General features: G+C 40.4%; 7 protein-coding genes, 1 non-coding gene and 1 pseudogene across 28 annotated transcripts in view; 5 read left to right on the forward strand and 4 right to left on the reverse strand.

The window, feature by feature from the left end:
- The first annotated feature begins 1,150 nt into the window (after positions 1-1,150).
- Positions 1,151-2,099, forward strand: LOC122915781 (annotated as a pseudogene).
- Positions 2,100-4,743: 2,644 nt separating this feature from the next.
- Positions 4,744-112,102, reverse strand: HEATR5B (HEAT repeat containing 5B). 3 transcript variants are annotated; one of them, XM_044261783.1, is made up of 37 exons: positions 112,026-112,086; positions 111,327-111,406; positions 110,907-111,054; positions 107,668-107,879; positions 104,800-104,908; positions 102,533-102,682; positions 98,946-99,117; positions 97,052-97,209; positions 95,817-96,066; positions 92,154-92,309; positions 91,348-91,598; positions 89,683-89,794; positions 87,752-87,904; positions 86,621-86,720; positions 86,196-86,305; positions 84,722-84,885; positions 83,734-83,909; positions 81,092-81,197; positions 78,328-78,518; positions 68,721-68,880; positions 64,326-64,515; positions 62,104-62,273; positions 53,585-53,729; positions 49,984-50,223; positions 49,219-49,470; positions 43,336-43,517; positions 40,693-40,761; positions 33,451-33,630; positions 27,360-27,597; positions 25,940-26,194; positions 24,354-24,481; positions 21,593-21,737; positions 20,433-20,699; positions 19,067-19,291; positions 11,946-12,094; positions 10,519-10,732; positions 4,744-5,645 (listed from the first exon to the last, which is right to left on the reverse strand). In XM_044261783.1, exons 3-37 carry the CDS (start codon positions 111,030-111,032, stop codon positions 5,341-5,343), a joined length of 6,210 nt encoding a protein of 2,069 aa, XP_044117718.1. In that variant the 5' UTR covers positions 111,033-111,054; positions 111,327-111,406; positions 112,026-112,086; the 3' UTR covers positions 4,744-5,340. The 3 variants fall into 3 exon arrangements, with proteins under 3 accessions (XP_044117718.1, XP_044117716.1, XP_044117717.1); XM_044261781.1 differs by having other exon boundaries at positions 11,946-12,097; XM_044261782.1 differs by lacking the exon at positions 111,327-111,406 and having other exon boundaries at positions 11,946-12,097; positions 112,026-112,102.
- A 94-nt stretch (positions 112,103-112,196) lies between these two features.
- GPATCH11 (G-patch domain containing 11) lies at positions 112,197-125,180 on the forward strand. 2 transcript variants are annotated; one of them, XM_044261785.1, is made up of 10 exons: positions 112,197-112,327; positions 112,603-112,722; positions 116,080-116,151; positions 116,701-116,927; positions 117,724-117,765; positions 118,414-118,534; positions 118,703-118,793; positions 119,659-119,775; positions 121,108-121,189; positions 122,651-125,180. In XM_044261785.1, the coding sequence occupies exons 3-10, from the start codon at positions 116,093-116,095 to the stop codon at positions 122,704-122,706; spliced, it is 795 nt and encodes a 264-aa protein (XP_044117720.1). In that variant the 5' UTR covers positions 112,197-112,327; positions 112,603-112,722; positions 116,080-116,092; the 3' UTR covers positions 122,707-125,180. The 2 variants fall into 2 exon arrangements, with proteins under 2 accessions (XP_044117720.1, XP_044117719.1); XM_044261784.1 differs by lacking the exon at positions 112,603-112,722.
- Positions 125,181-131,818: 6,638 nt separating this feature from the next.
- EIF2AK2 (eukaryotic translation initiation factor 2 alpha kinase 2) lies at positions 131,819-162,227 on the reverse strand. Of its 7 annotated transcripts, none has more exons than XM_044261787.1 (17): positions 162,136-162,204; positions 159,747-159,884; positions 156,942-157,073; positions 156,446-156,566; positions 154,791-154,948; positions 152,907-153,033; positions 152,285-152,367; positions 152,025-152,118; positions 149,784-149,818; positions 148,492-148,554; positions 146,864-146,986; positions 143,289-143,408; positions 141,527-141,707; positions 137,821-137,949; positions 133,840-133,941; positions 132,806-132,859; positions 131,819-132,729 (listed from the first exon to the last, which is right to left on the reverse strand). In XM_044261787.1, the coding sequence occupies exons 3-17, from the start codon at positions 157,058-157,060 to the stop codon at positions 132,619-132,621; spliced, it is 1,620 nt and encodes a 539-aa protein (XP_044117722.1). In that variant the 5' UTR covers positions 157,061-157,073; positions 159,747-159,884; positions 162,136-162,204; the 3' UTR covers positions 131,819-132,618. The 7 variants fall into 7 exon arrangements, with proteins under 7 accessions (XP_044117722.1, XP_044117726.1, XP_044117727.1 ...); XM_044261791.1 differs by lacking the exon at positions 159,747-159,884 and adding an exon at positions 158,414-158,459 and having other exon boundaries at positions 162,136-162,180; XM_044261792.1 differs by lacking the exon at positions 159,747-159,884 and having other exon boundaries at positions 131,819-132,714; positions 162,136-162,227.
- On the forward strand, positions 138,772-138,844 carry TRNAK-CUU. Its single transcript has one exon. It is a non-coding gene; the product is annotated as a tRNA-Lys (tRNA).
- A 3,868-nt stretch (positions 162,228-166,095) lies between the features above and the next one.
- Positions 166,096-170,242, forward strand: LOC122915782 (fibronectin type III domain-containing protein 4-like). 2 transcript variants are annotated; one of them, XM_044262525.1, is made up of 7 exons: positions 166,096-166,111; positions 167,106-167,250; positions 167,331-167,446; positions 167,672-167,876; positions 168,323-168,412; positions 168,713-168,831; positions 169,005-170,242. In XM_044262525.1, the coding sequence occupies exons 2-7, from the start codon at positions 167,130-167,132 to the stop codon at positions 169,038-169,040; spliced, it is 687 nt and encodes a 228-aa protein (XP_044118460.1). In that variant the 5' UTR covers positions 166,096-166,111; positions 167,106-167,129; the 3' UTR covers positions 169,041-170,242. The 2 variants fall into 2 exon arrangements, with proteins under 2 accessions (XP_044118460.1, XP_044118459.1); XM_044262524.1 differs by lacking the exon at positions 166,096-166,111 and adding an exon at positions 166,841-166,916.
- Positions 170,243-171,503: 1,261 nt separating this feature from the next.
- Positions 171,504-188,569, forward strand: LOC122915171 (intraflagellar transport protein 172 homolog). Of its 6 annotated transcripts, XM_044261795.1 has the most exons (13): positions 171,504-172,177; positions 174,013-174,120; positions 175,485-175,569; positions 175,964-176,061; positions 176,189-176,324; positions 176,409-176,525; positions 176,845-176,987; positions 178,081-178,174; positions 178,287-178,351; positions 178,535-178,715; positions 178,962-179,071; positions 179,185-179,314; positions 181,050-184,058. In XM_044261795.1, the coding sequence occupies exons 2-13, from the start codon at positions 174,041-174,043 to the stop codon at positions 181,092-181,094; spliced, it is 1,284 nt and encodes a 427-aa protein (XP_044117730.1). In that variant the 5' UTR covers positions 171,504-172,177; positions 174,013-174,040; the 3' UTR covers positions 181,095-184,058. The 6 variants fall into 6 exon arrangements, with proteins under 6 accessions (XP_044117730.1, XP_044117732.1, XP_044117734.1 ...); XM_044261797.1 differs by lacking the exon at positions 179,185-179,314 and having other exon boundaries at positions 183,998-188,569; XM_044261799.1 differs by lacking the exon at positions 178,081-178,174 and having other exon boundaries at positions 181,050-181,105.
- LOC122915477 lies at positions 187,180-189,895 on the reverse strand. The gene is given in 5 exon segments (XM_044262243.1): positions 187,180-187,509; positions 187,511-188,244; positions 188,247-189,030; positions 189,548-189,643; positions 189,856-189,895. Coding segments are annotated over 4 exon segments (1,923 nt in total). The 5' UTR covers positions 189,623-189,643; positions 189,856-189,895.
- A 15,346-nt stretch (positions 189,896-205,241) lies between these two features.
- BIRC6 (baculoviral IAP repeat containing 6) overlaps positions 205,242-213,373 on the reverse strand; it is a 233,083-nt gene continuing 224,951 nt past the window's right edge. For all 6 annotated transcript variants that reach the window (XM_044261802.1, XM_044261801.1, XM_044261800.1 and 3 more), the window contains 2 exons: positions 210,718-210,852; positions 205,242-206,112 (listed from right to left, as the gene is read on the reverse strand). In XM_044261802.1, coding sequence (XP_044117737.1) covers positions 205,933-206,112; positions 210,718-210,852 — 315 coding nt within the window. In that variant the 3' untranslated portion in view covers positions 205,242-205,932. The remainder of the gene's footprint in view (positions 206,113-210,717; positions 210,853-213,373) is intronic.

Below are 213,373 nucleotides of genomic sequence, written 5' to 3' on the forward strand. Positions count from 1 at the left end.
TATAGATGAGGGAACTGAAGCCCCCAAAAGGTTAGGTTTTCTGAAGTTCTATCCCTAGTTGATAGGAGAATCTATTTGGAAAAGAGAAACCTGACTTCCATTAAGTTTTCTCTAATTGAATTCAGAATTCAAATGGACAGTATTAACAAGAACCTGGAAATTAAATAGAAAATACTTTATTTAATGTTAAAACTGTTCAGATTAAGCTTCAGAAAGAATCCATTAGCTGTCATGATGCTATTTCTTTTAGTTTCCTGATACTGGATATTTAGAACCAATTAAGTATAATTATTTGGGTTGAGAAGAATCTCAAGGATTGGGCAGTGAACCAAATTCATAAATATAATTCTTCAAACAGAGCTTCTTTTATACATATTATCATAGAAAACTAGAAGTTGGGTTGTCAGTGGCTCAGAAGAGTTTAGAGAAAGTACAGAGTAGTTCTGGGGAGAGGGAATGAAGGGAGGGAGGGAGGGAGGAAGGAAGGAAGAAGGGAGGGGTAGGTACTGAGGGAGAGAGGGAGAAAAAAAAAGAGAATCCTTGCTAATGCGTGATGCAGTCTATCTCAAGGTGGGAAATGATGGGAGAAGTCTGGGATGGCAGGAAATAGCCAAGGCAGAAATAAACTTTATACTTCATAAATAGGTGAGTGAAAAGGGGTTTACTGTGCAAAAAACAAGAAATAAGCAATTGAAGAACAGTCTGGCAGTTCCTTAGAAAGCTGAAGAGTTAGTTATCATTGAGGGAGCAATTCCACTCCTAGGTGTATACCTAAGAGAAATGAAAACATATGCCCACCCCAAATCTGCACACAGGTGTTCACAGCAGGATTATTCCTAATAGGCAAAAGGGGGAAACAACCCAAGTGTCCACCCACTGGAGAATGGATAAACAAAAGGCGGTACACATACAGTGGAGTAGTATCCAGCCACAGAAAGGGAGGAAGTACTGATGTGTGCTACCACATGGATGAAGCTTAAAAACATTTTAAGTCCACGGTGGCGCACATCCGGGGATCTCCGCCTTCTTCTCCTGAGCTTGGGCAGCCTCCTCCTCCACACCTTTCACTCACAGAGGGCACTGTGTGGTGAGAGGCCAGGGATGGGGAGTTGGGCGGCTGTGCACATCCCAGCCCCCTAAAAAGGTGAAGATGTCCCACCTAAGGGACTGTTTCAGGAGCATCCTGGCCATCGTGCCCTGTTGGTTGGTCACCACTGTCGCGGTGCCCTTGTTGGCAAACCTTGTCTCCTCAGCCCGCCTCCTTCTTCCTCTGGCCTGAAGAAGCCTTCCTCTATCACTTTCAGATTTGAAGGGCAATCGCTGCCACCTTGTATTTCCCTGTTTGTCTAGGAATTAGATTTCTTTATTTGGTCAGTTTATCTCTTTCTCTCTCTCTCAAATAAATAAATAAAATCTTTAAAAGAGAGAGAGAGAAAGCACGAGAGGGGAGCGGGTTAGAGGGAGAAGCAGACTTCCTGCGGAGCAGGGAGCCACACGCAGGACTCGTTGCTGGGACTCCGGGATCATGACGTGAGCCGAAGGCAATTGCTTAACCAACTGAGCCACCCAGGTGCCCTCTTTCTTCTATCAGTATTTTACAGGACTTGAAACAGGAGCTTTTGATAGGAGGTCAGCCGCCAATTTACTCATGCTCCTCTTTAACTGGAATTGCATCGTGATGACCAGCTAAGCCATGAACATGCAGTTGCTGATGATTCCTCTGATCATGTCAGTACTTTATGTCTGGGCCCAGCTGAACAGAGACATGATTGTATCATTTTGGTTTGAAACACAAGTTAAGGCCTGTTACTTATCATGGTTATCCTTGGACTCAACTATATCATGGGAGGCTCGGTAATGAATGAGCTCATTGGAAATCTTGTGGGACATCTTTAATTCCTCCTCATGTTCAGATACCCAATGACTTAGGATGAAGACATTTTCTATCCACACCTGTTTTTGTACTGCTGGCTGTCTAGCAGGAGAGGAGGATGTCAGGATTCAGTGTGTCCCCTGCTAGCATGAGGTGAGCTGCTGATCTGAATGGTAGAGGTAGAAGACACAACTGGGGACAGGACTTTCAGCTTGGGGACCAATGAAGGAGAGGCCTCTGGCCTGCCCACCAGCCACTCTGCTTAGACGAAGTTTCCTCCCAGTGCTAGGTGTGCCTAACAACCGAGTTCTAGCAAATGCTCTTAGACTTGACCCACACTGAATGTAGTCTTCTGGTACATGATAAAAAATTTTTTAAATCCTGAAGAAAAGAATGTGTTCCTCAAGTTCCATGATTCTCATTCAAGGCCTTACTGCTACAAAGAACAAATGTCAACTGTGCAGATTTCAGAACTGACTTTAATTTTTTTGTGTCTTCACTTCCATTTCTGTCTGAATAGTGGGTTTGGTAGGTCCTGGTCTGCTGGCACCAAGCTGGGCATCTGGGGTTGGGTCACCAAACCCTTGACCAAGGGCCTCTTCCCTCTTTCTTGTACACATACCTTGCTCCTTTTCCCAACTAAACATTTGCAGCTGGAGGAGGTTGCTCATAAAATGGTTCTGCCTTTGACAAGCTCTCTTATTTATTATCTTTGGCAAGGCCCGGGTGCAAAGAACTTGTCCACCCTTTCCCCTTTTGGTGGCAGAAGTATAATGGAGGGGGAAGACTGGACCAGGGGATGGAGAGCCTTTTCAGCTTCTGAAATTGCTGTGACCTGATGGCAGTTGCAACCATTTGCCCCTCTTCAGATGTTTTTAGTAAAGCAAACAAACAAAACAAAAAAAAAACCACCACTGAGTCAGTGAGGGCCATAGACTGGTATCAATGAGGCATGAAGGTTGCTACGAGGCACTCGTTTCCCTAAGTGACATGATGCAGACTACAGTGGAGCTGCATCTTGCACAGGAGCTAGAGGCAGACTGTGGTGGGCAGAATCCCTTTGCATCTCATGTAGGGCATCCTGGCTTCATGTACAGCTAGAGTAGTTGAGATGTATTATGCTAAAAATTTCCAAATCACATTTGCCCCTCTGAGAGGCACCTGGGTGTTGATTGTATTTCATTCTCCTCCTGGATATATGTGGACTGAATAGTGTGGAGAGGAGAACCTTATACTCTAAATTGTCGTTTTTCAGGGCCGCCCCCCCTTTTATTGGCCATGTACTTCTGTGAATCATGAGGAAGGTACAGCTCCTCTTACACAGATCATATTTTAAGAGCTAAGATAAGCACATGTAAACAAATCACACAATTTTGGGTTGTAACGGCTTTAGACTCATTTGTGTTTGAGGGTCTTTATTTTGAGCCATGAATGTACAAGTCATGAATGTCCATCAGACAGGCTTACATACCCACAACTCTTTTTCAGAGGTGAGCTTTTTCCATTAGAACTAGGTTTATCCCCCAAGAAAGGTTTTTGAAGGATAAAAAAAACCCCAAACAAATTTAAAAAAGAAAAACAGATTAAAAAAACAAACAAACAAACAGTAAGTCAAGAAGCCAGTTACAAAAGACTACATATTCTCTGATTTCATTTAGATGAGATGGTCATAACAGAAGAATTGATGGAAACAGAAAGTAGATCCATGGTAGTGAAAGGCTTGGGAGAATTGGAAAGATTGTGGGGTGATTGCTAAAGGGTGTGAGGTTTCTTTCTTTCTTTTTTAAGGTTTATTTATTTTTAGATTTATTTATTTTAGAAAGAGAGAGTGTACAAGCTGGGGGAAGGGCAGAGAAAGAGGGAAAAGGAAAGAATCTCAAGCAAACTCCCCACTGAGTGTGGATTCCCAACTCGTGGCTCGATCTCACGACACTGAGATCATGACCTGAGCTGAAACCAAGACTTGGATGGTCAACTGAGCACCCCGTGAGGTTTCTTTCGGGAGTAATGGAAATGTTCGTAATTGATTGTAGTGATGGTTGCTCTACCCTGTGAATAAACTGAACAACACTGAATTGTACATTTTAAATGGGTGATATATATGTCTGAATTACATCTCAATACAACTGTGACCCAAAAACCACCTCTGAAATAAGGAGAGTAACTTCAGCAAAGCAACTCAGAAATGAAAAAACAACCCTGTAGATACAAAGGAAAGTGAGACAACAGGTGAAAGCACCTCTCCCAGTTTTAAAGACTGACAATCCCCTGGTCCAGTCTCCCCCCACCCCCATTATACTTCTGCCACCAAAAGGGGAAAGGGTGGACAAGTTCTTTGCACCCGGGCCTTGCCAAAAAGACAATAAATAAGAGAGCTTGTCAAAGGCAGAACCATTTTATGGGCAACCTCCTCCAGCTACAAATGTTTGGTTGGGAAAAGGAGCAAGGGGATGGGAGCTGCCAGCTGGTGAGGGCGTGAGAGTGAGTCGGTGGCAGCAGATGACAAACAGGTAAGCATCTGGAATATTCCGAAAGGTGACTTGCTGTTGATACTGCAGTCTAGGTATACTGGTAAAACCTGGCGTTTAAAAGTTGCTCAACACTGTGGCAAACACTCATCTCATCAATTATCTATTGGATAGGGTAAAATTAAATTTCGATTCACAAAAGACTGGCCTTATCATAATTATGACAAATCCATTTTTGTATGCCCTGCAGGACTTAGCTTGTTGCTTCATACACAGTAGGCGCTCAATAAATATTTGATGAATGAAACTAACCATCACAGTCAGAACTCAATGCTCTGTTCTATAATTATAAAACATAACCAAGGCCAAATTTTAGCCATGAAAAAAAAAAAGAGAACATTATTCCACATTTGAAACATTTTAATGGATCTTTCAATGAGAGCTTTAATTCAGCTAACACCTAAAATACAGGCATAATTTAGTTATCTAACATGGAAGTAAAAAGATCTATCAGAAAGATAAGGACATTCTGAGAAATGCTAAGAAAGTGTGACTTTATTCATATTATATACACCATGAAACATTTTCCATTATTTGAGTTACTTCAAAATCTAAATTCTGCTTGTTTCTCAATTAAATTTTTTCATGACAGATGTTGAATATTGACTTATTTTTTTCCTGACAATACCAATAGGCTGCCCAACATGATACAATTGTTTTTAGCACTTAAATTTAAGAGACTATGGCTCAGTATTTAAAAAATAAATTAATAAAAAGGAAATATTACAGGAAAAAAAAGGAGAGCACATCTGCCCCATGATAAAAAGAATTACCCCTTTCAAATCAGAAAATGGCATGAGCATCATTTTACTTAACCTACTTAGAAGCATACAATACTCATATACAAATGAAGTAGAACCTATAGCCCGGAAAGGTATAACGGCGATCACTAATTAGTTGCCAGTTGACAATATAAATAAAAATGAATGGAATATCAAGTTAAAAAAAACTGGTTTTTAGCTTAATTGTTGGTGCAGAATGTACAGCAGGGGTTGGCTGCCTGGTGGCTGCTTTAGCTTTGCTGGCTTGGCTTGCTCGAACAGCAGTTTCCAAACGTACTTTCAACTCAGGAGCCGCTCCCATTACTGTCTTGAAAGCATGTGGATACAGAGGTCCAATATGCATTAAATTCTGGAGTGCAAACTCATGAAGATCTTTGGAAACTGTACTTGCTGAGGCAAAAGAATTTTCATCCAGCAGGTAAGAGATCAAAGTGGGAACTAAAAGGGCAAGTAACTGGACTCCTGCAAGGAACAATGATAAGGTCTGAAGAGCATCACAAATCTTGTCAATTACAATAAACTTTAAGATAGGCGATTACCACAGTAGTCTCGGTCACAATAAAACATTATCAAATAGACAGAATCTGTCTTAGACTTCAACAACAATTAATATTAAATATTCAATATTAATTAATATTAATATTAAATATTTACTTAATGCCAGGCTATGTTTGGCTTGGAGACCAAGTTTATTAAGACTGTATATTTTAGTTTATATTGTTTTGTTAAAAAAAAAAAATACTGGCTAGGGACACCTGGGTGGCTCAGTCGGTTAAGTGTCCAACTCTTTCCCAGCTTGGGTCTTGATCTCAGGGTCATGAGTTTAAGCCCCCACTGGGCTCCATGCTGAGTGAGATGCCTACTTACAAAAAAAAAAAAAAAAGTGAAAAAATACTGGCTAAAAGGGTAAAAAGGAGTAAGTACTTTACAACTACCATCTGGTGGAATGTATTCTGAGAGTAAGATCATGACATTTTTCAGGGTATTTCAGAATAGGGAGGATAGCATAGGAAAGATAAACCTGAACAGCATCAATTTACTATTATTTAACTAAAACTAGGTATTTCCTTCTTTTAAAAATAGAAATACAACTATTTCCCATTTTATCACCACCCCCCAACAGTAAACTCCACAATAAGTGAAGGAAAAATATCTCAAAAAGAAGCAAATATGTAGAATTTAGGGTTAAAAAAACCCAAGAGCCTGTGTCTGGTTGACATATATTCTAAGCCCTTAAAGATTTATTTGGAAGTTTAATCCCATCCCATTTACTAGTCTCTTTGTCTTCCCATATTAACAATTCCATCCTGGAATATAAATTTCATTAAAGCTGGTATTTTTCTTTAAAAAACGTGATCATGTATACATATGTATCTGATAATCAACACTGAGAATAATAATTTTTTCCACTTTTGTTAACTTTTGTAGAATGACAGTAGCCAAGGTTGCAGGGGAGCAGGAAACATCTGATACAGAATGTGGAATACAACATTCAATGACGTCAAGAAATACAATGATAACAATCATGAGACATTTCCGGAACCCTAATCCCATTCTGTCCCTCAACATCTTCTTTCCCTGCTGTGTTTTTTTTCTGCATAGCATCTTCCTAATTCATCATCTATTATATCTATATCCAAAATTAATATAGTTATATCCACTTTCACTTCTATATAAAATTATGTATATAGATATATGTAGACAATGTTTATCTATACAAAATTTCATGTTTATATATAATATAGATACAGATATACCCAAGGTGGGGGGAATGTTCACTGTCTCTGTTTTTGCACTATGATATAAGCTCCATGAGAGCAGGGATCTTTGTGTAGTTATTTCATGACTAGAACATACCCGGTATGCAGCAGGCACTCAATAACTACTTGTTGAATGAATGAACAAATACAAACATCCTTTGCCTTGAAAACCCCTCAGAAGTTTTTATCAGTTGGATATTCTTCCATGACAAAGTTTCAGAAGAAAGGTAGCAAGCTGATTATTTTAAAAGTCCCAAGAATTCTCTAATTAGCTAGACTTAACTCAATTTCCCTCACACAGAATTATAATAGTACTGTATAATAAGAACTTCTATAGAAGATATAATAATGAATTACCAAATAAATATGAAATTATCTTCAGTACACTGTGCATACTAAAGCAGACAAGGTTTTCAACATCAGGTTGAAAAGCAAGGTTTTGATTTTAACAGTTAATTAACTGGAAAAAATATAAATTATTTAAGTACCCATCAAGTATCTAGAAATGTGCTAGGAATTCTAGGAAATACATAATTCATCAACAGCTTTCAACCTAAAGCTGTTAGTGCCTAGTTGAAAAGGGTATCCAGCACATCAAACAATTAGAGAACTAAATGCTAAAAACCTATAGGGAACATTTGAGATATAGTTCCTCAAAAGCCTCATAAAGCGGAAGAATACTTTAGGATTTTATAGTTTTAGTTATTATCTTAAAACCACAAAGCCATAGAATAAGGTTGATTATAACTGCCAAAGAAATTGTATGAAGGGAAAGATGAGAGTGGGCTGAGTAATTGAGCAACATTTCTTGAAAAAATGAGATCTGATGCAGGTTAAATCTGTTTGTGTAATTAGAAATGAGAGGAAGAAACATACCTGAGGAGAGTGAAAATAGACTGAAGACTGTACAGAGGTTAAAATAAGCCATGTGAGAAAATTGGACTGGTCAGGATAGTGGATACACATTGGAAAGCAGAAAAAAAGTTTGGAAAACTGTGCAAGGATGTTCAGTTTCGATGCAGTAATGCAAGAGAAAGCTACTCACAATTCTTTATTTTTTTAAGATTCTTTTATTTGAGAGAGAACTGGCATGCCAGAGAGAGAACATGAGTGGGGAGAGGGGCAGTCAGAAAGAGGGAGAAGCAGACTCCCAACTAAGCTGGGAGCCCAACGTGGGGCTCGATCCCAGGACCCCAGATCATGACCTGAGCTGAAGGCAGACATTTATCCAACTGAGCCACCCAGGTGCCCCACTACTCAAATTCTTAAACAAAGGAGAGGTAAAATTGATGGGGAATATCTGTTAGGAAACTATTAGAGCTATTTAGTTGAGATGATTAGGTACAAGAATAGGAACCAAGATTCTCCTGAATCCCAGAGAAGTTTCCAAAAAAGATAGGACAAGTTTTGAGTAACAGATTGAATAAAGAATATGAACAAGAATTAAGATTCAGGGGCACCTGGGTGGCTTAGTGGGTTAAATCCTCTACCTTCGGCTCAGGTCATGGTCCCAGGATCCTGGGATCAAGCCCCACATCAGGCTCTCTGCTCAGCAGGGAGCCTGCTTCCTGCCTCTCTGCCTACTTGTGATCTCTGTCTGTCAAATAAATTAATAAAATCTTAAAAAAAAGAATTAAGATTCAATATAATTCCAATGTCTTTAGCTTATCACCCTGGTCATGTTGGGTGAAGAAACACTCATTGCCTATTTCTGTAATGGATACTATAAAGTTAAAAACAAAAAATTAGCATTTGTAACTGTTGTGAAGAAAGGTGGGTGATAAAACAAATTTAAAAGCTGAAAATTTATCTTCTGGGAATTACATTACTATATTTTACGTAACTATATATTATAATTTTAAGTGTTAGTGAGATATACCTCAGACATATCTTAATAGCAATAAGTATTATCCTGGTTTCTTCATTTTTTAATAGACTGCTTCACTGAGATAACAGATGTTTTGTATTATAGGAAGACTTTTAAGTATAATAAAATTGGCATTAAAAAATTAAGATAAATATAAGGCCAAATGCATACAAAATCCAAAGGTAAATGAGTCCTATTAAGAGGATATGATGGCATTCGTCAGGAAGGTAACGTCAAACCAATGAATAAATGAATGCGCATATACGAAATAATGTGATGGCCACCATTTACCTTTGGTTTTCACCATCGTGGCCACAAACATAGACCATGATGTCAGTCACAACATTTCTATTCAAATAATCTATTAATATCTAATTTCAATTAAACTTATCAACTCCCAAACAGTCCATCTTCCTGACTTTTCCAATTCTGTCACGGCTTCCATGTTTCTTCCACGTAACATAATCCTGTTCGGCTCTTCTCTTTCTCTTGCTCCCTATAACTAGTCACTCATCAAGTAAGATGAATTTTTTTTTCCATCATCACCTCTGCATTTCTCCTTTTCCACTATCATAGTTCTGGATTATTATTATTTTTAAAAGATTTTATTTACTCATTTGAGAGGGAAAGCCTTCACATATGTGTGTGTTGGGGGGAACAGTAGAGGGGGAGGGAGAGGGACAAGCAGACTCCAAGCACAGAGCACAGAGCCCGACTCAGGGTTCAATCTCAGGACCCGAGACCACCAATGGAGTCAAAACCAAGAGTCAGACACCACCCAGGCACCTCTGGATTGTTGTTTTATAGTGAAGCTCTTACAGTAACTTTTCAAAGTCTCTACTACCTTTCCAATTTCCTGTAAAAATTTTTTCAAGGGAAGAAGAAAAAACTTACAATAGAAAAAAAAATGGATGTAATTGTTATCTGGAGAGTAATCTAGCAATATATATTAAAAGTCTTTAAAATGTACATTCCTTTCAACCCCCAGTAATTTCATATTAAGTAGTTTATCTGATAGCTATAATAAATAATGTATGCAAAGATATGTGTACAAGTATACTCATCTCAGTTATTTATGATTTTGAAAAACTGGAAACACCTAATGTTCAATCATAAGGTATTAGCTTAAAAAGTATAGTCTTTCTGCTGCAACAATTAAGTCATTTATTTTAAAACAAATTTTAGATTATGATGAAATCAAGGGAATAAAGAGGAATAGGTATTAAGCTGCGGAAGTCTCTGATTAAATGGACATATGTGGTAACTTTTCATTAAATAAAAATAATTTTTAAATTTAAAAATTGGAGGTATTTTAATAATGATGTTTGGTATTAATACTAATCTGATTCTATTTGTTATAAAGCTTCTGTATTTCTATTATGAACACCATACTAAATTACTTTTATAAACCTATTAAATATCCACATTATCCTAATTCTTAAAGAGTACATTCCTAGAAAAAAAAAATCAGTGTGTTGAAAGGCCATCAGTAATTTAACTTCTTGCTCATAAAAAATGAATATAAATAACTCAATATATTATGTCAGTAGCATGACCAAAATATTAAGCTTTTTATAGTAACCACTCCTTAGTAAACTTATTGTTGCAATGGCCTGTATCTAATACCAAGTAAGATATATATATATATATGAAATATATATAAAATACAGTTCATTTTGGACTACTTGCTTTTTATAAGAATACTTACTGTTTTGTTCTTCCCCAAGAGCAACTAATGTTTCCAGAACTTTGATTCCTTCTTGAACAGCTAAAAGTTCTGTGCTACTGGCTGGTCTGTTTCTTTCAACAGCTTTCAGCTTTTCAACCACTATTGGAGCCAAGGAATGGATATATGGAGTTGAAAGGGCACGATTGGAATGTTGGAAGACTGAGAGGAGAAGCTGATAACACTTGGCTTGGACCTATATAAGAAAGTAATTTTATTAATTAACATGTGTGATAGTTCTCATTTGCTGTACAATCACATTGCAACTTAATATATGCTGAAAGATGTGATACTGCATGATGAAAATAGAACTGTGGGATGAATTAATACCATTTTCTATTTATAGAAATAAATTTAGAATAACGAAACTTCCAATAAGCTAACTAAAAAAAAAAACTGAAAAGAAATTAAATAAATATTCCTTATATGGTACCTGCCAAATTACCAAGCTTACATAATTCATTTCTTTCTATAGTGTGGTAGAAGCTATAAACCAGGAACTCCAATTTATGTTTTTAATTTTTTCTTTGTTTGAAAATTGTCCCTTCCATTTTAACCTAACATATTTAGTAAGGAAGGCTAATATCTAAATGATGTCAAACAATGCTATAAAAATACCCCAGTTAGAAAACTCAAATTCATTTGAATTCTCTGGAAATGAGCTTATGCCAATTTAACTTTTCCAGGCCTAGAAAGTAAAATCTCATTGGTTCCACTTTAGCATGAAAGGACTTCATAGTAACCCCAAATAAAAATTTAAAAAAAAGGAAGGAAGGAAGGAAAGATAAAAGGAAGGCCCATCACTATATGGGATAAATAGTGGAATAAAGCTGTTTCAGCACTTTGGTAGAAGAGAAGTTGCCAGACCTTACTGGACATAATACTGGGCAATGTTTTCAAAATACAGATTTATGATTTAGGAAGACAGTGGCAGAGTCTAGGAATCATGTTATTAAGCTGTTTGTTTGTTTGTTTTTTTCCTGATGTGCAGCAGGTTTGAGAATCATTAGTTTAGACTTTGACATTGTGAAGCCAAAAAACTTGTTTTTCTAGAAAAACTGGCTTCCAACAGGTTCATCAAAACATGTAATAATATAAATTTATTCTTTAATGCTTTTGGTGTCATTAAGTAAACAGTGAAAGATAATAACCATAGACTCATGCAAAGTCTCTACCATTATAAGGCAGAGTTAATCAAATATTTTAGATGCTGGAGAATTTTTTGCAGGTGTAAATATACACATACACATGTCTCCTAGTGCTTAAACTGAGTGATCTTTTCCAGCTTTTCTACTGAAAACCCATATAACAAATATTTAGGTTTTCAAATAATGCCTCACCCATTTTAATGAATTGATCTGAAATTTTACTGATGATATGGAATGTTTACCTGTTTAAGTGTAACTTACCCATGGGTCACAAGAATTCAGTGCATTTTTAAATCTGTTCATGCAGCCATTCTGTAATGACTGGACTCCTATTATTTCACTACTAGCAGACCACAGGAAGAGTGCAATTGCTGTTAGCATGCTTACTTCATCAGGCATAGGCATGGAATCTTCTGAAATACATGAATAATATTAAAATACATGAAAAAGGAAAGCAATGTGCTGTTTCCAACATATTTTGGAATTCCAATCTTGAACAATAATCCTCTCTCCCCCAGTGACATTTATAGCAGTGTGTGCCTCAATCTAATATAATCCATAAACCACTTTATGAATAGAAATCAATTACTACTAAGGAAAAAGGGATACTTTATCATAAGTCCTGTATTGAAGTCCTTTTTTCCTTGTTTTTCTGGATGGTACAATATTAACTGAAAAAATTTCAGGCATAAGTCCTAACAAGAATTCTATAAGGGAAAGCAAATTTGAATGAAAGATAACATAGTAATATAAAATTACTTAAAAGTTATGTAACTTCTTTGTAGTTAAGATGGATCAAAAATTTCTAAATACTTTCCTTCCAACAAAGTTAACTGATTATAAATTATTCCAAGTAATTTAAAAATCCAGAGCAGACTTAGTGATAACACCTTTCTATTCAATAAATATGAAACCTACACATTTTATACAACCATAATCAAAAAAATTTGCACAATTTCTTCAAGACAGTATTCTTATAATGTTAAAGAACTTCTATTGAAATCATTTATTTGAGAATAAACACAACCTAACAAAAATACAGTATATAATTAGAAATACCAGAAATATCTATATTTATTCTAAAGAAAACTACTATTAAACATATAAAGTAAGAGACCTAAACTATTTTGTCATTCTCATTTCTTCCACAGCTGAACTTATTAACATTCTTTAAGTATGAATTTGGACTAATTTGGAAACTGCAAATACTCAATGATAATCAGTAATTTATCAAAATTATGAACATACATATTTGATATGCTAACATTATCTAGTATTTAGGGTACTGACATAAAATAGAATGAGCTAAGAATAATAGAAAGAAGCCTATTAACATAAAGAAAAAAAAGTTATAAAATTTGAAGGATTTAGCCAATCTATAATAATCTAAGTCATACCTGTTAAAAACCTGAGAACTCCATAGCAGGAATATTATCATAGGTGAAATGAAAACAATTTGTAACTCAGAGTCTTTGACAATGTAAGCAATTTTTTATTCAAAAACTAACACTTTATTGTAAAATTGTGACTTTAAGATTTGCCATTTAAATACTGTTTTCTACTAAAAGAAACCATGGCTGTTTTGGAGAAGTGATGGAACCAGAACACTAACAGGAAAAATAAAAAGTAAGCCTGCTATATTTTTGGTGCAAGAAAGTAAAAATGTCCTCAAGAAATAATGGGAATATGTCAAAATGATAAAAATGGACCTACTGAATTAAAAAAAAGGATCATGTCTATACTGATAGTAATAACAAACATAAGAAAATAAAAAATAAGGGCAAAAAACAATCTCTTCCCATGAAATGCTGGCTAAAAAATGTACAAGGAAGAAAATTAAGGAAGAAGTTAGAAAATTATCATTTTGACATCATCACAGTAATAACTGGTTCAAGTACAACAAATGTTAAAACCACTGGGCACCTGTCTCAGTCAGTAGAGCATGCGACTCAACGTCAGGGTCATGAGTTCAAGTCCTGTGCTGGGGGAGGGTTTACTTAAAATACAAACCAAAAAACCCCAAAAACCACTGGGTGAAAGCTTGATGGGGAAGAGATAATAGACAGAGTTTCAGATTCTCTCCCCACAAATTCCTTATTAGTTGTAAAAGGGGAAAACATCACCTCTGTAGTGGAGAAATATGGCAGATACCATCTTAAGTTATTGAAGTTAATATTCCCGATAATGGGATGAAGCAACATTATATGCCTCCTTACAAGATGCATGGAGAAAGACATACCAATGCTCATATATTATTTCTGCCAAAAAAGCATAACCTGAATCTAACCACAAGAAAAAGAAAGATACAATTCCAAATTGAAAACCAATCTATAAAATAGCTGTCTGCACTTTTAAGACATTTATATCATGAAAGATTAAAAAAAAGCTAAGATACTGTCTCAGACTAAAGAAGACTAAATCATTACAATAACTAAGTATGACAACTAAGTATGCATGATCCTGGACTATATCCTTGATAAAATAAAAAGTTGTATTAAAGTCATTATTACGACAATTGGTAAAATTTGCATCTGAACAGTAACAGCATTGTATTGATGTTAAATTGCCTACATTTGATAATTCTTCTGTGGTTCTGTAAGAGAATGTCCTTGTTCATAGGTCATCTCTGAAGCATTTAGTAGTACAGAGTCATGATGACTTCAGTGTATTCTCAAAGGGCTCAGCAAAATAAACAATGACATTAACAATAACATACAGATTATGGAGTAATAAAATGTGACAAAATGTTAACAGTTGGTGAATCTAGAAGGGTATATTGTAGTTCACATTTTAAAAAGTTTGAAATCTATTTCAAAATTGAAAACTTTTTAAAAATGAAGAAAAATGGCAGCAATCTTAAGAGTACAAACTACTTTCTTTTTTTTTTTTTTAAGATTTTATTTATTTATTTGACAGAGAGAGATCACAGTAGACAGAGAGGCAGGCAGAAAGAGAGAGAGAGGGAAGCAGGCTCCCTGCTGAGCAGGGAGCCCGATGCGGGACTCGATCCCAGGACCCCGAGATCATGACCTGAGCCGAAGGCAGCGGCCCAACCCACTGAGCCACCCAGGTGCCCTACAAACTACTTTCAAGGAGATTTATATACATATGTCTGTGTTCATGTACATACGCATGCACATTTTTTCTAAATGGAAGTCTCGGATTTCATACTAGGAAATGTGATTTCCTAAATAAAAATTCCTTATTATAAAACTTTCCTCGTAAAGCAAGGGATTTTACTTGCCTCGCTTACAAATATTACACAAGTAACACCTGTGGCCTTAACTCCCACTTGATACTGGCTGTCTACTGAGAATTCAGTTCTGGACAGAATATTTTAGGCAAGTTAATTTTATCATACCTTTAAGTTAACTTAATATTAACGAACAAGACTGATAAAATATCAAAACCTTCCCATATAACTGACAATTGGAAAAATGTGTGATTATTGACTTTGGAACTGCCTCATGACAATTAAAATAATATTTATATTCTTAAACAAATTCTTAACTATTTTTTTACTTTGTTATTAGTATCTATTTACCTATTTACACATATACATACATATAAATATGGCATTTAACATTTTTTTTAACATTTCTTTAGTTTGTTAAAAACCTACTTTAAGGGGCGCCTGGGTGGCTCAGTGGGTTAAAAGCCTCTGCCTTCGGCTCAGGTCATGATCCCAGGGTCCTGGGATCGAGCCCCACATCGGGCTCTCTGCTCAGTGGGGAGCCTGCTTCCCCCCTTCTCTCTCTCTGCCTGCCTCTCTGCCTAATTGTGATCTCTGTCAAATAAATAAATAAAATCTTTAAAACAAAACAAAAAAAACCCTACTTTAAAAAGCAAAACACGGGGCGCCTGGGTGGCTCAGTGGGTTAAGCCGCTGCCTTCGGCTCAGGTCATGATCTCGGGGTCCTGGGATCGAGTCCCGCATCGGGCTCTCTGCTCGGCAGGGAGCCTGCTTCCCTCTCTCTCTCTGCCTGCCTCTCCTACTACTTGTGATTTCTCTCTGTCAAATAAATAAATAAATAAATAAAAAGCAAAACACTGGGGCGCCTGGGTGGCTCAGTGGATTACGCCACTGCCTTGGGCTCAGGTCATGATCCCAGGGTCCTGGGATGGAGCCCCGCATCAGGCTCTCTGCTCATCAGGGAGCCTGCTTCCCTCTCTCTCTGCCTGCCTCTCTGCCTACTTGTGATCTCTCTCTGTCAAATAAATAAATAAAATCTTTAAAAAAAAAAAGCAAAACATTAACTCAAGATAAAGCTAAAATAGTTTCAGTAGAATTAATAAAACTAAAGTTTTCTCTTCCAAATAATTAGTATTAAAAAATTCAAATAATAAAAGTAACACATGGTCATTGCTTAACAATATAAAAATAGTCTAGGGAAAAAAATAAAACCTGTAATTCTACCATCCAGTGACAGTTTAATTTCTAAAGAAATTAGAAATAAAATTTATTTATTCATTTATTTGAGAGAGAAAGAAAAAGGAGAGAGCAAGTGCAGGGGGCAAGGACGAGTAGAAGGGGAGGGAGCTGAAGGGAAAGGATCTCAAACAGACTCCATGCTGAGTATGGAGTCTGATGCAGGGCTCCATTTCAGGATCCTGAGATCAGGACATGGGCTAAACCAAGAGTTGGATGCTCAAAAGACTAAGCCATCCAGGTGCTGTGACAGTTTAATTTTTAGGTTCTGGTCGAATTTCTTCTGGTCTGAGGTAGTTTTTTAAATTTTTTTTAAATAGTTATTTACAAATATGATTTTAAATCAGTATAATGGATTTATAACCCAAATTAATATATAGTCATATACTTAATAATTTTTTACCACTGCCAGGTACTTATATTTATCACATATTTTCATTATTATAAAATAGACTGTGAGGGACGCCTGGGTGGCGCAGTTGGTTGGACGACTGCCTTCAGCTCAGGGCGTGATCCTGGAGTCCCGGGATCGAGTCCCACATCAGGCTCCCAGCTCCATGGGGAGTCTGCTTCGCTCTCTGACCTTCTCCTCGCTCGTGCTCTCTCTCACTGTCTCTCTCTCTCAAATAAATAAAATAAAATCTTAAAAAAAAAAATAAATAAAAAAAAATAAAATGGACTGTGATAGATAACCTTGAACATTATGAATCCTTCAAGGCTCCTTGTACATTCTGTAGAACTGATTCCCTGAAAGTTTAAACCATTTTTAAACTCCCTTCAGCAAAGTATGAAAATGTTCTCTTGGTACCAATTCCAGCTGTACAGTCACATTAAAAGAAAAGACATCAATTTTATAAGAAAAAAATTTATATTACTTTGTTTTTGTTTTTATTTCTTTGCTTACATAATAATGTGGCTGACTTTTTTATATGTGTGGTGGTCACCTCTATCTCCTTTTTACTAATGTGTGTTCTTTCCTTTCCTCTTTCTTCTATTGGGTGTTATTTGTGCATTATTGATACTAACACTGACATAAATACTATTGTCAATTTTTCAGCTACTTTTTTTTCAGCTACTTTTTAATGTAAGATGTTTTGACAGGTAGAAGTTAATTTCTATATAGCCTAATACATTGATAGTTTTCCCATGTGATATTTTCCATTCTTACACTTACATACTCCTTTGCCATTCTTACATAAAAATTTTACATATATTTTCTTTAACTATTTTTAAAACTATACATTACCACTTCAATTTCTCTGGTATTTATTTTGGGTCATGATAGAAGGTAAGGACCTAACTGGAATTGGTATCTCAAACAGCTGACAGAAACCATTTGAGGAATAATGAATGTGCTCTTATCATGTATTATATTCTCATGTAGATGAATGTCTGTTTTAAGTAATTTGTGTGTTTCATCGACCTATCTCTTGATTCATGGACCTGCTTCACAGTCTTAAGAGTAGACATGTTTTAATAGGTGATAGGTGACATGGCAAGTCTTTAATTATTATTCTTTGTCTTCAGTCCTCTGACATTTTCTTTAAAATGGAAATACAATGAAAGAAAAAGTCAAACACAGAAGAAAAATGGACAAAAACATGAAAAAGCATTTCCCCCAAAATTAAACACAAGCATGAAAAATGCTTATACTCATTAGGAAAATGAGAAATGCAAATTAAAACAGTAAGATAGTACATCTTACCCATCAGAGAGCAAAATTTAAAAGACCAGAAGAAATTCAACCAGAACCTAAAGTCTGAAATACCAAATATTGGTGAGATATGGAAAAGTAGAGATTATCATACACTGCTGGTGGATGTGTGAATTCATAAGGCTACTTTGGAGAGTAATTTGGCCATGTCTGATAAAATTAAAATTAAAATATGCCATCAATTCAGCTTCTAGGGGTACCCCAGAAAATCTCATGGCATAAATGTATGAAGAATTTATAAGGATTTTCACGGCAACAATTTTTATAATGGGGAAAAAATCAGAAGTAGCAGAAATATCAATTGAGAAGGGAATGAGTAACTGAAAACTTCATGTGATGGAAACAACACAGAGGTTAAAAGGAAACATGTGGGCTTTATATGTACACATTAATAGCTCAAAAAACCTTATTCTTAAGTGAGAATGTGCAGGCACAATGATACTCTGACATTACTTATGTAAATTTAAAAACACAAAAGAGGAATGCCTGGGTAGCTTAGTCAGTTAAGAGTCTGCTTCAGCTCAGGTCATGATCCCAGGGTCCTCAGATCGAGTCCCACATCAGGCTCCCTGTTCAGCAGGGAGCCTGCTTCTCCCTCTGCTTGTGCTCTCTTCTCTGTGTCAAATAAATAAGTAAAATCTTAAAAAAAATAAATAAATATACATTGCTCATGGCTATTTATCTCAGTTGATATAGAATTCATATATACATTTAATTAACATATATGTGTATTTTTAATATTTATTAATATATGCCTGTATTTATTAATACAGAAAGTAATTTATTTATATATATAAGTATTTCTGGAATGAAACATCAAAATCAAGACTGTGGTTTCATTTGAGGATAAGCTGGAGTGGTGAAAGATACTTCAACTTTCCTATTTTATCATTTTTATTAAAAAGAAAACATATGAAACAAATATATTAACACATATCAATTTGATTCTGAGCATATTTTCTGTCCTTTTTTGGACAGAAATTTTGTCTCTTTTTTAGATACATCCAACATGTATGTAAGTGCTGAGGCAAGGACACTTGCAGTGAATACCCAGAAAGGGATACTAAAGTTCCTATCTGCAAGGTGTGACTAAAACACACACACACACACACACACACACACACACACACAACACCTCTCTGTGTTGATTCGGTGTTATAAAGCACTTTTTGGACAAGCTCATTCAATTAGTTATTGACAAACAGATAGATTATGGGTTTGAAGCCCTGATTAGGTTACCTGGTTGAGAATATTCCAGGATGCATGCGAGAGTGCTGCGAATCAGAGCTGTCCACTGTTTCTGAGTGTCTTCAGTCTTGGCCATCGAGAGTGTCACGATGCTTTTAATTCCTTGAAGTGCTGCACTGACTGGCAGAGGAACCTGATTATCTGCAGACTTTATCGCTGTGTCTTTCAATATTCTTGCAATTAAAAATAGAATCGTGGGCAGGATTGTCATACACCCTGAATTGAAAACAAATCAGATACCTCATAACTCCTCAGTTCGCTTATTGCAGTTCTTTCAGTTGTTTTTACAATTGATTCTGGTTTAATACTATTTTTTCCCTTGTTGTTAATGCAAAATTTACTGTATTACTATTACTATAATTCAATGTTTGGAAAAGAAAGTGAGAAAGTAGCAAGTTATTTTAAAGAAGACAGAATATTTCTTTTCTTTTTCCAAGTAGCCTCGTTTTTTATTATTTCTAATATTTCACCTATTTAATATGTTGTGCCTTTCAAATGAAAATGAGAAAAGAAGATAGAAAAACAGAAGGGAAGCACTACCATATATACTTTGATAATTATCTGAGCAATTTGATGAATCTGGTAGCAATTCTAAGACATGTAATCAATCTTTAGTGTACTCAAGTCAGCCTTAACCAAGGTGGGAAAAGTGAAGAAAGGACTATATGGGTAAGCAAAGAAGAAGTGAAAAAATCCTGGAATTTGTAGCTGAAAGAACTTTAAGTCATTGAATCCAACCTCCCACCTCACGGAAAATGCTCAACGCTTTCTCTGCCATTGTGCTTGGCCTGCAAAGCTCCAGCAACAGAGAACCTCATATCTATAGGCTCACGTTGGGTTGAAATTTACCTTTATACTCCTTATACTATTTCTCTCTTCCAGATAAATAGAGGGAAAGTCTACATTTCCATCCAGTACTTTTCAGATATCTGCAGACAACTATCATCTTTGTAGCTATAATCTCTTTAGTTCTTCCTAAGAGTTGATGATCATACTCATCTGACATTTTTATGGTTGGTCAGTTACTCAAGAGTGGCAGACAGATCAGAAACTAACAGGTTTGGTTATGCCACCATATGCCTGTCTGCTAACGTCCAGTGCCTTGCCTCAAGCTGTGGTTTTATCTCCCTTGTGAAGTTTGTCTGAAATGTATCTGAAGAACATCTCAAGTTCTGGGTTTTTTGAATCCTTAATCTTTATAGGCTCCTAAAGGTTAAGACACCATAAAAGACTAACTTCTCCTTCCATACTTGAGACTAAAGAAGAAGGTACGTTATAATAGCACTTAAAATCAAAGGCAAGCTCATCTTTGTCTACTGTAATAGAATGCATTTCCAAACATTGATTAATACCGTACCAGCAGGCGAACAAAGGGACGGTAAGTCAGAGAGTATGGTAACTGTGGCTGCCACCAAACGAGCACTTTCTTCTGACAGTCGAGTTTTGGTGGCTATGTGACTGGGTGAATCCGACATCTTGGTACTGAGATGTGGCATATGACGTACTAAAATGAACATCAACAGCTCCATAGTTGCAAACACAAGAGATTTTCCAGGAACAAGACCACCGCTGTCACCGCCTTCTCCAACTATAAGACATGACTCTTTTTCCACATCATCTTCATCTTGGATGAAAGAAAATTTGGTAAAATTTCCAGAAAAAAAATTATGGCACAGAGTAGGTAAAACTATATAGTAAGTATATTTGAGAAATTTTATTTATTTATTTGACAGACAGAGATCACAAGTAGGCAGAGAGGCAGGCAGAGAGAGAGAGAGGGGGAAGCAGGTTCCTTGCTGAGCAGAGCCCGATGTGGGGTTTGATCCCAGGAACCTGGGACCATGACCTGAGCCGAAGGCAGAGGCTTTAACCCACTGAGCCACCCAGGTGCCCCTGAGAAATTCTTTTAAAGGAATTTACAGCTGAATGTCTAACTGGCAACACATGTCTTTCTCACAATAATTCTCTGTCCCCCTATAATTCTGTTTACTGACCTCTCTCTAAAAGTAAAGGACAATCCATTTCTTACTTCAAAAGTTTTTATTGGGTATTTTTATTAGGATTGTATTTCATATTATGAGGAACATATATGTTAGGTAGAACCATGTGAGGTTGACACTTTTGAAGGTGAAAAATAGTTGACTAGCAGCAATTTCATTTGGTTCCTTCCTTCTTATTTTTTTTTTTAAAGATTTATTTCTTTATTTGAGAGAGAGAGCACAAGCGGGAGGGGCAGAGGGAGAGAGAGAGAATCTCAAGCAGAGATGGGAGCCTGACACAGGGTTTGATCCCATGACCCTGAGATCATGACCCGAGCCGAAACCAAGAGTCAGATGCTTATCTGAGTGCACCACTCAGGTGCCCCTCATTTGGTTTTTCCTAATGAAAGCAAAATCAATTGCCAATCTTCTAAATCTTTGACTACATTTTTAATTAAAAACTTCCCGGGACTGACACTTAAAAAGTTAGAGTACAAACAAGATCTACTTCCAAATTAGCATAATTTCCAGTGCTTACTTAGAGTGTTTCTTTTTTCTTGCAGATAATCCTGAGCAGCTCTTACTATCTGTTGTACGACCCCAGTGACCAGCAGCTGAACAGAGGGTGGGTTCCAGGTCAACAGGAGGCGGTGCAGAACACTTAGCAACTCAACACCAATCAGCTAGTATAAATTAATATAGTTAAATTTAATTAATCTTAATTTCAAAGGACAAAATTATATTACAATCTAAGAAAATATGCATGTAAAAATAAATCAGTGTGGTAACTAAAATTAATATATATGACTCTGTAACAAGTAAGAACAATCTTAACAGTCTTAAGAAATGGTCATATTCTATCCCAACAAATTTTCATTCAACAAATTACTGTGGATACTAGGTACTTCCCATAAGCCCCTCTCCCATTCATCTCAGCAACTATTACAGACTTTCATCACTCACTTTAAGCCTCTTACAATCATACACATCAAACCCATCCAATGAACCTGTCTCAAATTTTAAAGAGGAAGGAAAAAAACTTAACTATAACTAAACCTACCTTTACCTCTCTCCTTAAGATCAAGTGTCTAGACTCTACCCAAGGCTGATTCATCTTTCCTTATTTGCTTCCTGTCCTATCTTATCTGACCTCCCAGGGATTGATTCTTCAAGGACCTTGATTGCATTCCATATGCCTTCAGTTTCTCTGTCTAGGTCTGTTCCTTTCCCAGTATAAGGAAAACACTCAGGTCTTTCCTGTTTATTTCCTCCCCCCCACCCCACCCCCAATTCTCTCAGAACCTTCTCTGTCCCCATGTCCTGTATCTCTGTTGTGCTTCCTCTGGTCCCAGCCCAGAGGCTTCCAGTTCCTTCACCCCTCATTCACCCCTCACTCTTCTACCTAAGATAGAATGCTCCATCTGAGATCGTTAGTAACCTTCCCTGGATCCTCTTCTGTCTTCATATACTGGATTCTGGTTCTTTTGAGACTGTTGTCTATCCTTGAAACTCTCCTCTGCCCTTGTAACTATGTTCTCTTAGTTCTCTTCCTACCTCTCTGCAGTCTCATTTCCCTCATCTCCATCCTTGTTTGCTATTTGTAATATACCCTCACGTTCCAGTCCCAGCCCTCTTTTTTCTTCCTTTATTCAGTTTTCCTAGGCCAGTGTAACTCACTATTTCTCTAGAAATAAAACGCAAAGAGCCTCTTAACTGGCCTTCCTGCCTCCCTTGTCATGTCCTATAGACCAATTTCACAGGGTCAATAAAAGTGATCAAATTCTATATATATACCATATTTTGAAATACAAGTTTATCAGGTCATTCCTCTATTTTAACATTTTTTAATGATTTCCTATCACTTTTAAGATAGATTTTTAGACCCTTTCACAGGCCATACAGGAATCTTCACGATTTGGCTTTTCCCCTGTCACGCAGCCTCATCTCCTAACAACTCTTACATGCTCCATTTGTCTCAGCTGTAGTAAATGACAGTAGTGTCCTTGAACTTGTCACGTTCTCTTACACCTCCTTGTCTTTGGATTTGCTTTTCTCCCAGAGAAAAAAGCCCATCCCTTTTGTGCTGCCTCACTAATTTCTCTTTTCAGATTTAATCCAACCCTCATCTCCTCTGAGAAGCCATTCCTTACTTTCCTTGAAGTCAGGGCTCCTTCCCTCTATTGTCCTCGGACTTTACATACCTTTACTAGCTCAGCATTTGTCATACTGTCCTGATCTCCCTGTACCTGGATCGGGGGTACCTGTACTTTTGATATCTATAGCCTCAAACTGTGCCTGATGGAGAACAGGCACAGAGTGAAAGCTGTTGGGTAAATCAATACAATACTGATGATTTTGAAATTATAGGATCCAACTCAGGAAGAAAAATATAATCCATTCAGGTGTAAAGCAGTGCTTGGATAAACAAAACATTATTGAGTCCAAAAAATAGGTAGGTAGTTGGGTGTGGGATGTATTATGTTAAAAAAAAAAATGAGTGAATGTAAACATAGTATTCTCTCTTCATTCACAGATTAAGTTTTAAATTTCATAAAAACCAGAAGTTTCTTGAAGTAAGCTGTAGTTTAGCTGAGGAACAGCTTCAGATTGTAGGGTACAAGAAGAGTTCATCAGTGAGTGAATCTTGTAATCACAAAACATATGCTTTGTTTTATTTTGGTTTTGGTCAGCATCATGTGCACAACTAATTTGATATAATGAATGCTCTCAACTTTCTTTATCTGTTGGTGTTTTATGGAAAATTACCCCACACTGTAGATGTGTGATGGTGACCAAAAAGATGGTTCTTATGAAAAGAAAAGAATTTCTAATTAAAAAGAATAAGAAATCCACCAATCGCTTGGTTCTATAACATGAATAAAGTCCTCTAAAATTACATATAGAAATTAGAAAAAGCAATTCATTAAACTGTTAATGAGTAATTGAGCCAGTGCAAAAAAAATTCATTAAATGAGAGATAAAACATTATCAAACATTTAAAAGTGGTATAATTTATTTAACAGCCTTATAAATTACTTCAGGCCTTTATCAATAGACTCATTAGCTGGGGCTGAATGCATCCCTTAATTTTTAGTTTTACTTGATTACCGATAAACACATCTAAGAAGATACACTGACTATTCCTATGCTGGTGGTGCCTTGTCATCCAACATTCACGATAAAGTCAAAATCCTAAATACTTATCATATATTTATTTCATACAGGAGAAAATTATCTTAAGACAAACAGGATGAAAACAAAGCGTATAATTTATTATCTGTTATAGAAATATACTGTACCTGATCTTCTGCAATATGGATTCGGGCATAAGGAGAATCGAGCAAGGTGTGTAAGGCCTGTAGACATGCTGTGACATGTTCAATAGGCTCCTCAGGTCTGGGGGAACAAAGGAACTGTATGCTCACACCTGCGACGTACATAATAAAAACACACGTTTGTCACTATAAAACACTTTGTTGCTCTGACATCAGATTTTTTTCTCTATTCTTCCTCTATTCTTTTACAGATTACTTTAACACCTCTTTAATGCTACCTTAAAGTAGAGTCAAATGCTTACCAAACGCAGCTGCCAAACTTTATAACACAGATTGTAGCTTTGCCATTAGGTTAATAATCAAGTTGAAGGTTGGGGGAGAGAGGCAGTTCCAAGGTCATGGAGTTAAGAAGATACTCAATTTTTTATTTTTAGGAATTCAAAAAATAATACATTAAAAATAAACTTATGTAAATTATAAAATTACTTCTCATTAAATGGTTGTCAAACAATTTTCATGTCTACAAGGATTTTTTAGTGGCAAGCTACAGAGACAAAATGGATATCATGGATAACAATTATTCTTAATTTGCACAAGGGTAAGGTCTTTCATATTTTCATGTATGAGATCTACTGACAAGTTCTATAATTTCACCTTACCAACTATGTTCTTCTTCCCTCCCAAAAATATAAAACTGCTTAAGAGCCTCATTAGAATTTATAATATATTAATGTTAAAAGAGCATCTATAAAGCAATTATAAATTGAGATTTATTCAAATTTGCTTTAACTTTGCATTTTATTATTTCCTCATAGACAATTTGTTAAGTGTCAAGTAAAAAGAAAATCTGCCATTGAAAAAAGAAAAATGTAGTTTTTTTCTTGAAAATTATTCACTATTGCTCTGTGAGTGAACACAGCAGCTAAAATTTTTAGAACAGTTTTTAATAATTAACTTTTTCTATTAAAAATTCAGTTAACAATTTAGAACATGTGCTTAAAAAATCCTCTCCTTTTTATTCCTTCTCTGGACTGTGGTATATAAAAACTTTTCTATAGCATTAAAATGAAAGATCTGAAGGAGTTCAGAACATGCCACACCAAAATATGCCTCTTTGACATATTGATTATTTTCAGCTGAAGGTACTTGATGAACAGCAGATGCAGTAAGGGTTCTCTGACCCCTTTCCACCTAAAAACAAGTCAACATTTCTCGTGAGAAATGTGCCCTCTCCGTATCAGGAAGAGAAGACTGGGAGTCAATGTTGAAATAGACTTGTACAAACAAACCTACTAAAATTAGTTTCCCCCATATATTTCCTAATCCCTGTCCCACAATTTATTGTCCCCGGCCCAAACCCCTTTTGTCTGGTCACATCCCCACAATTTATTGTTCTTTGCGTCAAATGGCATATAAGTTTTTGGGCCTAATGGCTACTTTAGATTGAAAAATACTAAATCCGTATGCTTTTCTCCTGTTAATCTGTCTTATGTCAATTTAATTCTTAGGCCAGCCACACAACCTAAAAGGATAGAAGGAAATTTTTTCTTCCCTACAGACATGAATTTCAGAAGTGACACATCTTGAAATATATCAATGTTCACACCTACCTAAAATCAGATGCATTCTGTCTTTGTTAATTTCTGGCAAAGATTTAGCACCAGGCATTGCTCCCGATGTCTGGTTTAAATTGACGGGTGTAGCACGTTTCTGTAAGCCAGGTATTGCTGCTGCTTCTGTAGACTCTGAACATGTAAATCCTGTGCTATTTAACCAAAGTGCCACCGCGTGAAGAATCGGGGCCCATGAATTCCGGTAGTGAAGTCTAGCTGTATCAATGGTCTCGGGAGTATAAAATGCTCCACCTGTAAAACAGGCCAATCGAAGCCATTACTTTTATTGCAAGTGGTCAACCATTCATTAACGAGTAACTTAAAAATCCTCATTACTTACTCTTAGTCCATTTGGGCTGTTATAACAAAATACCACAGACTGGGTGGCTTATCAAACAGCAGACATTTATTTCTCACAGTGCTGGAGCGGGTGGAAGTCTGAGATCAGGCTGCCTCCATGCTCAGGTAAGGGCCATGTCTCTGACTCATAGCTGTATTTTACATGGTGGAAGGGGCTAGGGGCCAGTGTGGGTGGGGTCTTTCCTCTAAGGGTACGAATCCCATTGCAGAGGGCTTCACCTCCTGACCTAAGTGCTTCCCAAAGGCCCTGCTTCTGATGCTAATCACAATAGGGACACAAAATTCAGACCATAGCACGTACTAAAGAGCAATCTGGCCAAAGAGATTCTCTTTATTACAAAGCCATCAAAAGTGAGTCTTTCCTGCAGCTGCAGAACTGGAGGGCCTCTGTGCCTTCCTCACCAGTGCTAGGGTTTCCAGCTTTTTCTCCGCAACTGCAGATGCCGCTGGGGATCCTCCACCTTTCTCTACCCGGTGGTCACAGGCTTCCTCTTCACTGTTGCCAGAGACTCCCTAAACTCTGGTCACCTTCTCATCCTGCCCCAGCCAAGGAACTCTGTCTCTTCTTTCTCCTTCCTCTGCCTTTCTTCCTTAACTCCTGTTTTCACTACCAAACTGAGGACTCCCCCATCCATCCTTGCATACATTGATCAGCCCAGCAATCAACTTCATCAGAGTTATGCATAATGACTTGTTATGCCTGGTTATTTAGAGTACTCTAGCTCATACAGTTATTACTGTGACAGTGAGAACTTTTTGCTTGGGTTAACAAATGAGCTTAATGCTACATTTGAATCAGGGACAACATGCTCGCAGGGACAGAGTGCCACGTTTAAATCTACAGAAATATAAAATGTCATCGCCACATCTTAAACTAGATTACTACATTATTAATAATTAATTAAATTTAAGGGGTTTTACTCTCTTTATAAATTCAAGGTGGGTAAGTTACGCTATAATATTATTAATTATTATTGTTGCCAGCTTCCACCAACTACATTTTGTTTAATTACTACTCTAAAGTCCATAAAGGCAAAACTCTGAATGTAGTACTTACCATCGGGGGGGAGCTGACTAGCAAACTCAGCCGGCAGAGTCAAAAGTGCATAGTCTTTTAACGCTGCCAACCACAGGCGACTGAGTGTTGGCAGTTCGGGCTGCACAAGTGTTATCAAACTATCTGGTGGTAGTTCATCTATGGCACCATAATCATCATCATCATCATCAGTACTTTTCATTGCTCTTTTTGGCTTTGACTCTGCTTCCTTCTTAATATTCATAGCAACCACATACACCTAGTAAGATATTCAGGAGGAGAAAATAATAAGGCATAATGTTAAGAAATGACTTAATCTAAGTTGCTATACAATTGAATTTTTGAAAGTAATTGAGTTTAGACCCTGGAAAGTCTGTAACTTCATGGTTTCCTGACAACCTCCAAAGAATTCCACCTGCTTTGGAGACAATCTTTTTTTATTGATCTGACTGCTGACTATTCCTCTCAGAAAATATTCCTTTAGTAGAGTTCACTGAGATGTTTCTGGCTTCTCTTGTTATACTTTACAAAGCCCCCTTTTATGTGTGTTTTTTTCTTTTTTTGTCCTAGGGTATAACTTCCTGTTTACTGCCTCTACTTTCGCAGACTTATTAGACACAATCAGACAGCACATTCAAAGAAAAAGGCTGGAGGGGGATGGGAGAAGGGCAGAGAAAGGATTTCCATAAATATCCTTCTAGCCTCTTAAGGGATACTTAGCAATCTGGCCTCTATAATAGAGTAGAACCACTCATATAATTTACTAGTCACATATATATTATCTGTATCCTTTCTCTCCACTTAGTAGACCAAAAAGATGTATAAATGCAACTTACTAAAACGTAACTTTAAACATTTTTCTTTGTTGCAGTTATTTTTGATTTTTGTTTTTGTACCTATATTTAGGCTTTGGCAACTAGCATAGACTGAGCACAGAATATGAGGGAGAAGTAGGTGAAGGTTTTACTCTATAGGCAATGGGGAAGGGAAGAGGTCACTGCAGAATTTATAGATCAAATATTATGTATTTTTCCTAAACTTTTAATTTTATTTTAAAATTATACCATAAAAAGTTTTGAAAATGAGTTTTTAAAATTACTCAAAATCCCAATTTCCAGGTTACTATATTTTATCTTTGTAAATTATAATTTTGTTGTACAAAGAATTTTGTATTTAATTTTATCTTTTAAAATATCATAATGTTTTCCCATGGAATGTGCATCTTCATAATCATTACTCTTAATGGCTGTAGGGGATAAGCCATAATACATCTAACAATTTCCCTACATTGAAATTTTATATTTACTTCTGTTTCTTGATTCAGCCTTGGGAATCTGAACAAGATATAATTTTCAAAGACAAAAGGTGTATAATTCTTCACATTATAATGTTCCAAGTAAAGCTTTTTATAAACATTTCCTTCCTGTATTTTATTAGATATTTTTCCCTAGGATAAAGTCCCAGGAAAGGAATTATTGCATCAGTGACTACAGATATTTTTATGGCTCTGAATAGACACTGCCAAAACCTTTCTATAATTTATATTGCTACTAGCAATACAGGAGAATATATTTTTTAGACTTCTTTTTAAACAATGTTTGGCTTATCTTTCTTATTAGACATTACATAAGAAAAATAGAAAAATCAAAAGCGTAAATAACTTGAAGAAAATACCATGAGCATTCTAAACATGTTGTATATACATAGTCTTTTAAATGATACTGTGTTGTGAATAGCTTTTATTTTTTTAATTAAAAATTTGTTTAAAGATATTTTGAGAGAGAGAGACAGAGAGAGAAAGAGGGCATGCAGAAGTGAAGGGCAGAGCGAGAAGGAGAGAGAATCCCAAGCAGACTCCCCGCTGAGTGTGGAGCACTCAGATTAACAAAGTCAATCTCATGACCCTGAGATCACAACCTGAGCTGAAACCAAGAGTTGGACGCCCAGCCAACTGTACCACAGAGGCACCCCTGTGAATAACTTTTTTTTTTTTAAGATTTTTATTTATTTATTTGACAGAAAAAGATAAGTAGGCAGAGAGGCAGGCAGAGAGATACAGGGGGAAGCAGGCTCCCCGTTGAGCAGGGAGCCTGATGCGGGGCCCAATCCCAGGACCCTGAGATCATGACCTGAGCTGAAGGCAGAGGCTTTAACCCACTGGGCCACCCAGGTGCACCCCCCACCCCCCTGAATAACTTTTAACCAAATTCGTTAGTCACTTAATTCCATCATCTCTTAGGATCAAGACATACATTTAAGTTATTTCCATTTTTTCTGAGAAAAATAAACATTGTAATAAACACCACCATAACAGGGTCTTTGTGTATATCCTTAATATTCCTTAGGATAAACTGGTTTTAGTAAGTGTTTTGATATATCTCACTCTTTAGAAAAATTTTACTATCATTCTAAAAATGATGTTAATTTAGCTAGGAAATGTTTCTGTATTTCTTCACCCTCCCCATATGTTTATGTGTAGCTTTGTTTCCTCTCTGTGAATCATCAATTTATATTCTTTGCCCAAAATTTGCATTTTAGAATGATTATGTTGAGAATCTGTACAGGAATATCTGCCAGTGGAGTCAGGGAAGACTAACAGTAGAAGAAAATTAGGATGCAACTGCACAGACCAGGTAACAGATGATGAGGACTCAAACTAAAGGGAGGGGCAGAAGAGAGGAAGTATTTTTTTTATAGCTATGCAAAAGGTGTATGTAATCCATTGCTAAATTTAAAAAATAGTCACTATGTTGAATAAAATTCCATTTTTTAAAAAAGATATAGATAGATACATACAGTTTAAGGCATATAAAGACTTACATGTGCACATATGCATAGTGATATACACCAAAATATTAAGTTATCTCTGGATGATAAGAAGATTACAGAAGGGATAAGATTACAGATTTTTTTTAAATAATACCTCTTCTCTATATTTTGAATATGTGCAGTGAATTGGTATTTTTATTATCAGAACAAAATTATATTATCTTCAAAAATAGTATTAACAAAGTCAAATACATAGGAATTAGATACCTACTAGATATAATACGAAGGGGACTGAAGAAGAAGCAGTTAATATTGATACTAGGCTCTGGCCTGAAGATAGAAGGTAGAACCAGTAGTTGGGATAAAGAAGATAAAAGAAGTAAGAGAAAGCACAGTATTTTTTAAAGACATGTTGGGTGTGTGGTACTTATGGGTCATCCAAGGGGAGATGTCTAGTAAACATCTAAAAATATGGGATTGGAATTTGGTCTGGGTGGAAAAGCAGAATTACAATCTTTAATATACAAGTTAAAGCAATAGTTTATGGGTATGGATAAAGTTGCCCATAAAGTACGAAGAGAGGGGAAAGGGACAAGAAAAATACCAACATTGAAAGAGCGGGCAGGCAAAGAGAGGCCAGCAAGCGATGTTGAGAAGGAACAATGAAAAGGAAAGAGGAGAAGCAAGAGGGGAGTGTCACGAAAGTCAAGGAAAACAAAGAGCTTCTAGAGGAGACAATATCAAATGCTGCAGAGAGGCCAAGGAACACGGACTGATGAGTGCACAGTGACACGGATAATTCTCTCATTTGTAACTTTAGTGAGAATGATTCCAATGGTATGGTGATGACACAGGGAAACCAAAGGGACCTCATGAAAAACTGCTTTTTTTGGGTCCTTTTCCTGTTTCTCTTCTTGCTGAGATCTATACCCCCCACCTTACGCATGCTGTATATCCTCCTTGTACAGGTCAAGCACTTAATGACTTCTTCAGAGTCTTTCAGCACAACAGACAACACCTAAGGAATGACTGGGTGGGGCCGTCACGTAAGTTTTCCAAGACTACTGACTCCAGACACCTTGACACCAAGACCGCTAGTTCCAGCGCATAAGTGACTTACGCAGGACACCTGAGCACTCCTTGTCTGACTAGTTCCTGGAGGCCTGAGAGGGCACATACACCAGACCACCATCCTCAATAAAAATCCCAGGCCCTAAACAAAGATGAGATTCACTCTCCTTTCCTTTTCAAGTCTCCCAGATGTTCTGTCTGTATCTGCTGTCTCTATATCTTCAATAAGCTCTGCTCTCATTCTCTTTTGGCTTGCGTTTGACTTTGATCCTGCTCAAACCCAAGGACTCTGTTGGCTGGTCCTACAGGACCCCCTCTGGGTCCTCAGACCCAACCAGCCTGCATCAGTGAGAATGACCCCACATTGTGGGGGACTGAGAAGCAGGTGACCAAGAGTTGAGGCAGTGAAGATACTGAAACTCCATCAGTGAACTGAGACATGAGAGGAGAGAGGGAAAGCAGTGAGAAGAATACACTTAGGTGGGGAGGAAGACAAGCAAGAAGAGTTAGCACATAGAGGGAGAGGCTGAAGATACAGAAGTGGGCATGACTGATAGCACTGAGCTAGAAAGTCTCCCCTTCACACTCATATTTAACTAACATTAACTAAGAGGTGAAAGCACAGTTCCCAACTCATGTAAATCTAAAGATTTCAAGGTAAAAATCTGAGGAGATGGAAAATGGATATCCTCAGCTTTCTGAGTCAAAGAGTATAAGCAAAGAGAGGTCTTCAGGAGAGAAATCTAGAATATGCTGGGCATCCGAAGAACATGATGAAGGAAAGGCAGATAAACAGGTAAAAGAATTATGAGATGGCTTTCAAGGCTGAGGCATGAGGTGCACATCTTTAAATTATAGTACAAACTACCCTAAAAAAGAAAAAGGTGTCAACAAAAATGTGCATTATTAATTTAGTTATGTGAGACTCTGATCTAATATTTTATCTTATTTATTTCATTTTTTAAAGATTTGTACTTATTTATTTGAGAGAGAGAAACAGTGGGAGACAGCATGAGAGGGAGAAGGTCAGAGGAGAAGCAGACTCCCCGTGGAGCTGGGAGCCCAATGCAGGACTTGATCCTGGGACTCCAGGATCATAACCCAAGCTGAAGGCAGTTCCTTAACCAACTGAGCCAACCAGGCGCCCTGATCTATTTTTTGAAAGCAATAATCTATCTTCCATTCAATGCCAGCCACAATGTCCTTTGATAAACATTGCCTTATAAGAAGATACTATTTCGGGGCGTCTGGGTGGCTCAGTGGGTTAAGCCTCTGCCTCCGGCTCAGGTCATGATCTCAGGGTCCTGGGATCAAGCCCCACATCGGGCTCTCTGCTCAACAGGGAGCCTGCTTCCCCCCTCTCTCTGCCTGCCTCTCTGCCTACTTGTGCTCTCTCTCTGTTAAATAAGTAAATAAATAATCTTTAAAAAAAAATGATATTATTTCCACATTATAATGAAAAAAAAAAAAAAAAAAACCCAAAACCCAAAAACCCGAGGTCTGAGATCAAACCATTTGACCAAAGTCAAGAAGACGGTAAATTATAGAGAGAGAACTTGTTTACAGCCTCTGGATCAGCATTTAATGCTTTTTATACTAAACTACACCAGTCTTCCTGGTAGGTGAGTCAAGCATATTAATGCAAGTCAGCAAAGAACTAGATGACTGATAACCAATGTTATGATCATCAAACCTTGTGCTGCCTAATTTCCACATAACTAGTTAGGGGAGCCCTTTCTCAATATAGAAATTTTGAAAAAAACCGATTAAAAAAGACTTTCGGGACACCTGGTTGTCTCAGTCAGTTAAGCCTCTGCCTTCAGCTCAGATCATGATTCCAGGGTTCTGGAATAGAGTCCTGCATCGGGCTCCTTCCTCAGCGGGAGGCCCACATCACCCTCTGCCTGCTGTTGTCCTCCTCATGTGCTTGCTCTCTTTATCTGATAAACAAATAAATAAAATCTTTTTAAAAAAAAATAAACAAACATAACTTTCAAAGGGTTGAAAAGAGTTCTTTGAGACATAAATAAACATATTTCAGTGAGATGGAGCAAATAACAAATTTCCAAAAAGCATTTTATACCAAAGGTCACTTTAAAAAGCAAAAAATCAAAATTTTTTCACCTACAGGAATAGGGGAACATTTTCTCATGGATGGAGAAATTGTTCAAAAACAATAGGCTGTCTGATGATTCACAGACCTGTACCCTGGGGCAAATAATACACTTTATGTTAATAAACAACAACAACAACAACAATAGGCTGTGGTTACCTCTGCCCACGCTTTGAGAACAGCCAGCTTTTCCATGGTTGTAGCACTCTCTCGGTACAGCTGGCTTGAAGATCCTTTTCCAGCCTGCACTTTGTCCAGAGAAGAGACAAGTAGATTGTGCACTCGACGGAGGTCATTGAGATCACTGACAACTCCACTTCCAATCCATGTACTACACACCTAGCCAAAGAAAGAAATTTTAAATTCTCTATAAAAAACTAATATTTAACTATAAGAGTATGAAGTAAATATGATTTCCCCCCCTTGGGGGAAGAAACAAAATATCAATGAAGAAAACAAACAAAAAAACCCCAAATGCTGTGCTTCAACTTTATTTTATTTATTTATTTATTTTTTAGATTTCATTTATTTATTTGATAGGCAGAGATCACAAGTAAGCAGAGAGGCAGGCAGCGAGAGAAGGGGATGCAGGATCCCTGCTGAGCAGAGAGCCCGATGCGGGGCTCGATCCCAGGACCCTGAGACCATGACCTGAGCCGAAGGCAGAGGCTTTAACCCACTGAGTCACCCAGGCACCCCAACTTTATTTTTTAATAACAAATCAACAACAAGGATGGAATTTATTATATCTTACATGGAAAACTAACAGTATTTACTTAACGTATTTCCATTGACTAATGTGACAAAAATTTTAATAGAAAATAAATTTCTTCCTGAATCACCTCAGTTGTGAATAATTCTTCATCATTTCTGCCTACCACAGGCAAAGGATTATTCTGGGCGCTATGGAAAAGGTTAAAAAATAAATAAATAAAGGGGAAAAATCTAGTCCCTGTCCTCAAGAAAAAAAAAACACAGATTGAATGAACATTTTAGGGCTGTAATACTACAATTCAAAAACAAAGAAGGGAGAGATTACTTCTGGCAGAAGAAATGGGAATGCTTAAATTATCAGGAAGGTCTGTGTGCATAAATACAGAGGAGTTACATGGGAGAAGATATGAGATTAGCAAAGTTAACGGGGATTATGGTACAATTTAAATTCCATGTAAACTGAATTCAGACTTTGTTCTACGGGCAGTTTCCAAGGCTTCTGAACAGGGAGATTACAATTGGAATTGTGCCTGGGGTACCTGGGTGGCTCAGCTGGTTAAGCGTCCAACTCTTGATTTCGGCTTAGGTCATGATCTTGCAGTCACGGGGTCAAGCCCCATGTCAGGCTCTGAGCTCTGCACAGAGTCTTCTTGGGACTTTCTTTCTCCTTCTCCCCCTGCCCCTCCAACACCCATAAATAAATAAATAAATAAATAAAATCTTAAAAAACAAAAAACTGTACTTTAGGAAGATTGTTCCAGTATTTATGCCAGGAAAGAACATGTTTAGATGGTACGCAATGTGTTTAGTTATGTGACTATTACAGTATTATGGGACAGAAATGATAGAGATCAAGCTGGGAATGGGATGAAAAGGGAGAGTCACCAGAGAAAGACTTAGAGGCAGAAATCACAGTATTTGGAAACCAATTAAATATTTTTAGGGGAGAGGCCAGAGACGTGAAAAATTGTGAGGGATCAAAGATGGCTGTTGTAAATAATGCTGCAATAAACCTGGGTTGCATACATCCCTTTGTTTTTTTGTTTTGTTTTGCTTTTTTCATTTTTTTCTTCAGGTCTTTTTTTTTTTTAAACATATAATGTATTATTTGCTTCAGGGGTACAGGTCTGTGAATCATCAGTTTTACACAATTCATAGCACGCATATACCCTCCCCAATGTCCATAACCCAGCCACTCTACCCCTCCCTCCCTACCCCTGGCAGCCCTCAGTTTGCTTCCTGAGATTAAGAATCTCTTATGGTTTATCTCCCTCCCCAGTCCCATCTTGTTTCATTTTTCTCTCCCTTCCCCCAAGAACTCCCATCCTGCCTCTCAAATTCCTCATATCAGAGAGATCATATGATTGCCTTTCTCTGATTGACGTATTTCACTTAGCATAATACCCTCTAGTTCCATCCATGTCGTTGCAAATGGCAAGACTTCGTTTCTTTTGATGGCTGCATAGTATTCCATTGTAAATATATACCAGATCTTCTTCTTCTTTTTTTTAAGATTTTATTTATTTATTTGAGAGAGAGACAGTGAGAGAGAACATGAGAAGGAAGAAAGTCAGAGGGAGAAGCAGACTCTCCAAGGAGCAGGGAGCCTGATGTGGGACTCGATACCAGAACTCCGGGATCATGACCTGAGCCGAAGGCAGTTGCCCAACCAACTGAGCCACCCAGGCACCCTATACCAGATCTTCTTTATCCATTCATCTGTTGGTAGACATCCAGGTTCTTTCCATAGTTTGGCTATTGTGGACATTGCTGCTATAAACATTCGGGTGCATGTGCCTCTTCGGTCACTACAATTTTATCTTTAGGGTAAATATCCAGTAGTGTGATTGCTGGGTCATAGAGCAGCTCTATTTTCACCTTTTTGAGGAACCTCCATACTGTTTTCCAGAGTGGCTGCACCAGCTTGCATTCCACCAACAGTGTAGATAGGTTCCCCTTTCTCTGCATCTTCACCAACACCTGCTGTTTCCTGACTGGTTAATTTCAGCCATTCTGACTGGTGTGAGGTGGTATCTCATTGTGATTTTTGATTTGTATCTCCCTGATGCTGAGTGATGTTGAGCACTTTCTCATGTGTCTGTTGGCCATCTGGATGTCTTCTTTGCAGAAATGTCTGTTCATGTCCTCTGCCCATTTCTTGATTGGATTATTTGTTCCTTGGGTGCTGAGTTTGATAAGTTCTTTTTTTTTTTTTTTTAAATATTTTTGTTTATTTGACAGAGAGAGATCACAAGTAGGCAGAGAGGTAGACAGAGAGAGAGGGAAGCAGGCTTCTGGCTGAGCAGAGAGCCTGATTGTAGGCCTTGAATCCAGGACCCTGAGATCATAACCTGAGCCGAAGGCAGAAGCTTAACCAACTGAGCCACCCAGGTGCCCGTGTTTGATAAGTTCTTTATAGATTTTAGATACTAGTCCTTTATCTGATATGTCATTTGCAGGTATCTTCTCCGCTTCTGTCAGTTGTCTTTTGGTTTTGTTGACTGTTTCCTTTGCTGTGCAAAAGATTTTGATCTTGATGAAATCCAATAGTTCATTTTTGCCCTTGCTTCTCTTGCCTTCGGCAATGTTTCTAAGAAGCTGCTGCAGCTGAGGTCGAAGAGGTTGCTGCCTGTGTTCTCCTCAAGGATTTTGATGGATTCTTGTCTCACATTGAGGTCTTTCATCCATTTGGAGTCTATTTTTGTGTGTGGTGTAAGGAAATGGTCCAGTTTCATTTTTCTGCATGTGGTTGTCCAATTTTCCCAACACCATTTGTTGAAGAGACTGTCATTCTTCCATTGGCCATTATTTCCTGCTCTGTCAAAGATTAGTTAACTATAAAGTTGAGTCTATTTCTGGGCTCTCTATTCTTTTTTTTTTTTTTTTTTTTTTAAGATTTTATTTATTTATTTGAGAGAGAGAGACAGTGAGAGAGAGCATGAGCGAGGAGAAGGTCAGAGAGCGAAGCAGACTCCCCATGGAGCTGGGAGCCTGATGTGGGACTCGATCCCGGGACTCCAGGATCACGCCCTGAGCCGAAGGCAGTCGTCCAACCAACTGCGCCACCCAGGCGTCCCTGGGCTCTCTATTCTGTTTCATTGATCTATATTTCTGTTTTTTTTTTTTTTTAAAGATTTTATTTATTTATTTGACAGAGAGAGATTACAAGTAGACAGAGAGGCAGGCAGAGAGAGAGAGAGAGAGAGGGAAGCAGGCTCCCCGAGCAGAGAGCCCAATGCAGGACTCGATCCCAGGACCCTGAGATCATGACCTGAGCCGAAGGCAGCGGCTCAACCCACTGAGCCACCCAGGCGCCCCTATATTTCTGTTTTTGTGCCAGTACCATACTGTCTTGATGATACAGCTTTGTCATAGAGCTTGAAGTCTGGAATTGTGATGCTGTAAACTTTGCTTTTCTTTTTCAACATTCCTCTGGCTATTCAGGGTCTTTTCTGGTGTCCATATAGATTTTAGGATTATTTGTTCCATTTTTTTGAAAAAAGTTGATTGTATTTTGATAGGAATTGTATTAAACATGTAGATAACTCTATGTAGCATACACATTTTCAGAATATTTGCATCTGTTTGATTTAGTATTTTTGTATACTTTGGGTAAATACCTATTGTGTGATTACTAGATCATAGAATAGTTCTATTTTTACTTTCTTTTTTTTAAAAAAATACCCAAATTATGGAGGCAACCTAAGTGTCCATCGATAGATAAATGGGTAAAGATGTGGTATATATATGTGTGCATATGTATATGTGTGTATACACATTTGCAAAATGGAATATTACTCAGCCATGAAAAGGAACGAAATCTTGCCATTTGCAATGATATGGATAAAGCTAGAGTATAATGCTAAGTGAAATAAGCCATCCAGAGACTAAGACAAATACCATACACTTTCACTCACATGTAGAATTTAAATAGCAAAACTGAACAAACGTTAAGAAAAAAGCACCTGTCGCTCAGTGGGTTAAAGCCTCTGCCTTTGGCTCAGGTCATAATCCCAGGGTTCTGGGATAGAGCCCTGCATCAGGCTCTCTGCTCAGCAGGGAGCCTGCTTCCCCCTCTCTCTCTGCCTGCGTCTCTGTCTACCTGTGATCTCTGTCTGTCAAATAAATGAATAAAATCTTTAGAAAAAAAAAGAAAGAAAGAGACAAATCAAGAAACAGACTATGAACTATAGAGAACTGTTGGTTACCAGAGGGGAGGGGAGCTAGGTGAAGGGGATGAAGAGCACACTTATTGTGATGAACAACGAGTAATGCATAGAACTGCTGAATCACTATACTGTACGCCCAAAACTAATATAACTAAACTGGAATTAAAATTTTCAAAAACAATGACTAGGGAGACCTGGGAACTCTCCACAAACAGGTAATAACTAAAGCAATGTTACCAGGTAAATTTCTTCAAGGATCAGGTAAATTTGTTCAAGGACTGAGTTATAAGAAAAAAAAAAAAAAGAAAAGTATAAGACCAGAACACAAGGAAGATAGTTACAAGGGACAAGCAGAATAAGAACCAACAACAAAAGAAATTGAAAAGAAAATGCCAGAAGAGCAAAAGGAAAACCAGGCAAGGGCAGTAACACTGAAGCCAAAGGAAGAATGTTGAGGAGAAAGGTGTGGTCTGGCGGTGCGAGCTTGCTTCCACTATCACAAGTGCTCACTTTAAAGAACCTGAAACTTGGTGCGCCTGGCTGGCCCAGTCAGTAGAGAATGCAACTCTTAGTCTTGGGGTTGTGAGCTCCAGCCCCATGACGGGTGTGGAGATTACTTGAAAATAAAATCTTTAAAAAGATAAAGAGCATGAAACTAGAAACTGCAGGTTCTGCATTATAAGTTTGGTTTATGAAAAAAGATAAAGCAGCACTGAATCAGCAAAGTCATACTCAAGAGGAAAGACCTGGACTTGTATCAAGAGTGTTACGTGAATGTACGCTTAACCAATTTAACCTGAAATATGATATTTAAAATATATATTATGGTTATGATTCCTATGCTGATTTAAAGAATTTTTCTTTTATTAAACCACTGATTCCTGTCTCCAGTTGTGTTGCACTTCAGAGTCTTCCTATAATATCTAAAAATTACTCTGATTCAGCTTCAGGTTTAACACGACATCTATTCTAGCAAATAGGGTGGGATGCAATGTTTCATGATCTGTCCAAAGCCAACTCATTTTCCTTTAAGAAAAAGGAACTTGCAACCTACTGTTCCATCTGTTTCAAAACTAGTTTTCCTCCCAGAAACAGGACAGGAGGTCAAAAACTTAAGCCTTCCAGCAGAAAAGAAGAAAATCTTATAATTAAAAAAAAAAAAAAAAAAAGCTAGAGCTACATAAAGAATAAGAAGTTGAAGGCAAATTCAGTAACAGGAATTTTTCATACTACTCATCCACAAGATGAAATCTGGATAGCTTTTGCTTTTCTATGAACAGCTTTGTAAGTTTTTTCTGCTTAAATACTATGCTCTGAAACATCATCACAAGACATTTATTTATACAGGACTATGATTTCTGATTGTCTGTGCATCAGTATCTCATACCAAATGGTCTGCTCTAACTCTGAGATTTGTATCATGATCCACAGAACTCTTTCTTAAACAAGACTCCCTTTTTTCTTTCTGGTCTGCTGTTTGTAAGAGGAGTTGATTTCTCTGAAGGCCATCATTAGGACCGTAGACTTCAGACAAATAAATCTTAACAATGGGGGGCACCCAAGTGGCTCAATCAGTTAAGCACCTGACTCTTGATCTCGGCTCAGCTCATGATCTCAGGGTTGTGAGACTGAGCCCCGTGTTAGGTCCTTGCTGAGTGTGGAACCTGCTCAAGATTCTCTCCCTCTCCCAATGCCCCTACCCCATCACCCCCTATTAAAAAGAAAAAGAAAAGAAAAGAAAAATCTTAACAATGGCAGGAAGAGGCAAACCCATTCAGCCAGAGAGAAAACAAAGTAAGAACTTCCCGCTTATCATTGCAAATAGCAGAACATTCTCTGTCTAGAGGCCACACATAGCTTGATTATGGATTCTAAGCAATAATGATGGACCACAGCCCGGTACTCCAGAAAACTGGGAAGTAGAGAGTTGCTTCTCTTCTATCCTTAGGAAAGCAGATAAAGAATCCAGTTTCCTGAAAGATGAGAGCTTACTGCACGAGTCCATTTTCAGAATGAGGCATGAAAAAGAGGAACTTATTAAAAGTGTAGGAACATTTTGTGACTTTTTAAAAATATAATAATGTGAGAATAATCCTCTGGGATTCATTTTGCAATGAAATTTCCATATTGTGAAATTCTCTAGAAACATGGAAATTTTCACAAACTGTGATAAAAAAAAAATCCTTTATTACCCAACCATCATTAATATGCATTCTTTAATTATTTTATAATCGTATTTTTATTTTTAGTCCCTCTTATGGTTTTTATACCATTATTCACTTCTGGCTGATAGAAGACCTATGTATCCCAAAGTCATTTCCTCAGCTATGACAAAAAAAGGGATGCAATTAACAGTTACTACGTCATCATTTGATACAGAATAGAAGAAGGAACTGTCACTGTTGTATTTCCAAGATAAAAATAAATATTTACCTTTTCTCTCTTTCTTGGGAGTGAATTCTAAGGTATCTTTTAATTTAAAGAAGGCAACTATAGAAAACTCTATTTTTCTTCTTACCTGGCAAGCTTTTGCTATTATGTCTGATGGGGTATCTTGTGAAAAGGCTGGTCTTAGAGCAGCTCCCACCTAAGAAAATGAATATGAGCATTTTATTTTTAAAGATAAGTAGTAAATACAAATCCTCTTGTGTCTCTGTAGATGAAAACACACAAAACACATCTTTTTATTTTCCTTTTAATCACATATCCCTTATCTCTCTTTTCAGTTACAATAAACTCAAACATACCATTTTTCTTTTGCTTCCCAGGAGGTTATAATCATTATCAAATCTATATGAATGCTATACCAAAACAGGAAATTAATCTTCTTTTTCTTTTGTTTTTGTTTAATAGTAAACAGGATTTTCTGACAAAGTTACATGTTCCTGGACATAACAGAAAACTGCTATCCTTTTTTTAAAAATTCTGTCTATATTTTCCTGAATATATCTCTAACAGTATTTACCTCATGAGTGAATCTCATATAACTGGATCAATTCCTTTAATAACTATTACTAAAAATTCACATAGTCACTGAAAGATCTCAGAGACCATTTCACCTTAAAAAAAAAAATACACACACACAGAGGACATTAGGTGAAGGAAAAGGAGAAGTGAGTTGGGGGAAATCAGAGGGGGAGACAAGCCATTAGAGACTGTGGACTCTGAGAAAACAAACTGAGGGTTTTGGAGGGAGGAGGGTGGGTCGTTGGGAGGGCCTGGTGGTGGGTATTGTGGAGGGCCCGTATTGCATGGAGCACTGGGTGTGGTGCATAAACAATGAATCTTGGAACACTGAAAAAATAAAATAAAATTTAAAAAATTAAAAAAAAAAAAACACTTTAAAAGAAGGATGCTTGGTGTGCCTAGGTGGCTCAGTTGCTTAAGCGTCTGCCTTCAGCTCAGGTCACGATCTCAGGGTCCTGGGACTGAGAGCATCAGGCTCCCTGCTCAGCAGGGAGACTGCTTCTCCCTCTCCTTCTCCCGGCTACACCCCTGCTTGTGTGCTCTCTCTCTCTGTCAAATAAATAAGTAAAATCTTAAAAAAAATTTTTTAAAAAAGTACACTCAAGGAATATTAGTTTATGTACCACTGTCATAGTACTAAGTGAAGGAATGTGAGCCTTAGTTTTAATAAGCCAACCCAGTCACAGATTCTTAAATATATCAGATTTAACATGAATGAACTGAATAAGGAGTTAGATATAGTCAACTCCTACTCTGAGACTTCTTTCTTTGCACAAGAGAGTCAGTCACTGAGATATATCAATAGCAGTTTAGAAATGAATCAATCAAGTGTTCGTCTCCATAACTAAAACACATGGCGGCTAATTGCAGTATTGGTAGTATAGTCATCAACTAATCACACAGCTGGTGCTGGACCCTGTACTGAAGAAGAAAGAGAATATACTATAAAAGAGATCACTGGGTTGACTGATAAAACTGGAATATGACAGACTATATAGAAGTAATACATCAATGCTGAATTTCCTGAAGTTGGGAACTGCTCTGTGGTTATATGAGACACGTCCTTTTCCTTTGGAAATACAGACTGTAATATTCAAGGGTAAAGCTACAGATTTAAATAATTATTCTTCCAATTTTTCTGAAGTAAAGAACTATTCCTAAATAAAAAGTCAAAACAAAACAACAAACCTTCATTCTTACAGGTTGGGTATTTAGGAGTAAATAATTGTATATGGGTGTTCCATAGGCAGCTGGGCTAGAAGCTGTAACTTCCTCACCTGTACTTATGATGGAAAAACAATGGAGCATACACAATTCACCCTTTTTAATTTTGTGTATGCTTGAGTATAGCTTTTAGATGAGGTGTTGTGTATCTGAAACTAAGGTTCTGGTATAACTACAGTAAAAAAAAAAAAAATATATATATATATATATAAATATGTGTATGATATTTATATTAAAATATATTATATATAACATGTATATATAATATACATTATACATAATTATACATATATGTTATGTATGTATAATATATATTTTATATATATATAGAATATAAAATACACACACATATGTATCTTCTTTCCTTGCTAACTTAAGTTTGTCTTCACATAACCCATCAATATGAGAATTAAATCTATTATGCCTCAGTTCAAGAACACAAATAAAGTTATAAATTTCAGGGGAAACAAATATCTCTGTTCAGAATAAAATAAAATATTTTTTGAAGGTAAGTAATTCTTTCAGTAGTATTTTTAACTGCTGTTATTAGTAGTTATCCTTCAGCATTACAAAGCTGTCCTTTGTATTTTTAAAAATGCTTATCAAGTCTTAACATATAAAAGTAATGTCAGCAAATCCACAACACTCTTTGAATGTCCTTTTATCTTTTAAATGGCATGGCTAAACATCTAAACACAAGACTGAAAAGCTAGGCTGCGATTCTATTTTGGTTTTATCACCAATACACTATCAGAACTCGAAAATAGTGACAAGTTTTATACTACTGTTTCTTCAACTGTGGGATTCAACTATGTAACAGACGATGGGAATAAAGATAGGCAGCTGAAGTTCCAAATACATTTCTCCAGGGAATCTTCACTCCCTTAATGATCATGTAAAGGAACAATTTTAAGTTTTAAATAAACAGAGTATCTCTTAAAACAAAACAAAACAAAACAGAGTATCTCACGTTAGCTTGATATTGCTCCAGAATCACATGGCCTGGAAATTCTGGCTCAGGCACAGATGCAAACTTCTTGATAATGTCCTCAAGTGCTTGGAGCCCAGCCATCCGCAGCTGGTTACTATGATCAGTTGCAGCCATGAATGCCATGCGAATCAGGTCAGAGAGATGAAGTACCAACAGGTCATCTAAAAATAGAAATAGAAGGCAAAAAGGAAAACTCCAAAAATAAGTATTACAACACAAAAATATGAAAAGAAATAAACTTCTTTAAAAAAGCACTTATGTTTGGGATGCTTGGGTGGCTGAGTCAGTTAAGCATCTGCCTTCCGCTCAGGCCATGATCTCAGGGTCCTGGGATCGAGCCCCACACCTGCTTCTCTCTCTCCCTCTGCCTGCTGCTACCCCTCCTTGTATACTCTCCCTCTCTCTCTCTCAAATAAATAAAATATATATATATATATTTTTTTTTTAATTTAAAGATTTTTATTTATTTATTTGACAGAGAGAGATCACAGTAGACAGAGAGGCAGGCAGAGAGAGAGAGAGGGAAGCAGGCTCCCCGCTGAGCAGGGAGCCCGATGTGGGACTCGATCCCAGGACCCTGAGATCATGACCTGAGCCGAAGGCAGCGGCTTAACCCACTGAGCCACCCAGGTGCCCTAAATATATATATATTTTAAAAAGCACTTATTTCCACAATTCCACTATGTTTTAAAATAACAAAGATACACTTCCAGTAAGACTTGTGTATCATAATTTCTCAAGAATATTGGTGAACCTTTACACAATATAGTAATACAGATGATATTACTGGATTTCCCAAAAGGAGTCTGTAATCTTTTAGAATAGGGCTGGCGGATTGTTCCTGTAAACAACTAGATGGTAAATACTTTTGATTTTGCCAGCCACATAATTTCTATCACAGCTACTCAACTCTTCTTTTGTAGAATGAGCATAGTCATAGATCACATGTATTTAAATAAGTATGCCGTGTTCCAATAAAAGTTTATTTTAAAAAACAGTCTATGGTCTGGATTTGGACTGTAGGAAGTAGTTTCCCAACTTCTACTAGAAAAGACTTTTATAAAGATAAGATGTAGAAAAGGGAAGTCGTCCTCTTTTTAGAGTAAAGGCTACTCCAGATCTACCAAAACAAAACTTAAAAGCAAGTCTCAAAAGGATTCAAAAGATACCAAGTAATATAACTACATCCCAGAACGAAGTCCAACACTATTTAAAGGAATAAAACAAAATCCAGCACTACTACTATAAAATTTGCAAATCTGATATGTAATAAAAACTATCAGGAATGCAAAGAAGTAGGAAAATACAACTTGCAACAAGGAAAAAAAAAAACAAACTTAGTGAACAGAAACAGATCCAGAAATGAAAAGGTGATGAAATTAGCAGACAGGGAGTCTAGAAGAATTATCATAAATATGTTGCCTATATTCAAGATAGAAAACAAAAACCTTAGCATGTTTAAGAGAGAAGTAAAAGACAGGGAGAATCATAAATAAAACTTGTATAAATAAAGTCACAAATAAGACTCGTAGAAATAAAAAAATAAAATACCTGAAATGAAAAATATACTGGATAAGATTATTAGTGATTAGATACTGAAGAAGAAAATATTGGTGACCTTAAAGACCTAGCAACTGAAATTATTAAAAAAATGATCAAGCTCAAGTACTCTCAGATTCTTGAGGAGGCTGCAAGACTCCCAAAATCTTTTTGAAGCAGTGGCAATCTGTGGCTTAGCTGGATACCCAAACAGTTCCTATTTAAACAGGTTTTTGTGGCTATTGCTATTGTGAAGGTTATAAGACAAGTATCTTCTAATTTTTTCATGTGCTTACCTAAAATTCCAATTTTAGAATCTTAAAGTTAAAAAAGAATATCTACTCGTTTGGAGAAGAACAAAGAAGAGACTTAAAAATTCGGCTGGAAGATCCCAATACTTCCTCATCTAAGGGAGGCAAAAACACATCATCAATAAAAATTAGGTATAATAGGGGTTCCTGGATGGCTCAGTTGTTAAGCGTCTGCCTTCAGCTCGGGTCATGATCCCAGGGTCCTGGGACTGAGGTCCACAAAAAACACTTTTTAAAAAAAGATTTTATTTATTTATTTGACAGAGAAAGAAACAGGGAGAGAGGGAACACAAGCAGGAGGAGTAGAAGAGGGAGAAGCAGTCTTCCCGCCAAGCAGGGAGCCTGATGTGAGCCTCAATCCCGGGATCCTGGGATCATGACCTGAGCCGAAGGCAGATGCTTAAAGACTGAGCCACCCAGGAGCCCAACAAATAAAATCTTAAAAAAAAAAAAAAAAAAAAAATAGGCATAATGAATTGCCAGAAGTTGGGAGGAAATTTCCAAGGCAGATGGAACTAGACTAATGTGAGCTTATTCCTATTATGCCAACCCAAAAGTAAATAAAAAGACCTACTACTCCTTCTAATTAAAAAGGTCTAGAAAGATACCAATCTACCAACCCAAAACTAGGCAATTATTACTGAAAGTATTTTGCTTCTCTACACAAATCTCTATCTCTGACTTTTCTGAAGTCAAAATATCTTTTTTCCAAGTCCAAGGAGATGAACTCCTAAAGCAGGGAGTAGGAAGGGGCATGAGGCAGAAACTCTAAAATGGGGAGAAAACTGGGGGGCTGTTAGAGGTTTATTACATTCTGGGAGCAGTAGTTCCATACAACTAAAGTTCAGTGGATACAAAGGGAGGTACGGATGATACAGGAAGAGCCTGGATAGCACATTTATTTAGTCTATAACTTTGAAAAATACATGTTGACATGATTGTCCAGAATAGCAGGCAATGGGAACTAGAAAGGATCCTGTTTCAGCCCAGCAGAACAAAGTATGTCAGATACTGGAATCTAGGTTGGAAAGCTGTTATATCAGCTTACTATCCAGCTACCAATGTGAAGTAAACAAAGACCAAGAATATGGACAATCCACACCCCCCCCACACACACACTTTGAGCAAATTTCAAATGTGGAGAATGCTCTCCTCTTTCAAGGATATATGAACAAATAAGCCTATGAAGAAAACACACACAGGCAAAATAAAGATTCTGAAGATTCAGAAAGTGCTAATCTCAAAAATAATTTTCTATAAAAATCAGAATAAAATATAGAAAATAACCTGGCACTTCAATAGCATGCAAAAAATCATGGCTTCTATGGAATAAGAACAGAAAATCATAAGTAGTCAAAAGGGTATGATCTGGGGCGCCTGGGTGGCTCAGTGGGTTAAGCTTCTGCCTTCGGCTCAGGTCATGCTCTCAGGGTCCTGGTATTGAGTCCTGCATGGGCTCTCTGCTCAGCGGGGAGCCTGCTTCCCCCTCTCCCTCTGCCTGCCTCTCTGCCAACTTATGATCTCTCTCTCTGTCAAATAAATAAATAAAATCTTAAAAAAAAAAAAGGATATGATGTAATGAAAGTAGAAAAAGGGCAAAAATTAAAAGAAAACTAAAAACAAAAGAAGATAAGATCCACTATGGGGGCAGAAAACAGTAAACATTATCAATGATATAAAGGAAAAACTTGTGAGGATCTCTTCTCATGTAGGTAAGATACAAATAATGAGAGAAAAAGTATTAAATACAAAGAAAGGAAAGCCAACCTAAAGATCTGCTCTACTCCCTAAATGTCACATGCACACTTATACTTCCATGCCTTTACAAATTCTCTTCACTTTTTGGGTGCCTGGAGCCTCAGTTGGTTAATTTTAATTAGTAAAACTCTTGATTTCAGCTCAGGTCATGATCTCAGGGTCATAAGATCAAGCCCCATGGTGGGCCCCCATCTTTAGCACAGAGTCTGCCTAAGATTCTCCCTCCCTCTCACTCTCTCCCTTCCCTCATTCCTGCTGGTGTGCATGCACACACACACACTCTCTTTCTCTCTAAAATAAACAAACAAATAAATAAAATCTAAAGCAAGCAAATTATCTTACTTTCCTTGCTTGTAAGAAACCACTGTGGTAGGCAGAACACTGGTGCTCAAATGTGTCTCTACCCTAATCCCTACAATCTGTGAATATGTTAATTTACATAGCAAAAGGGGGTTTGTAGTTGTGATTAAGGTTATGGGCTCTGAAATGGAGATTATCCCAAATTTAACAGTGGGTCCAATCTAATCACAGGATCCTGAAAAGCGGAGTACCGCTCCTGGCTGTGCTCATAGCCCTGTGACAGCTACAGAAGGATCACTGAGACAAGTCAGTGTTGGCTTTGAGGGGGCCACCTCCAAGAGACAGAGAGAGGGGGCCACCACCAAGGAATGCAGGCAGCCAAAGAAGACTCCTGGAAAGCCTCTAGAAAGGAATGCAGCCCTGCTGATACCTTGATTTTAGCCCAGTGAGACTCATGTTGGATTTTCTGACCTATAAGAACAATAAGATAAAAAATGTGTATTGTTTTAAGCCACTGAATCTGTCTTCATTTGTTAGAGCAGCAATAGAAAACAAATACAACCAGCTTCTTCTACCTGAAAAATCTTTTGTCTGCCTTTAAAATCCAGTTTCAAAATCACCTTTTCTGTGAGATCTTCCTTGGTTCTTCAGAAAATGCATACTACCTGTTTATGCCTCCAAAACACTCTGTCATAATAGTATTTGGACATATAATTGTTTAAGAGAAAGTCTTTCTGTCTTTTAGACTAGAAATTCTTCAAGGATATGGGCTATGTTTTTTTCTTCTTTGCATCCCCAATGTGTAGCAAAGAATAGGGTTTGGTAAATATTTCATAAATAATGGCATGAATAAGGAAACTGTGTTTGTGATAGATTGTGCTTTGCTGACAACTGTAAATTTGGACTCACATTTTATATGTGGAGTACCACTGTTTTACTTTTTGTTTGTTTGGGTTTTTTTTTTTTAAGATTTTATTTATTTATTTGACAGAGAGAGGTCACAAGTAGGCAGAGAGGCAGGCAGAGAGAAAGGTGAGGGGAAGCAGGCTCCCTGCTGAGCAGAGAACCTGATGCGGGGCTCGATCCCAGGACCTTGAGATCATGACCTGAGCCCAAGGCAGAGGCTTTAACCCACTGAGCCATCCAGGTGCCCCTTTTTGTTTGTTTTTTAATCCAACTTTGAGTTCCAGTAAACTAAAAGGCATCTGTAATCAAGTAAACTAAAAGGAGCTTTAATGTATAGATTTCAATACTATTAGTACGCACAATTTGTTTTTACATATGTTAAAAAAAATGACAGGGTGATGAAGAGACCACAAAGTACGAGACAGAGAGTCTATTACTCTTGCAGCGCTCTCGGCTTCCCTGGGTCTCCTCATCTGTACAATGAGGATATTGGATCTGACGATCTCTTTGTAAACTCCCTGTAACACCTGATCCAGAGAATTATGGGATATAAAAAGCTTACAAAAGATAAAAAACAGTGTCGAGTTTCAGTAAGAGTTTTCAGCTTTTCAAAAATACCTAGCAGCTTTTCTGAAATCTGAGGGTTTGAGTTGAATTAAATGATGGCATGCACGAGTTCTGATATTCTCCATAGCTGGGCTACATAACCTTTACCTATGTACCTTAACACTTTGCCATCTCTTTTATACTTAAATGCTAAACTAGGACAAAGTACAAAGGATGTGTAAATTACAACCATTGTTATCTTTAGGGCACATGATTAAGATACATCTACCTTATGAAGGAGTACACCTTTGGACCATTTTCTTCAACTTATCTTCTAAATATAAGTCAGAAGATAGGTAGTAAGCTTAGGCGACAGAAAAACAGGTAAAAGAAACTTGTAAGAAATGAAAGGCCGAGTCTAAACCATGTTCCATAGCAGCAAACCTATATTACAAACCTAAAAAAATACTCTGGGGAAAAGAAGTACTGATTTTAAATTTACTTGTAGGGTTTCGTAGTTTAGCAGAACGTGCCATGGCAAGGTCAAAGTGGGCCTGGTCCGCATTCTCACACAAATTGATGATTCGGCACAGGCAGTCTGCAGCGAACACCCGAGTGGCCCAGCGAGGGGCCACAAAGGGCTTTGATTTATCTTCTTCCCCTAGTGTGGTGAACATGGTATCATCATCCATCTCATCTTTCTTCTCAGATTCCTCATCTTTTCCACTACTTACGAGAGTGGCAGTGCTCATATCTGTAACACAAACAAGGCACATTATGACAACCTCACGTAGAGCAAAATGATACTTTAGAACTTGCATTAATGTTACAAGATTTCTAATAAAAAGGACTAAATTCTTACTCCTTTGGAAACAGCAGAACTGGCAGGTCTTTTTTACATCAATCAGAAAGCAAAGAAAGGATAACATAAAAGTGTTTTTACATATTTCACTAGTTTTACATACTATGTAGAATACAGAGTAACCTGAGTTTTTATACATGAAAATTTAGTTTGAATTTAGTTATTTCCTCCAAATCAAAGAAAGCTCATTAGTCTGTAATATAATTTAACCTTCAACATTTATACAGGGATTTATAGATTAAAATTTATTAGCATTTTTTAATGTAAGCTCAAATATGTATATATATATGTATATATTTCTGTTTACATATACAGATACATACATGTACAGGTACATATACAGATATATACCAGAGGTAAAAGAGTCATTATTTTAAGAACATATTTTATATATTAAACACATACCACTAGAAGCTGCCAGGACATCTTTACAAAGCATTAGCCAATGCGAAAGTTTTTCTACGGCCAGTGATGAAAGCATATGCCCCAAAGTATCATGAATATCAGAACATAATTTTCTGTCTGTCTCCCGGTCTAGCATTCCAAAAAGAAGTCCCTCGAGACCAGTTTCTGTTATATTAACACCTTGGTGCCGGCAGTGGATATCACTTCGAGAACTGACTCCAGGTGCAAAAGGATTGACATCTGAAAAGCAAATTTTACAAATGAATTTGTATAGGGTTTTGTTGTGTACTATAGGTAATAAAGACCAAGACTTACATGTAAATTCACTATTACAACAAAACAAGCTAGCTACACATAGAATTTATGTTCTTCAGTTTATATATCCTTAGGTTTAGAATTTAATCTGACAATATGGGTAAAACTCGGATCCTTAAGACTGATTATTCTGCAGTATTTTAAACAAATCTCCAGGGAATGCTCATAAATATATATTTCATTCCAAAAAAAAATTAAGTGTGGGAAAGAGACATATTTCTAAGTAGATTTAATTTAATGGACTAAAAAATAATTATTGCTATATTTGTTGGAAGAACAAATTGAAATTTATTTAGTCTTATAGTTTAGGTTTTTAAAAATCTATAAAGCTGGAACACAAGTTATAAATGGACTGTATCCTAAAAGATCATTTAAAAACTGGGAAAATACTTTCTAAGAAATATTCAATCAAAAAGTCATACTGAGTGGGGAGATAGATAAAATAGGTGGAAGGGATTAAGAGGCACAAACCTCAAGCTGTAAGGTACATCACAGGGTTGAAAAGTACAGCATGGGGAATAGTCAGTAGTCCTGTAATAACATATGACGACAGACGGTGACTACATCTGGCACTGCATCAAGTACAGAATGGTGGAATCACTATATTGTAGAGCTGACACTAATAAAACACTGTATGTCAATTACTCTTCAATTAAAAAAGTCATACTGTTGCAAAATAGTAGTTAAAGGTCCTGTTTTATCTGAAAATCTTTTCCTTCTTAGAAACAGTGTAAATTGTACAACTGGCAACCTTAAGGAATACTGAGGCTCCAAAGACGGAAGCCCTTTGAACCTTGAAGAGAGTGAGATGAAGGCGTGTAGACTGAAAGCAGCTCTTTTAGTTGAGTCACTCCAAAGACAAAATAAGGGGAAGTTTGCAGAAAATAGCCACAGTGAGAGGAACTCAGATAGTAGGAAAAGTCAAAAGGTTCAGTTCCAAGGAAAGAGAACATTAGCAAGAAATTAGGCACAGAGGCCTATTTTTTACTTAGGCCCTGATAGTACATTCCATATCAGGGATTACTCTTCTACAACATGAATTTTCATAGCTATACAACAAACCACTGAATTAAGAAAACACTGACGGTGCCTGGGTGGCTCAGTCAGTTAAGCACCCCACTCTTGATGTGATCTCAGGGTCAGGAGATTGAGCACCATGTCGGGCTCTGCGCTGGGCATAGAGCCTGCTTAAGATTTTCTCTCTCCCTCTCCCTCTGCCGCACTCAGCTTCTCTCTCCCTCTCTTAAAAAAGAGAGAGAGAGAGAGAGAGAGAGAACACTGCTTGATCATTGAGGAAAAATTCCTAAAAGGGGAATCACTAGGTCAAAGGGTAAGCTGACAAAAAACACTGAAAAATCCAGAAAATTTGTACGACTTTACATTTCTTTCTACCAGTAGTATAAGACATTCTCTTTTATTCATATCTCTCTCAGGGATAGTTATAACCATTATTTTTAATTTGGTCAGTTTTATAGAAGAAAAATGCTATCTTATGATTGTATTGACTTATACTTATTTAATCACTAGAGGTTGAAAATATTTCATAAGTTGATATTTCTTCTTTGATAAAACGTGTTTTTTATGTTCTCATGATTTTTCCATAGATGGAGAAGAGAGTTAACATAGGATGCTTGAGATGCCTGAAATTCATATTAGCCTTCAGCTAGCCTCCCAGTGAAGTGGGTTTCAGGAGGGTTCCCACCATTTCCTGGTCAAAGTTGCTCACTATGCCTAAAACTGTACAAATGGTATGGTTTATGCTGAATATCCGCTTGCCTTTGAAAGCCTGGACTTTTGGAATATGCTTGACAGACCATGCCTAATCAACCAGCGCCCAAGAGAAATTTTGGGCACCAAGCCCCTGACAAGCTTTTGTGATAGACATTTCATATATGTTGTCAGGACTCAAGCAGCTTCTGTGTGACTTCCCGGCAGGTGAGCTCTTGGAAATCTATACCTGGTTTGCTCCAGACTTCACGCCAAGTGCCTTTTCCCTCTACATATTTTGCTTTGTGTCCAGTTGCTACAGTAAATCATAACCATAAGCATGACTATATGCTAAGTCCTCCAAGTACATCATCAAACCTCGGGTGGTCTTAAAACCCTCAACACATTAAGCTTTAAAAACATTAAAATGTAAATATGCACACTTCAATAAATAAAATAAATTTAAAAATATTTGCAAGTACTTCCCCTCTTAGTTTTATCTTTCAATTTTGATTTTGGTGACTGATGTGTATACGTTTTTAAATTTTCTATGTATTCAGGAGAATTCTATAATTATTTTTGGTGCTATGTTTTCTCTCTTAAAAGCAATACTGTTGGGGCACCTGGGTGGCTCAGTGGGTTGAGCCGCTGCCTTTGGCTCAGGTCATGATCTCAGGGTCTTGGGATCCAGTCCCACATCAGGCTTTCTGCTCAGCGGGGAGCATGCTCCCCCCTCCCCGCCCCTGCCTACTTGTGATCTCTCTCTCTGTCAAATAAATAAATAAAATCTTTAAAAAGAAAAAAAGCAATACTGTTTACTGTGTAAGTAACTTTTTTCATATTATGCAATACAGTATATTTGTTAATAGAGCTCATATATTATCCTAAAATTGAAGTTATTTTATTATCTTGCTTCTTAGTACCCAAGCAACTTCTCTGCATTAGAAAGCTCTTACAAGTAAAAATTTTTTCTCACAATAGGGGAAATACCTGTTAGTTAAGCTCTGAAAAAGCTCTCAAGCAAACTATCCCTAGAGACCAAAAGGCCGGCTATGAAATTCAAGCTATACTTAACCCCACTCCCCCACCAAAGCAGAAAGAATAGAAGCAAGCAAAGATCTACCTTTTGTACCCAAACACCTACTGACATTTCTTTTATTGGTTACCCTAGCTTTCGCTTCTTGAGGAAAAGTTATATCACAAAGGGTCAACTAGTATCAGAGACTGGAAGCTTTCAGGTACCCCCAAAATAGATCACTTCTCTTTCCAGAAATCTACTTGTGATACAAAGCAATATCCTTAGAGTTTGTTATCCATTATATAGCTAAATCATCCAGAAGGAATGGCATGAGTACCTTGACACTAAATGCTATTTACATTTTTTTCCTTTTTAGCTCCAAACCTTAAAAAAGGTAAAAGTGTAAAAGTACCAAGAAAACAATACTGGAATTTTAAAATTTGATAATGGTTTTATTTAACTTGAAAGAATAAGAAGATTGACCATACTTGAGAGCAAAAATGTTATTTAAAGAGTTATACTCATTTGAAATGTTGAATACTGACTGATTCAGTAACTTACGAGTACCAGGGCTCTCCTTGTCACCTGCAGTTTTTGCTAGGCTCATGGCATATTCACACACTTCAGCTGCTTCCCTTTGTGCAAGCTGCCGGAGACAAGCCACAGCTGCTCGGCGAAGTAGCAAATGGGAGCTACACAAGTGAACCTGGAAACCATAGCATATTAGACAGTTTTCCTTAAAAACTGCAATCTCATTTGCCTAATGAATATGTATTAACACCTTACTTGTGAAGAGACTCTTCATTTAACAGCAGCAGTTGTTAAATATATAGCCAAATAATCGACTTTTGAAAAAATAATACCACTAAAGTAGACAAGGAATATTTTAGTGGCCAAAAAAACTGTCCCAAGACCTGGTCACTAAATATATATACTTTATATACTTCATATATATATATATGTCACTATATACTTCCATGAAAATCCAGAAGAATCTCTTGCACATCTTGCACATCTTATTTTACAAATGGTTCTACTAAATATCATCTAAACTTTTTAAGTGCATGGAGATTATACATAGTCAATGAAAAGTTGGGAGGCAGAGCACAGAGTAAGAATTGAAGGCTAAGAAGGGTATTTATTAAAATAAAAAAAAATAGGGATGCCTGGGTGGCTCAGTCGGTTAAGCACCTGCCTTTGGCTCAAGTCATGATCCCAGAGTCCTGGGACTGAGCCCTGCATCAGGATCCCTGCTCAGTGGGGAGCCTGCTTCTCTCTCTGCCTGCCTACTCTTCTTGCCTCTCCCTTTGCTTGTGCTCTCTCTGACAAATAACTAAATAAAATCTTTAAAAAAATCTTAAAAAAAAATAAAAATAATAAAATCAAGCAAACATAAACATCTGTAAAGAATTCCAAAATAGGCCCTATTTTTCATCTCTAAAGTTCCTGAAAGAGTCAGTGTAGTACACCTTAATACATGAAGTAAAGTATAAGACACAGCACAACATAATGAGTAAGAGCCCAGGCTCTGGTTACTAGACTGGATTTGAATCTTGGTTGTCACTGACCCCTGTGTGACCTTAGACAACTTACTTAGTCTCTCTGTGCCTTGTTTGCCCATATGCAAACGTGGAGAATGATTCTTTGCAGGAATATAGTGAAAATAAAATAAAGTTAATGCAAGTATTTTCCCTACAACAGTGATTGAGACATGGCACTTGCTCAATATATATTAGCTATTATCATTATTGCTATAAATCTGACTCATCAAGAAAATATTAAATTATGTTCCATGCACTTGCTTTTTAAGCAAGATAAGTAATATATTTTAGGAAAAAGTCTCATCCAGAGGGGCACCTGGATGGCTCAGTGGATTAAGCCTCTGCCTTCAGCTCAGGTCATGATCTCAGGGTTCTGGGATTGAGACCCACAAAGCATCAGGCTCTCTGCTCAGCGAGGAGCCTGCTTCCCCCTTTCTCTGCCTATCTGTGACTTCTCTCTCTGTCAAATAAATAAATAAAATCTTAAAAAAAAAAGTGTCGGGGCGCCTGGGTGGCTCAGTTGGTTGAGTGACTGCCTTCGGCTCAGGTCATGATCCTAAGATCCTGGGATAGAGTCCCGCATCGGGCTCTCTGCTCCTTGGAGAGTCTGCTTCTCCCTCTGACTTTCTCCCCTCTCATGCTCTCTCTCACTGTCTCTCTCAAATAAATAAAAAATAAAAAATGAAAAAAAAAAAAGTGTCATGGAGTATTATGCCTCCATCAGAAAGGATGAATACCCAACTTTTGTAGCAACATGGACGGGACTGGAAAAGATTATGCTGAGTGAAATAAGTCAAGCAGAGAGAGTCAATTATCATATGGTTTCACTTATTTGTGGAGCATAACAAATAGCATGGAGGACAAGGGGCGTTAGAGAGGAGTAGGAAATTTGGGTAAATTGGAAGGGGAGGTGAACCATGAGAGACTATGGACTCTGAAAAACAGTCTGAGGGGTTTGAAGTGGCGGGGGGATGGGAGGTTGGGGTACCAGGTGGAGGGTATTATAGAGGGCACGGCTTGCATGGAGCACTGGGTGTGGTGAAAAAATAATAATGTTTTTCTGAAAATAAATAAATTGGAAAAAAAAAGTGTCATCCAGAAATAGTAGAGGAGGGAACAAATATATGGAATATATCACTTCTTCACAATGCTGACTAGCATATTTTTATGCTACCAATATAGCATTTGTAATTCAAGATATATTTGCATAAGATTTATACCCTGTGAAATTTATACCAAGTATTAAAATATATAATATATAAGTATATATAAGTATGTATATATGTATGTGTGTATGTGTGTGTGTATATATATATATATATATATATATAAAACTGAGGGAATAAAACCTGACAGTTTTTTTCAATAAAATGTTTTATTCACTTCATCTCCTTAAAATGGAGACATTCTGGAACTTTCAAATATCCTATACTTAGAAATCTTAAGCATGGTCATATGAGAGGGGAAGAACAAGTCACTTAGTTTCTTAGTTTCTTTATTCTTACCACAATTATTTAGGATAGAGCTGATACTGTCTCCATTGTACACATAAAAACTTATGTGTTTTTATGTATCAGCTCTATCCTAAATAATTGTGGTAAGAATCAAATGACCAAATATATATAAAGCAGAACACCATAAAAATTTAATTTAGTTGCAAGTGAATAGAACTGTGGCTAAGAGGGGTGCCTGGCTGGCTCAATCCACACAGCACGGAACTCTTGATTTGGGGGTTGTGAGTTTAAACCCCATGTTGGGCATAGAATCTACTTAAAAAAAAAAAAAGAAAAAAAAAGTTTTAATCTGAAAAAAAAAAAAAGGAATTTTAGCTAAGAAAATAAACTCAACAAATATTGACTGGCAGAGCCAAAGAGGGGAATAAAAACTCTTTAGTTTACCAAGTCTTTTCGAAAACTCCATTTTAATGATTCTGATGCATATTTTTTCCATTCTAACATCTCTAATATTAGAGATGCAAATTATAATTGATGGTGTCTTAGAGTCACTATAAACCAGGGAAAATAAAGACATATTTACTTGAAAACTTTCCCTTGACACTTTTTGGTAAAAGCCACAAAATAAAGAATCAAACAGGGCGCCTGGGTGGCTCAGTGGGTTAAGCCGCTGCCTTCGGCTCAGGTCATGATCTCAGGGTCCTGGGATCGAGTCCCACATCGGGCTCTCTGCTCTGCAGGGAGCCTGCTTCCTCCTCTCCCTCTCTCTGCCTGCCTCTCTGTCTGCTTGTGATCTCTGTCAAATAAATAAATAAAATCTTTAAAAAAAAAAAAAAAGAATCAAACATATTAAATTTGATAAAAATATGTGGCTTCCTCATGACCCTTCTTAGCTCCTTGGGGATAATCACAGTCTATAGTGATATCCATCATTATAGTTTCATTTAGCCTGTTCTTGAACTTTATATAAATGGAACCATGTTGTGCGCTCTCTTCTGCGTCTAGCTTCTTCTCAGCAAGTTGTCTGTGAGATTCACCCATGTGATTACACTTTACTGTTCATTTTCATTGCTGTGTAGTATTCTGCTGAATAATGACATCACCCTACCCACTGCTGACTGGTAGATATTTAGGTCAGCTCTGTGTTTTGGCTATGATGAATAACCCAGCAGTGAACATTCCTGCACATGTATTTTGGCACATGAGTGTGTATTTGTCAGTGTTTACTTAGAAGTGAAGTTTCTGGGTCACAGCATATGCATATATTCAACTATTTAAGATTATGCTGAACTGTTTTCCAAAGAAGCTTCTTTGTTTTTCTTAGAGTCCACAAACCTCAGGAACACTGTGTTGCTTGCTCCTATGGTAGAGCTCCATCTTCCTGTAAAAATGCCTGTGATTTTACACCGTATGTCACCTTGCTATCTCCTGCTGTGCCCACTGTATACACATCCCCGACAACCAGACACACCTGCTCTCACAGTGATGATGTGAACATTCAGCTCAAGTCTTTCTCTCACTGACATTTCCTACAATTATCCTAGATGACATAAGCGCCTATGTGCAGAATACTTCTGTCAGGATAAGAGAACGTGTAACTGTGGTCACATGGTATAAAAAGCAGTTGCTGGGGCACCTGGGGGGCTCGGTCCATTAAGTGTTTGACTCTTGATTTCGGTTCAGGTCATGATCTCAGGGTCAACGGGCATGAGTTGACCTTATAAGTCTCTCTCTAGGGGCGCCTCAGTGGCTCATGGGTTAAAGCCTCTGCCTTGGGCTCAAGTCATGATCCCAGAGTCCTGGGATCAAGCCCAGCGTGGGTTCTCTGCTCGGCAGGGAGCCTGCTTCCTCCTCTCTGCCTGCCTCTCTGCCTACTTGTGATCTCTGTCTGGCAAATAAATAAATAAAAATTTTTAAAAAAAAAAGAGTCTCTATCTCTCCCTCTGCCCCTCCCCCACCCCACTCATACATGTGCACACACAAGCACACACAATTCTTTCTAAAAAAAAGAATAATAATAATTCAGAGTGGTTGTTTTTCTTTCAAAGATACATTTGGAATGTTCTAACATCTAAAATCAAATTTTAATACTTTTATATAATTTAAAGATTACTATGGTGAAACTCACCTCTCAGTACATTCGCTGAAAAAAAAATCATTTCATTTGTGTTAGGTATTACACATGGTATCACGTGATATTGCCATTTCTGATGGCAATGATTGAGCAAAAATGAAAATGAAATTTATAAGAATCTGAACTGATTTCACTAATTTGGATGAACCCATGTGTGGACTATTTTTCACTGTCGAAAGATCTGGTAAGAGAGACTGCATGGGGGCTTTCGGCAATGTGAAAATAAGACAACCCCTTGAGTGGCCCCTTTTCTCATCTCTATCCTGCCATGCCCTCTCCTTCCAACCAGCTACCTGTAATCTATCTACTTAGCCTTTTGGAGAGGGTTCAGGAAAGGGCTCCAACATGCTGTGTAATAAAACTCTTGGTATTCTGCTAAGGAAATGAGTTTTGAGGCATTTTCTCACGTTATTACACAGGAAGCTCATTGTGTAGACTATGGTTTATTGATAACCTCCACTGAGGTAACGAAATTCACATTATTTACTTTACCAGATCCTCTTAAATGTGTTCCATCTCAGAAGGTCAACCTCCACGGTATAATTATATTTAAGGAGAAAAAAAATGGAGGAACCAGATAACCTAAAGAGTGTGTGTGTGTGTTTTCATCACATTTGTCAGTTACCTAAGCTGTATCATGAAACAGCTTGCTCATGTAGAGCCACCTTACTCAAGAGATGTCACCAGTGCCCTCAGAGGTTAGGCATTAGGCCATGCTTTTTGGCAGGATGCCACATTTCTTGCTGCAGAATACAATCAGATGTAAACTATTCATCAACTATTTTTTTATGGATGTTTCTTGTATGCATTTTATGTGCATCTGGTTTCTGCCCTACAGCATACTCAGGTTCTTTTGATGGTCTAGGACTGGTTCAGTTCCCCCTGGTCTATGGTGAAGCAAGAGAAAATCCTGTTGCATAAGTTAAATATACCACATCAGATCTAACATCTAATATGCTGGCCTTTCAGTTCCTTTACCTCATCCTGAATAACCTTCTCCTCCCTTTATGTGGGTGAGATCTTCTCATGGTTACATCTACAGGATTTCTTTCTCTCTTTATATCAGGCTCCTACTGTCTTTTCCCTCCTCTTTTATCCAAATGAGATTTCATGATGCATTACTATTTTAGCAACGTCTTGTTAAAATCCTTATTTCTTTCATCCTGCTATCATTTACTTGAATCTCATTGGACAAAGTCCAACTATGAATGTTTCAAAGTATCTGGCCACTCAATGGTTGGTTATAGATGCTGGAGAAAAATTTTACAAGATGAAAACTTCTACCATCATGAATCACACAATGGATCCAAAAAAGGGTCACTACCCTCTGTTAAACCCTCAGTATACCATAGAATCTTCTATTTCTCCAGTTAATTCAATCTCCCGCATCCACTCTCCTCAAACTCCTGGCCCTCTTCTTTGCTCCCTCACTCATAAAACTTATCTTCCCTTTTACTTGATTAAGAAGCAAAAGTCTTCAGAGGACAGCTTCCCCAACTTCCAGTCACCAAATCCAAAAACCCACCTCTATCTATACTCATCCCCTCCTCTTTTCTTCATGTTGCACTGGGAGAGACATTCTCTTACTTGTGCCCTGGAAACTCCATTCCGTCAGAAACCTTGGATGATTATCCACTCTCTGCCCGACACCTCCCATCCTACTGGTTCCATCTCTTCAGCATTTACACCCTCACTTCTCACTACTGAAGGAGAAAAAGTCTTGCCTGACGCCATCACCCCTTGGACCTATGGCCCTCAGTCCTCTCCTATAAAGTCAACTTCAGAAGAAGTTTCTGTTCATAGCCCCATGTATTTGGGCTTTTATTTGTAACCACTCTGCTAGATGAACTCTTGCTAAAGACATCACGTGACAAAAGTCAAAGGACACATTACAGCTCTCATCTTGATCTCTCAACAATGTGTGACATAGCTGATCACTTCTGTCTACTCCACTTGGCTTCTGTGAACACTACAAACTCTTTATTTCCTTTAATCTCTTGTATTGCTTCATAGTTTTCCTAATTCTTTTTCTTTTCCTAAATTTTATATGCTGGGTTCCTCATTTAGCATTCTCTCCCTCGTGAGATCTTAACTACTCCTGTCTTTATTTTCCATCTAAATTCTTATGCCTCCCAAATTTATGTTTCCAACCAAATTTCTCTTTTCTGAGCTCCAGGCCATGAAACTAACCAATTATCTAAAACTGATTTAATGATACCCACTCTTACCAACCTCTTCCTCTCCTGGTATTACCAGTCTCAGGAAATTACATTACTATGTTCAAGTCAGAATGTGGATTACATCCTTCTCTCTTTTCCTTATGGCCAATTAATCAACAGATTCTACTGATCTTTCCTCTTTTTTTTAAAATTAGGATTTTATTTGCAAGAGAGAGAAAGCGAGAGACAGAGCACAAGTACAGGGGGAAGGGCAGAGGGAGTGGGAGAAGCAGACTCTCTGCTGAGCAAGGAGCCCGACATGGGACTTGATCCCAGGACCCCGGGATCATGACGTGACCCGATGGCAGACACTTAACCAACTGAGCCACCCAGGTGCCCCCACTGATTCTTCTTCTTAAGTATCACTCAATTCTATTTATCTTGCCCTATTCCCGTTGCTGCCAATATAGAGCAAGACATTACCATCTCCCTCCTAGACTTCTCAAAGTCATAAGATCTAAAGTGTTTTTTTTTTTAAAGATTTTATTTATTTATTTGACAGAGAGAGATCACAAGTAGGCAGAGAGGCAGGCAGAGAGAGAGAGGAGGAAGCAGGCTCCCTGCTGAGCAGAGAGCCCAATGCGGGACTCGATCCCAGGACCCTGAGATCATGACCTGAGCCGAAGGCAGTGGCTTAACCCACTGAGCCACCCAGGCGCCCAAGATCTAAAGTTTTAATACATCTAGAAAGTCTGCATGATCTCTCACCTGGCTAAGTATCCAGCCTCATTCTGTGCCCAGGCTCCACTCACCCCTTCTCTCTCAGCCTTAACCATATCGACTAATTGGTTTCTCAATTGTGTCATGGTCCTTCCCATTTTGGGGCCTTTCACATATTTTTCTGTCTGCCTAAAAATAAATTCTATTGCAATATCATGCTTTCTCCTGAACTAACTCTTAATAATCCAGCAGACCACACTTTCAAGATTATTTTTTCAGATAAATCTTTGCAGAATGCCTGGATTCTGACAGGCTCCCCTGTTATGTGTTTTCCTATAAGCCTCTTCTAGCACTTAATCTTATTTGTAAATAATTATTATTGACCTTGTTCCCCTGTAAACTACAAATTTCACTATGGCAGAAGCTTCATCTTGTCTCATCTACAAATCTATTCCCAAAACTTTGCATGGTATGTGATACATAGCCGGCTCTCAATAAATACTAATTAAGTGAACAAATTAATGACTATGGTGATAGCAACAGACCCTCAAAAGTTACAATCAAACTTTAGGACACAAAATTCTGAATGGGAAAAACTAAAAATATGCATTCTTAGCCAAGAAATAAACAGTTCATCAAAATATTTCTTAAAGGTGAAAAAGGAGGAGCACCTGGGTGGCTCAGTGGATTAAGCCACTGCCTTCGGCTCAGGTCATGATCCCAGGGTCCTGGGATCGAGCCCCGCATCGGGCTCTCTGCTCAGCAGGGAGCCTGCTTCCCCCCTCCACCCTCGCCTGACTCTCTGCCTACTTGTGATTTCTCTCTCTCTGTCAAATAAATAAATAAAATCTTAAAAATAAAAAAATATATAACTACCAAAGTTTAAAAAAAAAAAGGTGAAAAAGGAAACCAATAAATAAAATGAAAAGTCATAAAATGACTATTGAAGGTAAAACTCTAGAATGCACAATCCAAAAAACTTACATTTTTTGTTTTGATCTAGTTTAATCTTTTGGGAAACAAATGTGGGGCTCCCTAAATAAATCAATGAATGAAGCAGCTTTATACTTACACACAGGCTGGGAACAAGACTAGAGAGATTGACATGTCGTGGTGCAAACATGTGAAGCTGCTGAAGGCAAGATATGGCAGCTGCCTGAACCAGAGAATCGGAATGGTCCTGGGTTATTGCACAACCCACCAAACAAGAAGAACGAATGGTGGAAATTGTCGCTCCATTCCCTGGTAGCAAAATAAAAGAAAATGCAAAAAGCTCTTATTAGTATTACCGAAAATATTCCTAGAACACAATTTTCTTCTCAATAACTCTTCTTTCTGATCACTATTCTGATTGTTTTGAAGACAAAAAAGTCTAAGAAGTCCATAGAAATGACTTTAAAACATGACTGTCTATGTATGACAATAATATATCCCTCCTAGATTTAGCTAGGTTTATGTAAATTACCTAGGAAACTATATTGTCCTTTAAACCCATCACCGTTTTACTTGAAAGAGCCAGAAGATTCCTCATTCCCTGTTCAATATTATCACTGTATTATTTAATACTTCAAATCCTATTTTCCTAAGAAGATTAATGAAAACTTTTACAGAGATAGTCAGGAAAAAGAATAGTAGTATTATATACTTGTAAAAACATCTTAATTCCCTAATATAAGTGATTTGAAATTTTTGCCAATGTAAAATGTAAAATAAAATAATTTTATATACATATAATGTGAAATAAGGAAATCACTGTCATATAGCGTCACATTCTAGTTTGAAATACATATGGCCTCATCATCCCTGCAACAGAAAGCACCTGGTATACACCTATGTTTAATCAGGCACGTGTTTATCTTTCCATATCCTGTGATAATACTGGAAGAAAAAACTATCAAATTTCTCAAAGAGGACACTGAGTGTAAGAAAAAGACATGTCTAAATCAAGTATTTCTAATTTGTAACATTCTTCATTAAGATCTTTTCGTTTTTGGCTTCTTTCTTTTTTTTAAAATATCTGTCCAGATGGAGACAACACGGCACAGTGGTTGCCGTGCAAAGGAAACTGATTTGGCCTTCACCTCTGGCTCCAACCACTCATTAGCTATACAAAACGGTGCAAAAGCTCTTAACCTCTCCTAGCTTTGGAGTTTCATCTGTAAAATGGAGAGATGCACCTATCTCAGGATGCTGTTAGGATTAAATGAGACAGATAATATGTATAAAAATTTTGACTCACTGAAAGCATTTACTAAATGATAGGGGAGAAAGGGGAAACTGAAAATGAGTGATACATTCAGGATCAATTCACAGTGATTTTCTGCCTTCTGTGTTTCATTCAGCCTTTAGTAAAACTATATCTGTGGAATTGTGTGGTTAGAACATGGGCCTCAGGATCATAAATCTGGCACTTAGTTAAATAACTTCAAACAAGTTACTTATCTTCTCTGAGCTTGGTTCCTCACAGAAATCTTACATAATATTACCTCCTTTATGGGAGTGCGTTTTCAATTTATGTTCCTGATCTTTAGAGCTCAAAGACAGTGAAGCAGAAGTCCATGAAGACAAGTGGATGGTACTCCAGGACAAAGGAACTCCACTTTGACCTTTGTCTTCATGAGACTCCAGGTAAAATTCAATTTAGAAAGGCTTTTCTGGGGGTGCCTGGATGGCTCAGTGGGTTAAGTCTCCAACTCTTGATTTCGGCTCGAGTCATGAACTCAGGATCATGAAATTGAGCCCTGCATGTGGAGCCTACTTAAGATTCTCCCTCTCTTTGCCCCTCTCAGTTTACACATTCTCTCTCTCTCTCAAAAAAAAAAAAAAGAAAGAAAGAAAGAAAGAAAAGGAGAAAAATAAAGCTTTCTCTGCTCAAACCTTCAAGTAACAGTCAGTCATAGGTATGTTGTAGGGATTAAATAAAATAGCATACATAAAAAGCAGAGCTGAGGGACACCTGGGTGACTCAGTCTGTCAGGTGCCTGCCTTTGGCTCAGATCATGGTCCCAGGGTGCTAGGATGAAGCCCCAGAGTTAAAGGCTCCCTGCTCAGCAGGGAGTCTGCCTCTCCCTCTCCCTCTGACTGCCCCTCCCCCTGCTTGTGCGTTCTCTCTCACTCTCTCTCAAATACATAAATATAAAAAAAAAAAAAAAAGCGAAATTGTAGGCCTTTGGTAAATAAGAAACATTCAGTACACAGTAATTATTATTATTACAAGTTTTCATTGATAGTGACAGTCAGGAAATTGAAAGATAGCAATGTCTAATTCTTTTAATTTAAGATGAATTTACTCACCTTGTAGCTCAGGGCCAACAGTAGTTATGATGGCACCCAAGCATCTACCCAAACATTGATGAACTTCTGTATGTGAAGGTGGAACAGTCAACAGCAAGGTAAGAACTAGAGATAATGTTGGTTCCACATATCCGCGATACATTGGGCCACTAGAATCCACTATAAGAGCAAGTGAATGAAGAGACCATGTCTGGAAGGAAATATAGTTTTATTTAGTTATAAGGAATAATATGAGTATACTGAATTGATTTTTAACTTAAATGTTAATAAATACTAACATCTTACTTTTTAATCAATGATCTAAAAGTACTTTAACCAAAGCAACTGGTGTACAAATACTGTGTTTAAGTTTCTCTGCAGCATGGCTTTGTGTGTCAAAATTTTCAATGATGAATTCATTTTCTTCTACTATAAGGTACATCTATTTCATAAACTCAAATAATAACCATTTGATTTAGTGGATGCTTATGGACATCAAATATATTTTTATTGCCTGTATTGTGGAGATTTGCTAAACAACGAGCCTGAAATTAAACAATGACCATGACAATGTTCTGTACTCAGATACAGTTCTATAGCAATGATATTCATAAATCAGCTCTTCAAGTGCACTGAACCATTTCAAGCCCCTATTTATGCCTACTAAACACAAAGTAATCCTACTGGCTAATAGCATTTACAAAACTAATCCCAGAGCAGCACACTGTAATCAGCATAGGCCTGAGAAAATGAAAAGTCCTTTCAACTGCCTATATCCAGCTGTAGAAGAACTTACCTTTAATTTCTGCTGTAGGCAGCTACCCTACGGGGCCAAGGACAGAGAGATCTCAACTTGCCAACAAAGGAAAAAAAAAATATCCATACCTCAGCTTCTACTACCTTTGAACCTACAATAATCCTAGAGAACTCAGCAACCTGACTTGGATAGGTATGTACAGAAACCACATCTACTGACATGAGCTAGCAAAAAATAATTGGACATAGCACCTTATCAGAGGAAGACTAGAGCAAACTTTCCAGAGAAAATGATTAAATGTAAGAAACAGAGGCGCCTGGCTCGCTAAGTCAGTAGGGCATACAACACTTGATTTCAGGGTTGTGAGTTCAAGCCCCACCTTGGGTGTAGAGATTACTTGGAAAAAAAAAAAAGTAAGAAACACAAAGCACTTTAATGAAACTATAATAAGAATTTTTTAGGCCACATAATTAAAGCACAAAGGAGATTCTTGAAGTTTTTTAAAAAACCCAGGATTTATATTAAAGATGCAATGGAAAACTGGGAAAAAATAACTATTGCTAAAAACCAAAATAATTACGGGATGCCTGGGTGGCTCAGTTGGTTAAGCCACTGCCTTCGGCGCAGGTCATGATCCCAGGAACCTGGAATCGAGTCCCACATCAGGCTCCTTGCTCGGCAGGGAGCCTGCTTCTCTCACTGCCTCTGCCTGCCTCTCTGCCTGCTTATGTGTTCTCTCTCTCTGGCAAATAAATAAAATCTTTTAAAAAAATTATTACATTGAGGCTCAAATGGAAGATTATCTTTTTTTTTAAGATTTTACTTATTTATTTGACAGACAGAGATCACAAGTAGGCAGAGAGGCAGGCAGAGAGAAAGGGGGGCGGGAAGCAGGCTCCCTGCTGAGCAGAGAGCCCGATGCGGGGCTCCATCCCAGGACCCTGAGATCATGACCTGAGCCAAAGGCAGAGGCTTAACCCACTGAGCCACTCAGGCGCCCCTGGAAGATTATCTTGTAACACCGAGTGAAAACAGCAAAAAATAAAAAAAATGAGGAAAAAAGACAAGATCTAATATATGACTAATACTAGGTCCAAAAAGAGAAAAAGATAAACTTATATGGAATTTAATGAACTTCACAGGCAGGAAAATTCTTAGACACTGCCAAACAAGAATGTAAAGTAACAGACATATAGACAACTTTCAGATAAATTTCTTAGCAAAAGCAACAAAAAGACGGGGAATACAGATTGCTGTGATGTCTGTAAGTATCTATTAATTCAGAAGTTTATCACATAAGCCACTGTCTTTTGCAAGTGTGAAATGCATGTGCAGTATAAAGGAAAATGAATTCTTCACTGAAGTCTCATTTCTGGATACTCAAAGCCACACTGCAGAGAAACTTTAAACACATTTGTACACCAGTTGCTTTGATTATGACTTCTATATTGCCTTTTATTTCCTAAAGAACATAGTTGAATATTTTTAGAGATAAATGATTAAAATTTGAGATGTTAGTATTTACTGTAATTTAAGTTTAAAAAAAAAGACTACTATTAGCCTCTTATGTGAATACCCAACACAGAAAACCCTGAACATTTATGAATAATGAAAGAAAAGGACTGTGTGCCGGGAAAAGTACATTCAACTAAAATAGCACTCAAATGTGAAGGCAAAATAAAGCCATGTTTTAGATACGCAAGCATTCAAAAAGTATACCATGCAAACTAATGATTGTTGAAGGAATTTTTCCTACCAAATAAAAATGTAAAAAAGAACAGAGATCTCAAGACAGAAGTTGAGGATAAAAGAAGAAAAAAGTTACTGAAAAATAAATCTCTAGTGATTATAGTTAAATAGATGTAGCCAATACTAGGACTGTAAAGTATCAATTTTTTTTTAAAGATTTTATTTATTTGATAGAGATCACAAGTAGGCAGAGAGGCCGGCAGAGAGAGAGAGGAAGGGAAGCAGGCTCCCTGCTGAGCAGAGAGCCCGACATGGGGGCTCGATCCCAGGACCCTGAGACCATGACCTGAGCTGAAGGCAGAGGCTTAACCCACTGAGCCACCCAGGTGCCCCTAAAGTATCAATTTTTGAGTTAAAATTCTTAAAAAAGAAGACACATTAGGGAAAACTTAAGAAAATCTATTATATTCTTCTTGTGCAGATATACTGTAGTGCTGAGGAAATGTAATTGATATAAATTATAGTAAAATGTCCTGTCATATAAAAAGAACTGTGCAGAGTGGTCACTTAAAGGAATATGATTTTAAGAAATTAAAAGCAAGAGAAAGCTGAGAAGAAGGTGAAGACAAAAGAAAGCAAAACTGCCACACTGCTCTTTGACATAAAAGAAGAAAGCAGAGAGGCACCTTGGTGGCTCAGTCAGTTAAGCGTCCAACTCTTGATTTCATGACTCAGGGTTGTGAGATTAAACTCCATGTCAGGTCCTGCACTAAGCGTGGAACCTGCTTGAGATCCTCCCTCTCCCTCTGCCCCTACCCTGCCCCTGCTTGCATGCTCTCTCTAAAAAAAAAGTAAATTAAATTTAAAATACAAAATAAAGCAGCAACTTTGTAGGCATAGTTTTCTTCTAGTCTACTATGAAAACAGAATTTTTAAAAAAGTAGTAGCACCTATTAAGGGATAAGCTTACTTGATTTTTGTTTCTATCCCTTTGGGGAATTTTGAGCTTTACACAGCTGGAAACTTTTGCCAAGAAGTCAAAGGCAAACTAAGCTTGTAGACGAGAAGCCTCTGATGGATTTATTGTCCCTTATCTAATTGTGAAGGAATGAATTCATTAATAAACTAATGGTAGGCCCTAATGCCAAGTGAATTTGTCTCTTTTCCCAATTTGCAGTCCCAGTACAAAGCTGCTTAGTTGAATGCTACTGGATTCATATACTCCTGACCTTCACAGGTGCATCATTGTGAGATGGCAAATCAAGAGTGTACTATATCTTCACATAAGCGAACTTCCTGCCTTTCATTGTGGTTGTATTTCTTTATAACTAAAATGTTTAAAGAGAAACAAAGAATTGCAGGAGGATACTTGAAGAGTCAACCAAAAACACTGGAGCTGGGATGGTGTATGAGTGGGAAGAGACACAGAATGGTTATTAAAAGAAACTAGATCAATTTAGCAAATGTAAGGAAATGCAAAAGAAAAGAGAAAAACAAGTACAAAAGACAATAAGTAATAAAAAGAAACTATGTTTCAAGAAATATATATGAATGGGTTAAATTCCCAGAATAAGACAGATTTAAGATTAGGTTAAAATACAAAATCCTGTTTATACTTTTACAATTAAAAAGACTCATAAGAGGCGCCTGGGTGGCTCAGTGGGTTAAAGCCTCTGCCTTCGGCTCAGGTCATGATCCCAGGGTCCTGGGATCGAGCCCCGCGTCAGGCTCTCTGCTCAGCGGGGAGCCTGCTTCCCTTCCTCTCTCTGCCTGCCTCTCTGCCTACTTGTGTCTACTACTACTGTCTGTCCTATGGATAAATAAAATCTTTAAAAAAAAAAGATTCATAAAATGACAGAGAAAGACTCTAATACATTTTTTAAACAAATCAGCAGAATCATTACTATTTTACAATAGTTCTAAAAATATTATCTAAAAACTTCATAATAAAGAAAAAATCAACATTATACCTGAACTTCAGAGGATGTTCCATCTTGTGCTAGAGCCAATAAAATGCTGACACTGGTTTTCAGATGTTGTCCTGAGCCAATACCACCAACATAGCGATGTAAGCAACCCAGAGCCAATGAATGGCCAGTTCTGGATACAACATCACGGGCTGATTTCAATCTGAAAAAAAAGTTATGCTTCAGGAATTGGTTTTCCTATTTCCCTATGGCAATTAAAAGCTTATAAGTCACACCATAAAAGGGCTTTATTCTGGAAATCAGAAAAGACTACAGGTATGATTACTTCTTTCTCTACTCCCTACCAAGAGATAAAGATTAATGAAAATGATTGGTGAAAGTCATGTATTTCATGGCATAAAGCCTACTTTTATTTTAGAGAAAATTTGAAAGAAGAATTGCAATTTCTTGGTTTAAGATTTTATTTATTTATTTGACAGAGAGAGAGAGAGATCAAAAGCAGGCAGAGAGAGAGGGGAAACAGGCTCCCTGCTGAGCAGAAAGCCCAATGTGAGGCTCGATTCCAGGACTCTGATATCATGATCTGAGCCGAAGGCAGAGGCTTAACCCACTGAGCCACCCAGGCGCCCCACAATTTCTCAGTTTTAAACATCATTCCTTAAAAAGTCACGAATCGGGCGCCTGGGTGGCTCAGTCGGTTAGGTGGCTGTCTTCAGCTCAGGTCATGGTCCCAGGGCCCTGGAATCGAGTCCCACATGGGGCTCCCTGCTCAGCTGGGAGCCTGCTTCTCCTTCTCCCTCTGCCTGCCGCTCTGCCTACTTGTGCTATCTCTGTCAAATAAATAAATAAAATCTTAAAAAAAAAAGTTGAGAATCATTTGAAAAATATTTTTATTATTGGTGTTTTATTTTTTTATTTTACTTTTTTAAAGATTTATTTATTTGACAGAGAGACTGATAGCAAGAGTAGGAAAACAAGCAAGGGGAGTGGGAGAGGGTAAAGCAGGCTTTCCACTGAGCAGGGAGCCTGATGCAGGGCTCGATCCCAGGACTGTGGGCTCCTGACCTGAGCCAAAGGCAGATGCTTAACAAGTGAGCCATCCAGGCACCCCTATTACTGGTGTTTTAGATAAAAGAACTGCTTTTATAACTAGTTCTAAAAATATAAAAAAATGTATCTCTAGTCATAAAACTGAAGAAAATGTTACCTTTCACTTAAGAAATTATCTCTAATTATGATTTGAACCTCTTTAAAATGCATCAAGCATTTTTCCCTGTGAAATCTACCCAATGAATTAAAAAATCTAAAAAGGAGATACTGTATATTACTCTTTAAAATAGGCTTTATTGAGATGTTTGTATACAATAAAATTCACCAATTTTAATTCTTTTCAACTATACATAGAACACTTATAAAGACAGATAACTAATTCCAAAAAATGGAAATTATGGTATGAAGCTAAATTGTTTTAAGGTGAATTTATAGCATTAAAATTCTTAAATCAGTAAAGAAAGGTTTTTAATCAATTACCTAAACTTCCACCTTCAGAACCTAGAAAGAGAAAAGCAAACTGAACCAAAAGTAATCATGGTTACTTATATGAAGCAAGTTAAAAAGGTAAAGCAGAAATCAGTGGAAGAGAAAACAGAAAAATGGAGAAACTCAATGAAACCAAAAGCTGGTTTTTGGAAAAAAAACTGTAACACTGATAAATACTTCAACTGCCTAAGAAAAGGAGAGACAGAAAGACAGAATGTATATTCTGCTGCTGTTGGGTAAAGTATTCTCTAAACGTCAGATAGGCCAAGTTAGATGATTATATTGGCAAAATCCATTTTTAATAATTTGGAAGCATCTGTTCTATCAATTACTGAGAGAGGAATGCTGAATCTCCAGCTATAACTATGGACTTTCACTTCTATTAGATTTTGTTCCATGTATTTTATTTTATCTTATTTTATTTTTTAAAAGATTTTATTTATTTATTTGAAAGAGAGAAAGAGATTAGGAGCTGGCCAGGCGAGGCAGAGCGAAAGGGAGAAGCAGGCTTCCAACTGAGCCAGGCTCGAACCCCGTTCCCCGAGATCACGTCAGCTAAAGGCAAACATTTAACAGACTGAGCCACCCAGGTGGCTCCTTGTTCCATGTATTTTAAAACTATATCATAAGATACATAAACATAGAGAATTGCTATGTATTCTTGAGGAATACATCCTTTTATCATTACGAAATCACTCATTTATTCTGATAACAATCTTTATTACAAAATCTACTTTTTCTGATAACAGAGCCACTTCAGCTTTCTTTGGATTAGTGTTTTCATGGTATATTATTCCTAACCTTTTACTTTTAACCTCTCTCTTTTAGTTAAAGGGGTTTCCTGTAGACAGCATACAGTTAGATCTTCTTTTTTGTTTTTTGGGTTTTTTTGTTTTTTTAGATTTTATTTTTTATTTGAGAGCAAGCAAGGGGTGCTTGAGAAGTGGGGGCAAGAGAAGGGAGAGGGGTAGAAGGAGAGGGAGAAGCAAACTCCCCGGTAAGCAGGGAGCCTAACATGCGACTCAATCCTAAAACCCTGAGATCATGACCTGAGCTAAAATTAAGAGTTAAGACACTTAACCAACTGAGCCACCCAAGAGCTCCTAGATCTTGTTTTTATTTATTTCTTTATTTATTTTAAAGATTTTATTTATTTGGAAGAGAGTGAGCAAGAGAGAGCACAAGCCAGGGAAGGGGCAGAGGGAGAGGGAGAGGCAGAAGCTGACTACTTGCTGAGCAGGAAGTCCCATGTGGGACTTGATCCCAGGACCCTGGGTTCATGACCTGAGCTGAAGGCAGATGCTTAACCAATTAAGATGCCCAAGAGCCTGATCTTGTTTTTATTTAATCTAACAAACCCTAACTTTTACTTTTAAGGTTTAGACCACTTCATTTAATGCAATTATCAGTATGGCTGGGTTTAAGGCTACCATATCATTATTTGTGCTCTATTTGTCACATCAGTTTGTTCCCTTTTTCCTCTTTCTGTCTTCTTCGGATTTAGTATTTTTTATGATTCCATTTTATCTCCACTATTGGTTTATTAGTTATTTTTAGTTTAGTTATTTTAGTTCTATTTCATTTTTTTAAAAAAAGATTTTATTTATTTATTTGCAAGAGAGAGACAGTGAGAGAGAGCATAAACAGGGAGGAGGGGTCGAGGGAGGAGGCGGCTCCCACATAGGGCTCAATCCCAGGATCCCAGGACCATGACCTGAGCTTAAGGCAGACACTTAACAAACTGAGTCATCCAGGCACCCTTATAATATATATTTCTAAGTCATCATGATCTACCTTCAAAGAACATCATATTCTTTCATGTATATTATACACAACCAGAGTATACTACCATTTCCTCTTCCCATTCTCTGTGCTTTTGTCAGGTATTTTACTTCTCTCTATATTAAAATACTACCATATGTTCTATTTGCATTAAAGAGACAATTATCTTTCCAAGACATTTTAAAAGAATGAGAATAAAAAGAGCTTGCAGACTGTGCTGCCCAGGAGCTGCCCATGCCACCCAGTCATGGTCAATCCTACCATGTACAACATTGCCATGGTTGGTGACCCCTTGGGTCACATCTCCTCTGAGCTGTTTTGCAGACAAAGTTTCAAAGAGAACAGAAAACTTTCATGCTCTGAGCACTGGGGAGAAAGGATTCTGTTATACAACTTCCTGCTTTCACAGGTTATTCGGGGATTTCTGTGCCGGGGTGGTAACTTCACATGCCATAATGGCACTGGTGGCAAGTCCATCTTTGGGGAAAAATATGATGTTGAGAATTTTATCCTGAAGCATATGGGTCCCGGCATCTTGCCTGTAACAAATGCCAGACCCAACACAAACAGTTCCCAGCTTTTTCACATGCACTGCCAAGAGTGAGGGGCTGGATGGCAAGGCTGTGGTCTCTAGCAAGTGAAAGAGGGCATGAATACTGTGGAAGCCATAGAGTGTTCTGCGTCCAGGAATGGCAAGACCAGCAAAGAGATCACTATTGCTGATTGTGGACAAATCTATTACATTTGACTTGTCTTTTATCTTAACTGCCAGACCATTACTTCTGTAGCTCAGGAGAGCACCCCTTCACCCTCATCTGTTCAAAATGTCCTAAAATCTTTATGCTCTCGCTGCAGTTCTCTGAGTACCATATTCTCCTTATTCCCCTCCAAGTCTAACTGGATTGCACAGTTAAGTATATGATTCTGAAATAAAAACCAAACAACAACAATAAGAAATAAATTTAAAATGAGAATAAAAATAACAGGTCATTTTAAAATAGACTTATAAACGAATGCGTCTTTATATTCATCCAAATATCTACCACTTTTGGCACTCCTCACTCCTATATACACATCCAAATTTCCATCTGGTATCATCTTTTTGTGTGTGTGTGCGAAAAGCTTCTTTTAATTTCTTATGGTATACCTTGTAAGCAATGAATTACCCAACTTTTCACAACCTGAAAGTCTTTATTAAAGCTTCAGTTTTGAAAAGCATTTTCATTAGGCATAATGTTCTAGGTCATTCTACTGTCTTCTGCTTTCACAGTTTATGATCAGAAGCCTGCTGAAATTGTTATTTTTGTTCCTCTGCATGATGTCTTTTCCCCGCTGGCTGCTTTTATGTTCTCTTTATCATGGCTTTAAGGAATTCGTTTATGATATGTTTTTCTTTTGTCTTTCTTCCATCTGGGGTTTGTTGAAGTCACTGGATTTGTAAATGTATAGTTGTCATCAAAACTGAAAATTTCTGTCTACTATTTCTTCAAATAATTTTTTATCTATCCTTACTTCTAAGATTTCAATTATATGAATGTAAGCTTGACATTGTTCTAGAAGTCACTGAGACTCTTGTTCATTTTTCTCCCTGTTTTTCTGTTCTTCCTTTGGGACAGTTTCTATTTCCAGGTGTTCAACATCACTTTTTTCCCTACCACAATTTCTAATCTTCTGTTAATCCCAACCACTGCATTTTTTTCATTGGAAGTATTTTACAGTTCTTGTAGTTTTCCCTGGGTTGTTTTATGAATTTCATTTTGTTTTTCATCATGCTTGGATTTTTCTTATACTTCCTTAAAAATACAGTGCATAGGACGCCTGGGTGGCTCAGTGGGTTAAAGCCTCTCTGCCTTCGGCTCAGGTCATGGTCTCAGGGTCCTGAGATCCAGCCCCGCATCGGGCTCTCTGCTTGGCAGGGAGCCTGCTTCCCTGACCCTCTCTGTCTGCCTCTCTGACTACTTGTGATTTCTGTCTGTCAAATAAATAAATTAAAAATCTTAAAAAAAAAATACGGTGCATATTTTTCAGTATTCTTCACTGCTAATTCCATCATCTCTTCCATTTCTGGAAGAAATGACTGATTTACTCTCTTAGTAACAGATCTTACTTTCCCGCTTCTTTACACATCTTAGTTTGGATTGGATAGTGGGTCCTATACATTTTACGATATTAGGTGCTACATTAGCGGTGTTTCTTTAAATACTATTGGGCTTTGTTCTAGAATATTCTTATTCATTAGAATTAGTTTGATCCTTTCAAAGCCTGCTTTTAAATTGTTTTAGAGTGGGTCAATATTGTCTTCACTACGAAGGCAGTATCCTTCAGACAACTCCATTTTAGGAGGTTTTTCCAATCTGGACAGTAGGAATCATGTGTGAGCCCTTGGGGATTGTTTTATACTCTGTCCACCTATTCACCTGTTCTTTTCTGTTTGTTTGTTTGTTTTCCCGGCCTTGGGCAGTTTCCTCCTGCACATAGCAGCGCTCAGCTGAAGATTTCAGATGACTTGCTCGTAGCTCTCTTTCTGTGCAGCTCTCTCCTCTTACATATTCTATTCCACACCTTCTAGCTATGTTGATTTCTCAAAACTCCAAGTTCTTTCTCCTTACCTCAGTTAGGTTTAGGGTTCCTATCCCTGCATTTCAACCTGGAAACTCTTTCCAAGCAGAAATCTGGAGCAATTATAGTGTTCCCCTTGTTTGTTTCCCATTTCTCAGGGATCACTGCTCTATGCTGGGTGTTGTCCAATACCTGAAAACCATTCTTTCATTTATTTTATCTGGTTTTCCAACTGTTTAAGACTGCAGCAAAAACCCAGCCCCTGTTCTTCCACCATGACTGGCAGTGCAAGTCCTGTAAATATTTTTAATGTTTACTTGAAAGAATAGATTTCATTATTTCATTCATATGTAAGTAGCAATGTAGAGAGTTTAAAAGAGAATGCCTAAAATAACAAAGATGTCTAGAGAGAAACTTTCTTTGCATTTTCAGAATTGTATTATAACTCTCAGTAAGTCATTGATGACCAAATTTCTGTTAAACCCATAAAAGTAAAATAAAGCCAAGAGATTAAAAATCCATCACCAAGACTGTGGTTGGTCAGTTTGCCTATGGTGAAGAAAGAAAAATCCCAAGGGCTATCATGAAACAGATATGAAGAAATGTAGTAATGAAGGAAGTAAACTATGTCTGTTCTTAGCAGTATTTCTAACATATTACATCCTTGGATAAGTAACCTCTACCTCTCTATGACTCAGTTTCTCCATTGTAGTCATTTTGGGGAACGAAAGAAGTTAAGAATGAATGCAATCTGTGAATTCTAAAGCATTACATAGATTATAAAACTGCTTTCATGTTGGTACTTTTTGAAAAGCAACATTTCAGTGAGATAAAAAGCTGGGTCACTTCTCTCAGTGATAATCATCTATTCAATATAGAGCGAATATTCTAAGCTGTAAGAATATATATTTCCCAGGGGTCTCAAAGTGATTTTCAGTTTGAATGGAAACAAATTCAACCAGTAATGATTTTATTTCCCTCTGAACTTAAGCGGTTGAAGTAGCTCCCTGTTAACTAGAACGGTTTATAGGAATGATTCCTCTTTAACTGCTAAGATGGCATAACACTTCAGTGTGTAAATATAGCTGACAGATCTGTATGTGTAAGTACTTTTGGCTTTTCATAGATACTAAATCAACAAAAGATAGTGTGTAGGTGAAAACATTCTACTATAATGAAACAGGAGGACACTGAAACTTTTTTAAGCTAATCTAAGATACCACAGATCCTTATTTTTACTTTTATTTATTTATTTATTCCAAAGATTCATTTATTCATTTTACAAACAGAAAGTGCACGAGCAGGGGGAGGGACAGAGGGAGAGGGAGAAAGAGAGAGGGGGGGTGAGCCGACTCCCCACTGAGCAGGGAGCCCACGTAGGGGCTTGATCTCAAGACCTTGACATTATGACCCGAGTTGAAACTAAAAGTTAAAGGCTTAACCGAATGAGCCACCCAAGGACCCCTATTTATTTATTTTTTCAAGTACTCTCCACATCCAGTTAGAGCCCAATGTGGGGCTTGAACTCATGATCCTGAGATCAAGACCTGAGCTGAGATCAAGAGCCAATGCTTAACCCACTAAGCCACCCAAGTGCCCCTAAGATACCACAGATTTGGGGCACCTGGGTGGCTCAATGGGTTAAGCCTCTGTCTTCGGCTCAGGTCATGATCTCAGGGTCCTGGGATCAAGCCCTGCATCAGGCTCTCTCCTCGGCAGGGAGCCTGCTTCCCCCCTCTCACTCTGCTTGCCTCTCTGCCTACTTATGATCTCTGCCAAATAAATCAATAAAATCTTAAAAAAAAAAAAGATACCACAGATTTTTAAACATACCATTACTTTATATGGTAGTATAAAATGAAGAAAAAATGTATATTAATTAATTGAATTTAAATAAAAAGCCAAAAAAACAAAAAATGCCGCCAATTAATTATGATGTTTTACAGAGAATTTAAAACAAATTCTAATGTCAGATGAATTGCGAAAAATGGGTAACTTTAAATGCATGTAATACTTAACTTTAAATCATAATCAATGATTTGGAAAAGCTAATGAAACTAGGCACTGAAAATACTTGTAAAGCATTAACCAGACAGGTATGAATGAAAGTCTTTGTGTTTCACCAGAATAAGTAAAAAATAAATACTCCTACAAGTATTGAAAATACTTGTAAAGTTAAAACTCCTTGAACTATAAAGCAAAATTACCACTCTGAAGTTTTCCAAACAAATACATTCTTATTTTACCTATTACTAACAGAGCACAAACCATTAAAAGGTAAGATCAGTTGTATATTTAAAAACATCTTTAATGAAAACCGATTTTAGAATCAATGACATATACTTGGAAAAGCAAAACTGCTCTGTTGTTAGAAAATGGCAGAAGTCATCCTGCAGAAGAGGAAGTATCTGGGAATAGATATCTTCTGCTTGCTCGTATTATCCTTAGTGATTCAAACAATACACTGGGGCATTATCCTATAACCAGACAAACTGCTGTTCATGTTTGACAACAGGGAAAACCATCCTCCCATAACCAAGAAAGAAAATACATTTTCTTCAGGACTACTGCTTCACCACCATAGTCTCCCCCCACCCCTCTCATTAAAGACTATGGCCTCCAGCGCCTGGGTGGTTCAGTTGGTTAAGCGACTGCCTTCACCTCGGGTCATGATCCCTGGAGTCCTAGGATCAAGTCCCGCATCAGGCTCTCTGCTCAGTGGGGAGTCTGCTTCTCGATCTAACCCTCCCCTTCTTGTGCATGCTCTCTCTCTCTCTAATAAATAAATAAAATCTTAAAAAAAAAGATTATGACCTATTTTAGTGTAATTAGTACTCAAAATAAATAACCATTGAGAATAGTTATTACCTAACTCAAGTATCAGTTCTTGACCACACCTGATTTTCAACTTCTCTACTTAAGTACTTGCCTAACAACCAAGAGTCATTAATAACTGCATCATCTTGATCACTTATTTGGAGCTCTGAGACCGCTCTTTTTAATTAAAACAGCAAAGAAATCCTTAAAATCTAACACTAACCTTTCCCGTTTCAGGGATGATTTAAGAGATGATAAACTTGCTGGCAGTTAGGAAAAGAAAGGCTTATTCCAAAAAGTGACTAATTAACAGGAAGTATAATGTGGGGAGCAGAGATAAGAGAAAGGGACTACCAATTATCAAAGGGTTTCACTTACTTGTGAAGCAAAAGGAATAATATGGAGGACACTGGGAGAAGGAAAGGAGAAGTGAACTGGGGGAAATCGAAGGGGAAGAAGAAGCATGAGAGACTGTGGACTCTGAGAAACAAACGGAGAGTTTTGGAGGAGAGGGGGATAAGGGTTAGGTGAGCCTGGTGGCAGGTATTAAGGAGGGCGCATATTGCATGGAGCGCTGAAAAAATAAAATAGAATTTTAAAAAAGGGTGGGGGGGACGGAGAGAGAAAGGGACTACCAGAGCACCTTTTCAGAGAAGAATACATGTAACTAATTGAGAGAAGTCCTATTAACAATCCTCTTGATTCCATTATGTAACATTCAAAGGCTGAAACCTCATCACGCTGAAAGTATCTACAATATAATGACTTTTCCAGATTATAGAGTTTAAATAATTACTGAATAAAAATTAAGATCATTTTAAAAAAACACGAAATTTTGTCATATTTTATACCATGTAGAAAATGTATCATTCAATTCTATATTTACTGATTACTTTAAAAGACATCTTTGCCCCTAAAAGAAACGTATTTGTCAGTACACAGACCCACTTACTTGTCAAAGCTATACTGGGCCATTCTGGCAATGAAGGTTGCTTCCCCAACCACCTGAGCCATTCTTCCAAGAGCTTCCCCTGCCGCACATCGTAAGATGGGGTTTGGGTTGTCCAGAGCACCCATAACCAGAGTCAGAGCAGATTTACGAACTTCCTCAGGTCCTAAAGTACTTTTGTTTTCAGCCAGGCCCTATAGTTATTTAAAAGAAAAAAAAAGGGCAATTCAAAATTCACATTAAATTTTTTAAAAATGTGCTGCAATTTCTGTAAATATATCCACTTCACCCACTTCTTTCCAACCACCTTTTCATTTTTTTAAGTTTTTATTGTAATCACCCAGTGCTCATCATGACAAGTGCACTCCTTAATCCCCATCATCTATGTCACCCGTCCCCCCATGCACCTCCCCTCTGATAACCAGTTTCCTTTCAATAAAGAGTTTGCTTCTTGGTTTATCACTCTTTTTCCCTTTGCTCATTTGTTTTGTTTCTTAAATTCCACGTTATCAGTGAAATTATACGGTATTTGTCTTTCTCTGATTTATTTCACTTAGCATTGTACTTCTAAGTCCATCCATGTCATTGCAAATAGCAAGATTTCATTCCTTTTATGGCTGAGTAATATTGCATATATATACCACCTCTTCTTTATCTATTCATCTACTGATGGGCACTTGGGCTCGTCCATGTCTTTGCTATTATAAATAATGCTCTATAAAATAGGGGTGCATGTGTCAACCATTTTTTTTTTAACTGAGGTATAGTTGACATGCAACATTAGTTTCAGCTGTCCAGCACAGTGACTGGATAATTTCGTGCATTAAGCTAGCTCATCATAAGTGCAGTCACCATGTGTCACTACACAACATTATTACACTATTATTAACTATATTCCCCATGCTACATTTCTGTGCCCTATTTATTTTATAACTGTAAATCTGTATCTCTTAATCCCCTTCACCGTTTTTACCTATTCCCCTCTTCAACCATCTTTCATATGTATATACTACATCTAGGATCAATACCTATTAGATAGATAGTAATCACTTTCCGAAACATGATTCAGAACATGATACATAACATAGTTACAGTCAATCAGCCCTAAAATGAACAATCCCTAGAAGTGTCTCTATCCAAAAACTATGCTCTTAAATTGTTTTTATATAAAAGGACACTCTACTATTTTTTTTAAAGATTTTATTTATTTATTTGACAGACAGTGATCACAAGTAGGCAGAGAGAGAGGGGGAAGCAGGCTCCTCACTGAGCAGAGAGCTCAATGCGGGGCTCGATCCCAGGACCCTGAGATCATGACCTGAGCTGAAGGCAGAGACTTAACCCACTGAGCCACCTGGATGCCCCAAGGACACTCTACTATTAAATCAACTATCATTCAACTGATTGACATTTATCATTCGAACTTTAAGTAAGGAAAAGGTCTGATGAGTAAAAAACTTTGATTTATTTATATAAAAATTTCAGAGAAGATAATTATGTCATCAAGAGTACATTCAGGGCACCTGGAAAGCTCAGTCATTAAGGATCTGCCTTCGGGGCTCAGGTCACGGTCCCAGGGTCCTGGGATCGAGGCCCACACTGGGCTCCAAGCTCAGTGGGAAGCCTGCTTCTCCCTCTCCCATTCCCCCTGCTTGTGTTCCCTCTCTCTCTGTGTCTCTCTCTGTCAAATAAATAAATAATTTTTTTAAAAAAAAGAGTACATTCAATAAGTATAAAATGATAAAATGGGGTAAAAATATCAGTAACTGAATACTGATAAAGTTTGTTCGTCATATTAAATGTCAATTATCTCTGTTCTAGGTACATTTACTGTCACGGAACTTGATAACAAAATCCAACTCATGGTGCCAAGGGAAATGTTAACTATAAGAGAGGCATTAGTAAGCAAATCTATGAAGACAAGTGTTCTGTGGACAAATATTACAGTTGGTATACTAGTCTTCCAAACACTAAGGGAGACCATGACTACTCAATTCTTCTTTAAAAAACTCAGATGTTGGTCTCTTAGCTGATGGTCTTTAAATAGGGCATATACTAACAGTTATACAAATGATATAAACTTGTATTACTATAATCAGTAACTATGTCCCTCTTCCACGATGTTTACAAAACATGATTTAATTCATGCCCATTTAAACACTTGTACTTGCTGCCATTTTATTTTACAAATAAAACTTTATAATAAGCTTAGTGCTGAGCAATTTAAAAAGTTTTCAAATACATCATGAGAGGCTGCAGAGAACAGTACATGAACTCTGAGAGACAGGCAAAATATGTTATTCCACTACATATATGTAGAAACCAAAGTTTAAAAGATTAAAGGAACTGCACAAGACATAAGCCTAATGAGAGCTAAACCAGAACAGAGTCTCCCAATGTCTTTTTCAGCTGTACAGCATAGCCTCTCCTGATTTATGGTCTAACCACAAACTGAACTTAAGTTTTGTCTGGTCAACCTCCAGTAGAATATCAGATTGCATTAGACATCTTTGAAAATTCTGAAAGAACTTACTAGCACTTGTAAAATCTGAAAGGTCACATCGAAACATGAACTTGAACATTATTAAAATAGAAAACACTTATTTAATTACAATGAGCCTAATAAGTAGTTTCTAACAATTTAATATAAAAACATAGTTATCAAGTGATACACATATAATTATCATAATGGTCTAGATACACATGTCTTATTAAAGACATTAATTAAAATCTTATTTCAGAATACTTATGCTTTAAAAGTAAATACCTTTAATGCGCTAAGAACAGCAGTAAAAATATTAAGCTGCACAGCCTGCTGGCGGACACCTTTGGCTTGTTTAACACATTCGGCAAAGTGATCCAACATCTGTAATCTATAATCATAAAGATAACATTAGCAATACTTTTCACTCATATATGGCTCAGAAAACAGAAATAAGAGCAACAGCTAAGTGTATAACAAATAATGTCCCATGCTGTTTCATTTCTATTTCATTCCTGCAGCTGATTTAAACCAGATCTCTTCCTCCGGAATTGATACAGGGACATGTGGTTTTTAACTGGCACAGTAGCCAAACTATGGAAAAAGCTGAGATGCCCCTCAACAGATGAATGGATAAAGAAGATGTGGTCCATATAGACAATGAAATATTACTCAGCCATCAGAAAGGATGAATACCCACCATTTGTAAAGACATGGATGGAACTGGAGGGGATTATGCTGGGTGAAAGAAGTCAAGCAGAGAAAAGAGAAAGACATTTACCATATGGTTTCACTCACATGTGGAACATAAGGAATAGCACAGAGAACCACAGGGGAAGGGAGGGAAAACTGAAGGGGCACAAATCAGAGAGGGAGAGGGAGAGGGAGATGAACCATGAGACTATGGACTCTGGGAAACAAACTGAGGGTTTGGGGATGGAGTGGGCATGGTGGGTATTGAGGAGGGCATGTGGTATGATGAGCACTTGGTGTTATACACAACAAATGAATCACTGAACACTACATCAAAAAGCGGTGGCTAACTGAACATAATAATTTAAAAAACTGTAACAAAGCTAGCAACTAAACATTAAGTGTCAATTAATAAAATAAGGTCATAGTTTCAATGTTCTTTGATGTTAACCCCAGCATCTAACAAAGTGCCTGGCATATAGTAGGTGCTCAAGTCTTCTTGAATAGAATAACAATCATTAATTATGCATCTATGTAGAAGATTTTTAAGTTAGAAATGTTAAAATGTGGCATAATTTTTCTCTTCTTTTAAAATACTCTAATGAATCATTGAACACTACATCAAAAACTAATGATGTACCATACAGTGGCTAACTGAACATATAAAAATAAATAAGTAAATACAAAATAAAATACCTCACATGGAAGAAGACAGTATCTCATGTCCTATTCTCAGAAGCTAACTAGGAGATTTTGAAAAAGATTTAGCTGTGGTAAATTTTTTTAATGTAGAAAATCAGAAGTGAATTTTTTTATTATTTCAAATTATTTAAATGAGACAGCAAAAAAAAAATCACAGCCATTTGAGACTATTCTGATAAAAGAGAATGAGATCATTTCAGATTCTAAAAATAAATGGGTTGGGCAAAGGAATGCTGGGAAGTTGGATTTAGTACTAAAGTAACTATGAACTAAAGCAGAAAATCAGTATCTCCCTGAGGTCATTATAAGGATTTAAGCTCAGTGTAAAACAGTCCATAGGTCTCAAGTCAGAGCATTCTCCAAAATCACTGAGGAAGAAATCATCTAGTCTCCAGTAGCAGCTCCAGTTAGAGTTACTGGAGGCTGAAACTGACCACTTGAATGCTATGTATATCTTCTGTGGACGAGGAAGCAGCACATTATTCACACTGCCTTCAAGCACACACATAAGAGACCCATGTCTCCAACACTACTGTTAAGCATCATTTGCCTATAACTGACCTTAAGTACATAATCTTTTAAAATAATTTATTTTTAAAAAGTTTTTTATTATAAAATATTCATTTCATTTAATTTGAAGACTAGTAACAAAAAGTTACTAATCGGAAATAACTACTCTTGTAGTTATACATGTACATACATGTAAACATGGCACACAAATTTTCACTCTTCCGTTTGAGAAACCACCATACAGAGACAAAATGTCTAATAAAGTTAGGAAGAGAGTCTGTACAAAGAATATAGCAAACCAACATGCTCCTTTTAGAAAAACAACCGTTATTTTAATTTCCCAAGTTCCAGACTCAAATGGAATGACAAACCTTATTACAGAGCAAATACCTCACTCATTAACTTCATCAGTAACAAAAACAAAAGACTTATTAGCAAACTTATTTAATGATTCCTCATTAAAGATATAGTGAAAACCTACTTATAAACTGGCAAATGAACTACTGAAATGAAAATCTTGCTGTTAAAGACACACTCCACAAGACAATGGTACTGGATGCTAGTACACAGAGCCAAATCTTAAAAACAGCTTCAAATTATATGGGATTTTCATGCAATTTTTTTCAATCATGTATGTGTCACTTAGGTCATTAAATTTATAAGCCTATTATTTAAGTAGTAATTCACTTTATTGTAGGTAACTGGATGGGATGGGAAAATCTTTGAGTATGATTTATGTATTTTTTTCCTAACAGATAACTTTATTTATGTTAAATACTTTAAAATTTATTTATTATATTTTAAACTTTTTATTTAAATTCCAGTTAACTAACATCCAGTGTAATATGAGCTTCACGGGCACAATTTAGTGATTCAACACTTCCATACAACACCCGGTGCTCATAAAAACAAGTGCCCTCATCAATCCTCATCACCCTCCTTAACCCATCCACCCTGCTAACCACCACTCCTCTGGTAGAATTTATATTTAACTAAAATTACCTGTTAGACTTTATACTAACCGGTGTTTATAAGACACATGAGGAAACACTACACCAAAAAGGGCCACGGAAGCATCAATGACTGAAACCCCAAGTGGGAGAGGACCAGGCACAGCTTCTCCGGCAGGTATGCGTAAGTAAATGGAGGATGGATCATGCTCCAGAGCCCCACTTCCGGACGCGCTGTTTGGCTGGAGCTACAAAAAAAAAAAAAAATTACGTAAAAATCATTCAAAATCTCCTTGAATGAGTATTAGTCAAGAAAAACAGAATGTGAGGTAGAAAAAAAGGTTAACAATATCAACAAAAAAAAAATAAGAATGACTCAATCTGAAAATTTCCAACAAAAAAAACCCCACAAGAATGATTGAATCACAAAATTTTTAAATAGATAAAAATATGATTTATCCAGAAAAAAAGCCATCAGTAATTGTACAATTTTATACATACATAAAATTGTATAATGTTATACTTTATGTAATTTTAAGAATGCTTATTTATTCTAAAACATTTTTATACTGCCCACCTTAAAAAGTGCAAGCAAAACAATATCAGGAATAACTTAAACCCACACACACAAAAAATTAAAAGAAGCTGTGGTAACTTTTTTTTTTTTAAAGATTTTATTTATTTATTTGACAGAGAGAGATCACAGGTAGGTAGAGAGGCTGGCAGAGAGAGAGAGAGAGAGAGGAAAGCAGGCTCCCTGCTGAGCAGAGAGCCCGATGTGGGACTCGATCCCAGGACTCTGCGATCATGACCTGAGCCGAAGGCAGCGGCTTAACCCACTGAGCCATCCAGGAGCCCCTGTGGTAACTTTTTTAAAAGAACATAAGAAATTTACCTTTTTTCACTACTTATCTACCATCAGGAAGCTATCCTTAAATGTCTAAGAAAGCCAAAATAAAATTAAACTTTAGTCTGCAATATTTTCTTTTTAAATTACAATGTATAGTAACACCACTGCTTTTCATTAAGTTGTATTTCAGTTCCCTGTATGGTTTGCTACCTGGTCTTCAATTGATTTATGATCAGTTTCTTGAAGCCAGGAACCCAGAAGAACGCTGTCATCATAATGGCAGAGGGATCTGAGGAGGGAAGTAGTTGTGTTCGCTGAATTGTCAGTCAAAGTGAATTCTGCTACCAGTTCTCTCAGAAGTGCATTGAAAGATCCTAAAAAATAGAACTTCAGATCAGACATGAAAGAATAATTTTTATAAAAATTACAATCACTGCTCACAAAAAGAAGCAACATGTTCTACAGGGATAAAATAATTAAGTCCCTGTTCTCTTTAAAAAAAAAATCTGTATTAAATATTCTAATGCTGATTTTAACCTACAATAATGGTATTATGCCTTTCTATCGCTTCTCAGCCTTTTGTCTAAGATCAAATGTATTACTGTATTATGCCTTTTAGCCTAAATTATTTAAAGTAACAGAAACACCCAAGCAGAGGAAATATTTCTATTAAATGCAACATTTAAATTTAATAAATTTAAATATATTAAATATATTGTAATGATTTAAATATCTGTTTAAATATATTAAATATGACACAATTATTGTTTATTATTAATTTCCCAATGCCCCTGAGGCTCAAATGGGTTAAAGCCTCTGCCTTCGGCTCAGGTCATGATCAGGGAGCCTCTCTCTCTGCCTGCCTCTCTGCCTACTTGTGATCTCTGTCAAATAAATAAATAAAATATTTTAAAAAAATAATTACGCAATGATGTGCAAACACTGAGCCATAACACATCAGAATTCTTGGGTATGGCTGAACTGAACACAGATCAATGGCTTACTTTAATATTAGCATTTTATATAATATTTGATGTCTATAAAGTATATTATTATTCTCTGTCAAGATTCCTAAATTATTGTCTATATTATAATATATATGAAGCAGTTCAGGATCATAATTAAGAGGACAGAGGGGTGACTAGGTTGCTCAGTCAGTGAAACATCTGCCTTCAGCTCATGATCCTGGGGTCCTGGGATCCAGCCCCACAACGGGCTTCCTACTCAGTGGGGTGTCTGCTTCTCCCTCTGCCTCACCCCTATTTGTGCTCAATCTCTCTCTCAAACAAATAAATAAAAATCTTTTAAAAAATAAATAAAAGCATAGGCTTTAAAGCTGAACCAGCTGGCTCTGAATCCAAGCTCTACCACTTACTAGATCTCAGACTTGGGCAAGTTACATGACCTCTCTGTACCCAAGGCTCTTCATCTATAAAATACAGCTGAATTACGTCATAAAGTTGTGGTTAGAGTCAAAGGAGATAATACATGTAAAGGGATTAGAACAGACCCAGAGCACAGTAAATGCCCCACAAGTGTTAGTTTCTTCATATGAAGAAAAGTAAAATAGTTGTCTTCCTCTGCAAAGTCAGGGGAGAGCCTTGGTCAGAACTCTATAATACTATGTGAAGAACTGGAGAGGTAAATTGAAGAATTTTTACTAGATACCATAAATTTTATTTACCTTCATAAGTTTTTGGAGGTAACAAAGCCAAGATATCGTAAAGTCTTAAACGGACCATTGCAGCACTGGCTTTCAGATGAGCTCCATGGGCTTTAATTACAGACGGAATGCTAAAATATCAAAAGTATAGTTGATAACAGCTTACTAGAGTAAGTGTTACTTAAAGCATTTTCAGCAATGTATCGATGAACCGCCAAAATACACTGGTGAGTATTACATTCTCATTTTAGTTTATTCTGTGGCTTTTACTGGCACACTGTAAAACACAATTTTATTTCAATCCATACCATTACTATAATTTTTAAGGTCATTTTAGAACAGTAAAGTTTTATACATTTCATATATGATATTATAGGGAAGTACAAGACATGACTGTATATAAATATGTAAAATTGGATGTTAACTTATCCTAATTGCTTACTTACTGTGACATCATAGTCATGGCACATTCAATAGGAGTCATCAATTTTCTAATCACATCTTCAGTTAGGAGCTCAGGGCAATGTGCAACAAAACTCCTCATTGCTAGATAAATTTTTTAAAAGAACAGATTTAGGATAGTTTTGTGAAAATAAAAAATAATTACAGAATTACATAAAGATACCTATAGTTCTCCATTATTATACAATATAAGGCTCTGAAATCAGGTCAAACCGAAAGAACTAACTGCAACTACAGAAAAAAATCATTAGAAGAGCCTAGAAGAAAGGTGGAGGGAGGGAAGGTATCTAGTAGGGAGATTTCTGTGAGTGGGAAATCAAAGGTCTTATAACATCACTAAATTCAGATAACTACAAAGAATGCAGCTTCAAGATAAAAACCTAGAGTGCACAAAATAGCTCAGTGAGAGGGAACATCTTTGCTGCCTCTTTAGCGACAGAACTAAGACAAAAACAGCTCTTAGATGTGTGGGAACAAAAAGGACCCCTTGCCCTGCCGCCCTTATGCTTTAGCATATATCTGTCTCCCACAACTTGGAAAAAGAAGCACTTTTCACTCTGAGATAAACCAAAAAAGAATAGCATCACCCAGTGTAATTCTAATTCCCAGAGGAAACCAAACATGAGCCTTTCCTGTAAGTTGCTAGCTTCTAAACAAAAACAACTTTATTCATAATTTTTGTAACAAGGATGTCTGGAAAAAAATGCATCAGCATTTTCAGATTTGATAATGCTAGCTGTGTCCATTAGGAAAAGACTTACTGTCAACTCAGTGACCTTGAAGATCCTGAGTTTCTTCTTCGAATACCCACCAGGCTGTTCACTTGGTGGCCAGTGCCTCTGTGACAGGTGGACAGCTGCAATCACTGGGAATCAAAGGCCTGGGCTCTGGCTCTCACCTTACCCCTGATGCTAACGTCCTCTCAGAGTCTCAGCTTCATTTCCATCGCAAAATTAGCAAACTGGCACATTTATAAGGCTTCTCTCTAAATCTACAAGTCTATGTATTTGTCATTACACACTAAAATAAAAACTTGAAGCAGTGATTTTCCTTCCCCTCACAAATATTTTAGTAATAAAATAATATTCTGAGAGTACAATCCTTTCAGTTCTTACCACATAAAGCTCCGGCACGACCTTCCAATGTTACCTGCCAAGTAAAAGAATCGCCTCGGGCCTTCTCAGCCTCCAACTCCTTTAGAGAACGAGGAAAAACATTTCTCCACAATAACAACATCTTGGGCAGATGATAACGAACAACAGATGGTCCTATTGGAGAAAACAAAAATGCAAAAACATACATATAAACCGTATATATATATATAACATATGTCTCAAACCAAAGTCAGAGATTCCCGCACAGGCTTTAACAACACCTAGTGTTTCACTCTATCTTTATCTGTAAAAGTAAGATTTTCAACATGCATCTTTTATTTTCCAGTCTGAGAAATAATTGAATATACTGCCGCATAAGTTTAAGGCATACAGTATGATGTTTTGGGTTATAAATAATTGTAAAATAAGCACCACAAAGATGCAGCTAACATTCACCATCTCATATAGACACAATAACACAAAAAACAATTTTTTAAAAATTTTCTCCTTGTGATGAGAACTCTCAGGACTAACTCTCTCACCAGCTGTCCTGTCACACAGCAGTGTGATCCGCAGCCACCAGGCTGTACACCACAGCCCTGAACTTACTCAGCTTAGAACGTCAAGGCTATACCTTTTCACCACTAGCCTGCACTTCCGCCTCCCCCCTTCTAAATGTTTCTTAGTCAGTAAGTAAAATAACATATCTATTAAAGCATAATAACACTCACCTACAAAGTATCAATATTTTTAGCAAACATAAATCCATAGCAAGTATTTTAAAAGAAATTATCTATATTCAGAATGGTGAATTATATATTATCAACCTATATTCATAGTGGTGGATTATGCACTGTCAATAATGAAATATTCCGGGGACACATCTTACGATATCTCTCCTATTAACACACATGCATATAAATACAGACACCCAGTGCCACACACATACATCTATATATTCCTCCATTTGGGGGGCAACTGATATGGCTAATTTTATTTTATAGAGGGGCAGTATGTTTAGAACTAAAAATTTATATTGTAAAGGAATTCCTTTAACATACCACATAACATATTTAACATAAATTTCTGGAAAAGTTAGCACTTTTTATTTTCTTTAGAAAACTAGGTCAAAGTATAACTTCCAAAAGGTAGATCCTCAAAGTGGTGAGTGACTCTGTAGCGTGCGCACGCGCACACACACACACACACACACATACTTTTTACAGAAGTTAAATGTATGAACTAAAAGGTAGATACATCTCTTCGCCACGACAACATGTCTCTGTTCTGTGTACAGTGCTAAACTCTGCCTGCATCTCAGATTTGTCATAGCACTTAGGAAAGTGAAATGCAGAAGGGTACCCCAGAAAAGCAGCACCAAAACCCATTTAAATGTGACTTTATCGGGACGCCTGGGTGGCGCAGTTGGTTGGACGACTGCCTTCGGCTCAGGGCGTGATCCTGGAGTCCCGGGATCGAGTCCCACATCAGGCTCCCAGCTCCATGGGGAGTCTGCTTCGCTCTCTGACCTTCTCCTCGCTCATGCTCTCTCTCACTGTCTCTCTCAAATAAATAAATAAATAAATCTTTAAAAAAAAAAAAAAAATGTGACTTTATCCCCCTACCAAAATCATGTCATACATGTCACTCTGGGGATGGCAAGTGCCCCCATACTCTCACCTCATTTGGTGAACACTAAGCCAATTAGTTAGACCAGGGCTATTCTGATAGTGAAGATGAAACTTCATTAATAATTGTGTCATTAAATGTACTTAAGCAGAAATTACCAAAAATAGAAATCTACGCCCAAACGAGAGGAAATACACCTTCACCAATTTTATCGTGTCATTCAAAGTCTAGAATGTGAAGTTGAATACTTTTAAATTAAGTTTTCTTTAGCGTCTACTGACAGTCATACAGTTAGACAAGATCCTACTCAAATATGACTATACCTAAAGTCATAAGTGCTCCAAGTAAAAGCCATCCAGCTTGGGTGCGCTGTAAAGACAGCCTGCTATTTTGGGCAGCAGTTCGTAAGAGATCTTCAGCAATACTAACTACCATCTGCAAGAGAAGTTGACAATTGGATTTTAACTGAAACAAGTTAAAGAAATCAAATAAGAAAATACATAGATAGTATGCTTAATTTAAAAAAGAAGTTGTCCTTTTTTGTTGTTGCTTTAACATGTTTAAGAGGCAACATCAAGACCTGCTTAATCCAGATGGCACGGTTGTCTCTGAGGAGACCCCACACAGCACACTGGTTAAGAGAGAGCTCCAGAGCCAGATTGCCTGGGTTCATATCCCAGCTTTGTCATTTCCCAGCTTTCTGACCTGGGATAACTTAACTTCCCTGCCTCAGGTCCCTCAATGGTAAAACAGGAATAACAGGAATGCCAACCACACTCCAGCAAGGACTGAATAAGTTAACAGAGCAAAGCACTCAGAAGAGTGCTGGCCCATGTAACTACTTCCTAAATGCTATTACTGGTAGTACCGTTATCTTATATTCAAAGATTTGTTGAACTCCCATTATATTTCTGCCATGAAGACAGTCTTCTGGCAATTAGAGTCTTAGAGAACCTGTCACAGGGAAAACGGGAAGTAACAAGCAGCAAATGATTAAATGACACAACAGTAAGACAGATGTAGTCATGGTCTGCAAAAGGGAGGTTATCCTAGATGGGGCAGCTCTAAGGAGACTGCATAAAAGAAATGGCACTTGAATTAGGCTTCTAAACAAATGGATAAGCTTGGTACGGGCAACAAGAAGGGGGATGACATTCTAATGTGTGAATAACGGCATGAAGGCTGAAAAAGGCAAGGGAAGGAAGCAAGATGACTGGTCTAAGTAGAACAGTGGGAAATGAGAACGAATGGGTAGAATGATGGCGAACCACAGAGGTGCCGGTTTTCCAGACAGAGGGGATTATATTTATTCTCTGAGCACTGCGTAGTCCCAAAGTGTCTCCGAGCTAATGTGAGACATGGAAGTGGTGTGGGGAGATGGGAGAAAGACTGCAAGCAGGATAATCAGGAGGAGGCAGTCGAAGAACAAAACGAGATGGAAGCCGAGATTCGAGTAGTAGCTATGGAACTCCTAAGAACAAATGAATCTAGTCCCAATGTCCCAGAAAGAATAAAAAGTTAAAAACCTAGCCCTGATCTACATATGTAAAATAATATTTACATAAACACTTAATACTCTTGAGGAAAAAACTGTAATAGTATTAGTAGGTATAGTAGAAAGAAAAAACACCGACTCATAAAAACCATTCAACTATTATTATCAAAATGCTAAATGCAATAACATATTCTCCGGACATCTTTGAATAAAACAATATGAATTTTTCTCTCTAAAAGCTGAAAGAAAAGCTCTGATTTCATCATGATTAGTGTAAGTGTTTTTTCCCTCTAAAATAAAATGACTCTGTACCCAAATAAAATGTACTATTCCTACGCAGAATTAAATATCATTATTGGCAAAACACTATTTTTTTGTATTACTATAATAAAACTGTTGTTTGATCATCCAGCTCAACATTAAACACAGAAGGCATTCCAGTGAAGACTAAACCCCACATGACAGCACTTAAAATTCCATGTCTCTTTCATACCTTTCCCTTGGCATGAGGAATGCCCAACGGACACTGATGAACTCCGCCTAACAAAGCAGCCATGGCAAAGCTGTATCCACTAACAGCTTCTGGTGACGTTTTCAAGTTGTTGAGCCGTTCTGCACACCTGTCTAGAAACGGTGTCAGCTGGAATGGTAATGCCACCGCCACGCAGCGCAAACACCAGGCGGCGGCAAGCCGGGCAGCCATACTTGGATGAAGCAGCACGGAAGTCACAGTTTCCAAAAGTCCTAAAGAGAAATACAAAAACAAATGGCTCTTTAATAAAGTCAAATGATTTCGTAAACTACGAGAATACGTGTAACACAGTGATTAAAATCATAAGCATTAAGGTTTTACCCAAATACTTTCAGAACTTTGCCAAAAACACATTATCTCAGAAATAGTAGAGAATCTTAAAGGAACATTTTCTACAAAATAGTATAATTATATCCCCAAAAAAATGTTGATGTAAAACTTAAATGTTTATTCAACAAATTTTAGCCAATTATTAGAAACAAACTACATAACTCTTTTGTCTCCCTAAACTTTATTTCACTATTAAGTCAACATTCACAAACCTAGTGAATCTTAAATAAAACCCAGCTTTTAACAAGTGATCTGAAAACTACTAATTATAGTTGTTTTCTAATTATAATGTAGTTACTAATATAATTAGTATTATATAATTAGTACTTACTAATTATAATGGCAAGCAACTAATCAGGAGTTAAATATCAATCACACTTTTAGGACTTCTTTTGAAATGGTAAAGAGAATTCCAGCAAGTAAGTGAATTATCATACCTATAGATGCTTCCTGAATAAGAGGGGATGCGGTAGCATTCAGGCTCTGCACCAGGCTCCCGAGTTCTTGGAGGGCGCACACCATCACATGCTGGCTTGCTGCAATGTCGGCTGCTCCAGATTTGTTTTCACCGCTAGTATCATTCACTACTGCTTCTGGAAACACATAATCATGTGTTTGATGTGGGTGAATTAAATTGTGACATAATTTTTTTATTTATACAGTTGACATTTTATACCAATATTTCCACCAATTGATGCCTGGGTATTAAAAACTCTGACTGTAATTACTTCTTAGCAGAACACCTGTGTAACTAAACACTGAAGTGACTTAAAACACTGTCCATTTGCATCATGAAAGTACTGAAATACACACTGAGGGATTTTGCCTGCTTCCAGGAATACACCTGACTTCAGCAAGCAGCAGCAAACCACAGTGTACAAAAGCACTGGCTCCCCGGAAAGCACTCGGGGTTCCAATCCCAACTCCACCAGTCACATCAGCCACGTGACACTGGGCAAGCCACCCCAAGAGTCTCAATTTCTCCATCCACTCAGGGGGTTAGGGGACTATCTCAAAGAGTACTGTGGTGATTAAAAAGTCAATTCACATGAAGAATAGAGCACAATGTTGCCCACAATACACACGCATCAATGTCAGCAGCCATTATTGTTACATTATTATCATCCCTACCTCAAGTGCTGCAATATATTCATAGCAACACTGTTGAATTACTGACCAGAAAGCAGATCTAAAAGGATACTAGCTTTAGAATTTCTTACTGAGATGTTTCTCAAAGTTCCTGTTAGCTTTGCTGCCCCCTTCCCTGACCTTTCAATAGAACAGAAATGTATTTAACAGGAGACAACTAAAGATTCCTTGTCAAGTTACTAATTGAGAATATATTCTAGCCCATAAATCCCAGATGGATATTTAATTCTGCTTTTAAGATTTTTAAAAAATCAAATGGCTAATCTATGACCTAAGATTAATAACCCTTATAATATGGTAAAACTTCCTTACCTTTTTTGCATTCATTGTGTATTAATAGACTATAAAATGAAATCAAAGAGGGGGACAAACCATAAGATACTCTTTTTTTTTTTTTAAAGGTTTTATTTATTTGACAGAGACAGTGAGAAAGGGAACAAGTAGGGGGGTGGGAAAGGGAGAAACAGGCTTCCTGCCGAGCAGGGAGCCAATGTGAGGCTCAATCCCAGAACTCTGGGATCATCATCTGAGCTGAAGGAAGCCACTTAACCAACTGAGCCACCCAGGTGCTCCGAAACTTTTACTCTAGGGAACAAATGAAGGGTTACTGGGGGGTGGGTTGGGTGGGAGGATTAGGTAACTGGGTGATGGGCATTAAGGAGGGCACTTGATGTAACGAGCACTCGATGTTATATACGACTGATGAATCACTAAACAATACCTCTGAAACTAGTAATATACTATGTGTTAATTGAATTTAAATTTAAAAATATATAATACATACTAACAGAATAGAATAATATATTACAGATTGTAATTTTCATTATGGACCTCTTGATTTTTAGCTATTTCTGGACTTGGAAATGCATGAACTCCATCTTTTGACTGCTAAACCACAGCTCCTTTACCAGGTACTCTCTATATCTGGTTCACTATTTTATTCCCACAGTCTGGCACAGTGTCTCTGGCACTTCAACATTTCTTTAACACATCACTGTACAAATATATTTCAAGTTGTGAACCTAGGAGAGATTACTATTTTAATGTAACTAAAGAACGGTACCTCATTAACTTAAACACCCTTTAATTCACAATTCTGAACTTCCAGTTAGCCCTATGCATTTAAAAATGTTTGGCTTGTGGCACCTGGGTGGCTCAGTTGGTTAGGCAGCCAACTCTTAAATTCGGCTCAGGTCAAGATCTCAGGGTCACCGCAATGGTCTCTGCACTTAAACCAGAGTCTGCTTGTCTTTCTCCCTCTGTTCTTCCTCCCGCATGTGCATTCTCTCTCTCTCTCTCAAATAAACAAATAAAAAATCTTTAAAAAATAAAAAAACAAAAATGGTTTGCTTGACATGGATGGATCTAGAGTGTATTATGCTAAATGAAATAAGTCAGTCAGAGAAAGACAAACACCATATGACCTCACTCACATGTGGAATTTAAGAAAAAAAGCCACAGAAACATATGAGAAGGAGAAAGGGAAAAAGGAGAGAGGGAAATAAATCATTAGAGACTTTTAATGATACAGAACAAACTGAGGGGTGAGGAGGGATGGTGGATGGGAGATGGGCTAGAGGGGTGATGGGTATTAAGGAGGGCACTTGTGACGAGCACTAGGTGTTGTATGTAAGTGACGAACCACTGAATTCTACTCTTGAAACCAATGCTGCACTGTATGTTAACTAAAATTTAAATAAAAATTTTTTTAAATTAAAAAAATAGCATAGTCTATAAGCTATTATAAACAATGAAAATTCCATTTGTGAGTTTACTTTTACTAATTTTATAAAATATTTAATATATATTCTTTAAATATAAATTACAGATTACGCTTTACTCATTAAATTCTTCTTTTTTTTTAGAAGACTTATTTATTTATTTGAGAGAAAGAGAGAGCAAACGGGAGAAAGGCAGAGACCTTCTGCTGAGTGTGAAGCCCAATGTGGGGCTGGATCCCACCATCCTGAGATTATGACCTGGATCATAGTCAAAAGTAGGATCCTTAATCAACTGAGCCACTCAGGCATCCCATTAAATTCTTATTTCTAAAGCCCACTATTCGGCAATATAATTTGCCTGATTAAAATGGTTAAGAAAACTGAACTGTCCTATGGAATGTATATTTTACCTTGTTCAGTTCCCTAATAGGAATGCAAGCTCCATGAAAGCAGGAACGTTTATTTCACTTGTTATTCAAACCCTGAATTACTGCTTTGCAATCTCAGATGCTCAGTAACTACTTGTTAAATTGAAAAATTTATAAAATGGATATTCCTTTTAATTACGAATTAATTGAGGTTTCACAGGATATCCTCTAGTGGGCTAATAACCACCTGCAATTGTTCCTGTCTAAGTATTCTTATTAAGCCTATTAACGAAAGGAAACAAACAAACACGTGTTTATAAAACAAAAGGCCCAAGTAGAGAAATTACAATAGGTTGTTCCTTAAGGATAGGAAAGCAATATGCTGTTGCATACCAGGAGAGCTAGAACATCAGTACAGATACTAGAAATGAAACAGAATTCAAACATGCTACTCAAACTTTAAAAGTTCTATTTCACTGGGGGCACCTGGGTGGCTCAGTGGGTTAAGCCTCTGCCTTCGGCTCAGGTCATTGTCCCAGGGTCTGGGATCGAGCCCCGCGTCGGGCTCTCTGCTCAGTGGGGAGCCTGCTTCCCTTCCTCTCTCTCTGCCTGCCTCTCTGCCTACTTGTGATCTCCGTCTGTCAAATAAATAAATAAAATCTTTAAAAAAAAAAAAAATTCTATTTCACTGTAATTATGTTGTTTTAATAACAAATAAGCATACTCAATAAAAGTGACTAGTAAAATGCAGTCCAGAAAATGCCATGAATTAATAATCAGATCCATTAGTATTTATATTTATTAAGAATAATAATATAAAGCTAAATGACTAAGGAAATCAGCAACACATATCAATTCTTACCTACTGCCTTCATTTGTTTTCCAATAGCTTGGCATATTTCTTTGGCAGCTGCAATCTGGGCTTTTTCACCTAGCAGACTGCCCACAGTAGCTCTTAGGATAAAGGAGACACATCGCCTTGAGTACACAGCTTCTACATGCGTTTGCGTTGCCCGAGGATGGGACACCAGATCAAGTACGTGGGACAAGAATGTAGCAAAGCTACGCTCCAACCACTGACCACCCAATGTAGTCACAAAAACAACGTACGCCTATAAACAGAGATATAATTTTAGGTAAATTATATAAAAGAATTGAGATTACAGATAAAACTACAGAAATAAATGAACATAGCATTCAAAATAAATTACAGTTGAGATTAAAATTGAGAAAATTTAATACTTGAGACCTTTTTAGTACTTCTAGAATAGGAATTACTGGTACAAGTATTTTTGGCTAAAAACCGTTCTTAGCAGTTTCCTGAAGAATGCAAAAAGATAGTGGGGAGGGAGGGAAAGAGCTGAATTTATCCTGATGGAGAGGAATGTAACAGGTTATAGGAATAAGAAAACTCTCACATCTTAAATAAACACTGACCTAGGACTAGAAACCCCTGCTTGTGACTGTAAGATAAAAATTGTTTACTTCTAATCACAATTGTTTTCAGGAACAATGTACAGTTGGAGTGATTTTGCCTAAGATCACAAAGAAACATTTTATCTTTTTATGCATTAATTATTCTTAGATCATTAACCATAACACCTTAGTTGCTTAATTATCATTAATTAATTAATTAATTAAATGTAATTTTAACTCCAAGTCAGGATTAGTTTCATAATTATATTGGTGATTACTCCATTAATGATAAGTCCAACTGAAATATTAACAAATAGGGTTAGCTACAGGGTCATTGGAGAACAGTAAATCTAAATTTCTCAAGCTATTTGAATACTGAATTTAAATACTGAATTTAAAACTGAATTATTTTACATCTGATTTTCTGCCAAGTAAAATTTGGGAAAATGTTGTTGGATACTTACATAAATATAGCAGACACAGGCTTATTTACACATCATTAAGAATCTATCTTTCCATATAAGTGTGTAATTTGGAATTTGAATGTAATTCATTCATTTGGTAAAATAAACACTTTGGAAAAACACCAGAAAATATTAAAAATCTGTGTGTACTAAGAGTCTTCCATGAGATTTCACCAGCAATGTGAACAGAATTCTTTCATAAGTATGCATTACAAACCTGTGTAACTCCAACTCTTACTTCACGATTAACAGACCCTCCGACTTTTAACATCTCTCCACCACTCTTTAAAAAACCTGACCCTCCACGTAGAAATCCTGTGGCCATGAGTTCTAAGACTTCATCAAATGTCGCTCGCTTCACGTTCTGGCGCATTACTTTCAGAAAGAAAAGTAAATTCATAAGCAATATATACTGCTACTAGATAACATTTTCTAATAACTCTAGCTTAAAATTCAAGTAATTATTTCTAAGGATCCTTAAACTACTACAAAGATAGGGTCCTTTCATTTTCTTATAGTCTTTAAATTTATAATGCACTTGTAAAAATAAATTCAATTTTGAAGCAAAAAAATATTAGGAAAAATGGAAGAAGCTAAAAATTAAAATCAATTCATTAAATCTATGCCAAACATAATCTAATAATGTTAACCTTGACATATCTAACACAACAAGGACAAAGTACATCCACAGCAGATACTAAGTGACTCACAGCCTTCATTCTCAACAGAGTAGATGCAAAGAAACTTTGTCAAGTTCACACTCTCTAGACAACAGTTAGCAACAGATTAAAATGTCATTGGACTGAAGCTGAAATGACATTCCCTTGTGCAGAAAATGTTTTATAAAGTCTTTCACATATAGCTGCAAACATAATCCTCACAAGATATCTGTAGGAGAGGTATCAAGCTCATGATTAAGTATGTAGAGATCAGGGCGCCTCGGTGGCTCAGTGGGTTAGGCCGCTGCCTTCGGCTCAGGTCATGATCTCAGGGTCCTGGGATCGAGTCCCGCGTCGGGCTCTCTGCTTGGCAGGGAGCCTGCTTCCCTCTCTCTCTCTCTCTCTCTCTGCCTGCCTCTCTACTTGTGATTTCTCTCTGTCAAATAAATAAATAAAATCTTCAAAAAAAAAAAAAAGTATATAGAGATCAGAATTTGGCTGCCTGGGTTTGAATTTCAGCTCTGATGCTTATAGAACACTTAAGAGAACACAAATTACACAATCTCTTAAGCCTCAATTTCCTTGTTTATAAAGTGGGAATAGTAATAGTATTCATAATTCATAGGGCTTTTGTGAGGACTAAATAAAACAGCTCAGTTATAAGCTGAATTCAGTGCCTGGCACATAGCACTTAATAAATGTTACCTGTTGTCATCATCATCTAATTGCACAGACTGAAATAATTATCATTAAAGATAAAGAGACTAAAGCTCAAAGGGCTTCACAGCTAATTAACATAAGATCTAGGACTTGAATCTATTACTTCTGATTCTCCTGCTACACAGAGCTAGAGTAGGGGTGGGGACAGTAGCAGACATGGCCGGGCTCCCTTACGGTCTACTTACAACCCTCACTGAGGCATCTTTATGGAACTATGAGACACAGCAGAAGCCACATGACAAATGTCTCTGATTCTGCTTACAGTAATGGCCATAAAGAAAAGAAAAATAATACTGTTCTATAAAAGGGATCAACTCATCAGAGATTGAAAGTCATATGAAGTGCCAGATTCCAGTCCCTTGAAGATTATAGAAAACCATTATATAAATCTTGCTTGCTTATATATATATATATATATACTTGATATATATTCTCTTGTACATTATAATCATAAAAAAATGTCTTGTATTGCATGGAGCACAGGGTGTGATGCATAAACAATGAATTTTGGAACACTGAAAAAAAATTAAATTAAATTTAGTTTAAAAAAATGTCTTGTCTATATCAAGGAAAATGCCATTTGGGTAGTTCCATTCCCTGAAAAGGTAGACAAAGACACTTAACAATTTAAATCTTTCAAGTGACTTACCTATAACAAATAGCTTATTTAGATAGATTTCATATACCTTCAAATACCTGTTACAGACTACATCAGGGATTGGTAAATGATACCTGTTGCTTGTTTTGGCATCAACGCTGTAGCCATGACTGTTCCTAAGAGTTTAGACACTGCCACTCGAACCCCGTAATTTGAATTTTCCAAAGCCTTAAAGCAGTGAGTGGCAATATTTTCTAATTCAGCAGTCCACATGAACACAGCTTCATTCTGTAGCTCTAGTAGACACTGAAATTTAAAATAAATAAATAAATACATCCTGGAACTTCCACTTCCAGAGATATAACAAGAAGAATCAGATTTACTCTGTCTCCTGAAATAACCAAAAAATTAAAATACATGAAACAATAGTTTTCAAGACACTGGACATCAATGAAGGATAGCAATCCTTAAGAGATGGAAACAAACTTAACTCTGTAGTTGTCCCAGCTTATGGCCTCTAGAGAGTTTTCAGTACTTAGGAGAAGACACTTAACACTGAACTTCTGTACTATAAAGAAGAAAGGTCTCAAATCAATAACCTCAGCTTTTACCTTAAGAAACTGATGATGTAGAACAAATTTAGCACAAAGTAATCAGGGGAGAAAAGAGAATAATAAAGATAACAGAGCTGAAATAGAGAACTGAGGAAGAACATAAATAAAACCCAAAGCTGCTTCTTTGAGATGACCAATAAATATGATAAATCTCTAGCCAGACAGATAAAGGAAAAAGATACCAATTACTAAAATTAGGAATAAGAGAGGTCATATTACTACAGATTTAATATATATTAAAAGAACAAAGAGAATATCATAAACAATTTTATGCCAATAAATTTGAAAAATGAAATAGACAACTCACTAAAGAAGAAAGATAACCTAAATAGCCCAGCATTGATTTTTAAAATTGAATTTGTAGGGACAGCTAGGTGGCTCAGTTGGTTAAGCATCCAACTCTTGGTTTAGCCTCAGGTCATGACCTTGGAAGGGGAGGTCCTGGGATGCAGCCCCCATGAACAGCTCCTCATTCAGCAGGGAGTCTGCCTGAGATTTTCTCCCTCTACCCCTACCCTATACACTCACTCATGAGAGTGCTCTCTCTCTCTCAAATAAATAAATAAATCTTAAAATTGAATTTGTACACAAATAAAACTGAGGAAAACTAAACAAGATCAATGGACTATGGCAATGTCAACACTATTATACTAGTTATAATACTGTATTATACTTTTGCAAGATATTACCTTTGGGAGGAACTGGGTAAAAATTTATAAAGACATCTCTATATTATTTCTCATAATTGCATGCAAATCTACAATTATCTTTAAGAAGTTTAACTAGAAAACATCAACAACAAAAACAACATAAGAAATCAAATATTAAAACAAAAGACAATTAACAAAATCCAATATCCATTCCTGATAAAACCTCTTAGCAACCTAGGAATATAAAGGTGCTTCCTCAACTTGATAAAAGTCATAAAAAAAAACCAATACTTAACACTAAATGGCAAAGAACTGACTGTTTCCTCCTTAAGGATCTGGAGTAAGACAAGGATGTTTGCTCTCATGTTTTTAATTCAACATTGCATTGAAGGATTTAGCCAAAGGTAAAAGGTATCCATATTGGAAAAGAAGTAAAACTGTCTTTATTCTTAGACAACAAGATTGTTTATGTAGAATATCTGATAGAATCTACTAAAAAAGCTCACAGAACTTATAAGCCATTTAACAACATCGGCATATACAACATCAATATACAAAAATCAATCGGATTTCTGTGTTAGCAATGAACAATTAGAAATTAAAATCTTAAAAATCAATGCCATTTAATATAGTACTGAAAAATATTAAATACTTAGGAATAAATCTGACAAAAGATGTCTAAGACCTATAAATCGAAACCACAAAATGTTGCTAAGAGAAAATAAAGAAGACCTGAATAAATGGCAAGATAGAACATGTTCAAAGATTAGAAGATTTAGTATTGTTAAGATATCAACTCTTCCCGGGGCGCCTGGGTGGCTCAGTGGTTTTAGCCTCTGCCTTCGGCTCGGGTCATGATCTCAGGGTTCTGGGATCGAGCCCCACATCGGGCTCTCTGCTCAGCGGGGAGCCTGCTTCCCCCTCTCTCTCTGCCTGCCTTCTGCCTACTTGTGATCTCTGTCTATAAAAAAAAAAAAGATATCAACTCTTCCCAAATTGATCTATTGATTCACTGTAAAATACCAGCATGAATCAGAATCCCAGCATGCTACTTTTCTAGAAATTTCTAAGTTAATTCTAAAATTCATATGGAAATGCAAAGAGCCTAGAATATACTACTTTGAAAGGAACAAAGTTAGAAAGTTAACACTTCCTGGTTTCAAGACTTATTATGAAGGTACAGTAATTAAAACAGTGTTACGGACATCAAATGTTATGGACATGGCACATAACAGAGTCCAAATATAGACCCATACACATATGGACAACCAACTTTCAACAAAGGTGCAAAAGTAATTTATGTGAAGAAAAGATAGTGTTTCCAAAGTGGTACTAGAACAAGTGAATATACATGTGCAAAAAAAAAAAGAACTTTAATTCATACCTTGTACCATATTTAAAAATTAACTCAAAATGGATCATATATCTCAGTATAAAACTATGAAACTTCCAGAAGGAAACATAAGAGAAACCTTCAGTGAGGGAAAATTTTCTTAGATAAAATACAAGCAGCACAGTCTATATAAAAAAATTGGTAAATTGGACTTTGACAAAATTCAAAACTTCCCTTTTTTCCCTTAGAAAGGCACTATTTAGAGAATGAAAAGATGGGCCACAGTGGAGAAAAAGTATTTGCAAATCGTCTATCTGATAAAGAGATACATAAAAACTCTATATAGTACTATCAAAACTCAGTAATAAGAAAACGAACAACTCAATAAAAGAACGGGCAAAAGATTTGAATAGATTTTTCATCTAAGAAGATAAGGATGGCAATAAGCATGTGAAAAGATCTCATCATTGGTCATTAGGGAAATATAAACTAAACACACAATGAGATATAGGTACATATCTATGAGAATGGCCAAAATGAGTAAGACAGACAATACCAAATGAGGATCTGGAGGAATTAGAAGCCTCATACATTGCTGGTGGAAATGTAAAGTGATACAAGTACTTTGGAAAACAGTTTGGCAATTTTTTTAAAAAGTTAAACAATGAATCTATCATACAATCCAGTTATTCCATTCCTAGGTATTTACCCAGGTAGAATAATACATATGTTCACACAAAAACTTGTATACAGATGTTCATAGCTTTTTTCCCAATAGCCTATGCCGGAAGCAATTCAAATGTCCTTAACAGGTGAAGGAACAGACTAATTGTGGTACACCCACACAATGACATACTACTACTCAGCAAAGAAAAGAAATGAACTAGCAACACATATAACAATATAGATGAGTCTCAAGGTTAATATGCTGAGTAAAAGAAACCAGACCAAAGAAAGAGGGCCCATACCACATGATTCCATTTGTATATAATTGTACAAACTGAATATAATCCATAGGAACAAAAAGTATGCTACCACATTTTAAAACTTTAAAAGAAAAAAAAAGTCATTGTTTAAGAGAAAGCCAGAAAAGGAATAGCTTTATAAATCAGACAAGTACTAACCTTGGCAACTGCACATCGAACAGCCATCGACCTGTCAGTCAAGAGGGACCTGGCATTCTTGTAAATATCACGATGAGAGGAAGCTGCTGCACCTCCCAGTCCATTCAGAACTTTCTGTAGGCTCATTAAGATTTCACTTCGCCCTTGAGACTAGACATGAACATAAATCAAAACTAAAAACTATATTGTAAAACAAGTTCCATGTTTAAAGAAGAACACACCAAAACACAAAAGTTTTCTGGGTTTCATGGTTTTGTAGTCTTACCTTTACATTGTAAACAGTAAGTAATGAAAAACAAAATAAAATAAAGTAGCCTAGAAAGTACCTGAAACGTAAGAATAATTATTAACTTCAATTAAATAATATCTTGCTGAGAAATATGGTTACCACAAGAAAACATATTCGAATGTTCCCACAACATAAAGTACAACTTAATGAGAACATGGAAACAATTTCAAAAACTTCAATATCAATATCTCAAGGGTCCAAACTTTCAGAATGTGAATGGGTAAGCCAAAAGTAGTTAAGTAGTAATATAAACCATCTAAAAGAAGAACCATCCAACACATTTAAAAAACCTGTTACATAGATATAGTAAGCTTTCATCTTATAACTATTTCAAATTTGTTTTCATACTCTTACAGTACTTGGTTCATATTTCTTGGAGTACACTCATTCAAACACGGATCTCTTCCACTAGACTGAAAGCTTTTAAGAGGTCAGGGACCATGTCTTGCTCGTCTTTATATGCTTACTAGCTGACAATATGTCCTCAATCACTGTTTTATAATAAATGACTAGGCAAGTAGTACCCAGAAGAAATGCTGTCCAAGAAATTTTCAGCCTTCTGAGAGGGAGGAATTGGGGACTGTGAGAATCCAGGGCTTGGTCTAGTTTTAGTAACACCAAGTTGATAAGGAACCTTCAAAAGTAACACCAAATTGACATGACAAAACAAAACTATTTTTTTTTAAAGATTTTTTTTTTTTTATTCATTCATTTGAGAGAGAGAGACAGTGAGAGAGAGCATGAGCGAGGAGAAGGTCAGAGAGCGAAGCAGACTCCCCATGGAGCTGGGAGCCTGATGTGGGACTCGATCCCGGGACTCCAGGATCACGCCCTGAGCCGGAGGCAGTCGTCCAACCAACTGAGCCACCCAGGCATCCCAAAACAAAACTATTTTTACTCAGTATTAGCTGCTGTGGATTGAAGTGTCCTCCAAGAAGATTCGTTCAGGTCTTAAACCCCATTACCTGTGAATGTGACTTTATTTGGAAATAAGAAATTAAATAAAGAAAAGGTCATACTCGATTCAGGTGGGCCCTAATCCAATCACTGGTATACTTACAAGATGAGAAGAATATGGAGGCAGACTACAGATGCACAGGAAAAACACCGTGTAACAATAGAGGCAGAAATTAGAAGTGCACCTAGAAATCAAGGAATACTAAGGAACACCAAGGATTGCCAGCAACCACCAGCAGTGAAGAAAGCCAGGAAGGATTCTTCCCAGGAGTCTTCAGAAGCATGGCCCTACCAACACCCTGATTCGGGATTTTTGCTTCCAGAATTGTGAGAAAACAAATTTCTGTTGTTTTAAGTCACTGTGGTGATTTATGGCCTAGGCAACTCTAGGAAACTAATACATTAGCTATGGCACAAAAATAAAACGGCAGTGCAAAATTGGAAGGGGAGGTGAACTATGAGAGACTATGGACTCTGAAAAACAATCTGAGGGGTTTGAAGTGGTGGGGGGGTGGGAGGTTGGGGTACCAGGTGGTGGGTATTATAGAGGGCACGGCTTGCATGGAGCACTGGGTGTGGTGAAAAAAATAATGAATAATGTTTTTCTGAAAATAAATAAATTGGAAAAAAAATATCCATAGGGCTAAATAAGAAACAATAGGTAAACCTATTTTTGCCAAGGAAAAGCATTCTTTCCCTTCTCACTGAAATACACGGTAATATACATTAAAGAAGGGACAGGTAAACTCTTTTGCAAGTAGTAATCTTATTTTTATTAACATATAATGTATTATTTGCTTCAGGGGTACAGGTCTGTGAATCATCAGTCTTACACAATTCACAGCACTCACCACAGCACATACGCTCCCCAATGTCCATCACCCAGCCACTCTGTGCAAGTAATAATCTTAAATTACCTTCTTAGTAAGCAGTATGAGTACCACAGTGACAGAAAAAAAATACTGACATCTAACTCCTGCCACAAGCAAAACATTTAAATAATATTTGTTACAAAACTTACCTCTGCACTTTTTAGAGATTTCAGAAGATTATTCACTGTCTCTGGAAAAGCACTTCCTAACATTCTCCCCATTTTTTCATAAAATGCTCCAACACAAGCCACTGCAGCCCTATAAGAAGTGATGTTTGCACCCGTCATTGTTCAGATTAATATACAATTTCATGATACCTTTTTGATTTTCAAAAATCAATTTGTTTTGGTGGAGGATGCTTTCAGCTACAAATCCTTAATTCTCAACTTTCAAAAATACCTTGTTTATCTATTCTTTATAATTTCAACAACTATGGTTAATGAAACTGTATTCTTGTTAGAAAATAAGAGAATAAATATATATTCACATGTTAAATCATACCCTTCCTTTGGAAAGAAGCCCAAGTATTCCTTTCACGAAGACTTCCTAAATTATGTCAATCTACAATGATTCCTCCTCTTCTCTCATTACATATAAAGTTTAAAGTTAACCACTTATTTTGAAAAAATTAATCTAATTACTGTGTTCTAACTTGACTATTGAAATGTGTATATCTTGGGGGGCCTGGCTGGCTCAGTCCGTAGAGCATGTGACTCTTGATCCCCTCAGGGTCATGAGTTCAAGCCCCAACATTGGGCATAGAGTCTACTTAAAAAATAAATATAAATAAATATAAGTAATGTTATATCTTATCCTACCAGTGGAAATGTAAAATCTGGAAACAGGGAATCTATCTTACACATTTTTTTATTGCACACAGTTCCTGCCTTTTAATATATAAATAATAGTAAAAATTACTCTTAAAATTTATTTTTATGGCTTTCATGGAACATTTGGCTAAACAGAAGAAGAAACGTAACAAAAGCCCATCTCTTCAGGACAGAGGAAACCACTCCATCATCAGTTCTATGAATAGCAGAGAAGTGAGTAGCTATGAGTTTAGTGTACAGGCAGGAGGACAGGACAGGAGTGAAGAGTGTCATCCTAGAAGTCTGGCAGATCTGCGACTAAGTCCTAGAACCTGCCACCTAATAATAGCTACGTATCCTGAGCAAGTTTACTGAGGCAGAGATATTAAATACATATACCTCACTATCACATATGTAATAAATAGGAGAATCAGGGAAACCTTCACCTGGTTGACCCTAAATCCTCTGCTTCTTTCAATATTCTCCAGGCTGCTAACAAAACTAAAAAGGACCAAGGTCACATGCCAGAATATTTAGAGAATTCCTAAACAAAACCCATGAATCCACTGGAAATACATATGAATAATAAGGAATATATAGTAAATTCTACTTAAGCAGAACGAGAAGGTAATGTGTGGATTTGCTAAGTGGTGGAGAACTGAACCATCAAAGTATTAACATAGCTTCAAATTCCAAAATAAATTGGAAAACACTAGGACTCTCTAACCTCTTCTAAAACCTCTGAGATCTACATCTATTCAAAACAACACAAAATCTAATCACAACATACCTGTACAGTTGAGAACAGACCTAAAACTCAGTGTCCAGGTTCAGAGTAATCTCCCCGTTTCCTCTCTAAGCTATTTCACTGGTCCAGGCCTCTTGCATGGCATTCTAGAGATGTGTCCTTGGCCATCCTCTAGTCCCCAAAAGTATCTCTTCCTACGTAACTTTATGTATACCAAAGGGTTCCTACTCTCCACTCCACTTGCCAAAACTACATTCTCAATTCAGAGCTCTGAAATCTGGACCACAACTTCAAACTACCTACTACACACTGTCCCTTGGATGTTCCCTCCTCTACTGCAAATCAGTGCACCCAGAACTGAACTTCTCATGTTCTCCTCATGACTTGTTTCCTCCATTTTGCATCTTTCTGAAAAAGCACTGTAAGTAAAGTATAAAGAACCTACTTTTGCTCCCAATGAGAAGTTTCCTTCACCTAGAAAACAGGTTGGCCAACTACAGCCTGTAGGCCGAATCTGGCCTATCACCCAGTCTGCCACCTGTTTTTGTAAATAAAGTTTCACTGGAACACAGCTCTTTTATTTACACACAGTCTATGGCAGAGGTGAGCAGTTGTGACAGAGATGGATAGTCCACAAAGCCAGAAACAGTTACTATCTGGCTCTTTTTCATAAAGTCTGTCAATCCCTGGCCTATCACATCCATCTTCCCATCTTAACCACTTACTTGACTAACCACCATGTGTTGTTCCCTGTTGTTGATCTTCGGCTGATACTTCTTTGAGAAGCCTCCTTGACACTGTTCTCCCCTTAGGCCACAGATGAGTTATTTTCCCCTTGTCAGTACTCCTCACTGTAGTACAACTGCTGGTTTTCTTATTTGACCCTCTCATAGGATGCACCCTATAGCCATTAACCTGAAGGCTTGCTCTGGAAATGCCTATCCATGACCCAAGCCACAAGTATGAGCCAGGAGTTGGGAAGGCCTTAATCTAAGGTCAGTAAACTTGCAAGCAAAAGGTCTCTGTCTCAGCTACTCAATTCTGCCACTAGAGCATGATAGCAGCTACCACCTAAATGAATGGGCATGTCTGCATTCCAATTAAACTATATTTACCAAATAAGCGGCAGCCTGAATTTGGCCTACTGGCTAGTTTGCTGAGTCCTGCCTCAATCCCATCATCTAGAAATGCTTTACTTTTCTTTCTATCCCAGCCAAGAATATTCTCTCCATCCAAATTTACTAAAAGACCTCTGTGCAAATTGATGACATCATACCAATTCTCTGTCGTTTCTAAAAGTTCCAAGCGTGATGAAACAGCTTAAAAAAGACCTACTTAGATCTTTCATTGTCAAGCGACACACCGCAGGTTCCACTCACCTGGGCGTCTTTATGGTCAGTGGTCCCTTATTAAGATAAGTTACTCTTAAAAAAAACCAAAACGTCACAGTAAGTACTTACAGTTTTGTTGGTAAGTAGGCTGCAGTGTCATCTTTATTTCTGATAATGTCATTACATTTATCAAGCGTTTGAAAAACCGTAAAAGTATCCCCAATGCTATAAAGAGCTGCAAGATTTTTAGCCAACAGTTTTCGTGTAGGTGGTCCAGGCGAACTACTTATTAATCCAGTTAATTGTTCAACAAGTTTTTTCTGTTTTTCCTTTACATCAGTCTGTTATAAAACATAAAGAATATTATCAGTTTTTTCTTATATATGCCTTTGTTACCTTTTAATAAAAATTAAAAAATAGTGAACAGTTAAAATCTAGATTACATTAGGCATAAAACCATACATGAAAATTTTCAAGATAAGGAAAACTTTGGTGAGAGATGAACCATTCTTGGGATGCCTGGGTGGCTCAGTCTGTTAAGCGTCTGCCTTCGGCTCATATCATAATCCAGGGTCCTGGGATCAAGTCCTGCATCGGGCTCCTTGCTCAGCAAGGAACCTGCTTCTCCCTCTGCCTCTGCCTGCCACTCTGCCTGCTTGTGCTGTCTCTCTGACAAATAAATAAATAAAATCTTAAAAAAAAAAAAAAAAAAAAAGAAATGAACCATTCTTTCCTAGATTAAGTATTATCCTTTATTCCCCTCCAATGCCAAAAAGGTAGCTACCAATTAAAGTGACTACTCTAGATCCAAAAAGTTTCCACACCAACTTACTATCCACACCAACTTACTAAGAAACCAACAAAGGATGTAAAATACTGGGCATGTGGACAACTGAAGTCTTAGAACCTAGCAATGCTGCCCTGTAAAAGCAAAGTCAGTAGTTCATAAATTATAGGTCACTGAAGGAAACTGAAACAAACTTCAAGAGCCGTAGACAGCACAAAAAGAAAAATTCAGATACACCATAATCAATACTGAGAGTTCACTCATTCATTCAAGAAATGCCAGTTGTGCACTTATTAGATGCCATGCGCTATTCTAGGCACTGGGATGGAACAGCGAACACAACAAAGTCTCTGCTCTTGTGAACTTATAGTCTAGTGGGGAAAGACAGAGTTTACCAAATAGACAAATGAATAGTGTAAGGTCTGTTTTGTACAGATTAGTAAGAAAAGCCCTCCCTGAAAAGAACCGAAGGTGTGAGCTATGCATATATCTGCGAGAAAAACATTCCAAGCAAAGGCAACAAGGGCAAAGGCCCTGAGGTGGAAGCATGTTTAGTTGAGGACAGCAAGATGGCCGGTTTGGCTGGAGCACTGTCACAGAGAGGAAGTAGTAGATCTAGATTAAGTTGGAAGGGTAGAAGGGACCAAACTGTATAGCGCCTTACACACCACTGTAAGAATTTTCTATGTCATTCTAAGCAGGAACTTGAAGCACAAGAGGAATGCGATCAGAACGTTTTAACAGGCACATTCTGAATACTGAGCAAAGAATACTCTACAAGGTATATGGTTGGAATATGGTGAGCACTTAGGAAGTTCCCAGATGAGAGATGAGGATGGAAACAATGGCAGTGATGACCAATAACTGAATTCTGGACATATTGGGTGGATAGAACCAATGGACTTGCTGATGTGTATGATGTGAAGTTTGAGAAGAAGAGAGAAGTCAAGAATGACTCTAAGGTTTATGACCTTAGCAACAAGAAGGAAGAAATGGTCATTTCCTGAGAAGATGAGCACTAGGGAAGGGACAGGTTTAGGATGGGGAAATCAAGAATTTGGCTTTGAGTATCTTAATTTTGAGATGCTGTTTAAGAAAGAGATAGTTGGGTATATGGGAGTTATTATTGTATAGATGGCAGTAAAAATCATGAGATTATGATATCATTGAAGGAATAAATACCTACAAACACTTTTGTATTTTTCAACTGCACAACAAAACAAAAAATAGAGTAAGTGTTTCAAGGTAGAGGATCAACTATATCAAACGCTGCTGATGGTCAGCTAGGGCAGAACACTGACCACTGGTTGGAAGAATCTGAGATCACTGATGACTAAACAAGATCATTTCAGTGAAATGTAGGCAACGAATTCTCACTTAGAAGGAGTTTAAGAGAAAATAGAAACTTTGAGCTAAGGACTGTAAATAAATCTATGCATTAAATTTGTCTCTCCAGAAATACTACTAAAACTATACTAAAGGGCAGCCCGCCCCCGCCCCCAAAAAAGCCCAAATCTACAAGAGCAAAGAAAATGGTAAAATAATCAACAGAAGATATAGAGGCCAGGTATCTCAAATAGGGAAAGCTGAGAAGAGACCCAACTTACATCACAGAATCCCATAAAGCTCATGTTTGTTTTGTTGTTGTTCAAAGCTCTAGGCACTTTTGGAGGAGGGACTGAAGTTGCGCCTAGAGCTAGAGGAAATGGTTGAGAGTCTAGATGCTGTAGGACTCTCTTGCATCTCTCCTCCACTCCAGACTTAGGGAGCTCAGCACAGCTGTGAGCTGTGAGTTTTCAGTGAAAACTGCACTGAAGACAGGGGGATTAAATGGAAGTTTACATACTGGACGTTGAAGCTCCTAGCCATCCCGAATTCCTAGAATCTAGGCAGCTGGTGACACACCCTAGGACACTAGAGTAGAAATGTCCATTCCAGGAAATTAGTAGCTACGAGAAACCTATGATACCAATGTCAGGAGTTCCTCAAACAATAGGACTAGCTACAGTGAAGCACAGTTAATGAACTTCATCCTGCCCAGGGAACTTACTACTCACTCTTAAATTTGAACAGATGCCAAACATCATCAGGTATTTGAGAAAAGCATCTAATATTAAAGACAGAAAATAAAATGTACACACAAGGAAAAGCAACTAGGATAAAACAGATTGTGTAGGCAGAAGAAAACAGAAAGGGGAAAAAAAACCTATTACAATTCCTCAGAGAGATAAGTGAAGATACTGGGATTGCTAGGCGGCACTTTAGGACCACTTGAAGTTGGAGATAAATGAATATAAAATGACGGCAGTCATATCATATTTTTCTCCAGTCACATTCAGTTGTCCAGGCAGAGACATGAAGTAGGCAAAAGTTAAAATGAGATTCAGGTTTTGCAACAAGACAGAAAAAGGACAGACAACAATTCCTGTTCCAGTGCTACATTCTCAATTCCATAAGTGACCTCACAACCTTTCCCAAAGATAATGCTTGTTTTATCACAAATCATGAACATATAATATGCTTCGTTACATAAACCCGGCTGGAAAAGAAAAAAAAAAAAAAAAACAACCCAATACCATACCTTGTTGGCAGCAACCAAGACTTTATCAAGAAATCGCAACCATTCAAAGATAAAAACTGGTCTCTTTGCCTCAGTGATTTGAGCCAAAGCTTCTTCATTTAGCAATAAACTGTGGGCTAGCTCCATTACTGAAGTTTAAAAGTCACACCTAAATAAATTAAAAAACACTTGTAAGGATTTTTTAATGTTAAAAGTCAAGTTTAATGAATGTAACCACTTAAAAAATGAAAAGTAGGGCTTTACTTTTCACTTCATTTGGGGGAAATTTACATAATTTCTTTGAGATAAAACCCAAAAACTGAACTCTAAAGGACCAGCATAAAACGAAAACAAACATAAATTAAAGTCATGCGTGGTGAGGAAGAATGAACAAAGGAATAAACAGAAAGTTAAAATAAAATTTTGTAAATAGCAGGGCACCTGGCTGGCTGAGTCAGTAGAGCCTGCGACTCTTGAACTTGGAGTTGTGGGTTCGAGTCCCTCGTTCGGCATAGAGCTTACTTAAAATATAAAATATATAAATACATATGGCAAATAAGGCATTATTCCAGAAGAAAAATGCGTAACAAAACGCATGTCATTAACTTATTCCATAAATGGTAAAACTTCGGCACCAAGATCAAACACCAGCTGGGCCTGACAATCCATCCTCCTCTTTTCCAGCCCACTGCTCGGTGCACAGCACCCTTACCCTCCCCTGGCCCAGGAGGACGTCAAAACTCCCAGCATAAAGATATCAAACTGGATGTCTCCAAAAGCCTTCCTACGGGGATGGGGTGACGGAGCCACATCCCCGTGGCAACCCCGGGCGCTGCGCAAAATGCAGCCCGCAGATGCTGTGCGCGCTGCAGGTCCGGGTTAACCCGGCTACTCGGAGGACCACCGTAGCTCAGTACCGGGCCTAGGGGAAATGCAAGAGCCCGCCGCGGGCCTCAACAGGGCCATTCGGGCTGTCAACCGTAGGTGACGGTGGCCCGGAACCGAGCCTGGAGACTGAGAAAGGAAAATGTTCATTACAAACTCGATTTTCCTCTCCAGCCCTCTGAAAACGTAACGGGGGGCAGGGGGTTGTGTGCATGTCACCGTGCATGCTTTGGCGGCAGACGGGGGTGGTCTCACCTCCTACTGTGGCAGGGGCTGAACAGCTGAGTTCCGGGGCGAGAAGCATCGGCCAAACGACCCGGATGCCCCGCCTCCCGCGCTCCGGCCGGCAGGAAACGAATGTAGAACGCATGCGCGGAAGCCTGGTCTTGCGCAAGCGTACTAATCACATCCTCCTAGTCCTGCCTGCCACAGGTTTCCAATTGATTGCTCCCTTGGAAACTCAGGTGGGACCTGAGGTTCAGACGTCGCACGGTATAGGTGGGCGCATGCGCAGCGCGCGCTCGCTGGAGCTGGCCGGGCGAGAGTAGAGCTGCCAGGTAGGAGGCTGGGGACGCTGGGGACCCCAGAGGGAATAGTAAAAGGTGATGGGCTTTGCCCTTTTTCTGACGACCCCGTCACACCATCACTGACTACCCGCTCGGGAGTCGTTGCGTCTCCGGGATGCTTGCAGCTGGAATGGACGCGAGAAGGGAGGAATCGGGTCCCTGGCGTGGGGTTGGGGAGGACTGAGGCTTTTCTGGTTAGGTCTCTACTATACGTCCAGCTGCGTAGCCCTTCTCTCCCCTTGGATGTGTAATGGGTTTCTCCGTAGGTCTGAAGCAGCCTTCTTGTTGCCGCCTCCCTGCCCGCTCTCTGCCGAACAAAACAAGATAAACCTTACCCGAACCAGACCTACTACGGTCTAACAAACTGGCTAACTCCATTCTTCCAGGTATTCAGACGAAAAGCCTCGGAGTAATCGGTGACCTCGCTCTTTGACACACTGCTTCCCATCTATTAGCTTTACCTTTAAAGTATACTCAGAATCCGACCGCTCCAAACCACTTCCACTGCTGTTACTGTGTCATCAGTGCCTGGATTATCGCTTTACGAAGTTTGTCCTTAAGCTTGATGCGAATGGATGATGCTAAAGTATATTGTACCCACAAAGGGAAAGTTAAAAAAAAAAAAAAAAAACCTGGAACCTCCATTCAGATCTGCCTAACAGTTAAGAGCTAAATGGGTCCCTTAAAAATAATCTGGCCCGGTTTGCAGACAGTGGGTGAATTACCACAAATGCTATGTATAATCATATATTTTTACCTTATTAAAATAAAAATAAAAAATGATAATGTTTAAGGATGCACACATGGCTGATGAAACTAGAAGTAAGAAAATTATACAATTGGTAGGGGACAAAGAGGACTCTTAGGTAGCTGACAAGGGTCGTGATATGGGTGATGGATTATATTATCTATTACTGTATAATAAGTTATCCCAAGCAGCTTGAAATAACTATAATCACTTATTCTCTCACAGCTTTATGCGTCAGGAATTTGTTAGTAGTTTAACTTAAGTCAGACTTTCTTAAGAAGATGTAGTGAAGATGGTAGCCCAGGCTGAATCATTTGAAGGTTTGACTGGCACTTGAGGCTCTGTTTCTAAGATGTCTCAATCATGTCTAAAATGTCTCAAACATGTCCCAACTTTGTAATGGTTGTGAACAGGGGGCCTCAGGTCTTCCTATGTGGACCTTTCCATAGAGTTGCTGAAGCGTCCTCACTACATGACAGCTGACTTTCTTTAAAATGAGTAATCTAGGCGGCGCCTGGGTGGCTCAGTGGGCTAAGCCACTGCCTTTGGCTCAGTTCATGATCTCAGGGTCCTGGGATCGAGCCCCGCATCGGGCTCTCTGCTCAGCAGGGAGCCTGCTTCCTCCTCTCTCTCTGCCTGCCTCTCTGCCTGCTTGTCATCTCTCTCTGTCAAATAAATAAATAAAATCTTTTAAAAAAAATAAATAAAATAAAATGAGTAATCTAACCAGAGTTAGAGTGATCTAAGAGCTGTAGTGTCTTTTATGACCAAGAAGTCACTCTCCATTTCCACAATACCCTATTGGTTACAGGTCAATCCTGGTCACTGTGGAAGGGGACTGTGCAAGGATGTGGAAAACCAAGAGGCAGGAATCATTGGGGGCCATCTTGGAGGCCACCACTTGGTTACAAGAGTGTTTGTTTCATAAAAGTACATTATCTGTACATCTGTTTTAAGACATGATGACCTAGGGAGAAAAGTGTTCTATTATTACAAAATCACAAAGACTCTTCTTGTTCTTACCATAGCTAGACATTTAGAATTTATGGTGTTTGGGCCACAGTAGTAGGGAACTTGTCTTTGGGGTTTACAGCCCAGTTAGGAAGAATACATTAAGAAACTATAAAACCAGGGGCGCCTGGGTGGCTCAGTGGGTTAAGCCGCTGCCTTCGGCTCAGGTCATGATCTCAGAGTCCTGGGATCGAGTCCCGCATCAGGCTCTCTGCTCAGCAGGGAGCCTGCTTCCCTCTCTCTCTCTGCCTGCCTCTCTGTCTACTTGTGATTTCTCTCTGTCAAATAAATAAATAAAATCTTAAAAAAAAAGAAACTATAAAAACAAACAAAAACAGTACAGTAATAGTTTTCCCATCCAGTGTAATTGTGCAGACTCTCAGTTGCAGTTGACAGAATCCCTATTCCAAGTTTAAGTCGTGAGGAAATTTATCATTCCGTCTAGCTTGGAAGAATGTTAGATCACAACATCAAAGAAAGTGCTATAAAAATCAGGGTCTTAGGAACTAGACTTAGCTGCTTTTAGGACTACTTTTGTCCATTTTTTCTAACTGGTTTCATTCTGCAGAGTAGAATCTCTTCATATGGCCAGGAAGGTAGCCATCTGAAGCCCAGCTTCACATACTTCCAGTATGTGAAGATACCAGTATGTGAAGGTATCTCTCCCCCCCCCCAAATCTGTATATTCTTCTCAGGTAAGGAAATAGATGCTTATCTTCCCTGGTTAGTTCATCACCTCCTCTGTTGCTGGGACATAGTATACCAGAATTGGGAGTCCCTGGTATGAGTACTGAGATTGCCACCCTCCACTAGAACCACATGGAGAGCAGAGGGCTGGGTTCCCAGAGGAAAGGATGCAGGCAAAAACAGCATGTGTGCACTGTAACCAATGACTCCCCTTTGTAACTAGCCACTGGACCAGCCTCATTGATATCACCTGGGAGCTTATTGGAAATACAAAACTTCAGGCTCTAGCTCACAATCAGACTCTGGATTTTAAGAAGCTCCTGAGGCAGTTCCTGTACATAATAAAGTTTAAGATGCACCTTTCTTGATAATTATGTTATCCCCGTAAGGGAAAATAGTTACATGATTTTAACTGTTTTGGATGGAAACTCTCCTCAAAAAATGTTTCCATATACATGAGACGTTAACTGTGTCAAGTGCCAAAGGAGCAGCTTGGACGTGGAGTGCTGTAGAGCAATGCCTGAAATGGTCAGCACAGACCGAAGGAGGGTCGCCAAGGCCCAGAAGGAAGGAAATGTCTGTAGTATGTTCAGAGGCCAATGAGAAGCCCTTATGACTTGACCATTGAATCCTAAGGGAGCGTCAGGGGTCAGACAATGAAGGATCCCTTCTGCTACTGTGTTTAAGTGACTGGTCCTCCAGTGCCTACAGAGTAAAGCTTATTGAAGGATTTGAAACAGGTTAAATGGCCTGACTTATTTAAAAAAAAAAAAAAAAGTACACTCTGGGGCCACCTGGCTGGCTTAGTGGGAAGAGCACAGGACTCTTGATCTTGGAGTTGTGAGTTTGAGCCCCGCGTTGGGTGTAGGGATTACTAAAATAAAATGAGCTTTGAAAAAAGAACTGTCTTTAAAACAAACAAACGAACCACTCTGGAGAGCATGTAGGAAACAGATTGGGAGAGGAGAGGCCAAATGCAATGAGACCAGTTAGGAAGTAGTTGTTATAGTTTAGGTGAGAAAGAAATGCCTTAACTATAGGCAAAATGAGGGGTATTGTAAAGGAAGTCTTGGCAGAGGTTTGTAAGAGGTCAGGAATGGCTAGATTGTAGTGACATTCATTTGGAAATAATAGGGGATGAAGGAGGCTTGGGGTAGAAGAGAATGAGTTGTTGGGGAGCTTCACACAGAAAGCTGCTGGGAGGCACTTGAATGTGTGGGAGAGCTGCAGAGAAAGGTCTATTTCCAGCATAAACTAAAATAATAGGTATTGTTACTTTATCCTATGTGATTTGTAGATACTTTTGCCATATGAAGTTGAACATGGCAGAAGAGGAGGACTACATGTCTGATTCCTTCGTTAATGTCCAGTAAGTAAAGATGTACACCTCATGTAATGGTGTGTAGGAGATTCCTAAGTAATAACATTGATTTTAAATGCAAGTTGGAAGGTTAATTCTATTGCTTTATGGGAACATCTTCTACATTTTCATACAAATATACTAGGAGCCTTTATTTCCCTTTTAATGCTAAACATTGACTTCTGCCCTTGGTTCTTGTTACTCTTCTCTTTCAAGGAAATTTCTCTTCTGCTTTATTTTATCTTATTGTCTCTTCTAATTAGTATTCAGTTTTGCTCTTCATTATTTCCAACCTCCTAGAAAAATTAGTGTAAAATTACTATTTCAACTCTCTGCTTCCTTTAGTTTCCTACAATCTGGCACCAGCCTTCATTATTTTTATTAAGACAGCCATTCTAGAAGTCACTGATTATATTTTAATACCAATAATAACCAATAATGACAAAGGTGATCATAGAAGTGCTACTGAACTTTTAAGCAGTGTCAAATGAGTGAGTAGCAAAGTTGTGAGAAAACTTCATGAACTCATCCAAAATCCCCTTTTCCCTTATTCTTCAGACAAGACATCAGACCAGGATTGCCAATGCTGAGGCAGATCCGAGAAGCCCGTCGAAAAGAAGAAAAGCAGCAGGAGGCTAATTTGAAAAATAGGCAGAAGAGTTTAAAAGAAGAAGAACAAGAAAGACGTGATATTGGGCTGAAGAATGCATTAGGCTGTGAAAACAAAGGGTTTGCTCTGCTCCAAAAGATGGGATATAAAAGCGGTCAGGCCCTTGGCAAGAGTGGTAAGTTCCGTCTAGACAGAAGCAGGTGTTCCTAACCACCAAATGCTCGTCTATTGATAAGTACCAGAGACAACTCTTTATCCAGCTGCACCGAACTTTAAACAACTTAACTAGTCTCTTAGGTGCTAACAAGCATATGGACAACTTTCATCTTCCTTCACCACTTCAGACAACGTTTGCCATCAAGAGCTACTTATTAGCCCAGCCTAGCCTTGAAGGTGCTAACATCTGGGATGGGCAAGACTTAGAATGAAGGCAGCAGCTAAGTATGGTGACAAGAGAAGGGTTGAGGAGTGCAAGGGCCAAAGGACAGTGGAGGGACATTGAGGAGGATGGCAGGACTCTCCCCGCTTGCTCTGTACCTGTGGCAGCTGCCTAAATGAGCACCTGCTAGGACAAGCTCAGTTCCTGCTTCCCTTCTAGAAAGTGAGACTGTTTAGTAAGATGGAGAGGTCAGATGTTTGTAGTAAACTGTCTTTCTCATCTCTCTTCTTTATTATAATGGCTTGGATCCTCACCCAGCAAGGCTTTGGTTTCTCTGGAGGCTGCCGCCCTCTTGGACATAGAGTATCAGTGTTTTCACTTCTGGAAACCCTACCTTCTCAGGGCAGAGGGGGCTGTGGGCCATCCTTACTAAGGAGCAGGTATTTGAAGGCAAGGGAGGTAGTTGATGATAGGGTATAGTCAGTAAGCCGGAGGGGTATGTATAGAACGTTGTAATATTGCATACCAGGTTCGCCTATAGTTTGCGGAAGAATTTCTAAAGTAGTTTGTATGTTTTGTTCTCTTTTCTTAGGGGATGGTATTGTTGAGCCAATTCCTCTCAACGTCAAAACAGGTATATAATTATTTTTGAGCATATTTACCAGTAATAATAACTTACACTTAGATCTAGCACATGTATTTGCTTACTAAATACTTTTTTATGGTAGCACTGTTACAGTTCTTGTCAAAGGAAGCCCTTTGTAAGATGTTTCTTAAACTTCTAAATCTTTTAATCTAAAAAATAAAAGTTTGTGTGTAAAATAAAATTTAAATCATGAAAATAGGGGAAAAAATTGTAATGATCATTAAAAATGTAAAACTACTTTTCTCCATTGAAATCCATCAAAAATTTCTAAGACAGATTTATCCATTTAGTGTTTTTCTTAATACTTTGGATGAATTAAAGAGAAAAATAAATATTTTATTTGTTCATTATATTTATATGAAAGTATGACAGTTGATCCTGTTTTCTCAATTTAAAAAATTTTATATAGCGTGACTATCTTAGGAGATCAGACTAATGATCTTTGTATAAATCAAATTGTGAGTTTGGGTTTAGGGGAAAAAAAAAATCTCTGGTATTTTTTCCTATCATTTATGTTCATTGGTTTTAAGTGATTGTCCTCCAATTGGAATTGTGTGTCATTTGCAAATATGTTAGTTGCCATGTTTTCAAGTGTGAAGCCAGCAGGTTCCTCAGCAGAGTTTGCTTTTTAAACAGGGAAAAGTGGTCTTGGTCACGAGGCATTGCTGAAGCGGAAAGCAGAGGAAAAACTAGAAAGCTACAGGAGAAAGATTCGCATGCAAAACCAAGCTGAAGAAACCGCTGCAGAGCAGTTTCGGTAACGCCTTGTACTTGTGCTGGGTTGGGTTTCATCTTGTCTTGACTGGGGTATGTTCTCCGGAAGCTGGGCACATAGGATGGGCGAAGAGAGTACAGACTCTTCGTGGACGGTTTTCTTCTTTCAGTGAGACTGTGATTGTTTGATTTGATTTGATTTATTTTTCAGACTGCGATTTAAACATAAGCACGATGAAGTGAAGCTGGAAGGGGACCTGAGGAGAAGCCAGCGAGCCTGCCGCCAGTTGGATACTCAGAAGGCAAGCCTTTCGCCTGTGTTCAAATTGGAACACTTTTTTTTGCACCCAGTGTAATTTGCCCTCTAATTAGACCCAAAAAAGAAAGAAAAGAACTCCCAAGCCCACTGTATCTAGCCTGCTACCCCATAAAGCTTTCATTTAATGGGCACTACTGATCTTTGATGACTGATACTCAGATGACTTGTCCGCTGCAGGAACCTGGGTGGTCTGAATTACCTGGTAAGCCTCAGATAGCGTTTTTATATTTAATTGTTCTCTACTTATTTGAGTATCGATAACTCAAAGCTGATGCATGTGGAAATCCTGTTCACCAGAATATTTGATTAACCAGAATAGCCTATTTTTAGTCCATATTCAGTACCTCATGCATCCCTAACTAGTAAAATCATGGTAGATTAATTTTTAGATGCCAGTGGTTTTTACAATTCTGTTTTTTCATTTATTTTTATTTTGCTTTGCGCTTATTTTTTATGTTGATGTTTTCATCAAAATAAAATGACTTCATTTGAAGTCTCAAAAATGTTTGTCAAATTTTCCTCATATGTAAATAGATCTCTGGAAGCCATCTCTCACTTTTCTATATTCTCATAGCATTTTATTTTGTGTCTGTGTCATGACACTTAAGATTTCTAGCTTATATGTATTAATTTATACCCATTAGGCTACGTATTCCCAAGGCTTCTTGTCCCCACTAGACCGGCAGCAACCTGGGGACAATATTCCAACTGGGTCTTTATTCCCATGGTTCATGCAGCACAGTGCTTGACTCTCGAGGCAATTCAGAAAATGTTGAATTGAAAGAATACGAATTCATGTTGACACGAACATATTTGTGTTTAACTGGGAATAATTTTCTCATTTTCAGAACATTCAGGTTCCGAGGGAAGCGTGGTACTGGTTGGGGCTTGAAGAGGAGACTGAGGAAGAAGAAGAGGAAGAAAAAGAGCCAGAGGAAGATGAAGATAAGAGTGAAGACTTAAGTGTATTTTTGCCACCAGTTGTTTGATCAGGGGGTCTCAGCCTTGGCACCATTTTTTTTTTTTAAGATTTTATTTATTTATTGGACAGTCAGAGATCAGAAGTAGACAGAGAGGCAGATAGAGAGAGAAAGGGGGAAGCAGGCTCCCTGCTGAGCAGAGTCTGATGTGGGGCTCGATTCCAGGACCCTGGGATCATGACCTGAGCCGAAGGCAGAGGCTTTAACCCACTGAGCCACCCAGGCGCCCCGTCAGCCTTGGCACCATTAAGGCTTTCAGCCCAGTGATTGTTTGGGGGCAGGGGCTGCTGTTCTGTGCCTTGTAGCATCAGGCCTGGCCTCCACGCAGCAGATGCCAGTTGTATCTCTCCGTGACAACCAAAAATGTCTCCAAACACTGCAAAATATCTCTGTGGGGAAAAATCAGCCCTTGTTGAGAACAACGACATTATAAGTTTACCAAAACTTTATATAATCTCTTCCTTTAGCTTCAGTTTACTCTCATCTCAGCTCTAGTTTGGATGATGGATAAACTGCAAATGTAAATTATTTTAATTTCTATCTTATTGCCTGTTAAATTTCTGGAAGTGATTCTATAGGAGTACCTCTCTCCTCTACCCACAAAGCAAAAAAAAAAAAAAAGAAAGAAAGAAAGTTCAAAGGAAGTAGAGATTATTCAAGAAAGGAATCCTATTTCTGTGGTTATTTATATATGAGCATTTTGTAGGAAACATTCCCAATTTGAAAAACCAGTGTTCCACTTAGCTGGGAGAACATTGGTAAGAACTTGAAGGACAAAGGGAGACAGTGTTCACTCTCATCCCACTGGGGAGGAAGATTCTTTGAAAGTAGAAGGGGTCTTTAAAGGAGGCTGATTAGGGGCACCTGGGTGGCTCAGTGGGTTAAGCTGCTGCCTTTGGCTCAGGTCATGATCTCAGGGTCCTGGGATCGAGTCCCGCGTCGGGCTCTCTGCTCAGCAGGGAGCCTGCTTCCCTCTCTCTGCCTGCCTCTCTGTCTACCTGTGATCTCTGTCTGTCAAATAAACAAATAAAATTTAAAAAAAAAAAAAAAAAGGAGGCTGATTAAAACAGAGCCAGCCCAAGCCTCATTTTCTAAATGTTAACAAGTGGTCTCTTTGTGTCTGGCAGACTTGTGAAAATATCAGGGTGGCTGATGAACTGGGATATGTTCTAATATACTCTGCCCTTTACACTTCTACCTGGTTAAGAGAGTAGCAGAAGATTTATGGCCTCGGGCTAATTTGGCAGGAGCCAAAAGACCAGAAAACCAAGATTCTGTTCAGTTTGAACTATTAATGTGCCTGTGTCCTATGTCTAGGTACTGGAAAAATTACAGATATTGACTGGTTATTTAAGAGAAGAACATCTGTATTGTATTTGGTGTGGAACAGCCTATGAAGGTAAGATACTTGGCACTTTTTCAAAATATTGAACACAAATGTTCTTTTTTTTTTGAACTTTGATTGTGTGCGTGTGTGTGTGTGTGTGTGTGTGAAAAAGTCACATTCCCCATAGACAATGGAAATTCTTTTTTAAAGATTTTATTTATTTGAGAGAGCGCGTGCAAGAGAGCACAAGCAGAGAGAGAAGCGGGCTCCCTAGAGCCCTACATGGACCTGGGATCATGACCTGAGCTGAAGGCAGGTGCTTAACAACTGAGCCACCCAGGCGGCCCTGACAATGGAAATTTCTTATTCTATCGAAACGACAATGTGGAATCAGTGTCTTAAAGCAATGGTGGATATAGAAATAATTGAGGTCTTTTTTTTTTTTTTAAATCTATTTGAGAGAGAGAGCATGAAGAGGGGGGTGGAGGAGAAGCAGCCTCCCCACTGAGCTGGGATCCTGACTAAGGGCTCAGTCCCTGCACCCTGAGATCATGACCTGAGCTGAAGGCAGACATTTAACCACCTGAGCCACTCAGGCATCCCATTAACTGAGGCCTTATTAAAGATGCTTTTAACTTTTCAGAAACTAAATGTGCAGAAGGGAATTTTTTCAGTCTTCTATTTCAAAAGGAAGAACTTTTGAGTCTTGGGGATGATTTGTTTTCATGCTTTATTTATAAAGAGTCTTTCTTGAGCTATAGTACTTGAAAGATATTTTAGAATTTTTAAAGATTTTTATTCATTTATTTGAGAGAGAAAGAGAGAGAGAGAACAAGCAGGGGGAGCAGCAGAGGGAGAGGGAGAAGCAGGCTCGCCTCTGAGCAGGGAGCCTGATGCAGGACTCGATTTCAGGACCCTGGAATCATGACCTGAGCTGAAGGCAGATGCTTAACTGACTGAGCCACCCAGGTACCCCTATTTAAAAATTTAAAACTAGCTTTTGGGGGGCCTAGTTGGCTCACTTGGTTAAGCGACTGCCTTCTGCTCAGTTCATGATCCTGGAATCCCCGGGATCAGCTTCCTGCTCAGCAGGAGTCTGCTTCTCCCTCTGACCCTCCCTCTTTTCATGCTCTCTCTTAATATCTCTCTCTCTCTCAAATAAATAAATAAATAAATTTAAAACTAGCTTTTGTATAGTTATTGTCCCTGAACTATAAAAATCAGAATCTTGAAATCCACTCCATTTTTTAAAATTTTATTCTATTTTAAGGAAAGAAAGGGGTTTCAACCTGGCCAGATGTCTTATAGAGCCACATACATTCCCTTTTAAAACATTCACCCAAGTTGCCTTTGTTAACTTGAATTTAAGGACTTTGTGACAGTTAAGACTGGTTCGTTCTTATTGTATCTTTCCCTGGTTTAGCTGAGTAAATAGCAAACACAACTACAAAACACATTATGTTAACATCACTTTCTGTAATAGTTTACCATATAAGTCATACTAATCTTTTATTTTCCCCACATAAATCACAGATAAAGAAGACCTCTCTTCAAACTGCCCAGGACCAACTTCTGCAGATCACGACTAAGACTATTCTCAATAAAGCAAAAACTTGGAAAATGTCTCTACTACCTAAAAATAGACAATTGAGCAGTTAGAATTCCCCAATTATGCCAGTAAAGAAAAGGGGCCTTTTATATGTTGTGTTCTTTTTGTAACTTTGGAAGTATTTTGTATTTTACAGTTGTTCATCGACTTAAAAAAAAAAATAACAATGCTATTTTAGAACACAAGTGTTATAGACACATGTAGTTATAATTCATGACTCGATTGTGATGCTTCTGGGGCTTAAGAATACCTCTCTTATTCCCCTCTTCACTTTGGAACAAATTGAGAAATAAGACATGGGAGTCAGAGTCAAAATGTCAGCTTTATTATCAGTGAAGCTGGAGTAGAGGGCAAGGTTGGCTTGTTCTCCTATCAGGCTCCCTAAAATATCTCTGCCTGGACACAACTGCAGATCTCTGCCTTTCCAGGAATAGAGCCCACCTTTGCATTCGGAAACCATTCAGCTTTCAAGGTGAGAGAACACACCAGGGGCTGGGCCACACGTGCTGGCTTCCTGCCTCCCAGATTGCTCATCAGATGAGACACCTGTCTGTCGAGAGGAATGAATGAGGATTCATGGAGCTTATTCCCGCACTTCTGTCTCCCAAGGAGCAAGAAAAAGTTCCATCCCTCCATGCAAACATGAGGAGGGAAGGATATTTCCCTCGGTAAGCCTGGTATCAGAGGCAACATTCCATTAATGCTACTTCGATCTAGCCAATTTTAGAAACAAAATAATTATGATACTTCTGGCAAAATCATGACTTTTCATGAAAATGTGAATATCCATTGTAAGTGAGCGACTGCCGGTTTTGGCCAACGAAACTTAAAAACTGGGCATAACCTTAAATATCTGTTGATCCAACTACTTACTGTTTGGGAGCCCTTGGACAACATTCCCAGCAGGTGTTAATCCAACCTCTGCCTTTATTTTCCCAGACACAGAGGGCTGACTGCCTTAAAATGGGTCATTCCATTGCTGGGTAGCTCTATGTGATTTTTAAAGTTATTCTTCTAAAATCTGCTTCCCTGTAATTTAATCAAATACAACTAAGGACATACTACGTGGCACACCTCTAAAGATCTTCAACCAAAATGTGACATCAAAAATCACAGAACTTTTTTTAAAGTTCACAAACTCAGGTGCTTCCCAAGTGGTTTTGATTCAGCTGGTCTAGGACAATTTCTGGATATTTGTATTTATTTTGAAGTGTTAAGAATGAGTCTGATAAGCGCCTGTCGGTAAGAACTAGCACTACAGGCTAAATGTAGATCACTGTTACCTTCTGGGGTACAGTTTTACAGCTCACCTTTCAGTACCATTGAGCAAGAGATCACCCTCCTTCCTCTTCTTAAAAACCACACACTCAAAAACACAGCAAAAACCAACCTATATTTGTGTTAAGATAATCAGTAATACAACTTGTATCAGCCTCTGGCCTAATATGACCCAATTCATTTGTTCTCAAATTTAGCTTGGGGAGTTAAAAAAGGAAATACAGTGTGGTACCTCCAGAGAGTCTGATGTAATTGGTCAGTGTGGCCTGAGCATTACTATGCTTCATTCTACGATGCAGCAGAGCTTGCAAATCACTAGTTAGCTCCTAGGCCTCCATTCTTCAGAAAATGAGTCATTATTTTTATGAATATATATATACACACACACACACACATACATACATATATGTATATAATACTAGCGTTTACACACTTGGATAATACTATTTAATATTTACTTTTTCACTTAAAAAACAAGAAAATTGAATTAATAGCCACAACAAAGGAGTTCATCTTTCCTTGGAATTACAGTCAGATGCTTTCCTGTCATTTCAGCCAATATCCTGACATTCATGCGGACATTCTCAAAGCCACATGGACTGCTTTAGAACAGAGTTAGGTACCGGCTTCTTTTTTTCTTGTTACTGACTCTGGAGAAAATCTCCCAGCTGCCTAGTGACCAAGAATATTTTTAATATGTTCATGCATAATTAAGCTGAGGATGTGCAAATAACCTTGATGGAATCTGTGACTCCACCAGAGTTGTGGTCTGCATTTCAGGTCAAAGGCTAGAAACAGGCCTATCTTGGAGAGTGGGAAATACCCCTCCATTCTTTAACATTGGCAAAGAAAAATACAGGCTTTCAATAGAGTAAAAATTTATTCTTATTAATATGTCTTTGTTGATCTTGTAAAAACAACAATGAAAACCAACAGAAGCACATCATTAAAAAGAATTTTTTAATTTGCTTTAGTGAATTTGAATTTGCTTCAGTGAGATTTATGTGAAATTTGGAACTTAAATTTTAACACATCATGATGTCATTTACTTTTGTTTGTATTGTGCTAAGTTTGTTTTCAAAGTCCTATAATTTCTAAGGTGTTTCATTTTCTTAATATAAATCCAAAATACCAGAGCTTCTATAATTCAAAATAAACAGACTTTAACATATGAAATTGGTTTGCCTTAGACACTTTTATTTTAAGTTTTATTTGCCATTAAATTGTTGAAATTTGAAAGTGAACATTATTTAGTTTTAGACACATTTTGTAGGATCAAGCACATGAAATTCTTAATACTTTTACTTCCCACCAATTCAAAAGCACATACAGAGTTCTGTTTTATGCAAGGCAGTACACTCACTGCCTTGGGGTATACAAAAATGAGAGACCCTGTCCCTGCTTTCCAGAAAGTCACAAAGAATCACATAGGAATTACTGAGCTGCAAGGCAAATTGGTGAGCATAATACTGAGGTACTGAACAGCAGCAGTACTAGGGAGAGGTTTCATTGTGAGTGGGGATGATGGAACACAGAATTTGGTCCTGACGATAACCCGGGAACACAAAGTTACCAGGGTTTCAATGTGACCCAGCATTTCCTCTCTCAGGTATTCGCCCAAGAGAAACAAAAACATGAGTCCACGTAAATCTTGCCCATGAATATTCCCAGTAGCATTGTTCGTAATAGCAGAAAAGTGGAAAAAACGCAAATGTCCATCAACTGATGAATAGATAAATAAAATGTGATCTATCCATATAATGGAAAATTGTTGGCAATAAAAAGGAATGAAATACTGATCCATGCCATGACATGGATGAACCTTGAAAACATTATACTAAGTAAAAATGACCAAATGTTGTATGATTCCGTATAAATGAAATGTCCAGAGTGGGCGATTCTATAGAGATGGGAAGTAAATCCGTGATAGATTACTCTTTGGGGGAAGCTGAGGAATCAGTGCTAATGGGCCTGGGTTTTCTTTTCGAGTGACAAAAATGTTATAAAATTGTGATGGCTACACGACTCTGAACACACTTGACAACATTGAACTGTTATGGTTTAAATGCGTGAATTGTACCGTATGTGAATTTTATCTTAGTAAATTTTATTTATTTTTTTTAAGATTTTACTTATTTATTTGACAGACAGAAATCACAAGCAGACAGAGAGGCAGGCAGAGAGAGAGGGAGAAGCAGGCTCCCTGCTGAGCAGAGAGCCTGATGTGGGACTCGATCCCAGGACTCCGGGATCATGACCTGAGCTGATTAACCCACTGAGCCACCCAGGCGCCCCATATCTTAATAAATTTTATTAAAAAAAAAAAGATTTGAAGGGAATATTAGGTAGAAACCGTAGTAGAAAGCCACTGAGTGCAAAACCTTATTCAAGTAACACAGCGAGCCTGTGTGGTGGGGGCTCATTCAAGTAACAGTGAATGTAGGTCACGAAGCGGGACCCTCCAGAGGAGTATGGCCCTGCCAACACCCCGACTTCAGCCAGTGAAACTCATTTCAGACTGCTGGCCTCCAAAACTGTCAGAGAATAAATGTGTGTTGTGCTCAGCCTCCAAGTTTGTGGTAATTTTTTAGAGCAGTCATAGAAAACTGATACAGGTCTCAAATTAACCCCCGAAGAGCCACACGTATTTGAGAGAGATTGTTGCCCCACAGTTTTACCTATTACACACTTTTCAGTCAGAGTTTAAACCGTTAGTGAGGCCACTGTACATCGATCAGCTGTAGTGCCTCCATCTGAGACCTTTCTGCAGAAATGTAGGCTTGGGATAGGCCATAGTCACAGATACAGAATCACAGACGTTACAGACTGGCTGGACATAAAGAGTAAAATATCTAAATGGATTGTCCGTCATATTCTGTCCCTCAGCCTGCCTTCCTCTATATGATCTCCCTGGGCAATGCCCTAGATTCAAAGTTAAGCTGCTGGGGTTGCTTCCTGACAACATACACCTCATTCTGCATGTGTTTCCATCCTTTTGGTTGTGTCCCTATCATGCGTTTCCTACAGTTTGCTCTACATCTTTACCTGAATATTCTGACTGCAACATAAACATGGCAGCATCTACACATGCGAGCTCCCATGTTACCTCCCTGAAGTGTTCACCTCACTGTGCGGACAAACATACAGTGGCCTCGCGACTGGCTTAAATTCCAACAAAAACTGTAATAGATAAAAGTGTGAGACAAAATAGCTCTCAAGTATGTGTGGCTCTTCAGGGGTTAATGTGATTGAGGTCTCTATTTCCTGTCATGGCATCCTAATCCAGCCACAGGCCTTCAAGCAAACCTGGAGGCAATGTCTGCTGCGTACCTTCTCCTTAATCCTCACAATTAGTTCCCAACTCCTCTTAGTCCTAACCCCACTATTTTTTCCAGGCCGACACAGCCTCTCAGCATTCTGGTCTTTCAAAGATAGTCTCTTCCTGCTTCAACCCATTCTGAGCACACTGTTTCAAAGAACCAGTTGGGTCACACCTCTGCTCAGCAAACAAAGACCTCATTTGCCACCTTTGGAGGTTGCCAGGGCACCAACTCATTCTAAAAATAAATATCCCATCTGTCCCATTTAAGTTCTTTATAGAAGAATCACAGATGACAAAGAGGTCTGATAGGATCCAAAAATCCCTGTTTTGCAACCCCTAAAGAAATAATGGATCCAACCAACAATCATCAATGGTTGCCAAAACTGTTAGGTGGAAGATGGGTAGGAAACCTGATAGGACATGACACCCCTGGAGCCCACCGATCAATCTTCAGATCACCAAAATGGAACAACCAAACATATTCCTCCCAAAGCGATGCCAAAGGAAGTATCCAGCATCACCAATGCAGCATTCTTGGGGGGAAAAATCTGAACCAGAATCAAATCAATCTTCTAGTTCTAACTAGATACCATGGCATGTCATCAGTCAAACCCTGAATGAAGGAAATTCTACAGGATCTGTGATCCAGCTCCTTCCTCAAATGAATGGCAAGAGGAAAAAACTGAAAACAGGGGTAAGTGTTAGAGTAAGAGACAGTGATGGATCCTGATTTAAACAACCACTAAAAATATTTCTTTTGTGAAGAAAACTGAATACATTTAAGATTATTGTATGATGATCAAAGAAATCTTATTAATTTTGTTGAATGAAAATGTTATCGTGGTTTTGTTGAAATTCAAAAGATCTTGTATCAGAGATACGCTTTTAAGTATTTACAAGTGAAATTATATAACACCTAACATTCATTTTAGAATACTACAGTAAAAAAAATTTTTTTAAAGGGACAGATATAACAAGAAAGGTAGAATATTGATCATTGTTGAAACTGGGTGATGGGTACACAGAGTATCGCTCTTCTTTTCTTTCTTTTTTTTATAGATTTTATTTATTTATTTGAAAGATAGCAGGGGTTGGGTCAGAGGGAAAGAGACAGCGAGAAGCAGGCTCCCTGCTGAGGGGAGCGTCAAGCCTGACTGGGGGCTCAATCCACCACCATGAGATCATGACCTGAGCCAAAATGAAGAGTCGAATGTTTAACCAACTGAGCCACCCAGACGTTCCCCTTATTCTCTGTTTTGACGTATGTTTTAACATAAAGATTTATTAAAATATGAATAATATTAGAATCATTCATTATTCTATAATAGAAAATGAACATGCCAGGAACCTCAAGTTATGATGAATACTCAAGTAGGGAATGGATATTGTGAGTTTATGTTTCTAGTCAGTGTCCTGGATAATGGAGTCTTGGAGAAGCTAGTATTTAGACTTCTAAACATTTCATCTCAGTTATGTGAGTGTGCACCTATATGTGTGTGCACATGGGTATGTCTTATGTTCACATATGTGTCTGACCTCATGGAAGTGGAACTGGTGCAGTTGCACAAAATTCTGTGTTCAAGAAGTGCCCCATGCTTGATTTTTGAACAAAGTCCTCATGTTTTGATTTCACTGGGTCCCACAAATTATGTATCTGGACACACACACACACATACACACACACACACACACGTATATGCATAAAAGCTAAATCACTTATGCGCATTAATAACTTCTATATCCTCCAACGAGATTTATCAGTTGTTCAGCTATTAACTTTCACCCCATTTGCTTTCTCCTTCTCTTCATGTACATAATTGATTTGTGCTGAACATTTGAAAGTTGCCAATATTGGGGCACCTGGGTGACTCAGTCAGTTAAGTATCTGCCTTTAGCTCAGGTCATGATCGAGCCCCACGTTGGGCTCCCTGCTCAGTGGGGAGTCTGCTTCTCTCTCTGCCTTTCCGCCACCACTACCCTCCCACCCCCTTCCTGCTCTCTCTCTCAAATAAATAAATAAGCAATCTTTAAAAAAAAAAAAAAGAAAGAAAAAAAGTTGCCATGATCATGCACTTCACCCCTAAGTACTTTCTCATGCATTACCTAAGAATAAGACATTTTCCTGCAAGACAATATCATTACCACACCTACAAAAATTATCATCTATAATGCCATCTAATATGCAGTCAATATCCAAATGTTCTTAATTGTTCCCAAAACAACTAAGCTATTTGCTGTTTTTTTTTAAGATTATTTATTTATCAGGGACGCCTGGGTGGCTCAGTTGGTTGGACGACTGCCTTCGGCTCAGGGCGTGATCCTGGAGTCCCGGGATCGAGTCCCGCATCAGGCTCCCAGCTCCATGGGGAGTCTGCTTCGCTCTCTGACCTTCTCCTCGCTCGTGCTCTCTCTCACTGTCTCTCTCTCTCAAATAAATAAATAAAATCTAAAAAAAAAAAAGATTATTTATTTATCTATTTGAGAGAGAGATAGTGAGTACAAGCAGGCAGAGCAGCAAGCAGAGGCAGAGGGAGAAGCAGGCTCTCCGCTGAGCAGAGACTCGATGTGGGACTCGATCCCAGGACCCTGGGATCATGACCTGAGCCGAAGGCAGCTGCTTAACTGACTGAGCCACCCAGGTGCCCATGCTGTTCTGTTTTTTTTTTTTTTTTGATATCTAAGATACAATCAAGATTCAAGCATTGTATTTGGTCATGATATCTCTCTAGAGAGTCTCTTACTACTTAGAATAATATTTCCTCTACTTTTTTTTTTAATGATATTGGCTTTTCTTTTGAAAACCCCAAAGTAATTATCTTATAGAATGACTTCATTCAGGGTTTGTCTAATAATTTCTTCATGATTGAATTTCAGTAAAATGCTTGGGCAATAAAACTAAATACATGATAGTGTATAATTCTTACACCAATCACATTAGGAGAGGCATAATATTAGTTTGTCCCACCTTCAGTGATGCTAGATTTAACCAAGTGGTTATTGAGGAGAGGATGAGATCTTTCCATTGCAAAGGTGAATTTCCCTTCTTCCCCTTCTGATATAACATCTGTGGGATTATGCTTAATTCCTGTGAAGATCTTGTTCCCCTACACCTTTTCAACCAATAGCTTTAGCATTCATCAATAAACCTTCCCTTTGTCACATACTCCTTTGGGAGTTGAAAACCATATTAACTGCTTTTAGTAACTTTTTAGAAATAGCCATTAGCCAGGCACTTGGGTGGCTCAGTGGGTTAAAGCCTCTGCCTTTGGCTCAGGTCATGATCCCAGGGTCCTGGGATTGAGCCCCACATCGGGCTCTCTGCTCGTGGGGAGCCTGCTTCCCTTCTTCTCTCTCTGCCTGCCTCTCTGCCTACTTGTGATCACTGTCTGTCAAATAAATAAATAAGATCTTTAAAACAAATTTTTTTAAATAGCCATAAACCTTTATAAAAGCATTTTCTCTATAGTTTTCTGCTTAGCCTAAATTTGGCTCATTTTAAAAACTGTAAAATTGGGGCACCCAGGTGGCTCAGTGGGTTAAAGCCTCTGCCTTCGGCTCAGGTCATGATCTCAGGCTCCTGGGATCGAGCCCCGCATCGAGCCCCGCATTGGGCTCTCTGCTCAGCTGGGAGTTTGCTTCTCCCCACTCTCTCTCTCTGCCTGTCTCTCTGCCTACTTGTGATCTCTGTCTGTCAAATAAATAAAATCTTTAAAAAAAAAACTGTAGGGGCGCCTGGGTGGCTCAGTGGGTTAAAGCCTCTGCCCTCGGCTCAGGTCATGATCCCAGGGTCCTGGGATCGAGCCCCATATCGGGCTCTCTGCTTGGCAGGGAGCCTGCTTCCTCCCCCCTCTCTCTCCGCCTACCTTTCTGCCTACTTGTGATCTCTGTCTGTCGAATAAATAAATAAAATCTTTAAAAAACAAACAAACAAAAAAAAAACTGTAAAATTATACAACAATTTTAGAATGGTAGTTGGTTGCTCTAAAATTTAAATCAGCTTTCAGGTTCTTCCAGAATGCCACCCAAATTATCTTCTCCTATTCCCTCCAGCAATCCAGGGAAATAAATGAGTATATCCAGTGTTCCTCAGGTGTATCTCTTCCAGAACTCAAGCCATGCCTCTTGCCCAGACTACTGCCCATACAGTTCCTCTCTACTCAGTTAAACCCCTCCCCTACTTGAAGTCTCACTGGAATGCCAGGCCTAAGCCCTGCACCATGATACGTTAGTAGAAAGAGGTCTCACATGAACCCCTCCACATTGACTACTTTCTGTGCTTACCTCCTGCCTTCCAGCGCAGCTGTATATTTATATCTGTGTTCTAAAAGATACAAAATGTATTTAAGATTTAAAAAAAAAAAAAAGAATAACTAGGCAGTAAGCAGTAGTAAACTCAACAGTCAGTTTAAGAAAAAATGGTGAATTGTTACCTTTGCAGTTCACCCCCCCGGGTCACACCACTTCCGTCCCTCCTCAGAGGATCACTATGGGATTTAATATTTCTTATTCCTTTATTTCCCTTTATTGTTGGATCGCACTTGTTTGCATTTCTAAACAAAATTATTTCATTTAGCCTTCTCTGGAACTTTATGTGAAGAGAACCATTCTGTCTATATTTCTGTAACCAGCTGTTTGTTTAACATTATGTTCCTATGAGATAAATCATGATACTATATTTAGCTTATCATTCATTCATTTTCACTGCTATATAGTATTACAATGTGTGAAAAAATACAATTTATTTATCCATTCTTCTTGTGATGGACATTTTTTTTGTTCTTTTGGCTGTTACAAACAGACTTTCTATGAACATTCTTGTAGGCATGCACATGGGAATGGAATTGATGGCTTTGAGGGTATATAAACCTTCAGTCTAACCAGATTTGACCAAACTGTTTTTCCAAAATCAAAAAACCACTTATCTTTTTATGGATATCATATTTCTTTAATAAGCTGGTTAGCTAAGACAGGGAAAGATCTTCTTATATTTTTTGGCCCAGAAAGAATGAACACTTAACATTTATTAATTGATTGATTCACTAATAGATAGAAAAAATTTGAGAGATTCCCTATGTTTATAATTAGGAGATAAACCAGGAAAATAAGGCAAATGTATAAATGCTTTTGAAGTTAAAAAAAATTCAAATCTTCCTAAAATGTAGTGAAAAATTAAGGGAAAAATTAAAATAGAAGGTAAATACCATCAGTAGTCCCTAGAAGATTTTAGACAGTTACAGAAAAATTGAATATCCAAAGTAGGATACTTTTTTTAGAAGGGCTCTAATACGTGTTTCATTCCTTTTTCACTGCAACATTTTTCCACTCCTTCAAAGTCTCCAGTATTTCAGAAGCATTAGGTCGCTTTGTGGGATCATGTGACAGTAATTTCTGCAGAAGAAATTTCTGTAATGATAATGAGTCAATACTAAGAAATAGAACATTGAAATAAATAAAATTATGATTATTTTCAAGTGCTTACTTCTCTTGCATCAAACACATCTGGGAACTTGTCATCCCTTAGTGCTTTAAAAATCTGAAAATAAAACATATAAAATCGTTAGGAAATTCTTTACTTGGGAGGAAAACCAAAGTTGCTTCTTAGCCAAGAAGCATGCAGGACTTCCCTTCCCCACCTTGCTCCATCCTTAACAACATGATATGTTGAAATGTTAAGGACATCATGTGCATTATCTCCCTTCATCCTTTTTGGAATCCTATGTGATAGGTGTTTCATTACCCAGTTGTACAGAGAAGGCTGTTGGCTCCAGCCAAGTTCCCTTTATTAAGCCTCAGACCAAGCTATTCAGTTGCCTAGTGCCTTTAGGAGCAACCCATTGCCTCCATAAGAAAGACCATCATCTTGCCTTTGTCCAGCCCCAACATGTCTTTCCAGTGCCACCAACCATCACTTCCTTGTCACTTAGATACTCCAATAAAAATGCCACTGCTCTCTATCCCCACATTCTGCACATTGCTGTCTGAAGGCTGGAATTGCCTTCTTTCTATTTTGGGTCATTAGAAGTGAACCATTCCTTCAAAGCCCAGATTAAATACCTCCATGAAACCGAAATCCCTATAGATAGCAAGATCTCTGTCCTAGCCATCTCCACAAAACTTCATGTCTTCTCCCAAAACATGTATAGCATTCTCTTATTTTCCTTTCTAGAATATAAGCTCCTTTAGAGCAAGGTTCATCCATTTTTATAACCCTGTAGCACTTAGCACAATGTCTTATACAAACCAGGCAATCAATAAAAGTTTACTGACTGACTCATGTAAGAAACAGCTGTCATTTTATGAGGTGTACACACCTCTGGAAGAAGACCAAAGGTTTCAGTCTTAAACGAAAAGCTTTGGTTGCCCAAACATGGAAAAGATAAAATCTGTATTTCTTTTTCAGTCAACACAAATATATTCAAGCCAATCCTCAAATGAGGGTTAATTACTGTAGAGCACTTCAGAGATGACTGCAAATCATTTTTGGTGCTTAATTCCTTTTGTGAGATTATTTACCTGTATCATTTCTGAAAGAGTAGGACATATATAAAGAAGTTCTGCCAGAATTAGCCCCATAGCAAAGATATCCACTTCTTTTCCGTATTCTGGTGAAGAAATCTAAAGAGACCAAGATATGTTTACACTCATTACTCGTGCAATGTAAAGATCCATGTTTTCTGGAGCCAAGAAAGTTATTTGACCACGATATCTTATATCATGTAACAAGACATTGTTTGTTAGCAACACCCAACTACCCTGGTTCAATGCTGTGACTTAAGAGCTGCATCAACCATGTAAATTAACTGTCAAGGGTAGAATAATGTCAACCCTTTTAAAAGGGGATAACAAAAGTTTCAATCTCAGAGTTTGACTATGGTGTTAAATAAGATGCACCATAAATAAATAAATAAGCAAGCAAATAAATAAATAAGATGCAGCAGGTAAAATAGTTAAAACAGTTCTCACTAAGCGCCTTGCATGCAAATGCTCATAGAGATGTATTTCTAATATTCTAACTGGAAGCAATGTGAATGTCCATCCATGGGAGAATGGATAAACACATCATGGTCTATCAGGGCAATGGAATAGTACTTAGGAATAACCTGTTGGCATCAGCAACGACTAGAAGTTCTCCAATTGACATTACTTCGAGTGAAATAATCAAATACAAACAGATACATAAAGTGTGATTCCATTCATATGAAGCTCAAGACAGGGAAAACTAATCTGTGGTGACAGATATCAGAGCACTGATCTCCTCTGGGAAGGAGGGATGGACTGGAAAGGGCCCTGAGGGAATTCTCCCAGGTGAGGACAGTGTTCTACATTTTCATAAGCTTATGTGTTTCAAAGGAATGTGCCTTTGTCAAAAATGTACATTTAAGATATATATTTTATGGTATACAAATCATCCCCTAACAAAATTATTTTCAATTTAAAAACCACTAAGAAAATGAAAAGCACAGGGAGTCTGGGTAGCTCAGTCAGTTGACCGACTGCCTTCAGCTCAGGTCATGATCCTGGAGTACCAGGATTGAGTCCCAGGTCAGAGTCTGTGCTCAGTGGGGAGTCTGCTTCTCCCTCTGACCCTCCCCCCACCTTGCGCTCTCTCTCTCTCTCAAATAAATAAATAAAATCTTTAAAAAAAAAAAAAGAAAAGCACAATGATGAATGAATTTTTAAAAAATATATTTAGAACTGCAACATAGGATGCAGGAGATATTTTTAAAAGTGGGAGTTAAGGGCGCCTGGGTGGCTCAGTGGGTTAAGCCGCTGCCTTCGGCTCAGGTCATGATCGCAGAGTCCTGGGATCGAGTCCCGCGTCGGGCTCTCTGCTCTGCAGGGAGCCTGCTTCCTCCTCTCCCTTTCTCTGCCTGCCTCTCTGTCTGCTTGTGATCTCTGTCTGTCAAATAAATAAATAAAATCTTTAAAAATATATATTTAAAAAAAAAAGTGGGAGTTAAAGGGGAGCCATCAGCCACCTGTTATCTTTCATTTTTACATTCCACAAAAAAAGTATATCTCTGTGCCACATGGTCCCCAAAAAGAACAGGTGAATGTCCTCTTCAATCTAGACTCTCAAACATCAAAAAGATGAAAAATAGATAATAAAGTATCAACTGAAACATATAAGCTCCTAGAGTAATGAAATGTACATAGAAGACAAACATTCACAATCAATAGCTGTACAACCACGTTTGTAACAGCAATTTTCACTAGAGCCGAAAGGTGGAGCAACCCAAGTATCCACTGATGGATAAAGAGACAAACAAGATGTGATCTATCCGTATAATTTGTTGTACGGATATTGTTGAGCTTTAAAAAGGAAGGGAATTCTGACATATGTTACAGCATAGGTAATATTGATAATATTATGCTGCATGGAAAAAGCTAGTCACAGAAGGCCAAATACTGCATGATTCTACTTACACAAGGTATCTAGAGCAGACATATTCATAGAAACAGACAGCAGGATGGTGGTTGCCAGCGCTGGGGGAGAGGGGAATGTGGAACTATTTGAGAGGTTCAGAGTTTCAGCTTTGCAAGATGAAAAGAATTCTGGAGAGGGATGGTAGAAGTGATTGCACTAAAATGTAAATATACTTGATGCCACTCAACTGTGCACTTAAAAATGGAGAACACGGTAAATTTTACGTTATATGTACTTTACCAAAATTAAAAATAAATATGTCTTAGAATCAATAGCCTTGTTAATACCCAATTAGATACAAGGAGGCCCATTTTCATAGCAAAACACTATACATATTGAGGGAAATGCTTTAAAAATATAAGTGGTCTTGGTGAAGAAAAAAAATATTTTGAAACTTCATTGAAGAATATAAAAATGGCCTTCAGGGAGGTCTATCTTTGCTCCCAGCTGGGCAGTGAGAGGATGACACCTGCCATCTCCTCCCCTTGGGCTGGGCCATGCAATCTGCACAGGGCCATGATGGTTAGTAATGTACGCCACTCCTGGGCAGAGCCTGCCCAAACACCACGAGATCCTGCCATGGCCCCCTGCTACGAGGAGAGCAGTGATACGGATAGGATGCTTCCTTCAGTCTGGGCTCTGGAATGATGGAGACACATGGGGCCAAACCATAGCCGGACTGCAGCCAACACATTACGGGGGCGAGAAATAAATCTTTGATATTCTGTATGCCTCTATGGGACTGGGAGTCACCGGTTACCATAGGATTGCCCGGAAAGGCTGGACTGGAGAGAGGACTTGAACAAGGGGAAGGAGACTGCCGATTTCACAGTCTTGGCCAATTCTGAAATGCACTTGAAATGTCATTCTATTCAGGGGCACCTGGGTGGCTCAGTCATTAAGCAGCTGCCTTTGGCTCAGGTCATGATCCCAGGGTCCTGGGATGGAGCCCTGCATCGGACTCCCTGCTCAGCAGGAAGCCTGCTTCTCCCTCTCCGACTTCCCCTGCTTGTGTTCCCTCTCTCGCTGTGTCTCTCTCTGTCAAATAAATACATAAAATCTTTAAAAAGAAAAAAATAAATGTTATTCAACTCAATAATTTTACTTGAAGGAACCTATCACAGATGATGATGGAAATACTTGTTTGTAGAGTCAAAGATAAAGGGGAAAATATGTAAAAACTTGCTAACAGCCTAACTAAATACCCATCAAAAAGGAAAGTCAGGGCGCCTGGGTGGCTCAGTGGGTTAAGCCGCTGCCTTCGGCTCAGGTCATGATCTCAGGGTCCTGGGATCGAGGCCCGCATCGGGCTCTCTGCTCAGCAGGGAGCCTGCTTCCTCCTCTCTCTCTGCCTGCCTCTCTGCCTGCTTGTGATCTCTCTCTGTCAAATAAATAAATAAAATCTTTAAAAAAAAAAAAAAAAAAAAGAATCCCTTGTTAAAAAAAAAAAAAAAAAGGAAAGTCAAATTAATGATGGTACAGATCAGCATACAATGTAGTTAGTAAAATGAATGTGCAGATCCACCTATGCTGAGGTGGAAAGATTAGGATACACTGTTGAGTGAAAAAAATTAAGTCACAAAACAACATTACAGTAACTTGTAAAAGCATGTCCTTATATCTTTATGCAAAAAGTCTCTAGGGACACCTAGATGGCTCAGTGGGTTAAGCCTCTGCCTTCGGCTCAGGTCCTGGGATCAACCCCCGAAACAGGCTCTCTGCTCACCAGGGAGCCTGCTTCTCCGTCTCTCTCTGTGTGCCTCTCTGCCTACTTGTGATCTCTCTCTCTCTTTCTCTGTCAAATAAATACATAAAATCTTTGGGAAAAAAGTCTCTATATACATACATATTTGTGTTTATATATGTTTACAATTCACAGAAAATTATCTGAAAGGATAAACAAGACTCTATGAGAAGAGCAGGAGTAGAAGGGAAGGTTAAAGAGAATTTCCCATTTTTATTCTACATGGTTCTGTGCTGTTTTAATTTTACAAGAGGCACCTATTATCTCTAGAATTAAAAATTCAAAGGAAGTGAAAAATACATACAAAGGAAAGGGATCTCACCTGCTCTGGGCTCATGTATCGAAGAGTTCCTTTATTACTTGTCCGATTTGTATAATCTTTCAAGGATGTCACAAGTCCAAAGTCTCCAATCTTTAGGTGCTTTGTATTTACTAAAAATATGTTACTTGGCTACAGAAAAAAAAAACAGTATTTAATTTATAAGTACCAATTCAACAGACTGTTGTCACATCTCCAAATCATATTTAACAACGACTATTTTTATATTTCTTTATGAGGCATTTACCCTTACATGGGTAGCCCAAAACAGGTTACTTAATACCAATGGTATTTAAAGTACCAGCTGAGGACATAAGGATTTCTCTGTCACCTGAGAAGGCTTTGAGCCTAACTGCCTTCCAATATCCGAAGAGATGCTTAGTGGAAGGTAGATTCTACTCTGCACAGTACTAGAGCATAGAAACAACGACAAGGCTTGCTTATGATATCCTAATATACTAACAGTGTGGTCCAAAAAATGGGAATTTGAGAGTCTCCATCTCAGGGAGTGGGGCTGGACATCGACTTGGTAGAAATATTGCAAATATGAGTCCAGGAATCTGTTGTAGATTGAAGCAGAAGCCCTTCAGATCTCTAAGTTTGAGATTCTCAGAATGAGTCTCTTCTCGATAAAGCTGTTAAGATATTCTATGCCGAATTTCTCTTGGGGACTTCCTTGATGTCAATTTCTCCAGGCCTCTGACAACTTCTTGACAAACATACCCCTTCTGTCCTTGAGGGCAGGCCACATTAACTGAAAGCTGATAACTAGCACTTAAGTATTTTTGTCTATGTACGTAATATTCTAAGCAGACTGAAAGAAATGGGAGGGGACAGAATGGGGACTGTTCATTCTATTCCACAATTCTGTAGCTGGTACTGACCAACATTCTAAAGACCATGAAAACAAGAATGTTGTTGATAAGGAGATTTATATTTTGCTATTCCTGGGGTGCCTGGCTGGCTCAGTTGGTAGAGCATGAGACTCTTGATCTCAGGGTGGTGAGTTCGAGCCCCATGTTGGGTGTAGACATTGCTTAAAAATATAATATTTAAAAATATATATTTTGTCATTCTTGAAAAGGCAACTGTGAATAAAGTGTTGGGCTTTACGTGCACATGCAGAATCTGGAAGGTAATACTCACGAGAGGGCCTAGCAGAAGAGCTGACAGGGAAGAGACCATAAAGCCAGGAAGACTGACAGAGGAGCTTCCAAGAAGCCCTCATACAAAGACTCAGGCAGAAATTAGCAGTCCGATTAGCACCATTAACAATGAGGCTGGAATCCAGGGCCAGTCATAAAGATGGAAGGCTGCAGATACGTGTGGGGTGGGTGCAGAGAGAAAACCTTCCAATGCGGTATTCAAGTTACCATGCAGGAATGTTTTGGGTTTGCAAGTGCAACTGCTGTTCCCACAGAAGTCTAAACCCTGAGGTTGTATTTACGATGCTTTTAAATCCAGAAGCTGGATGCAACTAATAAAAATAGCAGATCGCTTGTTATAGTTCATTAAAAAGAAAAAATAAAAACAATAAAGTCACATTTTGTCTAATCAGTTATGGTAACGATAAGGCAAAAAAAAAAAAAGTGTAAACTTTATACAGGAAGTTCGGGGGAAAAGGGCTGAATCCACAGGCGGAGGCTGACCAAAGAGCCTGGGCCTGCAGAGGGAAGGAACCCCCAGAAGGTTTTACTCTAGAAACCTCTATGTCCCTCACCAGGATGTTCAACTAGTTCCCCCCACCTCCATTTTGCTGTAATATGTTTTATCGTTGAGGTATAACTGACATATAAGTTTCGAAGTATGATGTAATGATTTGATGGTCTAATGTTTCAGATTCTGACAGAAGGTGGTAAATGCTGGTAGACTTTATGCAATAGAGACTTCCTAGGGTGAAGACCATCCTCTGGCAAAAACCACCCACAGCTGGTGTCGTGTGAAGCATCAGAGAGAAAGGTGCCTGCCTTCGTCGGCCTCTTCTCTCAGATGGGATAAAGTAGCAAATGTAGCAGCAAAGCTAGAAAAGTTAGGGGAGGTCAGAAGGCTGAGGAGTAGTAAAGTCTGACCTTCGAGCAATTGCAGATATGGAGCAAACACTGTCTGCAAACAGACCCAAGGAAAGATCACCCGGTGACCAGGGCACAGGCAACACGGGAGATGGAGATGCTAGGGAAAGGAAGAGCCAGGCAGCACCTGTCAGTTTCATGGATTCATCCAGAAGCAGGCCTGGGAGTTAATACCCAAACATCTGCATTTATTTGCAGATTACTTTATAATTAATTTGCCTAATTTTTTAATTTAACTATATATACGATTTATCCCAAGGTGGAGATATAGCCATTCTACATGTATTCTTTTGAACATAGTTCTTCTAACATTCCAACTTTAAAATGCACCTTTAAGATATTGTTAAAGGAAGATGGAACCAGGGGTACCTGGTGGCTCAGTCGGTTAAGCATTTGCCTTCGGCTCAGGTCATGATCCTGAGGTCTTGGGAGGGAGCCCCAAGTCAGTCTCCCCAGTTGGTTGGGAGTCTGCTCTCCCTCTCTCAGCTCACGGTTTCTCTCTTGTGCTCTCCCTCTCTCTCTAATATAAATAAATAAAATCTTCAAAAAAAGAAAGAAAGAAAGCAAAAAAGATGGAACCAGGTGGATTCCAACACAAAGGCCTCAAGCCTCCAGCTCCTGGGGGCAGACCAAAGACACACTTTTATGGGCCAATTATTCCCATCTAAGCCCAACAACTCTATACCCAGGAGCTTCTTTTTCTCAAGAAACTTTTTGCTTCATTCCTCATTCCTGGCTTATCGACGAGCAGGGTAAGCAGACAGCCAAGATCCATAGAGACAAGGTGCTTCTGCAGAATCCAGAGAGATCAAGAAGGGCTATGTAATGAAATTGAGACCAAAGAAGACAAGCAGAAGAATGGGCCAAGCACAAAGAACAAAGCCTCAGTGCTAGGATTCTGCATGGCTAGTTTGTAATGGGAGGAGGCGGGTTACAGGGAAGAGAGATTGGGGGACACCATGTAAAGCTCTCCTGTTCCTTCTTTCATTTTGACGAGAAAGGGTAAAATGGAAAAACAGCTCATCTAGACCCATGAAAGAAGCGAGGAAGTCCACAGAAAACAAAAATACAAAGGTATGCTATGTGTTCCAAGTTTTGGATTACTAGTTTTCCAATCACAGGGTAGAAATGTCTAACCAAATCCCAAGAAAATTCTAGACTCTGGATCCAGTATCTGGGACTGCCCTCAAGAGTAATGACTTAAGAAATTAGGAGAACCACCTTCCCAAAGCCAGTCATGGGAGTCCCTTCTGCTTCCCAAACAAGCCTGAGTAGCGGTAGAGGCAGGGAAAGAGCGGCCCACTGGTGTGCTAGCCACAGTAACCATCTGCACACGGATGTTCAGCTTCCGAAAGCTACTGATGCTTGCACCCTGAGTATGACGAGCGGCCAGATAGCAGCAGAAGTGAATGAGCTCCTGCCTATAGGGCTCATTCTGACTGTCTCGATAAATTCATTTGTCCTGGAGGTCTTCTGTGTGCTGCTATGGAATGGTATTTGGGGCAAGTTCTAGATCCATTCTAACTTTAAAGGATTTAAGGATTTTTCAGGACTGCCTATCAATTCTAAAACTAGAGAAGGTAAATTTAAAAATGACTATATCATATTTATCAAATCTGAACAGTACATTTTCCATTTACCTTAAGGTCTCTGTGAATTAGCTCTTTGCTGTGTATATACTCTACACCTTCTGCTATTTGTTCATATAATTCCAGAGACAAAGGTTTGTCTGTTGTCTTGCCTCTTCTTTCGTCAATCCATGTCTCCAATGTCCCCTTGTCACAGAATTCCATTTGGATGAGAAGGCATTTAATCTTTAGTCTGGATATAAAATTCACAGTACGTTACAAGTAGCAATAAAAATAAATTCATAAAAAATAACCTTTCTTTTTAAAATTGTACTTTCTCTCCTTAAGAATCCCCAAATATGTCTCAAAACAGAAATCTAAATATAACAAACTTGATCAAAATATAATAAGTCATCTTTTCATTTAAATCGTAAGTTCCCAAATGTCCAGAGCTTTATTTGTGAACTATAAAGTATGAGTCTGACCATTCTTTAATGGTGAAGGATCCTGGATCACCTTTGCTAATAGGAATAAGAACATAAACGCGATGGAATTAAAGAAAACCGAAGTTTACCACTACATAAAAGATTTCTGGAACATTTTAATTTACCATCAACCTACTGAGTTCTGTTTTGTGGAAGGCCTAGAACAGGCACCTAGAGATGAAAAAATGAATTAGACGCCATCCTTGCCGTCATGCGGGTTACGGTTTAGTGAGAGAAATACATGCAAAACAAACTGAAAACAGCGTAAGGAAATGTTCTCAAAGAGTAGCGCCAATAAATTCCTATGACATACCCATGAGGACTTAGTCTGCTAACCATGCTTTTATGTTGCTTTCTCAACTAGCTTGGCCTCAATATTAACTTATATTCTTTGAACTTATGTTGGCTAGAAAATAGGAAGAGAAAGCCAGGAATTTGCTAAAAGCTGAAGAAGTCCTGTCTGTATGCTGATGGTCCATAACTCCTGAAACTAATGATAAAGCTCTCAATTACCTCTTCACTATGAGGTGGGGCTGAGGCTGGAGTCGGGACTCAATAAATGAACAGGACCTCAATGTCCTCGGGATTTCTGTGAGGATAGTCCTCAAGAAACACTGGCTGGCTTTCAGAGGGACATGCCAGGTTTTTAGAACCTTCCAGTCCTTTGTCAAGGGCTTGAGACAAAACACAAGTGATACCCAGCGGAGTACCCCCATCACAGCTCATAGTCTTACAATTATTTTCACTGCCCACCATTCCACCATATGTGGTGTGACGGTACTCAACAGAGACTCCTTGGGGCACCTAGCTGGCTTAGTCGGGAGGGCATGTGACTCCTGATCTCAGGATTGTGAGTTCAACCCCCTCCTTGGGCATGGAGTCTACTTAAAATTAAAAAAAAAAAAATTAAATTTTAAAAAGAGAGAGACTCCCCACCCACTTGACTGCACTCCACCCACGAGGGGCCTCTGAGAAGGACAGGAAAGTGCTAGAAGCTGAGGACACGCTTCTAGCTGTAGCATCTACAACACACTGAAAGCTTCTTCACAAAGCTGTGTTTACAGCCTGGCTTGAGGTTGGGGCACGTGAGCAAGCCTACACATTGAGGTTCTGAAAATAGCTGAGGACAGTTTAAAAAAAAAAAAAATTTAAGCAAGTCGGGAGCAAGGAATAGGAGCCACGAAAAGATTGCTCGTTATTTCCTTATCTGGTGAATAGAGACATAACAGCATCCAAAACAGAATTTGTGATTGTGATATTACTAATTAATGGCCTTAACTGGTGGCCCACAGTTCGTAAATAACAGTTTCCTCCATCCTATTAGAACTACCAGAATTCTTTGTAGTTACCTTGGAGGATTTATGCTGTCCTCAGGATGGTAATCTTCCCCAGCCCAGCAACTACAGTACTGAACAATATTTGGGTGATGAAGCTCTGCCAAAGCTTTTACTTCACGCTCTACCTTATTCCTTTAAAGAAACAGGGAAGAAAAAAGTGTCATTATACATCCCTGTAAAAACTACAAGTCCAGTAACAGAAGACAGCTACGTGTGCTTCCTTATTCAATGGTCGCCCTGGTTCCCACACCCTGAGTGTTTAAAATGGAAGCCAGGAGGGCCACCTGGGTGGCTCAGTGGGTTGGGCCTCTGCCTTCAGCTCAGGTAGTGATCCCAGGGTCCTGTGATCGAGGGCGATCGAGGGCGAGAGATGGGGCTCTCTGCTCAGCGGGGAACCTGCTTCCCCTCCTCTCTCTTTCCGCCTGCGTCTCTGCCTATTTGTAATCTCTGTCAAATAAATAAATAAAATCTTTAAAAAAAAATAAAAATAAATGGAAGCTAGGAGCCCGCCAAAGGAAAGACTGAACACACAGAAAATACACAGCTGTTCTCATTCTCAACATAATGGAAGAAGCGGTGACTTCATTCCAAGTATCAGATAAAATTTAAAAGTCATTCAGAATTTTCAGTGTGTAGCAAAAACAGACAAAGGAGATCTCCTATGCCGAGAAAGGGAGATTGCAGGGAGCTTTACATGGATATGGGATCAAGAGCAAAATTCTGTGCTACATGGAATTAATAAATTTGAGATTTCAAGGGTGAGAGAGAGTAAGCAAACATTTTATAATCCCATTTTTTAATTAAAAAAGTTCTATACCTACATGACACAAAATTTATAAGAATAAAGGAAGAAAAAGTACTCCTACATTAACAGTCCTAATACAATCAGTGATTATTTTGGTTTGTTTCTTACCGTCTTTCTTCATACACATTTTCTTGGTGATAACTTAATGACTTTTTTTATTAACATAAAATGTATTATTTGCCCCAGGGGTACGGGACTGTGAATCATCAGGCTTACACATTTCAACACTCACCATAGCACACACCCTCCCCCATATCCATAATCCAGCCACCCTCTCCCTACCTTCCCCCACCCCCCAGGAACCCTCAGTTCGTTTTGTGAGATTAAGAGTCTCTTATGGTTTGTCTCCCTCCCGATCCCATCTTATTTCATTTTTTTCCCTCCCTATCCCCATGACCCCCTACCCAGTCTCTCATATTCCTCATATCAGAGAGATTGTTTCATACATATTTTTATATACTTATAATTATAGTATATAATTTTTATCCTATTTTTCACATAACAGGTCATCTTTACATTTTCCTTGTTACACAATCTATGTAATCTATACATATCATGTAAAACTTTCTCATTAAGATTTCAAAAGAACAAAAAATTAGAACAAATAGTATCATGACCTGCTACCTAGCCATCACCCAGATGAAACAGTTAGATTAACTCCTGGTCAATCTGGTTTCATCTATGCTCTTACTCACTTCCTCATTTTTCCTGGATTATTCTGAAGCAAATTCCAGCACCATACCATTTCACGTGTAAATACTTTCAGTATATAAGCCTCACCTTTTTTTTAAAAAAGATTTTATTTATTTATTTGACAGAGAGAAAGAGAGCACAAGTAGGCAGAGAGGCAAGCAGAGAGAGAAAGGAAGGGAAGCAGGCTCCCTGCCAGGCAGAGAGCCCAATACGGGTCTCAATCCCAGGACCCTGAGATCATGACCTGAGCCAGAGGCAGAGGCTTAACCCACTGAGCCACCTTGTTTTGCCATTGAGCAGCGGAGAGAACAGAACATACTTAATCACTTCTTCATTGTTGGACATCTGATTTGTTCTAATGTTTCACTGTTATAAATGACACTGTGATTTACGTCCTCTTGTACAACTTTTTCCATCATTTGGATAATATCCTTAGAATAGATTCCCACACAGGAAACCCGTGTGTCATGGTGAATAAATATTCCAAGTATATTCATAACTGTGTTATACTAATTTATGAAGCCACTAAAAATGTCCAAGATACCGCATCCTTATCATTGTTAAGTATTACCATTAAAAAAAAATGTTACTGAATGTAAGGAATAACACTTCATTCCTGTCAAGCAAAACAATGTGGAAAAAGGGGCACCTGGATGGCTCAGTCAGCTAAGCTTCTGACTCTTGGTTTCAGCTAAGGTTATGGGATCGAGGCCTGTGTCAGACTCCATGCTCGGCATGAAGTCTGCTTGAGATTCTCTGTCCCTCTCCCTCTCTCCCCCCAACCCCCCGCCCATGTGTGCTCTCTCTCTCGCTCGCTTTCTCCCTCTCTCTAAAATAAATAAATAAATCCTTAAAACACACACACACACACACACACACACACACACACCCCAACGTGGAAAGAAAAAGTCTTGTTTTGATGCCAGGTGGATATGGAGGGATTTCAACTGCAAGGCATTGTCCATGGCACAGGAAGTAGGTTTGTCTGGCTGAGAGGAGGAGTGGCTAGGACTCCATGCCTGCTTCTCCTTTGCTCACATCGTTTTCCTTAGCCCATGTCCCCTTCCCATCCCTGGCCAAGCTGTCTGAGCACTCTTTTCTTTCAAAAGATTTTATTTATGTATTTGTGAAAGAGAGAGAGTGAGAGAGAAAGAGAGTGCATGAGTGGGGGGAGGGTCAGAGGGAGAGGGACAAGCAGGCTCCCTGCTGAGCGAGGAGCCCTATGCAGGGCTCCATCCCAGGACACTGAGATTATGACCTGAGCCAAAGGCAGATGCTTAACCCATTGAGACACTCAGGCACCCCCAAGCTTTCTGATGACTTCTGACTAAAAATGCGTAACAGATCTCGTGTCCCGTGTGGGGATGGCCCAGACGAACACATCCAACTCACAGGACAGTGACAGATAATAATACCTGCTCTTTTTCAGCCACTACATTTTGACATGGCGTATAATGCAATAATAGACAAATGGGACAGGTACCAACTAGCTTGTACCTCTGACAAATCAGTTCGCCTCTTTGGGTCTCAGTCTCCTAATTTGTAAAGTAAGGAGAGGAGACCAGAAAATCTCAAAGGTCACCATTTCCTAGATGATTCCATAACTTCAGTTTTCATCAAGACAGAACTGAAGGAATGAACAACGGTCTACTCATTTCTTTTTTCAGTGAAATAACCACAGTAAGATGGGGTTGTTATGTTAGAGGAAGCCAAGCTCCTGATGAGAGAGTGACATTTTTAAGGAAGACTAGGAAAAAAGTAAATAATCTGCTAACGAAGATAAGAGACATTAAAAAAAGAACTGTGCAGGGACGCCTGGGTGGCTCAGTTGGTTAAGCAGTTGCCTTCGGCTCAGGTCATGATCCCAGCGTCCTGGGATCGAGTCCCACATCGGGCTCCTTGCTCGGCAGGGAGCCTGCTTCTCCCTCTGCCTCTGCCTGCCTCTCTGTCTGCCTGTGCTCGCTCTCTCTCCCTCTCTCTCTGACAAATAAATAAATAAATAAATATTTAAAAATAAAAAAATAAAAATAAAAAAAGAACTGTGCAGGTTCACAAACCTTCTCATTCGAAGAAACAAACGTGTACTTACTCTTTATCATATTTAACACGTTTAATAACATAAATCGTCCTATCAATTTTGTGCTTTGCTTTGAAAACATGACCATATCCGCCTGAGCCAATTGGTGTTATGTCTGTAAAATCATTAATAAACCTGAAAAGAGAAATGCCACTGTTACTCTGAGTTCTGTGGTCCTGGCCCTCTCCCCGCCCCCACTCCACCCTTCCACTTCCCCTTAAGGTCATCAGCAGGACAGACCGTATAACAAACATGGCGCTCCCTTCTAAATAAGAAGAGTGAAACTCTTCAGGCACCAAGTCTTCGTTTCTCTCCCGCTCCTGCTCCCAACATAACATATCTCGTGGTCATGCTGGCTCCCCAGCCTCCACCAAGCTATCATCATAAGAGAAATGAGCATGGTCTCTGAGCCTACCTACATTTGTAACTACCTGGTCTTCCCCTCTCTCTCTTGCCCCACATTCCACCATTAAGCCCTGGCAGTTCTACTCCCCAAACACATCACAGGTGTGTGCCCACTTTTCCTCATCTCCAACATCTTCACACCGGTTCAAGATCCCGTCAGGCTCCTTCAGAACCGTACTGGCTCAGACACTCCACTCCCTCTCCTTGCTTTACTCCAATCCATGAGCCACACAGCAAGCAGGGTGAGAAATTCTGAGCATGTCTCTTTGTTTTTGCCTAAACGCTCCAACAGCCTCCTTTTGCTCTCAGCAAACCCAGGAAGTCCTTAGATGGCCTACAAGGGGTCTCGTGCTTCCCTCCCCAGCTTGTCCGGTGGCACGGCGCCCTTGATCACTGCACTCCAAGCACACAGCCTCTCCCCTTTGAACACTCACACAGCTCTCCTACCTTCACTTTTCCGCATGTTCTGCTTTTGTGAAGCCACAGACCCCATCTCCCCGTACTTAACTCATCCTCCAGGTGCCCCCACATGGATGACCCCACAGAAAGCCTTTGCCTCACCCCTCACACTAAACCCATGGGTCCTATTTCCATTTTGTACCTCGTCATTGCTTTCCCTTCACACCTCTGACCAGAGATTATAATTACAGATTTTTCACGTAATTATCATCCCCACAAAACTCTGTGAGGGCAGAAGCTGTTTCTATTTGTTCCTGCTCTAGATCCAATGCCCAGCACAGTGCCAGGTATATATGAGGTCAGTGTCCTCTTGTTGCAAATAGTTTCACGTTTGTTTTTGATATTTTGTTTAAACCCAAACACATAATCTATCACAAGAGGAAACTCTTTTCAACATGAAATCTGGAATGAAGCTGGAAAATGGAAAACAGATTCGAGTGGATCTACTTCGATTCCTTTGGGGGTCTTTTGGAAAAAAAATCACTGGCTTAAAGAAATATATATCTTCAATATCAAAAACTTCCATGGATGTCAGAGAAACTTGCGTAAGCATCACACAGATCTACATTTACCACATTCCACTTGGATTCATCTAAACATTACTTCTCCAAGAGACAATGATCCTTTCGGGATCTGACTGTGCTAAAAAAAAAAAAAATTAACTGTTCAGAGAGAAATAGAATTAATCTGGCTGGTGTACAATAGTCCCTTCAGAAGATCTGTCAAATGACCAAACATATCCTTAAACAGATCTTTTATACAGGTTTCCCTCTTACCTTTCTTCCACAGTGTACTTGTTTTCTTTGATCACAGGAGAGTTAAAGGTAGATGCCAAAGTTCTAAAATTTAAGAGAAGAATATAAAACTCAAGTAAAACTCAAATAAAAGAGAACTTTATGTCATGCCTTAGTTTTTTTATATTCTGAGTCCACTACTAGAATTATAGGGTAGAACGTGTTAACCTTTCTTTTATAAAACAGTATACTGACAGTTCTCCTCTGTCCACTAATAATTTTTCATTCCTTTCCTGGATTCCTTTTTTTTTTTGCCTTACTACATTCAATGTTGGTGATCTACCAGCTTCTCCTTTCTCCCCTACAGATTCAAAACCAAAGAAAATAGATCTCCTTGCTCCTGGTCTTTGTACTTTATTCCTGGAGGGTGGTGAGCCATGTGCTCTGGGAAGTGCAAGCCCCAGTGAAAACTAAACATATTCAAATTGCTATCTTCCCCCTAAGCCCTCAAGTCCTGAACTTCCTTAACCCCATCAGTGCCCATGATTCCCATCTACGTCTCATCCACAAGGACCAATCTTCAAATCCTTTCTCCTTTGCCTCTTCTTCACCCTGTTATTGCAGCTCTATTCCCTCAAATCCTGTCCACTCTTCCCGTACAGTCGGTCTTGCAAATTCTCCTCACCACCCCCCAACCCATCACCGCCATGATAACCAAGATGTCAGATCACCTTCCACACACCTCTCCTGCCTCCTCCACCCAAACACCCACATCAGGAATCATCACTCCCTGACACATCTCCTCTGGTTCAGAATATGTTGGTGGCCCATTATGGCCCCTATTGCGGTCCCATCCTCACTGATGACTCAGAGTTATATCTTTGTTTTTCTCTTCTGTTCGAGAAACCAATCCATCGTTATGAATATAACCTTTGATCTCTTCCTTTTCTTACCCAAGTCATTATACCATCCCCACCCTACCTGCTATCTGCAAAATAATGCAGTTCTCTGGAAAGTGCCTCTCCAGGGTCACTTCTGTCAGCCTTGTCCAAAATAATGCCCTTAACCAATGTCTCTAGTGATACCCCCACAGGCCCTTTCCTCTACAGTGCAGTGTGTACATAAATTCAAAGACTTCTCTATGTATGTAGAATCACTTGTTTATAGATTTAAAGCTTTTTGGGGATCCTTAACCATGCTTTCTACTTCTGAAATTCCACTCAAAGAAGTATATAGTACTCTACAAATATTGAAGACCTAGTAAATAAAGTTAACAACCTAAGTCTGAAACAAAACTTCATTTCCAAATACAGGCACTGCATCACGATACCCACCTTTTCACCTTCTTTTCACTACTTCCGACATTGCTCTGGAACAAAAGAAAATGAAAAGCAGTTTTAGATGATTAAATCAGTTATCTTGCTTTATCCTCCTGTGCTTCTAGATGGTTCTGTGATATTTCTGGCTCATTAGATGAACAAGCCTCATCAACTTAGGTATTCTCATCAAGCCCTGCTTCTCAGTTTACTTGGCTAGATCGAAGTTCTCACTGTTATAGCAACTAGACAGATAAGTCAGTAGGGGAGGGGGACAAAAAAGCAATCAGGGCAAGTTCAGCAGAAGCACTGATTCCCCCAGGACAGACCACAGACCCTCTGGTGATCCCCCTGGGCCAGTGGGTGTCAATAAGAAGGCGTACATCACAGTCCTCTACAGTGCCAAAGACTCAGCTGGAGCTCAGGGATCCAGTCTAAAATAATTCCCCAAGTGTTTCTTATCTGGTCATCAGTTAAAAATGGCAATACTAGGGGCCCCTCGGTGGCTCAGTCATTAAACACCTGCCTTCAGCTCAGGTCATGATCCCAGGGTCCTGGGATGGAGCCCCACATCAGACTCCCTGATCAGTGGGACGCCTGCTTCTCCCTCTCCCACTCTCCCTGCTTGTGTTCCCTCTCTCGCTGTCTTTCTCTCTGCCAAAAAAATAAATAAAATCTTTTTTTAAAAACGGCAATGCTTAAAAAAAGAAGAAAAAGAGAAAAATGGCAATGCTAATGATTTCATTTTTAGCACAAATTAATAATTTTAATATTTAGCAAAAAAAGAGGAATCGTCACTCTCAAAATCTCAAAAGTTACATTCACATAGCTATTCCTTATTCATATTCACTGTTATTCTGGTAGGTTTTGTAGTATTACCAATCTGAATATGTTGACACAGAGGGGGGAGCATCAAACTCTGAGTTGATGAGCTCAGAACACTTCCCTCTGTGTGATGACTACAGTATATTAATGTAGCCATGCTGTTAATGGACAATGTTTCTTAAGTCTCTTCCTGTTACAAATGAGGTTGCAAGAAATATGTTTCTTTGTACATACGTAGGAGTGCTTCTCTAGGAGACATCCCCAGGAATGGAACTGCTTGAAGGCATGGCATCCACACCCTCCACTTCGCTCCATATGGCCAAACTGTTCCCCCCAATGGTTGTACCAACCTATACTTCTACCCACAGCACATGGTCATTACAATCGGGAACACCGCTCTGCGACACGTAGTATCGCCAGACTCAAATTTTGCCACGGTGATGGATTTAGAGAAGTACCTAACTGCTGTTTTGATCTGCATTTTCCCTATTACCATGCAGTAAAGCATCTTTTCATATTTTTGTTGCCTATCTGGGTATCTTTTCTCTGAATTGCTCTGTTTAGATCCTTTTCCACATTTTTCTGAGCTGCCCTTCTTTCTCTTATTGATTTGTTTCAAGTTTGTTATAAATACGGCACTTGTGCAACATGAACTGTCACCACAAAAATTATCTGGTTTTTAAGTTTAGTTCTGATTTTTTTTAAATCAGACTAAATATTAAAGGACATTAGGAAGTACTGTCTGAGATCACAGGAATATATGGAAACATAAAAGTGAGTAGGGAGAGGAAGATGCAAGCAAACAGTGGAAGAATTTTTTTTTTTAAGATTTTATTTATTTATTTGACAGAGAGAGATCACAAGTAGGCAGAGAGGCAGGCAGAGAGAGAGAGAGAGGAAAGCAGGCTCTCCGCTCAGCAAAGAGCCCGTTGTGGGACTCGATCCCAGGACCCTGGGATCATGACCTGAGCCGAAGGCAGCGGCTTAACCCACTGAGCCACCCAGGCGCCCGAACAGTGGAAGAATTTTGCATGTGAGGAGCGGGGGTTAATAAAGAAAGGAGGGATGTCTGGGTGGCTCAGTCGGGTTAAGCCGCTGCCTTTGGCTCAGGTCATAACCCCAGGGTCCTCGGATCGAGTCCCTCATTGGGTGTCTCTGCCCACCACTCTGCCTGCTTGTGTTCTCACACACTCTCTCTCCCTCCCCTCTTCCTCTCTCTCTCTGACAAATAAATAAATAAATAAATAAAATCTTAAAAAAAAAAAAAAAGAAAAGAAAGAAAGGAGAAAGCCAAAATGCTGCCACATATTAATAGGAAACTAGAGTGTATGAGATAAAAGTGGGAAAATTACAGCTGAGGACTGGAGGCAATTGTTAAATGAGGAAACACAACAGAGAAAAAGATTATCAGGAAGCTAGAGGCTAATACTGTACCAGAGGAGATGAAGAAGTGTTGACACTGTTGCTGTTACAATTTCTTTCTGGTGCATTTGGTGAGGAATCATTTTCAAGTGGTGATTTAGAAGCACTAGAAGAAAAGGGGATCATTATTAATTGGTCAATGCTGCCTATCTTCTGTTGATCAGAATTTTTTCTCTAAATTCTCCTTAAACATTAAGCATTTTCATAAAAATGTGACCTCTCAGGCAGCAATCTAAATTTGTTAAATATCACTGCTGTTTGTCCACACTTACGATATGTTCTTTACCAAAGTGCTGTTTCTGGAGTCACTAGACAAAGTAGTCCAAGAATCACTGGATGATGCTGAGTCCTCTTTCTGAAAGAAAGAGTACCCCTTAGGAGTTTTAAGAGCAATTACATCACTTCTCCACACGTTTCAGTCTCTGTGTGCTAACTAACAGATTTATTTATGGATGCTTGATCTAGATTTTAAAAATGACCCTGGGGGCACCTGGGTGGCTCAGTGGGTTAAGCATCTGCCTTCGGCTCAGGTCCTGATCTCAGGGTCCTGGGATCGAGTCCTACATCAGGCTCCCTGCTCAGGGTGAGAGTCTGCTTCTCCCTCTCCCCCTCTTCCTGCCCCCCCCAAACTCTCTCTCTCACTCCCTCTCACTCTCTCAAATAAATAAAACCTTCAAAAAACTCAAAGCACCCAAAACCCCGAGTTTCCAACAGAACTTTGCTCTCTGGGGTCTCCTGGCCCCATGGCTCGTGGCTCATTGATGAAACACAGAATGGAGGAATCTTTTTGCTCTGTGACTGGCTGTCTTGGTGTCATCTAAATGCAGTCTTACGTCAAATCCACTTCAAAAAGAATCTTAAAATTTATAAGTTAAATCCAAGGGCAGTACATACCATGAAGGCCTTCTCTGACTCTATCTGCTCATACGCAAATTTTGCGGCTATCTGTTTTGCCTCCTGCTTAGTAGCACCTCCGCCAACAGCATATTCTTTCTGTCCAATCTTGCATCTATAATAAAATCTAGGAGAAACAATAAAGAATATTCACCCAAATATCAAAAAACAAACAAACAAACAAAAACAGTAAATCTAACTCAGGATTTGGAAACAAACACAGATGAACAAAGATCTTAAAATCACCCTAACTTAATGGGTAGGTTTACAGTTTGTATCTTGTAGCATATACATTTTTGATAAGACGGCTGGCCGATTTGCTAGAATAACCAGGACTGGATGATGTCTCAGCTTGCATTTTTCAGGCAACTTCTTTTTGTTGCTTCACTGAAAGATCTGGTGAAAAAGGAACTTGATGGGAATTTTTAAAAATTCCTCAAAGGTCAAAAGATACAGAGGTAGAGAAGGAAGAGAGATCTGGGGAATTTTTCAGAGATGCTCAAATGGGAAGAAAAAGCCTACGCTGGGAAAGTAGGACTTCTACAGGAGAAACAATAAGGTTACAGTGTTTTGTAGGGAATGGGCAAATCAGAGATTTGGTTCTAACTTCAGGATTTTCTGCTCCCTGTTCATGTGTCCCCAGACCTAAGGAAATCCCCATAGTGCAAGAGCTCCATGAAGTCCATGCCCTCCTCATATGAGATGTAAGAATATTTGTGGTGAGGCAAGGATCCAATTATAGAAGAACTCTATTCAAGGTGGAAAAGCAATGGACCTGGTAAGCCTCAGGGAGTTACTATATATTACTTCAAAATTATTCCAGTATTATTGGCCATGGAGGCAAACACAGCCAACCAGGGTGAGTCTTCCCTCCTGGACCCTGAAGGCAGAACTAGGTTGAGTGACTGGGTGGTGTGCACGGCCCCTATTCTCCCAGGTACCCTTAAGTAGATGTCTTCTCTCTTTTAGGTGACTCATATTAGAGTGTTTAACCCCAAGGAAACAAACAGGTGAGCTCTGAGACAACAGAACAGCCTCCTACTTTATTGAGATCCACTCACACAATTCACTGTGGACTCTTCCATGCCAAAGAATACTCTTCTGTTTTCCTCTTCCTGGTTCTGGCCTAAAAGCCATCAGAGTTTTCAAAGTCCATAACTTTTCAGAGTCAATTCAGAGGCCAGTGTCCTGAAGTGGTTATTTGGACTATTTGCCACTTAGATTTTTTTTGGTTGTAGCCAAGAAGCAATTTCCTTCAGGCTCATTTACTTTCTGCTTTTACCAGTTCCTATCCATTCTTTATCCTCACTTCCAAAGTCTTGGCAATTCTGAAGCTCTCCTCTGCCCCACCCTTCATATTTCTTAAATCTGGGTCTCCTCACAGCCTATGGCTAAAACCCGTTTCTCTTAAGACGTGATATTTGTCTAGAGAGTGACACCATTTAACTGAATTTGAAGGACAAACATCTAGACAAATGGCTCTCTAATCTGATGATGGTGAAACAGTCATTTTACCTACACCTGTGGTCCAGTCTTTGTCACACAGCCACTCCCCCTGTGACCTGTGACCATCTCCACACACTCCTCCCCCAGCAGGGCACCCCATTCTCTCTTAGGTCTCCTGTAGACTAAACCATCCAGATATACCTCAGAAATAAAGGATTCCCCATATTCAATCCATTAATGTATGTATACGGGTCCCATCTTCAGCAATTAAATATTTTAATTATGAAAATGACCAATTGTGTGTAAGTCATATAAAACCTTCCATGCAAAAGGCCCCAAAAAGGAGGACAAATATTTCTGGAAAATTAGACATGAAAACAACCCCATTCTATTGCTTAGATACAATGAGACAGAAGGAAAAGATGAACTACATCTCACCTTTCTGGCCCAGATTTGTTCAGTTCACATTGTTCATAATTTACAGATAGTTTTTCCTTCTGGGCAAGCCTATTCAAACGGCCTATGAAATTCCCAATGGATCCTAGTCCTAGTCCTTCTGAAGTATCTGTTGTTGTCAGTGATAAAGAACTAACTGCCTACAAAGAAAAAAAAATTTTGTTTAATACAGATGAAAACAAAGATTTAACCATTTTATTTCCTCTAATAAAATTACTACGAACAATTTGAAAGACAACTTAGATTTCATGTACTGCCCTAGTCTACTATATTCTTGAGTAAAAGCCTCAGTCTATGTCTTTTTCTACCAGAAAAAAATCCATGAGAAAAAAAGATAACAATAACTAGATAACTATAACTATAACTATAAAAGGAACCATCCTTTTATAGTTTCCTACAGAAAAACAAAGTAGTCAACTTCCTCATTTATCCACACAAAATACTGTAACACTGTCTCCCTCATTTTAGGTTTTATAAATCTCAAAAAACAAGATAGCCAATGTACAAGTAAAGCTATATCCTGGATCACACCTTATTGGGAAAGAGTATTATAACAGCACCGTTCATTCCATTCTTATCTCTACCTTTTTCCTAATCTGACAAAACCCTGTCCAAAGTTTTTCTACTTTATTAATCTTGTCAAAGAACTAACTTTTGGCTTTATGGACCTTCTTTATTATTTCTTGATTTTCTTTTACATTAACGTTTGGCCTTGCTGTTATTTTCTTTCTTCTGCTTTTTTTTTGGGGGGGGGGCATTCTATTGTTCCTTTCCTAACTTCTTGATTTGCTTTTTCAGGCTCATTAACATTTTGTGAGTTTGTAATTTTGCCAGATTTACTTTTCCCAGTTTTGTTACAAGGGGGACATCCTTGAGGAAGACTTTTCAGGGAAGTATCTTAAAAGTCAATGTTTTCAAGATTTTCAGTATCTGAGAAAAGATTTTCTTTGGTCCCACATGTAAATGACTACTTGTCTCATTTTATTGCCAGTTCTCTGTTATCCCGTGGTTTGAAACGATGCTGTGGACAACAAGATATTTTTTTCTTCATTTTTACATTTTAAATAACTTCCTTTATCTGCCTCAATGCTTATAGGATTTTTTCATCATCCCTAGAGTTCAGGACTTTCCCAATGATTGACATTCTTGGCAGATCTGTATTTTTGTGTATCTGTTGAGTTATTTTTATCTGCATCGAGGTTTTCCTTTATTTCAGAAACACTTTACACTGGAATTTCTTCAGATAGCTTTCTCTGTACTCTTTACTCTGGTCTCAGCCTCTGGGAAACCAATTCCACGAATGTTGGATCTCCATGACCTGTCCTGCTCATCTGTCATCCTCCCCACTCTCCTTCCATTTCTCAGGGGGCAGGAGGGGGGGCTCCTGCCAGCTCATTTCTCGCTTTTGCCTTTCCCACCCACTCAACTTCAGAGACAGTGGCTACTGCTGGCACTCTAAATAGATATTGGCAGGCTTTGCCCACTACTTCCTAGATGAACCTCTCACTCAGGGCTCTACAGAAATGGAGATGGGGGAAAAAGAACTGAACTTATGAATGGAAGAGAACCTGTGAATGGCTTTACTCTGTCTGTGGGTGTTTTCTCCCAGAGTAAAGTTTAAAAGGGCATTTACTCACCTTGCTTTCTTCGTTAAGTTTTTCAATAGCTAATTTGGCTGCAGCATTTTTGGCCTCCTTCTTTGATTTACCTTCAGCTTCTGAATATTTTCTCTCATTTATGATAACTTGAAATGTAAACCTGATTACAAAGACAATATTCACCAAATGTTATTAAATTCATGCATTGTCTAAGGACAAGTGTTCCAATCACACTGCCTCCTGGGACCTTGAAGATTTTAACCGGTTCAATATAGAGTTTAAGCAGTGACACACAAACAGCAGAATAGCACATCATCTTTGCTGTAGAGCTAAATTATTGACTCCAAAATTGTGTCAGAGTTGCCATTCTTTCAGTTCATATTTTATAGAAATAGACCTTTTTAAAAAGCAATTTGGGGTGCCTGGCTGGCTCACTCAGTAGAGCATGAATTCTGGATCTCGGAGTTTAAGAGCCAGCCCCACATTGGGTGGAGATAATACTATTAAAAAATCTTTTAAAAAAATAGCAACTTACTTTAAGTTATGCGCAGGCCCTTTCTTAGACAGTTCATAATACTTAAGTACCAAGTTGTGCTTCTGACAGTATGTATTAAGTTCTTCTATAGAAAAACTTGGTGGACGCACATTGGCCATTTCTTCTAGTAACCTAGAACAGAAGAGATGTTTGAAAAAAAATGACACAGAACATATTTAACCTGATTTTCCCAATCCAATGTAAGAGACAAAACAGGATAAGAAGAATCTTCTTTCTAAGGCTCATCTCAGCCCCACATAAATCCAGAGAAGACTTTCTTACAAAATCCTTTTCCTTCATGATTTGCACACCAATTGAATTTCTCCAAAACTTTCTACTTTTAAAACTCAACTGGCCAAAAAAGGAAAAGGGTCTTTCTCTTCTACTCTGCTCTCTGTTTCCAGTGAGGGTCAGACACGGGTTTGTCCACTTGCTTGAGCTACATGGGTAGAATCAGGATTCTTCATGCTGAGAAGAAAAAGGTCAGGAGTACATATGTAAGGTGAAGTTTATGAAATCATTAAAGATTTCTCTATACAGAAACAGATTCCCCTATGAAATCCCAAAAATCTTCCCTTTAAAATTTGCATTAGTCAACTGTAGGTAAATTTACCTGGGTAAATTATGACCCTAGTTTATGGGTCTCATTAGACCAAGAGGGTAGCAATGATTTAAGTCATAATGAAAATCTAAAAAATATAGAATCTAAATATAGGAGCCAAAACTATGAAACTCTAAGAAGAAAACATAAGGGCAAATCTTCAGAATCTTGGATTTGGCAGTGGAATCTTTGCAATGACAGCAACAGCACAAGCAGCAAAAGAAAACAGAGAGATTGGGCTTTATTGAAAGTAAAAACAGGGACGCCTGAGTGGCTCAGGCGGTTAAGCGTCTGCCTTCAGCTCAGGTCATGATCCAGGGTCCTGGGTCTCTGTTCTCTCTTAAATAAATAAATAAAATCTTAAAAATAAATAAAAACACTTATGTCACATAGGACACTATGAGGAAAATGAAAATCTAAAGAAAGGGATATCTTAGTTCATATATCTGATAAGAGTCCAGTATCCAGAATATATAAAGAACTTTTACAACTCAACAACAAAAGGACAATCCAAGTAAAAATCTGGCAAAGGACCTGAACAGACTATTTCTTCTAAATAGTCTAGTGTCCCAGGGCCCTGTTTTAGATCTCCTCTCTGCTCTATTAACACAAACTCCCTCTAGACTTTAAGGCTTTAAATTCCACCTACACAACGACAGTTATCAAAAGAACACTCTCACTCTGACTACTTCTTAACTCTAACTGCTTCTGTCCAGTAGGCTGCCTCCTTGAAATGCTCTTGACTATACCCCATGCACTGCCTTCGTCTGGTCAATTCCTATTTCCTATAGATTTCAGCTCAGATGTCACTTCCCAGACACCCTGGAAGAGGTCGTGGTCCCGTGCTCCACAACAGCTCTTGTCCCCTTACCTGCAATTGCTTATATAACTGGCTGTCTTCCAAAAGAGACCATGACCTATAATAGGGATGGGGCCAGGCTGTTAGAATAGGGGCTCCATAATCACTGAATGAATATCTACAGACCTTCCCCACCTGCATGACTTGTCACATACTTGTCTCTTTGCTTTTGAATGCAGTATCTGCACCCTCAGTCCACCAGGCAACTCCCACTCATCTGTGAGGCTCCCACATTTTCTTTGATGTTGGGGGGGGCAGCCAGTCCTCCTCCAAGGGCCCGCCACTCCACCTTGCCCAACTCCCATAACAGCCCAGTCAGTGAGCAATTTGGGAAGCAGGTTCTATGTCTTACTCCTTTTGTATCACCAATACCTAGTGGCAAGCAGGAAATGCTGAACACTTGGATGGTGCATAGGAAAATGAAAGAATGACTCATTAAAATTAAATATTCTACTCAAAACCCCCTCGTCTTCTCCCTTTTCTTCATCTGCTGCTTTCCGTGTATCCTTTCTTCATTTATTCAATGGATGGCTAGCAAGTGCCAGGCGTTATTGTGACAATGAGTGTCCATCCGGATGTGGACAAGACAAATTCACACCTGACCTGCATTCCACTGAGGGAAGACAGAAAATGACCAGGCACAGAAACCAGTAACAGGAGTGGACAGATGATGACTCGATGGCCAGAAGTGTTATAATGAAATTAAATAGGGGTGTGGCATAGGAGGGTGAGTTGGTAGGCAGGGACAGATAAGGGGGAGGCGGTTTTAAACAATGTTCACAAAAGACCTTTCTTGGGAGGCAATTTTAAATGAAGTCTGAATGATGAGAAAGTCCATTATATCAAGATATGGGGGAAGAGTATCTCAGGAACCAGCATGGCCTTGGAGGGGATAACAAAAAGAAGGGGACTGCTGCCCAGTGAATGAGGGGGAAAGAGTAGGAAATAAGTCAGAGAGGTCAGTGCCATGCACACAGACCTTGTAGGTCATGGTCAGAACCAATGGATGGTATTCCGATTGCAAGAGGAAGTGACTGGACATTTTCTAAATAGAGGGGGGATGTGAGTGGATCTATGTTTTAGGTGATGATTCTGACACTATGGGAAAAATAGAGTCTGGGGGCAGGGACAGGTGTGGGTAGTGGAGCAGAGCACAAGCAGAAGCAAGGATACCCAGCAGAGGCTGCTGCCATTGTTTGGGTGAGCAATGATGGTGGCTGGAAGCACGTGCTGGGAGCATCTAGAGTCTGCGCAAAGGCAAAGCCGTCACGTTACTGCTCAGTGTCGTGGAGATAGTCAGACTAGAGGTCACACTGCTCTGGGCTAGACTCTCTCTGAACCTTACCTTTGTGACCTGAAGACAGGAATAAAAACAGCAAATTCAGAGGTTGTTGTGGGGGAGAAATCAGACAAAAAACATCCAGCAGAGTCCTCCTCTCAACTAATGGTGCTCCTGGTCTGCAATTCTGAAATCCACAAAGCTCTAAAAACGGAGATGCATTTTTTTTCTTTCGTTTTGTTTTTGATAGGTTTGTAGCCCCCTGTCTAGACCTGAGTGGACATGAGATATTTATAGTTTTCATGATACTTTGTTATTCACATATATATTTCACTACATATATTGTTTTATTCTAGAGGGCTGCCCCCCAATTCTCCTGAGAACATTCCGCAATAGACAGGATTTACGCTGGCTTACCTCGCTAAAATCCAAAACTCTCTGAATACCAGAACATGCCTGGCCCAAGGGTCATTGATAAGGATCTTTAGCTGTACCACTATTTTTAGGAACCAGTGTCATTTACTTTGGTCACAACCATGAGACCATACATGAGGCGGGGAGGGGATCACAGATATCAGAAGAGCAGTCATGGAAGAACCCTTAGCAACTATATCCTGAAGTTCTATCATCCAATCTAAGCCCCCAGCACTTTTAATGTTAAGTAACTACCAATCATCAGAAGGACAAGCCAGTTCAAATTTAAGTAAAATATATGTGCAAACTAAGAAAGTGCTGAATTAACATGTTTGAAAAAATACTTCCAAGTCTGGAAAAAAAATCAGGCTTCTTTTCAACTACTGTCAATAAATCTTGTTTTGATTCTCTGTTCTCATTTTCCTAAAGGAAATCTCCAGCAAAAATCACCTTCTTCATCTTACTTTGTGGCCTCTGTCCCTTCTGGCCAACTACCAGCTCCCTGAAGACCCGCCCCTTCCAGGTCTTGCACAATGCTTGGCCTACAACATGCATACAACTAGTATCTTGATTGTTCAATGAATGAACTATAGGTCCAGGGTTATGGGTCTTCAGGTTCAACTAAGCAAAGTGAAGAAGAGCATAATCTGCCCCAAATTCTAAGCTCTTGACAGCAGAGTTTACCTTTAGCTCTCCTTTGGGAGCCTTTTTGAGTACTAAAAAAATCACAGTCAACAGGAAGTCTCACTATTCTCTAATTCAAAAGAGAATTTAGAAATTGCCATTCATTAAACAGATATTTAATGAGAACCTGTTACTACTAGGGGTTGGGGTGGTACCGGGGCACAAAACCCTGCTCTTGTAAACTTACTAGAGGAGGAACACAGACAAATCCACAAAACAATGTCACTGGCTGATAACTACTGTGCTGGAAACTGAAGCAGAGAAAGGGTGAACAGGCAGGGAAGGGCGGGGTTTCTTTTACACAGCTGGTTGTTCAGAGAAGGCTGCTCTGATTAGATGTCACTGCCAGAAGTACAGGGTAAAGCAAAAGAATGACCCATGCAGGCATCTGGGGGAAGAAAGAGCTTTCTAGGAAAGGTAAACAGGCGTGCAAAGGCCCAGAGGCAGGCATGCACTTTCCTGTATCCCAAAACAACAATGAGGCTTGTCTGGTCACAGTGGGGAGAGCAAGGAGCCTTGTCTGCGCCATGTACTGATTTTTTTTTTTTTTAAAGAATAATTTATTTATTTGAGAGAGAGCACAAGCATGAGCTAGGGGGAGGGGCAGAGGGAGAGAATCTCAAGCCGGCTCCTGGCCCTACTTTGTGGGAGGCAGGGAGGCTCCAGATGACTGGGGTCTGTGCTCCATCTCAGGACTCCCAGATCATGACCTGAGAAGAAACCACGAATCCGTGCCTTAACGGAGCCACCCTGGCACCCTCACTGACCGAATTCTGATGGGATGATGAGCTATTGGGGTGATCCGAGCAGAGGGTCCTGTTCTGATTTAAAGGATCCCCTCTGCTGCAGCGCTGAGAAAAGATATGGGGGAAAGGGTGGTACAGGTTGGGGCGGGGGGTAAGGGGTGGGATGGGGTGCGCTAAGGCAGGGCAATTGGGAAACAACTGCAACTATGTAGGCAGGAGATTTTTAGCCTGGGCCTATTTAGTCAATCTATGGGAAATCCAGGCCTCCATATTTCCCTTCTGTCACATTTCCCAACTTACCTGTTTTCTGCTAGATTCCCCGCCACTCGCCACCCCGCCACTCCAGCTGGGGAAATTCGTTACTTGCTCTTATAGAAATTCCTCGCGGGGTGGGGGGGAATGGCTTTCAGACCCCACTGTGCTGCGCGATCATTTCCCGGGCCCTGGCAAGGGCCCTGCACCTCGGCTGCGGGCCTCGGACAGCGCTCCCGCGTGGCCGAGCCTCTCACCCGCGTCCGCGTCCCCGGCCGGGACTCGCCCTTGGCCGCGCCCGCGCGGTCTCCTCTCCCCGAAGCCCCCCGCGCTCCCCGCACGCCCAGATCCCTATTCACCCGCACCGCCGCCGCCGAGCTCCTGCGGGGTCCGGACCGCTCACTCTCGCTTTCGTTTTCCCCGCGGGCTCCGCCTTCCGCCGCGGCCGCCCGGCCCCCTCCCGCTACGCGATCGCACGAAACTGGAACCGCGCTCGGAGTTCGCGCCGGGCGCGCTGGCACCCACGTGTTGCCCGGTGGCCGCCAGGCGCGCAAGGACCTTCCTACCCTCCCACCCGGGCTCCAGCGTCTGTTTCTGCCCCGCCCTCGTGTGCGAGATCCGTCAGCGGGAAGGAACCGGGCACACCCAGGGCCCCCCAAGCCCGCGGTCGGCCAAGGTGGATATTATCCGTTCCATTTCACGATCAAAGAAACTGAGTAAATTAACCCGCCCACAGTCCTGCTGCACGTAAGTGGCAAAGCCAGGATTCAACTCAAGGTCAGGCCTGTAAAACACCAAAGTATGTCCCCTTTTCACCCTGCTACCTCCTCACTTTTACAAGGCTGCGGGGCGAAGAGCCCTGGGGACATAGCCCTTCTTAGGTCAGTGTCCAGCCATCCATCCATTCAACAGGTACTTGCCAGCGCCATTCTAAACACCAGCCTCCTGCTCCCTGTGGGACCGCGTGGAGTTTTCCTACCAAAGCCCCACTAAGTAGTCCTCGATTTATAAGAAACAGACATGGTGATTGAGGAGTGCTGAGGACCTTCAACAATACTGACAAGTAGGTGCCATTGCTATACCTATTTAACGGATGAGAAAACCGAGGCCTGGGGCGCCTGGGTGGCTCAGTGGGTTAAGCCGCTGCCTTCGGCTCAGGTCATGATCTCAGCGTCCTGCGATCGAGTCCCGCATCCGGCTCTCTGCTCAGCAGGGAGCCTGCTTCCTCCTCTCTCTCTCTGCCTGCCTCTCTGCCTACTTGTGATCTCTGTCGGTCAAATAAATAAATAAAATCTTAAAAAAAAAAAAAAAAAACTGAGGCCTGAGGCACAGAGCCGTTAGCACAGTCAGGAAGCAGGAGAACTAGGATTAGAACCAGAAATCTGTACCCTCAGCATCTTAGCTAGAGTGAGGGAGTGCAGTCGTGCCGAGATGGACCTCCGATATTTGTTCAGTATTTGGCTTCGGCTCTAGGAGTCCCTCCCCGCTTCTCGCGGACATCCGCCCGAATTTCGGGCTATCAATGGCTAAACACTATATTTTCTTTCTTTTTTTTTTTTAAGATTTTATTTATTTATTTGACAGACAGAGATCACAAGCAGGCAGAAACGCAGGCAGAGAGGAAGGGAAGCAGCCTCCCAGCGGAGCAGGGAGCCCAATGCCATGCGGGGCTCCATCCCAGGACCCTGGAATCACGACCTGAGCCTAAGGCAGAGGCTTTAACCCACCAAGCCACCCAGGCGCCCCAACACTCTATTTTCTTTATAGCTCATGTCCTGGGCACGATTTAAATTCCACAAATGTGAAGTACTGGTGGAAGGTTTGTAAGGATGAAAGGAGGTAGAGCCATCTTTCTGGGGAATTTCCAGATGACAAAAACTCCAGCAATGCAGGAATCTGCAAGAGACCATTTGCTGGTTTTGTGGGTGTGTGGTGGCTGTGGCAGCAGCAATGGCAGTATCAGCGACAAGTTGCCATTTAAAGAAAGGAAAAGACAAGCTCTGTCAACCCACATCACTGAGCTCGTGGAAGGTTCCCTGTGACCAGGTGACTGAGAAACGAAAAGCTGCATGTAGCACAGTACACTGGCATTCATCAGAAGTGGACTGATGTACTACACCAGCCCCTCTGTGAGGTGGCCCTAAAGGATAGCGGAAGAAAGGAAATCCTCCCCGTGGACAAAACCTTGAATAGTAGTTGTCATGTGGAAAGAGAGGAAGCTAGTGGCTTGGATAAAACCAAGTTAGCTGGATAGTCAGAGATTTGGAAGGAACAACATCAGAGGACTGGTGATAAGGTGACCTGAGGAAAATGATGTGGGTAGACCAGTTGGACACAGAATAGGAGCATATTGTAAATGTTCATGGAAGGCATCCACTTCTGAGGAAGTTTTTGAGAAGCAGTGGGCAGGAAGACTTCTGTAGACATTGGTCAGTCTTTTCCCCAGCCACGCCGGTGCTTCTTCAAGGAATGAGGAGACTGTGGCAGTAGGAACATATGATGTACGTGAGTTCATCAACATGAAATTCTCATCAAGGCTGATCTGACTGCTGAGCACCCAACATTCTCACATCAGGGACCAACTCTGGGCCCCAGTGGAGACGACCAGACACCAAGGGAGACCAACCAGCCACTTTGTGGCAGACAGGAAATGCCAGGACCCTTCCATCAGGGAGTGGGCAGGGATTTGCCCTCTGGGGGGTAAACATTTAAATGCAGACACAGATTTGCCTTTCCTTCCAGCAGTGCTTTTGCCAGCATCAACATTGGCGGACATCCTTAATACCTTGCTCACCATCATGGTATCCCTCACTAAGAGACCCATTTTACAGAGGAAAAAGTGACTGCCATGGGAGTCAATGACTTTATTATGAACCTCATTACCCCAAGCAACTGGCCATATTGGACAGTAGGGTAGAGTAATGAAGACTCAGCTACAGCCCCAAGTAGGAGACAGCACTTACCAAGCTGGGTGTGCTGCCCTTCATGGGTAGTGTATGTTCTAAACCAAATTGCTGCTTTTTTCATGGCTGGGACACATGAACTCCGGAAACAGTAAAAGTGAGAGGGTTGTGTTCCACAATTAAACCTAGTTCGGGACTCCTGGGTGGTTCAATCCGTTAGACATCTGCCTTTGGCTCAGGTCGTGATCTCAGGGTCCTGGGGTCAGCCAGCGTCAGGCTTCTTGCTCAGTGGAGAGTCTGCTTCTCCCTCTCCCTCTGCCCCTTCCCCCAGCTTTTGCACCCTCTCTTTCAAATAAATAAATAAAATCTTTTAAAAAATAAAATAAAAAATAAACCTTGTTATGTACTTGCAAAATAGTGCTTCCTGTTCCTATGACATATGGCTCTGTTTCCACTAGGGGGACACACAATTCTTTGAATAGAAATTTGAAACTGCATCTGGATATTGCAAGGATCATGATGTCATCAGGCCAGCAAGGAAATAAGGGGGTTACCCAACTGGCTGGGCAGAACGATAAGGGAGAATAGTGATGCAGCCATACAACAGAATCAGGGACAAGCATATCTTTGATTCCTCCAAAATTGCTTCTAGTAATTCGTTGCTCAGTATTACATGTTAATGGAAATCTATAGCTGTTCAACAAGGCAGGACTGTTTGGGGCTCAAGTCCTTCAGGATTTGTGTCACCATGCTGGCTAGGAAGATTTCTGAGGGCAAAGAGAACAATGAATAAGGAAGTAATAAACACCAACTACGGTCTCATTTTCTGTTGCAGAATAAAGGACCATAGAAGCTATACATTTTTCTTCCTTGCTTTGTTTTTGTAGGTATTAATGAACTTCTTTTCATTGCTTTATCCTTTCCTTTTATATGAGATTTGCTGCTGGTGGTTAATGTTATAAGATAGTCCTTAGGTTAGAGTGTCTTAAAGTGGAATTTGTGACTAAAAGAGAAGAGGAAGGAACATCACACCGCAATGGGTGTAAAGATTAGAGGGCAGGATAAGCATGTTTTCATTTGAAGGAAGGAACTGCAGTCTTTTTTTTTTTTTGAAGGAACGGCAGTCTTAAGTGGGAACATAGTTCTGTTGTTTGCTTGAAAGTTTATTAGCCAAAGCAGTGGGCTGCACTAGATATTGTTAATTTTTATTTAGCTTTCATTCTCACTCCCTTCTACTGTCTCCCTATCCCCTGGGTTATAATGTATGGAAGGGTAAAATCACACTTTCCAGATTTCTACGGAGTTAAGATTCTGGGCATAATTTGAGTTCTGCAGTGACTGATAAACTGTGGTACAGGACTTGGAACATGGAAGGGAGGAAAAGGCCATCCTGTGACAGAACGAACTGACAAGGAAGCTTCTGTGCTCAGTGGTATGTACACGAGCTGGACTCCAGTTTCCCTGGTCAATTCTCCAAGGGTGTGGGGCATCTGTGGTGACAGCAGTACTGGCAGCAGCGGCAGGGAGTCCTGAACTCACTGATTTTAGAACAATTATCTCGCCACTCTGTCCCCTCGGGCAGGGGAAGTGGGATTCCTCCTCCCAACTTGGCGAATTCCCCCGGGGCAGGGAGGGGCCCTCCCGGGAGCCCCAGCCCCTCGCACCTGCGCCTCTCCCTGCGCCCCCGCAGGCTCCTCGGACAAAGCCGGGATCTGAGACAGGGGACCCGGGAGGCCGCCAATGGGAGGGTCGTGGAAGGAGCCCCGGGAGACCGGGGTGGGGGGTGAGGGGGATGACGGCGGCGAGAACCGGGGCGGGGCGGGGCGGGGCGGGGCTGTCCCGTCCCGGTCGGGCTGCGGCGGAGCGAGCGGGGCCAGCTCTGCAGAAGGCGGCGGCTAGCTAGCCGGGATGGTCACATCCCGCTGCGGGGGCCGGCGGAGCAGCCGCCCTGCCTCCCGCACCGGGACTCCGGCCAGCGGCCAGGCCGCGCCGGCACCGCCCCCCCGCTCTGGGACAGACTACGCGGCCCGTCCGAGCTCTGGGGTCCCCCGCAGCCCCGCGGCCCGCTCCCGCTGCGCCTCCACCTGCCCTCTGCTCGCAGCTCGGGCCCGCGCTGCCCGCCGCGCCGGGCCCGCGCCGGGATGGGGTAGGGACAGCGCCGCGGAGCCGGGCGATGGGCCGCCCTCTGGGCACGGAGCAGCCCCCCGAGGCCTGACCGACCGCGAGAACCGGCGGAGGTGGGTGTGGGCCGGGCAGAGCGGCGCACTGGGGACGCCCGGGCGATGCGGGGGCGGGGAAGGCGTGGGTAGAACGGGGGGATCCGGGGCTGCTGTGGGCGGTGGGGAGCCCGGGAGAGCTGCTGCCACGCGTGCGTTCTGGGCAGTTCTGGACACCACCCCCCACCCCCCAACAACTGCCACCTCCAGGAGCCCCGCCTGGATGTCAAGCGGATGCCCCAGTGCCTCACAGCGGACTCGGTGGGGACCATGGCTTCGCTGATGCCCCTCTCCCCATATTTAAGCCCTACGGTCCTCCTGCTGGTCAGTTGTGACCTGGGCTTTGTGCGAGCAGGTGAGTAAAGGGGTAGTGGGGTCGAGCAGAGCTAGTCCGTACATGGGACCTGTTAACCTATTCACTCTGGCACCCAACAGACCGGCCTCCGTCTCCTGTGAATGTGACAGTCACTCACCTCAGAGCCAATTCGGCCACTGTGTCCTGGGACGTCCCAGAAGGAAACATCGTCATTGGCTACTCCATTTCCCAGCAAGTACGAATCACCCTTCTGCTCCCTTAGCCTGTGTCCTTGGAACTCTGAGCCCTCCTCCTGTTACCCCCACCGGGGACCAAAGTTCCCCTCCCCGTGGTGGGGGCATCTGGGAGCTGGTGTCCCCTGGCTCAAGCTGCCCTTGTCATCCTACTGCGTGGCGTGCTTGGATGTTTGAGTCCTGGGACTGGTGTGAGACCGCCCTCCTGTCCCATCATCTCCCCGCAGCGACAGAATGGCCCTGGGCAGCGTGTGATCCGGGAGGTGAACACCACCACCAGGGCCTGTGCCCTCTGGGGACTGGCTGAAGATAGCGACTACACCGTGCAGGTCCGGAGCATCGGCCTTCGGGGAGAGAGCCCCCCAGGGCCTCGGGTGCACTTCCAAACTCTCACGGGTTCTGACCGGTTACCCTCCAAAACCTCAAGCCCAGGTGAGAGGCTCCGCTATCCTCCACTCTCAAAAGCTTTCGAGTCTCTGGCTTTTTACCTGCCCTTCAGCCTCTTGTTTACTTCCCCCCAAACAAGCCACAGTCTAGCTTAGATGAATACAAGGATGACTTAATTCATCATACTGCCAAGAAACGAAGGAAAAAGGTTGGCAGGGGACTGGGTATAAACAGGCTGATAATGAATCGTTTGGGAGAAGGGCTTTCAAGCTTCCTTTTCCCCACCCTCTGTTCCCAGCCGCCACAGTCTGCAGGAATACTTGCCCGCAATGGTCCTGCTTTTTTGGTCTCTAACTATCTGTCTACCAACAGCTTCCTAGAGAGGGGCTCTCAGGGGCAACCCTGGCCCCAGACTCTCCATCCTTATGGGTCTGCATAGAAGAACTCTGTGGCTGCTCCCCATAACCTGGAGTCTATCTCTTTCTTCTCAGGTGACATCACAGTGGAGGGTCTGGAGGGAGAGCGACCATTGCAGACAGGGGAAGTGGTTATCATTGTGGTGGTGTTGCTCATGTGGGCCGGTGAGTGAGCAGCTGCACGGGGGACCAAGGATTGGGGGAGTGGGGGCTCAGTGAAGGTGGGAGGTGGTGAAGGCTCAGGAGAAAAGGCAGGGAGGGAAATGCAGCGGGGAGATGCTTAATTGGGGATGAGCAGAAGTTTGAGGAGATGAAGGCTAAGAGGGTGGTGCTCGCATATGAGCACCAGAAATTCAAGGGTTTTCTTCTCAGATTTTCTAGAAACCGAGTGGGTATCTCACTGCCCTTCAGGGCTGTGAGTGGGGAGGTCAAGATCAAGGTGCAGATTGTATTGTTGTGTTTCAGCTGTCATTGGGCTCTTCTGCCGTCAGTTTGATATCATCAAAGACAACGACTCCAACAACCCCAAGGAGAAGGGGAAGGGACGGGAACAGAGTCCTCAGGGAAGGCTGGGGACGAGACAGGTGATGTGATGTGGGGCCGGTGAGGGAGGGAAGGGTGATTTTGCTTCTAGAAGCAGTCAGGGACGGGGAGAAGGCCAAAGAGGGGCAGGAAGAGAGGGGAAATGGATATCTGGGATGGAGGAGGCTCTTACCTTCCTGACATAAGACTCAAGCCCCTTTTTTTTTTTTAACAGAAAAAGTCACCATCCATCAACACCATGGATGTATGAGTGAAGAAACCGAACTCAAAAACAGATGCACTAACACCCTGGGGATGCGGATAGGGTCAGGGAGAGCCTCAGTTGGTGATCTGCCCAAGACAGAAGGATCCCATAATCTCCTAGAGGGTAATGACACTCCCACAATCTCAGGCCTGGTACCCATCCTCTTTCCACTGTGAGCAGGGCCAGAAGGTAGGTCTCTTGGAGTCTGTGCCCCTGGACCTGGGGAATGGCTATCAGATGGGATATGTCCTTCCATCCCCCAGGTCCGGGGGAGAGACACTTGTTCAACTGTATCCCACTAGGTCCCAGATGGGCCCCCATTGCACCTGCATCAGGACTCTCGGCATCCCCAGCTGCCCCCACATCTTGCCTCTGGGTCTCAGAGAGGGGGGTTTCTTTGGGTACTCCCCCTCCCCCAGCAACTCAAAGGAATTGTCTGGGTCTGGGGGCAGATGCTGCACTGCACTACTCCAATGTTTTCCACGGAGCCTCAGGGGCTCCCCCTCTCACCTGGTAGCCCCCCCAGCTGCTGGTGACCTCACCCCTTGGACATTTTTCCAATAAACGTTCTTGGACAAACTGGAGATGACTGTATGGGATCCTGTACAGTACGCTGAAGACACTTCCCCACGGTCTCTCCCCTGACCACAAGGGCCTCTCACACCACCACCAACTCGACAGGAGCACTCTCATTGTTTTAAGGTGTTTGTTTTGATTCTATAGCCTGGAATGGGGGGGGCGGAGAGGACAGAAATGGGTGTAGAAAACTAGAGCTCTAGTTCCTTTTGTTTTGTTCAGTGAGAACGGGGGAGAAGGAAAAGAATGGGGGGGGGGAATATAAATTCTCCTGCATCCGTGGAAACGAAGGTTATACCACGTGAGAGGCGCTGGTAACCTTTTTAAGTTCACTGCCCACATTGACACCCAAGCTTTTCACCATTGATTCCTCTGACTCCTCCATCAACCTTGAGTTAATTTCCAGAAAGGGACTGAACGGTGTTTGGGGACAAATGAAAGAGCAGCTCCGCTAATGGGTCCTTCAGTGCCGCGTGCTCCTGTCCTGTGCGCTCCTGCACTCCTAGTCTTCCCCGCACTCGCTTTTCCTTCTGTTTCGTCTGCCTCTGTCTCTGCTGATTCGGTCAATGTCAGTAATAACTGTAAAGTGTAAATGACTTTATATTCACTCTCTGCCCCTATATCCAGAGGAGGAGGATGGAAATAAAACTGAGGGGTTGGAACTCCCCTGTCAAAAGACTTATACTTTGGTCTCTGGGGCTACTTCCTTCCTGTGAAAATAGAGGCTTTCCTCTACTGTTTCCTACATTCCAAGGGTGGGGGGATGGTGCCAGTGAGAGAAAAACCACTGTGGGGGAAAAGCTGCAGAACCCAGCATCTGGACATCATATGCTATAGTCTCTGGAGAATTATAGGTCTTCTCAACTGCGGATCTTTCCAGAGAAGGTGTATGAACGCTCCTTTTCTGCATCTCAGTCTCCCTGGCATGTTTCAAGAATGTAGACCAGTAATTCTGAAAGGGACCCCAATCCAAACAGATCAAGAAGTCATTATCCTTTCTACTTCACCAAGCTCCAACCCCAGGTATGACAAGACTTAACTTCGTCCTATCAGATAAGCCCAGTTCTCATTTGCCCTCCACCTTGAACCACAAAATCATCCAGATCTGGGCAGCAGTCTTTGATCCACTGCTACCCAGTTCTGAAGTAGTACTTCTCACTGGCCACTGGCGTGGAAACACTCACATCTCGGACTCTGAACACCTCATCTCTTGGGATGGAAGTGGCACGGGGTATAGAAGCATGGCATAGATATAGGGAGCTAGAAGTTCAGAATATAAAGGGTGTTTAAATGCATCAGCTCTGGGTTGAATCCCAGTTATATCATTTACTCTTCGTTTGTCAAGGGACCCCTCTAATCCCGAGTCTCCTGGCATGTGAAATGGAACTAATAATGTCATCCCCTTCAAAAGCTGTCTTTGAGATTAAATGAGGTAATGCATCTACAACCTTTGGCACAGTACCTGGCAGACACATCCTGAGTATTCACTTAGCTATCTATCATTATTAGCCTTGTGATACCCCGTGCAAATCATTGAGCCTATTTGGGTTCAATCCGGGCCGCTGCAAAACGTATGAAAGCAACCGCCCTGCCTTCCTCCAGGGTTGTAAGGATTAAAGGAAGTGTTCAGCCACACTTTACTCACAATCCCGGCGGGAGAAAGACCGCGATTAGGTAGGACCTCCAATTTGCGGAGGGCTTGTGGGCGTGGCTTGATCTTGAGTTTGCAAGCAACGACAGGATTGGTTGAAGAGAGGATTCGAGTCCTCTCGGTCCCGCCGTAGACCTCACTGCGCCTGCGCACGTTCTCTCTGCTTCTCAGCTATGCGGTGACTTTGCGAAGTGTGTCGCGCTGTACTCCCGTCAGCGTTAGCGTCAGCGTCAGCGCGTCAGCAGCAGTCGCTGCGGCAGCGTGGCGCGTTGTCCAGGTAACCACGAGAGTTGTCGCTGATTGGTGGCATCAGAGAGACAGGTGTTCGTCAAGCAGTAGAAGCACCTGAGGACCCAGCTGAGCCCTCAGGTGAGGAGTTGCGTGCCTCTTCCCTCCCCCGTCAGCCTTCACGTTCCCAGAGAAGCGGGGGAACTGAAATCTCACGATGGTGAGCGCCTACTGTATGCGGAATCTCTGCTCGGTCGGTAGTGTGCAGTAGTCAGGACGGACCGCTGACCGCGGTAGCTTTCGTTCCGTTTCGTTTGACATCAGTCGTGTACGAGGCCCCGTGCTGGGCGCACATGGAAACAGCGAACCTAAGTCTGCGCCCGGATAAACACGCGCTTTAGGTAAAAGCCCCAAAGACGGAGTGCGGAAGACCTCACGTTCCTTCTGATGGTGAAGATCTCAGATTCGGAAAAGGCTGGGCACCGGGGGAGGAACCAAGCTGAAGAGAGGCTGGGTTTTGGAGCTCGGAGACGAGCACTCGAGCCCTAGTGCCAGCTGCACTTTCAATAAATGGTCCAATCCCGCTGACCGGAAGCCCTCGGCACACAGTCTCTGAGCGCCCACCCAGCTGCTTCATTTGGAAAATGGGAGTAACAATAATAGCAACCTGAGGGGTTTTCCTAATTAGGTATGTGTTCTGTTTCTTGTCCTGTCTCTGTGCCTCTATAACTTCTTATTCTACCTTCCTCCTTCTCGCTCCATGCTAAATTATGGATAATTCCTTAAGATACATCTTGCAAGGGATGCCTGGGTGGCTTGGCCCTTAAGTGTCTGCCTTTGGCTCAGGTCATGATCCCGGGGTCCTGGGATCGAGCCCCTGCATGGGGCTCCCTGCTCAGCAGGAAGCCTGCTTCTCCCTCTCCCACTCTCCCACTCCCCTTGCCTGTTTCCCTCTCTCTCTGTCAAATAAATAAATACAATTTTTAAAACATTATTTAAAAAAAAAAAAAGAAACATCTTGCAAGTCAGGGGTTCGCTTTCACCATTGTCTCATCTGCTATTGAAATCACCCACTGAGTTTTCTTACTTCAAATATTGAATTTTTCATACGGTTTTATTTGGTTCTTTCTCTAGTCTGCCTGGTCATTTTTTCTAGTATATTTGCTGCTGAAGCGAACACAACGTGGCCATTTTTTATAGTCTCTTGTCTCTTGCTTAATGTTTCATTCCATCTCTTAGGTCTTTAAACATTTTACAGTTCTTTCATATTTCTTCCATAATTGTTATTTTTAATATTGGAAATCCTTGGAGGTCCACAAGTGCTGTAGTTATTGTTATTGTTTACTCCTTTATGGTGGTTAACTTCTATTTTGGTACCTTTTTTTATTGGGGGGGCTGACATTACATTGAATATAATTTTTAGAATCCCAAGAGCCTCACATGGGCATGTTTTCCTCTAGAGATGATCAGTGTTTGCTTTTGCAGGAATCGGGCATACTAATGACTTTTGTTCCCTTTCCTGAAGAGAGGATCCCAGATTTCATGACTAACAGATTCTCAGAATCGCCCCCTCATCCTGCTGGGAGACCCCTGGTTTATTCATCCGCTGCTGTGTTTGCCATCAGGGCAACTGTACCCTTTCCACTTGCTCCCCTGTTTTTTCCTGCTCAGGTTTTAGCTTACCGGCTTTTTCCTTTTTATGTTTTCCTTTCCATTTCTGTTTTTCTCCTTTTCTTTCTCTTCTTACCTTCCTTCCTTTTCTTCCCTTCCTTCCCTCCTTACCACCTTTTCTTCCCTCCCTCCTGCTTTTCCTTTCCTTTCTTCCCTCCCTCCCTCCCTTCCTCCCCGTGGGAGACTAGGAAGCATGCCTAGTGATTTCTTCAGGTGACCTAAGCAACGGAGGTATTCAAAAGTACGGCCCAGGTTAAAGTTGTATTTTAACAGGACTCAAGCTGGAAGCAGAAGTGGTTGCCCACTTTGTCAGTTTACCGGCAGGCATTAGTGCGGGCACAGCTCTGAGTGTCCAGGAAGCTGAGGGCATTCGTGTAGATAAGGGATTCTTACCTGCTTGAAGGAAACTAAACGCTGGGCAAACACGGGCCACTGTGATTCCCTCAGCGTGTAAGCGCTAGGGTGGGGTAAGGCCGGGTCCGTTCTGCAGTGGAGTCGGTGGAGACACTAACCTGGAATTCGGGTGGGGTGGGGGGATCGAAATTTTACAGGGTGATGGGGTAGGTCTGGAGCGGGGCGGTGGGAAGACCGAGGTGATGGTGACCGAAGGTGTGACAACTGTTGCCTACACGCTGGATGAGGGCCTGATCGAGTTTGGAACGGCCATCGATGACGGCAACTACACCGGGTGAGGGGCTGGGCTGACCTCCCGGGAGGTGGTGGCAGAGGCTGGTTCTGAGGCTGGAGGAGCTGGGATGGGCCGGACAACTGGCCCCGCCACCCCTGCCCATCGCCAGTGCTCCTCTGCGCCTGCTGCGCCTGCACTGGTGCTTTCCTTCCTTCTCTCTTCAGGGCCACAGCCTTCTCGGAGACTCTGGAAATGACCCCGGAAACAGAGGCAATGTGGAAAACCTTGAGCAAACTGGCACTCGAGGCAAGGCAGCTCCACATTGCGGAGAGGTGAGGCAGACCAGAAGTGAGGTGCGGGCAGCTAGGAAGGATGGCCAGAGGCCATTTTCGGGGTGGTGGTGGTGTGAGACGCTCCTCCCAGTGCTAAGGCACCAGTCCCCTGCCATTACAACCAGTAAACCTTCCAGATAGTTATTCCAAACATTCTTCCATCCCAGTTTATAAGAGTTTTTTTTACTTTTGTTTCCCGTAAGTAGGTGCCCCTTCAGAGTTTTAACGCCCAATGCCCTCTAGTCCAGGTGTTGACGTGTATTTCCGAATGCGGCATAGGGGTGTAGTTAGTAGGACAGTCTTGGGATTTTAGACTCTTTCGAATTACCTGGCTCCATTTAACAGCTTGTATAGCCGTGGTTTAAGTGAACCTTTCCAAACCTTGGTTTCTTAATTTCCTCTCTGTAAATGGAAGGAATGATAGCATTTACCTCCTGGGGTGGTAAAGAAGAATCATAGGGGCAGTGAAGAAAGGAGGAGAATTCTCAGTGCTCAGTAAATGTCAGCTGTGCTGTTTTGCCAGGAGTCCTCTTGGATCCTTCCTTTCCCGGGCCCTACAGCTAGATGACCAGCTCGTCCTAGGGCCCTGACCCAGCGTCTTCAGAACACATCCTGAAACTCTTACTGTGCAGCCCAGAACAGACCGCACCTCTACCTGCAGTGTCACAAAAGCCTCTTAGTCTCACGGATCCTGTTCTTACACACCTACCATCCATTCATCCCACAGTAGCTGAAATCATGTGTTACACCATAAATCAGATTGTGTCCCTTTTTTGCTCAGAACCTTCCAGTAGCTTACTGTGCTACTTAGTATAAGATCCACAGCCCATGCATGTCCTAACTCCTTACAATATTTGGCCTCTGCCCCCTTCATCTTCCAGGTACCCACATGCCTGTTAGTCTCCAGCCACACTGGCACCCCTTGGGCCCTTTGAGTGTCTCAGACTCATTCCTGCCATGGCACCTTACATGCGCTCTTCCCTCTGCCTGGAATAATTTTTCCCATCTTGCGTGACTGACTTTTTCTTGCACTTAGGTCTTGGCACAAACGTCATCTCCTCAGATAGGCCTTCTCTGAGTTCCAGCTGAGCTAGCCCCCTCCGTTACGGTTTATATGTACTGTCACGCTATTCCATTTCACTCTTCTTTCTCTGGAATATCTTTGTTTGCGTACTAACTACTTGTGTCCCCCAGAAAGTAAGTTCCCTGAGAGCGAGGCCCTCATCCGCGTATCCCCTTGTGTCTCTAGGGGCAGAAACGGCGCGCGGCACTTCACCGAGGCTCAGTGTTCGGCTGCTGGGCCGGCGCGTCCGCGCTGATCCTGCAGTGATGCTGCTGTTACTATGATTGCTTCCGCCCTGTAGGTGCTTTTCTGCCTTGGGCCATGTAGCAAAAGCTCGATTCCTGCATGAGACCAGTGAGATTGCAGACCAAGTGTCTCGGGAATATGCAAGTATTATCCTCCTGAATTATTCAGTCTCTCAAGCGAGATTTCTCTTCACGCGCAGCCCCACGACCCCTTGGCTTGTGTACCTCCATCTTCGATTCAGACCGCTCTGGAATGGCTTGCCAGACCTCATCCTTTAAGCCCCATGAAGGTTTTCAGCTTTCTGGTCTTTCAGCTTCCTCGTCTCTGTGGCCTTCCTGTCTAATAAGCTCACATAGTCAGAATGGCTCCTGCAGTGCTGACAGGATAACCAGAGCCTTCTGTGGTGGTTGGGAAGGTTCAGAGTTGCTGGGAACACAGGTCACCCCCGAGCCGCGCTTCCCTGGCCACTCCGCAGCCCCCCTGCTTCCCTCGGAAGTGCGCTGGAGATGACTGGGGCTCTGTGTGTCTGCACAGCTGGCGATGAAGTGCATGAGGCCGGAAGACGTGTCGGTGCTGTACATCAGCCAGGCTCAGGAGACGGAGAAGCAGGGCAAGTACCTGGAGGCGGAAAGGTGAGCAGCGGCTCCAGAGGAGGCATGCGGGGAGAGGGGTGCGTCTGAGGATGCGTGCCATCTGCCTAGAAGGCAGTGAAGCTGGAATCTGGGTCGAGGAGACCCCGGGTGTCTCTCCCCTCCCCAGGCTCTATGTGACAGTGGAAGAGCCTGATCTTGCCATCACCATGTTCAAAAAGCACAAGCTGGATGATGATATGATCTGCCTGGTAGGGAAGCACCACCCAGATGTCCTCAGTGACACACACCTACACCTGGGCAAGGTGAGCCCTTCTCCGGTCTCAGCCATCTCTTCCCCGAACAGGCTCCACGTCCCCCTCACCCCATCCTGATCCTCCTTTCCCCAGGAGCTGGAGGCTGAAGGCCGACTGCAGGAGGCCGAGTATCACTACCTTGAGGCTCAGGAGTGGAAGGCAACAGTGAACATGGACCGGTCCAATGGGCTTTGGGAGGAGGCCTACTGGGTAAGGAGTCCAGGTCACTCTGGGGACATGCCCGTCCCTCTTCCCCACTCTCAAGTGACACATTCTGAACTGGTCGTGGGTCTTTTTGAAAAATGTCCATACCGATAGGCAAAATTTCACATGCGGTAGGAGGGGGTCTGTGGACTACCTGAAGTCCATCCTTGGACCCTGAGCAGGCTAACAGACCCCAAAACTGAGCCCTCGCCCTGTTCTAGTAGAAAGACCTGACCCTTGTCAAAGCTGCAGTCCGGTCAGAGAGGGGAAGGGAGCAGCCCTGTGGCCCTGCGTGGGAGGATTACCAAATGGCTTTGCTTTGCAGGTGGCCCAGGCTCACGGAGGAGCTGATGCCCACAAGCACGTGGCCTACCTGTGGGCAAAGAGCCTGGGAGGAGAGTCCGCAGTGAGACTGCTCACTAAGCTCGGACTCCTGGAAGCTGCCGTGGACCACGCCGCCGACAACTGGTGAGGCCCCATGGCTTCTCTCCACTGGCCCCTTTCGAGACAGAGCCTCTACACAGACAAGGAAATGGTTGTATAGCTGAGAAGTGTTTCTGAAAACGGGGCAGGAGTGAAGAAATCCTTGGAAGAACGTGATGGAGAGGCAAGGAATGAATCAGTAGCTCTGCCCCTGTTCCCCGGGGGCTCAGAACAGTGTTTAGCTGTTCTAAGAAGATGGAAAGTGATCAGCGTTTTTCCTTCTTTTTCAAAAAGACCTATTTAAGTAATTACTATACCCAGTGTGGGGCTTGAACTCAACCTGAGATCAAGGGTCATTCATTCTACAGACTGAGCCAGGCAGGTGCCCCAGAGAGAAGAGCTTTTATTTATTTTTTTTTTTATTTTTTAAAGATTTTATTTATTTATTTGACAGAGAGAGATCACAAGTAGGCAGAGAGGCAGGCAGAGAGAGAGAGGAGGAAGCAGGCTCCCTGCTGAGCAGAGAGCCCGATGCGGGACTCGATCCCAGGACCCTGAGATCGTGACCTGAGCCGAAGGCAGCGGCTTAACCCACTGAGCCACCCAGGCGCCCGAGAAGAGCTTTTAAAGCGAAGGTGCACTAAGCCAGTAATTGACTTCTGAGTAACAGAAGTGTGCTTCTGTTAAATGCAAAAAGAGCTTTTCTTAAGCAAACGTTGTAAAGACCAGTAATAATCCTGCATGGAGTCAGATGGCTGAGGGTAGTCTTAATGTTTTAGAGAGACAGTTTTTCTGCTGGTATCAATGTGGCTCAGGAGGAAGTGGTGGAGACCCTGGAGCCCTCGCTCCCGAGGCAGAGTAGTGCTGTGAGGCTCACTGCGGTCCCCTGCCTCGCGCCCATCCCATTCCTTTTTGCCCACTGGTCGCAGGAAGCACAGGCCTTTCCAAGTGTCCCCAACCCACGTCCTCCTTTACATGTCTGTGTGCTTCTGTGTCACTTCACATGGATTGTCTTCTCAGTTTGTCCTTTCCCTCCCCCGGCCCCGTCTCTACCCTTTCTGTTTTCTCTTGCCCTGCTCCCCCTCTCATAAAATGAAAGTACTGAGTAGGCAGACCTTACCTACACCTTCCATTTCAGCTCATTTGAATTTGCTTTTGAACTCTCCCGGCTGGCCCTCAAGCACAAAACCCCTGAAATTCATCTCCGATATGCTATGTACCTGGAGGATGAGATATGGATGTGCTCCTTCTCCCTTGCTTTTGACCTTGACCTTCTCCTGTCTCACAGCTGCCATGATGGCAATCTGCTTCTGATCATTTACGGCTGCCCTTCTGTCCCTGCAGGGTAAATTTGAAGAGGCCGAAGCTGAATTCATCAGGGCTGGTAAGCCCAAGGAAGCAGTCCTCATGTGAGTTACCCGTCAATTCCTTACGCCTGTCCTCCCAGCTGCAGCCCCAGGACCTGGCATTGCCACCTTCACCTGAACCTAGTACCAGTAAATCTTCTACCCCCTCTGACATGGCTGTCTGTCTCCCACTATTGAGGCCTCAGTCCTGTGCTGAGCCTCTCCTGTGTCTTCTTCTGGGAGCAGGTTCATCCATAACCAGGACTGGGAGGCAGCTCAGCGTGTGGCCAAGGCCCACGATCCTGACAGTGTTGCCGAGGTGCTTGTGGGGCAGGCCTGGGGGCCTTTGGAGGAGAAGGACTTTCAGAAAGCAGAAGGGCTGCTGCTTCGGGCCCAGAGACCCGGCCTGGCCCTCAATTATTATAAGGTAGGGCACTGGATTCAGGGCCATGAGGGGGAGGGGGAGAGAGTGTAAGAACCCACAGAGCACTACGCTAACCACTACTACTGAGAAGGATCCAGAGAGTTAGCACTGGAGAGGGGGAAGGAGACAAGGAGGAGAAGAGAGGTGCAAGGACCTAGGGATCCGTGGCCCATAGTATAGAGCACCTGTGTGGCAGTGGGAAGGTGTCATGCCAGCCTCTGCCTTCCTGATACCTGGAAATCTGAGCAGGAGGCTGGATTATGGAGCGACGCCCTGCGGATCTGCAAGGACTATGTTCCGGGCTGGCTCGAGGCTCTGCAAGAAGAGTGTGAGCGGGAGGCTACCAAGAAAGGGGCCAGGTATGACGCCAGGAGGCAGCAAGTGTCCGCAGGGCTGGAGGGTGGGTCACAAGGTGTGCACGGGATAGGCTGTGCTGCCCAGCCTGTCCTGGTCACGTGTACTCTCATCTCAGGGGCATGGAGGGGCTCGTGGACCAAGCTCGCCAGTGGGAGCAGGCTGAAGAGTACAGCTGTGCCGTCGACTGCTACCTCAAGGTGCGGGGCTCAGGCGGCAGCAGCCTGGTGGAAACGTGCTGGATGAAGGTGAGGCGGGCTCCACCCCTCCTGGCCGCATACTTCCCGGCCGCCCTCACAGCCAGCGCACCTCCGCAGACATCGCTTTTTCCTCCTGGGCCTCTCATTTTCGCTCAGGCGGCAGGTACCTGCTGAGTGCTTGCTAGATGCCAGAGCCAGAACTATGAAAACTGTAAAAGGGGATCTGAGGCAGAACCCCTAATAGCCTGAAATTGGGGGAAGTTGGACACCACTGTCGCTCAACTAATTGAGTACCTCGGTGAAGATAAAGGATGTGATTTGAAGTGGAGTTCAGAGGCGGGTGAGGTCTCGACTGAGAGGGAGGGAGGCTTTGTGAGGGAGGGGGCAGACCTGGGACCAGAGCTGGAAGGGCAAATCCAGAGGCCAGAGCTGGAGCCCGATGGAAGCCCTCCTCTATGTAGAAGCTCCTAAAAAGAATTTAGCCGGTTAAGCCAAGTCAGGAGGTTTCATCAATTCCTAAACATACATATGATCACATTTTATTATCTTAGAAATTGGGTTGCATGTGAAGTTTTCTGGGTTGTTTTTTTTTTTTAAGATTTTATTTATTTATTCGACACAGAGAGATCACAAGTAGGCAGAGGCAGGCAGAGAGAGAGGGAGAAGCAGGCTCCCTGCTGAGCAGAGAGCCCGATGCGGGACTCGATCCCAGAACCCTGGGATCATGACCCAAGCCGAAGGCAGAAGGTTAACCCGCTGAGCCACTCAGGCATCCCTGCATGTGAAGTTTTAAATGATGTATCTGGGGTACCTGGGTGACTTGGTGGATAAAGCATCTGACTCTTCATTTTTGGCTCAGCACATCTTCTCAGGGTTGTGAGATCAAGTTCTGCATTGGGCTCTGCACTGGGTGCGGAATCTGCCTTAGATTCGCTCTTCTTCTCCCTCTGCCCCTCCCCACTCATGCTGTCTAAAACAAAAAAATAACAAAAAATAAGTAAATGATACATCTTTGATTCAGAGAAATATGGTACTAGGAGTTTGAGGGGGATGTGGAGTCAGTGCCTCGGATCCCAGGTCTGAACGTCTACTTCTGCCTGGCAGCTTCCGAGGGGGCTGCGACTGGAGTGAGTCACATGACAGGACTCCCTCCTCTGAGACCCCGCCCCAGGAAGCTGTAGGTGGGGTTTGGAGCCCCAAACGTGGCTTCAGGGCCCTTTCCTCCTGTTCCGTTTGCGCAACACCCAGTGTCCCTTCACCCTCCGTTCCCCCCTCCAGCACGACCAGTGGTCTTTCTAGGTGGACATCAATTATCGCCCCTTTATTTATCTGAGAGAAATTACAGACCCATTCCCTCCCTCCCTCCCCCCAGGTAGAGAGGCATAGAGGGTCTTGGATTGGCGAGGGTACAGGTATCCGAGGCAGTGGCTGAGCAGGAAAGAAGCCAGAAAAGGAGCAGGTCGGTGAAGGCTTGAGCCAGTCAGTGAATAATGGGGACGAATCTCTTCTCATCTGTTAGCTTCAGGCCTCTAAATTTGGCCTGTTTTGGAGTATTGTGTGTGTGGTCCCCAGGAGACGTGTTTGAGGAGCCCTTGCAGTCTTCAGACAGACCATGTCTGAGCCTCTCCCTGGGGCCGCTGTGTTGGAGTCTCTCCTTAGCGGGACTGTGATGGCTTCTCGCAGAGGGACGGAGATGGGTTTTCCCACACCAACTGTGCTGGCCCCTTTCAAAGTGGCTCTGTTGGCTCTGCTCAGCATGACTGTGTCTGTTCCTCTCACACAGACTGCGTCCACTTCTTTCAGAGGGACTACAGTGAGTTCTCTCTGAGGAACGGCGACCACTCCTCTCAGAGGGCCTGTGCTGTCCTCTCTCGGAAGGGCTGTGTCCTCTCACCTCCAAGGGACTGTGATGAGTTTTCTGAAAGAGACTGCGACATCTCCTCTCACAGGGACTGCGACATCTCCTCTCACAGGGACTGTGACATCTCCTCTCACAGGGACTCCGGTGGCTCCTTTCAGAGGAACTGTGATGTCTCCTCCAAGGACAACTTCAATGGCGCCTCTCGGAGGGACTGCGATGGCTCCTTTCCGAGGAATTACTTGGGGTTCTCTCCCTTACAAAGCTATGGCGGTTTCGCTTCTTGGGTGTGAGTTTCTCTGTAAGGTGACTGTGTGAGGTTCTCTTAAGTGAACCATGTAGATTTCTCCCTCTGGCTTGAACTCTGGTTCCTGTTTTGGAGCTCTTGGACTGCTGGCTAGAGATTTCACATCTGGAGGAGTTTCTCTTACCTTTGCTGCTCTTGTCGTTTTGAACAATGACCACAGCCTGTCCGACTGAAGTGGTTTTGAAAATAGCACTTCTTTGGGAAACTATGGGCTTGGGTCGTTGGGTACGTCTACGTTGGAAAGAGCTACCTCTTTTTGGTTGACGAGCTGATCTGAATTGCTGTATTTCTTCCCATAACATCTTCTCCTGCTTAGTGGTTATGCCTGTTGGCTTTAGCTTAACAACTGACATCCTATCTCTTTTGATATCTCTTGATGAGGAATCATCTCTGGCTTTTTGTTTTGGATGGTGGTTTTTGCTTGAACACAAATGGTCTGGCCTTGACCTGTCCTCAGGCTTCTGTCCAGCAAAAGCCATTATTCTTCGTGCTCTCTGGAATGCTTGCTTTAGGCCTTGAAAAAGCCGTTGAATGAATTTGGGTTGGGAGGATTTCTTAGATTCTCTTTTTGAAGAGACAGTAGTTGTCGGAGATGCTCCATTCCTCTTCCTTCTTAACTGGGCTGGTAAATCCCGAGAGGAACTCCGTATTGTGGTTCTACCATTTGTGTAGAACTTTGTGTTTTGTGTTCTGCCTCCTGTAGTGATTCTTTTCTTTGGGTATTTTGAACTACCGTCTTTTTGATTCTCCTTTTAGCCCATTTTTCATCCTGATTGCTTTCAGAGTCACTCTCTGGTAGAGAGTGAACTTGAGTAAACTCATAGTGCCCTGGCCCTCCAATTGTCGTTTTTCCTGCTAGGGCAGGGCTCCTATACTGTCTTTGCCTGGTGTGGACTTGTACAGGAGCAGGAGACTGGGAAGATACGGACTGGAAATGCATTGTAGAAGTAGGACTCTTGGAAGCTCGAGTATAGACTTTAGCTTTCCTTAGTGATGGTGATATAGAACTCCTTAGTGTGATGGATCTGTCTCTTCTGTGATGCTTTGGGACTTGGGATCTTTTCCTAGTTCGCAACCTAAAGCCAAAACTCACCTTAATCTCTCCGTGGTTTTCGGGAGTGCTTACAAGGTGGAGCTGTAAGAAGGTAAGGCCCCAAAGCACCCTGTAATTTATGACAGCAATTAAAATCTACACATAGGCCACACTGTAGGCAGATAGAGTATTTTGTGAGAGAGAGCATGCCAAATTCTAACCACTAGACCACCAGGGAGGTTAGATAGAGTATTTTAAAACCAGACCTGAAGTTAGAGGTAGAGGTACATTGGGGGGTATTTGACTCTTTAACAGTTTTGCTGCCATTTTTAGCCGCAGATCTTGTAGCAACTGGAACTGTTCTGACAAGTCAGTCTTGGCCTGGGGAAGATAACTTGGCTTGAGACAGTGTTGGGACTCAAAAATCCTTGTCTGTGAACTCTGTGAGTTCTCACTCTCTTCCAATGGAACAGAATCTTTCCTAGTGAAAACTGTATTGAAGGAAGACTCTAAATTTACTGGGACAGGAGGCTGCCCCTCTGTACATGAAACAGGCATGTGCTGAATGACTTCCTGGGATATATCACTAAACTTCGAACTTTTATTTTCACACTCGCCCCAGAGTGTTGCTGTATTATGGAGGATGTGGAACTACGTGTCCACATCCTTAAGGCTATTCTTTGTTCATGACCATGATAGGAAGTGTGTCTCTGAATGTAGTTTTTGGACACTGAAGTCTGAGAAATAATACTTCGACTCTTCTCTAGCAGACTCTTGGAAAGTTCCATCAGTTCCGCAGGAACCCCAAATAAATTCTGAATAGATAGGTATCTGCAGTGGCTCTTTCCGTTAAAGATGTTTGAGAACAAAGGTTCCTTTCCATAGTGGTTGCCAAGACATTCCCTATCACTAGCATCTTGGAGAGATATTTTCTGGGTAGTCGCTGTCTCCAGGAGTGATTCTCCCATACATTCTATTGTCTGCTCAAGACAGACCAGTTAAGGCCTCTTTGAGTTCCTCATCCTGACTGGAAGGCCCTAGATGGTGATCTTCAGCTTTGCAGTGGATGTTGGGATAGGCGCTGGAGTGAATTCTCTAGCTTCTCCACCTGCTTCTTACCAGTCCTCTTAGATATGACACCCACTCCTGGGATCTCAAAATGTGGGATTTCTACACTGTTAGCTATCTTATCAGAGGGTTGATTGTGAAGGGACAAGGGAAGGTTGACATTTGTATCACAGTAGGGTCTATAAAGTATTCTTCAGACTGCAAAATATCTGTTTTTTATATCCAAGGCCCTTGACACTTCTGGCATCTCCAGATCACAAAGGCTTCCTAATTCAGATGCTTCGACAGAGCTTGAGATGAGCGAGTTTGAAGAGTTCTGTAGAAATCTAGAGAAAGAATTCCCTATTTGTAACTCCTCTGACATAAAATCCTCAGATTCCCTATTCTGATATACCTGTACTAGATTCAAATCCTCACATTCCATGATTTGAGGAGGCCCTATTTTTATCCCCATTCCTTTCCCAGCCTGAAGCCCTTGTTCATGAGTGAACACTGTCGATTCCTCCAAAGAAAATGCTGGCTGTGAGAGTGATTCTGAAGATTTCTCTTCGGTATTTGGCCTCAGAGTTAGTTCTACAGGTTCTACCATTTCTTGACGATGTGGCCTTGGGAAGAAATCCAAACAATCCATTACTTCAGTAGTTGATTCTAAGGAGACTCTTATTGGTTTTACAATCTGAGGAATGGGTAGTGGTGCTAATTCCTCAGATTTTACAATTTGAAGTGGTGGCCCTGGGATTAACACAGTCTTTACAATTTGAAAGCCTGTCAACTTCCTTATATCCAAAATCTGGTGTGTTGGCTCTGTGGTTAATTCCTTTGATTTTACACTTTGCAACCATAGCCCTGAGGTAAACTCAGAAGGTCTCACATCTTGTACTTTTGGAGTCAGTTCAACATAGTCTACCATTTGAGAGGTCCCCCCTGGTGTTAATGCTACAGACTTTACAACCTGAAGTGGTGGCCCAGGTGTCACTTTCACATATTCAACAACTTTTGGGGGGCCTATTGAGGTTATTCCTATTGGTTGAGCAGCTTGAAGCTGTGTCTCTGTAGATCCTATGTCTTGATCTAGTAGCTTTGGACTAATCCTCATAAGCTCTGTAATTTGACCCTGTAGTCCTGGAGCTATCTGTGAATATTTCATACTTTGATTCTGTGACTGTGTCAGCCCCATCGGTCCATCCCCTTGCTGCCGTGTCTCAGATGTGAGCTCTACAGATTCTGCATGTCCTGTAGCTTGACCTGTTTGCCTTGGGGACATATCTAAAGATTTCTCCCTTTGAAGGCACTGCTTAGAGGTTGAGCCCACAGATTCAGAAGCTGATATCTTAGCCTTGGTGTCATCTCTGAAGATTTTGGGACATGATGTAATGACTCTGTAGTCAGTGCTTCTGATTCTTCCCTTTGCAGTCTTTTCTCGGAGATCACCTCCACAAATTCTAGTGCTTGAGGATAGAGCCTTGGAGCGCTCTCTGTATATCCAGTGGTTTTACTTATTGGCTTTGGGGTCATGCCAAGGAATTCCTTCTCTGTTGGCCTTGCTTTGGGGGTCAACCCCATAGTTTCTGTAGTGTGATGCTTGGGCTCTGGTGTCATCTCTTCAGATCCTGTAACTTCCTGCAGTGGCCTTGTATAAGATTCCCCCGAGTCCTTAACTTGAGGCCATGACTGAGAGAATCAACCTCTTAGATACTTCCAGTGGTACAGTTAAATCCACAACTTTATTGCCATGCATTAATGGACGTAGAGTTAACTCCTCAGGTTTTGTACTTTGGGGCTGTGGTTCTGGGGTGAGAGGCACAGATTTCACACCTTGAAATTGAGGTTCTGGGGTCAACTTCTTGTAGTTCGTAAATTCTGAATACGGTCCTAGATTCGGATGAACAAACTTCATACTTTGGGACTCTGGGTTCAACACTTCTGGATTCATTCCCTGCATCTCTGATCCTGGTACTAACTCTGGAGATTCTTGTATTATGTGTTGAGGCATTCGAGTGTCCAAGGCTTTTATGCCTTGGAGCATTGTCTCAAGAGCACCTTGGAATGGCACTGAGTTCGCCTGCATAGATTCTGAAGTCTGGTTCAGTGACCCTGGAGTACCTCTTAAAAGATGATTGTGTCAACTCCAGAGATTCTTTCCTGTGGTGACAAGGGTCGGAAGTCAACTCTACTTCTCCTTGATATCCTGGCTCGGGGATCATTCCTGAAGATTCCAAAGCTTGATGCCATGGGGTTAATCCTTCAGGTTCTGTGGCTTGATGATTTGGCTTGAGGTTCAGCTCCGCAGATTTTACTGCTTGAATGTGTGCCCCTCAGATCGGCTCCTCATATTTCATACTTTCCACCTGTGTTTCAGGAATCACATTTCTACATTCTACCATTTGAGGAAATTTCACATCTTTAAGCAATAGTATTGGGGCTGTCTCCTTAGATTGTTCATCTTGTAACCATGGCTTTGGGGCAAACTCCATGGATTTCTTCTCTTCCTATGGTCATCTTAGGATCAGCTCCACAGCTTTTGTATCTGAAAACTTCAGTGGTAGGGCCAAATGAACATATTCCAGACCTTGCAACTGTGAATTGTGGGTCAAATCTAGCGATTTCCTATTTTGCAACTGTGGTGCCTGGGTTAACTCAGCAGCTTTTCCACTTTGTTGTTGTGTTCCTAGGGTAAAATGAATAGATTTCACACCTTGAAGCTGAGACCCTGGGGCTAACTGCACAGAAATCCCACTTTCTAGCTGTGAAATAGGAGCCAACTCATTAGATGTTACAATCTGCAGTTGAAGTTCTGGGGCCAGTTCTCTAGGGCTCACAGTTGGGATCAGCTGTCCGTATTTCACCATCTGTGGGACTGAACCTGGAGTCATGTCTACAGATGTTACATTGTGCAATCCTGGGGGCAACATCATAGAATCCACAGTCTTAAGTTGTGGCATTGGCTTCACCCCCAAATATTCTGCACCTGGAAGTAGAGATGTGGTGGTCATTACTGCAGATTCTGTGACTTGATGCAGTGGCTTTTGTCTCATTTCCTTAGATGCTGTTCTTTGACTCAGTGATCTTGGGACTGTCCCTAAATGTTCCATTATTTGATGATGTGACTGTTTTGACTCAGTCACATTTCTGATTATGGGGTCAGAAGCTGACCCCATAGTTTCCATCATTTGATGCCTTTGCCTTGGACTCATCTCTGAAGATTCTAAGATCTGATGCCATGGGGTCAAACTTGGAGATTCCATGACTTGATGAGGTAGCCCTGGGGTTAATGCTCTAGTCTTTGTGCCTTGAACATACGGTTGTGGAGTCAACTCCACAGAGTCTTGCACTTGAATCCATGACCCAGGAGTCAACTCCAGAGGTTTCCTGACTTGAGCTACTGGCCTTGAGGTCAAATCCTGAGTTTCTGCAACTTGTGATTGTGGTGTTATGATCGTTCCCATGGATGACCCCAGTGCTACTGGAGTTACCTTTAAAGAATGTATGAATTGATGTGATGGCACTGGAATCGTCCCTACTGATTCTGTGACTTTAAGTGGTGGCTTTGGAGGTAAACCCACAGATCCTCCAACTCCAGGTGGACCAATAATAGGAGGAGAGCTAGAAGATGTCCAACCAACTGGTTGAGCTGCTCCTGGGGCAGACTATGAATCCCCAGATTCTATAACAGGTGGTGGTGCTGGTGGAATTATTCCTACGAAATCCCTAGCTTGTAATAGTGCCACTGGAGTAACTTTCGTGTAATCAGTAACTTGATGCAATGGACTGGAGATCATTTCCAGTGATCCTGTATTTTGACATATTGGCCCTGGAGGAATCGTCAATGGTCCTGTGATTTGACTTTGTGGCTTTGAGGTTATATTCACTGATTCAGTAACTTCAGGATGTGGCCCAAAAGTCATTGCCACAGTTTCCACAACTGTGTATTGTGCCTTTGGATGCATCTTTCCTGATGGTATGACTTTATGGTCCAACGGATGTGGTTATTTCCCCTGATTTCATGGCTTGAGATGGTGTTCTTGGGGTTATTCCCACTGGTTTTATGATATGTGGATGTGACTCATTAATCATCCCCATAGAATCCATGACTTGAAGCAATGCTGCAGGAGTTACCATCACATTATCTGTGACTTGATTCAGGGGTCTGGAGGTCATCTTGGATTCCATAACTTGATCCTGAACACTTGGTGTTACCTCCACTGATTTAGTGACTTGATATGATGGTTTAGTGCTTACACTCACTTTTTTTTTCCCCCATTGGTTTCCCAACTTTGATGGCTGTGGGAACAAACCCACAGATTCTATCACTTCTGAATGTGATTCTGGGATCATCCCCATTGAAGCCATGACTTGAAGTAATGCTAAAGGAGTTACCTTTATGCTCTCTGTAACATGACATGGTAGCTTTGGGATCAATTCAACTTGAGTCATGTGGGACTTATGCTGCTGAATCCTTTTTTCCAGAAGACCTATGACCCTCTGTTCTATATTAAGTTCTAGAACATGTTTTGGCTCTTTCTGCAGTCCAGTGGTTTTCTCTGGAATTACGTCAGCTCCTAAACTTTTGGGAAGCGGAGTGCCCAATGATGTAACTAAGGGCCTGGATTCAAGGATTTGCGGGCCATCCCCAAGTTGTGACTGCTTACCTGGGATAAGTGACTGTGAAATTTCTGTTTCTGTTCGATTTAATCCAGATTCCACTCCAGTATCACATGGAGCTGAAATGATGGACAGTTTGGGAATTTATTGTAGAGATTTTGTTCAGTGCTTTGATGAATGGGCATAGATACCTGGATTTGAACTTTCTGTGGTTTGGGAACTCCTCCTTGTGCCTCAGTTAAATATTTCAGCATTGCCCATGACTCCCTCACCGGCAGAGGCACTGTTTGTTCCCTCAAAGTATAAACCTTCCAAGCCATATGTCCCTCTAACTCCCACCTAGCCAAAGGAGAGAGCAGGATTGGAGCCCACCCCGAGAATCGTGGTCTGGCCTTGGTGAAAATAAAATCTGGTCCATGATCCAATGTCAAATGACTCTTGGTCTCTCCCCATTCTTTTTTTCTTTTTTCTTTTTTCTTTTTTTTTTCTTGTTGGCAGAGATCTGGGGACTCAAACACAGAGTTGATAAAAGAGTTTTGGGATCTTAAGGGTAAAAGAGCTGCCAAATTCTGTAAAAGTTTTGATTTCCCAAACTCTGAGAGCTGAAAAGGAGGCAGGGCTGTGCCTTGGTTCCTGAACATGGAAGACTGGTTTTTGGGTAAAATAGGTAAACTATTGCTCCGGAGTTGCTGGGTTGTTCCTTTAGAAAAGACGGGAAGGTGGGACAGGCTGGAGTTGTTGCATCATGATCCAGAGGAGCTGCTGTCCTTAGTAGAATGTTTTGCCTTCTTACAGCCACAATGGGGTAGAACAGGCTCCTGAGCCACAAGCACAGAGGAAGTGGAAGAAGAAATCGTATCCTGTGATTCAGGCAAACAGAATTCCGTAGAGTTGATCTAGGAAATAAAGAAAAGTTTCCATTTGCTTTGGGGCAGGAAAAAGTAGGAAAAGGGAAGGGTAATGGCTCTTTCAAATGTGAAATATTTTGTCCTGAGGGAGAACAACAACAAAAAAAGAGGTTGTTTTCCCCAATATCAATTAGTTATATAAAGAATTCCTCTACGAGGAGGAGAGGAAGGTATGGGTCTCCATTCCAATCAGAAATGATCCATGGACTAAACCTTTGGACCCAGAATTTATCCCCACTGCCCAAAATAAGTAAATAAGCAACCAACTAACAATCTCTCTTCTCCCTCTCTTTTTCCCTCCCTCTTTCCCTCTTTACTACCTCCCTTCTTCAGTCTCTTCCTCCCTCTTAAAAGTTCTACCACCTTTGGGGCATCTGGCTAGCTCCGTTGGTAGAGCATGCAACTCTTGATCTCAAGAATTCAATTCAATTCAAGCAGAGTTTACTTAAGACAAAAACAAAAACTTCCACCACCCAACCTCCTCCCAGAAATGACCTTCCCTGACCTTGCACATTCCAGATGTTGGAAGATCTGTTGAAGACTCCTGTCCATTGACCAGAGTACATAGTCCTGGGCACATCCCATAGGGAGACCTGAAAAGCTGGACACAAGAGTAGGTCAATGTCACTGAAGTGATATTAAAGTACTAGTAAGGAAACCAATAAGAATAGTGACTTAACTTAGAAAAGGAAAAGCTATCATTGTGAGGGAAGTAAAACAGTAGTAGGTACCTTTCTCCTAACTCCTACAGAGTTTATCAGTAGAGTAAGCTGAAGAGAGGAGGAATAGATAGTGAAGGTCAACTCTACTCACTGTGTCCGATTAGCTTCAGAGCAGCTCATCCTAAGATTTTCTTCCCACTGGGAAGCTGGGAGCAGAGGTAAAGAAGCTTTTAGCACCCTAGTTGTTGATACCACCTCTACCTTGTTCCACCCCCTTGTTTTACAGATAAGAAAACAAAGGTGAAATCATGCCTAGGATCATTACGTTAATTAGAGGTAGAGTTCAGACTTAACCCAGGACTCAAGTTTTTATATTTTGAACTCTACTATGCTGCCTTCACCAAGGAGTAGATGAAGCTGTTGGAAATAACAGGAACAATCATGCGAGTAGGGAGTTGGAGTAGGGGAACCAAAGTTCATAACACATATTTTTTTCCCCCAAAGGAGTCTATCCAGTGCCTATGACAGGGGAAAAAAATTATCGGAACTTCCTGCACCAAACATTAATCTCACCGAATTTCTTTCCTGATACTTTGAGTTCTACACAAAAGGAAAATTAGGCAAAAAAGCATGGGGGAAAGGAAGCATAGGAAGAATTATCAATCCGTTTATATCTCTTTGGAAGTTGCTCAAAAGAATCTAGCGTCTTTGGAGATGCTAGAAAGAATAAGAACATTTCTTTCATTTACATAATCTTTTTTCAAATTCCCTCCCTCAACCTGTTATTAAAGTCTGGAGTCTTAAAGCAGACCCACAGTTGATTTGTCAGTAGCCTTGAGCTGAAGAATAAAGGATAGGATCTTTCTGACCTGTGAGTTTCTGGATATCTTTCAGTTTATGATGCTTTGAAGTCTAGAGAGGTACAAAGAGAAAAAAATAAAATCAGAAAATGTTCTAGGTTAGAGAATCAAGAGCACATTTCCTCTTACAGACACAAATATTGATCCAGTTGGTGTCCATAATCACAGCACAACTGGCACCCCATTCATGTATTCATAGATCATTTAATGAGTGCTTATTAAGCCCTAGGCATTAGCTTGGGTGCTAGGACTACAAAGATAAATATGACCCCTGTATTCTGGGAATTCACATTAATAGGGAAAACAGAAGTCTAAACACTAAGTTATAATACAGTGTGGTAAATATAGAACACATAAATCCTATGTAAATAAATATAGAACAGAAGCATCTAAATATATTAATAAATTAATTTATTAAAGTTTATCGATATATTAATAAATATATATATAACAAATATAAGTATCAGAGAATAAAAGGACAGGGATTCACTGCCTGGGAGAGATGGGAAAAGTTACTCCAGAAGTGGCCATTTGTACTGGAGTCTGAAGAATCAACAGAACGTTTTTAGGTGAAAAAAGAGCATTCCAGGCAAGTCCAAAGCAACATCCCCAAGAAGATTGTAAAGTCATGAGTGTCAGGTGCACATTTGCTAAGAAAAAAGCTGAAAATAGAAGTGGAAGCCAGATTTTGCCAAATGATGGAATTTTTATTTTATCCTTTAGGTCAGAATTTCCCGATCAGTAACGTAAACTCCTGAGTTTTTTGCAAGCACGTTCCAGGTCACTTTAAAGGCAGAATTACATTTGTTACCATAAAGGGTTAGTATCCAAAATATACAGAGAAATTACACAATTCAACACCCCAGAAACCAAGTAATCCAATTAGAAATGGGCAAAAGAGAGGTGCCTGGGTGGCTCGGTCAGCTAAGTGTCCAACTCTTTATTTCAGCTCAGGTCGTGATCTCAGAGTCCTGAGATCAAACCCCACATTGGGCTCCACACTCAGGGCTGAGTCTGCTTGAGATTCTCTCCCTCGCCTTCTGCCCCTCCCCCACACTCGTGTTCTCTCTATCTCTAAAATAAATAAGTAAAATCTTTTTAAAAATTTAAAATAGAATTATATTATCCAGTAATTACATTATTAGTTATTTACCCAGAAACTTTCAAAACACTAATTCAAAAGGATATATGTACCACTATGTATATAGCAGCATTATTTTTTTAAAAGATTTTATTTATTCATTTGAGAGAGAGCATGCATGGGTGAGGCAGAGGGACAGAGGGAGAGAGAGAAGCAGGCTCCCCCTGAGCAGGGAGCCTGCCATGGGGCCTGATCCAGGACCCCGGATTCAAACCTGAGCTGAAGGCAGACACTTAACCAACTAAGCCACCCAGGTGTCCCCAGAGTAGCATTATTTACAATAGCCACATTATGGAAGCACTCCAAGTGTCCATTGATAGATGAATAAATAAAGGATATGTGGTGTATATATATACATATATATATATATATACATGTATATATACATAATACATACATACACACACAATGGAATATTATTCAGTCATAAAAATAAATGAAATCTTGAAAAAAATGAATGAAACCTTGTCATTTGCAACAACGTGCATGGATCTAGAGAGTATAACGTGAGGTGAAATAAGCTGGTCAGGGAAAGAAATTCCCTGTGATTTCACTCACATGTGGAACTTAAGAAACAAAACAAATGAACAAAGGAAAAATAGAGAAACCAAAAAACAGACTCTTAACTACAGAGAACAAACATGGTTACACGAGAGGTAGGGGTGGGGGACGGGTGAACGGGATTAAGAGTACACTTATCTTGATAAGCACTGAGTGATGTATAGAATTGTTGAATTACTGTATTGTACACCTGCAAAGAATACAACACTGTATGTTAACTATACTGCAATTAAAATTTTAAAATAATAAAATAATATAAAAATTTCCTTTCTTAAAAAAAAATGTGACGGGGCTCCTGGCTGGCTCAGTGGGTTAAAGCCTCTGCCTTCAGCTCAGGTCATGACCCACGGTCCAGGGATCGAGTCCCGTATTAGGCTCTCTGCTCAGCAGGGAGCATGCTTCCTCCTCTATCTCTGCCTGCCTCCTCTCTGCCTGCTTATCATCTCGTCTGTCAAATAAATAAAATCTTAAAAAAAAAAAAAAAAAGAACTTGGACATCTTTTTTTTTTAAGATGTACTTATTAAAAAAAAAAGATTTACTTATTTATTTGAGAGAGAGAGAGAGAGCGTGGAGCAGGGGGAGGGGAGGGAGAAAGGAGGAAGGGAGAGAGCCAGACTCCCTACTGAGCGCAAGGCATGATGCAGGCCTTGATCTCACAATCCTGAGATTATGACCTGAGCCTAAATCAAGAGTCACAGACCAACTGAGCCACCCAGGCGCCCCCTGACAACTTTCCATTGCATATAGAATGAATATATATACATTCCAACCACATAGGTGTCTTCTCTTCAAACATATCTAACCCTCTTCAGTTTCCCCTGCTTTTCCCCAATCCATTCCTTCCAACCTGAAAGTCTTCCCTACTTTCTTCCATCCACCCTATCCATCTTCAAAGTTCTTCCCTTCTTCTGAAGCACAATTCAATCCTGAGCTCCCCCAGAGGCATTTTCTAGATCCCCCTGCTTCAAAAGACTGCCTCCAACCTCTTCAGCAATATTTATACTTCTATTAACTCTTATCATTTTCTCTTTCATTATGTATATATTCATCTGTCTCCCCAGGTTCACCTAGAGCTCCTAGAGGGTGGGGTTGGGGTTGTATTTTTCCTCAATGTCTAGTACGCCACCATATATAATAGGAGCTTAAGGTTTGCTGAAATAAACAGAAAGGAACAGGACTGAGCATGATTCTCACTTACAGGAAGACATCCGTGGGCGCTGTCTCAGCTCCCCTCTCCCCCCACCCAGCTCCTCCCCTGGCCCAAGAGGTAGGAGTTTCCAGTGCTTCAGAGGCAGGGACGGGGAGCAGTGGATTTCCAGGGAAGGTTGCATCATATACCTCTGAGTCTCTCTTGGCTGCCACCTCCTCCCTGCTCTGTCTCCCAGAGACGAACAGTCGAAGTCCCCAAATGAGGGAACCACATAGTAGTAGAAGGCTGACACATGACGGAGGAGGTATGGCCAGCCCCCAGATCGGTGCCATCTCTCAACCCCCTGCCCCTCTCAGCCAAACACTATTACCCTTCAAGGTTGTGACTCCATATGACATCACAATGGTCATTGCAAGGTCAACCTGGCAGGGCCCAGCCAATGTGTGAGCTGCTGGGGTCTCTTCTCGGAGATGTGTCCCTCAGAGGCCCCTTCCTGCAGCTGCCCATGGGCTCTGCCTTGGCAGCCAATGCTCAGGGAAGACCTCCTTTAGCATTCTACTAGGATTGGGTTGGACAAGTTGGCATAGAGAGTATGGAGGGAAGATTTCAAAGGAGCAGCCCCTCCAAAGGGCTTGTCTTGTCCTATAAGCATCTTCTCTAGAACCATTCACTCCCTAGAGGTCCAGGTATCCTGTCATATGTTCCCAGTCACGAATTAGAATACTGAGGCAAGTACATTTAGGAAAGCTAGGCTGTCTTAAGTACAGATACTCTCAGGAAATGTGATTATATATGGTTTCCTAACTCCAAAGTTTGACACATTTCTTAGTTGCTATAGCATCAAAACAGAGATGAGATGTCACTTAGGGAAATTAAATGTTCTTAGAGGATCACTCAACTCCAAAATCCATTGTCTCATTTTCTAGAAGAATTATTATGTCATTACACCCAGAGTTAACTGGATTCTCTATGGTTAATTTGCTGTAACAAAATTTCCAAAGAATCAACTAATGCTACACTAAAGATGAATAAAACTGGCCAGGGTATATTTTTTTCTTGTAGGAATGTTAATTTGGAAGATCAATTAACTATTGAATGGCAGGCACTGTTTTTGAAAAGGACAATGATGGTATCTCACCTTACAGAATTTTCAACCCACTGGGGCAACCAAAGTAATATTCTCCGTAAGCCCATCATCAAGGAAGTGGTTAAAAAACACATGATATGTCCATATGATGACAGACTTTGCAGTCACTATAAAGATTATAAAGAATGATACTTGTAAAGATACAAATGTAGTGATCCGAAGGGGTACGTGCACCCGAATGTTTATAGCAGCAATGTCCACAATAGCCAAACTATGGAAAGAACCTAGATGCCCATCAACAGATGAATGGATCAAGAAGATGTGGTGTATATATACACAATGGAATGCGATGCAGCCATCAAAAGAAATGAAATCTTGCCATTTGCGACGACGTGGATGGAGCTAGAGGGTATCATGCTTAGTGAAATAAGTCAAGCAAAGAGAGACAACTATCATATGATCTCCCTGATATGAGGAAGTGGAGATACAATATGGGGGGGGGTGTTAAGGGTGTAGGAGAAGACTAAATGAAACAAGATGGGATTGGGAGGGAGACAAACCATAAGAGACTCTTAATCTCACAAAACAAACTGAGGGTTGCGGGGGGGGGGCAGGGAGAGGGAGAGGGGGGTGGGGTTATGGACATTGGGGAGGGTATGTGCTATGGTGAGTGCTGTGAAGTGTGTAAACCTGGCGATTCACAGACCTGTACCCCTGAGTTAAAAATATAAGTTTATAAAAAAAAATTAAAAAAAAAAAAAGAATGATACCTGATAGGCTGAGCACACCTTCCATGGCAGGTTACTAGTATATGCCAGCCTGGAGTTCTGATGTCAGGGGTGGAGGTACAGTTTGGGTTCTAAGAACACGTGTGTACAGTTTGACAAACACGTTTAAAAAAGGATTTTATTTATTTATTTGAGAGAGAGTGAGAGAGAGAGGAGTCTCTAAGCAGGGGGAGGGGCAAAGGGAGAGGGAGAAGCAGGCTTCCCACTGAGCAGAGAGCCGGACACAGGGCTTAATCCCAGGACCCCAGGATGGTGACCTGAGCCAAAGTCAGACGCTTAAGCAACTGAGTTACCCAGGCACCCCACTTTTTTCTCTATGTGTTTAAAAATGTATTCTTTGGGGGTATCTTGGTGGCTCAGTGGATTAAGCCTCTGCCTTCAGCTCAGGTCATGATCTCAGGGTCCTGGGATCGAGCCCCGCATCGGGCTCCCTGCTCAGTGGGGAGCCTCCTTCCCTCCCTATCTCCCTGCCTCTCTGCCTACTTGTGATCTCTGTCAAATAAATAAATAAAATCTTTTAAAAAAATGTATTCTTCATGTCTTGAATATTCACTCACCATTATGTTTGAGTTATCCACGCTACTTGTACCTTGGGGAATCATTTTTAGTACTTCATTGCATGGTATAACCATTGCATAACTCACTTTTTTCTTTTTCAATTTAAACTCAATTAGCCAACATATAGTACATCATTAGTTTCAGATGTGGTGTTCATCAGTCATTGCATAACTCATTTATCTATTATGATATTGATGGACATTTGTTTTTCATGTTTGGCTGTTAGAAACAATGATATTAAAAACATCGATGTCCTTGTATCTTTGTGGATATATATTCTTGTTTCTCTATGGCCATGGCTCTTAAGCTTTAACATACATCAGAACCACCTGGACAGTTTGTAAAAACAGACTGCTGGGCCCGACCCCTCGAGTTGCTGATGGATTGAGTTTGGAGTAAAGCTCGGGAACTTGGCATTTCTAAGACGTTTCCAGCTGTTGCTGGTACTGTTGGACCAAGGACCACACTTTAAGGACCCCTGCTCTATAGTATCAACCAAGGAGTGGAATGGCTGGGTTCTAGAGTATGTGTAACTTAAGCTCTAGGAGACGGTGCCAAACTGCTTTCTCCGGAGTGGCCGTGTCAATAGCTCCCCCAGCGGTGAATGGCAGTTCTTCCTGCTCGATTTTCCTGCCAACCTGTGGTTTCGGCAGGCTGTTTCCGTTTAGCCAATCTGGTGTATGTGGTAACAGTATTCCATTGCTTTACTTAAATCTCTCTGGTTAGTAATAATTACTAACTTGTGAACACATTTTCATGAGTTAATTGGGCATTTTGTTTTTCAACATAATGCTGCATTCCAGCTGCTAATTTTTTTTTAAGATTTTTAAAATTTATCTGATAGAGAGAAAGAGATCACAAGTAGAAGGAGCAGCAGGCAGAGAGACAGGGGAAGGCAGGCTCCCTGGCGAGCAGAGAGCCCTATGCGGGGCTCAATCCTAGGACCCTGAGATCATGACCTGAGCCAAAGGCAGCGGCTTAACCCACTGAGCCAGCCAGGTGCCCCCCAGCTGCTAATATTTTGTTTAGGAATTTTGTTCCCTACTTTCATGAATGAGGCCATCCTGTGATTTTTCTCTCTTGTTCTGTCTTTGTCAGGCTTTTGGTATCAAGGTCAGGCTAGACTCCTGAGTTGGGGAATATTTCCTCTTTTTTAAAATGCCTGATTAAGTTTGCATAAGATTGAAACTATTTGAGGGGTGCCTGGGTGACTCAGTGGGTTAAAGCCTCTGCCTTTGGCTCAGGTCATGGTCTCAGGTCCTAGGATCGAGCCCCACATCAGGCTCTCTGCTTGGCAGGGAGCCTCCCTCCCACTCTCTCTCTGCCTGCCTCTCTGCCCTCTTGTGATCTCTGTCCATCAAATAAATAAATAAACTCTCTGCTCAGCGGGGAGCCTGCTTCCTGCTCTCTCTCTCTCTGCCTGCCTCTCCGCCTACTTGTGATTTCTGTCAAATAAATAAATAAAATCTTTAAAAAAAATAAAAGATTGAAACTATTTGATTCTTCAACTTTTTTTTTTTTAGATTTTATTTATTTGATAGAGAGATCACAAGCAGGCAGAGAGGCAGACAGAGAGAGAGGGGGAAACAGGCTCCCCACTGAGCAGAGAGCCCGATGCGGGGCTCAATCCCAGGACCCTGGGATCACAACCTGAGCCAAAGGCAGCAGCTCAACCCACTGAGCCACCCAGGTGCCCCTGATTCTTCAACATTTGGTACAATTTGTCAACAAAGCCATACAAGCTTGGAGTTTTGAGTGAAGATTTTTTTTTAAAAGATTTTATTGATTTACTTGACAGAGATCACAAGTAGGCAGAGAGGCATACAGAGAGAGAGAAGCAGGCTCCCTGCCGAGCAGAGAGCCCGATGGGGGGCTCCATCCCAGGACCCGGGGACCATGACCCCAGCTGAAGGCAGAGGCCTTAACCCACTGAGCCACCAAGGAACCCCTGAGTGATTATTTTTGACCAAAGATTTCATTTATTTGAAGCTTATAGTGGTATTGAGAATTCATAAATATTTTTAAATACCTTATTTATTTTTAAATCAGAGAAAGTGATCACAAGCAGGGGAGCTGCAGGCAGAAGGAGAAGCAGGCTCCCCAATGAGCAAGGAGGTCCATGTGGGACTCGATCCCAGGCCCCTGAGATCATGACCTGAGCGGAACACAGCAGCTTAACCAGCTGAGCCACCCAGGCATCCCAAGAGTTCGTAAATTTTTTTGAATCTTCTTTGGTGAGTTATATTTCCTAGTAATTTTTTCTGTTTAATCTACATTTTCAAATATATTAACATAAAATTATTCAAATGCCAAACTATCTTCTTGTTTTTATGAGATTGGTTATTTGAGTCTTCTTTTTTCCTCTTATCTTTGATCTTGCTAGAGATTTGTGGATTTTATTTTATTTTTTTAAGGATTGTATTTATTTGAGAGAAAGAGTGAGTATGAGGGAGGAGGGAGAGGCTTAGGGAGAGAAAGAAGCAGATTCCCTGCTGAGCAGAGAGCCCTGCTGTGGGGTTCCACCCCTGGACCCTAGGATCAGGACCTGAGCCTGAGGCATCTGTTTAATCAACGGAACCACCCAGGCGCCCCATGTTTTGTCGATTTTAATTAATAATTTCAAAGAGCCAACTTTCTGTATGTTTGCTTTCAATTTCAATCATTTCTCCCTTTGTCTTTATTATTTCCTTATTTCTCCTTTCTTTTTTGCCCCAGTTTTATTGAGATATAATTGACAATTCTACTTTCTTTGGATTTATTTGGCTGGGTTTTTTTTCCTAACTTCTTGAGATTAATGCTGAGATCATTCACTTTTAATCCTTTTTCCCTAATATAGGCATTTGAGAGTATAAATTTTCTCCTAAATACTACTTTAGTTTTGTTCTGTAAGTTAGGACACATAGAATTTTTATCATTCTGTTCCAACTATTTTCTAATTTCTATGGTGATTTCTTTGATCCATGCATTATTCAGTAATTCATTTTAAGTTTCTAGACATATGGGGATTTTTCAGTTATCTAACAAATTTGGACTATGGCCAGAATATATACTTTAATTTCACTCCTTTAAGTTGTTCTAAGACTTTATTCCCCATTTATGGTCAGTTAAAAAAAATTTTTTCTGTGTGCTTAAAAATTCTGCAGGTATCAGGGGGCACCTGGGTGGATCAGTCAGTTAAGCGCTGGACTCCGATTTTGGCTCAGGTCAGGATCTCAGGGTCCTGGGTGGGGAGTCTGCTTGGGATTCTCTCTCTCCCTTTGCTTCTGCCCCTCCCCCTGCACATGCGTGTGTGTGCGTGCTCTCTCTCTCTCTCTCTCTCCTCTCTCAAGGAAATAAAACTTAAAAAAAAAAAAGTCTCTTCAGAGTTTCCTCTTCTGCCTGGGGCTGGGGGGATGTCTCTATGACCATTTGGTCAATTCTGTTCATCTCCACGTTCAAATCTATATTATTCCTAAACTTCTGTCTGCTTTTTGTCCACCAGTTACTCAGACAAGTATGAAAATTTCTCATCATGATTGTGGATTTGCTTATTTCTCCTTTGAATAGTGAGAATATTTGCTTTATGTATTTGTAAGTTTTATTTAAAATCATCATTTATTCCTGGTGAATTAAGTCTGGTATCACTAAAGACCCTCTTTATCTCTAACAATACTTTTGGCCTTTAGTTCTTTCGTCTGATACTAGTATTGCTATAGCGATTTTCTTTTGATTGGTACTTGTATAGTGTATCTTTTCCCATTCTTTCAACCTTTCTATACCTTTTTAATATTGGATAAATAAAAAAAATCGAAATATATGCTATTGGCAAGAGACACATCTAAAATAGATTTTAATTGGAGCACTGATAAGAGCAGGCAATTAGCTGGACAGGGGCTGGAGGCAGGGATGGTGGTAAGTAGGTTACACATTAGGGGGCACGACACCCTGACTTTGTGGCTTCCAAGTCCCCTGGGCTGACAGACCAAGAGCCACAGGTGCAGTACAAGCCACTCTCCACTTCCACCTCTGCCCCAGGGTAACCTCTAGGCTCATTACAATATATTTGTGAAGGGGTTTTAGCCCCCCACGCCCCATGGGGGAAACCTGCCCTGATGGTTCAGGGACAAACTTTGTAGGATCAAAAACTAACCTCCCGGGCGCCTGGGTGGCTCAGTGGGTTAAAGCCTCTGCCTTCAGCTCAGGTCATGATCCCAGGGTCCTGGGATGGAGCCCCTGGGAGGGAGCCTGCTTCCTCCTCTCTCTCTGCCTGCCTCTCTGCCTACTTGTGCTCTTTCTCTCCGTCAAATAAATAAATAAAAATCTTAAAAAACAAACAAACAAACCAAAACCTAACCTCTCTCAACCTGTGGGAGGACTCGCTCAAAGGACTGGATGCAGCCTCCATTAGAGGCTGACCAATGTATGACGCAAGACACCCGCCACCCCCCACCCAACACAGACACACAGACACACACACAGACACACACACACAGACACACACACACACACACACACACACACACAGAAAAGACTCCTGCAGCCTCAGGGCAGTTGCCTTCTCTGAGCCTTCCCCTTTCTCCCCACCTTGAGAGTGTACCGCCTCAGTAAACTGCTTTGTGCTTGCTGCTTTCTTCTCTCATTTAAACTCAAGTTAGTTAACATACACTGTATTATTAATTTCAGGGTAGAGTTCAGTGATTTATCAGTCACTTATAACACCCAGTGCTCATTACATCATGTGTCCTCCTTAATGCCCATCCCCCGCCCCAACCCCAGCTGTCTTCATGAGAGCGCGGATCCGCACGGAAATCTTTCCTGGGGAATCCAAGAGCCAAGACCTCCACTCACACAGCCAGACTGTCCCACCCCAAACAGCACAGCCCTCCGTTTCCAGTTCCGTTACACATCCCATTCTATTTAATGCAGTTACTAAAACATTGGGATCAAAATTACCCTTTTACGAGGCACTTTCTATTTCATCCTGTTTTATATTTCTGTTTCTCTCATTTCTTGCCTTTTAGTTGGATAACAAAGTATTTTTAATTAATTACTCAGTTTGTTCCTTTACTATGTGGAAGTTCAATTCTGTTTTCGTCCTTTCGGTACAAGGGTTGACAAACTGTTTTGAGGGTCAAGGCTAGCCTGATGCCTGTTTTGTAAATAAAGATTTACTGGAGCGCAGCCACACTCATTTTACTTACTGTCTCTGCTCTCCTGCTACAACAGCAAGCAGTTCCAGCGCCAACCACAGGGGGTGTGCAATGACTAAGATATTTACTACCCAGCCAACCCCATTATTAAAAAGATTTTGGGTGGCTCAGTGGGTTAAGCCGCTGCCTTCGGCTCAGGTCATGATCTCAGGGTCCTGGGATCGAGGCCCGCATCAGGCTCTCTGCTCAGCAGGGAGCCTGCTTCCTCCTCTCTCTCTCTGCCTGCTTGTGATCTCACTCTGTCAAATAAATAAATAAAATCTTAAAAAAAAAATTAAAAAAAAAAAGATTTTATTTATTTATTTGACAGAGATCACAAGTAGGCAGAGAGGCAGGCAGAGAGAGGGGGAAGCCGACTCCCCGCTGAGCAGAGAGCCCCAGGCAGGGCTCGATCCCAGGACCCTGAGATCATGATCTGAGCGGAAAGCAGAGGCTTAACCCACTGAGCCACCCAGGCGCCCTCAGCACAGTACTTGTAAGCGCGGCTCTCAGTGACCGCCTGGCGGATGGAGGAGGGTGAGAAAGGGCAAAGAGATGGTGACCTGCGGTGGAGAAGCTCCGGCCGATCCTGCTGATAAGCAGATGGAGGCTCTGGTCCCTGAGAAGAGCGCTGGGCTCACTCCAATCGCGTGGCCGCCGGACACAAAAGGAAACTTGGGCTCTTCCTGGTCAGACAGTGACCTTTTCTCAAGAGACCAGCAGAGTCTGGTGCCCAATCTCTTCTGGAGGGATTCCTGGATAAAAGTTTAAAAAGAATACAGCCAGTGATGAGCAATGTCCCTGATATACCGACGGGACTGAAAAGGAGTCTGACTGATGGGAGGCTGGACCAAGTTCCCCACAGGGAGGAAATGTGGCCCCCCTCAGGGACCCCGCAGGTTTTTTTTTCTTTTAAAGATTTTATTTATTTATTTGACAGAGATCACAAGCAGGCAGAGAGGCAGGCAGAGAGAGAGGAGGAAGCAGGCTCCCCGCTGAGCAGAGAGCCCGATGCGGGGCTCGATCCCAGGACCCTGGGACCATGACCTGAGCCGAAGGCAGAGGCTTTAACCCACTGAGCCACCCAGGCGCCCCCCCACTTTTTTTTTTTAATGTATTTGATAGATCACAAGTAGGCAGAGAGGCAGGCGGGGGGGTGGGGGGAAGCAGGCTCCCCGCTGAGCGGGAGCCCGATGTGGGGCTGGATCCCAGGACCCAGAGATCATGACCTGTGCGGAAGGCAGAGGCTTAACCACTGGGCCACCCAGGTGCTCCGACCCCGCGGTTCTTTAGGCATCCATCACCTCGAATTCCGTGCTTAGAGTCTGTCTTCCACCCAGACTTGGGGCGCCGTGAGCTAGTCAATCTGTTCATCACTGTGTCCATAGAAATACAACACTGAGCATTTTCTGCCTCAAATCATTTTTTTTAACTGACAAGAAAGTATTTAAAAATTAAACCAGTATAAGAGAGAAAATTAAAATAAGCCAAAGGATTAAAATATCTTAATTAACCAATAAATACATTAATAAAAGGAAGAAAGGAAGGATGAAGGGAAGGAATTACAAAACCACCTGGTCTTTTCTTAAAAAAAAAAATTATTTATTTTACAGAGAGAGAAAGAGTGAGAGAGCGTGAGTGAGAGGGGAAAAGGGAGAGAGAATCTTACCCAGGCTCCATGCTTAGTGCAGAGCCCCATGTAGGGCTCAGTCTCATCACCCTGATTACGACCTGAGCTGCAACTACGAGTCAGTCGCCCAACCAAATGAGCCACTCAGGTGCCCCATTTTTCTTTTTCTTTCTTTCTTTCTTTTTTTTTTAAATTTTATTTACTTGAGAGAGAGAAAGAACATGAGCAGGGGAGGGGCAGAAGTTGGTAGTTTAACCACTAGACCAATTGTCTTTACTGCCTTTTCCAAGGCCTTCATGCTTACCCTCACCATCTCCCTGCCACACCCCCATCTCCTGCCCTAGATACCTCAGCCAGTAAACATGCTGGCTGTTCTTATACCAAAAAAAATAGGTATTTCCCAACTCTCCTTTTCTACCTTTGTCCTAGTTGATGACCTACCACCCGGGCTCTAGTGGGCTCTTAACTCATCTCCTTGCCTCCCCATTCGTCAGTAGAATCTTCCTGAAAGAGTATAACCAGGTTGCTCCCCTAATCATCACCCACAGGATGTTAAAGCTTCTTAACAGGACAGCCTTCCATGATCCAAGCCCTCCTATCTAACATTACAGCCTGCATTTCATTTGAGTATCGACTATTGTACTTTCTCTTACAATCCAATGTGCTATTGAGTTTCCCCTTGCTCTCTTGCGTCTGTAACAACTTCTTTCTGCCTGGCTAAATTCTTTTTTTTTTTTTAAAGATTTATTTACATTGTGAGGGAGGGGCAGAGGGAGATCTCAAGCAGACTCTGGGCTGAGTGCTGAGACCTACACAGGCCTTGATCTCATGACCCTGAAATCATGGCCTAAACAGACATCAAGAGTCAGACACAAGCAACTGAGTCACCAAGTTGCCTCTGCCTGGCTAACTTCTTCCGCATCCTTCAAGACTCAGAATACCTTCCTCGAGGGTCTTTCTTGACCACATCACCTCAATGCCCATTAGCATTTTGCCTGAGCTAAGTGTTCCTCCCCGGTGTTCCCAACAGTACCCTGTAAACTCTATCAGAGGACTTCTCAACTGTACTGACATCATATTTCCGTCTGTCATCCAACCCTCAAGTGCTGGAACCCGTACCTACTGCCAGAATGAGTACTCAAGTCAGCATCCTAGAGGGAACTATGTCAAAGTAATGTCTCAAATCTAGACTTTTAGGTTTTAGACTTTTTTTTTTTAAGATTTTATTTGACAGAGAGCAAGAGCACAGGCAGGGGAGTGGCAGACAGAGGGGGAGAGAGACGCAGGCTCCCTGCTGAGCAGAGAGCCCGATGTGGGGCTCAGTCCAGGACGCTGGGATCATGACCTGAGCCGAGGGAAGACACTTACCCAACTAAGCCACCCAGGTGCCTCTAGGTCTTGGTTTTTTAAAAACACGAATTGGACCTATGGTACTAGTATTGTTACTTTCCTCTTATAAAATAGCTTTCTTAAGACTAGTGGTGTGAATTAGAGAAAATGACCCAAATTTACTTCAGTGGTTAAAAATAAAATCCCTGAGGGTTGCTTGGGGGTTGGTGGGGAGGGATGGGTGGCTGCGTGATGGACACTGGGGAGGGTACGTGCTATGGTGAGAGCTATGAATTGTGTAAGACTGATGATTCACAGACCTGCACCCCTGAAGTAAATAACACATTATATGTCAAATCAATAAATAAATAGGACTCGAGGGATGGAAATTCCAAGTTGGAGGCAAGCAATACGCTTGATATAGTTAGTAGCTTTTATCTTCCATCCCTGACAGGACCCTCACAGACAAAAAAGGAAAAGCCTAGAGGGCTGATAACTGTCCTTTTATTCTTATTGCTGATCATTTTGTAGCTAGATTTTAGCAACCATGTGTGTGTCTGACATATAATTGACTCTTTTTTCCCAAAAATTGACTGTTTTGTCATTCTTGGGTGTACGGAGCTTACCACCCTCCGCACCTAACAGGATGTATTAGAGCTTTTTATGTCCCCTCTTTTATAGTACCATAAACCTTGAATGTATCTTGAACATCAGACAGTACCATGCTCCCTAGTTCCCCCTTTTCTTCAGAGAGCAGCTCACCGTTCAAAATACAGCTTCTCCTTCTGGTCAGCTCCAGATTCAAGGTTCCCAAACAGCAGTTCATTTTAAATAAACACTGTCAAAAATCACCTGAGCTTTTTGTGATAATTGTTGTTAGAAAAATATCATTTCCTTCCCCATGCTTAGGTCTTGAAAGTATCCAAATTTTTGTAGAAACAGCATTTCACACCATGGCAAACTGTTTTAGAAACAAGACATACTAATACACCTAATTCTTTATTTATTTGGCTCATAGAAGAATTTGCATGAAAATGAGCCTGTATGGCAGGTACAGAATGTACTGTAACAGCACCAGAGAGGTCTCCTCTCTGCTCTACAGAGCCTCAATGTTTTCATACATACACGTGACTTTAGTAGTAGAACCAGAGTCCAGGAAAGCAAGGAGCCCTTTAGGAAAACATCAGTTTAGAGTGACTTTTCAAATTGACCATTCCTTCTCATATACTTAAATTCAAATAACGGATACATTCACAGGCCCAAATGTTGGCATAGAATAAAATCATGTTCATTTATTTTTTCTGCATCTTAGAATTAGAAGGCATAAAATTAAATACGTTGAATGTAATAAATTCATCCATACAAGTGCAAGTGTCCAGCTATAATGCATTTTATGGCATATTTATCATTTAAAAAATGTACCAGTAAATCAAAAAAGAGGGAGTATGTCCATTTAACTTTTATTTAAGTGTATGTAGGAGGTCTTCAGAAATCAAAGATGAACATGAAGATATGGCCAAACATAAAACCTATCAAATTCAGTGAAAAGTTGCTGACTTTAAATAGTAGTTGTAAGAATGACCAATATATATTCTTTGTTAACAACCTCTCACTCTACAGTAAAAAAAAAATAAAATAAAATAAACATTCAGTAAACATTCTTTCCTAAGGTAGTTTCCCTTATATATCAGTGATTTATCCATTTCTTTGTATACACAAATTTGTTGAACATACCAATCAGTGGTTCTCACAATTGAAAAATAAAAGCACAAAAAAGTTTACACTCTTGTACAGGTAAATAAAAGATCACCTTGAATTAAACTGGATCTCCTTAAGGGCATAGTATAGTTTCAGTTTCAATAACTATTACATAATTAGTTTCTTACATACAAATATTGACATATTTGGCTTGTGCTTCAAAGCCTTTGTGTCTCTGAAGTCCATGTCAATGCAGCTCATAATTTGAAGTCACTGGGGAGTTCTTTACTGCTGCTGGGTTTGACCTGATCGTGCATCAGAGTCTCCTCAGCACCTGCGGTGGCACTGCACATCTCCGAGGCATCATCAGCGTCGGGGTCCAAGCCTTCGGGACAGGGAAGTTTTAGCAGCTCTTCCCGGAGCTGAGCAGTGTGACGCTACACAGGGGAAAATGAGTGATAAAAGAATTACAAACCCTGATTCTAACATAACATCGTATGAGGGAGGAACTGAGTTTAAAACAAAACCCAAAGCGTTAGGCCTATAAATATTTCTTTTTATTCATTTTTTTAAAAAGATTTATTTATTTATTTGACAGACAGAAATCACAAGGAGGCAGAGAGGCAGGCAGAGAGAGAGGAGGAAGCAGGCTCCCTGCTGAGCAGAGAGCCCTATGCGGGGCTCAATCCCAGGACCCTGGGATCATGACCTGAGCCGAAGGCAGCGGCTTTAACCCACTGAGCCACCCAGGCGCCCCTCTTTTTATTCATTTTTTAAAAAAAAGATTTTATTTATTGATTTGACAGAGAGGGAGTGATGGAGGAACACAAGTAGGGGGAGTGGAAGAGGGAGAAGCAACACACCCCTATCCCCGGAGCAGGGAGCCCAATGCAGGGCTCGATCCCAGACCCTGGGATCATGACCTGAGCCGAAGGCAGATGCTTAATGACTGAGCCACCCTGGGGCCCCAGGCCTACAAATATTTATTGAACACCTTCCTTATGTTAGCTACTGTAAGAAGCAGTGAACAAAATGGGCAAAAAAACCCTGATGCTGCTGAAAAGCTCAAAGTAGCATGTGCACTGACCCTACCCACACCTCCAGCATTACTGATGATTTGTAAGAACTCACGTATGGTAGATCCTCTTTTAAATTAAAGAGAGTAAGCTCTTCACTTATAATACATCCTGTCTCTGGCTAAATATTTTTTGACAGAAAGTCCATAAATTAAAATAAACTCACAATTATTTTACTGAATAAGAGCAAGTCTTGATCAGGTACCAGGTGTTGGGTAGAACACTCGCAAAAGGTTTCACTCTCAGTCTCACTTCATGCTCAGAAAAAACCTTAGGAACAATTTTTTCATCTAATTTTTTTGTGTAAGTAGGCTCCATGCCCAATGTGGAGCCCAATGCAGGGCTCAAACTCATGACCCTGAGATCAAGAGTCAGACGCTTAACCAACTGAGCCACCTGGGTGTCCCCTAATTTCTTCCTAATTTAAGCAAGTGAAAAAGAGGAATCAGAGAGATTATATAATTTCGTATTCTACCATACATTACATATTTAGAGAAAGATGTAGAGATGTTAACAGAAAGGGGATAGTTGTCTACAAATATAAAGTTTTGGTTTTTAATTTCCTACTGGGAGAGAAATGACCTCAAGTACTGCATCAGAGCTTTGAAAATTTGTTGTTGTCAATATCCAACTTTGAAAATTAATTAACCAAGATTTACAGAACACTTTTTATGTATGAGACACTGACAATATAAAAGCAATGAGTGGAAAAAGATATAAAATCTCTCATTCACAGAGCCTAAATTTGGGTTAGAGGTCTAAGACAAAATAACAACTATATACTTGTAGCCATTTGTAAGGTTTCAAAATATATTAACACAGTGAGAACTCGTAATTTCTCCAGCCCCAATTTACCTTCCACTGTGGACAACAGGACAAAACCTTAAACAGGGAAGAAGAAAGAAAATTTTATTTATTTATTTATTTATTTGACAGACAGAGATCACAAGCAGACAGAGAGGCAAGCAGAGAGAGGGAGAGGAGGAAGCAGGCTCCCTGCAGAGCAGAGAGCCCGATGCGGGACTCGATCCCAGGACCCTGAGATCATGACCTGAGCCGAAGGCAGCGGCTTAACCCACTGAGCCACCCAGGCGCCCAGAAGAAAGAAAATTTTGATGATTGTAAGAACTCAGCTAAGGTGGGATCCTATGACTGTACTGTAGAATTATTATGCTAAGTAGATGCATACAAGCAGCATTCAGCAGCAAAGGTATAGCTGAAATGATACAAATCTGGGCTGAAGCTGATTCAGGGATAAATTTCCAGGCCAGAGCAACACAGAAATAACAGAGTAAAAGAATTTGAGATATAAGCAAGACACCACTGACACAACAAAGCCAAAGAAGGGTAGAATTTCTTCCCTAAGATTTTGTTTAAAAGATAGAGATCTAAACATACGTTTGGGGAAGATCAACTTGGTTAGGGACTACAGAAAGACCTAGAAGTGGAGAACTAAGTCCATGGAAGGTGGTCAAAGAGACTAAGCTGTGGGAACTGAAGAGAAAAATTGAGGAGGGGGGAGGGAGCATTCCCCTGAAGGCAGCACTGATAAGACCTAGTACTGACCAAGTATACTAAATGAAGGAGGAGATGAATAATATCTGAAGATTTTAAGACCGAGAAAGTGATTTAAAATGAAAAATATGGGGGACCTGGGTGGCTCAGTGGGTTAAAGCCTCTGCCTTCAGCTCAGGTCATGATCCCAGGGTCCTGGGATCAAGCCCCGCATGGGGCTCTCTGCTCGGTGGGGAGCCTGCTTCCTCCCCTCTCTCTCTGCCTGCCTCTCTGCCTACTTGTAATCTCTGCCTGTCAAATAAATAAATAAAATCTTTAAAAATAAAAAAATAAAATGAAAAATACGGGGCAACTGGGTGGCTCAATCAATTAAACGTCTGACTTTTTTTTTTTTAAACTGAGTACCTTTTCTTCTTTTAAAAGATTTTTTTTTTTTTTTAAAGATTTTATTTATTTGACGGAGAGAGAGGAATCACAAGTAGGCAGAGAGGCAGGCAGAGAGAGAGGGAAGGAAGCAGGCTTCCCGCGGAGCAGAGAGCCCGACGCGGGGCTCGATCCCAGGCCCCTGGGATCATGACCTGAGCCGAAGGCAGCGGCCTTAACCCACTGAGCCACCCAGGCGCCCCATTCTTTTAAAAGATTTTATTTATTTATTTGAAAGACATCACAAGTAGGCAGAGAGGTAGGCAGAGAGAGAGAGAGAGAGAGCGGAAAGCAGGCTCCCCATCAAGCAGAGCCCGATGCAGGGCTAATCCCAGGACCCTGAGATCATGACCTGAGCTAAAAGGTAGAGGCTTAACTCACTGAGCCACCCAGGTGCCCCAATGTCTGACTCTTGATTTTGGTTCAAGTCATGACCTCAAGGTTGTGAGATCAAGCCCTGTGTTGCGGTCTGTGCTGGGCATGGAGCCTGCTTAGGAGTTATTCTTTCCCTCTCTAAAACAAACTAACAAACAAGCAAACAAATAGCCTTCACACAGCAAAGGAAGCAACCAACACAACTAAAAGATAGCCTATCGAATGGGAGAAGACATTTGCAAATGACATATCCAATAAAGGATTAGTATCCAAAATTTATAAAGAGAATATATAACCCAGCACCAAACAAATAATCCAATTAAAAAATGGGCAGAGATGGGGTGCCTGGGTGGCTCAGTGGGTTAAAGCCTTTGCCTTCGGCTCAGGTCATGATCCCAGGGTGCTGGGATCGACCCCCGCATCGGGCTCTCTGCTCAGTGGGGAACCTGCTTCTCCGTCTCTCTCTGCCTGTCTCTGCCTACTTGTGATCTCTGTCTGTCAAATAAATAAATAAAATCTTTAAAAAAAAAGGGGGGGGGCAGAGGACATGAACAGACATTTCTCCAGAGAAAGATGGCCAACGAACAGATGAAAAGATGTTCATCATCACTCATTGTTAGAGAAATTTAAATCAAAACCACAATGAGATATCACCTCACATCTGTCAGAAAGCCTAAAATAAAAAAAGAGGTAACAAGTGTTAGGGTGAGGATGTAGAGAAAAAGGAACCCTCACACACTGTTTGTGGGAATGCAAACTGGCGCTGCCACTGTGAAAAATAGTATGAAGGTTCCTCAAGAAATTAAAAACAGAACTACCCTACAATCCAATAATCACCCCACACTGGGTATTTACCCCTCCAATATGAAATGACTGAATTCAAATGGATGTATGCATGCCCGTGTTTACTGCAGCATTATTTTACAAGAGCCAAATTATGGACGCAGGGAAGTGTCCACCAATAGATGAGTAGACAAAGAAGATGTGACATATATATATTATTCAGGCACAAGAAAGAATGAAATCTTCCCATTTACAACAAGGGATAGAGCTAGAGAGTAAAATGCTAAGCAAAATAAGCCAGAGAAAGACAAATACCATATGAGCTCACTGATATGTGTAATTTAAGAAACAAAACAAACAATGGAAAAAAAAAAAGACACAAAGCAAAAAGAGACTCTTAACTACAGAGAATAAACAGTAACCAGAAGGGAGGTGGGTGTGGGGATGGGTGAAAAAAGGGAAGGGGATTAAGAGCACACTTATCACGATGAGCACTGAGTAACAGACGGAACTGCCGAAACTGAAACTAATACAGCATTGTATGTTAACTACACTGGAATTAAAATTAACAAAACTTAAATAGACAAACTCAAAAATGAGAGTAAAATGCTGGCCGAATGAAAAATAAACTGCAAAACAGAAAAGGGAAAACAATAAAAAAAGTAATTCACAGAGCACACGCCGTCAGCATCCTTTTTAGGAAGTGTCAACTCACTGTCAAAATTAATGAACCTTTTCTATAGACTTTTGTAGCAATTTAGACCTCTGACCTTAAAATAAGTGTTGTTTTTTGGAATCTTTCAGATTCCCTTACCATCTGGTGACTAGAGCTCTGTCGCCGACAGGGCCGCGATCGGCAGTACTACTCACCTTGAGAGCTGCGGCGTGGTGAGACATAGTTCTGCCTACCCGCTTGTCACTGCTGTACTGCTGGATGTCCGCGATCCACTCCTCACACTGGGCCATGATCTCAACTCTTTTCAAGTAAAAGTGTTTGTGTATAACCTTAAGAATAAAACAACCAAGGGAACAAAAGGTGTTCAGGTCAGAATTTAAAAGACAAAACAAGGGGCATTACAAAGAAATGAAAATTAAAAGACAACGGCAGTGTTTTTGTCTCCACAAAACTCAATTAGTGAATTTTACATTAACAGGGAAGAATCCGGCTAATGCCTTCTGATGGCATGTGTTGAAATGTTCAGCCCTACAGCAGAAATAATGCCCAACAGCAACCAGACATTCATTTATTCATTTATTCTCTCCTGCCAGAGAGAATAAAGACATGTCTATTGTAATACATTCACAAGGTGAGCACTGTAAATAGATAACCAGAAGAAAATAATTAGGAGAGCACTGACAACAGAAACACTGTCCAATTTTCTACCTTTAAAAGAGAACTCTACAAATACCTAAATAACTAAAGACATTCCAAATGTCAAAGATATTGATACAGAAATCAGAACAGAGCCCTAAAAATAGGCATTATTATCACTTTCTTAATTTTATCTTCTGGTTAATTTCTGGTTAAGATTATAGTTTATCAAGTTAACTTTCCTTGCTTGCTTGTTTATTTATTTGAGAGAGCCAGCAAGCATGCATGTGAGCGGGCATTCCTGAAGGGAGGGGCAGAGGGAGAGGAACAGGGCGATTGTGAAGCAGGCTCCACGCCCAGTGCAAAGCCCCATGCAGGGGCTCCATCTCACAACCCTGAGTCTGAAACCAAGAGTTGGACGCTTTACTAACTGAGCCAGCCACCCAGGTGCCCCAAAGTTAATCCTTACAGTAATTGTGGTTGGCATATGGAATTTTTAAAAATTTAATTTTTAAATTTTAAAATCTAATAATTTTAATAATAATTGTTTTTGAAAAATTAGATAAAATTTCTTCCTGTATAAGCAATAGGGGTCTACTTCTAACAAATTTAACTTAGAAATTTAGAGAAAAATACTATTCTGGGGGCACATGGGGGGCCCAGTGGGTTAAGCATCTGCCTTCGGCTCAGGTCATGATCCCAGGGTGCTGGGATCGAGGCCCACATGGGCTCCCTGCTCAGCAGATAGTCTGCTTCTCCCTTTTCCTCTACCCCTTCCCCTGCTCATGCTCTCTGTCTCGCTCTCTTTCAATAAAATCCTTTTTTTTTTTTAAAGATTTTATCCATTCATCTGTCGAAGAGATAAAGAGAGGAGGGAGAGAGGGAGTGGCAGGCAGAGGGAGTGGCAGGCAGAGGGAGAAGCAGGCTCCCCACTGAGCAAGGAGCCCAATGCAGGATTCAATCCCAGCACCCTGGGATCATGACCTGAGCCAAAGGCAGATGCCCAACCAAGTGAGCCATCCAGGTATCCCTAAATAAATAAAATCTTCAAAAAAAAAAAAAATACAGTATTCTGTACTTTGGGTGAGTCACTATTCCAATGGGTTTATCATCCCTACAGAAAAGGCAATAATACCTAGAAAGTATTATTAGGAAAACGTGGGAATGGATGTAAAACTCCAATAAGATCCTATTACAATTACTGCATCTGATGCCTACAGGGACACAAAAGAGAGACACAGCCTGACATGAAGAACCGTGACAACCACAGAACCAGAGGTGAACGCACCAGGAAAATGTGTGGAATTGCTGGATCACTATACTGTACACCCGAAACTAGTAACACGGTGTGCTAACTATACTGGAAGTAAAGTGAAATGAAATGAAATAAAAAACAAAAAGCAAAAGCAAAAACAAGACAAAAAAACTCCAGGGAATTCAAAGAGTCACATCTAATTGGGAAAATGAGGAAAGCATTTATGGACAGGGGTGCCCCCTTTAATGTGAGCTAGGTTCTAAAGGATGAGAAAGACTGTTTCAAATTATACTTATTTGCTTTTTGTAAAAAGTAATCCTCCCCACTCTGAGTTCCTTGTGTTAATAGTTTATTTTTCTTGCAGAAAATAATTTTTATGTGTAAACCAACTTATACATTAACCGAGTATAAATCCTTACACGTTATTTCAATACATTTTAAAAGTGAAGTTTAACATATACAAGTACACAAATCACACATACAACTGAATGCATTTTCGCCAAGTGCACACCAATGGACTCTCTACTCAAGACGAGAAACAGAACATCCCAAGCATGCCAGAAGTCCCCTTAGTGCTACCTCTCACTGTTAATAACCCTCATACACAGGTATACACTGTCCTGACTTCTTTTGTTAGAACAAGATTTATTTATCTGAGTTAGAGAGGAGTGCATAAGTGCACGCACACGGTGGGGAGGGGCACAGGGAGAAGGAGAGAGAGAATCACAGCAGACTCCCTGCGGAGGGCAGACCAGACACAGGGCTCAGCCTCACGCGGGTTCAATCTCAAGACCTGACCTGAAACCAAGAGCTGGAAGTTTAACTGACTGAGTCACCCAGGCGCCCATATCCTGACTTCTTTAAGCATGTTAGTTTTACTCATTTCTGAGCTTTTTATAAAAGGAGTCATGAGATATACTCGTTTCTGCCTGTCTTCTTACGCTCTAGGGTGTATGGTA

This window comes from Neovison vison, chromosome 8, assembly GCF_020171115.1.
Source record: "Neovison vison isolate M4711 chromosome 8, ASM_NN_V1, whole genome shotgun sequence".
NCBI classification, from domain to species: Eukaryota; Metazoa; Chordata; class Mammalia; order Carnivora; family Mustelidae; genus Neogale; species Neogale vison.

Coding starts and splice junctions, on each gene's coding strand:
- GPATCH11 (XM_044261785.1), top strand. CDS start 116,093: ATGAAGTTGAACATGGCAGAAGAGGAGGACTACATGTCTGATTCCTTC. Junction 117,766..118,413: donor TCCTCTCAACGTCAAAACAG/GTATATAATTAT, acceptor CTTTTTAAACAG/GGAAAAGTGGTCTTGGTCAC. Junction 119,776..121,107: donor ATAAGAGTGAAGACTTAAGT/GTATTTTTGCCA, acceptor TCCTATGTCTAG/GTACTGGAAAAATTACAGAT.
- LOC122915171 (XM_044261794.1), top strand. CDS start 174,041: ATGACCCCGGAAACAGAGGCAATGTGGAAAACCTTGAGCAAACTGGCA. Junction 176,325..176,408: donor CACACCTACACCTGGGCAAG/GTGAGCCCTTCT, acceptor TCCTTTCCCCAG/GAGCTGGAGGCTGAAGGCCG. Junction 179,072..179,184: donor GCTACCAAGAAAGGGGCCAG/GTATGACGCCAG, acceptor CTCTCATCTCAG/GGGCATGGAGGGGCTCGTGG.
- LOC122915782 (XM_044262525.1), top strand. CDS start 167,130: ATGCCCCAGTGCCTCACAGCGGACTCGGTGGGGACCATGGCTTCGCTG. Junction 168,413..168,712: donor GGTGTTGCTCATGTGGGCCG/GTGAGTGAGCAG, acceptor GTTGTGTTTCAG/CTGTCATTGGGCTCTTCTGC. Junction 168,832..169,004: donor GAAGGCTGGGGACGAGACAG/GTGATGTGATGT, acceptor TTTTTTTAACAG/AAAAAGTCACCATCCATCAA.
- HEATR5B (XM_044261782.1), bottom strand. CDS start 111,032: ATGGAGCTAGCCCACAGTTTATTGCTAAATGAAGAAGCTTTGGCTCAA. Junction 92,310..95,816: donor AAAACAAATGAAGGCAGTAG/GTAAGAATTGAT, acceptor ATGTGTTTCCAG/AAGCAGTAGTGAATGATACT. Junction 62,274..64,325: donor TGTTGGCCCTGAGCTACAAG/GTGAGTAAATTC, acceptor TTTTGCTACCAG/GGAATGGAGCGACAATTTCC.
- EIF2AK2 (XM_044261786.1), bottom strand. CDS start 157,060: ATGGCCAATGTGCGTCCACCAAGTTTTTCTATAGAAGAACTTAATACA. Junction 152,368..152,906: donor AGTCAGAGAAGGCCTTCATG/GTATGTACTGCC, acceptor TCTTTCTTTCAG/AAAGAGGACTCAGCATCATC. Junction 132,860..133,839: donor CTCTTTCAGAAATGATACAG/GTAAATAATCTC, acceptor TTTTATTTTCAG/ATTTTTAAAGCACTAAGGGA.